Source organism: Oncorhynchus mykiss, chromosome 7 (assembly GCF_013265735.2).
Source record: "Oncorhynchus mykiss isolate Arlee chromosome 7, USDA_OmykA_1.1, whole genome shotgun sequence".
NCBI lineage: Eukaryota > Metazoa > Chordata > Actinopteri > Salmoniformes > Salmonidae > Oncorhynchus > Oncorhynchus mykiss.
The window spans coordinates 56810148-57097295 of record NC_048571.1 but is presented as its reverse complement, the minus strand read 5'-3'; the positions used below and the strand labels follow the sequence as shown (position 1 = coordinate 57097295).

General features: G+C 43.9%; 8 protein-coding genes across 16 annotated transcripts; 4 read left to right on the top strand and 4 right to left on the bottom strand.

Moving 5' to 3' along the window:
• Positions 1 to 37768: 37768 nt before the first annotated feature.
• LOC110528040 (small vasohibin binding protein) lies at positions 37769 to 40892 on the top strand. Of its 2 annotated transcripts, none has more exons than XM_036983600.1 (3): positions 37769 to 37829; positions 39119 to 39271; positions 39580 to 40892. In XM_036983600.1, the coding sequence occupies exons 2-3, from the start codon at positions 39158 to 39160 to the stop codon at positions 39664 to 39666; spliced, it is 201 nt and encodes a 66-aa protein (XP_036839495.1). In that variant the 5' UTR covers positions 37769 to 37829; positions 39119 to 39157; the 3' UTR covers positions 39667 to 40892. The 2 variants fall into 2 exon arrangements, with proteins under 2 accessions (XP_036839495.1, XP_021465497.1); XM_021609822.2 differs by lacking the exon at positions 37769 to 37829 and adding an exon at positions 38675 to 38824.
• A 3518-nt stretch (positions 40893 to 44410) lies between these two features.
• Positions 44411 to 50796, bottom strand: fbxo2 (F-box protein 2). Its single transcript, XM_021609821.2, has 6 exons — positions 50639 to 50796; positions 45984 to 46055; positions 45714 to 45840; positions 45428 to 45520; positions 45195 to 45333; positions 44411 to 45116 (listed from the first exon to the last, which is right to left on the bottom strand). Exons 2-6 carry the CDS (start codon positions 46018 to 46020, stop codon positions 44982 to 44984), a joined length of 531 nt encoding a protein of 176 aa, XP_021465496.1. The 5' UTR covers positions 46021 to 46055; positions 50639 to 50796; the 3' UTR covers positions 44411 to 44981.
• A 36-nt stretch (positions 50797 to 50832) lies between these two features.
• phf13 (PHD finger protein 13) lies at positions 50833 to 58872 on the top strand. 2 transcript variants are annotated; one of them, XM_021609820.2, is made up of 5 exons: positions 50833 to 51130; positions 55224 to 55328; positions 56733 to 56930; positions 57033 to 57480; positions 57630 to 58872. In XM_021609820.2, the coding sequence occupies exons 1-5, from the start codon at positions 51116 to 51118 to the stop codon at positions 57860 to 57862; spliced, it is 999 nt and encodes a 332-aa protein (XP_021465495.2). In that variant the 5' UTR covers positions 50833 to 51115; the 3' UTR covers positions 57863 to 58872. The 2 variants fall into 2 exon arrangements, with proteins under 2 accessions (XP_021465495.2, XP_021465494.2); XM_021609819.2 differs by lacking the exon at positions 50833 to 51130 and adding an exon at positions 53834 to 54377.
• A 9181-nt stretch (positions 58873 to 68053) lies between these two features.
• On the bottom strand, positions 68054 to 78751 carry LOC110528036 (dnaJ homolog subfamily C member 11). Of its 2 annotated transcripts, XM_036983597.1 has the most exons (16): positions 78507 to 78751; positions 76979 to 77108; positions 76803 to 76876; positions 75501 to 75602; positions 75240 to 75368; positions 74974 to 75096; positions 74779 to 74852; positions 74501 to 74690; positions 73520 to 73605; positions 73059 to 73175; positions 72656 to 72811; positions 71412 to 71481; positions 68873 to 68930; positions 68592 to 68734; positions 68373 to 68502; positions 68054 to 68209 (listed from the first exon to the last, which is right to left on the bottom strand). In XM_036983597.1, exons 1-16 carry the CDS (start codon positions 78579 to 78581, stop codon positions 68184 to 68186), a joined length of 1683 nt encoding a protein of 560 aa, XP_036839492.1. In that variant the 5' UTR covers positions 78582 to 78751; the 3' UTR covers positions 68054 to 68183. The 2 variants fall into 2 exon arrangements, with proteins under 2 accessions (XP_036839492.1, XP_036839493.1); XM_036983598.1 differs by lacking the exons at positions 76803 to 76876; positions 78507 to 78751 and having other exon boundaries at positions 76979 to 77110.
• A 1268-nt stretch (positions 78752 to 80019) lies between these two features.
• On the top strand, positions 80020 to 215965 carry LOC110528035 (calmodulin-binding transcription activator 1). 5 transcript variants are annotated; one of them, XM_036983593.1, is made up of 23 exons: positions 80020 to 80093; positions 89330 to 89425; positions 93723 to 93826; positions 165416 to 165483; positions 183609 to 183744; positions 186251 to 186322; positions 188046 to 188199; positions 194742 to 196651; positions 197056 to 197182; positions 197343 to 197477; positions 205074 to 205219; positions 205321 to 205505; positions 205647 to 205725; positions 205822 to 206089; positions 206175 to 206647; positions 206738 to 206898; positions 207007 to 207259; positions 207685 to 207756; positions 207995 to 208015; positions 208128 to 208273; positions 209566 to 209637; positions 209827 to 209857; positions 211126 to 215965. In XM_036983593.1, exons 1-23 carry the CDS (start codon positions 80069 to 80071, stop codon positions 211156 to 211158), a joined length of 4767 nt encoding a protein of 1588 aa, XP_036839488.1. In that variant the 5' UTR covers positions 80020 to 80068; the 3' UTR covers positions 211159 to 215965. The 5 variants fall into 5 exon arrangements, with proteins under 5 accessions (XP_036839488.1, XP_036839490.1, XP_036839487.1 ...); XM_036983595.1 differs by lacking the exon at positions 209566 to 209637; XM_036983592.1 differs by lacking the exon at positions 209827 to 209857.
• Positions 215966 to 227688: 11723 nt separating this feature from the next.
• On the top strand, positions 227689 to 243485 carry vamp3 (vesicle-associated membrane protein 3 (cellubrevin)). Its single transcript, XM_021609813.2, has 5 exons — positions 227689 to 228014; positions 237732 to 237804; positions 239235 to 239393; positions 239479 to 239530; positions 241947 to 243485. Coding segments are annotated over exons 1-5 (306 nt in total). The 5' UTR covers positions 227689 to 228012; the 3' UTR covers positions 241967 to 243485.
• Positions 243486 to 247846: 4361 nt separating this feature from the next.
• On the bottom strand, positions 247847 to 248790 carry LOC110528976 (prepro-urotensin II-beta-like). Its single transcript, XM_036984435.1, has 4 exons — positions 248667 to 248790; positions 248485 to 248565; positions 248245 to 248288; positions 247847 to 248081 (listed from the first exon to the last, which is right to left on the bottom strand). The coding sequence occupies exons 1-4, from the start codon at positions 248770 to 248772 to the stop codon at positions 247974 to 247976; spliced, it is 339 nt and encodes a 112-aa protein (XP_036840330.1). The 5' UTR covers positions 248773 to 248790; the 3' UTR covers positions 247847 to 247973.
• Positions 248791 to 255152: 6362 nt separating this feature from the next.
• LOC110528032 (matrix remodeling-associated protein 8) lies at positions 255153 to 280015 on the bottom strand. 2 transcript variants are annotated; one of them, XR_005052614.1, is made up of 13 exons: positions 279733 to 280015; positions 274437 to 274463; positions 273876 to 274178; positions 273624 to 273725; positions 273385 to 273515; positions 272709 to 272888; positions 272432 to 272573; positions 260430 to 260588; positions 260278 to 260308; positions 260100 to 260185; positions 259926 to 259997; positions 256582 to 256720; positions 255153 to 256513 (listed from the first exon to the last, which is right to left on the bottom strand). XR_005052614.1 is itself a non-coding variant. In XM_036983591.1 (12 exons), exons 1-12 carry the CDS (start codon positions 279773 to 279775, stop codon positions 256695 to 256697), a joined length of 1302 nt encoding a protein of 433 aa, XP_036839486.1. In that variant the 5' UTR covers positions 279776 to 280014; the 3' UTR covers positions 255153 to 256694. The 2 variants fall into 2 exon arrangements, 1 of the variants encoding a protein (XP_036839486.1); XM_036983591.1 differs by having other exon boundaries at positions 255153 to 256720; positions 279733 to 280014.
• Positions 280016 to 287148: the final 7133 nt, after the last annotated feature.

The following is a 287148-nucleotide window of genomic DNA, read 5'->3' as shown; positions in this document are numbered from 1 at the left end:
ACAACTCAAACTCTTAATGTGACTGAATGGGCATCGAACCCGGGTGGTCTGTTTGAAATTGTGTTAGCTAAAGCCTAGGCATCAGCTCTTTAAGCTAACATGTTTCTCTTGGTCTCAGGCACAGTGGCTCATCTGAATGTATTTTACCCAATCATCTCACAGTAAACACACCACGACTCCACTCCACCCCATCCCCTCCTCAATCCAATCAGTCCCATGCATCATTATCATTTTCTAATTTCCTATTGCCATGGCAGCAACCCTCAGCAGTAACCACAGTAACATGAGCCATGAAAAGCCTGTATTGAGTCCAAACATAGTCCGGCACACACACACACATTCTCTCTCACACAGCCTGTCTACGAGTTATACAAATGTTTGGCTGTGTGTATAGACTGTGGACAGTGTGTGTATAGACTGTGGACAGTGTGTGTATAGACTGTGGACAGTGTGTGTATAGACTGTGAACAGTGTGTGTATAGACTGTGGACAGTGTGTGTATAGCTCACAGTGTACATGGCTGCCTGCCTGCCTGCCTGCCTGCCTGCCTGCCTGTCTGTCTGTCTGTCTGTATGTCTGTCTGTCTGTCTGTCTGTCTGTCTGTCTTTCAGGAAAAAAGGACATAATGGCAAGTGGATACATGGTGGAAATCAATGGAAACTAAACCGAATTTGCACATGGACCTCAGGACAGGAGAGTTACAGATGGATGCAGGTACAGTAGGTTATTACCAGTTAATAGGAAAAACGGAGGGATGGTTTGTGCCGACGGAGGAGAAATGCTGACAAGCTGGATCAGCTTACTCATACCACCTCCACACACACACACACCTTTTTTTTATCACAAGTCAATGAGGAGAAACCACTTGTTAACTTCAAAGGTGTTCTAGATAACAAAACACTCACACCACAAATGCACACACGAACACACACCACCTTCATACCACAGCTCAGTGAGAAGGAACTGCTGATTCACTTCAAAGGTGCCTCACACACACACACACACACACACACACACACACACACACAAATACACACACGCCCCCCTCAATACTACGTGTCAGTGAAGAGGAAAAAGTTTCAGGTGTTTATGTCAGTATAATGGAAGCCCGTAGGTAGGTGAGAGAAGTGCAGGCCATTCCCCCTTTCCCTCTCCTCAACCACGGATTCAGACAGTAATAACTCTCAACTCTTCTACTTCAGATCCATATACTGTTAGGAATGATTGGGACTGGAGTGCATCACGTCTTAATGAGGCTGAGGTGGTATGGTATGAGAGCTGCATCAGTGCAGAACTCAGATGAGGAAGGTGAAATACCTGAACTGGAACTCACGCATCAGCCTGCATGAAGTGACTCCACTTTGGATTATGTGTGCATTGTTTTATATTGCTAGGTATTGGAGCTAGAAACTCAAGCATTTCACTGCACCTGCAGAAACATCTGGAAATCTGTGTACACGACCAATATACTTTGATTTGATTTGATCTGATTCTACACAGTGCCAATATACTGTAGTGTGCCTCTGCGCTCTCTCTCTCTCTCCCTCTATATCTCTCTCTCCCTCCCTCTCTCTATCTCTCCTCCTCTCTCTCCCTGTCGCTCTGTCCCTCTCTCTATTTCTCTCTCTCCCCCTCTCTCTCTATCTCTCCCTCTCTCTGGGATGTTTTTTGTCTCTTTTTGGTGAACTCAGTCTGTCCGTAAGGCCTTTCCTTCTGAAGGCACACTGACACAAACACGCACGCGCGCACACACACACACACACGCACAAACAAACACACACCCACACATACACACACAAGCCAACTGAGGGGGATCAAGGCTACTCCTCTGTCACGGTTTCCCATGGCTCAGTGTTTTCCCCTGTCTTTACAAGCGACTGGAAGCCATTAGGGAGAAGAGGGTGTTGAACAGGGCAGACCAGTCCTCACACAGTGATGACAGCCTTCTCCCATCTCAGCCAGGCTGAGTCCCCTTCCCTCCGCCAGCAAATTAAACACAAATGTCCAACACACATGCTTATGTATAGGCCTATACTGTACACTCAAACATACACGCTAATTGATTGTTTTGGGTATGTGGGTCACAACTGAGTTCAGTATGTATTGACGAACGCATGTAGTCACAGGTGTCTGTCAAAAACAACTGATCAGAACTCCTCTCCTCTCCTCCTCTCCGTTCTTGTCTGTCTGGTCTTAATATCAGTGTCCAGAGTTATGAGTCCCAGTGGAAGAAAGAGAGTTTCCAACCATCAATCCTGCCCCTGACGTGTGAAGATAAGAGTGTGCGTGCGGCTGTGTGTGTGGAATGTGTTGTGGAATGTGTGTGGTTCAGGATATCTCTATGATCTAATTGTGGGGGCTGGGTTTGTGTGTGATGGTGCGGCAGGGGGCCTTTTTCCTATTCCAATCTAGGCTTCATGTCTTGGAATTTTGCTCCATGAAAAGGCATCTGCCCTCCCAGAACACTTAGCACACGACTCCCCAGCCCATGAGACCCTCTTACCATAGTAGTAATCACCAGCAGCAGGCCGCATCTATCACTTTACACACACACGGATGCACAGACACACGCACATGCTATGGACGCACACACACATAACAGATGTTTTGCTCTCAAGCAGCGGACCCAGGGTTGATGTTTGTATGACTTGCGGTTATTGATGCTGGTCATTTATAGGAATCACTAGGAGATGAGGATGAGAACAGAAATGTGCTCAACATCTACAATGAGTGTACGAAACGTTAAAAACACCTGCTCTTTCCATGAAATAGACTGACCAGGTGTATCCAGACGAAAACTACAGTATGATCCCTTATTGATGTCAACTGTTAAATCCACTTCAATCAGTGTAGATGAAGGGGAGGAGACGGGTTAAAGAAGGATTTTTAAGCCTTGAGACAATTGAGACATGGACTGTGTATGTGTGCCATTCAAAGGGTGAATGGGCAAGACAAACATTCAAATACCTTTAAACGGGGTATGGTAGTAGGTGCCAGGTGTACCGGTTTGTGTCAAGAAATGCAATGCTGCTGGGTTTATAATGCTTGATAGTTTCTTGTGTGTATCAAGAATGGTCAACCACCCGAAGGACATCCAGCCAACTTGAAGCATTGGAGTCAACATGGGTCAGCATGTTTAATGCTTTCAACACCTTGTAGAGTCCATGCCCTGACGAACTGAGGCTGTTCTTTGGGCAAAGGGGGGGGGGGGGGGGGGTCTAACTCAATATTTTGAAGGTGTTCTTACCACAAACCCCTGAGGTGCCTTATCGCTATTATAAACTGGTTACCAATGCAGTTAGAGCAGTAAAAATGCATGTTTTGTCATACCCGTGATATACGGTCTGATATACAGCGGCTTTCAGACAATCAGCATTCAGTTCTCGTACCACCCAGTTTAATATAATTAATAGTGCTATCTATATCATTAGGGTGCTTTTAGAAAAGTTCACACTAAAAGTGGAATATTGGGTGATGCATGTCTACAGGGTCCTGTGAGACACAGCAGGTTCCTCTGTCTATACTGCAGTGTTTCCACCCTATGAGAACCAGATGCATAATGCACTGTAGTTTGAGGCCCTACTGGCACCTGACTGGGCTTCAGCCTGTCTGTCCCAAAGCATCTTAAAAGAGTCAGTGTGGACATGGAGTTGAGTTTCTGGGTCCTAAAGGAAGCAGGGTTCAGAGTACCACAGATGCTGTCTCAAATGACACCTTACTCCCTATAAAGTCCTAATAGTGTAATACAGAAATATTGACCCCATATAACCCACCTGCTACTGGTTGTCTGGATTAGAATAATACACACACACACACGTGTCCCAGAGACATCCATCTACTGAAAGGAGAGAGGGAGAGTAGGAGGAGGAGGGGAGAAGAGGGGGAGGAGAAAGGGAGGAGAGTGGGAGAAGAAGGGGAGAAGGCACGGAGAAAGGGGTGGAGAAAGGGAGGAGAGGGGGGAAGAAGGGGAGGAGAGTGGGAGGAGAAGGGGAGGAGAAGGGAAGGAGAAGGGGAGGAGAGTGGGAGGAGAAGGGGAGGAGAGTGGGAGGAATGGGGAGTAGAGGGGAAGGAAATGGACGGAGAGGGGGAGAAGAAGGGGAGAAGAGTGGGTGGAGAGTGGGAGGAGAAGGGGAGGAGAGTGGGAGTAGAGGGGGAGGAAATGGGGGTTGAGTGGGAGGAGAAGGGGAGAAAATGGGGGTAGAGTGGAGGATATGAGAGAAAAGAGTAGTGATGAGGAGAGGGGAGAGAGAAGGGGAAAGGACATGGGAGAGGGCCTCAGTATATTTTCAGAGAAGATGACACACACACACACACACTCTTTTCCCCAGCGTGTTAATAAATCCTGAGGTGTTCCAGACCTCTGTAATATCCTGCCCTAAAGAGGCTGTGGGCGTTATGCCATGAACCTCTCTTTATTACACACATACTTTTATTACTGTTGAGTAAAATAGACTGACTCCAGATAACACATTCCAGTACTGGGGAGTGGGAGAGGGGAGGGGGCCAGGGGGAGGAGGGGGAAGTGAAGAGAGGAAGACAGGGAAGTCAGAAGTGAGATGGGAAGACAGACGGAGAGGGGAAACGGGTGAGGGGAGGGGAGACGGGGGGGGGGGGGCTCTCCTTAAACCACCCAGGTAAGAAGGCCTGTAATCCAAGTAAAGTCCATGCCTTTACCTCTGCTACAAGAACATTAACAGCGCATTTTAGTTTGCAAAACATTTTTGGGGGTTAAAAAGATGGGAAAATACTGAATGCAAGCATAGAGATGATGGACAGCAAGTAAAAGCTAATGCTAACAATGCTAATTTGGCCTAAAAGGTGGGTAAACACTATTCCCAAAAATATAAAGGCGAGTAAACAAGGTTTAGGTTGGTGCGCCCTCTGCTATGTCCCTGGTCTCTCCTGTGGGGAAGATTTGGTGGAAAACTACAAGTGTTTACCATGTCTCTGACTCACCGAAAGAGAGAGAAGAAACAGTCTGGCGTGATGATTGAAAGTCTTTAAACATCATTAGTGAGCAGAATAAACACACCTCTACATCACACACTCTTATATTTATCTTCTGCCTCTTTTCAGATCACATACAATGGGATCTCAACTAGAGCCCAAACTGCTGAGCTAGGGGAGCTCTCTGTGTGTGTGTGACACAAAGACCCTATCATTGCCACAGTAAATAAACAGATGTAGAAGCGTGGAGTGACTGTTGTTTTGTATTTTCAGAGCTGGTCTGGGCCGATGTTCTGATGTTTTGTGTGTGTTCTGATATTTTGTGACTGTGTATCATTTGTCAGATCGGTTGGCAGGGTGTTTAGGTCAGAATTTATGCTGTTTTATATTACAGCTGGTGTGGTGGCTGAGGCAGACACACACAGGAGTACACACACTAGCAACGTCCCGCCCACCTGAGGAGCTGTCTTTTTCAGCCATCTGTTTCCTGTGTTTGAGGGGTGCAGAATCCACTTGTCACTTAAAGTAAAGATACAGCTATTTTGACTGTTATATATGTTTTTGTGCATCTTCGAGTGATGTTCTATCTATTCCCTGGGTCATTTCATGTTTTCATGTGTATCTGAGTTATAGGGGTTCAAGCAGGCAGAAATCCGTCCGGTGTGACATAGCACTGTGATAAAGTCTCTCTACACTGGAAGTTAATAGGGGGCGGCAGGGTAGCCTAGTGGTTAGAGTGTTGGACTAGTAACCGAAAGGTTGCAAGTTCGAATCCCAGAGCTGACAAGGTACAAATCTGTTGTTCTGCCCCTGAACAGGCTGTTAACCCACCATTCCTAGATCGTCATTGAGAGTAAGAATTTGTTCTTAACCACCACAATTGGTCCTGACTTGCCTAGTTAAAAAAATAGGAATAGGAACATTTAGATGGTGAAAACGTCTATCATACTGTACATGTCAGATTTCAATACTGGCCAATGTCATGACACGGGAGTTGTCTTCTCTCGAATTAGCAATTGATCATAGCTTTGTGATAGTCCTACCTCGAAATGTGTAATTGAACTGCCTTGCATTGCATGGTGCCGTTGCGAATGTCAGGCACATCGATCTGCAGGTTGAACATGGTGAGATTGTAGACTCCTAAATTGATAGTGCAGTTTGTTTGGTGATTGTTTGGTGATTTTACAGCTACTTCACATGCTGATAATGACTTTGGTATTATTGTGTATAGCTACGTTTGCTAGCTAGCTACCTAGGAGTACAATTTTGATGACCAGATTACTCATCAGAGGAGTGTGTAATACTGTACCCCAGAAGTAGGAAAGGAGAGAGAGAGAGAGAGAGAGAGAGAGGAGGAAAGGGAGGAGAGGACAAGAGGAGAGCGTACGTTTGCTAGCTAGCTACCTAGGAGTACAATTTTGATGACCAGATTACTCATCAGAGGAGTGTGTAATACTGTACCCCAGAAGTAGGAAAGGAGAGAGAGAGAGAGAGAGAGAGGAGGAAAGGGAGGAGAGGACAAGAGGAGAGCGTACGTTTGCTAGCTAGCTACCTAGGAGTACAATTTTGATGACCAGATTACTCATCAGAGGAGTGTGTAATACTGTACCCCAGAAGTAGGAAAGGAGAGAGAGAGAGAGAGTGAGAGACGAGAGAGGAGGAAAGGGAGGAGAGGACAAGAGGAGAGCGTACGTTTGCTAGCTAGCTACCTAGGAGTACAATTTTGATGACCAGATTACTCATCAGAGGAGTGTGTAATACTGTACCCCAGAAGTAGGAAAGGAGAGAGAGAGAGAGAGTGAGAGACGAGAGAGGAGGAAAGGGAGGAGAGGACAAGAGGAGAGCGTACGTTTGCTAGCTAGCTACCTAGGAGTACAATTTTGATGACCAGATTACTCATCAGAGGAGTGTGTAATACTGTACCCCAGAAGTAGAAAAGGAGAGAGAGAGAGAGAGAGAGAGGAGAGGAGGAAAGGGAGGAGAGGACAAGAGGAGAGCGTATAAGAGCCAGTCACAACTTGCATTTGGATACAAAATAAAGAGTAGAGGGAGAAAGAGAGAAATATTGAGAGTGTGTGTGATGGAGAGAGAGGTAGAGAAAGAGAGAGGTAGAGAGAGAGACAGAGAGGGTGGAGGGCAGTGTGTGTGTGCCATTGCCTGACCATGGTGAATTGATACAGAAGGAAAGTGGTAGTTCTGGTTCCTCTGAGACAGAATTCCTCCAAAAGGCGAGTCAGAAACAAGGTTAGTGTCAGAGAGACAAACAGGGAATGCAGGAAAGAACAACCACAGATGTACAGCCCATCAGGTTAACATCAGAGTCACAAAGGAACCAGAACCACAACACCTAGCCCTTAGCTCTGACCCAGCTAACAAGGGTCATGTTCAATACGGTACAACATAGTGAAACTTTCTTCTCCCATTTTGTACCTAGTGAAGATGAACACTGGCAGGGAGAGAAGGAACACTGTCAGTGTCCATTTGTTGTGTGTGTATGTGACTGCATATAAGCATTGTGCATGTGTACTGTATGTGTTTGTGTGTGTGTAAGAGCGTGTGTTGTGGATTTTAGTGCATTCCTGGGTCCCGTCTGTCACACATCTGTTCCGGTGTGAGTGCCAGTTCTGTTCCTTGCGCCTTTGTGTGTATGTATGTGCGTGTGTGTGCATGAGACATTCAGAGTCGATTAAGGTTGTCATCATGCATCAATACATCCATCTGTGTCCGTGAGACTCTCGTTCACCACAGAGAGACCACTTCCCCATGGAAACGCCCAGAGAGTGTAAACAATGCCCTCTGTGATTGGACCAGGACCATCTAACACACCTCATTAGCATAACACATTCTACTTCAGAACTCTGAGACAGAACTGTCGTGAGACGGATTGTAGCATTAGCCTTGTCCATGTGCTGTGCATAATGTTTGTGTGTGTGTGTGTGTGTGTGTGTGTGTGTGTGTGTGTGTGTGTGTTTAGGAGTATTACTGTCCTTGCGGGGACCAGAAGGAAATAAATTCCACAAATGTACTTTTAACAAGGCACACCTGTTAATTGAAATGCATTCCAGGTGACTACCTCATGAAGCTGGTTGAGAGAATGCCAAGAGTGTGCAAAGCTGTCATCAAGGCAAAGGGTGGCTACTTTGAAGAATATAAAATATATTTTGATGTATTAACACTTTTTTGGTTGGTGACTACATGATTCCATACGTGTTATTTCATATTTTTGATGTCTTCACTACTATTCTACAATGTAAAATGTTGAAAAATTTAGAAAAACGCTTAAATGAATAGATGTGTCCAAACTTTTGACGGGTATTGTATACATATATTTTTTTTATGTATTTTAAGCTAAATAAATTAAAACCCTTAACCTCTAAATAAAAGTGAAATAAATGAAAACCCTCAATCTCTCTCATATTTTTCTGATGTCCATCCAGTTACATTTCTGTTTGCCATATATTTTGAACAGTGCTGTTGCATAAAGCTTCTGAACCTATATACATTTTACAGACACAGTATATTTTACATTAGTTATCTTGTTGTTATTAGTAGTTATTACTCCCACCCTTCATCTCCATACAACCCTCCCATCTATCTCTTAACACCATCCACATTAGATTTCTATTTGCCACATATTTTTCAACTGTGCTGTGATGTTTCAAGGAAGTTCTGAAACGTTCTATTCTCATAGTTTCTACAGATTGTAAATTAAAGATAAATGTTTTTGCCATAAGCATTATTATATTATTGATCGATTGATTATGACCTTTCAAATCACCCAGTAGTGCTATCTGCAGTTAACTCCAGGTAAATGTTGCAAATCTTCAGCCATTCCTGGACCTGTGACCAAAACAAGCTACGTATGGACAGTACGAAGATAAATGATTGAATGACCATGTCTCTTCGCAGCAAAATCTGCAGAGCTGGGAAGGTTGTATCCCCCACATACAGTGGGGCAAAAAGGTATTTAGTCAGCCACCAATTGTGCAAGTTCTCCCACTTAAAAAGATGAGAGAGGCCTGTAATCATAGGTACACTTCAACTATGACAGACAAAATGAGAGAAAAAAAATCCAGAAAATCACATTGTCGGATTTTTAATGAATTAATTTGCAAATTATGGTGGAAAATAAGTATTTGGTCAATAACAGAAGTTTATCTCAATACTTTGTTATATACCCTTTGTTGGCAATGACAGAGGTCAAACATTTTCTGTAAGTCTTCACAAGGTTTTCACACACTGTTGCTGGTATTTTGGCCCATTCCTCCATGCAGATCTCCTCTAGAGCAGTGATGTTTTGGGGCTGTTGCTGGGCAACACGGACTTTCAACTCCCTCCAAAGATTTTCTATGGGGTTGAGATCTGGAGACTGGCCACTCCTTCGTTGCCCGGGCGGTGCGTTTGGGATCATTGTCATGCTGAAAAACCCAGCCACGTTTCATCTTCAATACCCTTGCTGATGGAAGGAGGTTTTCACTCAAAATCTCACGATACATGGCCCCATTCATTATTTCCTTTACACGGATCAGTCGTCCTGGTCCCTTTGCAGAAAAACAGCCCCAAAGCATGATGTTTCCACCCCAATGCTTCACAGTAGGTATGGTGTTCTTTGGATGCAACTCAGCATTCTTTGTCCTCCAAACACGACGAGTTGAGTTTTTACCAAAAAGTTATATTTTGGTTTCATCTGACCATATGACATTCTCCCAATCTTCTTCTGGATCATCCAAATGCTCTCTAGCAAACTTCAGACGGGCCTGAACACGTACTGGCTTAAGCAGGGGGACACGTCTGGCACTGCAGGATTTGAGTCCCTGGCGGCGTAGTGTGTTACTGATGGTAGGCTTTGTTACTTTGGTCCCAGCTCTCTGCAGGTCATTCACTCGGTCCCCCCGTGTGGTTCTGGGATTTTTCCTCACCGTTCTTGTGATCATTTTGACCCCACGGGGTGAGATCTTGCGTGGAGCCCCAGATCGAGGGAGATTATCAGTGGTCTTGTATGTCTTCCATTTCCTAATAATTGCTCCCACAGTTGATTTCTTCAAACCAAGCTGCTTACCTATTGCAGATTCAGTCTTCCCAGCCTGGTGCAGGTCTACAATTTTGTTTCTGGTGTCCTTTGACAGCTCTTTGGTCTTGGCCATAGTGGAGTTTGGAGTGTGACTGTTTGAGGTTGGGGACCGGTGTATTTTATACTGATAACAAGTTTAAACAGGTGCCATTAATACAGGTAACGAGTGGAGGACAGAGGAGCCTCTTAAAGAAGAAGTTACAGGTCTGTGAGAGCCAGAAATCTTGCTTGTTTGTAGGTGACCAAATACTTATTTTCCACCATAATTTGCAAATAAATTCATAACAAATCCTACAATGTGATTGTCTGGATTTTTTTTCTCATTTTGTCTGTCATTGTTGAAGTGTACCTATGATGAAAATTACAGGCCTCTCTCATCTTTTTAAGTGGGAGAACTTGAACAATTGGAGGCTGACTAAATACTTTTTTGCCCCACTGTATATATAAACTCAGCAAAAAGAGAAACGCCCCTTTTTCAGGACCCTGTCTTCAAAGATAATTCGTAAATATCCAAATATCTTCACAGATCTTCATTGTAAAGGGTTTAAACACTGTTTCCCATGCTTGTTCAATTAACCATAAACAATTAATGAACATACACCTGTGGACCAGTGGTTAAGACACTAACAGCTTACAGACAGTAGGCAATTAAGTTCACGGTTATGAAAACTTAAGACACTAAAGAGGCCTTTCTACCGACTCTGAAAAACACCAAAAGAAAGATGCCCAGGGTCCCTGCTTATCTGCGTGAACATTCTTTAGGCATGCTGTAAGGAGCCATGAGGACTGCAGATGTGACCAGGGCAATAAATTGCAATGTCCGTACTGTGAGACGCCTAAGACAGCGCTACAGGGAGACAGGACGGACAGCTGATCATCCTCACAGTGGCAGACCACGTGTAACAACACCTGCACAGGATCGGTACATCTGAACATCACACCTGCGGGACAGGTACAGGATGGCAACAACAACTGCCCGAGTTACACCAGGAAAGCACAATCCCTCCATGAGTGCTCAGACTGTCCGCAATAGGCTGAGAGAGGCTAGACTGAGGGCTTGTAGGCCTGTTGTAAGGCGGGTCCCTACCAGACATCACTGGCAACAACTTCGTCTATGGGCATAAGCCCACCGTCGCTGGACCAGACAGGACTGGAAAAAAGTGCTCTTCACTGACAAGTTGGGGTTTTGTCTCACCAGGGATGATGGTTGGATTTGCGTTTATCGTCGAAGGAATGAGCGTTACACCGAGGGCTGTACTTTGGAGCGGGATCGATTTGGAGGTGAAGGGTCCGTCATGGTCTGGGGCGATGTGTCACAGCATCACGGGACTGAGCTTGTTGTCATTGCAGGCAGTCTCAACGCTGTGCATTACAGGGAAGACATCCTCTTCCTCATGTGGTACCCTTCCTGCAGGCTAATCCTGACATGACCCTCCAGCATGACAATGCCATTAGCCATACTGCTCGTTCTGTGCGTGATTTCCTGCAAGACAGGAATGTCAGTGTTCTGCCATGGCCAGCGAAGAGCCCGGATCTCAATCCCATTGAGCACGTCTGGGACCTGTTGGATCGGAGGTTGATGGCTAGGGCCATTCCCCCCAGAAATGTCCAGGAACTTGCAGGTGCCTTGGTGGAAGTGTGGGTAACATCTTACAGCAAGAACTGACACATCTGGTGCAGTCCATGAGGAGGAGATGCACTTTTTTGATGTACATTTTTTGGTCCTTAAATGAAACTGGTGTACTTTTTTATTTATCATAATTTTATTTAACCAATTTTGGTCTTTAATGCAGAGCCGACAGACAAGTTCCTTTTAGTTGGTTGTAATTTTGGGTAGAGCAGACATTTCCATATATTTTTGTTTGCTGCATGTGTGACATAACTCCACCAGTCCTATTTATGACATAATTGACAAAGATTCTAAAATGTTTTTGTTGTTTTAGTATTCGAAAAATATATTTTTTTATCAATTAGTATATTTGAGTTTAACCACAATATTTGTTGCATGCTGCTTTTGCAACAGCTAATGAAAAAATCCAAATAAGCAAATAGGTAAACTGGGATAGGTTTAGGTTTAGGGGTTTGGTGTTAAGGTTAGGAAGGGTTTGGGAAAGGGTAAGTATTAGGTTTAGACGATAGGGAAAATAGGATTTTGAATGGAAATCAATTGTTTGGTCCACGCAAGGATAGATAAACAAATCTAAATCTACTGTGGTAAGAAAGCTATAACAAGACAAAGAACTCACAGACAACCACACACACCCACACACACACACACACACACACACACACACACACACACACACACACACACACACACACACACACACACATACACATACACATACACACACACACACACACACACACACACACACACACATACACACCCACATACACACCCACACCAAACCACACACATACACACCCACACACATATGCATCCACACACATAAGCACCCACACACTTAGAGAAATCACACTCTCTCACAGTAGGGAAAGGAAGCAATTTGGAAATCATCACAAACAAATTTCACCATCAATTTCCACATGAGGAAGGAAAGGCCAAACACCAACATTAGCTGTGTTCTATCCTGCTGTGTTGTATTCCAACACACACACACAAACTTGCTCTGAAAACCCCCAGAGATCCATTGGGTGGTGATTTATCACACTTCCCCTAGTGTTGATGACTCTAAGTGGCAGCCCCATCTCCCTTATCTTGGCACAGCTCTTTGTGTGTGTGTGTGTGTGTGTGTGTGTGTGTGTGTGTGTGTGTGTGTGTGTGTGTGTGTGTGTGTGTGTGTAGGCCTATCTCTCTGATCGTAGCTCAGCTGTGGGAGAGGGGATGATTAATAAACTAATCCTCTTATCAGGATCATCTGCTGCTCTCTACACACCGCTTCACCTGAGATTGGAAGGGATGGAGGGCGGAGGGCGGGGGGAGGTCCTTCCTTTCCTCGGCACAATAGGACCCGCTCTCACACACACACTTTCCAAATCATGTCCAATCAAGTGAATTTACCACTGGTGGACTCCAATCAACATCTCAAGGATAATCAATGGAAAGAGGATGTACCTGAGCTCAATTTCGAGTCTCATAGCAAAGGGTCTGAATACTTGTGTAAATAAGGTGTTACTGTTATGGCAACAGTTTGAAATACTGCAAAGGACAGGTCATACTTTAGTACCTCAGAGATCCATCAGGCCCTAAAAACAGGCATGCACACAGGCACACACACACACACACACACACACACACACACACACACACACACACACACATACCGAGTGCTGGAATAACCCCTATGCTATGCTCATCTGTGTGTGTGTTTATGCTAGGTGCAGTTAGTCAGTCAGTGAGTGAGGCCTGTAGTGAATCTCATCTGTAATAGGTGAAGAGACTTTGGAATGATTCATATTCTCTAGACAACCAATGATCCCTCTTCATCAGTCTATCTCTATTGGTCACGATCACCGTTGCTTACACTGAGGAACGAAAACACAGAGCAAACACTTTATCATGCTCTGTGCTCTCTAACACACCTTGTCTCAAACAGCAGCTAATGAATGGGCCATACTGGGGCCATCGTTTCATATCCATTATTAAACAAAGTAAATATTTGTGAGTACTGTGAAATCACACAGCGATGGGAAGACAGGGCTGACCAGGATGGGTTTACTCTTAGAAGCAGATGTGTGTCCTGATTCTCCAATGAGTCAAGCTATTCAGTTGTTCACACACACACACACACACACACACACACACACACACACACACACACACACACACACACACACAAGTGCGCACTACTAAGCATCGTACTGAATATCCGTACTGAAATAAATCAAACATCAATCAAAATATGTTTTTGTCGAGCACAAAAGCAAGCTTTGCAAGTGAACTCCTGGTAGCCAAGATGGTCTAATTGTTCAGTGTGATGAGTGACCTTGAGACCTGAGACCCCCCCAGTCTGCTGCTGTCCTGAAGAGCAATACAGAAACACACACACACAGGGAGATAGAGAGAGAGGCAGAGAGAGAGAGAGAGAGAGAGAGAGGAGAGAGAGGCAGAGAGAGAGAGCGAGAGAGGCAGGGAGGGAGGGAGGGAGATAGAGAGAGAGAGAGAGAGAGAGGGAGGGAGGGAGGGAGGGAGGGAGGGAGGGAGATATATATATATATATATAGAGAGAGAGAGGCAGAGAGAGAGAGAGAGAAAGAGAGAGAGCCTTAACTCTGTAAAGAGATGTGTTCTGTTTCTTGTTGTATTTTACTTTCAGCCATGAGCAGTTTTAAGATTTCTTCCTTAAACATAAATGGGGCAAGAGAGAAGAAAAAAAGAGCCGTAGTGTATGAGTTAATAAAGGGAAAGGGAAGTGACATAAGTTTTCTACAAGAAACGCATAGTAATATGGAAAATGAAGTTGTGTGGCAACAGGAGTGGGGGGGGGGGGGCAGTGGTGTGCCTGCCCTGACCTCGAGCCTGCCTGCCTCTCTGTACCTCCTGGATTCTGACCTGGTTTATGATATTTTGCCTGTCCACAACCTGTCTCTTAACTGCCCCTTGGATTATAATAAATATCAGAGACTCAAACCATCTGCCTCCCGTGTCTGCATCTGAGTCTCACCCTGTATCGTTATAGTCGCATTGAAGAGGTGTACCTTTCAGAGGATATTCCTCCTATTCGTCTCTCAGCATATGCTGATGTAGTTATTTTGGTGAAAAATCAAGCGGAGGTGGATAGTTTGAGTCTCATAGTTGCTCGGTTTAAGGGAATATCCTCTGCAAAGGGAAATTGGGGGGGGGGAAAGTAGTGCTTTACAGATTGGGAAATAGTCTGGAGGTTTCAAGTATCTTGGAGTGTACCTAGGGGATGAGGGGAAAAATGGAATGGGGTGGTTGAAATGGTGGAAGGGAGGATGAGGAGATGGCGTTGGTTGCTATCTCATATGTCATACAGGGAACGCACTATTATTGCTAACAATGTGGTTGCCTCTGCACTGTGGCATTGATTGTCATGTTTAGAGCCACCGTCCGGCCTTCTGGCCAAGATACAGGCAATTATTGTAGATTTGTGGGGGGATAAATATCATTGGGTTCCACAAAGTGTTTTGTATATTCAAAAGAGGAGGGGGGGGACAAGGTCTTGTACATCTTCCTAGTAGGGCTGCTGCTTTCCGGTTTCAGTTTATTCAAAGGTTGCTTTATGGACCAAAAAATGTGGTGTGGAGAGGGGTGGTAGGCCTGGTATTACAGAAGGTAGGGGGATTAGATTTAAAGAAGGCTTTATTTTTGGTTAACAGTAGTCAGATTTCTAGGAATGGAGTACCTCCGTTTTACAGAGGCCTTCATAGGGTTTGGAGTATAATGAAGGTGTACAGACGCACTAAGGTGGAGTCAGTGCATTGGCTGTTGGAGGAACCTCTGGTGTATGGGGCAAGACTGGATTGTACAACTGAAGCTGTTCCACATTTCTCCAAAATGCTGGTGAAGGGCAAAATCATCCCCCTAAGGAAGTCAATGGACATGGCTGGGCCCACATTAACGGACGGAGGACGGGTGGTTGAACATTTGTGGGTGAGGTCAGAAAGGATTGTCGGACAACTGCTGGAAAGTTGCAGGAAGGCTCTGTCAGCAGAAGAGGGAATTATCATCAAGAGTTCCTACAAAAAGGCACAAGATGAAGACGCCCCATTTCCAAGACTAAGGATTACACCAAATACCCAAGAGTCAGACAGAAAGGCTTTAGTACTGGATTTGAGTGGGTTGGAAGAGGTGTGTTTGGATGAGGTGAATGGGAAGGAGTTATATAGGGGGTGTGTCAAGGTTTTAAATAAAGAAAAATAGAAAAGACACTCATTGGAGGGTAAAACAGGGCCTTGATGACAAGGTAAAGCCAGCACGGAGAGCACTGTACAAGCCACCGTTACAAAAGGGTACTGGTGATATGCAATGGAGGGTGTTACATGACATCATTCGAAAGCCAAGATAATAAACAGATCACCGACCCTTTCGAATCCCACCGTACCTTCTCCGCTGTGCAATCTGTTTCCGAGCTGGTCACAGGTGCACCTCAGCCACGCTCAAGGTACTAAACGATATCATAACCGCCATCGATAAAAGACAGGTACTGTGCAGCTGTCTTCATCAACCTGGCCAAGGCGTTCGACTCTGTCAATCACCGTATTCTTATCGGCAGACTCAACAGCCTTGGTTTCTCAAATGACTGCCTTACCTGGTTCACCAACTACTTCTCAGACAGAGTTCAGTGTGTCAAATCAGAGGGCCTGTTGTCCGGACCGCTGGCAGACTATGAGGGTACCACAGGGTTCAATTCCCGGGCGACTCTTTTCTCTGTATATATCAACGATGTCGCTCTTGCTGCGGGTGGTTCTCTGATCCACCTCTACGCAGACGACACCATTCTGTATACATCTGGCCCTTCTTTGGACACTATGTTAACCTCTTTTGGGTAGGGTGCAGTATTTTGAATTTTGGATGAATGAGGTGCCCAATGTAAACTGCCTGTTACTCAGGCCCAGAAGCTAGGATATACATATGCATGGTAGTATTGAATAAAAAATCATGCCTGTGAGTATAACAGAACTGATATGGCAGGCGAAAACCTGAGGAAAATCCATCCGGGAAGTGGTATTCTTTTGAATTTAGTGTTTTTTTTCCATTGTAAGCCTATCCACCATATAGATGGATGGGACCTAGATTGCAGTTCCTATGGCTTCCGCCAGATGTCAACAGTCTTTAGACATTGTTTCAGGCTTTTATTATGAAAAATTAGTAAGAATGACAACATTTTCTGAGTGGTCGGTCGAATGAACCAGAGCTTTTTGCGCACACAATTGGGAGCTCCTCCGTTCTTTTTCCTTTGTATTGAATACGCTATTGTCTGGTTGAAATATTATCGATTATAAAGACAATCGACAACCTGACGATTAATAAAGAACAATGTTTGACATGTTTTGACGAACTTTACTGGTGTGTTGTGACCGCCTTTGAGCCAGTGGATTACTGAACAAAACACGCCAACAAAATATAGTTTTTTTGTATATAAAGAGGGACTTTATCGAACAAAACAAACATTTATTGTGTAACATGGAGTCTTGTAAGTGCAACCATATGAAGATCATCAAAGGTAAATGATTAATTTTATCGCTATTTCTGACTTTCCTGACTAATCTACTTGGCTGGAAAATGTTTGTATGCTTATGTAAGCGGGGCGCTGCCATAAAGTCTTTTTGAAATCTGACACAGCGGCTGGATTAACAAGAAGTTAATCTTTAAACTGATGTATAACACTTGTATGTTTTATGAATGTTTATTATGAGTTTTTCTGTATTTTGAATTTGCGGTCTGCAATTTCACCGGATGTTGTCGAGGTGGGTCGCTATGTCCCACCTGCCCATAAGAAGTTTTAACTAACCTCCAAACGAGATTCAATGCCATACAACACTCCTTCTTTGGCCTCCAACTGCTCGTAGACGCTAGTAAAACCAAAGGCATGTTTTTCAACCGTTCACTGTCCGCAACCAGCCCACCCAACTAGCATCACTACTCTGGACAGTTCTGACTTAGAGTATGTGGACAACTACAAATACCCAGGTGTCTGGCTAGACTGTAAACTCTCCTTCCAGACTCATATTAAACATCTCCAATCCAAAATTAAATCTAGAATTGGCTTCCTATTTTGCAACAAAGCCTCCTTCACTCACGCCGCCAAACATACCCTCGTAAAACTGAGTAACCTACCGATCCTCAACTCCGGCGATATTATTAACTTCTTTGATATAGGTGGCGCTCTTTTAATTTTTTGGATAAAAAAACTTTCCCGTTTTAAACAAGATATTTTGTCACGAAAAGATGCTTGACTATGCATATAATGGACAGCTTTGGAAAGAAAACACGTTTCAAATCTGCAAAGATATTATCTGTGAGTGCCACAGAACTGATGCTACAGGCGAAACCAAGATGAAATTTCAAACAGGAAATGCCCCAGATTTTGAAGGCGCTGTGTTCCAATGTCTCCTTATATGGCTGTGAATGCGCAAGGAATGAGCTTACGACTGACTTTCTGTCGGTTCCCCAAGGTGTCTGCAGCATTGTGACGTATTTGTAGGCATATCATTGGAAGATTGACCATAAGAGACTACATTTACCAGGTGCTCGCTTGGTGTCCTCCGTTGCAATTATTGCGTAATCTCCACCTGCGTGTATTTTTCTGTTTGCTTCAGAGGAGAAACCCAACTGCCACAAATGACTTATCATCGAATAGATATGTGAAAAACACCTTGAGGATTGATTCTAAACAACGTTTGCCATGTTTCTGTCGATATTATGGAGTTAATTTGGAAAAACGTTTGGCGTTGTAATGACTGAATTTTCAGGGTTTTTTCTTAGCCAAACGTGATGAACAAAACGGAGCGATTTCTCCTACACAAATAATATTTTTGGAAAAACTGAAAATGTGCTATCTAACTGAGAGTCTCCTCATTGAAAACATCCAAAGTTCTTCAAAGGTAAATGATTTTATTTGAATGCTTTTCTTGTTTTTGTGAAAATGTTGCCTGCTGAATGCTAGGCTTAATGCTATGCTAGCTATCAATACTCTTACACAAATGCTTGTGTAGCTATGGTTGAAAAGCATATTTTGAAAATCTGAGATGACAGTGTTGTTAACAAAAGGCTAAGCTTGTGAGCCAATATATTTATTTTATTTCATTTGCGATTTTCATGAATAGTTAACGTTGCGTTATGGTAATGAGCTTGAGGCTATGATTACGCTCCCGGATACGGGATTGCTCGTCGCTAGAGGTTAACAAAATAGCTTCGAGCACTCTACTCAGCAAACTGGATGCAGTCTATCACAGTGCCATCCGTTTTGTCACCAAAGCCCCTTACACCACCCACCACTGCGACCTGTATGGTCTAGTCGGCTGGCCCTCACTACATATTTGTCACCAGACCCACTGGCTCCAGGTCATCTATAAGTCTATGCTAGGTAATGCTCTGCCTTATCTCAACTCACTGGTCACGATAACAACACCCACCCGTAGCACGCACTGCAGCAGGTATATTTCACTGGTCATCCTCAAAGCCTACACCACCTTTGGCCGCCTTTCCTTCCAGTTCTTTGCTGCCAATGACTGGAACGAATTACAAATATCGCTGAACCTGGAGACTTATATTTCCCTCACTAACTTTAAACTATCTTAGCAGCTAACCGATCGCTGCAGCTGTACCTCATCCCCATATTGCTTTTATTTACTTTTCTGCTATTTTGCACACCAGTATTTCTACTTGCACATCATCATCTGCTCATCTATCACTCCAGTGTTAATTTGCTAAATTGTAATTACTTTGCTACTATGGCCTATTTATTGCCTACCTCACGCCATTTGCACACACTGTATATAGACTTTCTTTTTTTCCTATTGTGTTATTGACTCCACGCTTGTTAATTCCATGTGTAACTCTGTGTTGTTGTTTGTGTCGCACTGCTTTGCTTTATCTTGGCCAGGTCGCAGTTGTAAATGAGAACTTGTTCTCAACTAGCTTACCTGATTAAATAAAGGTGAAAAAAATAAAATAATAATAATGCTTTTGTATCTGTCATTAATTCAGATGTTGGAGATGGATGTCTTTTTTGTAATATAAGATGAACAATTTTGCACTGTTTTATGGAGTGTGAGAGGATAAAGCCTCTCTTTGAAATACTAGAGTCTTTGTTTACAGCTGTAGGGGAGATTTTCAATAACACTGAAAATAACACAGAAAAGAACATGTCAACTGTTACATTTTATTTTTGGTAAAGCTAAAATGTACATTTTTCAGAGTAGGAAAAATAAGATAGATAAGGGAAATAGTAAGGATGTAAGATATGTTTTTAAAGGATTAGTAAAAGACCTCCCATTATTTGAGGAGAAGTGGACTTATGATGGAGAGGTATGTTTTGTGGAGGAGGGGAAATAATGTTTTGTTGATTTAATAAGTTGAATGTAAATGAATTTTTATTTAATGTATTAGTTTTTTATATGTTTATATAAGGACACATTTGTTGTGTAATTTCTGAAAAGGCAGTGTGCCAATATTTGTGTTAATACTTTAGTTTAAAATAAAGATTTGTAAAAATTCAACTCTCTCTCTCTCTGTCAATTCAATTCAATTCAAGGGGCTTTATTGGCATGGGAAACATATATTAACATTGCCAAACAAGTCTCTCTCTATCTCTCTCCCTACTGTGTCACAGATTCTCCTGCTGTTGGGTCCCCTATGCCTTAGGCCAGATGGAATCTCCAGTTCATTTAGGGACTAAGAAGGGTCTCCCTGCGTATTGATGTGGCTCTGTGGTACTTGTGCAGTGAGCAGGAGGTTATTCTTTCTGGTGTGTGGATGGCTTTGCACTTGACTGTTGTTGCGTGTGTTTGTTGATGCTTGTCAGTGGCTACCTACAACCTCTGCCCACCCACCTTTTCCCTGTGGGCTAAACACACACACCTTGTAGCCCCAACCACCGGTGGTGTATGGAGATTAGAGGGGCCCTCAAGGCTTTTATCTTCGGGAGTTTGAGCGCAGCACTAGGGGCTGAGGGTATAGTCCCATGAAATTACGCATGCTTGTGCGAGTCTGAATGCGTGTGTATGTGTGTTTGTGTGCATGTATGGCACTTGGAGCTGAGGGCACTAGTCTCATGCCAAAGCTACTTCACTTCATCAGTCAATGGACCCTCTTCACCCCTCATCTGCTGTTTTTCTGTCTGGCGTCCTCCCAGTTTAGGTTATGCTCTCTCCCATGGCCCAGCTTGTTGCAGACTCACAGAAACACCTTTACCCTATAATGTTGAACCAAAGACCCTCAACAATCCATTTTACGCATTTGTGTTGAGTACAGAGTGGATACACGCAGCATAGCATGACCAAAGTCTTGATTTCCGGCCACAGCCAGTTCTCCTGACCATCCAATCACAGCTCAGCCCAGCAGGAAGTGTTGCCAAGAGTAATGCATGCTAACTTGGAGAGAAAGAGAGAGTGAGACTAATTGAAACCACCTAGTATCAGAATATATGACCAACTGACGGACAGATGGACAGACTGGAAGACGAAGACATTGACAGACTAAAACGCAGACATTTTATGAGCATCAGACTGTTGCGTTGATGATAAAGAGGGTACTAATGATGGAGATCACTGACTGGTTAGTTAGAGTTCACTTAGTGGAAACAATGTAACACCACGTTTACTGTATGTATAATGTTTATAATGTCTTTTCCGTCCTCCATCTACCTTTCTGCTATCAGAAAGAAGCTGCTTGGTTTTACTGACAGGCAGAACTCTGTAACAGGAGATGTGTGTGTGTCTGAGTACAGGTGTGTGTGTGTCCGTGTGTTTGAGTGTGCATGTATGTGTGTGTGTGAGGGGTTTTGATAAGGTGGATCACCTTCTGAAGGGGCTGCTCTTCTGTAACTGGAGTCTCTTGGTGACCCAAGACAGATTCTCTCGCTCCGGGGAGAGATCTTCCAGAACCTGTCATGCTCCCAGCAAACTCCTCTGGCATAATCACTGAGGAAAACAGCTGAAAGAGTCAAATCAAGCAATTACTTACAGTGCCCGCATTGAACGTAGCTCAGAGAGCAAAACGGCTTTAATCAGATCTGCAACACCTGCAGCACTTGCCTGTTTAACACCACTGACACTCAGCACCACTGACACTGTTTAATTCCACTGACAATCAGCGTCACGCTCACACACACACACACACACACACACACACACACACACACACACACACACACACACACACACACACACACACACACACACACACACACACACACACACACACACACACGCTCACACACACACACACATACACACACACACACACACACACACACACACACACACAGACAAACTAGGGTTGAATATTTTCCCGGGAATTTAACAAATGTTCCATCCCGAGAATAAATCACGTTTCTCCCAGGTAACCCGGTATTTAATGCCAAAACCGGAAGTGTCATTCAAGAGCATTATAAATCATATATGTCTGGATTTGATTAGAGCTTTGATCAGCATGAAAAAATTCAAACCTGATGCGCTGATGAGCCATATATGACATACATTTAATGGGCCCTACGTTAACGACATTTAATGAGCCTTGAGTTAATGACATTTAATGAGCCCTACGTTAATGACCCCTACATTAACAACATTTAATGAGCCCTACGTTAACAACATTTAATGAGCCCTACGTTAATGACCCCTACATTAATGACGTTTAATGAGCCCTACATTAATGACATTTAATGAGCCCTACGTTAACAACATTTAATGAGCCCTACGTTAACCTTTAATGATCCCTATGTTAACAACATTTAATGAGCCTTGAGTTAATGACATTTAATGAGCCCTATGTTAATGACCCCTATATTAATGACATTTAATGAGCCCTACGTTAACATTTAATGAGCCCTACAGTAATAACATTTAATGAGCCCTACGTTAACAACATTTAATGAGCCCTACATTAATGACATTTAATGAGCCCTACATTAATGACATTTAATGAGCCCTACATTAATGACATTTAATGAACCCTACGTTAACGGCATTTAATGAGTCCTACATTAACAACATTTAATGTGCCCTACGTTAACGACATTTAATGAGCCCTACGTTAATGATATTTAATGAGCCCTACGTTAACGACATTTAATGAGCCCTACGTTAATGACATTTCATGAGCCCTACGTTAATGACATTTAATGAGCCCTACGTTAATGACATTTAATGAGCCCTACGTTAACGACATTTAATGAGCCCTACGTTAATTACATTTAATGAGCCCTACGTTAACGGCATTTAATGAGCCCTACGTTAATGATATTTAATGAGCCCTACGTTAACGACATTTAATGAGCCCTACGTTAATGACATTTAATAAGCCCTACGTTAATGACATTTAATGAGCCCTACGTTAATGACATTTAATGAGCCCTACGTTAATGACATTTAATGAGCCCTACGTTAATGACATTTAATGAGCCCTACGTTAACGGCATTTAATGAGCCCTACGTTAATAACATTTAATGAGCCCTACGTTAATGACATTTAATGAGCCCTACGTTAACGGCATTTAATGAGCCCTACGTTAATGACATTTAATGAGCCCTACGTTAATGACATTTAATGAGCCCTACATTAATGACATTTAATGAGCCCTACGTTAATGACATTTAATGAGCCCTACGTTAATGATATTTAATGAGCCCTACGTTAATGACATTTAATGAGCCCTACGTTAATGATATTTAATGAGCCCTACGTTAATGAGCCCTACGTTAATGGCATTTAATGAGCCCTACGTTAATGACATTTAATGAGCCCTACGTTAATGACATTTAATGAGCCCTAAGTTAACGGCATTTAATGAGCCTTACGTTAATGACATTTAATGAGCCCTACGTTAAGGACATTTAATGAGCCCTACGTTAATGACATTTAATGAGCCCTACGTTAACGGCATTTAATGAGCCCTACGTTAATGACATTTAATGAGCCCTACGTTAATGACATTTAATGAGCCCTACGTTAATGACATTTAATGAGCCCTACGTTAATGACATTTAATGAGCCCTACATTAATGACATTTAATGAGCCCTACGTTAATGACATTTAATGAGCCCAACGTTAATGACATTTAATGAGCCCTACGTTAATGACATTTAATGAGCCCTACGTTAACGACATTTAATGAGCCCTACGTTAATGACATTTAATGAGCACTACGTTAATGACATTTAATGAGCCCTACGTTAATGACATTTAATGAGCCCTACGTTAATGATATTTAATGAGCCCTACGTTAATGACATTTAATACGTTAACGACATTTAATGAGCCCTACATTAATGACATTTAATGAGCCCTATGTTAATGATGTTTAATGAGCCCTACGTTAATGACATTTAATGAGCCCAAGCCCAAAAAAGCCCAAATGATTGTGTCATTATCCAATACATAGACTATATGATATAGGCTAAAGCATATTAAGCATGACAGAAAAACATAAAAGCCCATAGATGTAGTTAGCTATTTGCTCTCTTGAGTAAATAAGTGAAACTAGCTTCAGTAGGCTAATATTTTTGAGTGTGAACTGTAATGCTGTATTGTATTATACTGTATTATTTGGACTGGAATTACGCACCAAATCAAACCATGATGAAGCAGAAGAGAACATGCGATTCTGGGGCAGCACATGCAGCCTACAAATTTAGGCTATAGGCTAGCGAATTTGATTTTGAAATATAATAGGGCCTATATGTATAATTAGTAGGCTGATGCATATATACATTTCATAATATTTCCCCTGATGTTATTAGCCTACCTCCCTTTTATCTCTCTATTGTTGCTTTATTCCTTCCTCGCTTTCAACAGTTAAATTAAATACGTTTCATTCTCTTTATCTTCATCATTCAAATCACATCCTTGAATAATATAGGACTAGAATTAGATGCAAAAGGTTTTCACTTCCCTTCACGAAGATTGAATAGTTATGGTTCTGAATAAACAACTGCCATAGGTCACCGCCATCACGCGTCAGCGCTTCTTTCAAACTACCTTTGAGTTCTATTGGCTGCTGTATTTAACATTTATCAAAAAAGAGCTTGCGTCCCTCTTCGATTAGTCTATGTTGACCCCCGAAAGCCAGATGGGAGATGGGTAAATAAGGTGCGCATTCAGTCTTTATATTTCTGCAGCATAGACTATGCTGCAGCAAATGTAGGCCTACCTGTCACAAGAAAAAAGTTACCATGATGAGATGATAGGTCATCGTGCATTCATCATGCAGAGGCCGTAGAGAAGCCAAATTTAGACATTGCATTTAATTTAAGTTCCATGTCATGCCATGCTGTTCATAGAAATAATTTACTATAATTTACCGGTTTCTCGCAGTTATTTATCCCTGGAGGGGGAGTCGTTTTGGGCCGTAAATCCTGGTAAGTCTCGGTAACCGCCATTCAACCCTAGCACAGACATATGCACACATCAATGTCAGATTGGGACACATAGTTGGCTGCAGCGTCAAAGCAAGTAAAATAATCCACCCCAGAAACTGGGCTGCTACCAACCCAACTGCATTCAGGTTCGAGAGATTCAGAGACTGTTGCACAGTAGGTAGCAAAATGAGCAGACCCTTTTCAAATGGATAACGACATTGAATGTTGTTATTTCAGTAGCTCAGGTAAATTTTTGTTTAGACCCTATAGAGGTGCTGCCCCAACGGGACCCTGCCTGACTGTCTACCAGGGCTTGCACTGTTAAAATGCACACACACACACACACACACACACACACACACACACACACACACACACACACACACACACACACACACACACACACACACACACACACACACACACACACACACACACACACACACACACACACACACACACACACACACACACACACACACACACACAGAGGAAGGCCTGTAAGAATCTTCTTCAATTAGGAGTGTTTGGTCTTAACACCGCTCCGACGTTGACTAACCCACTGCTTCCTCAAGAGCCAGCCAGCATGACAGTTGAGGCTAATTGGCTGAGTGGCTGAGCAGCTTTATTGTGGGTGCTGTATGAGGTGATGGACAGGTGTGTGTGTGCGTGTGTGTGCGTGTGTAGGTAGGACACACTGAGGTTATTCATGCAGAGACACCTGGCTCCCCTGTGAGTGTATGTGCATGTGTTTTCACAGCTGGGTCTGACTGGAGAATGCTGGGTAAAACAGGGTCCTCAGTCGTCCCTTCGAACACTGACCCTCTGACCTCACACCTCGTTTTGACAAACTCATACACAAGGCTAATACACACGTATCTGCTAATGAACCACATCCAAATCACCATAATGCCCCCGAGGCCATGGTTTATGGGGAATACTATTGTGGATAGGATTTAGACACGTGCCAGCAACATCCTACCATGACAGCTTTCACAATCTACCCTTAATGGCACTTTTAGTTATCAAGCTTCTTTGTATCCATGTGACTAAAGCTGGTTCTCAAACTTTTAATACTGTGTCAGCCGTTAAAAGCATTTTACATTTTCCAGTGACCCATCGATAAACAAAACCAATGTTTCTGCCCACAATCCAAAAATCATTGGTGGGTCCTGACCCTCTATTTGGGAAACTGGAGAATTCCTCATGTAAAACTGAGTGTGTATTCATTTGGCCAGAGTCAGCCAAATGTGTGTGTGTGTGTGTGTGTGTGTGTGTGTGTGTGTGTGCCAGCTCCCAAGAATGTGTGTATTGTTTATCACATTCCTGGTGTGTGTAGAGAAACAGCCAGAGAAACCGAATCCCTAACACCAACCTTAACACAAGCCGCTGTCCACAGGCTGTCCCAGACAGAAAATTGGGAGGGTTAGTGTCCAAATAACACTCTGGGAGAGGAGAGAACAATGAGTTTGTTTCCTACACTGTGTGTTTCGTATGTGTGTAGTGTTGCGTGTGGTGTTGTGTGTGCGTGTGTGTGTGTGTGTGTATGTGTGTGTGTGTGTGTGTGTGTGTGTGTGTGTGTGTGTGTGTGTGTGTGTGTGTGTGTGTGTGTGTGTGTGTGTGTGTGTGTGTGTGTGAAGTGTAGTGTGTTTTTCTCCTGGCATGAGACACAGTAGGCAGGACTGACAGGCTCTTTTTAGTGTATTATCAATTCTATCTAAACCAAACGGGTGTCAGTGTTCAGCAAGCATAAAAACACAGTGGGGCATGCTGGCCTGTGTGTGTGGGTGAGTGTGTGTCTGTGCGTGTGTATGCGTGTGCATGTGTGTGTGTGAGTAGAGTTTGGAGAGAGCTAAGGGAGATAGAGAAAAAAGTGTGTGTTTTGTCCGGGCTCTGCAAACATAAACATGGTGGTGTGTTAGCCTGATTGCTAATGTGGCGCAGCTCCGCTAAGTGCCACCTGGCCACTGCCAAAATAAATAGTGTGCACGCGTGTACGTCACGTGTGTGTTTGTGTGTGTGCTTGAGTATGGGCATGCATATGTGTGCATGCATGTGTGTGCGTGGAGCTGCTAAGTGCCACCAGGCCGCTGCCAAAACAAACAGCTCTAATGAGAAGCAGCTCCTGGGGAAGAGAGGAGGCCAGGGCTGAAGCCTGGGGCTCGCCAGCCCAAACACACTGGCCCTGCTGTCTCCCACACAGGCTTAAAGAGAGGCCTGTTCACCCCCCACCTCCGCCTGTCCACCCCTCCAACCTATTCCACCCCACACCAGACAGCGCAGGAGTTAAAGTGTGAGAGGGATAGATGAGTGGGTGTAAGGAGCAAGGTTGATAAGGTTAGGGGTTGATATGGTATGGGTTAAGGGCATCACAATTTACAAACAGGTCTTGTATCAGGAAACCAGTGGAGTGTGTCCTATCCACAGGGTGTGTGTGTGTGTGTGTGTGTGTGTGTGTGTGTGTGTGTGTGTGTGTGTGGAGATAAAACATTATAAAAGCCTGCTGTGTGCTCTGTGATCACCAGATGTTTGTGGGTGTCTTTGTCTGTGAGTAACATACATTATCATAAATATACAGGCAGTATAGCATACACAAGATGCATTAACCAAACACCAGAGGGGAGACCATGTAACATACAATATCATTTAAAAAAAAAACTCACACAGCCATGGTTGGGGGTGGGTGAGTGTGTGTTTGTGTGTGTACATGGGAAGAGGAGACAGGAGATTAGGGTCTAAAGTCTCTCAGTCTCCAAGACAATCCAGCCTGCCTGCCTGGCTACCACTCCTATTTTAACAGAGACAGACAGAGAGAGAGGAAGAGAAAGAGAAAGAGAGAGAGAGAGAGAATAGGGGCGGAAGGAGGAGGAGAGATAGAAGAAAAAGAAACAGACAGACAGACACAGGGAATGAACAAAGGGGAGAGGTGTGAGAGATGGAGAAAGAGACAGAAAACAGAAGAACCTCCTCCTTAAGTCAGTCCAGATAAGAGTGACCCTTTAACTGAATGAGCCTCATACTGGCTGTGCTGAAAAGCTGCTCATGTAAATAGCTTCGACATTATGTGCCTGCTAAATATCCGGTCAGACATTGCCCTCCATTGCTCCCCACACAAACAGACTGACTGTTTGGTACAAGCATTGCCTGCTAAATGAACTACGCTTTCGCTAGTCCCATCAAACATTGTGCTTTATACAGTATATTGCGTGAACTCAACCACCTTAGTCTGGTTAACATATTATTAAAATTATTTTGAAATGTTAAAGAGTGACTGCCCCTAAAAACCAACTAATCCATTTGAAAATGGCATATGTGGTATCGATGTAAGTTCTGACATTTATTCTAGTTTAATAATTGTCAACAAAGTGTAAATAGGATAATTTTGGTCATAAAGTCAGTCTCCTCTAAAACAGAGCATGGAACTGCTGTCCATCACAAGGAGTAAATGAAGGTTGGGTTTGGATAACAATTATATCAACAAATCATGCCCTCTTTTGCCAAGCTCCACGTGCAAATCGGCCCTCTGCTCACGTTGCTTCCCTTCATTGAATGGGGCTTTCGCAGTCCCCAACCACCGGCGTTCAAAGGATCCCAGCCGTTTGAGACTGAAAAGCCCTACACAATGCATGCTTCCAGCAGGATGTACAGCCAGCAACTATGGTTTGTTTGCATGCGGAACAGGTGGTTTGAGTTCGTTGGTCCAGTGGTGCTGAGTATACCGGTAGCTAGACCATAGACCACTGGATGTGTGTCTGGTTATGTAAGAGATAATCAACGAGGGTCTATGTGTTCTCTGGAAAAAAAAATGAATGGCTTGTAAGGTGTGTTCCACAACTCTCAAGCGGAGTGGAATTAACCTTCCACGGAGTTGCATTATTTTCCAGAGAACACATAGAGCCCCGAGTTGATTATCCCTTTTATACCATGGCTATAATTTCACACATTTACCACTAGAAATGTATTCAACATCTACTGAAGGACCTAGCAAGTTTACAAGATAGTGACTGTAGTTGCCTTGGTAACTGAACAAACAGACTAGCTAGATTAGCTAACCAAACCAACAGTCCTGGCTTGCTATTATGAAAATTGATTTCAACAATGACAATAATGTTTTCAATTTGACTTTTGCTTTCAAAGCAGATCAAACATAGAACATGTAAGAATTAACTATAGCCATTGAATTCTACCATGCAAATATACAGATATATAAGGAAATAATGCACAGTTTAGAATGCCCTTCAAGCCAATCAGAAACAAGTATTCAACAATGCAATGGTATAAATATATTTTGGTAATCATTATCACTATCATCACTAGTATAGCTGACGTTAACTACCTATCTATCTACCTAACTAGCTAGCTAGCTAGCTGGCTAACATTAGCCTACCTCAATACAACTTGAATTTGGCTTGGAAAAACTATAACATTTCAAAAGAATGGCATGATGTCACCTTATTGACTTTAGATGCAGTTTAACTTTAGCAAGCTAACTAAGATTGAGGGGACCACCGTATTTTAGCTTTTTATGAAGTTTGTTAGTAACAGTAATGGCAACATTGCCATAACCTTAGAGTAAATTTGACGACATCATAATATGGCAAAAAAAAATCCTTCTAATTATTTGTCTACTTTAGCAATGTCATCATATTTCAATGCCACTCTAAGTTAGTGTAATTTAGACGAAACAGTCACATTAGCCTACGAGGTGCAACCCATGTCTAGGGCACAAATAAATATTGGATTCAGCTAAGGTGGTACTAAATAACTCATGTCTGACTAGCAGCAACAAACTCAAACCAACCTGAATCTAATCCAATCTGGAGCCAGTCAGTCTACATCTCTAAAGCATAGAATTAGCTTCCAAACGAGATTACGTTATTTCTCGAGCTATGTTTATAATTGAGGCATGATGACAATCATTGACCCTGTTTTTCTGTTAGACAAAGTGCACAGTTGGGTGCCAGACTGATCCCCTGGTCATGAACGGATGTCGGAACCTACCAGAATGAGCAAAGGTGGTTATCATAACATGTCCAGCAATGTGATTGCAATGGTTTAACAACCCCCCCCCCCCAAAAAAAAAATGTTTAAAAAAAATAACAAATAATTGAATTCACTGTTCACTATTTTCACAGCTTGTCAGGCAAGACCTCAGAATAAAAGTGTGTCATGTGACACAAGTAGCCTTGTGACACTTCTTCCGTTGTTGCCAGTCTCCCTCGACTCACCATAATGAGGCCTCTGATAGTGACTTGAGTTACTGCCCTGAGAACACAGACGGCTTCATCAACAACGACAGGTAATGTGTGTTATGTGAAATGTGAAAAGTTGTATTCAAAAATACCAGACTTCCCAGCCAAGCAGATACAACTAGTAGAGTCATTTTGGATGTGAAGTGCATTAGCAAAAAGCTTTGTCCTTTCTTCAGAGAAAAATGCAATTTACCATTTGGCTGTCTATTATATCACCCGGTCACAGCCCCCTCCCGGTCCACACCACCTCATGCTGATGAAGAGATATTCTGTTTGCAGCCGAACATACAGCATAGAGAAGTCCAGCAAGGGGGCCCTCATTAGCATCATGCAGACATGCCCTCGCTGTGAGCATTCATATGAATGGAAGAGTCAAATCAAATTGTATTCGTCACATGCTTCGTTAACAACAGGTGTGGACTAACAGTGAAATGTTTACTTACTGGCCCTTCCCAACAATATAGAGAGAAAGCAAATAGAGAAATAATAGAAAACAATAACACTTAATAATAAAAGTAATAATTTTACATTTTTGTCATTTAGCAGACTGTCTTATCCAGAGCAACTTAAAGGAGCAATTAAGGTTAAGTGCCTTGCTCAAGGGCACAGACCGATTTTTTTCACGTAGTCAGCTTGGGGGATTCTAACCAGCAACCTTTCGGTTACTGGCCCAGTGCTCTTAACCGCTAAGCTACCTGTAATAAAACACAATGACAAACGATACCTTGGCTATATACACGGGGTACCAGTACCAAGTTGATGTGCAGGGGTACGGTGTAATTGAGGAAGATATGTACATATAACTAGGAATAAAGTGAAAGATAATAAACAGCAGCAGCTTATGTAATGACTCAAAAACGTTAGTGCAAAAAGGGCTAATGCAGATAGTTATATAGTTAACCAAATAGCTATCTGGACTAACTATTTAGCAGTCTTATGGCTTGGGGGTTGTTCAGGGTCCTGTTGGTTCCAGACTTGGTGCATTGGTACTGCTTACTGCATTGGTAGATTAGGGTGGCTGGTGTCTTTTACAATTGTAGGAGCTTTCTCTGACACCGCCTGGTATAGAGTTCCTGGATGGCAGGGAGCTCAGCCCCGCTGTGGTACTGAGCCTCACACACTACCCTCCGTAGCGCCTTGCAGTCGGATGCCAAGCAGTTGCCATACTAAGTTGTGATGCAGCCAGTCAAGATGCTCTCAATGGTGCACTTTTTGAGGAATCTTTTCAGCGTCCTGAGGGGGAAGAGCAATTGTCGTGCCCTCTTCACGACTGTGTTGGTGTGTGTGGACCGTGATAGATACTTAGTGATGTGGACACCGAGGAACTTGAAGCTGTTGACCCACTCCATTACATTACTGTCAATGTGAATGGGGCCGTACTCAGCCCTCCGTTTCCTGTAGTCCACAATCTGCTCCTTTGCCTTGCTGACATTGGGGGAGAGATTATTGCCCTGGCACCCCACTGCCAGGTTACTGACCTCCCCCTATAGGCTGTCTCGTCGTTGGTGATCAGACCTAACACGTCATGTCGTCTGCATTCGGATGTGCTGTAGCCTACCGTCACTACCTGAGGGCGGCCCGTCAGGAAGTCCAGGATTCAGTTGTAGAGGGAGGTGTTCAGTCCCAGGGTCTTTAGCTTAGTAATGAGCTTAGAGGGCACTATGGTGTTGAATGATGAGCTGTATTCAATGAACAGCATTCTCACATAGGTGTTCCTCTTTTTAGGAAAGGACAGTGTGGAGTTCAATAGAGATGGCATCATCTGTGGATCTGTTGGGGCGATATGCGAACTGGAGTGGGTCCAGGGTGTCTAAGATGATGGTGTTGACGTGAGCCATGACCAGCCTTTCAAAGCATTTCATGGCGATAGGTGTGAGTGTTACGGGGCGAAAGTCATTTATACAGGTTACCCTTGTATTCTTGGGTACAGGGACTATGGTGGTCTGCTTGAAACATGTAGGTATTACAGACTGGATCAGGGAAAGGTTGAACATGTCAGTGAAGACACTTGCCAGCATGCGCTGAGTATGCATCCTGGTAATCCATCTGGCCCCAGGGCCTTTTGAATGTTAACTTGTTTAAAGGTCCTTACTCACATCGGCTACGGAGAGCGTGATCACACACTCGTCCGGAAGAGCTGGTGAGCTCATGCATTGTTCAGTGCTGTTTTCCTCGAAGCGAGCATAGAAGGCATTTAGCTCTTCTGGTAGGCTCACGTCACTGGGCAGCTCACACCCGGCGAGTGTCAGAGCCGGTTTATTAGTATTCGGTCTTAGGCCTGTACTGATGCTTTGCCTGTTTGATGGTACATCGGAGTGCATAGCAGGATTTCTTATAAGTGTTCGGATTAGTGTCCCTCTCCTTGAAAGCAGCCGCTCTAGCATTTAGCTTAGTGCAGATGTTGGCTGTAATCTATGGTTTCTGGTTGAGATATGTATGCATGGTCACTGTGGGGACAACACCGTCGATGCACTTATTAATGAAGCCGGTGACTGCTGTGGTAAACTCCTCAATGCCATTGGATGAATCCCGGAACATATCCCATTCTGTGCTATTGAAACAGTCCTGTAGCTTAGCATCCGCTTCATCTGATCACTTCCGTATTGAGCGTGTCACTGGTACTTCCTGTTTGAGTTTTTGCTTGAAAGTAGGAATCAGGGGGATAGAGTTATGGTCAGATTTGCCAAATGGAGGGCGAGGGAGAGCTTTGTATGTGTTTCTGTGTGTGGAGTAAAGGTGATTTAGAGTTTTATAGTTACACAGGTGACATGCTGGTAGAAATGATGTAAAACGGATTTCGGTTTCCCTGCGTTAATTAACCCCTAGAGTTGATGTCCGTGCCCCCACGGAAATCAAATTAGCATAATAAAGAAAGTCCTCGTCAAAATCCATATGTTAAAGCCAGAGATTTCTGTTATTTTGAATGAGTTGTTTCTCCACATCTGCCAACTGCAACCTTCCCCATCTGTGATGGAAGGTGGCCGAGATACAGCAGATAACGTCTGTAGTGTCCAAACGGTTTGGCTTACGAACTAACCCCTCTGTGTCAAAAATAGTTTAAGACTAATTTGTAATAATATTTCAATATGAAGGAAGTATGGCTTAAAATGCATCAGAAAGGTATTGGGAAGTTCAGGAAAACATTAGGCAATGAATGAATGATCTTCTGTGTAGAAAAGATCATCATTGATAATGTTCTTCTTAAACCAGTCTGATTTACTGCCTGGTCCTGTCCACTCTGTTCTAAGGGGTTCTGAGGGAAACAGAAGACACATATGGGGTCAAAATATTTTGTAGCTTAAACCATTAAAAAGTTAGTCACAATTCTAGGAAGAAAACAGAAACCGCTCTGTTTATTACTCAGCTCCATTGAATGCAAGGCCAGATCCGCTGTGGTGGTGACATCTCTGAAGCCTTTCCATCTCCAACAGTATCAAGCAAGGATGTATCTTGGGCCCGGTGCTCTTGAACATGTTTTTCACTGCCGTCCTCATCCACGCTTCTAAGGACCTCAAAAAAGGAATCTACATCAGATACAGGGATGATGGTTCAATCTACAACCTGTGCAGGCTTTGAGCAAAAACCAAAATACAAGAACATCTTTAACGTGAGAACCTCTTCACCAAATACTGTGCCCTCCTCATGCACACAGGGGTAGACCTCCAGTCTTCGGCAGACTGCTTTGATAAAGCTTGCAAGAGTTTTGGTTTTACCATCAGCTTGGAAAAAACTGTAGTCCTCAGTCAACTATCACCCCTGTCCAACCCAGTGGCCCCAGCATCCACCTCAGTAGATCTGAGCTCCAGAATGTAGACCACTTCACATACAGTATCTGGGGAGCACCATCTCCAAGGACGGCGCACTCAAACAATAAATAATAAGCAGAATCCAGAAAGCAAGCCAGTCATTGGGAAGGCTGAGGAACAGGATACTTAACCATACACCCTCACTCTTTCCACAGAGATGAAAATCTATAATACTGTAGTGATCACAACCCTGCTGTATGGCTGTGAAACTTAAAGCCAACTTCATGTCAAGCAGCTGAAGATATTCCACACACAATCTCTAAGATCTATTATGGGTATCTGGTGGCAAGACAAGGTATCCAACCTGGGAGGTACTGCAGATAGCTAACAACACCAGCATTGAGGCTAAGATCATTAAGGCACAGCTCCGATAGACCAACCACACCATCAGGATGCCCCAACACCGTCTCCCAAGAAGGATCTTCTTTGGCGAGCTACAGCATGGGCACCGGAAGCCAACCCAAAAAGCGCTTCAAAGACAACCTTAAACACAATCTTAAGTCCTGCAATATCCAGCCCAACCAACTCACAGCCATCACCTCCTCCCGATCAACCTGGCACTCCAAAACCATTACAGCAGTAGACAACTGCCAGAACAGAAACAACTGTCTAGCTGCAGCCAGAGCAAAGCACCATTCCCACACGATCGGACCAACAACACTGCTGTCCTGGCTAAATTCTCAACCTTGCCCCATTTCCATCATGGCCACCTAATCATCCCCATCATTCCTAATTGTCTTATATCACTCCTCACCTCTCTACCTGATAGCTGATGTGTGGTGAGTGTTCTGGTACAAATGGTTGCTGTGCATCACCCAAGTGGGTGCTACACATTGGTGGTGGATGTGGTGAATTTCCCCCCCCTTACATCGCTTAGAGCATCTGGAAAGGCGCAATATCAATGTGATCAATTATCGATTTTATTTCCATCATGTGTATATTTTTGTAAATACAACCTCTCGATCCAGAATCATCTCTTGCATTGTAAATAAATACCATTCACCTACCAAATATCGAACCTGGCTCATCTGCAACATGACTGTGCTAGCCTACCTTACTGAGCTTAAGCCTAGGCATAAGCTAGGGGAGCACACACAAGTTTTCAGACAACACGAGAGGTTGTTATCGCGCAAGCATCTCTGAACCACCTGTGGTAAGTTACATTAACATTAGTGTCTTTGAATGCTTGTACGTATGTTCACACTCCACCCTGGGTTTCCCATGAGCTGTATGTCCCTCTGTGGGCTTTAGCCAGGTGTTTACTGTCCTGGCTAGTGTTTATCAAATCTGATCATTACCCCTCATATCCACACTGACAGGGGTGTGTGTGTGTGTGTGTGTGTGTGTGTGTGTGTGTGTGTGTGTGTGTGTGTGTGTGTGTGTGTGTGTGTGTGTGTGTGTGTGTGTGTGTTTGTGTGTGAGAGAGAGAGAGAGAGAGAGAGAGAGAGAGAGAGAGAGTAAGAGAGTGAGAGAGTAATATACTGACAGTATATGGGAGAATGTGTGTGTGTGTGTGTGTGTGTGTGTGTGTGTGTGTATGTGTGTGTGTGTGTGTGTGTGTGTGTGTGTGTGTGTGTGTGTGTGTGTGTGTGTGTGTGTGTGTGTGTGGCAATGCAGTCTAATATCCACCCTGACAGAGCTGGCAGAAGCGAGCTGACCCCGGCTCGTGAGGTCGTTCCTAACCCATTTCCTGCCGGCTGGTGCTGGACTGTTTGTGATGGCGACACATCTCGCTCTGTTCGCGGGGCAGGTGTGGAGAGGGAGCAACTCCGTGTCTATGTGCATGCATGAGAGAGAGAGAGGCTCAGTTAGAAAGTTATTTTAGGCACAGTCAACCCTGTAAGTTATTTTTAGGATTGATGGACTGAGTGTGTGTTGTGCTGAATGACAGCGTGTGTATGTATACCTACAGATTGCAAAGCAGGAAATGCAAACTTGTAGTGTATTTGAAGTTTGAAAATGTATAAACCTCTACAAAAATCTCCATGATATATAATCCACATAATAATTCACATTTCCTGTTACTGCAGGATTATTTTCCTGCTGTAGCAAAGTCACTCAAATTAAGATCCTACATCTGTATGTGCTTGCTTGTGTATGTGTGTGTTGGCATCAGAGCAGACTGGCAGGCTTGGGAGGCTGTGGTAAGGCAGTTTATGTGGATGGTGGAAGGTGGCTGTGTAGGTTGTGTGAAAGAGCCGTCAGAGTGACGCTTACCCTGAATTTGATATAGATCAACAAAGCTCCTAACAGAGTCACACCCCTATACCCTAGTCCTCCATACGTTTAATTTATCTACCCCTCCTCTGCTCCTCACCCCATAATACCCCTTCTCTACCTCGCCTCTCCACCTCCGTCTTCTATACATCTCTCCTCTTTCCACCTCATCTCACACTACCTCTTCTGTTTACCTCCTCTCTTTACCTCTCCTCTTTACCCTTCCTCCCTCTTCCTCTCTTTTCCTCTTTACTTACTCACTCCTCCACATTTCTACCAAAAGAATCCCACTGCGTGTGTGTGCGCTTGTGTATGTGTTTGGGATCAGTTGTTCCTTTCAGGATATTGTATTATTCCAGGGTGAGCACTCTCTTGAGTTTGGGGATCCAGGTAAACCATCGGAATGCCATCAGAATTCCATTGGACTTCCATGGGAATGCGGCGTGATAAATCTCACCGACACAGCCTTGCAAGAGGACACACATACCAACTTCTATAGGTTCGCTACAAAACACACATTTATGAAGAGACATGTGTTCTCAGAATATTCTCCCACAAGACTCAGTGTCTTGGTGTTATTCTGTTCTATACAGTAATGGATGTTCGTGTTGCCATGGTGATGAACATATACTGGGCCACCCCCGTGTGTGTGTGTGTGTAAGACAGGTGGGTCTGGGTGGTCTGTGGGGGTTTATATGTGAGTATGCCCTTCTCCGTGGTGACAGTAGACTCATGAACACATTGAATCTCCAGGGATAACAAAGGCTCCCAGCCTGAGACATACTCTCAGTCAAGCCACTCTCCGATTAAACACATATTTATGTGTACACACACATACACACACTCATCTCCTCCTCCTTCACAAAGATAAACACCTACAAAACAGCCCCCAAATTAAGTTATTGAATGATGCCACCTAGGTAAAGCTAAGTTCAGTAAGGCATTAAACAGCAATAAACAGCTTCAGGAAGAAGCTACAGTATCTGCTTGTTCACAGAATCTCTCCTATCCACATTCCTCACTTCACTGATCACACACTCATAAAAAATGTATAGTTGATGCTTAACTTTCACATGCATTTGGAAAGAAGAATATAATCTAATAGAGAAAACAAATATCCACATAGAGGCCTGCAGCTTTCTCCTCCTAATACTCACAGGCATCCACACCACAGATGTACAGAGCTGTGGATGAGGTGATCTGTGAACTGAGTTTTGTGAGTATACAAAACATTAGGAACATATGCTCTTTCCATGACATAGACCAGGGCTGCCCAACCCTCTTCCTGGAGATCTACCCTCTTTTTGGTTTTCAGTTCAACCCTCTTCCTGGAGATCTACAGTCCTGTTGGTTTTCAGTCCAACCCTAATTTATCACACCTGATTCTACTAAATTAGCTGCTCAACAAGACCTGAACTAGCTGAATCAGATATGATAAATTGGGGTTGGACCGAAAACCAACAGGACAGTAGATCTCCAGGAAGAGGGTTGGGCAGCCCTGACATAGACTGACCAGGATAATCCAGGTAAAAGCTATGATCTCTTATTGATGTCACCTGTCCACTTCAATCCGTGTAGATGAAGGGGAGGAGACAGGTTAAATAATTATTTTTAAGCCTTAGAACAATTGAAACTGCAACGCTGCTGGGTTTTCCCCCACTCAAAAGTTTCACTTGTGTATCAAGAATGGTCTACCACCCACTCTTCCACCAGAAATTCCATCATTTGGTGTTTGGTTGATAGTGGTGGAAAATGACGTCTCAGTATTGGGTTGGGTTGAGATACGGGGATTGATACAGCCATGGTATATGCCTTACATTGTTTTCATGCTCGTCAAACCATTCAGTGACCACTTGTGCCCTGTGGCTGCGGGCATTCTCATCCTATAGGTGCGTAGCCAAAATGTTGGCCTGCCCAGCATTTTTATACATGATCCTAAGCATAATGGGACGTTAACTGCTTAATTAACTTGGGAACCACACGTGTGGAAGCACCTGCTTTCAATATATTTTGTATCTCTCATTTACTCAAGTCTTGCCATTATTTTGGCAGCTACTGTATGTATGTATGTATGTACATCATGTGACATCCACTTTCACCCAAATAAACTAAGGTAACCTACACAATTTGATATGTTCAATACTGTAAATTACTGTTTTATCAGTGGGGCAAGAGCGACATCTTTTGGTCGATTATTAGTCATCTGTATAGACTTTTGTCCTCTGGTATAAACTGCAACAGCAGATTAGATTTATGTGATTAAAAACTGGATACGTTAAGTTTATTCTAATGTGAATAAATAAAACTAAATACCGACGTTATTTTGCCGTTAGCTGTTATTTCCATTCAAGTTATCTCAGGTAGGAACCAACGTTGGTACGTGTTATGACTGAACCATTCCGGGGTTATTTTCTGGTTACACACAGTTTCCTTCCAAACAGCTGTTTTACACCTCAGTGTTTGAACAGGCGACTGTTGTTGTATGCACTTTCTGTGTTGACAATCTGAGCTCTTATTGAACGTGAGTGTTTTTAATATCAGATACCTTTCAAATATACGTAATTTGATTGTCTGTGTTTATGTTTTTGTGCTAAAGCTGTGGCTAGCTAGCTGGCGAGTTTAAGTGCTCTCTGACTAACGTTAGAAGTGGAATGCTAGCTACAGTAGCAAATTTAGCTAGGTTAGGTAGCAAATATGGCAGCTTACCGTGTTTGTTTGTGGACACAGTAGTATGAACTGTTGATCGCACTGTCCATTAGTTATTTGTGCAAATGTTCACGTGATTACTTTGATTATGCTTTCAATCTTACTTCAGGTCGAGTCGTTGTGCTGTGGTGGCTGTCAGTCAGTAACCATGGAGCCCACCTGTCGCAAAGACAAAGTGAAGTTGAACTCCACCCCTACTCGCGGCGACAGGGCCAAGCAGAAATCCGCCCAGCAGGAACTGAAACAACGACAACGGGCAGAGGTAAAGTCACAACAATGGCTTGCTTGGGTGGCAGTTTCTTTCAAACTAGCTAACTGACAAAAGTTGGTTAAATGGTCAGTCTTTTCCCACGTATGTCAAACATGTCATTCGACAGTACACAGGCTATAACTGGCTGCAATTCCATGGATGGTTGCATTAGTTCAAACTGCTCAAGATTTTGCAGAGAGGTCAAATGACATGTTTCAGTGATAAGGATAACCTACAGTAGTTACCCTACATTCAACTTTTGACCCTGCTTTATGATGCCACTGCTAGTTGGCTGATCTTCATTGTTGTGTGTATTTTAGATCTACGCCCTGAATAAGGTGATGACAGAGCTGGAGCAGCAGCAGTTTGAGGCCTTCTGTAAGCAGATGCAGTCCCAGGGAGAGTGACTGACAACCTCCCAATGGCAGCCCAGGACCATAAACCCTAACCTTCAGCAGCCCTGACCCACAGTTCAACTACAGTCTCAACCAGTAAAACAAGAGTATTTCTTACATATCGTACAGACACGTTGAACTGTGAAGATTGCTGAGCGATTAACTGAGGGGTAATTTATTTTACGTTTTTTTAAACAACAAATTGACCTACTTGGGTTCAATTATTTGAATTCCATTATTTTGTTTTATGTGCACATTGCACAGTTTCTCTAGAGATAAATCAGATCCTGTTTGAACTGTGCAATGTAGTAGGGAGTTGTAGTTTCCAACAGACCAATATTCTACTTAGTTTTGCGCTTAAAACATAATTAACTACAATGACCATAATCCATTGCGCATTTACTTGTACGGCCTTTCTTTTACGCCTGCTACAAAAGCGGCAGAAGAATGCACAATCATGAGGGGGATATAGAGAGCAGTTGTTACTTCGAGGTATCTCTACCTGAAAATAAATGATCTATTCTAAGTGATTGATAGTTGGTATTCAGCAGTCATAAAAGTCTGCCTTATTTACTTTGAAGAACTACAAAATATAGATTTTGTCAAAGCATATGCAGCAGCTCTATAGAGATGAGCTGTTGACTTGGAATGAAATAAGTCATAAAACAAATGTAATATACACAACTGATATGTGAATAAATGGTTAATAAGTGATAAGCAGCAATGAGCAGTTACTATCATCATGGGATTTTGATTCATTGTTTTATTCTGTATTACAGCATTCAACCCAAATAATCAAAACCTAAATCCAAAACCTTTAATTTTTTTAATAATCAAACCGAACCCAAAACAACCTCAAAGCACTAATCGTTTAGCACTAACTGTGAATCATTTGCTGAGGGATATTTCCATCCTGGTCCTGTTATGCAGTGGTCGCCATAGACATGATGATAATCATGTGGATCACTGGTGGTGTGCTCTCTTATTGCCTCTCCTGTCCTCACACGCTGAAACGGTTGTGTTTTCTGGTATGTGCAATGTTGTCACGGCGCCAGTCAAAACAGTTTTAGTGCATGGAGTGTAAGGACAATAACACGCAGACAGACTCAAACACTCTGGGGATACAGCCATTGGTTATCAACATGCTCCATAAGTTGTCATAAGTGGACATGCGTTGCATTGTGAATGTAACAAGACAAGATTATTGGCATATTCTAAACTCAGCAAAAAAAAAAAAATGTCCTCTGTCAACTGTGCTTATTTTCAGCAAACTTACCATGTTTAAATATTTGTATGAACATAACAAGATTCAACAACTGAGACACAAACTGAACAAGTTCCACAGACATGTGACTAACAGAAATGGAAAAATGTGTCCCCGAACAAAGGAGGGGGGGATCAAAATAATTTTAAAAAACTAACAGTCAATATCTGGTGTGGCCACCAGCTGCATTAAGTACTGCAGTGCATCTCATCCTCATGGACTGCACCAGATTTGCCAGTTCTTGCTGTGAGATGTTACCCCACGCTTCCACCAAGGCATGGACATTTCTGGGTGGAATGGACCTAGCCGTCACCCTCTGATCCAACAGGTCCCAGACATGCTCAATGGGATTGAGATCCGGGCTCTTTGCTGGCCATGGCAGAACACTGACATTCCTGGTTTGCAGGAAATCATGCACAGAACGAGCAGTATGGCTTGTGGCATTGTCATGCTGGAGGGTCATGTCAGGATGAGCCTGCAGGAAGGGTACCACATAAGGGAGGAGGATGTCTTCCCTAAAACGCACAGCGTTGCGATTGCCTGTAATGACAACAGACTCAGTCCCATGATGCTGTGACACACCACCCCAGACCACGACGGACCCTCCACCTCCAAATCGATCCCGCTCCAGAGTACAGGCCTCGGTGTAACGCTCATTCCTTCGACGATAAACGCGAACCCGACCACCACCCCTGGTGAGACAAAACCACAACTCGTCAGTGAAGAGCACTTTTTTCCAGTCCTGTCTGGTCCAGCGACGGTGGGTTTGTGACGTTGTTGCCGGTGATGTCTGGTGAGGACCTGCCTTACAACAGGCCTACAAGCCCTCAATCAAGACTCTCAACCTATTGCAGACAGTCTGAGCACTGATGGCGGGATTGTGCATTCCTGGTGTAACTCAGGCAGTTGTTGCCATCCTGTACCTGTCCCACAGGTGTGATGTTTGGATGTACCGATCCTGTGCAGGTGATGTTACACGTGGTCTGAAACTGCGAGGACGATCAGCTGTCCGTACTGTCTTGGGTGTCTCACAGTATGGACATTGCAATTTATTGCCCTGGCCACATCTGCAGTCCTCATGCCTCCTTGCAGCATGCCTGGGCATCTTTCTTTTGGTGTTTGTCAGAGTCCGTAGAAAGGCCTCTTTAGTGTCCTAAGTTTTCATAACTGTGACCTTAATTGCCTACCGTCTGTAAGCTGTTAGTGTCTTCACGACTGTTCCACAGGTGTATGTTCATTAATTGTTTATGGTTCATTGAACAAGCAAAGGGAAACCGTTTTTAAACCCTTTACAATGAAGATCTGTGAAGTTATTTCCAAATTATCTTTGAAGACAGGGTCCTGAAAAAGGGACGTTTCTTTTTTTTGCTGAGTTTATATACAGAGAAGGACTGTGTAATGAAGAGGTGTTCAGTCCCAGAGGGTCACATGGGATGGCCAGGCTTATTTGCGCCCCTACAGGACTAGAAATGCCCACCCGTTGGTGTAATCTATTCATAAATATGGATGTTATGGATCTGAGGTGCTACCACTTTTCCACTCCAAGCCAAAGTTTAACATCACCCTTCTCCCCATATTGCCTAAAAGACAAATCATGACCAAGATTCAAAGATTTAATGTTCATCTTTTGTGGAGTCCTAAAGTGAATGTCCACAGTGCAAATTATAATATTCTTCCATCTAACTCTCATAATCTACAGTATGTCAATATTAATGGTGCTTATGGTTACTGCTTGGTTTTAAACACACATTTTTAGACTAGCCTATTGTTTGTGTACTAGGGCTGTACAGCAATCTGTATAAAACAGGCTAATGTCAATGATACAGTTCTGTCAATTACTGTATTCTAGTTTAAGCTGTCCACTTCCACACTGTTATAGTGACAATCTTAACTGTAGGCCTACCACCTTTTATTGTTCTGTTGGTTCATGTTTGATACACTCGTTCTGTTTTTAAAGCATGGTTTTAATAAATCTTATGGTGATTTGAAAATGTGCTATGGGTGTTTGATTCCAACCAATTTAGATATATCTAGTTATATCTACACAACTAACACTCCTTAATGTGTTTAATAAGACTTAGACTTGTCTGAGACTGAAACGATACCTGCCCCAAGAAGTGAGCAAAACAGAACTGCTATTGACAGCCAGCAATGTGCATGATCATATCAAAAACACCCATCCCCTGTCTTTCCTACAGTTGAAGTTTTCATAGGTTAGAGTCAAACTCATTTTCCAACCACTCCACAAATTTCTTGTTAATAAACTATAGTTTTGGCAAGTCGGTTAGGACATCTACTTTGCATGACACAAGTCATTTTTACAACAATTGTTTACAGACAGTGCGTTAAGTGAAATAATCTGCATCACAATTCCAGTTGGTCAGAAATTTACATACACTGACTGTGCCTTTAAACAGTTTGGAAAATTCCAGAAAATGCCAGGGTTTAGAAGCTTCCGATAGGCTAATTGACATTTGAGTCAATTAGAGGTGTACCTGTGGATGTTGTTCAAGGCTCACCTTCAAACTCAGTTCCTCTTTGCTTGACATCATGGGAAAATCAAAATAAATAAGCCAAAACCTCATTGTAGACCTCCACAAGTCTGGTTCATCCTTGGGAGCAATTTCCAAATGCCTGAAGGTACCACATTCATCTGTACAAACAATAATATGCAAGTATACACACCGTGGGACCACGCAGCCGTCATACTGCTCAGGAAGGAGAAGCGTTACACCAGCTCTGTCAGGAGGAATGGGCCAGAATTCAACCAACTTATTGTGGGAAACTTGTGGAAGGCTACCTGAAACATTTGACCCAAGTTAAAGAATTTAAAGGCAATGCTACCAAATACAAATTGAGTGTATGTAAACTTCTGACCCACTGGGAATGTGATGAAAGAAATAAAAGCTGAAATAAAACTATTATTCTGACATTTCACATTCTTAATATAAAGTGTTGGTCCTAACTGACCTAAAACAGGGAATTTGTACTAGGATTAATGTCAGGAATTGTGAAACTGAGTTTAGATGTATCTCTCCTCTCTCCTGCTATAGATGCGCATGATCTCACTCCATACAGACAGCGGTCTCTGGGGTGGGTCAGACCTGGGTGTTATGAGAATAAGCTTTCTTTCTCTGTAGTGTCTGCCAGTGGCATCAGTTATCACCCCTTTCTCTATAACCCCTCATCACTCCTATGCCCCTTCATGATGACAGCTTTACATTGCTCTAGAAATGCCTCTTCTCCCATAATGACTCCATCATGTCACGCAAACACATACATGTAGAGACAGAGATGCACGCATACATACCAATGTGTTCCACAGACAGATTCTGTGCGAGCGTGTTGATCCTGAAAGGAGAGATCAGATTGCAAAACTCCTCTTACAATGGAAGTACATCTTATGGCAAATTAAGACATGCTATGACGGCTTTATGATTTACCTACATGGATATTAAGTTGAAAATGTAATACAGGAACAGACTAGGCAAATCCTTGATTGATTGACTTTATTTGACTCATTTGCATTGTGAATAACCTGAAAAGTGAACCTGGTTAGTGTGATTTTGATACAGTTCGGATCAAAAAATAATGCATATGTTACAATTCTAATCTGAGGTGTTACAGCCATTCTAATCATTGGTTACAACCTCTGTATGTATGATCAGTGATCACTCTGCAATGAGCCCTTACACACCACTTAACCTAGAAAAGAAACCACCAGAACAAACCATCTGTCTATAGGTAGCAGTTAGTAGACCCTCACTCAATCTCATTTAGTGTTAGTCATTTATAACTCATTCATAACTGTTTATAAAGCTACACTGGGAGAATATTTCATCTGTATACTATAATGGTTTCCACAGTGTTATTGAGCACTAAGGGTCCAAGCTTGCAGGTCTTGCTCATGCCATACGTTTCTGAAGCAGCTATTGAGTGGATACTACTGTATTTACTGCTATGTAAGGATGGTGCACAGGGCATCGCTGGTCCTCTAAAATCCTCCTTTTTGTCCTCAATTTCCCTCTCTCCTCCTTTCCATACCTGCCACCCTCTGCCCCTCTCAGGTCTCTACAATAACAGAGCTCCCAGTGACTCGAACGCCAAACCAGCCGTCCCAGTACTTGGTGTCCTGTCCTCCATGTTCAAACGAGATGAAGCGCAGGCCAGGACCGTAATCATTGAAAGTGTGGTTCACCTGGAAATAAGACAAAAATTTGAAATGGATGTGACGAGAAGTGATCATATTATGCTATTTTGAGCTTTCCCACGATACCTGTTTCCAGGAGCAGTCATCACAATCTGGGTCCAGGGTGACTGATTCTGGTTTAAATTCCTGAAGAATTTCCTCATTCTCATCCAACAGACACACTGTCAACTGGTAGGTGCACCCACAGTCTGTCCTCCCACTGTACCTACATATACACACACACATTTCTTGCTGGTGTTAGCTGAACTGAAACGGCTGTCCTAAACGATATGTGGATGTCTGTTTGCATTATGTCTCACCAGTCTGCCACACTCACAGCTGGCTTGGCAGCGAGGTCATCAGGAGCGTAGCCCTCTGCCACTAGGTCAACCACCTGCCTCTTCAGACACAGCCTAACACACAGAGAGACACACCCCACAATGGTTTTAAAAGCGCTGATTGGTGTAAGGGAGTTTCCACCATATTTCCTGCACTACTCCAATCCTTTTTTATCCATGAACGATTGCATACATCAGAGAGGAGGATATTGAATTGGACAGCAGTCTATACACAGGCCCCATTTTGTGACCATGTTCAGTTACTCACTCAAAGGAGGTGCTGAAGTATTTGGTCACTCCATCATCACCGAAGTTGTAGCCACAGTCTCCCGGCATCTCTTCCACCTGCCATTGGCTTCCGCCATTCTCTGTCAGCTCCCAGAATTCCATCTGCTCTGGGAGGAAAGTGTTGAGTCACTCTCTGCCGACACCATCTCAACAGTCAAATGAGAGTCACTCCTCTGAAAGCACTATGGAGAATGCCTATTGGAAATGTGCTTTCATCTATCCCTACAGACAGGCAGATGTGTTCTTATACCTTCCCCAGCTGGGTTCTTCAGTAGATTCCTGGCCATGCCTGGAGTTGGTGGGGTGGCTGTGGAGGCAGTGTCTGCATGACAGGGAAATACACACACACACACACACACACACACTTATTTGTTATTCTTATACATATATTTTTTAACTGCATTGGTTAGGGGCTCGTAAGTAAGCATTTCACTGTAAGGTCTACTACACCTGTTGTATTCGGCGCATGTGACTAATAAAATGTTATATGATACAGTTTTTTTGTGTTCTGTTCACCCCTAATGTCCATTTTGTTTTGTGGATTGGGCAAGGGGTTCGATGTAGAGGGAAATGAGGAGTGGGGATAGTAGGCAACCTTGTCTTGCTCTCCTTTCTATGTTTATTTGATAGTTGTCCATTTACTTCCACTTTAGCATGAGATTTGCAGTATAGAGTTAGGATGATTCTACTTGATTCGTTAAAGCCACATTTTTCCATTGTGGCATAAAGAAGTCCCAGTTTAGAGTCATGCTTTTTCCACATTGAGGCTTACTAGAGATATATTGTCTATGTCTATAGTAATTATGATATGGAAGGTTCTTATTATATTGAGTTTGTCTATTTTGTATGAAGCCAGTTTGATTTAGGTTGACAGGTAAAAGGTACTAGGTCTCAGCCGTATCATTTAGGGTCAATATTGAAGACAAAGGTTGGTCTAGACCAGGGATGTGAACCTGGCAGCCCCCCTTTTGTAGACTTAAGGACCAATTGTTTTGGAACTCAGTTTGGTTCTCAACTTACTGTTGAGAGTTAGAATAATAGAATATACAAGGTGCAATTTTGAAATGTGGTTGTACATCAGCAGTCACTCAATTAGCCCAGGTCAGCAGAACATTTTTAGATACTCTAGCGGCCAGCTAACCTATCAATCTAAACTTGATGTAAGCATGGTCGAATTACTGCAGTGGGTTGGGCCCATTGATCATCAGTTATCACATTAAAAATGGCAAACATTTGCCTCCAGCCTATGGGAAAATGTGTGGAATTGCAGCAAATATTTTGATACTATTCCTGGGGTCCACAAAAAAATAAAACAAACATGACAAGTAACAAAACACTGATAGTCACATTTAAAATACAAACAATACAAAATAATACAATCAACACAACTAAAACTATGTGTGTGTTTGTCTCCTCACAGTCTCCGCCGTTCCATGAGATGTTGTTTAATCCGTTTTTTAAAGGTAATTTTACTGTGCGTTGCCGTGACTTAGTTTTGGACTTGGGGACGGTGATGAGACCCTGATGGCATGTCTTGTGGGAAATGTATGTGTGTTTGAGCTGAATGTTATTTGATTATGCAGACAACAGTAATATTTCTCATAAAACTAGAAGAGATGCAGTTAATCTCATCAGCCCTCAACTTAGAAAGACTGGCATGCATGTTTTTGATGTTCGTTCTGTAGGGCTCCTTAAGTGGTGCAGCGGTCTAAGGCACTGCATCTCAGTGCAAGATGCGTCATTAAAGCCCCTGGTTTGATTCCTGGCTGAATCACATCTGGCCTTGATTGGGTGACCCATAGGGCGGCGCACAATTGGCCCAGCGTCGTCCAGGTCTAGCCGGGGCAGGCCGTCATTGTTAATAAGAATTTACAATGCTGCTCTGGTTTCTAGATCTCGCTTTGCTGCACTTGAACATATTACCGGACATAAATCAAGACGGGACAAGACCAGGACAACTAGTAGAGTTGATTTGTGTCAAAAACTCAGAACATCTTTTTATAAAGAGGGGTGAATTTTATGTGGATATATTGAAGCAACATCTCAAGACATCAGTCAGGAAGTTAAAGTTTGGTCACAAATGGGTCTTCCAAATGGACAATGACCCCAAGCATACTTGCTAGCAGGGTTGTGGCAAAATGGCTTAAGGACAACAACGTCAAGGTATTGGTGTGGCCATCACAAAGCCATGACCTCAATTCTATAGAACATTTTTGGGCAGAACTGAAAAAGCGTGTGCGAGCAAGGAGGCCTGCAAACCTGACTCAGTTACATCAGCTCTTGTCAGGAGGAATGGGCCAAAATTCACCCAACTTATTGTGGGAAGCTTGTGGAAGGCTACCTGAAACATTTGACCCAAGTTAAACAATTTAAAGGCAATGCAACCAAATACTAATTGAGTGTATGTAAACTTCTGACCCACTGGGAATGTGATGAAAGAAATAAAAGCTGAAATAAATAATTATCTTTACTATTATTCTGACAATTCACATTCTTAAAATAAAGTGGTGATACTAACTGACCTAAGACAGGGAATTTTTACGAGGATTATATGTCAGGAATTGTGAAAAACTGAGTTTAAATGTATTTAGCTATGGTGTACTGTATCTCTCCATATCTTCACAACAATTTTGTCATTATGCGAGTCGTCCAGCTATGTTGTTATCGCTCATGAGTGTGCAGATCAGCATTAGGGGTAAGGTAATAGTACTGTTTCCTCTCTCTCACATACAAACCTCTACAGTGAATGTATGCCACTTCTTTGCGGATACGCCCCTGGCACAGAGCACAGAGCGAGCGGTTGCCTGGGTACCCAGCACTGGGCAACTTTTATGTTGGGATCAGTTTGTGCATAGTCCTTTGAATAGATGGCTTTGAGTTAGACCCTGGGAGATCTCACTGGATAGAGATTCTCACAGGAAAACACTGTGCAGCCATTCTTCTACAAGTATGGTACACTGCACATTCTATGTAGTGAATAGATTGTGGGTGTATGGGGAAGGGAATGGGATGTAGGAGTTGGACATATGGTTGAGGAGTAAAGTGGGGACAGTAATGTATAATACCATGGCTTTACACAACTAGAGTACATCTCAAAGTGGTGTCCTTTCCTCATGTTCCATTGCAGATGAGATGAAACCACTTTAGACTACTGAGGCGCACCCTGAGTACCAGTGACACGGTACTGTATGTAAAGACTCAGATGCCCATTGAGATGCAGAGCAAAATACATAGTACCACGCCCCAAACTCATCCACCCTACCCACCTACTGAAAATGCCTATGCAGCACCCCTTCCCCTCTCCCAGAGAAATAATAATTATACTGTACACTGGCCTCCTATACTATCTTACATCCTTTGTTTTATCTCCCTGTCTAGATCATGAAAAATGTGGAGTATCTCAATACGATGTGCAAGTGATGTCATCCTACTTTCAGGTCCCCTAATCTTTCGAATGGGCTTGACAATTATATCATCAGATTCATGAACAGTCATTTAAAATATATGAATGTTTGTGAATTAATTTACTTCTCAGATGCCTTTTATTACGTGTTTGTGCTGAAGACCACTGTGATATGTTTTTGCCCATTGAATACCACTCAAAAAGCCTACAAAGGATACTTCCAAGAAAACTTGTCACTTTATTATCGTATAGTCTAAAGTGGCTTCCTCTCCTCCTTTCATTTGCACTGACTACCTGCACTGGTCTGAAAACACAGGCAAGCTGACATCAAGCATTTGTTTTCATGTGTACAGTTCTCACAATAATAGAGGTGAAAAACAGGAGAGCAGCACACCACTTAGACCAGGGATCATCATTTTTTCTTGAGCAGATGGTCGGGGGCCGGGAACATAATTACAAATAATTTGTAGACTGCTAAAAGCCCAAATGGATATAATGTTTTACTGAAACATAATCATTTCAAACCTTGCATACGATAAAGTGTCTCTATTATGCATGGGAATACTTGGGAACAGATTTCTTAAAATCACTTGGAGCTGATTTCCTGGTGTTTTTACAGTCTTTTATGCCCAACAGTGAAAATTCCACAAGTAAATTGATGCTGTGTGACACCCTCAGCCCTGCTTTGAGTGCTTAGAAAAAGTTATTTATAAATCCCAATCCAGCATTATCAGTGCTCCATTCCGTTTTTTCAAAATTTACCGGTCCATTGCATCCAGTCAGCCCCAGAAATGCTCACTTAATACTCTGTCTGCTGACAGGGTATTAAGCACTGTAACAGTAATCCAAATGCAATCTATACGTACAGTATATACACAGGATGAATTTACACAGGATATATCTACTGCTGTACATATCATTCTTAGTATATTCGAGTGAGCCATGTCAAGAATCTAGTATATAAATTAATATGCGGATTGTATACACAGTGTAATTAAAATGCAGTCAATGTACATTAGCAGAAATATTAGAATGAGCTATGTTGAGAATACAGTAATAAAGTGATAGCATAACCGCGATAAACACGGGACCCTGCATTGAAATGGAGGGTAATGGAGATGGGCACTGCATAGATTTTCAATTGGTCAGAATGACAACCAACCATGATACAGTACGTCAGGGCAGATCCGCAGCCAAAGATCACCTCAGGCCAAAATAAAAAAATTGTAATTTACCCAAACTGGCAAAAAAAAACAAAAAAAAACTGTCTATGAGCAAACTCAAATGGTATTTTCGATAAATAAGAATAACAGTCTGCAGGAATCTGATCTCTACGTAATGCTGTCTTGCTTTTACTTCGTCACAGCTACAAGCAGAAACTACTGACTCATCTACTATACTGAGAATGGACATCCAGTCTCAGATACAAACAGACAGCAATTATCAACATTCTCTATGATAGCACACTCTGCCTCGTTGAAAAACAACCGAAGAGACTGTACCTTTTAATCACAGGCAGAAAACGAAAGATCAGTCTTCCACCACTCCCTCTCCCTATTTTTTCTCTCTCTTTGTTTAGCTGCTGCTTCTAGATCTCTCGGACACTCGAGCTCCACTGCAGGGTAGCACCGCCCTGCCTGTGTGGGTTATATAGTGAACACACACACTGCTCCTAGTGACTGTTATTCAGAATACACACACAAACTGTGCGAGAGAGAGGTTCAAACCTGGGCCCCGTGTCAGAAAGCAGGTTTAACAAACTCTGAGTTTAAACCTGAACTATGGGTTGACGAACTCTGAGCTGTCAAACTCTTGAGATTTCGGTTTCAAGACAGGTGACAACAGTTAGTTCAATCAACTCTGGGTAAAGTTAACCCTGAGTAAAGCACTTGCATGAGGAGATAAAACGCCCTCATCAATGGAACGCAGATAACATGATTCATCATGGCAACAGGAGAAAAAAAGGCTTCAACCTGTGAATGCGTTTGCAGAATGTGAGTATATATTTAAGAAAAAAAACAATACAGTAGCAGCAGCAAAAGAACGTGAGCTGTTGTGGCAGAAAATTGCTGACCGAGTCAATGCGTGAGTATTAATTGAAAAAAAGGAAAAGTTTTATCTCGAGTGTTCCACTTATTCAACATTTATGTGTGTTTGTGTGTGTGTGTGTGTGTGTAAAACGTACATGGCAGCAACTGAAGATGAAATATAAAAATATACTTCAAACAAGTAAGGTATAATTTCTTGTAATGAAATTGTGATGTTGTTTAGCCTACCCTACCTAATTAAACAGCATGCAGTGGCTACATTCAACATGTGATATATTTAAGTAGTTAGTGGAATTTTCTAAGCAAAAACAAAATACATTTTTCAGCCATCCCAACACTGCCAGTATTTAATATTGTAGAGCAATGCTGGAAATTACAATGAGGAAGAGGGTCCATTCACCTCCACAGCACAATTTACGTCAGTAAGATTGTAAGAACTGTTGTTCAGCATTGGCCCATGACCTACAATGAAACTACGTAGACCTGGTACTGTGAAATTCATTTTTTTTGTGTTCCTATAGCTCCCTGTGAAACAGCTGTACAATGTGTACTTAGAGAAACAAATTGACAAATGTAATTTCGAAGCAAAATATAACTGCTGGAACATCAGTCAAAAGGTGGTGAGGTGCCCACAGGTGGATGATTTTACTTGTTTGAACAACATAAAATAAAAAAAAACTACTGTACTGCATTTGTACTTGCAGGACATAAACAAGACTTCGTAAAAAGAAAGGCATATTGTCTTTATTTGACACTGGGGAGGTGATGGGTCAATCAGAAATGATGGAAGCATATTGTGTCTTTGACTGCTCTCCCATCTCGTGGGTCAGCGGGGTGGTCAGGATTGTTCACTGGTTGAGTAGGACATTGTTCTCCTCTAATTGTGGCAATGTTGTGGAGAATCACACATGCCACAATAATGTCACATGCCCTTTCTGGGGTGACCCTGACCCTATGAAAGCACTGGAACCGGGCCTTGAGTATCCCAATGGTCATCTCTACCCTGGCTCGTATCCTGCAGTGAGCCAAGTTATAACGTTGCTGCTGGCAGGGCTCAGAATCAGGGTAAGGGGTCAGCAAATAGGGCTGGCAGGGGTAACTAACCGAGCAGGACGCTCCTATGATAATATGAGGATACAGTTTACATTTTCAGTTGCAATAGGAGGAAACAAAATATTGTTTATAATAGGATATAGCTATAAATATATATAAACTTACCACGGGCAAAGCTAGCGCTCAGTGTACACACACAAAAAATTCACGAGTCATGCACAGACCCAGGCCACTTTGCTTCCACGTTGCTGATGATGTGGGCTGCATCATATATGATCTTCCCCATGCAGATATAACCGATGTGAAATGGTTAGAGGTTAGAGGCGCTAATAGCGTTTCAATAGGTGACGTCACTCGCGCTGAGACCTTGAAGTAGGTGTTCCCCTTGCTTTTGTGGAGCGATGGGTAACGATGCTTCGTGGGAGGCAGTTGTTGATGTGTGCAGAAGGTCTCAGGTTCGAGCCCGCTTTGGGGCTTATACAGAACAGTAATTACTTCACATCACATCTAGTGCAGTTCTTTCATTTGGAATGCTACTGTTTAGGCCTACCTGCACATTAATGCTGTAGGAATATGAGTGCCATCTATGCAGCCAATCACACCTGGAAACTCTAAAATATATCAAATTCCACATAATTGCAGGTCTAAGCAATCTCATGCTTCATACTAAATAAATCAATTATTGCTTAGACCTGCAATTATGTGGAATTTTTCTTTGCTGGGTCTGTGACAAGGAGACACCACAAAAGTGTTTCAGTGTAAGAGTCACATTTCTGACAGCCCGACAGACAGTTGCCTTGGAAATATGCCCAGCGTCAATGATGTTATATAGAAAACTCATTTTGGCAAAAAAACGAAGTGCAACACAAAGAATTTGTTCCGAACTGAGAGCATGTCCACGATGTGTCATATGAACGATATGAGAACATTGTTCAGATGAATGATCGATTGTGCAGAAAAACAGAAACGCTCAAACATCATCAGGGAATTATAAAACATCCAAGCCGGGTCTGATCACCTCCCGACGGAGATTTTTGCTGAGTTTTTGTGCAATATCAACTGGCTCTTCAAGAAAAGGACACGCCATGTCTGACATCTCCTGCAGGCTTCAGCTAAAGAGGAGGAGAAACTCAGCCAGGGTTAGTTGAAGAAAAACCTGCCAGCGAGCAGGTTTTCTTCACGGAGTATGTTGTCATGGTTACTGAACTGGCTTTGTGAAACCGAAAACTCAGTTTCCTTCAACTCTGAGTTAACTAACTCTTGAGTTTTCACTAAACCTGCTTTCTGAAACGGCCCTGTTGATGTGCCCTTGATCTAGGCGCTTAACCTTTAGTGCTCCTCTATGACGCTCTCGATAAAATAATCTGCTAAATGACAAAAATGTAAATGATGATTAAAATTTGTTGTTAGTGATGATGATGAAGGCGATGTTTTTTAAATATTTTTTTTCAGCACATTGTTGATATGTTGTTGACGAGATGATCTAAGAATGCACAGAGCACTTAACTTATTAGGCAAATTGTCTTGCTATACTTTTGTGCTAATGTTGATGTAGACCTACCGTACATATTTGTATTGATGGTTCCCTGTACCATCTCTCTCCAATCCAAACTACATTTTGCGGACCATATCAACAGTGGATTTATTAACAAATTAGAATAGCTATTCAAATGTGTTTTTTGAGTAAAATATCCCTTTAAACCTCACTTCAGCGCTCTCTTTTTTTTCGAGGTGGTTCTCTCGACCAGTCCTTTCCTGTTTGATAAGTCTGAGTCTGAGTGAGAGGCAAGCAGTTAATGGCAACGGGGACACTGACAGTGTAGCTGGCGAACCCGTTTTGTTCAAGAGATACGGCAACATTTGACTTATTTGAACTATAATGCATTACTAAGTATCTCCCGGGGTATAGGCGAAACATTATATGCAGACAGTGTTTGTTGCTAGAATATTGTAAGCTAACAGTTAGCTAGCTAACAGTGCAATGTTTTGAACGTCGATGACACCAGAATTAGTTGTGCACTTCGTTTATTGCTAGCTAATTATATTATTAGGTAACTTAGCTACATTATACCAAAAGTATCACTTTTTAGAGATGGACAACGTTACTTCATCGTCACACCATCATGCATATGAATCAGAGGTAACCTAGCTAACGTTAAGTATTTTATTAGCTAGCCAGTTATCACAATGCTAGCGCTCACTGTAACTTGTATACTGTAACTTCCTACTGTAGCTAGCAAATATTAGCTCGCTAGGTAACCATTGATAACTAGCTAGTTAACTAACTGTTTATAGCTAACTAACTAATGGTATATACGACTGACTGCTGAAAACAGGCAGTGCTTATGATCATACCGTTAGGCAGTCAGCTAGCTACCTTTCCTTGGCTTGATTAAACAACAACTCACGATTGCAGTATAACGTTAACTAGCTAGCTATTGTTTTACGGTTCATCTTGTTTTTATGTTTGAATATAATCACATTCGCAACCTGTTAACGTTAGTAATATAACTTGACATGTGCATGCATTTTTCACTCGTCTTTAACGTAATGACAGATCTGTTGTTATGCTGAAAACACGAGGTTGCATATCTAGCTAACGTTACTTAAAAACAGTGTTAGTTAGCTAGGCAAGGTTTGCCAATGTTAGCAGGCTAGCTACTCTGTCCACGCCAACGCTTAGTTAACTAGCTCCGCAACAATCGCCATCTTGGCACCGCAGTTATAAGGTATTTTACTAGGTAGGTAACAAATGAGATAATTAGTAACTGTCCTTCTCGTGTTCAACTAAATCAAATCTTCAACGCCAACGTTAATTGTAAATGTAATTTTTATATTTCCTTTTTAGTACGTTCATATGCAAGATTTTATCAATGTATTTTACAAGTGAACCCCTGCTAAGAGGGCAATCATCACAACATGTTTCTTTAATTCAGAATGTCTTAGCTAGCTTTGACCTCATGCTGATGTTATTCATGTGTTACAGGGCCAGGGGCACAGTCCACCATACAGGAGGCGGACGGTGGAGGACTTCAACAAGTTCTGCACATTTGTGTTGGCATATGCAGGCTATATCCCATATCCCCAGGAGGTGAGTAAAGGAAACCCAATCATAGTTGGTGTATGCCTTTTTTATCAACAGTCCCTTGTAGTTGACAATCTAGGTTCTTTGCTCTGAATAGTTAGGCAGAACTGTGACTGGTTATATTTCGAGGTGTGTGTGTAACACATTGTGTTGAGGTTAATGGCCAGACACCAGGGGTAGGACTTGGATGTGTGTGTAGTTTGTGGATCGTGGAGTGGCCACTGCAAGCTTTTGCTTTTTTTCTCCACAACTGTTGTGCGTGTGTGTGTTGGTGTTCCACTGCCCTCCATTCCCCCTGTGTGTATTAACCCGCCGCCCCTAACTAGTGTTGTGAATATAGATACAGTCAACAGCACATTCACTTAGTCACAATGAAAGTGCCATTTTGTTTTCCTTCAGTAAGCTACAACGTTGTGGAACTCTCAAATAGAAATAGGTTATGCTGTGTCTGTCATGTAGGAGTTATGGCAGCTCTATAAAGCATTACATTTCTATCTGAAACGTTCAGAGCGTTGCATCCTCCTGAATGCAACCCTGGACATGTTGACTGTATCGAAGTTATCCCCTCCCTCCCCGGTGTGGTGTGTTGACCCTCTATTTGATCCACAGAACTGGAGGAGGCGTGGCTTCTGGCAGCTTCCTTGCTGGGCCCCGCCCCTTGTCCCTCGCTAGCCAATCTGCTGCTGTGTCTCCTGAAGGGACACGCACCTAACACAGCCCTGCCCCCTCTCCCAGGGTAAGAGGGCCAACAAGTCTCTCCATACTCATCCCTGGCCCTGTGCTTCTTTGGCCCCTAGACCATTTACACTTGCCTCTGTAGTGTTCATAGTTTTGGAAGGACTGGATAGAATTAACAAATCTAGTGATGGCACTACCTAGTTTTCCAACAAGCTGAATTGAGCTTCTATTGCTGTCTAGCTAGCCCTGAGATTAGGATCCCTGATGGGGAAGGGGCTGGAATGGAACCAGGGCCCCCTGACCCCCTCAGCTCAGGCAAGAGGAGCAGCTTGACCCAACGGCAGCACCCTAAACAAGTTCAACCAGGACCGTACTGTACCTCATCCATAGACCTGTGCTAATACTCTGTGCTTTGTCTGTCTGACCGAGCCCCTCAGAGTAAGACAGGGTGATTTTTCATCCTTATGACCATATGCCGTGGTGTCACTGAGGCCATGTATAAAATATGCAGTTCCATATTATTGTGGAAGTGTTGTGAAGTTACTGTTGATGCCTGTTTTGGTTCAAAATGGCCTCAGATTTGTATTGGATCAGTGTGTGAGTGTGGTTTGTGGCCAATGTCAATGGATTGTATCAACAGCTTCACGCCCACCTCCATTCTCCTCTCTAAGAGTTGACTTTTGTGTAAACACATACAGGCTTTTATCACCATGTCTCTTTTTCCCTCTCCAGGACTCTCCTCTGCGTAGTAGCTCCAGCCCCCCCAACAGTACAGGCAGTACAGCAGACAGTGATGGCTGGACCCCTGTCCCTCAACCCCCCTCTTGCCCCCCACGGCCCCCCATACCCCTGCAGGACAAGAACAGGAAACGACCCCATCCCACGGGAATCCACCCTGGGGCCTCACTATCCAGCCATGTTATGAAAAATGTAAATGGAGTGCTTTTGATCCACTCACACAATTTCAACCACTAATTCTAACCTTAACCCTTTCTCATACTCCCTAACCCTAAATTAATTCCTGTTTTCCAGCATGGCCATTTAGCGTCCTCCCTGCACCCAGATGACCAGAGGAAAGCCAACCAACTGAAGAAGAGGAGGAAGGACCGGGAGAGCCAGGCCGGCGAGCCGAGCTCTGCACATCAGGCCGACGCAATGAGCCCAGAGCCACAGTTCTCCCTGCCCCTGGGAGGACGACCAATCAAAGACGAGCCTGAGGATGACTTCTTCATCCCCCTCCACCCTTCGTCCCCTCACCCCCTGCCCAGCCCCTCTCACTTCAATAACTCCTCCCCCTGTAAGCAGGAGCACAATGAGGAGTGGGAGTGCTGGGCGGGACAGGGGCTGGTGGAGGGCATGGTGAAGGTGGAGAGTGTGGAGAGTTTTACTGGGAACAGGACGGTGATCCGACAGGGGAAACAGGTGGTGTTCCGAGATGAGGATGGCTCCGGAGAGGATGAGGACATCATGGTGGACTCCGGTGAGAGAACGTTATGTAAATGCTGCAAAAAAGTTACGGAACTTATTGTTGTGATGACATTGCCTTTTTAAAGTAGCAGTCTGACAGTTAATCCCACGTAAATGTTTTAGTGATGGAACTCTGTTTCTTCCCCCCTCTCTTTCTCTCAGATGATGACTCGTGGGACCTGGTGACGTGTTTCTGTATGAAGCCGTTTGCAGGCCGGGCCATGATTGAGTGTAACCAGTGTAACACGTGGATCCACCTGTCCTGTGCTAAGATCAGGAAGTCCCACGTTCCTGAGACTTATATGTGTCAGAGCTGCAGAGGCACACTGGGCCTGGCAGACACCCGCCGCTCATACCGCTCACGCATTGGCCCCCGCAGACACCTTCTTGACTGACCCCATTGCAAACCCCTTCACCCCTCTCACCTACATTTAGACCATGCCCCATACGGTTCTAACCCCAACCCGGTCCTGTAACGCATGCCCCAGGCCAGCCCTTTCGTTTTGTCCCTGACCCCAGTCCTACCCCATGCCCCAGGCCCTTTTCCTCACCCCTATTGTGTCGACTAAGCCTACTAGCCATCCCTCGCGTTCTTCAACACCCCCAAACTAAACCGATCCGAGTGCTATTTAAGATTTATTATACATTTGACGGTTTCTCTCTGCTTCCTTCCGGACTCTGTGTGCGTAAGTCAATCACTGAATGTCTGTCTGTAGTAGTACAATAGTTGACCAGTAGGGTTGGACTCCGTAGTCTAGTCTGGCTGACCGGTTAGCTCCGACTGGATAGAGACTAGCGACGCATCTCGCATGAACAGTGGAAAGCTGTCTTCATTCTTAAACTGTCGGAGAGAATGGCCTATAGAGCTGCCACCCAACAGTGTGCATTTTGGGACGTTGGCCTTTTGCACTTATTTCATGCGTTAAAGGGGTGTGTTGACTTGCCAACCCCTTCTCCCCCAACCACCCTCTCAACTAGGTGGTTGGGGGAAGCCTTTGTCTAAAGCCTCAAGCAGAGGGTCTGTAGATAATGATGTCCAGTTCTATACTGAACAAAAATATAAATGCAACATACTGAGTAAGGAAATTTGTCAATTGAAATAAATGGATTCTATGGATTTCACATGACTTGGTCACACACACACTTAACAAAAAAAAAGGTAGGGTCGTGGATCAGAAAACCAGTTAGTATTTGGTGTGACCACCATTTGCCTCATGCAGCGCAACACATCTCCTTTGCATATAGTTGATCAGGCTGTGGAATGTTCTCCCACTCCTATTCAATGGCTGTTCGAAGTTGCTGGATATTGGCAGGAACTGGAACGCTCTGTCGATCCAGAGCATCCCAAATGGGTGACATGTCTGGTGAGTTGTATTTTTTTAACCTATTTAAATAGGCAAGTCAGTTAAGAACAAATTCTTATTTTCAATCGCCTGTTCAGATTTGCACCTTGTCAGCTCGGGGATTTGAACTTGCAACCTTACGGTTACTAGTCCAACGCTCTAACCACTAGGCTACCCTGCCGTCCCATTCTGCCATGTGCAGGCCATGGAAGCTTCCAGGAATTGTGTACAGATCATGGGGCCGTGCATTATCATGCTGAAACATGAGGTGATGAATGGCACGAAATGGGCCTTGTCACAGTATCTCTGTGCATTCAAATTACCATCGATAAAATGCAATTGTTTGTTGTCCGTATCTTGTGCCTGCCCATATCATAACCCCACCGCCACCATGGGGCACTCTTTACAACCTTGACATCAGCAAACCGCTCGCCCACACGACCCCATACATGTGGTCTCCATTTGTAAGGCCTGTTGGCTGTACTGCTAAATTCTCTGAAATTACGTTGGAGGCGGCTTATGGCAGAGAAATTAACATTCAAATATCTGTAAATTGCTCTGGTGGACATTCCTGCAGTCAGCTTGCACGCTCCCTCAAAACTGTGTTGTGACAAAACGGCACATTTTAGTGGCCTTTTATTGTCCCTAGCACAAGGTTCACCTGTGTAATGATTATACTGTTTAATCAGCTTCTTGATATGCCACATTTGTCAGGTGGATGTATTATCTTGGAAAAGGAGAAATGCTCACTAACTGGGATGTAAATACATTTGTGGACCAAATTTGAGAGAAACACACTTTTTGTGCGTATGGAACATTTTTGGGATCTTTTATTTCAGCTCATGAAACATAGGACCACCACTTCACATGTTGCATTTATATTTTTCTTCAGTACAGATAAATGGAACGCGTTCAACTCTTTCTTTCAATAGACAGAGCTTGAAATGGTGCTCTAGACAACCAAGGAATTATCCCATATGACAAACATGTAAAACAGGCATCACTTGATGCGTTTCATATCAACACTTCTCCATCAAGTGAGTGCTGGCCATAGACAGTGAAAATTAATATTTGTGTCATTCTCAAAACGTTTGGCCACGGCTGTACAAACACACATACACTGAGTGTACAAAACCACTCTTTCCATGACAGACTGAAGAGGGAAAATCCAGTTGAAAGCTATGATCCCTTATAGACGTCGCCTGTTAAAACCACTTCAAACTGTTGATGAAGAGGAGACAGGTTAAAGATGAATATTAAGCCTTGAGACCTGGATTGTGTGCTGTTCAGAGGGTGAATGGGCAAGACAAAATATTTAAGTGCCTTTGAACTGGGTATGGTAGTAAGTGCCTGTTGCACCAGTTTGAGTGTGTCAAGAACTGCAACTTGACACAACTGTGGGAACCATTGGCATCAACATGGGCCAGCATCCCTGTGGAACGCTTTCGACACCTTGAGTCCATGGCCCGGACAATTTTTATGTATGTATTTTATTTAACTAGGCAAGTCGGTTAAGAACACATTCTTATTTACAATTACTGCCTACCCCGGCCAAACCCTAACAACACTAGTCCAATTGTGGGCCGACCTTTGGGACTCCCAATCATGGCCAGTTGTGATACAGCCTGGAATTGAACCAGGGTCTGTAGTGACACCTCTAGCATTGAAATGCAGTGCCTTGGACCGCTGCGCCACTCGGGAGCCGCAGAATTGAGGCTGTTCGTAGGGCAAAAGGGGGGAGGGTGCAACTCAATATTAGGAATATGTGCCTAATGTTTTGTACACCATGTATATATGATGCAGTTTCTGGTCCCTTTTTCTGTTCATAGGTTGCACCTCAGTCACTCGGTTGTCATGCCATTGTTATGAACGTTCTAAAGCCGCCCTCTGCTGGCGGCGCCATAGTGGTGATAAACCCAATCATTCTGCAATAGGCAAACTATTTTGCCTAAATTACTCTATCGCCTGGGAAAAAAAGTTTATTTCTAAAGTAGTCAGATATTTAGTAGGAAATATTGTCATGTCATTAGCTAGCAAAGTTAGTCAAAAATAGCTAGCAATTCTAACGTTAGCTCGGTGGCCTCCCCTCAATTTTAGCCTGCTAGCTAACGTTGTACTGCATCTAAAGTCAATCTGGCGACATCCGACTGGTGGCAAGGGGGGTTTCTACTAATTATTTGCCTCCATTTGAATGTAATTGTATTTCCAAGCCACTGTATTGCACTTTTAATGAAATAATCAGCACTCATTGACGATGCGTCTAGTAGAATGTGCTCAGTCGGGCATCAGTCTGAAACGAATGTTCAAAACAACATTGTGACGAAACATCGAATAGATTATTAGATCAGTTAGTTCTTTCTCCTGGACCAGGGTACCTGCCGCCGTCCTCCTCAATCAAAGCTTTTATCTCTTCAGTTAGAACATTGAAGAACAACTATTTGTGGAAATGAGTTCCTTCCTGGCTGTGTTTCCAGAAGCCATTTCAGTTTTACATTTTATGAAGAGTTCAGATTATTTTTCCACAATTAGAGCCAGGTAACTGTTGGAAACAATCACTCATTGAATTAAGCTCCACTCACAAACACCACCATGTCGGGAACAGTTGAATGGTCCTGAACAGACCCCAGTCGGTTAATGGGTACACATTGATGTGGCTTTGAAGAGAGCCCTGGGTGGAGACTGGTTTTGGTGGGTGAAGAAAATGCATTAACATGTGTGGTGAGTGAAAGCGCACACGTAGCCATGTAAAGTGATGTCATTGGTCCGGTCCAGAAACAAGCCCCTATCCCCAGGCATTTCATGTAAAGTGCCCTTGGGAGCAGGGGTCAGAGGTTGTTTCTGGACAGCCATTGTCTCTGCCCCTTGGTTCTCAGTCCCCTCAGGTTAGTCCTATAGGTTAGAGAGCAATGGGGCCAATGTAGGATTTATTCAGCCATCAATCAATGCATTATCAAAACCATTGCGCAAGTGTTTTAGGGCTCTATATATGGGGTGTTTTGGCTTTCTGAGCTTTTCCTGACCATGTGACCCGACCACAAAACAAGTTTTATAGGCTATAACGAGGACCCAGAATTGTTCATGGTCAGGACAACTCCTGACCCTACACGTCTCCTTCTGGTGTACTCATTTGCACAAATCAGTATTTAATCTCTCACCTGATCACTACCAGGCTCGCTGGGGTTTGATAATGATCACTACCAAGCTCGCTGGGATTTGATAATGATCCCTACCAGGCTCGCTGGGGTTTGATAATGATCACTACCAGGCTCGCTGGGGTTTGATAATGATCACTACCAGGCTCGCTGGGGTTTGATAATGATTACTACCAGGCTCGCTGGGGTTTGATAATGATCACTACCAGGCTCGCTGGGGTTTGATAATGATCACTACCAAGCTCGCTGGGATTTGATAATGATCCCTACCAGGCTCGCTGGGGTTTGATAATGATCACTACCAAGCTCGCTGGGATTTGATAATGATCACTACCAGGCTCGCTGGGGTTTGATAATGATCACTACCAGGCTCGCTGGGGTTTGATAATGATCACTACCAGGCTCGCTGGGGTTTGATAATGATCACTACCAGGCTCGCTGGGGTTTGATAATGATCACTACCAGGCTCGCTGGGGTTTGATAATGATCACTACCAGGCTCGATGGGGTTTGATAATGTATTTTGGAGTTTCTGGAGAAGTGTCTTTCTTCAAGCTGTTTGCATTTTGACTGTGTTTGGAATTTAAGCTTTTTCAAATATTCATGTTTTCACCAGTTGTCAAGTCTAAGCTTGCTGATGTGTACATATTGTTGTTTCTTGTCGACCTCATATAAAGTACCTTCAGAATGTATTCATACCCCTTGACGTATTCCATGTTTTTGTTGTTACAGCCTGAATTGAACATCTATTTTTTTTTTCTTACCCTTCTCCAACAATACCCCATAATGACAAAGTGAAAACATGTTTTTAGACATCTTTGCTAAGTTACTGAAAATGAAATATTTCATTTACATAAGTATTCATACTCCTGAGTCAATACTTTGTAGAAGCATATTTGGCAGTGATTCCAGCTGAGAGTATTTCTGGGTAAGTCTCTAAGAGCTTTCTCCACCTGGATTGTGCAACATTTGCCCATATTATTTTCAAAATTCTTCAAGATCTGTCAAATTGGTAGTTGAGCACTGCTAGACAACCATGTTCAGGTCTTGCCATAGGTGTTCAAGTAGATTTAAGTTCAAATTGTATCTCGGCCACTCAACATTCACTATTGGTAAGGAACTTTAGTGTAGCTTGGGCCTTGTGTTTTTAGGCTATTGTCCTGCTGAAAAGTGAATTAATTTACCAGTGTCTGGTGGAAAGCAGACAACCAGGTTTTCCTCTAGGAGTTTGCCTATGCTTTTCTCTATTTTGTTTTAATTTTCTATGCTGAAAAACTTCCCAGTCCTTAATGATTACAAGCATACCCATTACATGATGCAGCCACCACTATGCTTTAACATATGCAGAGTGATACTCTGTAATGTATTGGATTTGCCCCAAACATAACACTTTGTATTCAGGACAAAAATGTAAATGTAATTGCTTTGCCACATTTTCATTTTCTTTTCACTATGTCAATTAGGTTAGTATTGTGGAGTAACGATCAACAATGTTGTTGATCCATCCTCAGTTTTCTCTTATCACAGCTATTCAATTCCGTAACTGTTTTAGAGTTACCATTGGACTCACGGTCAAATTCCTGAGCGGTTTCCTTCCTCAACTAAGTTCGGAAGGACACCTCTGTTTCTCGTGACTGGGTGTATTGATATGCCATCCAAAGTGTCATTAATAACTTCCCCATGATCAAAGGGATATTCAATGTCTGTCTTTTCTTTTTTTGCCATCTACTGATAGGTGCCCTTTTGCAAAGGCATTTTAAAATATCTCTGGTCTTTTTTGGTTAAATGTGTTTTGAAATTCACTCTGAGGGACCTTACAATTATATGTATGTGTGGGGCACAGAGATGAGGTTGTCATTCAAAAATTGTTAAACACTATTATTGAGTGAGTCCATGCAACTTGTTGTGACTTGTTAAACAAATGTTTACTCTAACTTTTTTAGGCTTGCCATAACAAAGGGTTGTCTACTTAATGACTCAAGACATTTCAGCTTTTCATTTTTAATGAATTGGTAACATTTTTTAAACTATTCCACTTTAACATTATGGGGGTGTACCAGTGACAACATATCTAAATGTAATCTATTTTAGATCCAAAGTGTAACACAACAAAATGTGGAAAAGGTCAAGGGGTGTGAATACTTTCTGAAGGCACTGTAAGCCATAGATCAATGTCACTGTCTGACTGACTGTTAGACATACACCTATTGAATGCTTGTCTGGGCTGGGCTTTCTAGCAAGCAAGAGCAATGGGTTGGTTAGTTATTACTAACTACAGTTAATAAGATGAATATGGGTTACTGATAAGTCAGTCATACTAGAACAATTTCTTTCTTTAAAAAAAAAATGTAAATGTTTCAAAATATTTAGGAAAGTTAGCATTCTAACTCATTGATCCCGCTTTGTGAAACCCCCTTACTGAGAATGTGGTGTCTGGTGCAAACTGTTTCTGTGAAACTGTATTGTAAATAAAGATTTAATGAAGATTTTAACCCCACCTTTCTAGGTCTCCTCATTGTTCCTGTACTTGACCACTATCCTGGGTGCGAGTCAGTTTCTGCTGTGTTTGGCTTGACCATAATGGAGTAGACAAAAGCATGAACAGTTCTGGGACCAAGCTCTGACATCACTAATGTAGTTTTTGTCTTTAAACAAATACGCGAGTCAGTGGCTCATCTTTTTCTTTATTGTAATATCTTTACATTACTACAACGTCCATTAGCTCCACACACACACATTTTAGACAGTTTGGGTCATGGCTAGGGCAGGAATGTAACAGTGGCGAGTAGTCTCTCTGTTGACCTCAGGGTGGAGCCAGAGTGGCTGAAAGAACAGTGATGAGTGGGTGACTAGTGGCAGGGCCGACTAATATGGAGGCTAACGGCACGAGACGGGGACATGATGAGCAAACATCCTTAATGGAGGCAGCAGTGTTTAGCGTCTCAAATGGGGTGAATGTTTGCTTGTTCTTGCCTCATTCTGTAAAGGGTGTTTGAGTCAGTCAACCTCATTCACAAAATCTTAACTGGTAAGAAGAGACATGAGTACAGTTACTAACAATCCAATAACCTGACTCCGCTCTAGGGCAAAACACCTGAGAGGGTAGGTCACTTTCTGCTCGAATAGATCCCGTGTGCTGACTACACAGACCTGTACATGGGGTTTCAGCACTGTAGGATTGGGGACAGCATACAGTGGAAATGGAACAACTGTGTTGACAGAACTCCAGTTTCTACCACTGAAAAAAACCTTTTTTAACCTTTGCCTATACATTGACAAAAATGCATACAGTACATTTACTGATTTGAGTTCAACTATGTCACTCATCAATAGCCTATACAGTATATTGCCTTCACAGAAAGGACCAACACTGTCAGTCAATAATTAGTCAATGTTAAGTAGAACAGTGTCTGTTTGGTCTATCTATAGTATTAAAAACAACATATAAACAAGACAACAGGGACAAACAATATTACCATGGGAACTAAAGGTATGGCACATAACAAAGGACTGACAAATAATTACAATACTCTTCATCACCATAATTTTGATGATATATGACCAGGTCTTAACAAATAAATGTATACATAAAAGTACAATAGTCCCACTGCATCCCACTTGCATGTTTCCATTGACAATGACAGATGTACATACAGATGCTTTAGTAGCAAACTAACTCTCACAGAGGCTTTCTCATAAATGTTATATAAATCATGTATATACACCATAATGTATACAGTGCATTTGGAAAGTATTCAGGCCGCTTGACTTTTTCCACATTTTGTTAGGTTACAGCCTTATTCTAAAACTGATTAAATAATGTTTCCCCCCCATCAATCTACACACAATAACCCATAATGACAAAGCAAAAACAGGTTTTTAGAAATTTTAGCACATTTCTAAGAATTTACATAAGTATTTAGACCCTTTACTAAACTTTGGTAGCGATTACAGTCTAGAGTCCTCTTGGGTATGACGGTACAAGCTTGGCACATCTGTATTTGGAGAGTTTCTCCCATTCTTCTCTGCAGATCTCAAGAGCTGTCAGGTTGGATGGGGAGCGTTGCTGCACAGCTATTTTCAGGTCTCTCCAGAGATGTTCGATCGGAGCCACTCCTCCGAAGCCATTCCTGCGTTGTCTTGGCTGTGTGCTTAGGGTCGTTGTCCTGTTGGAAGGTGAACCTTCGCCCCAGTCTGAGGTCCTGAGCGATCTGGAGCAGGTTTTCATCAGATATCTCTGTACTTTGCTCCGTTTGTCTTTGCCTCAATCCTTACTAGTCTCCCAGTCCCTGCCACTGAAAAACATCCCCATGCTGTCACCACCAAGCTTCACTGTAGGGATGGTGCCAGGTTTCCTCAAAACGTGATGCTTGGCATTCAGGCCAAATAGTTCAATCTTGGTTTCATCAGGCCAGACAATCTTGTTTCTTATGATCTGAGAGTCTTTAAGTGCCTTTTAGCAAACTCCAAGTGGGCTGTCGTGTGCCTTTTACTGAGGAGTGGCTTCCGTCTAGCCACTCTAGCATTAAGACCTGATTGTTGGTCACCTCCCTGACCTAGGCTCTTCACCCCCGATTGTTCAGTTTGGCCGTGCGGCCAGCTCCAGGAAGAGTTTTGGTGGTTCCAAACTTCTTACATTTAAGAATGATGAAGGCCACTGTGTTCTTGGGGACCTTCATTGCTGCAGAAATGTTTTGGTACCCTTCCCCAGATCTGTGCCTCAACACAATCCTGTTGTGAGCTCTACGGACAATTCCTTCAACCTCATGGCTTGATTTTTGCTCTGACATGCACTGTCAACTGTGGGACCTTATATAGACAGGTGTGTGCCTTTCAAAATCATGTCCAATCAATTGAATTTACCACAGGTGGACTCCAATCAAGTTGTAGAAACATCTCAAGGATGATCAATGGAAACAGGATTCACCTGAGCTCAGTTGAGTCTCATAGACAAGGGTCTGAATACTTATGTAAATAAGGTACTTCTATTTTTTTTTTTTATTAATACATTTGCAAACATTTCTAAAAACCTGTTTTTACTTAGTCATTATGGGGTATTGTGTGTAGATTGCTGAGGATCTTTATTTATTTAATACATTTTAGAATAAGGCTGTAAAGTAACAACATTTGGAAAATACCGAATACTTTCCGAATTAATGACATCATTGGACATTCTCTCTACTCTTCACTGTTGCTCAGGCAGTGCTTCCCCAGCATCCATCTCAGTCATATCAACTCAACCCAGCCTACCAGGGCTCCAATCACACATTGGCTACTGGGGGTGCCTTAAAAATAGACCAGTGTTAATATTCTCAGAATTCTTTTCAACCCTTATGGGTGTGCCCTTATGTGTTATTAGAATGACTGTCACCCAGATAATTAGACCCTGCCCCACACAACAACAGCAGCAGACACATCGCTTCCAAGGAATAATAATAATAATAATAATAATAATAATAATACGTCAATTATTAACAAAACTATTTTTTTTGCCTTCAAGTGTAGTGCTGGGTGTCAGTATAGTGGTACTGATGAACACGTTTTCATGCATAGTTCTGTTCTAACCGTAACGCATGAGTTTGTAGTGTAAAACATGAGTACAACTAGTATAGTACAGTGGTATATTAGTTATACAATATTAACTGTAGCAGACTTCACTGATATGTACACCGTGAGTCATATTGCACCTTTCTGGGGAGATGAGGAGAGAGGGAGATTTCAGTACATTTTACACGCACACATATAGACACACACACACACACACACACACACAGTGGAAACTATAATGGCTAAAAGAGAGGAATCTAGTGGGTTTTGAGAGCGGAGAGAGAAGAGGAACTCATGTCTGAATCCATAAATGTGACGGGGAAAGAGAGAGAATTTATATTCCCTTTGTTTGACTCTCGACCTCTGCTTGTCTGTCTGTCTGTCTGTCTGTCTGTCTGTCAATGTCTGTCTGTCAATGTCTGTCTGTCTGTCTGTCAATGTCTGTCTAACTGTCTGTCTAACTGTCTGTCTGTCTGTCAATGTCTGTCTGTCAATGTCTGTCTGTCTGTCTGTCAATGTCTGTCTAACTGTCTGTCTAACTGTCTGTCTGTCTGTCAATGTCTGTCTGTCTGTCTGTCTGTCTGTCTGTCTGTCTGTCTGTCTGTCTGTCTGTCTGTCTGTCTGTCTGTCTGTCTGTCTCCACTTGCCCCTTGTTGCTCCCATAACAGAGGGTTCCTACGCCTCAGCATCGATTCTGTGAGCTGAGAAATACAGGGAATATTTAGCTTAGTGTAGTACTTTTGTAATTAATCTGCAATTTCAATGTAATGGAGTTGAGCATTTTTGGTTGTAAACAGGTTAATGATATGGTTGTGGTTAGAGTAGAATAGTTATAAAGTGGTTGTGTTGTGTTTGTATACTTACACTGCTTGGGTATCCGTAGAGCCTCAGTGTCTGCTGAGAGGACTTGGTGCATCACCCCCCTGAACTGATACAGCAGCTTCAGACTCTTATCCTCTCCTACACATGGGTCATAGAAACCTGGCAACCCCGCCTTTATATATATAAGGAGAGAGGGGGGTGGGGGGCTGGTTACACACACACAGGTCATATAAAAATTCCACCCTCCACCCACACACACACCTTTGATGCCTCGGTGAGTATGAGTTTGGAGTCCTTGACCAGACACTGCAGAGGGACAGTAACGTCTATAACCTGAGCTCTCTCTTGGCGCGCGCTGTTGTCTGTCACAAACTTTCCATACCACGCATTCAGGATGATCAGACCTGGAACAGGAGGAGGGACACACACACACAGCTGAGTCAGAATTATTGAAAAGACAACGCACAGAATAAACAGGGTTGAGTCAAGACATAGGTCAAGAGCGTTTGTGGGCGTGCATACGTGTGAGTGTGCTTACTCACCCATCTTAGACTCCTCTCCCTCGATGATTCTCCTCACAGACTCCTGCATCAGCAGAACCTGTCAGGGAGAAAGAAAGAAAGAAAGAAAGAAAGAAAGAAAGAAAGAAAGAAAGAAAGAAAGAAAGAAAGAAAGAAAGAAAGAAAGAAAGAGAAAAGGGTTGAACATACAATGATCTCAATGATCATCAATGAGCATAAAGTAAATATGCTGTGTGTCTGTTGTTTACGTACCACCACAGTCAGAGGCTGGCACTAAGACAGCATTGAAGGAGCTGTATTCCGCCATTAGCAAACAAGAAAACGCTCACCCAGAGGCGGTGCTCCTAGTAGCCAGGACTTTAATGCAGGGAAACTTAAATTTGTTTTACCAAATTTCTATCAGCATGTTAAATATGTAACTACATGATTAAAAAAAACTCTGAACAACCTTTACTCCACACACAGAGACGCATACAAATCTCTCCCTCGACCTCCATTTGGCAAATCTGACCATAATTCTATCCTCCTGATTCCTGCTTACAAGCAAAAATGAAAGCAGGAAGCACCAGTGACTCGTTCTATAAAAAAGTGGTCAGAGGAAGCAGATGCTAAACTACAGGACTGTATTACCAGCACAGACTGGAACATGTTCCGGGATTCCTCCAATGGCATTGAGGAATACACCACATCAGTCACTGGCTTTATCAATAAGGGCATCGATTACGTCATCCCCACAGTGACCGTACGAACATACCCCAACCAGAATCCATGGATTACAGGCAACATCCGCACTGAGCTAAAGGCTCGAGCTGCCGCTTCAAGGAGCTGGACTCTAACCCGGAAGCTTATAAGAAATCCCACTATGCTCTCCGACGAACCATTAAAAAGGCAAAGCGTCAATACAGGACTAAGATCGAATCGTACTACACCGGCTCTGACTGTGGCAGGGCTTGCAAATCATTACAGACTTCAAAGGGAAGCACAGCCGAGAGCTGCCCAGTGACACGAGCCTACCAGATGAACTAAACTATTTCTATGCTCGCTTCGAGGCAAATAACACTGAAACATGCATGAGAGCACAAGCTGTTCTTGAAGACTGTGATTACGTTCTCCGTAACCGATGTGAGTAAGTTCTTAGAACAGGTCAAAATTCACAAGGCCGCAGGGCCAGACGAATTACCAGGATGTGTACTGCGAGCATGCACTGATCAACTGGCAAGTGGATCCTGGACTTCCTGACGGGACGCCCCCAGGTGGTAAGGGTAGGTACCAACACATCCGCCACGCTGATCCTCAACACAGTGGCCCCACAGGGGTGCGTGCTCAGTCCCCTCCTGTACTCCCTGTTCACTCATAACTGCACGGCCAGACATGACTCCAACACCATCATTAAGTTTGCTGAAAACACAACAGTGGTAGGCCTGATCACAGACAACGACAAGACAGCCTAGGAGGTGGTCAGAGACCTGGCCGTGTGGTGCCAGGACAACAACCTCTCCCTCAACGTGATCAAGATAAAGGAGATGATTGTGGACTCCAGGAAAAAGAGGACACAGCACGCCCCCATTCTCATCGACAGGGCTGCAGTGGAGCAGGTTGAGAGCCAAGTACCTTGGTGTCCACATCACCAACAAACTAACATTGTCCAAGCATAACAAGACAGTCGTGAATAGGGCACGACAAAACCTATTCCCCCTCAGGAGAATGAATAGATTTGGCATGGGTCCTCAGTTTCTACAGTTGCACCATCGAGAACATGGTTGCATCACTGCCTGGTATGGCAACTGCTCGGCCTCTGACCGCAAGGCACTACAGAAGGTAGTGCGTATGCCCAGTACATCACTGGGGCCAAGCTTCCTGCCATCCAGGACCTCTATACCAGGCGGTGTCAGAGGAAGGCCCTAACAGTCAAAGACTCCAGCCACCCTAGTCATAGACTGTTCCCTCCACTACCCCACGGCAAGCGGTACCGGAGCGCCAAGTCTAGGTCAAAAAGGCTTCTTAGCAGCTTCTATCCCCTAGCCATAAGACTCTTGAACAGTTAATCAAATGGCTACCCTGACTAATTGGGGCGGCAGGTAGCCTAGTGGTTAGAGCGTTGGACTAGTAACCGAAAGGTTGCAAGATCAAATCCCAGAGGTAAAAATCTGTCGTTCTTCCCCATAATAAGGCAGTTAACCCACTGTTCCTAGGCTGTCATTGAAAATAAGAATTTGTTCTTAACTGACTTGCCTAGATAAATAAAGGTAACAAATGTTTTTGTATTGCCCCCTCTTTTTACACCACTGTTACTTACTCTCTGTTGTTATCATAGTCACTTTAATAACTCTACCTACCTCAACTAACAGTACCGGTACCCCTGTACTCTCGCTATTATGATTTTACTGCTGCTCTTTAATTACTTGTTACTTTTTATTTCTTATTCTTATCCGTATTTTTTTTTAAACTGCATTGCTGGTTAGGGGCTCGTCAGTTAGCATTTCATTGTCAGGCCTATTGTATTAGTCAGATGCGCCAAATACAATTTGATTTGTGTGTAGTATGTATGGATGTTCCTCACGGCTGACTCCGCCTCTTGTTTCTTCTTGACCATGTCTACTTCTGAGCTCTTCCTCTGTAGCTCCAGATCTCTGTTGGACAGACAAGGACAGAAAGGGTCAAACAGGGACAGACAGGGACAGGCCGAGACATACCGGGACATACCGGGACAGGCAGGGACAGACAGGGACAGGCCGAGACATACCGGGACATACCGGGACAGGCAGGGACAGACAGGGACATACCGGGACAGGCAGGGACAGAGAGACAGAAAGAGACAGACAGACAGAGAAAGACAGGAACAGACAGGGTGAGAGAGACAGGTAGGGACAGACAGGGACAGGTAGAGAAAGGCAGGGACAGACAGGGTGAGACAGAGACAGGTAGGGACAGTCATGCAGACAGACAGTGAAAGACAGAGACACAGACACACGGACAGACAGAGAAAGACATGAATAGACAGAGACAGGCAAGGACAGACAGAGACTGACAGGGACAGACAGGGATGGACATAGACAGGCAGGGACAGGCAGACAGACAGGGACAGAGACAGGCAGGGACAGACAGACAAGGACAGACAGAGGCAGAGACAGGCAGGCAGGGACTGGCAGGGACAGACAAGGACAGACAGACAAGGACAGACAGACAGGGACAGACAGAGACATGCAGGGACAAACAGAGACAGACAGACAAGGACAGGCAGGGACAGACAGGGACAGACATAGACAGACAAGGACAGACAGGGACAGACAGACAGACAGACAGACAGACAGACAGAGAGAGACAGGCAGTGACAGACAGGGACAGACAGAGACAGACAGAGACAGGCAGGGACAGACAAGGACAGACAGGGACAGATAGAGACAGACAGACAGACAGAGACAGACAGACAAGGACAGACAGAGACAGACAAACAGAGACAGACAGACAAGGACAGACAGGGACAGACAGAGACAGACAAACAGAGACAAACAGACAAGGACAGACAGGGACAGAGAGAGACAGGCAGGGACAGACAAGGACAGACAGACAGACAGACAGACAGACTTTTTGCAGAGAGCGTGTGTGTGTGTGTGTGTGTGTGTGTGTGTGTGTGTGTGTGTGTGTGTGTGTGTGTGTGTGTGTGTGTGTGTGTGTGTGTGTGTGTGAGTGTGAGTGAGTGAGTGAGTGAGTGAGTGAGTGAGTGAGTGAGTGAGTGAGTGAGTGAGTGAGTGAGTGAGTGAGTGAGTGAGTGAGTGAGTGAGTGAGAGAGAGAGAGAAGCTCACTGTTGTTTCTGGGAGCATGTGTATGGTATAATGACCAGTCTGTGTATGGCCATGTAGACTAGTAGAGGCCCCACAGTGGCGTAGAACACTGCACTGGGCAGCAGCTGGTCTGTCAGGTGGACTGGGAATAGATAGGTCTGATTGGCACGAGCCAACCTAGGGAGAGAAGGAAACAAGTTACAGTACATACTGTACTATGAAAAGTTATAATACTATCACCTGATTTTGGGGTAAACCTGAACCCCCTGAGCTAAATATTTAGTAGCCAAAACACAGATAGACATGCCACTCATGCACACACAGCACATACACTGTACTAAACTGTATTACACGTTAGCATTTCATTGTCAGGCCTATTGCACATACACACTGGATTACACAGACTGTATTTGTGTTGTAGTACCTGATTTTGAGGGTGACTCCCTGTGGCACTCCGACACTGACAGTAGCAGCCAGGACACTGTGCCGACTGATCTTCCTCTCTGCTCCATACTCCACCACTGTACCAAACCAACCAGTCCTGACACACACAAACAAACACACCACAACACCAATAAGGGCCAGACTCCCACCTCACCTATTCACATGTAGTTTCACGTTTTATTAGTACGGGATACGCATGGTATACATCATCCAACCAAATGGTTATTCCAGGTTCCTTCTCCACAATGCAACAACAATAAGAAATAATAAAAGATAAGAATATGAACAGAAAGTAAATGGCTCAGTAGAATAGAATAAACATTTTAGCATAAGTATAATAAAGGAAGGCACAATTTATAGTCCAATATCTACATATTCTGTGGAAGGGGGGGATTGGGTGGCAGTGTATAAACTGAGTAGTATAATAGGGTGTGTACGTACTTGATCGATCCCTTGACCTTGGTCTGGTCCTCATCCTGGAACTTGTACTGGTAACTCATCATCAGATAGGAGTGAGGGACACCCAGCTAGAGGGGGAGAGTAAACAAGGTGAGGTGTGAGGGACACCCAGCTAGAGGGGGAGAGCAAACAAGGTGAGGTATGAGGGACACCCAGCTAGAGGGGGAGAGTAAACAAGGTGAGGTGTGAGGGACACCCAGCTAGAGGGGGAGAGCAAACAAGGTGAGGTGTGAGGGACACCCAGCTAGATGGGGAGAGTAAACAAGGTGAGGTGTGAGGGACACTCAGCTAGAGGGGGAGGAAACAAGGTGAGGTGTGAGGGACACCCAGCTAGAGGGGGAGAGGAAACAAGGTGAGGAGTGAGGGACACTCAGCTAGAGGGGGAGAGTAAACACGGTGAGGTATGAGGGACACTCAGCTAGAGGGGGAGAGTAAACAAGGTGAGGTGTGAGGGACACTCAGCTAGAGGGGGAGGAAACAAGGTGAGGTGTGAGGGACACCCAGCTAGAGGGGGAGAGGAAACAAGGTGAGGAGTGAGGGACACTAAGCTAGAGGGGGAGAGTAAACAAGGTGAGGTGTGAGGGACACTCAGCTAGAGGGGGAGAGTAAACAAGGTGAGGAGTGAGGGACACTCAGTTAGAGGGGGAGGAAACAAGGTGACGAGTGAGGGCACAGAAGAACATAGTTGGTCATCCTACCAGCCCTAAAACCCACCTCAACATATTCCCAATTGCGCAGGTGTGTGTGTGTGTGTGTGTGTGTCTGTGTGGGTGCATTTGTGTGTGTGTGTGTGTGTGTCTGCATGCTCATGTGTGTGTGCTACTGTGTGTGTGTGTGTGTGTGCTACTGTGTGTGTGTGTGTGTGTGTGTGTGTGTGTGTGTGTGTGTGTGTGTGTGTGTGTGTGTGTGTGTGTGTGTGTGTGTGTGTGTGTGTGTGTGTGTGTGTGTGTGTGTGTGGTGTACCTGCAGTGCCAGGGTGAAGTGGCTGGTCTTGGTGTCTCGGACCACACTAGTGGTCATAGAGCTGTGGGGTCCCCATCGCCACTGCAGGTAACCCATCGTGTTCTGGTCTAGGTGACGAGCTGTCATTAAAGAACAGCTGGGACGCACGCCACGGGGAGAGAACTGCATACCACACTGAGCCGTCAGGAAACTAACAAACAGAGAGAGGGAGATGACTAGCATTACAATTGTTGTAGTGTAAAGAGGGCCATATCCTCTCCACTCGATTGGCCACTCACCATCGTGGAGTCAGGTTACGGAACACCTTCATCCCAAACAGAGGTCCCAGTATGTCCCCTGCACCAAACTCCAACTACACACATACAGAGAGAAAATCACAAGCAGACAGAGAGTGAAACACAGACACGTCAGTCAATATCCTTCCTGTGTTCTCTCAGAAACAAGGGAGATAAAATGTGTGTGTGTCTGTGGACCTCTCCCCAGCCTTTGGCAGAGGTGACACGGCGGACAGTCATGTTGATGTTGCCTCCTCCGTTGCCGTTGTGTGTGGAGAGAGAGCCAGACAGCATTGCAGTGTCAGAGTTAGTCAACGGAGCCTACACCCACACACACAGGTAAACACATGGGAAACACATAAGCATAACACACGTTAATGTATCACAATGGACCTTTTTAGCTAGTGTGTGTGTGTCTGTGTGTGACCAACAAGGAATCGGACCACGTGTACGGATGTGTGTACCTCAATAGACTGGGAGATGTGCATCCTGTTGATCTCGATGTGAGGGAATCCTCCTCCCGGCATCTCCTCAAAGTCCTCATCATAGCGATCAAACAGGTCTGTGGCATCTACTCCCACGCTAATGGTACCCTGAACACACAGAGACATGAGAACACAAAACAGAGTGTTCTTATAGTAAACTTCACACGGAGAAAGTCTGTAGATATCACCCTGCCGTGGATATTTCTGTAAGAGGCTCAGGGAAGAAGCGTGTGTATGTACCTTGGGGTTGGTCCTCTGCTGTAGCCTCCTCTCCTCTCTCTCTCGCTGCAGCCGCTCATACTCCTCACGGATCTCTACTGGGGTCCTCTTCCTCTCCACAATCTCCACACACATGAACACATGCACGCACACACGCTCCTCAGTTATCATCTCAGTTACTATTGTGTCATTACTACTTAAGTAGTAATGTGTGTGTACTTGTGGCACCGGACATTTGACGGACAGCATTTTAGTTTAGCGGACATTTTGACCCATATGCATTGGGTGTGTAACCTGGTTATGGCTTCCATCCCCGGTGCTCAGAATGACAGAGATCACATTTAGATTATGGTAATTCCTCTTAACAGAACATGCAACTCAGAGGATGCAATGGTGTGTGTCCTTCTTACTGAATTCTGATGCACACTTTGAAGATGTTAGAATACCTGTCCACATTTACTTTTCCTCAGCCAACAAGATGAAAGGAAAAAGGAACAGCAAAATCACTTGCCTATGTCAATCTACTATCCCCCTTAGTAGAAAAGTTGACCTATTCTATTGGTCAGCTTGTTGTTCTGTGCGAGAAATAAATAGCCTATTCCCAACAGACTCTGGGACAGTTGTGGAATGACAAATCCCAAATTCATACAACCAGTACATCAAAATAACTTGAAAAAGCATTGAGGCTGATACAACGTTTATCTTAAAACGTTGATCAAGTATTATTTCTTTACATTATAGTTTTGCGGCAATGTGTACACAGCAGTAGGCTACTTCCGAATGTTCGTTCCGGCAAAAGCCGTCTTCTTTTTATAAGAAACATAAATGTATTGAAAATCCTAAATTGTTTGCATAGTCAACTTACACTCTGACACACACACTTACCACACCAAACATGCCACCAGGGGTCTTTTCACAGTCCCCAAATGCAGAACAAATTCAAGAAAGCGTATGGTATTATATAGAGCCATTATTGCATGGAACTCCATTCTATCTCATATTGCTCAAATGAACAGCAAACCTAGTTCCAAAAAACATATAAAGCAACACCTCAAGGCACAACGCCTCTCCCCTATTTGACTTAGATTGTTTGTATATATGTATTGATATGTAGACTATGTGTGCCTTCTTTAAAATGTATGTAGTTCTGTCCTTGATCTGTTCTTGTCTATTAATGTTCTGTATTATGTTTCATGTTTTGTGTGGACCCCAGGAGGAGTAGCTGCTGCTTTCGCAACAGCTAATGGGAATCCTAATAAAATACTAAAATACAAAATATTACCAGCTAACAGAAACCCTGACACACACATGTGCTGAACATACCTCCCAGCCCTCCACCTCCAGGCCTTTCTTCCCAAATATGTCATAGATGGCCCTGGACTGAGGATCACTCAACACTGGACAGAGACAAGGGAGTGAAAAAATGAGAGGTTTATACTCTCATTTAACAGTCCAATTAAACGACAAGAAGAATCAGTGACAGGGAACGCACTGCTTACCCTCATAGGCCTGGTGCACCTGGTTAAATAGCTGCTCTGCCTGGCTCTTCAGCTCTGGGTCTCTGTGTTTGTCTGGGTGGTAGAGCATACACAACCTCCTATAGGAAGCCTTCAGCTCATCCTGAGTGGCCTGGGAGAAGGGGGGGGGGGGGGGGGGGGGGGGTGGAGAGGGGACAGAGAGAGAAAGATTACAATATAGATTTCTGCAGACATAGCCTAGTGCATGCATACTCCAACCACCCAAGCCATAGACTATTTACTATTTACATGACAAGAGGTACCGGTGCATCAAGTAAGACACCAATAGGCTCTTGAACAGCTTTTATTGCCAAGCAATATGACTGATAAATAGCTAACAAAATAGCAACATGGACTATCGGAGTTTACCTGTATATTTACTGACCTTTCATTTCAATCTCTGCACTGTCTCAATGCACACACTGTCATTCCAAAACACTCACTCCATAATTTGTTCACTCACACATAATATGCACATACATTTATACTGACTCTACACACCCCCACACCCACACAAGCTGCTGCTACTCTGTTTATCTTATATTATGTTTCCTGGTCTCCTTACGTCTATACATAACTACCTCCATCACTCCAGTATCCCTGTCACCTTACCCCTATATATATCCACCTCCATCACTCCAGTATCCCTGTCACCTTACCCCTATATATATCCACCTCCATCACTCCAGTATCCCTGTCACCTTACCCCTATATATATCCACCTCCATCACTCCAGTATCCCTGTCACCTTACCCCTATATATATCCACCTCCATCACTCCAGTATCCCTGTCACCTTACCCCTATATATATCCACCTCCATCACTCCAGTATCCCTGCACATGTAAATATGATATTGGATCAGATTTTTAAAATATTTCCTGTATATAGTATGCTTACTTACTTAAATGTCTATTTCATATTTCTTATTCTTATTTCTCATGTGTTTTTATAGTAATACATTGTTATTGATTATTGCAACGTTGGGTTTTGAGTTTGCAAGAAAGGCATTTCACTGCATGGGACATTAAAACTATATAAAGAAAAGAAACGACACGTTATTTATCCGTGCACCAGGGGACATACACACCTCCGAAGAACCATGTATCACCAGCAGTGACAAATGAGTAAACGAGAGCCAATGCCCGTTGGCCCTGTTTACACTGTCTAGCTAAATGCCGTAACGTTAATCGCAATGGAAATCTAGGCTCCTAACAGCGAGTGTCACATCTTATCAATTCAGCTTACAAAACAGTTACCTAATAATATTATTCCAGTACTGCCTTTGTTGTCGTCTCAAGAAACAATATGGACAGGTAGCTACGTCTGACAGCTATGTCTGTCTTGCAGCATCCCTCGAGTCGATGTGATGGGAGTGATGGACCGACCGGGCGAATGTCATCAACTGTCTCGTCTAACGCGATGCCCAATCGAATCCGTGTTGAACATTACCGATACAGTGGGATAAAAGGTTTAAACGAGCACATTATGTAAATACACAAACACCTTACCTCTTTCCTGACGTTGAGAAGAGAATAATAGTCTTGGTTATCCAACTCTAATTCATCGTCTAAGGACGCCGCCATCTTTGCGCTGGTTCGGCCCCTCCTCCTTACCCTCCCATACCAGTGTTCTGTGTACTCATTGGTCTGTTCGTGTCTGCACTAGCGCCGCTGTGTGGCCAGGCGGGCTGCAGACATCCTGTCATTGAAAACAGTATATCAAGGTGAAAGTGTGTGCTGTCCATGGTCCTGAAACTTCTAACGTAGCCTATGTAGTGATAGAAAGGGACTGACAGGGCAGGCTTGAGTTTACTATGTGACATAAAAGCACTACATCAAATGCCATAAACCCTTTGACAGAGGCATTTACATAGAAAGAGTGCACAACAGCTCTACCTAGATAGGGTTACTTAAGCTATTCGTTTGAGCCAGGCTTCTTCCTGTTCCTTCCGTGATTTGCATTTAGTGGTTGCCTTGTTTTATATTTCTCCTTTCCTTTATGATTCTATGACACACCTTTACGCAACGTTTAAAGGTCGCGTTGCCGCACTGTGTTTGATGGCAGTGAGTGCTGCAGGGCATGGGTGATCATTACCAGTAACGGCTGCCGTTAATGATAACAGTTTAGGCCTTGCAATTCAGCTTTGGCCCCTGGCGTGGAAATATTTAAACCAATTACCCTTGTAGGCTTACATGAACCAAAACAATGATGTATGTTCATTAATCTGTTTTTTAATTGAACAGGTTATTTATTCATGAATTGGCTCCTGATTGCTTGATAGGTCATAGGCTAATACAACCATCTCACAGAAAGACCTGAGAGAGATGCAAGGTTAAAGACCGATTAGGCCCTTGCTATCGATCTGAGCTTGGAATTAGAATGAAGCAATCATGTGTCTCTGTAAATAATGAAAATTAATTAATTAATTGAATTTCACTTTATTTCCTGAATAGAATCAGTTTTAGTGAAATAGGCCTAGACTAGCCTGGTTGCCTTCTCTGTTCATCTATTTCCCAAATGACAGGAGAGGCAATGAGTGGAATGTTATCTAAAAATACTGGTATCCAGACTAGGCCTAGACCACTAAAAAGGAAGAAACTGCGTGTTGTTTACATAAATACTTATGTTTGAGTTGGCCTTGTAAGTCATTGTGAACCCATTTACAACAACGACCTGCAATCATAGTCAGTTGGCTATCAGAGAGCTTTGGCAGATGTGTACTGATGGCGGAATTTGGTTGTGTCTCCTCGCATCGCCTCTGTGTCTGAGAGAGAGAGAGAGAGAGAGAGAGCGAGAGAGAGAGAGCGATTGGGGGCGGAGACAAAGTTAGCTAGATACAAAACTGGTATGATGGACTCAGAGCAATATGGATTCTGCGAGTTCACGAGGCATCACCGAGGAGCCCCGCTGTCAATCATCACGCTTCTAACCAATAGAGTAGCTGTGTTGAGCGGGCTCGCCCATTGCGCCCCGCCCCCCTCCTTGAGTTGTCCTCGGCGTGCACGCGCGTGGTCCCCCCCAGGTCGCGAGGAGGAGGAGGAGGAGGAGGGATGAGGCGCGCGGAGGGGAAATGGCTGCCGAAAACAAGCCGGAAGGTAAGAGAGAAATAAGGTGATGATTCTGTAGTTGTTGTTGACCTCGAAAAAAGGGAGAGCGACATAAGACGTTGGGTTCAGGTAAGGGGATGGAGGAATAGAGAGATGGAGGAGCTTTCCTCTTTTTCATCTCTCGCTCTCTCCCAGTCCTGTCCTGTCCTGAAAACACGGACACTGAAGCGATGCTGAGATATGCTACAGGCAGCCACAGACTTCAGCTCGATGACAAACGGTTACCGAGAGCAGGTTTGAAAATATGGGGATATAATGCAAACGAGTGTGTTTGTTTAGATACAGTACGTGAGAATGTTGTTTTCTTCGTTGCTTTGCGTGTCAGCGTCTCCCCTGGGTAGCAGGTTTACGCGGCTGAGCGTAACAGGATCTGAGTGGTTGTGAGAGCTTCACGCTGGAGGAATTCAGATGCTTTCTCAGCTCAGGCATCCCACACACACACACACACACACACACGCTGGTAAAGCACGAAATCGTCCGTGTATCTTCTGTAGTGCGATTCCTCCTCACGCACGCAACCCCGCAGTCTGTGCGGTCAGCCACAATGTGATGTTGTTTTTTTACACGCTGTAGACGACGGAGAGTTGATTGATGATGATTCTACGCGGAACATACTGCAAGGCGGTCTGAAGAGCGTCTGCTATATGCCATGCCAGTATTATAAGAAAACAATACATTGATTCCAAATAATTTAAAAACACACTCACCTAAATCCAATGACATGGTGCCATTTTTTTCTTCACGTTGAATTCGGGACAGTTGATAACTCAACCAAATGTAAATCAAAACTAGACTTAGAACTGACTGACATCTGTGACCAGTGGGCCAAGTCTTTATCTTCTGTTGAGGAATTCCCCGAGGGTAGACTTCTCTCCCTGGTGTGAATGAGATACACAACAACAGAGGGTACTTTGTTGTCAACATCTTTCTTGCTACTATTCATAGTTAGTGTGTCACGAAAGAAAGATAAGCATTGTGTGTTTGTGTTTGTGCATGCAGCATACTTGCATACTTGTGTGTGGGTGGGAGCAATGTGTGCCAATAAAGCAATTTTTGATCTAGCTTCAGCATCATTGTATATCCTGGGGATATACACTGAGTGTACAAAACATAAGGAACACCTGCTCTTTCCATGAAATAGACTGACCAGGTAAATCCAGGTAAAAGCTCTGATCCCTTGTTGATGTCGCTTGTTAAATCCACATTAATCACTGTAGATGAGGGGGAGAAGACAGGTTAAATACGGATATTTAACCCTTTAGACAATCGAGACATGGATTGTGTATATTTGCCATTCAGAGGCTGAATGGGCAAGACATAAAATGGAAGTGCCTATGAACGGGGTATGGTAGTAGGTGCCAGGTGCACTTGTTTGTGTCAAGAACTGCAATGCTGTTGGGGATTTTCACACTCAACAGTTTCCTGTGTGTATCAAGAATGGGGGCAAAAAGGGGGGGGGGGGTGCAACTCAATATTAGGAAGGTGTTCCTAATGTTTGGTGTACTCAGTGTCTTTTGTTGGTCATAGTATCTGTCTCTCACCCTACACTGTAAGCTGTGATCTTCAGTACCACTCAACTCTGCCTCATTACTGATGCCTGTAGAAATAGATCCAAGTCCATTTGAATTAGAGAACAAAATCATTTGCATGTTTGAACATGTCATATCCTTTACATTGATGTTATTTAAGAAATTATAGTGAATTTAAAGACAGACTCAATAATATGACATCATCATACATTATAACAGGATTCTATAACAAATAACAAAATTCTAAATTCCCAATTTTAGCCTACCATTGAGGAATGTCCACATTGCATTAGCAAGAGACCATTTTTGGCTGATTTAAATTTAGCTGATGTTGATAAGACGCCTTGCTTTATATGATGATGTGATATTGCTTACTGGCATCTCCATGTAAAATGACCCATCAGCACCAACATGTGAAGTTTATTGGAGCATGTCAAATTGGGTGTCAAATCAAAGCTAAGAGTCTATGTTTTTTGAGAAATTAAGGCATATACATTTTTCAACCATTTTCCATTCTAATGATTAGGACTAAGCAAAGGCTTTGATTTCTGGTCAAACAGATGGAAAAGGGGTCTTGGACTCTTAAGGAGCTGACCCTTTTTTTTTTTCTCCATTTTTGCCTAAAATTGCATACCCAAATCTAACTGCCTGTAGCTCAGGACCTGAAGCAAGGATATGCATATTCTTGATACCATTTGAAAGGAAACACTTTGAAGTTTGTATAAATGTTAAATTCATGTAGAAGAATATAACACATTAGATCTGGTAAAATATAATACAAAGAATAAAACTTAAAACAACATGTACCAGAAAAGGTCTTAAAAGGTTCACTACATGACCAAAAGTATTTGGACATCTGCTCATCGAACATCTCATTCCAAAATCATGGGCATTAAATTGGAGTTGGTGCCCCCTTTGCTGCAATAACAGCCTCCACTCTTCTGGGAAGGCTTTCCACTAGATGTTGGAACATTGCTGCAGAGACTTGATTCCATTCAGCCACAAGAGCATTAGTGAGGTCAGGCACTGATGCAATTAGGCCTGGCTCCAATTCATTGCAAAGATGTTTGATGGGGTTGAGGTCAGGGCTCTGTGCAGGCCAGTCAAGTTCTTCCACACCACTCTTGACAAATCATTTGTGAATGGACCTTGCTTTTTGCATGGAGGCATTGTCATGCTGAAAGAGGAACGGGCCTTCCCAAACTGTTGCCACAAAATTGGAAGCACAGAATTGTTTAGAATGTCATTGTATGCTGTGGCGTTAAGATTTCCCTTCACTAGAACTAAGGGGCCTAGTGAAAAACAGCCCCAGTGTAACATTCATCGTCTTCCTCTGATGAGGAGTAAGAGAGATCGGACCAATTTGCAGCGTGGTATGTGTCCAATTTAATAAGACAAACTGAACACTACACAAATACAAAATAACAAAGTGACACAAACAAAACGGTCCCGTGTGGTAACAAACACTAACACGGAAAATAATCATCCACAACTCAAAAGTGAAACCAGGCTACCTAAATATGGTTCTCAATCAGGGACAACGATAAACAGCTGCCTCTGATTGAGGACCATACCAGGCCAAACACAGAAATCCCAAAACAAAGAAAAACTAACACAGACAACCCACCCAACCCCCCCCCCCCCAAAGGTGCAGACTCCGGCCGCAAAACCTAAACCTATAGGGGAGGGTCTGGGTGGGTGTCTGTCCGTGGTGGTGGCTCTGGCGCGGGACGCGGACCAGACTCCACCATAGTCCTTCTCCGCCTCTTTACCCGCCTCTGTGGCCTCTTTAACGCGGTGACCCTCGCCGCCGACCTCGGACCCAATCCAAGGGTCCCGAATGGACGGGAGATTCCGGCAGCACCGGACGGACGGGAGATTCCGGCAGCACCGGACAGGCGGGAGACTCCGGCAGCTCAGGAGTGAAGGGTGATTCCCGCAGTTCCTGGCTGACGGACGGCTCTGGCAGCTCCTGACTGACTTACGGCTCTGGCAGCTCCTGGCTGACTGACGGCTCTGGCAGCTCAGGACAGACGGGAGACTCTGGCAGCTCAGGACAGACAGGTGATTCTGGCAGCTCAGGACAGACGGGAGACTCTGGCAGCTCAGGACAGACGGGAGACTCTGGCAGTGCTGAGCAGGCGGGAGCACCTGTAGGAAGGAGACGGAGAGACAGCCTGGTGCGGGGGGCTGCCACCGGAGGGCTGGTGCGTGGAGGTGGCACCGGATAGACCGGACAGTGAGGGCGCACTGGAGCTCTCGAGCACCGACCATGCTCCCCGTAGCCCGACCAGTGCAGCGAGGTGGAATAGCCCGCACTGGGCTGTGCTGGCGAACCGGGGACACCATGCGTAAGGCTGGTGCCATGTACCCCGGCCCGAGGAGACGCATTGGAGACCAGATGCGCTGAGCCGGCTTCATGGCACCTGGCTCAATGCCCACTCTAGCCCGGACGATACGAGGCGCAGCTATGTATCGCACCGGGCTATGCCTGCGCACCCGGGACACCGTGCGCCTCAGAGCATAACACGGTGCCTGCCCGGTCCCCCTCTCTCCACAGTAAGCACGGGGAGTTGGCGCAGGTCTCCTACCTGACTTCGCCACACTCCCCGTGTGCCTCCTCCCCAATACATTTTTGGGGCTGCCTCTCAGGCTTCCAGCCGCGCTGCAGTGCTGCCTCCTCATACCACCGCCTCTCGGCTTTTGCTGCCTCCAGCTCAGCCTTCGGGTGGCGATATTTTCCAGCCTGTGCCCAGGGTCCTTTTCCGTCCAGAATCTCCTCCCATGTCCAGGAGTCCTGAGATCGCTGCTGCTGCTGCTGCTGCCCGTTACCACGCTGCTTGGTCCTTTGGTGGTGGGTGATTCTGTAACGTTCGTCGTCTTCCTCTGATGAGGAGTAAGAGAGATCGGACCAATTTGCAGCGTGGTATGTGTCCAATTTAATAAGACAAACTGAACACTACAAAAATACAAAATAACAAAGTGACACAAACAAAACGGTCCCGTGTGGTAACAAACACTAACACGGAAAATAATCATCCACAACTCAAAAGTGAAACCAGGCTACCTAAATATGGTTCTCAATCAGGGACAACGATAAACAGCTGCCTCTGATTGAGGACCATACCAGGCCAAACACAGAAATACCAAAAACGTAGAAAAAACGAACATAGACAACCCACCCAACTCACGCCCTGAGCATACTAAAACAAAGACATAATAAAAGAACTAAGGTCAGAACGTGACACTCAGACCATTATTCCTCCACCGCCAAACTTTACAGTTGGCACTATGCATTCGGGCAGGTAGCGTTCTCCTGTCATCCGCCAAACCCAGATTAGTTTGTCGGACTGCAAGATGGGGAATCGTGATTCATTACTCTAGAGAACTCATTTCCACTGCTTTAGAGTCCAATGGCGGCAAGCTTTACACCACTCCAGCCGATGCTTGGCATTGCGAATGGTAAACTTTGGTTTGTGTGCGGCTGCTTGGCCATGGAAACCCATTTCATGAAGCTGCCAACGAATAGTTCTTGGGCTGATGTTGCTTCCAGAGGCAGTTTAGAACTAGGTAGTGAGTGTTGCAACCGAGGACAGACAATGTTTATGCGTTATGGTCTTCAGCACTTGGTGGTCCCATTCTGTGAGCTTCTGTGGCCTACCACTTTGCGGCTGAGATGTTGTTGCTCCTGAACGTTTCCACTTCACAATAACAGCACTTACAGTTGACCGGGGCAGCTCTAGCAGGGCAGAAATTTGACGAACTGACTTGTTGGAAAGGTGGCATCCTATGGCGGTGCCACATTGAAATTCACTGAGTAAGGCCATTCTACTGCCAATGTTTGTCTATGGAGATTGCATGGCTATGTGCTTGATTTTATACGCCTGTCAGCAACAGCTGTGACTGAAATAGAAGAATCCACTAATTTGAACTTAATAATGGTGCCAGGGGATGGTTGCCGTTTTACGGGCTCCTAACCAACTGTGCTATTTTGTGTGTTTTTCGCATTGTTTGTGACTTATTTTGAACATAATGTTGCTGCTACCGTCTCTTATGACCGAAAAGACCTTCTGTATATCAGAACAGCGATTACTCACCTCGAACTGGACAAAGATTTTTCCTTTAATGAGTCCGACGCAAAGGATATACTGCTTCTCCGAGACCAGGCCCAAATCCCCTTCATTCGCATGAAAAAAATATGCAAATACAGGGGGCGGAGATCAGGGTGCCTTGTGAGAATTCGTCGGCAAGTGGGTAACCCGCCTCTACCATCCGTTCTAATGGCCAACGTGCCATCACTGGAGAATAAACTGGATTATCTCCGTTCGAGACTATCCTACCAACGGGACATTAAAAACTGTAGCATCCTATGTTTCACACGGATAATATACACTTAGCTCGGTTTTCTGTGCATTGACAGGACAGAACAACTACATCTGGTAAGACGAGGGGTGGTGGTGTGTGTCTATTTGTCAATAACAGCTGGTGCGCGATGTCTTAATATTAACGAAGTCTCAACTTAATGCTTGCATGAGGCAGAGTACCTCATGATAAGCTGTATACCACGCTATCTACCAAGAGAGTTTTCATCTATATTTTTTGTAGCCGTCTATTTATCACCACAAACCGATGCTGGCACTAAAACAGCACTCAACAGGCTGTATAAGGCCATAAAGCAAACAAGAAAATGCTCATCCAGAAGCGACGCTCCTAGTAATCGGAGACTTTAATGCAGGCAAACTTAAATCTGTTTTACCTCATTTTTACCAGCATGTCACGTGCAACCAAAGGAAAAATATCTCTAGACCACCTTTACTCCACACACAGAGACACATACAAAGCTCTCCCTCCACCTCCATTTGGCAAATCTGACCATAATTATACTGTATTCTCCTGATTTCTGCTGACAAGCAAAAACTAAAGCAGGACGTACCAGTGACTCGCTCAATACGGAAGTGTTCAGATGATGTGGATGCTACGCTACAGGAGTGTTTTGCTAGCACAGACTGGAATATGTTCCGGGATTCATCCAGGCCCAAATCCCCATCATTCGAGTGAAAAAAATACGCAAATACAGTGGAGGAGATCTGGGTGCTTTGCGAGAATTTGTCGGCAAGTGGATAACCCTCCTCTACCATCCGTTCTAATGGCCGAAGTGCAATCACTGGAGATTAAACTGGATGATCTCCGTTCGAGACTATCCTACCAACGGGCCATTAAAAACTGTAGCATCCTATGTTTCACCAAGTCGTGGCTGAACGACGACACGGATAATATACACTTAGCTCGGTTTTCCGTGCATCGGCAGGACAGAACAACTACATTTGGTAAGACGAGGGGTGGTGGTGTGTGTCTATTTGCCAATAACAGCTGGTACGCGATGTCTAATATTAAAGAAGTCTCAACTTATTGCTCGCATGAGGCAGAGTACCTCATGATAAGCTGTATACCACCTCAGTCACCGGCTTCGTCAATAAGTACATCAACGAAGTTGTCCTCACAGTGACCCAACCAGAATCCATGGATTACAGGCAACATCTACACCGAGCTAAAGGCTAGAGCTGCCGCTTTCAAGGAGCAGGAGACTAATCCGGACGCTTATAAAAAAATGATTCATTCAAAAGGCCCGGCAGACGGATTACCAGGACAAGTACTCAGAGCATGCGGACCAACTGGAAAGTGTTTTCACTGACATTGATTGATCTCGACTGCCCTGTACCCCCGCACATATTTACCTGGTAGCTGTACCCCCTGTATATAGCCTTGTTATTGTTAGTTTATTTTGCTACTTTTTAGTTTATTTTTACTTTAGTTTATTAAGTCAATTTTTTCTTAACTCTATTTCTTGAACTGCATTGTTGGTTAAAGCCTTGTAGGTAAGCATTTCACGGTAAGGTTCTATTTGGCGCATATGGCAAACACAATTTGATTCTTTGATTTGAAGGGATATCTACATACTTTTGTATATATATCTAATGTATTAGAAATACATAAAAACACAATGTTGAAGTAAAGACCCCTGACAACTAATATCAACACTTATATTTCGTTTTGGAGAAATAATTTGCCTGCTGTAAGTTTAAGATATGTTGTCTTGTGATTCTGGTACCAAAAACCCACATATCTTTCAGATATTTTCTAATTCCTCTCACTTATGAGGAGGAAAAATTTCTAAAAGTTCACAGAAGTAACAAATAGTGGTAGACCTACCAATTAGTTAGTTTGTTTCTGAATTCTTAAGTGGTTAACTGAACATATCTACTTTAGTGTACTCTACTGCACTTTGCTCTACTGTGCTGTACTGTGATGTCCAAACTCTATGATTGTTTCAGATTTGGCCTGGTCTGGACCAACCAAATGTGGTCTTATTTAGGGACAGAGCTCACTACAATAATAACCAGTCTGTAGAATAACACCCAATAATAGACAAAAGAAGGATATTACATATTTCTACCTTTTGTGTACTTATTCAGGATACATCAATTAGAAGCCTAATTGTAGGACAGGCAGACAGACAAACACACAGACACAACACACACACATAGAAGGGGACAAACGTAAATGCAGACAGACACACTCACAAACATACGTAGCATACATAGCTTCAGGCTTTATGGAGGCCGTGGGTTGAGAGTCCCGTTGCGTAGAGAAACTCCAGCAGATCAGAGAGGAGGAGCCCACAGGCACATAAACATGGAGTACCACCACCTCGCTACACACACACACACACACACACACACACACACACACACACACACACACACACAGGCTTATCCTTGGATGCCTGACAGCCACTAGCGATGTCTTGTAGCTCTACTATCTGACTTATGTAAAGCGAGGATGCTACTGCAGTATACACTGGGTGTACACAACATTGGGAAAACGTTCCTAATATTGAGTTGCACCTCCCCTTTAACCCTCAGAATAGCCTCAATTTGTCAGGCATGGAGTACAAGGTGTTGAAAGTGTTCCACAGAGATGCTGGCCCAAGTTGACTCCAATGCTTCCTACAGTTGTGTCAAGTTGGCTGGATGTCCTTTGGGTGGTGGACCATTCTTGATACACACGGGAAACTGTTGAGTGTGAAAAACCCAGCAGCATTGCAGTTCTTTACACACTCAAACTGTTGCGCCTGGCACCTACTACCATACCCAGTTCAAAGGCACCTTCAATCTTTTGTCTTGCCCATTCACACTCTGAATGGCACACATACACAATCCATGTCTCAATTCTCCCCTTCATCTACACTGATTGAAATGGATTTAACAGGTGACATCAATAATGGATTATAGCTTTCACCTGGATTCACCTGGTCAGTCTATGTCATGGAAAGAGCAGGTTCCTAATGTTTTGTACACTCAGTGTAGATCAAGCTATAGATTAGAATATGGCTGCTCTTACTGTTTGAATGGAAGATTGGATGTCACTGACTCGACCATAATATGACCACTTCTTACTGTAGTAAGTCTGTATCATAGCAACAGTGACCAGGGAAACAGGGAAATTAAGAGATGAAAACAAAGCAGAAGTAGAAGTTGTTGAAGCCAATGGTCACGCCTCTAGTATGGATGGAGTTTGTAATAATAGGAATATTCTGCCCAATTTCTTATTCTTTCTTCTCTTCTCTACTCTCGATCCCATCTCTCTCTCTCTCCCTCCCTCTCTCTTTTTCTCTCTCTCCCTCTCTCTCTGTAGGGTTGAAAAGGATAAGGAATCCAGAGCGGATGATTAGAATTGCCGTGGGATACACAGGACATGCCCCTCCCAAGAGTGATGACACAGACACCAACGGTAAGGCAAACACACTCAAACATCGCATCACAGGACCCAACAGACGTGTGCTGCTTTTTGTAGGACGAGGTGACTGTGTGTTGAAAAGCCTTCTGGCTAAACAAGGTGGCAGCCGAGGCCTTATTCTCATCAGCTCTGTTACGAACCTCTTGTGGACAGATATACTGTACATAAACGTAACTGGTACTGTAGAATCTGTCACTATCCTATGGGATGCATGAGCTAACAAGCAGCATTAGTTCTGGGTCTTGGGTTTTCGTCACTCCCAGATCCTAATCATGCATCTGACCAAATTATCAGAGATTTTAGTTCTGGGTTAACTGAGATTACTCTGTTACAGATAATACACACATGCACACACTCACACACACGCACATTAACAAGCACACACACACACACACACACACACACACACACACACACACACACACACACACACACACACACACACACACACACACACACACACACACACACACACACACACACACACACACACACACACACACACACACACTCTAAAGTGAGTCTCATTCTCATTCAGCTCTGTTACAGATCATGTTTATTCATGCGTGCCGACGCAGAGCAGTGTGTGTGTGCGCACTCACACACACACAGAGCTTATTTTAGGAGCAGAAGCTCATTGTCATGCCTAATCAATGCACAGAGCACTATCTATCCATACGGCATGGATCAGTGTTACTGGTGCTGGGAGAAACAGACCGTGGCTGGTTAAGAAAGAGCTGGCTTTAACTGAGATGTATGAGAGAGAGACAGGGCGATCAAAGTTTTTTTTTTGTGTGTTTCTAGTTCTTGTTCTAGTTTGGTGTGTGAGTGTATGTCTATTTGTGTGTCTGCATGTTTGTGAGAGAGAGAGAGAGAGAGAGAGAGAGAGAGAGAGAGAGAGAGAGAGAGAGAGAGAGAGAGAGAGAGAGAGAGAGAGAGAGAGAGAGAGAGAGAGAGAGAGAGAGAGAGAGAGAGAGAGAGAGAGAGAGAGAGTGTGGCTGAGTGTGTGTACGGGGTGAGGGCCGGGAATATCTGTAGTGTTAAGGGGAGCTATAAAGGTGATGAGTGCTTTGATTGGTTATTGATCCTCGAACAGGACAACCATCCTAGTGTGTGTTTGAGAGGAGGCCCAGAAACCTTTTTTTCTGTGGGGAGGTTATTGATTTGTACTGTGTGTTTGTACTCTCCTTGTCTGCTCTCCTGATCTGTCCTGAGATACAACAGGGACAGGAGAGGACAGAGACAGGAGAGGACAGAGACAGGAGAGGACAGAGACAGGAGAGGACAGAGACAGGAGAGGACAGAGTGACAGAGACAGGAGAGGACAGAGTGACAGAGACAGGAGAGGAGAGGACAGAGTGACAGATGCAGGAGAGGACAGAGTGACAGATGCAGGAGAGGACAGAGCGACAGATGCAGGAGAGGACAGAGCGACAGAGACAGGAGAGGACAGAGCGACAGAGACAGGAGAGGACAGAGCGACAGAGACAGGAGAGGACAGAGCGACAGAGACAGGAGAGGACAGAGCGACAGAAACAGGAGAGGACATAGCGACAGAGACAGGAGAGGACAGAGTGACAGAGACAGGAGAGGACAGAGCGACAGAGACAGGAGAGGACAGAGCGCCAGAGACAGGAAAGGACAGAGCGCCAGAGACAGGAGAGGACAGAGCGACAGAGACAGGAGAGGACAGGGTGACAGGGTGACAATAACAGGAGGACAGAGCGACAGAGACAGGAGAGGACAGAGCGACAGAGACAGGAGAGGACAGAGCGACAGAGACAGGAGAGGACAGAGCGCCAGAGACAGGAAAGGACAGAGCGCCAGAGACAGGAGAGGACAGAGCGACAGAGACAGGAGAGGACAGGGTGACAGGGTAACAATAACAGGAGGACAGAGCGACAGAGACAGGAGAGGACAGAGTGACAGAGACAGGAGAGGACAGAGAGACAGGAGAGGACAGAGTGACAATAACAGGAGAGGACAGGGTGACAATAACAGGAGAGGACAGAGACAGGAGAGGACAGAGCAACAGAGACAGGAGAGGACAGAGCGACAGAGACAGGAGAGGACAGAGAGACAATGATAGGAGAGGATAGAGAAACAATGACAGGAGAGGACAGAGAGACAGAGACAGGAGAAGACAGAGCGACAGAGACAGGAGAGGACAGAGAGACAGGAGAGGACAGAGAGACAATGACAGGAGAGGACAGAGAGAGAGAGACAGGAGAGGACAGAGAGACAGGAGAGGTCAGAGAGACAATGACAGGAGAGGACAGAGAGACAGAGACATAGACACCCCAGAGCCTAGGGAAGGGGAGAGGACAGCGAGACAGAGACAGGAGAGGACAAAGAGACCAGAGAGACAGAGACAGGAGAGGACAGAGAGACAGAGACACACCAGAACCCAGGGACATGAGAGTACAGAGACAGGAGAGGACAAAGACACCTGATAGGACAGAGACAGGAGAGGACAGAGAGACAGACAGGGACAGGAGAGACAGAGAGACAGACACTGACAGAGAGACAGACAGGGACAGGAGAGACAGAGAGAGAGAGGTCAGGGACAGATGGAGCGGGGGAGGGACTGGGGGGGAAAGAGGAATGGTGAGGGACAGGGGGAGCAGAAAGGGAGGCTAAGGTTGTTGGTTTGAGAATCAGAGGGGAAGGCTTGGGCATGGAGGATGAGTGATTCATTTTCTTGAATTGTTTTGTTGACTGATCGATCATACCAACAATTCCTCACATCCCAGCATTCTCTCTGTTGTGGCATCCCAGCTGAGGATGACTTGAGGAAAGGTTTATCAGCAGAATCATGAATTAGCATGCACACCCATCCCTCTATCCCTCCTCATCCCCCCTTCTTCTTAATCTCCTCTCTCCCTGTCTTTTCCTTCCTTCCCCATTTCTCTGCCTCTTTTTGCACGCACATCTACCCCAAACTCTTCTCCTCCTCTCCCTCCTTCCCTCTCTCCCCTATATCTCCCCCTTTCTCTTCTTCCTTCCCCTCTATCTCCCTCTATCTAGTTTCCGTGCAATGAGCCTTTCTTTCACATTCATTTTATTTAGAAAAGGGGGAAATATGACATTTCTCCTCAGTACTGGGAGAAATATTTCTATTTATTTACTCTTACAATAAGTGCCATGGGAGTGCCATGGGATCTTTAGTGACCACAGAGAGTCAGGACACCGTGGAACGTCCCATCCAAAAGACAGCACCCTACACAGGGCAATGTCCCCAATCACTGCCCTGGGATACTTTTTTGACCAGAGAAAAGAGTGCCTCCTACTGGTCCTCTAACACCACTTCCAGCGGCATCTGGTCTCCCATCCAGGGACTGACCAGGACCAACCCTGCTTAGAGACAAGCCAGCAGTGGGAGGGATGAGGGTGGTATGCTGCTGTAAGAGTTGCATTTGAGAGTTCTTTACTCTGGAAAGTTTTATAATTAACTGACAGCCTCACAGGGGTATTGGGTTTTTTCAGTAATACATGTGGAAATGACAGTTTTGGAAGGTAAAATATGAATCAACTAATGGATGGGGAATGTGCAGTGTGCTGGACGTTCATTTGTAGCATATTTGATTCTTATATAGGTACCTGTAAAGATGCTGTTCAGATGGAAGTGTGTTGCCATGGGAATTTGTTGGTGGTAGGATCGTTCTGGAAAGTCCCAAGGGAGATATAAACTTAGGTGGTCCACACGCACACAACCACGCACATGAGATGTATGAGTGTGTGTGCTTGCATGCATATGGTGGGTGTGTTTGATCGCCGGTTTCATGTGGGTTTTCTAGTGCATTTCAAAGGCAGGGCCCTGATGAGAACTCCTCTGATCAGTGGTCGGAACATCGGGGACACTGGGCGGGATATGTGTGTGTGTGTGGAGGAGAGGATTTAAACACTGATTGGCATTCATAGCAGTGAGTCCGGAGTGCTGCTAAATAAGAAATTAGGCTTTACCTAAGCCAGCGCCATTCAGCTGTTTGAAATTCTGTCTTCTCAGGGCTTCTATTAATAAATGCATAATTGATTAGGGTGAGCATACGTGCCTGAACACACTCTCACTGTCTCTATCACTATCTATCTATACCCCCCCCCCCCCCCCTCTCTCTCTCTCACACACATACACACGTTGTGTCAGCGTGTGTGCATGAGCATGTTCAGGAGTCTCACGTCTCCTGGGGTAAACAAAGGTCCTTCACTCAAACTCAGTCAATAACCCGTCTGTCTGTCTGTCTCTCTGTCTGTCTCTCTGTCTGTCTCTCTGTCTGTCTCTCTGTCTCTCTAGGTGAGCCTGGCCAGTTGAAGATCTACCTACCTAAGAAGCTGTTGGAGTGTTTGCCCAAATGTTCCTCTCTGCCCAAGGAGCGCCACCGCTGGAACACCAATGAGGTGAGAGAGCACTTAGGAGGACCCAATCATAGGTTGCGCCTTGTCCACGGACATGGATGGATTAGGGCCTCTGTGTAGCAGTGTTTTAGTGTGGTGACCTCTAGCCTCTTCCATAGGTCAGCATCTTCCTTTACTATTCCAGTGGATGGGTTTCCACATGTGTAGTTCTGAAGAAAACTATTGTGCTGGGCCAACTTGGTTTGGTTTGCTATTATTTCTGTTTTGATTGTGGATAGAGACTGAGGCGTGTGTGTTATTGATTTAGGAAAGTGGTTCCCAAACTTTTTATAGTCCGGTACCCCTTCAAACATTTAACCTCCAGCTGCGTACCCCCTCTAGCACCAGGGTCAGCACACTCTCAAACGTTGATTTTTACCATCATTATAAGCCTGCCACACACACTACACAATACATTTATTAAACGTTAGAATGAGTGTGAGTTTTTGTCACAACCCGGCTCGTGGGGAAGTGACAAAGAGCTCATATAGGACCAGGGCACAAATAATAATATTATAATAATCAATCATTTTGCTCTTTATTTAGCCATCTTACGTATAAAACCTTATTTGTTCATGGAAAATTGTGAATATCTCACCGCAGGTTAATGAGAAGGGTGTGCTGGAAAGGATGCACATAAGTCTGCAATGTTTGGCCTTGAGTGGTACAGTGGTCTAAGACACTGCATCTCAGTACGAGACGCATCATTGCAGTACCTGGTTTGAATCCAGGCTGCATCACATCTGGCCTTGATTGGGAGTCCCATAGGGCGGCGCACAATTGGCCCAGTGTCGTCCAGGTTAGGCTGTCATTGTAAATAAGAATGTGTTCTTATCTGACTTGCCTAGTTACATTTTAAAAAGTTGGGTTGTATCAGAGAGAGTCTTAACATTGTGATTTGCCAAAGCAGGATACTCTGAGCGTAGCCCAATCCAAAAATATGGCACTGGCTTCTGAGTAAATTCAATTTTCACAGAACCGCTTGTTGCAATTTCAATGAGGCTCTCTTGTTCAGATATTGGTAAGTGGACTGAAGGCAGGGCATGAAAGGGATAACGAATCCAGTTGTTTGTGTTATGTGTTTCGGGAAAGTACCTGCGTAATTGAGCACCTAACTCACTCAGGTGTTTCGCAATATCACATTTGACATTGTCCGTAAGCTTGAGTTCATTTGCACACAAAGAATCATACAATGATGGAAAGATATGTGTGTTGTCCTTGTTAATGCAGACAGAGAAGAGCTACAACTTCTTAATCATAGCCTCAATTTTGTTCCGAAACTTTGACTATAGTTGTGGAGAGTCCCTGTAATCCTAGATTCAGATCATTCAGGTGAGAAAAAACATCACCCAGATAGGCCAGTCCTGTGAGAAACTCGTCATCATGCAAGCGGTCAGACAAGTGAAAATGGTCAGTAAAGAAAACTTTAAGCTCGTCTCTCAATAAAAAAAACATGTCAATACTTTGCCAATGATAACCAGCGCACTTCTTTCTGTATGTTGTAAAAGTGTTACATGGTCGCTGGCCATATCATTGCATAATGCAGAAAATACACAAGAGTTCAGGGGCCTTGCTTTAACAAAGTTAACCATTTTCACTGTAGTGTCCAAAATGTCTTTCAAGCTGTCAGGCATTCCCTTGGCAGCAAGAGCCTCTTGCTGGATGCTGCAGTGTACCCAAGTGGCTTCGGGAGCAACTGCTTGCACACACGTTGCCACTCTACTATGTCTCCCTGTCATGGCTTTTGCGCCATCAGTACAGATATCAACACATCTTGACCACCAAAGTCCATTTGATGTCACAAAGCTGTCCAGTACTTTAAAAATATCCTATCCTGTTGTCCTGGTTTCCAGTGGTTTGCAGAAGAGGATGTCTTCTTTAATTGACCCCCCATAAACGTAATACCAGGAGCTGTGCATGTTGACTCATCCAATTGTAACACATCCAGTTCACTAGCTTGTATGCGAAGCAGTAATTGCTTCAAAACATCTCCTGCCATGTCACTGATGCGTCGTGAAACAGTGTTGTTTGATGAGGGCATTGTCTGTATAGTTTTTTTGTGTCCTTTTCCTCCAACATATTCCCAGCCATATCCGCGGCAGCAGGAAGAATTAAGTCCTCCACAATAGTCCTTGCCCTAGCCACTCGGTAGCTCACCATATAAGACGCTTCTAGCCCATTCTTATTGATGGTATCTGTTGCTTTTATATGTCTTACTACTCAAACATTTTCTTAATTCTCGATCAAAAAACTCCTGTGGCTTATTTTTAAATTTGCCATGTTTTGTTTCTAAATGTCTGCACAAGAGTGAAGGTTTCATCGAGTTGTGAGATAGTACTTTTGCACATACAGTTGAAGTCGGAAGTTTACATACACTTAGGTTGGAGTCATTAAAACTTGTTTTTCAACCACTCCACAAAGTTCTTGTTAACAAACTATAGTTTTGGCAAGTCGGTTAGGGCATTTACTTTGAAGTAATTTCTCCAACAATTGTTTACAGACAGATTATTTCACTTGTAATTCACTGTATAACAATTCCAGTGGGTCAGAAGTTTACATACACTAAGTTGACTGTGTCTTTAAACCGCTTGGAAAATTCCAGACAATTATGAGTCTGGTTCATCCTTGGGAACAATTTCCGAATGCCTGAAGGTACCACGTTCATCTGTACAAACAATAGTAAGCAAGTATAAACACCATTGGACTATGCAGCCGTCATACCGCTCAGGGAGGAGACGCGTTCTGTCTCCTAGAGCTGAACGTACTTTGGTGCAAAAAGTGCAAATCAATCCCAGAACAACAGCAAAGGACCTTGTGAAGATGCTGGAGGAAATAGGTACAAAAGGATCTATATCCACAGTAAAACGAGTCCTATATCGACATAACCTGATGACATAACCGCTCAGCAAGGAAGAAGCCACTGATCCAAAACCGCCAAAGAAAAGCCAGACTATGGTTTGCAACTGCACATGGGGACAAAGATCGTACTTTTTGGAGAAATGTCCTCTGGTCTGATAATGACCATCGTTGTGTTTGGAGGAAAAAGGGGAAGGCTTGCAAGCCGAAGAACACCATCCCAACCATGAAGCACAGGGGTGGTAGCATCATATTGTGGGGATGCTTTGCTGCAGGAGGGACTGGTGCACTTCACAAAATAGATGGCATCATAAGGAGGGGAAATTATGTGGATATATTGAAGCAACATCTCAAGACATCAGTCAGGAAGTTAAAGCTTGGTCGCAAATGGGTCTTCCAAATGGACAATAACCCCAAGCATACTTCCAAAGTTGTGGCAAAATGGCTTAAGGACAACAAAGTCAAGGTATTGGAGTGGCCATCACAAAGCCCTGACCTCAATCCCATAGAAAATTGGTGGGCAGAACTGAAAAAGCGTGTGTGAGCAAGGAGGCCTACAAACCTGACTCAGTTACACCAGCATTGTCAGGAGGAATGGGCCAAAATTCACCCAACTTATTGTGGGAAGCTTGTGGTAGGCTACCTGAAAGGTTTGACCCAAGTTAAACTATTTAAAGGCAATGCTACCAAATACTAATTGAGTGTATGTAAACTTCTGACCCACTGGAAATGTGATGAAAGAAATAAAAGCTGAAATAAATCATTCTCTCTACTATTATTCTGACATTTCACATTCTTATAATAAAGTGGTGGTCCTAACTGACCTAAAACAGGACATTTTTACTAGGTTTAAATGTCAGGAATTGTGAAAAACTGAGTTTAAATGTATTTGGCTAAGGTGTATGTAAACTTCCGACTTCAACTGTATAGCACACTTTGGCTGAGGAAAGGCACTCCTCCCAATATAAGTGAACCCCAAATCAATGTAGTTCTCATCATATTTACGCCTCTTCGATGGTCCAACGTCCCGGTCTGTTGTTCATTGCTTTCCCAGGTAAAGGGGCAGTAGCTCTTCGGCTGCATCAGATTCACAACTGTCAGTGTCTGTGCTAGCTCTGCTAACAACAAATGTAGAATTACTGATGCTAGCATTGGGTGTGCTCGTGGAAGCAGAACAACTTGTGTCGACAGTTGAAGGTGTAGTATTGCTGGTAGTAGCAGTACTACCAGTAGAGTTGGTATGTGTCTCTATGGACACAGGCCTTACTAAATGGACTGTTTGAAAATGTGAAGAAAATTGTCAAAAGAAGATCTATATATTTTTTGATGTGGATCACATTTTTATGTGGCGTACCCCCGACGGCATTGCGTGTACCCCAGTACCCCAGTTTGGGAATACCTGATCTAGGAGATGTACATTCATTACTATGTGATGTAAAGCTTATTTGGTTTGTGGTTTCTCCTCTGAGGCAATTCATTACATTTTTCATGCGATCTGTCTCAGTGAAGGACAAACAGCATATCTGCAGCCTACAGAACAGAGCACTCACTGGGATCAAGTGTGTGTGTCTGTCTGTGTGCCTGCATGTGTGTATGTGGTTCCCGAATTGAGAGCAGTTTGTGATCTTTCAGTGCTGAGATCGTTGTGTAAGAAACGCAGAGTCGAGAGTATGCGTGAAGACAGACCCTCTCCTCTCTCATTGTCTCTTTCTCCTTCTGTGTGTGTTTGATGATGGAGTGAAGGCTCAGTTCAGGGGAAGGTTGGGTGTCCCTGGGAGGATTCCTTCAAAGCTCATCTGTTTCATCAGAGGCCTAAAGTTTCCTGAATACGTTCTGTCACCCCTTTGTCCTTTATAGGCATACTCCTGTTTCTGTGTTTGGGGGAGAGAGAGACATGGAGAGAGAATGTGTGTTTATGTATGTGTTTGTGATTGTGTATGTCATTTAAGTGATAATGCCTGAGAAGCCGGTGTTTGGAGGATATATTGGCACAGGTATTGTTCGTCTCAGGCCGGCAAACCGTGCCAATATATCTTCCTGTAATAACAGAACTGTGAGTCGGGAAGCAGGTGCAGGTAAAATGTTTCATAAAACAACAAAACCAGTAACGAGACAATTCCATAAGGCTACACCCGGTAAACAAGAACAATACCAACTGGTGAGAAAACATAAGGGAGTGACATAAAAGGGGAGGAAATAATGAAGGTAATGAAGTCCAGGTGTGAATCATAATGATGAACATGTTTGCGTGATGATGAGTGCCAGGTGTGTGCAATGATGAATCCCAGGACATGTGGTCAGTACGCCGGAGAGGAGGAGCAGGAGAAGATGTGACACTTCCAAACACCGGCTTCGAGGGCATTATCACTTTTCTACAATGGGCTACCAACATATTCAGACATATTTTCATTAAAAACGCTGCCTGCCTTTCTCTCTCGCCCCGACTCCCGACCCCTACACGTTCATTACTATGGAACAGTTCAAGATTAAGTTGAATATTGAAGCAATGTTGCAAATGTCGAAGAAGAGACAGACAGCAAGGTTCATACCACGGATACACAATATATTGGTGAACATATTAGAATCACCCGATATTAGCTAAAAATGCCGGTGTCTAGTTTAACACCAATGTGCAAAACCGATGTCAACGCTGAAGTGTATACCTATATAACATAGGTACATGTCATAATGACGCCACGTAATATTTTGCACTACACGTGCAACACAGCATTCATATCCTAGCCCACAATGTCTGGTGTGTGGATCGAGCAGTCAACAAGTCGAGCAGTCATTTGGAAGAGTAAGAACATTTCAGCAAGACAACTCAAAGGGGAAATCCATTAACGCCAAGATAATGGAATTCATTGCCCTTGACAATCAACCGTTCTCTGTCGTGGGTGATGTTGGCCTTCACCGACTGGTTGAGCACCGGTACACACTACCAGGGGTGCTATTTTTCAGATGTTGCCCTACCGGAGTTACACATTAATAGTGTCACTGCTATTAGCTTCACAACATACATACTATGGAACGCCGTTTGGGTCTTTACGTGTAAAAAAAGATACAGTAGCACTGTCAAAGCTGTACAAAACATTCTGCAAACAAGAAAACACCGGCCACGAACAATGTGTTTACAATACTGTGTTGGTAATAAAGCATAATTTGTTCGACCGCAACTTCTGAGGTAGCTAGCTTTAGCTTGGTACCTAGCTAGCACCAATATAACCTGCCTGAAAACAATGACCAGTAGAAACTGCAGTCATTTTCATTATTCTTACGTAAATGCCAACAAAATAACTGTGTGTGTGTGTGTGTGTGTGTGTGTGTGTGTGTGTGTATGTGTGTGTGTGTGTGTGTGTGTGTGTGTGTGTGTGTGTGTGCAACCTTTATTTAACTAGGCAAGTCAGTTCAGATCAAATTCTTATTTACAATGACGGCCTACCCCGGCCAAACCCGGACGACGCTGGGCCAATTGTGCACCGCCCAATGGGACCCCCAATCACAGCCAGATGTGATACAGCCTGGATTCAAACCAGGACTGTAGTGACGACTCTTGCACTGAGATGCCGTGTGTTAGACTGCTGCTTCCATGTGTGTGTGTTAACTATTTAACTGTACTAGAATTCTTAAAAGGCCGCTAAAATGTTAAATATTGCTTATCGGTATCGTGTTTTTTTGTCAAGGTAAATATCAGATATCGGTATCGGCCAAAAATGTCATATCGGTGCATCACTAGTTTATACAAATCTCCACTGTTGAAAACTAAATGTTAGTCTAAAAGAAATGTGAGATAATGTCTAGATGCTTTTTATAGTGGAGGTCAAGTTTATAACATGCCTGGCTGGGCTGATGAAACAGTGGATTGCGCTGTCAGATGGAACAGAGTAAATAGGCATTTTAACACCATAGATTTAACTGGTGGTAACTTGTGGATAAGACACCACTGGAATGCACTTTTAACCTATCAGCTTTCAGGATTAGACCCACCCATTGTATAAATCAGGCATAGCTGATGCACCAAAGCATTATATACCTCTCCTCCAAATGGTTCTGTCTGAATGTGATTTGGAGGGAATCTCACAGATAGGTTCTGCTGATAATTTAGCTGGCTTCTAAATCCTACTAGTACTGTGTGTGTGTGTGTGTGTGTGTGTGTGTGCGTGCGTGTACACGTCATGGTGCTAAATGTCCCAGCTAGCACATACTGTAACGTTCAGAGAAGCATGTTTCTTAGAGATTGGTGAGAGCGTGTTTGTCATATGGTTATTTTGCATTCAACCTTCCCCCAATGTTCTGGAATGGTGTAAGATACTGAGCTAGCACATAACGTTCTGAAAACCCTATGTTTCTGAAGTGGGAATTTCAGGACTTCAGTGTAATGTTTCCTACAGGTTTCCCCATGGTTCTATTTAAAGGAACGTTCTCAAATTGTTACAAGAATATTAAGAAACAACGTTCTTCTATGGGAATTTCAGTACTTCAAAGTTTTCTACTGTTTTCGTCATGGTTTTATTTAAAGTCCTGTTTTCAGAATGTTCAGAGAATGTTAAGAATCAATGTTCTTCTATAGGAATTTCAGTACTTCAGCATAACGTTTCTTCAGGTTTCCTCATGCTTCTATTTAAAATGTTCCATTAAAACCATAAGAAAACATTACTAACATTCATAGAATGTTCTAAGAATGTTATTTATAAACATATGCATTCCGTTTTCAGCATCAACAAAACTTTATCCTCTATCTTGTTATGTGTGTTCAGGTGTGTTGGCCGCGCCCACTAATTGGCCCTACCTGATCTAAATGAGTGCTTGTTTCCTTTGAAATGGGGTCTGTTTGAATAGACTCAAATGAACAGCTTTGTATGAGTTCCCAGAACATGCTAAATGTTTACCTTCCATTCTCAAAACAAAAAAAAAAAAGTTCAGTTTTATTGTTCAGGAAACGTATGGCTTCATTCCCAGAACCAATGGGAAACCAAAAATGTACATTTCCATAACATCCAAGGAACCACATGTGCTAGCTGGGGCTGCTAATACAGCATGGTGATGACTTATTGATAAAAGGCCAGTCAGACACACCCAGTGATTACTATCTCTTTCTAATGTGTGTGTGTTTCATTTCAACCTGCAGCGGGATCCACGTTTTAGAGGGAATCTTAGTGATCCTCTCTCTCTCTCTCTCTCGCTCTCCCTTTAGCTTTTTTGTATTTTCTTTTGCACTTGGTCTCTATCCGTCTCTACCTCCTCACTCTCTATGACCTTTTTTCACATTGACGATAGCAAAGGGACATTTTAGAGAGGTTTTGGAGAGACAATACTGTTGTGTAAACTTGCCAAATGATCACATCTCAAGCACTAACTCCAGAGGTCGTGTATGACACGCGCCCTACAGTTACCCCTATCCGAGCAGAGCAGTGTGAAAACAATTCTCCTCATATTTAAGACTTGTTTTATTGAGTTAAATTGCAGTAACAGCCTGTTACATTCAGAAATTGTAGCAGTAACTGAGCCACATAGAACTATGGAAGCCCATTCCCCTAACATTGTTTTTAGGTCGATAGGCTTACCATCTCAACTTTGAGATATGTAAGTAAACATTTTGAGATAGTACAAAGAGAATATGTTCAATTGTAACATTGTGTGGTGATGTCAGAGGTGGCACCACAAGGGAAATTGTTTTCCTGGGACCCAGAGTAAAAAAAATAGATAAAGGTTTTATATGGGCCATGATGGACTAGATTTTTTCTAGACGGGTCATACAGTGTGATTTAAAATAAAAAAATCCTGGATAAATTCCTGGTCCTAGAGATGACTACATAACAATCCTGTCATACTTGTCCTTAACACTCAAGATTTGGGACTTCAAGAAGTATGGAGAACAACACATTCTAATGAAAGGGGCTGTTATTTTTTTATTATGTACACAAATCCTATTCAAGAATATACTTTTTTGTTCCTTAATTATTTTTTCTCCAAGATTTCAAGTTGTTTATTTTCCTAGACTTCTATCTGACCCCTCTGCCCTGTTTTTTCCCCCATTGAATTTGAGGGACCTCCTATGGCACCACCATCTTGGAGATTCAACATATAGCTCCTAGCAAATCATCAATTATTGATTATGTTAATAATCACTTCCAATTTTTATTTGAAATGCACCGGAACACAGCAGTATGCCCTTTAATGGTCTGGGATACCCTGAAGTGCCTTGCAAAAGTATTCATCCCCCTTGGCGTTTTTCCTATTTTGTTGCGTTATAACCTGTAATTTAAATTGATTTTCATTTGGATTTCATTTAATAGACATACATTAAATAGTCCAAATTGGTGAAGTGAAATGAAAAAAAATAATACTTGTTTACATTTTTTAAATGTATTTTATAAAAACAGAAAAGTGGTGCGTGGATATGTATTCATCCCCTTTGCTATGAAGCCCCTAAATAAGATCTGAAGGTAATTGGTTGCACCAGAAGTCACATAATTTGTTGAAGTCCACCTGTGTGCAATCTAAGTGTCACAGGATCTCAGTATATTAAAACTAGTTTTTCAACCACTCCACAAATTTCTTGTTAACAAACTATAGTTTTGGCAAGTTGTTTAGGACATCTACTTTGTGCATGACACAAGTAATTTTTCCAACAATTGTTTACAGACAGATTATTTCACTTCTAATTCATTGTATCACAATTCCACAAGTTTACATACACTAAGTTGACTGTGCCTTTAAACTGCTTTGAAAATTCCAGAAAATTATGTCATGGCTTTAGAAGATTCTGATAGGCTAATTGACATCATTTGAGTCAATTGGAGGTGTACCCGTGGATGTATTTTAAGGCCTACCTTCAAACTCAGTGCCTCTTTGCTTGACATCATAGGAAAATCAAAAGAAATCAGCCTAGACCTCAGAAAAAACATTGTAGACCTCCACAAGTCTGATTCATCCTTGGGAGCAATTTGCAAACGCTTGAAGTTACCACGTTCATCTGTACAAACAATAGTACGCAAGTATAAACACCATGGGACCACGCAGCTGTCATACCGCTCAGGAAGGAGACGCGTTCTGTCTCCTAGTGATGAACTTACTTTGCTGCCCAAAAGTGCAAATCAATCCCAGAACAACAGCAAAGGACCTTGTGAAGATGTTGGAGGAAACAGGTACAAAAGTATCTATATCCACAGTAAAACTAGTCCTATATCGACATAACCGGAAAGGCCGCTCAGCAAGGAAGGAGCCACTGATCCAAAACCGCCATAAAAAAGCCAGACTACGATTAGCAACTGCACATGGGGACAAAGATCGTACTTTTTGGAGAAATGTCATCTGGTTTGATGAAACAAAAATAGAACTGTTTGGCAATAATGACCATCGTTATGTTTGGAGGAAAAAGGGGGAGGCTTGCAAGCCGAAGAACACCATCCCAACCGTGAAGCACGGGGGTGGCAGCATCATGTTGTGGGTGTGCTTTGCTGCAGGAGGGACTGGTGCACTTCACAAAATAGATGGCATCATGAGGAAGAGACAATTATGTGGATATTAAAGCAACATCTCAAGACATCAGTCAGGAAGTTTGGTCGCAAATGGGTCTTCAAATTGGACAATGACCCCAAGCATACTTCCAAAGTTGTGGCACAATGGCTTAAGGACAACAAAGTCAAGGTGTTGGAGTGGCCATCATAAAGCCCCAACCTCAATCCTATAGTAAATGTGTGGGCAGAACTGAAAAGGCGTGTGCGGGCAAGGAGGCCTACAAACCTGACTCAGTTACACCAGCTCTGTCAGGAGGAATGGGCCAAAATGCACCCAACTTATTGTGGGAAGCTTGTGGAAGGCTACCTGAAACATTTGACCCAAGTTAAAGAATTGAAATGCTACCAAATACCAATTGAGTGTATGTGAACTTCTGACCCACTGGGAATATGATGAAATAAATAAAAGCTGAAATAAATCATTGTATCTACTATTATTCAGACATTTCACATTCTTATAATAAAGTCATGATCCTACCTGACCTAAGACAGGGAATTTTTACTAGGTTTAAATGTCAGGAATTGTGAAAAACTGAGTTTACATGTATTTGGCTAAGGTGTATGTAAACTAGCGTCTTCAACTCTATACACCTGTTCCGAAAGGCCCCAGAGTCTGCAACACCACTAAGCAAAGGGCACCACCAAGCAAGCGGCACCATGAAGACCAAGGAGCTCTCCAAACAGGTCACGGACAAAGTTGTGGAGAAGTACAGATCAGGGTTGGGTTATAAAAAAATATATAATATAACTTTGAACATCCCATGGAGCACCATTTATATTTGTTATAAAAAATGTAAAGAATATGGCACCACAACAAACCTGCCAAGAGAGGGCTGCCCACCAAAACTCATGGACCAGGCAAGGAGGGCATTATTCAGAGAGACAACAAAGAGACTAAAGATAACCCTGAAGGAGCTGCAAAGCTCCACAACGGAGATTGGAGCATCTGTTCATAGGACCACTTTAAGTCGCACACTCCACAGAGCTGGGCTTTACGGAAGAGTGGCCAGAAAAAAGCCGTTGCTTAAAGAAAAAAAGGCCTAGGAACAGTGGGTTAACTGCTTTGTTCAGGGGCAGAGCGACTTATTCTTTTACCTTGTCAACTCTGGGATTCGTTCCAGCAACCTTTCGGTGACTGGCCCAATGCTCTAACCACTAGGTTACCTGCCGCCCCCATAGACCAGTGTCACTGTTAAATGTTGATTATATGTTGATTTCTTAAATATTAACTCTGTGCTGGAACTGGAGTCTGGAAACTGGAATCTGTGCTTCTCATCCACACAGACCAAACTGGTTTTGTACAGGGTCGTCTCTCCCCTGATAATTTACGTAGATATTTTGACATTCTTTTTTATACTAATGTTCTTAAGACCCCAAATGTTGTAGTCTCCCTTGATGCTGAAACAGCATTGGACAGAGTGGAATGGACGTACATGTACATTATGTCTGTATTATCAAGGTTTCGTCTTTTGTATTCAAATTATTTATAATTCACCGGTGACAGTAGTTAAAGATGCGTTACACAAAAATCGCTCCTCCATTTCCTGGTTGCTAAAATTCGAATAGTTTGCCTAATTTCAGTTTATGTGACAAAACAAGCAAGTAAAGTGTAGAGAATCATTGTACCATCTAAACCGCTGTGAAATATCTTTCCATAACTAAAAACATTGTATTGTGTAAAAAAAACAAAAGTAAAAGGCACCAAAACAAAACTTAAGAACGGGAAGCATAGAAATAGCGCATATTGAACTGATCTACCACTTCCTAGACTTGCTTTCAATGAGAATGACAGATCTGTAACTCACATTTCTATGTGAATTTGATCAGGTCAAAAAGTTTCATACTGCAGCTTTAAAACCCACACCCAATACTCACTCCTCTCCCTGTTGTCTTGAGGGACAAGGCAAGGCTGTCCGACCAGTGCAGAACTTTTTTGCTTTGGTCATAGAACCCCTATGCCACCATGATTAGATCACATGACCAAATTAAAGGAATTATTTCCAAAGTATACACCTCACATGGTTATGGGCTTAACCAAAGAAGACACCTGTACCATGTCAGATATAGAGTTTAAATAAATTACATTTTGAGTGTACATCCCAATATTACACTTTATATACATTACAGAACACTGAAATATAATAAAACCGTTTGACATATAAACACCCGATTTTTGCCGTGATTTATTTTAAAAAAGTGTACTAATTCTGAAATTCTGAAAAATATGAATAACATTCCACCAATTAGGCCACTAGGTATTTTGATTGCAGGAAAGGGCTACTTACTTCAGAATTTTCATACCCAGTAATGTACATTGAGAATGGAAAATATTAAGAACACCTGCTCTTTCCATGGCATAGACTGACCAGGTGAATCCAGGTGGAAGCTATGGTCTCTTATTGATGTCACTTGTTAAATCCACTTCAATCATTGTAGATGAAGGGGAGTAGACAGATGGGTTAAAGAAGGATTTTTAAGCCTTGAGACAATTGAGACATGGATTGTGTAGATGTGCCATTCAGAGGGTGAATGGGCGAAACCAAAAGTGTATGTGCTTTTGAACGGGGTATGATAGTAGGTGCCAGGTGCACCGGTTTTTGTCAAGAACAGCAACTCAGATGGGTTTTTCACACTCAACAGTTTCCCTTGTGAATAAAGAATGGTCCACCACCCAAAGGACATCCAAACAACTTGTGTTTGGTATACTCCGTGTACATGATTTGTATAACTTGAACCACATTCCAGTTATTGAAATGGTTACCAATGACTTGAAAAGCATGTACTTACTTCCTACTTCTCTTGTGGGCAGAGTTAACATTTCTTTATTTGTTTCAGAATCTTCCAATTTCACCCTTTCTGCATAAAAAAAAAGAAAATAAATCACCCAGAATTCATCTGCAGGTCCTGTATCTTCCATATAATGCAGGTGGTCTGAATTTAGTCAACCTAAAACTTCACTATCAGGGAGCCCAACTCTCCCAAGTTAAGCATTGGTTTTCTCCCTCATTAAGTTATTGGACAAGGCAAGAAACCTTTGCCACTTTACCATATGAGTTGAAATACCTGCCCAATTTTGGCCTGGAAGAGATAAAGAAGATTATAAATAACCCAGGCAAGTATGGAAAGCAACTCGTAAATTACTGGGTTTACAATGCATCTCTCTCCCCTTTTGCTCCCATATGAAGGAATCCCTGCTTTTCATCCTCTTTTAATGAATCTGCATTTAAATCCTGGCACAACTTGGGTTTAAGGGAAATCTACCACTTCTTCTAGGATTGTACTTTTTGTTATTTTCAACAATAACGAGATCAATTCTGTATTCCATCTGACCAGTTGTTTAGTTTTTTCAAGTCAGAAATAATGGTTAAATTGAAACAGGGTTCTCTTGTGAAACCCAAAGCATCTAAACTTGATGTTTTACTAAATAAAAAGTGTATTTCTAGGCTTTATAAATTGTTGTTAGATTATATGCCAGTAGACACCAATGTTACTAGTTTGAAATGGGAACCCGATTTACAGGTTTAAATAAGCATAGAATAATGATGTCTTTCCTTTGTTGGTGCTGTAAGAGGCAACATTAACTTTTTATCATGTTTTGGACATGTAATCTTATTTCAATGTTTTGGGTGTCAGTAATCAACACAATTTCAGAATGTTTACAGATTTATATCCCTCTCACGCCTAGCTTGTGTTTGTTTGGGACTAGTGAACTAGATCCATGGAACAAAAATCTGAAAAAAAATATTAATCTGTCTGTGCTTGTGGCAAAGAAATGAATAACACTATTCTTGAAATCAGACAGTCCCCTACTTTAACACACTGGCTAAATGAAATATCTAGCTACATCCTTTTGGACAATATTTTATATAACATCAAAGGAAGACCACATGTTTCCAAAATATCTGGCATTCCCATATTCAATTCATGTAGATAAGAGCAAATAAATAATGAGTGACATATTCATGTATTTGTCTTGATGGTTTTGTTTATTCGTTTGTCTGATTGTATGCATTGCTGTACCTTGTTTGGTAGTGTACATGTGTATGCAACACATGGGGAGGGAAAAACCTGTTGTTTCATTAATTGAATCATGCATTATGATGAAATTGTACTTACACGTGGTACTTACAGATGGTTAGTTGTAATGTTGTAAGGTATGCCTACGGTACTTTTCTATTTGTATTAGAGGGGTAATCATACATTTTTGATTGGCAAACATTACTTGATGAAGATGTGCTGTTAGCTTTAGTTATGTAAATTGAAAAGTGTATGCACATATTATGTAAAATGAAATGTCCTTCCCAATAACTCTATTCAGTGAGAATGCCCTATCTATCGTTACCTCTCTCTGAGCGTTCGGGGGGGTTGGGTTAAATGTGGAAGACACATTTTGGTTGAATGCATTAAGTTATGCAACTGACTAGATATCCCCTTTCCCTTTCGCCTTCCTCTCTCCGGGGGTCACCTAATAGTGTGCTAGTGTGTAAGAGGGTAAAAGGTGTGTGTATAGTGGGGTCGTGCTGTTTGGGTGTTGCTGCATGCTGGGTCACTGTGGTTCCTGGTGGGAGTGTGTGTATGGGATTAGTCTGTGTGTGTTTGGGGGTGTGTGGGATTAATGCGGCGTGTCAGGATAAGGACAATTCTGATTAGCACAGATGTAATCCTTCTGACTCTCAGTAGGAAGACTGATATCCTTACCTCACCCCACTCTGTGTGTGTGAATATGATCTTGTCACGCATGGCTCCCCTCAACCTTTTCACCTCTCCAGATCACTGAGGTGTGGCCCCTGCATTTTCTCTCTCTTATTCTTCCTACCTTTCTCTCTCCTCCTCTCCTATATCTCATTCTCTCCCTCCTCTCTTTCACACTCCCTCCACTCCTTCTCCTCTTATCTCATTCTCTCTTTCCCTCTCCCCCTGACTCATTCCCTCTCTCTGTGTTCTGCACCCAGTGATGTGTGAAAAGATTGGGGGATGAAGGGATGGATTTCTCCCTGTAGGGCTGAGGGGATGGCTGAGGCTTCTGTTCAGTAACAGACTGGGGGTGGATGTGTTCCCATAGTAATACACTATAGCGTAAAGGAAAACTCCACACAAAAAAATAATATTTTGGTATTTGTTTCATTCGTCCATTGTTGACATAGTCTCAAAATGCTTTGCTTGTCAGCAATCAAGTTTTCAAGATATTTAAAATACAGAAATCATTTTGCATCATATGATGCAAAAGGCATCAGACTGGGATGATTTCTGCATTTTGAAGTTAACATATCTTGAAAACTTGAGTCCATGTCCTGACGAATTGAGGCTGTTCTAAGTGCAAAAGGAGGTACAACTCAATATTAGGAAGGTGTTCCTAATGATTTGTATACTCAGTGTGTACGTATAATACAGTGTATACATATAATAATATATACCATTTGGCAGACTTTTATCCAAAGAGACTTACAGTCATGCGTGCATACATTTTACGTATGACACAAAAAATGATGTCAGTGACAAACACAATAGAAGGTGTACTGGTCTACTATATCAAAGCATCCATCTTTGTTTAATAATGAACTATTGATTCATTATTTGGAGTATATGGTAATAGTAGATAGATAGGAAGGTAGATAGATAGTAGATAGATAGCAAGGTAGATAGATAGCAGATAGTAGATAGATAGGAAGGTAGATAGATAGTAGATAGATAGCAAGGTAGATAGATAGCAGATAGTAGATAGATAGCAGATAGTAGATAGATAGCAAGGTAGATAGATAGCAGATAGTAGATAGATAGCAAGGTAGATAGATAGCAGATAGTAGATAGATGGCAGATAGTAGATAGATGGCAGATAGCAGATAGTAGATTGATAGCAAGGTAGATATAGCAGATAGCAAGGTAGATATAGCAGATAGTAGATAGATAGCAAGGTAGATAGATAGCAGATAGTAGATAGCAAGGTAGATAGATAGCAGATAGATAGCAAGGTAGATAGATAGCAGATAGTAGATAGATGGCAGATAGTAGATAGATGGCAGATAGCAGATAGTAGATCGATAGCAAGGTATATATAGCAGATAGCAAGGTAGATATAGCAGATAGTAGATAGATAGCAAGGTAGATAGATAGCAGATAGTAGATAGATGGCAGATAGTAGATAGTAGATTGATAGCAAGGTAGATATAGCAGATAGCAAGGTAGATATAGCAGATAGTAGATAGATAGCAGATAGTACATAGCAAGGTAGATAGATAGCAAGGTAAATAGATAGTAGATAGATAGCAAGGTAGATCGATGGTAGATAGATAGCAAGGTAGATATAGCAGATAGCAGATAGTAGATAGATAGCAAGGTAGATAGATAGCAAGGTAGATAGATAGATAGCAAGGTAGTAGATAGATAGCAAGGTAGTAGATAGATAGCAAGGTAGATAGATAGCAGATAGTAGATAGATAGCAAGGTAGATAGCAGATAGTAGATAGATAGCAGATAGTAGATCGATAGCAAGGTAGATAGATAGCAAGGTAGATAGATAGCTAGCAAGGTAGTAGATAGATAGCAAGGTAGTAGATAGATAGCAGATAGTAGATAGATAGCAAGGTAGATAGATAGCAGATAGTAGATAGATAGCAGATAGTAGATAGATAGCAAGGTAGATAGATAGCAGATAGTAGATAGATAGCACATAGTAGATCGATAGCAAGGTAGATCGATAGCAAGGTAGATATAGCAGATAGTAGATAGATAGCAAGGTAGATATAGCAGATAGTAGATAGATAGCAAGGTAGATAGAGAGCAGATAGTAGATAGATAGCAAGGTAGATAGATAGCAGATAGTAGATAGATAGCAAGGTAGATAGATAGCAGATAGTAGATAGATAGCAAAGTAGATAGATAGCAGATAGTAGGTAGATAGCAAAGTAGATAGATAGCAAGGTAGATAGATAGCAGATAGTAGATAGATAGCAAGGTAGATAGATAGCAGATAGATAGCAGATAGATAGCAAGGTAGATAGATAGCAGATAGTAGATAGATGGCAGATAGTAGATAGATGGCAGATAGCAGATAGTAGATCGATAGCAAGGTAGATATAGCAGATAGTAGATAGATAGCAAGGTAGATATAGCAGATAGTAGATAGATAGCAAGGTAGATAGATAGCACATAGATAACAAGGTAGATAGATAGCAGATAGTTGATAGATGGCAGATAGTAGATAGATGGCAGATAGCAGATAGTAGATCGATAGCAAGGTAGATATAGCAGATAGTAGCTAGATAGCAAGGTAGATATAGCAGATAGTAGATAGATAGCAAGGTAGATAGATAGCAGATAGTAGATAGATAGCAAGGTAGATATAGCAGATAGTAGATAGTAGCAAGGTAGATATAGCAGTTAGTAGATAGTAGCAAGGTAGATATAGCAGATAGTAGATAGTAGCAAGGTAGATATAGCAGATAGTAGATAGATAGCAAGGTAGATATAGCAGATAGTAGATAGATAGCAAGGTAGATATAGCAGATAGTAGATAGATAGCAAGGTAGATATAGCAGATAGTAAATAGATAGCAAGGTAGATAGATAGCAGATAGATAGCAAGGTAAATAGATAGCAGATAGCAAGGTAGATCGATGGTAGATAGATAGCAAGGTAGATATAGCAGATAGCAGATAGTAGATAGATAGCAAGGTAGATAGATAGCAAGGTAGTAGATAGATAGCAAGGTAGTAGATAGATAGCAAGGTAGTAGATAGATAGCAAGGTAGATAGATAGCAGATAGTAGATAGATAGCAAGGTAGATAGCAGATAGTAGATTGATAGCAAGGTAGATAGATAGCAAGGTAGATAGATAGCAAGGTAGATAGATAGTAGATAGATAGCAAGGTAGATATATAGCAGATAGATAGCAAGGTAGATAGATAGCAGATAGTAGATAGATAGCAGATAGTAGATAGATAGTAGATAGATAGCAAGGTAGATAGATAGCAGATAGATAGCAAGGTAGATAGATAGCAGATAGTATATACAGTGCCTTGCGAAAGTATTCGGCCCCCTTGAACTTTGCGACCTTTTGCCACATTTCAGGCTTCAAACATAAATATATAAAACTGTATTTTTTTGTGAAGAATCAACAACAAGTGGGACACAATCATGAAGTGGAACAACATTTATTGGATATTTCAAACTTTTTTAACAAATCAAAAACTGAAAAATTGGGCGTGCAAAATTATTCAGCCCCTTTACTTTCAGTGCAGCAAACTCTCTCCAGAAGTTCAGTGAGGATCTCTGAATGATCCAATGTTGACCTAAATGACTAATGATGATAAATACAATCCACCTGTGTGTAATCAAGTCTCCGTATAAATGCACCTGCACTGTGATAGTCTCAGAGGTCCGTTAAAAGCGCAGAGAACATCATGAAGAACAAGGAACACACCAGGCAGGTCCGAGATACTGTTGTGAAGAAGATTAAAGCCGGATTTGGATACAAAAAGATTTCCCAAGCTTTAAACAAGGTAGATATAGCAGATAGTAAATAGATAGCAAGGTAGATAGATAGCAGATAGATAGCAAGGTAAATAGATAGCAGATAGCAAGGTAGATCGATGGTAGATAGATAGCAAGGTAGATATAGCAGATAGCAGATAGCAGATAGATAGCAAGGTAAATAGATAGCAGATAGCAAGGTAGATCGATGGTAGATAGATAGCAAGGTAGATATAGCAGATAGCAGATAGTAGATAGATAGCAAGGTAGATAGATAGCAAGGTAGTAGATAGATAGCAAGGTAGATAGATAGTAGATAGATAGCAAGGTAGATAGCAGATAGTAGATTGATAGCAAGGTAGATAGATAGCAAGGTAGATAGATAGCTAGCAAGGTAGTAGATAGATAGCAAGGTAGTAGATAGCAGATAGTGGATAGATAGCACATAGTAGATCGATAGCAAGGTAGATATAGCACATAGTAGATAGATAGCAAGGTAGATATAGCAGATAGTAAATAGATAGCAAGGTAGATATAGCAGATAGTAGATAGATAGCAGGGTAGATATATAGTAGATAGATAGCAAGATAGATAGCAAGGTAGATAGATAGCAAGGTAGATATAGCAGATAGTAGATAGATAGCAGGGTAGATATATAGTAGATAGATAGCAAGATAGATAGCAAGGTAGATAGATAGCAAGGTAGATAGATAGCAGATAGTAGATAGATAGCAAGGTAGTAGATACAGTGCCTTGCGAAAGTATTCGGCCCCCTTGAACTTTGCGACCTTTTGCCACATTTCAGGCTTCAAACATAAAGATATAAAACTGTAGTTTTTTGTGAAGAATCAACAACAAGTGGGACACAATCATGAAGTGGAACGACATTTATTGGATATTTCAAACTTTTTAAACAAATCAAAAACTGAAAAATTGGGCGTGCAAAATTATCCAGCCCCTTTACTTTCAGTGCAGCAAACTCTCTCCAGAAGTTCAGTGAGGATCTCTGAATGATCCAATGTTGACCTAAATGACTAATGATGATAAATACAATCCAGCTGTGTGTAATCAAGTCTCCGTATAAATGCACCTGCACTGTGATAGTCTCAGAGGTCCGTTAAAAGCGCAGAGAGCATCATGAAGAACAAGGAACACACCAGGCAGGTCCGAGATAATGTTGTGAAGAAGTTTAAAGCCGGATTTGGATATAAAAATATTTCCCAAGCTTTAAACATCCCAAGGAGCACTGTGCAAGCGATAATATTGAAATGGAAGGAGTATCAGACCACTGCAAATCTACCAAGACCTGGCCGTCCCTCTAAACTTTCAGCTCATACAAGGAGAAGACTGATCAGAGATGCAGCCAAGAGGCCCATGATCACTCTGGATGAACTGCAGAGATCTACAGCTGAGGTGGGAGACTCTGTCCATAGGACAACAATCAGTCGTATATTGCACAAATCTGGCCTTTATGGAAGAGTGGCAAGAAGAAAGCCATTTCTTAAAGATATCCATAAAAAGTGTTTTTTAAAGTTTGCCACAAGCCACCTGGGAGACACACCAAACATGTGGAAGAAGGTGCTCTGGTCAGATGAAACCAAAATTGAACTTTTTGGCAACAATGCAAAACGTTATGTTTGGTGTAAAAGCAACACAGCTCATCACCCTGAACACACCATCCCCACTGTCAAACATGGTGGTGGCAGCATCATGGTTTGGGCCTGCTTTTCTTCAGCATGGACAGGGAAGATGGTTAAAATTGATGGGAAGATGGATGGAGCCAAATACAGGACCATTCTGGAAGAAAACCTGATGGAGTCTGCAAAAGACCTGAGACTGGGACGGAGATTTGTCTTCCAACAAGACAATGATCCAAAACATAAAGCAAAATCTACAATGGAATGGTTCAAAAATACACATATCCAGGTATTAGAATGGCCAAGTCAAAGTCCAGACCTGAATCCAATCGAGAATCTGTGGAAAGAACTGAAAACTGCTGTTCACAAATGCTCTCCATCCAACCTCACTGAGCTTGAGCTGTTTTGCAAGGAGGAATGGGAAAAAATTTCAGTCTCTCGATGTGCAAAACTGATAGAGACATACCCCAAGCGACTTACAGCTGTAATCGCAGCAAAAGGTGGCGCTACAAAGTATTAACTTAAGGGGGCTGAATAATTTTGCACGCCCAATTTTTCAGTTTTTGATTTGTTAAAAAAGTTTGAAATATCCAATAAATGTCGTTCCACTTCATGATTGTGTCCCACTTGTTGTTGATTCTTCACAAAAAAATACAGTTTTATATCTTTATGTTTGAAGCCTGAAATGTGGCAAAAGGTCGCAAAGTTCAAGGGGGCCGAATACTTTCGCAAGGCACTGTAGATAGCAGATAGTATATAGATAGCAGATAGTAGATAGATAGCAAGGTAGATAGATAGCAGATAGTAGATAGAAGATAGATAGCAAGGAAGGTAGATAGCAAGGTAGATAGATAGCAGATAGTAGATAGCAAGGTAGATAGTAGATAGCAAGGTAGATAGATAGTAGATAGATAGCAAGGTAGATAGCAGATAGTAGATAGATAGCAAGGTAGATAGATAGCAAGGTAGATACATAGCAGGTAGATAGATAGCAGATAGTAGATAGCAAGGTAGATAGATAGCAGATAGTAGATAGATAGCAAGGTAGATAGATAGCAGATAGTAGATAGAAGATTGATAGCAAGGAAGATAGATAGTAGATAGATAGCAAGGTAGATAACAAATAGTAGATAGCAAGGTAGATAGATAGCAAGGTAGATAGATAGCAGATAGTAGATCGATAGCAAGGTAGATAGATAGCAGATAGTAGATCGATAGCAAGGTAGATAGATAGCAGAAAGTAGATAGATAGCAAGGTAGATATAGCAGATAGTAGATAGATAGCAAGGTAGATAGATAGTAGATAGATAGCAAGGTAGATAGCAGATAGTAGATAGCAGATAGTAGATCGATAGCAAGGTAGATAGATAGGAAGGTAGTAGATAGATAGCAAGGTAGTAGATAGATAGCAAGGTAGATAGATAGCAGATAGTAGATAGATAGCAAGGTAGATAGCAGATAGTAGATAGATAGCAGATAGTAGATCGATAGCAAGGTAGATAGATAGCAAGGTAGATAGATAGCAAGGTAGATAGATAGCAAGGTAGATAGTAGATAGATAGCAGGGTAGATAGATAGCAAGGTAGATAGATAGATAGCATATAGTAGATAGATAGCAAGGTAGATAGATAGATAGCAGATAGTAGATAGATAGCAAGGTAGATAGATAGCAAGGTAGATAGATAGCAGATAGTAGATCGATAGCAAGGTAGATAGATAGCAGATAGTAGATCGATAGCAAGGTAGATAGATAGCAGATAGTAGATAGATAGCAGATAGTAGATAGATTGCAAGGTAGATAGATAGCAGATAGTAGATAGATAGCAAGGTAGATAGATAGCAGATAGTAGATAGATAGCAGATAGTAGATAGATTGCAAGGTAGATAGATAGCAAGGTAGATAGATAGCAGATAGTAGATAGATAGCAAGGTAGATAGATAGCAAGGAAACTGCAGTCTGTCATTGTTGCCTGTTTTTTCTGTTTGATATTTTACACGTGTATCTAGTGATGTTGCTTCATGATGCTTACATGATTGTGTGAACAAGCGGTTGAACAGATGACGTACCAGCACACACACAAACACACATGCACCGCCTGCTATGCCTGAATAGTGCATTCCTCCACGGTGTGTGTGTGTGTGTGTGTGTGTCTGTGTGCGTGTGTGTGTGTGTGTGTGTGTCTGTCTGTGTGGGTGTATATGTTCCCATAGTTACAGAGGCAGTGTTAATCTGAGACATGCTCACCCAGACCTTTCTGCTCCCACATCAAAGAGCCTATCCTAAAGGCCTAACGAAGGACACACACACACACACACACAATGATTTTTCTCTAGTGTGTATCTAGTGGAGAGTGAGCCTCGGTTTCTCTTCCTAATGAGCTCTTGCTGGGGCGACTGTTAATTAGCACACACACACACACACACAGAAGACTGTCAATTAGCTCTAATTGACTTTGCTGATTGAGTCAGAGCAGTATGTGTCTCATTATGTTCCTTCTCCTACACCCACACGCACACACGCACACATTAACAGACACAGAGGTGCTAATGTTAACTAGCTGATAGAGGTGTGAGGGGAGCATTTAGAGCAGGGCTCCCCAGCTAGCACATAATGTTCTGAGAACCATATGTTTCTTAGAGCTTGGTAAGAGCTTGGTTGTCCTATGGTTATTTTGCATACAACCTTCCCACAACTTTCTGGGAATGTTGCAGGATAGTTGCTTGGCTTTGGAACAGTCTCACCACATTTAAGAAAACTTTAGTAACATTCAGAGAACATTTGAGAATGTTATTTGAAAACATATACATTCCATTCTCAACATCAACAAACATTTCTCTATCCTCTATCTTGGTAAGTGTGTTCAGGTGTGTTGGCCCACTAATTAGCCACACCTGATCTTAATGAGTGCTTGTTTCCTTTTAAATGGGGTGTGTTTGAATAGACTACAATTAACAGCTTTGTATGGCATGCGAGCTCCATCCTGGCAGCACAGGAGACTAATTCCATGGATAGAGAACGTCTCATTATATGGATAGAGAACAGAAGATTATATTATCGAATACCACTGATGCAATAAAATCACAAAAAAAATAAATGTGTTTGCATGATTGCCTACTAGGGAAATTAAAGTTAAAAAAAAAAACGTTTGCCCAGGCCTCATGAGTTGCATTGCAGTGTACGCAGGGGTACGATTGTGACCGGGAGTCCCATAGGACTGTGCACAATTGGCCCAGGGTCGTCCAGGTTAGGGAAAGGTTTGGCCAGGGGGGCTTTACTTGGCTCATCTTGCTCTAGCGACTCCTTGTGGCGGGCTGGGCACCTGCAAGTTGACTTCTGCCGTCAGTTGAATGTGTTTGCGCCGACACATTGGTGCAGCTGGCTTCTGGGTTAAGCGAGCGGGTGTTAAGAAGCGCGGTTTGGCGGGTCATGTTTCGGGAAGACGCATGACTTAACCTTCACCTCTCCCGAGCCCGTTGGGGAGTTGCAGCAATGAGACAAGATCGTAATCATGAAATTGGGGAGAAAAGGGGGGTAAAAATTACAATAAATAAATACACGTTTTTCCCAAAATAAGCTAGCAATGTTATTAAAAGTCTTATTGAAACTTTCAGTAAAACTTTTAAGGAAGTTATTCAAAAACCTCCAAATATCCTACAAATAAACATTCCCAGAACATTCGCAATGTGAAACCAAAAACATACAACAACCAAAGTGAAACCAAAAACATACAACAACCAATGTGAAACCAAAAACTTACAACAACCAATGTGAAACCAAAAACTTACAACAACCAAAGTGAAACCAAAAACATACATTCCACAACTTCCAAGGAACCAAATATGCTTGCTGGGTCAGGTCCTCCAGGGCTCCAGACAGTGGAGGTCAGAACATCAGCAGGACCTAGAGGTGTTTCTGCTGGTAGTACTCTAGGTTCTAACTGCAACAGGAAGGTCAGCACACATACTGAAGCTAGGTTTTAGTTCTCTATCATTATTGGAATTGAAGGTCGCCCTTGATTTTGATTGAAGGTCGCTGTAATGTTTGAACACTATTTTACACCAAACTGCTCTACTACAGAAGTACTGGCATCGGTACTGGCATAGTGGGGCATTAAATAAATTGGCTGCTATTTGAACAAAGACAAAATCATTTGCCTTGAAACTCACTGGAAAAACTGTGTGCATGCCTGTGTGTGTGTGTGTGTGTGTGTGTGTGTGTGTGTGTGTGTGTGTGTGTGTGTGTGTGTGTGTGTGTGTGTGTGTGTGTGTGTGTGTGTGTGTGTGTGAGAGAGAGAGAGAGAGCCTGTGCGTGTGTGTGTGTTGTCTCCAGTATCACAGCCTTAGGCTGTGACCTCTCCAGTTGACAGTGAGCCCTGTGCCGCTGTCGTTTACCAGAGTCAAGTATGGATTAATGAGGGGCAGCGACGCCAACACACACACACACCACCGGAGGGTTAGTTTTTATACACCTTTTTGTGTGTGATTCATATTATTTTATTTTTAATCATCCCTCTGCTTTTAGAGTGTGAGAAATATTTCATGTGTTTGGAGAAAACCTAGTTATAATCACTAATTAGTCCTTCAGGCTTTTAAAAGAGCAGATCTTCCTCTCTCTTTCTATCTTTCTCTCTCACTTTGTATCTCTCTCTTTTTATATCTTTATTTATCTGTCTCTATTTTTCTCTCTGTCTGGTTCAATCTCTTTCTTTATCTCTCATCCTACCCTCTGTGTGTGTGTGTGTGTGTGTGTGTGTGTGTGTGTGTGTGTGGTCAAACCATAATCAGGTGAGATCATGCCTGTCTGTCTGTCCCTAGTATAATGAGCAGATAATGAACTCCTTTGACTCAGACTGTGTTTGAAGGTGTGTGACCGTTTTAACTGGGTTTGATAATTTCGAGGTGTCTCTGTGTTTCTCCCTGGGTTTGATCTAGTCAAGGTCTCTGTTTCTGTGTTATAACTCAGCCTGCAATTTTGTTCTGTATAAAATATTCCTTGTCACAACCTTTAGAGACTGTACCCGCCTCGCCCTCAGCCAGTGGTGTAGTGGAAGGTGTACGCAGGTACAGTGCCTTTAGTAAATATTCATAGTCATTGACTTTTTCCACATGTTGTTATGTTACAGCCTTATACTAAAATTGATTAAATAAGAATAATCCCTCAGCAATCTACACAGAACACCGCATAATGAAAACACGAAAAGTTTTTTTTTGTGTGCAAAGTATTCAAAATAAAAACAGAAATATCTTATTTACATAAATATTCAGACTCTTTGCTATGAGACTCTAAATTGAGCTCAGGTGCCTGCTGTTTCCATTGATCATCCTTGAGATGTTTCTGCAACTTGATTGGAGTCCACCTGTGGAAATTCAATTGATTGGACATGATTTGAAAAGGCACACATCTGTCTATATAAGGTCCCACAGTTGACAGGGCATGTCAAGAGCAAAACCCAAGTCATGAGGTGGAAGGAATTGCCGTAGAATTCCGATACAGGATTGTGTCGAGGCACAGATCTGGGGAAGAGTACCACATTACATACAGTATGACAACCCACTTGGAGGTTGCCAAAAGGATCCTAAAGACACCATGAGAAACAAGATTCTCTTGTCTGATTGAACTCTTTATCTAAATGCCAAGCGTCACGCCTGGAGGAAACCTGGCACCATCCCTATGGTGAAGCATGGTGGTGGCAGCACCATGCTGTGGGGATGTTTTTTAGCGTCAGGAACTGGGAGACTAGTCAGGATCGAGGCGAAGATGAACGGAGCAAAGGCTTCTGGACAAGTCTCTGAATGTCCTTGAGTGCCCAGCCAGAGCCCAGACTTGAACCCGATCAAACATCTTTGGAGAGACCTGAAAATAGATGTGCAGCAACGCTCCCCATCAAACCTGTCAGAGCTTGAGAGGATCTGCAGAGAGGAGTGGGAGAAACACCCTAAATACAGGTGTGCCAAGCTTGTAGCGTCATACCCAAGAAGACTTGAGGCTGTAATATTTGCCAACGGTGCTTCAGCAAAGTACTGAGGAAAGGGTCTGACTACTTACTGTATGTAAATGTGATATTTACTGGGTTTATTAAAAGACATTTGCAAAATATCTAAAAACCTTTTTTGCTTTGTCATTTATGGGGTATTGTGTGTCATGGGGTAAGGGGTCTGAAAGCACTGTATACGCCATATTCCCACTTATTTTTCAGTGGGCATTGCTTATACTCACTTCTTAATCCCTTCTGATACATATCATAGTAGTGTAATGGAGGTATACACCGTATCAATTAATAGGGCCAATGGAACAGATCGGAATGTTTACCTGAAAATGTTGATAAACTATTCTTTCTTCACATTTTAGGCGCAGCAATGTACACACGGCAGTAGGCCTACGTGTAATTGTTCCAAAATGCAATTTGCAGGACAAAATAAGTTTTAAAATGTGCATTGCACATGCAAGCGGTTTCACGGACTGAGATGGAAATATATGTTAGAAAGAGGTGGATTGAAAGATCCAAAAACTATCATTGTTGCTAATATGATTAGGATAATGCCTTTGGCTGCTAGACAATGAAAGAAAGTTGAAAGAAAACCAATAGAACAGGAGAATGCATAATGAGTTTTATAAAAAATAATTGCCTTCATGTTTCTATGGTGGGATTTTGGCTATAGGCTACTTTGATTCAAGGTCAGACATACCTCATAATATGAAGTAAAACGTCCAGGTTTCAAACAATTTAAGGAACAGGAAAAAATGTGCAATTCTAATTATAGGCATAACCATCTTCTGGTAGATGGAAATGCATTCCAGAAAACCTTCTCTATTAAATGTTAACTAGCTACAAAGTAGCCTATGCCTACCTGTCAGAATGATATCATGATTACTTGCATCAGTCCAGTGTCCATTTCTTTTGCAAACTCCTCCCATGTGCTACAGAAACACCACTAATCAAACAATAGTGATCGGTGCTTGCACACTGAATTAAAATGTACTGTATCTACTCTCAAAAAAATATATATTGGATTTTCCCAGACCTCAAAAGTGGTCTCCTGATGCAGTTAACCCTTTGTTATTAATATGAACCTTTATTTAAACAGGGGAAACAAGCTGAGACAGAGTCTCTTTTACAGATGTGCCCTGTGATACAACGATAAAAACAACACAGCAATTAATACGATTTTAAAACCAAAGAAAATTAAAACATAAAAAGTACAAGATGGAGATGAAAAATATTAAAATAAATCAACTTCTAAAAGAAAAACACACATTACAAAACGCAAACACAGTTTATAATAAAACAGTTAATGTAATGTGCATTTAAACTGTCTCAAAGACACCGAAACATCTAACTGGAGTTCTCTCTGCAATTCATTCCATGAGTGCGGAGCATGATATTCAAATGCCGTTTTGCCTAACTCAGAGTGAACCCGGGGTATCTCTAGCACTAGCATGTCCTGTGACCGAGTCTGATAAATACTGTTTTACCTAACTCAGAGTGAATCCGGGGTATCTCTAGCACTAGCATGTCCTGTGACCGAGTCTGATAAATACTGTTTTACCTAACTCAGAGTGAATCCGGGGTATCTCTAGCACTAGCATGTCCTGTGACCGAGTCTGATAAATACTGTTTTACCTAACTCAGAGTGAACCTGGGGTATCTCTAGCACTAGCATGTCCTGTGACCGAGTCTGATAAATACTGTTTTACCTAACTCAGAGTGAATCCGGGGTATCTCTAGCACTAGCATGTCCTGTGACCGAGTCTGATAAATACTGTTTTACCTAACTCAGAGTGAACCCGGGGTATCTCTAGCACTAGCATGTCCTGTGACCGAGTCTGATAAATACTGTTTTACCTAACTCAGAGTGAACCTGGGGTATCTCTAGCACTAGCATGTCCTGTGACCGAGTCTACTGTTTTACCTAACTCAGAGTGAATCCGGGGTATCTCTAGCACTAGCATGTCCTGTGACCGAGTCTGATAAATACTGTTTTACCTAACTCAGAGTGAACCTGGGGTATCTCTAGCACTAGCATGTCCTGTGACCGAGTCTGATAAATACTGTTTTACCTAACTCAGAGTGAACCTGGGGTATCTCTAGCACTAGCATGTCCTGTGACCGAGTCTGATAAATACTGTTTTGCCTAACTCAGAGTGAACCCGGGGTATCTCTAGCACTAGCATGTCCTGTGATCGAGTCTGATAAATACTGTTTTACCTAACTCAGAGTGAACCCGGGGTATCTCTAGCACTAGCATGTCCTGTGACCGAGTCTGATAAATACTGTTTTACCTAACTCAGAGTGAATCCGGGGTATCTCTAGCACTAGCATGTCCTGTGACCGAGTCTGATAAATACTGTTTTACCTAACTCAGAGTGAATCCGGGGTATCTCTAGCACTAGCATGTCCTGTGACCGAGTCTGATAAATACTGTTTTACCTAACTCAGAGTGAACCTGGGGTATCTCTAGCACTAGCATGTCCTGTGACCGAGTCTGATAAATACTGTTTTACCTAACTCAGAGTGAATCCGGGGTATCTCTAGCACTAGCATGTCCTGTGACCGAGTCTGATAAATACTGTTTTACCTAACTCAGAGTGAACCCGGGGTATCTCTAGCACTAGCATGTCCTGTGACCGAGTCTGATAAATACTGTTTTACCTAACTCAGAGTGAACCTGGGGTATCTCTAGCACTAGCATGTCCTGTGACCGAGTCTGATAAATACTGTTTTACCTAACTCAGAGTGAACCCGGGGTATCTCTAGCACTAGCATGTCCTGTGACCGAGTCGGATAAATACTGTTTGACCACCTGGATTGTTGAGTTAAGATAATTAGGAAGTTTCTGTAAGACAGCGTTATAAACAAATATCAACCAGTGTCTGGTCCTTCTAAAAGTCAGGAAGGCCCAGCCAACCCAAGTGTACAAAACCAATGATGTGTGCAAAAGTTTGCACCAGTAACAAAGTGCATCGCTGCACGATACACAGCATCCAATTTCTTCAGTACTGCTGCTGATCAAGGCATATAAAACATAACCATAATCAAGCACTGACATAAAAGTGGCCTGTACAATTTCCTTTCTGTGCTGTGATGACAGACAAGATTTATTTCTATAACAAAAGAAAATTCTCAATTTCAGCTTCTTTACCAGGTCAGTTATGTGGGTTTTAAAGAGATTATCATCTAAGCAAATTGTTACGGTGCGTGAATGAGGACCCAAAAGCGAATTAACGTAAACAGAGCTTCTTTAACCTTTCTGATCTCCCCATCCCGGATCCGGGTTCGTGAATACAGACTCAAGCTCATTACCATAACGCAACGTTAACTATTCATGAAAATCGCAAATGAAATGAAATAAATATGCTAGCTCTCAAGCTTAGCCTTTTGTTAACAACACTGTCATCTCAGATTTTCAAAATATGCTTCTCAACCATTGCAAAACAATCATTTGTGTAACAGTATTGATGGCTAACGTAGCATTTAGCATTAGCATTCAGCTGGCAACATTTACACAAAAAAACAGAAAAGCATTCAAAAAAATCATTTACCTTTGAAGAACTTCAGATGTTTTCATTGAGGAGACTCTCAGATAGCAAATGTTCAGTTTTTCCTGAAAGATTATTTGTTTAGGACAAATCGCTCCGTTTTCTGCGTCACGTTTAGCTATGAAAAAACCCCTGTATCCAGGATTGTGTAAATCTATCAGCAAGCTCATTAGCATAACACAACGTTAACTATTTATGAAAATCGCAAATGAAATAAATATGCCATCTCTCAAGCTTAGCCTTTTGTAAACAACACTGTCATCTCAGATTTTCAAAATATGCTTCTCAACCATAGGAAAACAATCATTTGTGTAAAAGTAGCTAGCTAGAGTTAGCATTTCGCGTTAGCATTTAGCGTTAGCATTAGCGTTAGCATCCAGCACGCAACATTAACAAAAACATAAAAGCCTTCAAATAAAATCATTTACCTTTGAAGAACTTCTGATGTTTTCAATGAGGATACTCTCAGTTAGATAGCAGATGCTCAGTTTTTCCAAAAAGATTCCTTGTGTATTAGAAATAGCTCCGTTTTATACATCACATTTGGCTACCAAAAAAAATCCATAAATTCAGTCCTCAAAACGCAAACTTTTTTCCAAATTAACTCCATAATATCGACTGAAAACATGGCAAACGTTGTTTAGAATCAATCCTCAAGGTGTTTTTCACATATCTCTTCATTGATACATCGTTCTTGGAAACATGCTTTCTCTCCTGAATCCCAGGAGAAAATGCCTGCACCTGAAGATTACGCACAAATTTAGACAAAGGACACCGGGCGGACCTCTGGAAAATGTAGTCTCTTATGGCCAATCTTCCAATGATATGCCTACAAATACGTCACAATGCTGCTAAGACCTTGGGCGAACGACAGAAAGTGTAGGCTCATTCCTTGCGCAATCACAGCCATATAAGGAGAGAAAGGAAAACAGAGCTTCAGAAATTCTGCTAATTCCTGGGTGATGCATCATCTTGGTTTCGCCTGTAGAATGAGTTCTGGGGCACTTACAGACAAAATCTTTGCAGATTCTGAAACTTCAGAGTGTTTTCTTTCCAAAACTGTCAAGAATATGCATAGTCGAGCATCTTTTCGTGACAAAATATCGCGCTTAAAACGGGAATGTTTTTTATCCAAAAATGAAATAGCGCCCCTAGAGCTCTAAGAGGTTAATAACAAAACAAAACGTAGGCTCAGATGGACCGGCAGGTTCCGACAGGACAGGACAAGGTTGCAGCAAACATGACGATAGTCTGGTTCAAGCATGAACAACACAAACAAGAATCCGACAAAGACAGGAGCAGAAACAGAGAGAGATATAGAGGACTAATCAGAGGGAAAAAGGGAACCGGTGGGAAAAGGGGTGACGAGGTAGTTAGGAGGAGACAAGGCACAGCTGGGGGAAAGAGGGGGAGAAAAGGTAACCTAACAACGACCAGCAGAGGGAGACAGGGTGAAGGGAAAGGACAGAAACAAGACACAACATGACAGTACATGACAGTACCCCCCCACTCACCGAGCGCCTCCTGGCGCACTCGAGGAGGAAACCTGGCGGCAACGGAGGAAATCATCGATCAGCGCACGGTCCAGCACGTCCCGAGAGGGAACCCAACTCCTCTCCTCAGGACCGTACCCCTCCCAATCTAGTAGGTACTGATGACCACGGCCCCGAGGACGCATGTCCAAAATCCTACGGACCCTGTAGATGGGTGCGCCCTCGACAAGGATGGGGGGGGGGGGGGGAGACGAGCGGGGGCGCGAAGAACGGGCTTGACACAGGAGACATGGAAGACCGGGTGGACGCGACGAAGATATCGCGGAAGAAGAAGTCGAACTGCGACAGGATTAATGATCCGAGAAATACGGAACGGACCAATGAACCGCGGGGTCAACTTGCGAGAAGTGGTCTTAAGGGGAAGGTTCTGAGTGGAGAGCCAAACTCTCTGACCGCGACAATATCTAGGACTCTTAGTTCTACGCTTATTAGCAGCCCTCACAGTCTGCGCCCTATAACGGCAAAGTGCAGACCTGACCCTCTTCCAGGTGCGCTCGCAACGTTGGACAAAAGCCTGAGCGGAGGGGACGCTGGACTCGGCGAACTGAGATGAGAACAGCGGAGGCTGGTACCCGAGGCTACTCTGAAAAGGAGATAGCTCGGTCGCAGACGAAGGAAGCGAGTTGTGGGCGTATTCTGCCCAGGGGAGCTGTTCTGACCAAGACGCAGGGTTGCGAAAAGAAAGACTGCGTAAGATGCGACCAATAGTCTGATTGGCCCGTTCTGCTTGACCGTTAGACTGGGGGTGAAAGCCGGAAGAGAGACTGACGGAAGCCCCAATCAAACGGCAAAACTCCCTCCAAAATTGAGACGTGAATTGCGGACCTCTGTCCGAAACGACGTCTGACGGAAGGCCATGAATTCTGAAAACATTCTCGATGATGATTTGTGCCGTCTCTTTAGCAGAAGGAAGCTTAGCAAGGGGAATAAAATGAGCCGCCTTAGAGAACCTGTCGACAACCGTAAGAATAACAGTCTTCCCCGCTGACGAAGGCAGTCCGGTGACAAAATCTAAGGCGATGTGAGACCACGGTCGAGAGGGAATGGGAAGCGGCCTGAGACGGCCGGCAGGAGGAGAGTTACCGGACTTAGTCTGCGCGCAGACCGAACAAGCAGCCACGAAGCGACGCGTGTCATGCTCCCGGGTGGGCCACCAAAAGCGCTGGCGAATGGAAGCAAGCGTACCCCGAACGCCAGGGTGGCCGGCTAACTTGGCAGAGTGAGCCCACTGAAGAACGGCCAGACGAGTAGGAACGGGAACGAAAAGAAGGTTCCTGGGACAAGCGCGCGGCGACGGAGTTTGAGTGAGTGCTTGCTTTACCTGCCTCTCAATTCCCCAGACAGTCAACCCGACAACACGCCCCTCAGGGAGAATCCCCTCGGGGTCAGTGGAGGCTACTGAAGAACTGAAGAGACGAGATAAAGCATCAGGCTTGGTGTTCTTAGAGCCCGGACGATAAGAAATCACGAACTCGAAACGAGCGAAAAACAGCGCCCAGCGCGCCTGACGCGCATTAAGTCGTTTGGCAGAACGGATGTACTCAAGGTTCCTATGGTCAGTCCAAACGACAAAAGGAACGGTCGCCCCCTCCAACCACTGTCGCCATTCGCCTAGGGCTAAGCGTATGGCGAGCAGTTCGCGGTTTCCCACATCATAGTTACGTTCCGACGGCGACAGGCGATGAGAAAAATACGCGCAAGGGTGGACCTTGTCGTCAGAGAAGGAGCGCTGAGAAAGAATGGCTCCCACGCCCACCTCTGACGCGTCAACCTCGACAATGAACTGTCTAGAGACGTCAGGTGTAACAAGGATAGGTGCGGATGTAAAACGATTCTTGAGGAGATCAAAAGCTCCCTGGGCGGAAACGGACCACTTAAAGCACGTCTTGACAGAAGTAAGGGCTGTGAGAGGGGCTGCCACCTGACCGAAATTACGGATGAAACGACGATAGAAGTTCGCGAAGCCGAGAAAGCGCTGCAACTCGACGCGTGACTTAGGGACGGGCCAATCAATGACATCTTGGACCTTAGCGGGATCCATCTTAATGCCTTCAGCGGAAATAACAGAACCGAGAAATGTGACGGAGGAGGCATGAAAAGAGCACTTCTCAGCCTTCACAAAAAGACAATTCTCTAAAAGGCGCTGGAGGACACGTCGAACGTGCTGAACATGAATCTGGAGTGACGGTGAAAAAATCAGGATATCGTCAAGGTAAACGAAAACAAAGATGTTCAGCATGTCTCTCAGGACATCATTGACTAATGCCTGAAAGACAGCTGGAGCGTTAGCGAGGCCGAAAGGAAGAACCCGGTATTCAAAGTGCCCTAACGGAGTGTTAAACGCCGTCTTCCACTCGTCCCCCTCCATGATGCGCACGAGATGGTAAGCGTTACGAAGGTCCAACTTAGTGAAAAACCTGGCTCCCTGCAGGATCTCGAAGGCTGAAGACATAAGAGGAAGCGGATAACGATTCTTCACTGTTATGTCATTCAGCCCTCGATAATCTATGCAGGGGCGCAGGGACCCGTCCTTCTTCTTAACAAAAAAAAACCCCGCTCCGGCGGGAGAGGAGGAGGGGACTATGGTACCGGCGGCAAGAGCTACAGACAAATAATCTTCGAGAGCCTTACGTTCGGGAGCCGACAGAGAGTATAGTCTACCCCGGGGGGGAGTGGTTCCCGGAAGGAGATCAATACTACAATCATACGACCGGTGTGGAGGAAGAGAGGTGGCCCTGGACCGACTGAACACCGTGCGCAGATCGTGATATTCCTCCGGCACCCCTGTCAAATCACCAGGCTCCTCCTGTGAAGAAGAGACAGAGGAAACAGGAGGGATAGCAGACATTAAACATTTCACATGACAAGAGACGTTCCAGGAGAGGATAGAATTACTAGACCAATTAATGGAAGGATTATGACAAACTAGCCAGGGATGGCCCAAAACAACAGGTGTAAAAGGTGAACGAAAAATTAAAAAAGAAATGGTTTCGCTATGATTACCAGAAACAGTGAGGGTTAAAGGTAGCGTCTCACGCTGTATCCTGGGGAGAGGACTACCATCCAGGGCGAACAAGGCCGTGGACTCCCTTAACTGTCTGAGAGGAATGTCATGTTCCCGAGCCCAGGTCTCGTCCATAAAACAGCCCTCCGCCCCAGAGTCTATTAAGGCACTGCAGGAAGCTGACGAACCGGTCCAGCGTAGATGGACCGACAAGGTAGTGCAGGATCTTGAAGGAGAGACAGGAGTAGTAGCGCTCACCAGTAGCCCTCCGCTTACTGATGAGCTCTGGCTTTTACTGGACATGAAGTGACAAAATGACCAGCAGAACCGCAATAGAGACAGAGGCGGTTGGTGATTATCCGTTCCCTCTCCTTAGTCGAGATGCGGATACCTCCCAGCTGCCTAGGTTCAGCACCCGAGCCGGCAGAGGAAGATGGTAGTGATGCGGAGAGGGGGGCAACGGAGAACGCGAGCTCTTTTCCACGAGCTCGGTGACGAAGATCAACCCGTCGCTCAATGCGAATAGCGAGTTCAATCAAGGAATCCACGCTGGAAGGAACCTCCCGGGAGAGAATCTCATCCTTTACCTCTGCGCGGAGACCCTCCAGAAAACGAGCGAGCAAAGCCGGCTCGTTCCAGCCACTGGAGGCAGCAAGAGTGCGAAACTCAATAGAGTAGTCTGTTATGGATCGATTACCCTGACATAGGGAAGACAGGGCCCTGGAAGCCTCCTCCCCAAAAACAGATCGATCAAAAACCCGTATCATCTCCTCCTTAAAGTCCTGATACTGGTTAGTACACTCAGCCCTTGCCTCCCAGATTGCCGTGCCCCACTCACGAGCCCGTCCAGTAAGGAGAGATATGACGTAGGCGACACGAGCAGTGCTCCTGGAGTAAGTGTTGGGCTGGAGAGAAAACACAATATCACACTGGGTGAGGAACGAGCGGCATTCAGTGGGCTCCCCAGAGTAACACGGCGGGTTATTGATTCTGGGCTCCGGAGATTCGAAAGCCCTGGAAGTGGCTGGTGGATCGAGGCGGAGATGGTGAACCTGTTCTGTGAGGTTGGAGACTTGGGTGGCCAGGGTCTCAACGGCATGTCGAGCAGCAGACAATTCCTGCTTGTGTCTGCCTAGCATCGCTCCCTGGATCTCGACGGCTGAGTGGAGAGGATCCGAAGTCGCTGGGTCCATTCTTGGTCGGATTCTTCTGTTACGGTGCGTGAATGAGGACCCAAAAGCGAATTAACGTAAACAGAGCTTCTTTAATAACAAAACAAAACGTAGGCTCAGATGGACCGGCAGGTTCCGACAGGACAGGACAAGGTTGCAGCAAACATGACGATAGTCTGGTTCAAGCATGAACAACACAAACAAGAATCCGACAAAGACAGGAGCAGAAACAGAGAGAGATATAGAGGACTAATCAGAGGGAAAAAGGGAACAGGTGGGAAAAGGGGTGACGAGGTAGTTAGGAGGAGACAAGGCACAGCTGGGGGAAAGAGGGGGAGAAAAGGTAACCTAACAACGACCAGCAGAGGGAGACAGGGTGAAGGGAAAGGACAGAAACAAGACACAACATGACAGTACATGACACAAATTCCAAGGTTTTTATTGCTGGGAACACGTTCCAAAAGAGAGCCATCATGGGTAGCAATGTTCACATTTTTCAATTGTATACATTTGGATCTTGAAAATACCATATACTTAGTTTTACTTGACTTAAGCACCAGCCTAAGATCTACAAGTGCATTTTGAAGCTAATGCTTGAGCGAGTGATGGGGCTGTGGCATATAGTACTATGTCATCAGCATAGAAATGAAAGTTAATTTTTTTCACTGAGTTACAGATATAATTTATGTCTATAGTGAGGACTTAAAATCGAACCTTGTGGGACTCCTTTGTGAACAGTGACAAAATCAGATTTTACCCCATCTGCAATAATAGCTTGAGATCTATCACTGAGACAATTCTGAAACCACAAACATGTATCTGAGGTCAACCCCAGTGAGGTCAGTCTCTTCAGCAGATGAGAATGATCAACTGTATCGAAAGCCTTCGACAGGTCAACAAACAGAGCAACCGAGTTCAACTTCTTATCTGGTCTAAAACCGGATAATTTGTTCAGTATGCAGTTGTCAGACTAGAAAGAGCGCAGCTGTACATTTACCAATGACTCTAACATTTTTGCAAGACAAGACAGTTTAGAGATTGGGCGATAATTATCAAGGGTCAGTAGTATCCCCACCTTTGTGCAGAGGCAGCACATAGGCATTTTTTTCCAAATCTTAGGTATGACCCCAGAGATCAACGTGAGGTTATTTGTTATGGATTTGGAACATACCATTTAGTTGTTTTTCTGGAAATAAAATTATTATTTTGAGAATGATAACCTGAGAAAATTGGGGTTAATCTGAAACCTGTGAATGTCTGACTCAGTTGATCTGTTTCAATAGAAGGCCTACTATTAGCCTACTGCACAGTACAGCTTGGGTTGTCCTGACTGTGAAAGACCAATATGGGACTGATCATTTTAGGTCATTCAGAGTGTATGTCACTGTTTCTCACACAATTTTTCACACAGGGTGCCTTTTCTTTGCCGAGGGGTCTTTTTTGAAAAATTAGAGCATACCCACTTCTCCAGGCACCACAACACTACTACACTACTACACCACTACACCACTACACTACTACACCACTACACTACTGCACTACTGTACTACTACACCACTACACTACTACACTACTACACTACTGTACTACTGCACTACTACACCACTACACTACTACACCACTACACTACTGTACTACTGCACTACTACACCACTACACTACTACACCACAACACTACTGCACTACTGTACTACTACACCACTACACTACTGTACTACTGCACTACTACACCACTACACTACTACACCACTACACTACTGCACTACTGTACTACTACACCACAACACTACTGCACTACTACACCACTACACCACTACACCACTACACTACTGCACTACTGTACTACTACACCACTACACTACTACACTACTACACTACTGTACTACTGCACTACTACACCACAACACTACTGCACTACTACACCACTACACCACTACACTACTACACCACTACACTACTACACTACTACACCACTACACTACTACACTACTACACTACTGTACTACTGCACTACTACACCACAACACTACTGCACTACTGTACTACTACACCACTACACTACTACACTACTACACTACTACACTACTGCACTACTACACCACTACACCACTACACTACTGCACTACTGTACTACTGCACTACTACACCACTACACTACTACACTACTGCACTACTACACCACTACACTACTACACTACTACACTACTACACTACTACACTACTGCACTACTACACTACTACACTACTACACTACTACACCACTACACCACTACACTACTGCACTACTGTACTACTACACTACTACACTACTACACTACTACATCACTACACCACTACACTACTACACCACTACACCACTACACTACTACATTACTACACCACTACACTACTACACTACTACACTACTACACTACTGCACTACTGCACTACTACACTACTACACTACTACACCACTACACTACTGTACTACTGCACTACTACACCACTACACTACTACACCACTACACTACTGTACTACTGCACTACTACACCACTACACCACTACACCACTACACTACTGTACTACTGTACTACTACACCACTACACCACTACACTACTGTACTACTGTACTACTACACCACTACACCACTACACTACTACACTACTACACTACTGCACTACTACACCACTACACTACTACACTACTACACTACTGTACTACTGCACTACTACACCACTACACTACTACACCACTACACTACTGTACTACTGCACTACTACACCACTACACCACTACACTACTACACTACTGCACTACTGTACTACTACACCACTACACCACTACACTACTACACTACTACACCACTACACTACTACACCACTACACTACTGTACTACTGCACTACTACACCACTACACTACTACACTACTACACTACTACACCACTACACTACTACACCACTACACTACTGCACTACTGCACTACTACACCACTACACTACTACACTACTACACCACTACACTACTACACCACTACACTACTGTACTACTGCACTACTACACCACTACACTACTACACCACTACACCACTACACTACTGCACTACTGTACTACTGTACTACTGCACTACTACACCACTACACTACTGTACTACTGCACTACTACACCACTACACTACTACACCACTACACCACTACACTACTACACTACTGCACTACTGCACTACTGTACTACTGCACTACTACACCACTACACTACTGTACTACTGCACTACTACACCACTACACTACTACACTACTACACTACTGTACTACTACACCACTACACTACTGTACTACTGCACTACTACACCACTACACTACTACACGACTGTACTACTGCACTACTACACTACTACACCACTACACTACTGTACTACTGCACTACTACACCACTACACTGCGGCATTACTACACCACTACACCACTGCACCACTACACCACTGCACCACTACACCACTACACTACTACACTACTGCACTACTGCACTACAACACCACTACACTACTACACTACTGCACTACTGCACTACAACACCACTACACTACTGTACTACTACACTACTACACTACTGTACTACTACACCACTACACTACTGAAATACTGCACTACTACACCACTACACTACTACACGACTGTACTACTGCACTACTACACTACTACACCACTACACTACTGTACTACTGCACTACTACACCACTACACTACGGCATTACTACACCACTACACCACTGCACCACTACACCACTGCACCACTACACCACTACACCACTACACTACTGCACTACTGCACTACAACACCACTACACTACTACACTACTGCACTACTGCACTACAACACCACTACACTACTGTACTACTACACTACTACACCACTACACCACTGCACCACTACACCACTACACTACTGCACTACTGTACTACTACACTACTACACCACTACACCACTGCACCACTACACTACTGCACTACTACACCACTGCACTACTACACCACTACACCACCGCACCACTACACTACTGTACTACTACACCACTGCACCACTACACCACTACACTACTGTACTACTACACTACTGTACTACTGCACTACTACACTACTACACCACTACACCACTACACTACTACACCACTACACTACTACACCACTACACCACTAAACCACTACACCACCGCACCACTACACTACTACACTACTGCACTACTACACTACTACACTACACCACTACACTACTACACTACTACACCACTACACCACTGCACCACTACACCACTACACCACTGCACCACTACACTACTACACTACTGCACTACTACACTACTACACTACACCACTACACTACTACACTACTACACTACTACACCACTACACCACTGCACCACTACACCACCGCACCACTACACCACTACACCACCGCACCACTACACTACTACACTACTGCACTACTACACTACTACACTACACCACTGCACCACTACACCACTACAGTACTACATCACTACTCCACCACTGCACCACTGCATCACTACTTCACCACTGCACCACTGCACTACTACACCACTACTACACCACTACACTACTCCACCACTGCACCACTACACTACCTCACTACTACGCTACTACACCACTACACTAATACACTACTACACCACTGCACTCAGCCACCTTTACCTTACACAACTAGAGAAACGCTCCATAGGTGTTGCCAACTGGGTATCAAACCCAAGTTTTCCACATGACAAACTAGACATTATCTCTGCTTTCTATCACGGGTTCTATGGTTTTACTTAGGCAAGGTTAGGCTACTCATACAGGTAATAGTACGAGGGATGTTCACCAAAACACCTCTGCTATATAAGGGCATCAGATACTTAATTACTTTTTAGTGTGAGTTAATGTTCTTCTGCTCCTGTGTAGTGATATATGCAGAGCCCATCCAAGCTGTCAGACGCTACGTCACAGGGAGATTGGTGGCTTTGGTCCTTGAGGAGTGTGAAGGGTGTGAAATAGGCACTGTGCTCAGGTGGAAACCTTTCCAGACACACTAACGTTCTGTAAGATAGAGCACATTTTGAATCGTTGGCCTGGTTTCAAATTGTTCAGTTTCCACTATGCTCCTTCCCAAACCCTCTACCTCCATCATAGCATCTTCTCCCCCACCTCTCTCTCCTCTATCCCCCCCATCTGCCTCCATCCTCCTAACCTCCCCTCTCTCTCGTCTCCCCTGTCAGACTAGGAACCCCACATTTGTTAGTTCTATTTTTTCCTCCCTCTCAGAGGCAGACTATTTATCTTGCAGTGTGTAATTTGACACAGAACAATGTTAAACCTTACGAATCAAAGACATGGAATATTAAAGTGAGGATTGTGTGTGCATGCCTGTGCTTATATTAGTGTGTGTGTATATAAATCTGTAGTGCTCTCTGGACAAACTCCACTGATTAGAGTATCTCTTTCCATCACTTTCTCCTTTTCTCTGTCTCTGTCTCTGTCTCTCATATCTCGTCCTATCCCTCTCTCTCTCTTTCTCTCTCTCTCTGTCTCTTTCTCTTCCTCCCCCTCGCTCTTTCTCCTACTCTCTCTCTCTGTGAGATGAATGGACATGTCTGGTCTCATGTGGAGCGTGTGTTTGTAAAAGTCATCGTAATCAAATCTCACAGCTTCTCTGGAGATTAAAAGAGGGGGCGGCTGGGGAGGTGGTGCGTGTGCGTGTGTGTGTGTGTGTGTGTGTGTCGGAGTGTCACTGTCATTAGTCTAAAATTCTTTGGTTGTAATGACTCACTCACTCCTCCACTCCTCTTCCTGTCCTACAACTTAGTGTGTGTGTGTATGTGTGTGTGTGTGTGTGTGTGAGAGTGTGCGCGTGCACACGTGCTTATGTGTGTGTTGTTCTGCTGAGTGATACTTTTGGGAGACAAGCAGGTAGCGTTAGATAATGGGACGCAGGGTTGCAAAGGGAGGGTATATTACTGGAAACATTCAACGTTTAATAACAATAGTAATGTATTACATTTGTAAAGCGATTTTCATTATCCAAGTATAATATCAAAGTGCATAAAATAAACTGGTATCTTTCATGGGTTTTATGTAATCTGTCACAAGACATCTAACGGCCCATTTGGGTACTTCAGATTTTTACAGGTGTCTGGAATGTTCTCTAGCCCTCTGTGTGTCTTTATCACATGTAAAATATATGAAAGAATTAAATAAGATGATTTTAAAATAAAAAATAAATAGAATGGCAAAGCTGTAAAACACTATCCTAAATATAAACCATCAACTTAGTGAATACCATTGGTGTTTAATTTTTTTACACACTTATTTATTGCAACTATGTCAGTAAATATTTGTTGTACATGTTTTGGTGTCAAACTGGTGGCAGTTGTGAAAAATGTCAATAGTTGAAAGAGTTGCAGAGTTAATTGAAAATAATGCCATTGTTGATTAGATGCTTTATTAATTAATTAGGCAATTTTCTCTTGAACCATACGGTCTATCTACTTGAAACTGATGGACAATATGGACCACCGATATAAAAAATTCAGTTACTCAAGTATAAATTACCTAAATTACCATAGATTGCCCTATATTTTCTGTTAATTACCAAAATTACTGACGATTCCAGCAACTTTCAGAATCTACCGGTAGCTTTACAAACCTAATGAAATGTGACTGTCTGACCTGTGTGTTTCAGCTTTCTCCATCTCAGCTTGTTGAATAAGTCTCTGCAGAGCACAGAGAAAAATCTCTGTCACAGTATCTCACACTATGGATTAACCATCTCTAAAGCTGATGGGAGATGGGGTGAAACTGAGTTTGCAGACAATTCACAATTTGAAATGTTTGAAAATAAAATGGTATTGCCATTCCTCTGAGGCTTGATGGAAGTTAAAATATGTATACTGTTAACATGCGTTTCTCTAAGTCTATTTCCAAAACAACCAACAAATATCATAAAATCTTTATTGCCAGAGACAAACAGAATTCAGAAAACTGTAGATGTCAGGGAATAATTTGAATAGTTTAACATGCCTATCAACTGTAGAGACACTGTTTGCTTTGGTGTAAACTAGAGATACAAAACAGCCTGTTAATATAATTAATAGATGTTGATGAAATGTGTAAAACATACTCACACACAACACTTGGGAACGCGCGCACACACACACACACACACACACACACACACACACACACACACACACAAACACACAATACATACAGATACACACACACACACACACACACACACAAACACACACACACACACACACACACACACACACACACACACACACACACACACACACACACACACACACACAAGCTAAACACCTTCTTTGCCCGCTTTGAGGATAACACAGTGCCACAGACATGGCCCGCTCCCAAGGACTGTGGGCTCTTGTTCTCTGTGACTGACGTGAATAAGACATGTTAATAAGGCATGTTAACCCTCGCAAGGCTCCCGGCCTAGGCGGCTTCCCTAGCCGCATCCTCAGAGTATGCACAGACCAGCTGGCTGGAGTGTTTACGGACATATTCAACCTTTCCCTATCTCAGTCTGCTGTTCACACTTGCTTCAATATGTCCACCATTGGTCCTGTACCCAAGAAAGCAAAGGTAACTGAACTAAATGACTATCATCCCATAGCACTCACATCTGTCATCATGAAGTGCTTTGAGAGGCTAGTTAAGGATCAAATCACCTCCACCTTACCTGACACCCTAGACCAGGGGTGGGCAATTCCAGTCCTCAAGGGCCTGATTGGTGTCACAGTTTTGCCCCATCCCCAGCTAACACACCTGACTCCAATAATCATCTAATCATGATCTAATCATTTTAGAATGCAATTTGATTAATCAGCTGTGTTTGCTAGGGATGGAGAAAAATGTGACACCAATCAAGCCCTCGAGGACTAGAGTTGCCCACCCCTGCCCTAGATCCACTTAAATTTGCAAACCGCCCCAATAGATCCACAGACAATGCAATTGCCATCACACTGCACACTACCCTATCCCACCTATGTAAGAATGCTATTCATTGACTATAGCTCTGCCTTCAACAACATAGTACCCTCAAAGCTCATCATTAAGCTCGGAGCCCTGGGTCTGAACCCCGCCCTGTGCAACTGGGTCCTGGACTTCTTGACAGGGCGCCCCCAGGTGGTGAAGGTAGGAAACAACTCCACTACACTGATCCTCATCACAGGGGCCCCACAAGGGTGCGTGCTCAGCCCCTTCTTGTACACCCTGTTCACCCATGACTGCGTGGCCACGCGCGCCTCCAACTCAATCATCAAGTTTGCAGACGACACAACACTAGTAGGCCTGATTACCAACAATGACGAGACAGCCTACAGGGAGGAGGTGAGGGTCCTGGCGAAGTGGTGCCAGGAAAATAACCTCTCCCTCAACGTCAACAAAATGAAAGAGCTGAGACAGCAGAGGGAGCACACCCTTATCCACATCGACGGGACCGCAGTGGATAAGGTGAAAAGATTCAGGTTCCTTGGCGTACACATCACTGTCAATCTGAAATGGTCCACCCACACAAACAGTGTTGTGAAGAAGATGGAACAATCTTGGTTTCATCAGACCAGAGAATCTTGTTTCTCATGATCTGAGAGCCGTTTAGGTGCCTTTTGGCAAGCTGAAGAAATTCGGCTTGGCCTCTTTGAGCCTCACAAACTTTTACAGAGGCACAATTGAGTTCATCCTGTCGGGCTGTATCACTGCCTGGTACAGCAACTGCACCGCCTGTCTACACAACTTATCAATGAGAGCATACTGCCTGCCCTCCAGGACACCGACAGCACCTGATGTCACAGGAAGGTCAAAAAGATCATCAAGGACATCAACCACCCGAGCCACAGCCTGTTTACCACGCTGTCATCCAGAAGGAGAGGTCAGTACAGGTGCATCAAAGCTGGGACCGAGAGACTGAAAAACAGCTTTTATCTCAAGGCCGTCAGACTGTTAAATAGCCATCACTAGCCGGCTACCACCCGTTTACTCAACTCTGCACCTTAGAGGCTGCTTCCCTATCTACATAGACATGGAATCACTGGTCACTTTAATAATGGAACACTAGTCCCTTTAATAATGTTTAAATACTGCTTTACTAATTTCATATGTATATACTGTATTCTACTGTATTTTAGTCAATGCCACTCCGACATTGCTCGGCCTAATATTTATATAATTCTTAATTCCAATCTTTTACTTGTAGATTGGTGTGTATTGTTGTGAATCGTTAGATACTACTGCACTGTTGGAGCTAGGAACACAAGCATTTCGCTACACCTGCAATCACATCTGATAAATAGGTCTATGTGACCAATACAATTTGATTTGATTGGAAAGACAAACCTGACAATCACCTCTGAGACCCTATTTTCAAATGTATTCATTAAACTCCCCAAACCCCCCCCCTTAACAAGCATAATTAGAATATGGTAATGAGAGAGGGCTGAACGAGGGAGTTCTGTAATACGCTTAGTAGTACAGAGAGAGCGATACAGTGAGAGAGAGAAAAAGTCAGTCAGAGGAGAGAGAAAGAGAGAGACAAAATGTGTGTGTTTTATTCATTTCACAACAAGTTCGTATGCCAGTGAGCCAGAGTCACACACACACACCACAACATCTTCCACAAAGCCTGACAAGAATCTCAGGCCGATACTCATCAAAGCAAATTGCACTTTTTCTGCAGTGTCATTTCTGCCATGTTGTGTTGGAGGTATGAACCAGTGACACATCTTTCAAGCTGCATTCTATCCACTTACAGATTGACATTTTTATTGGATATTGACGGAAAGCCACTGCTGTCTATACAAATCCATCTGCAGCAGGGACAGGTATGCATTGTCTGTACTTTGAAATCAAACAGGTTTTTTTTTCGCTGGCTCATGCAGCTGGCTAATTCTGTTTCCATGCCAACTGTTGCAAAGCCTCTCATCAGAATTCTTCGCAAGCTCTCCTTGTGTTTACCCTATACACAGATACCCTAACAATCACACGCACGCACACACGCATAAACACACACACACATACACTCTGATCAAACAAAATCTTTATTTGTCACATGCTTCGTAGACAACAGGTGTAGACTAACAGTGAAATGCTTACTTACGGGTTCTTTGCCAATACAACAAATTTAATAAAAATAGAAATAGTGAGATGAGGAATAAATACACAGTGAATTACAAATAAAAATAGCATGACTATGTACAGGGAGTGTCAGTACAGAGTTGGTGTGCAGGGGTATGAGGTAATTGAGGTAGATATGTACATATAGGTAGGGGTAAAGTGACTAGGCAACAGGACATATAATAAACAGTAGCAGCAGCGTATGTGGTGAGTGTGGAAGTGTATTTGTGTGTACGTGGCGTCAGTATGCGGCAGGTAGCCTAGTGGTTAGAGCGTTGGACTAGCAACTGAAAGGTTGCAAGATCGAATCCCTGAGCTGACAAGGTCAACAGCTGTCATTCTGGCAGTTAACCCACTCATTGAAAATAAGAATTTGTTATTAACTGACTTGCCTAGTTAAATAAAGAAAAATGCGTGTGTACAGTGAATTCGGAAAGAATTCAGACCCCTTCACATTTTGTTACGTTACAGACTTATTCTAAAAATGACTAAATAGGTTATTTTCTTAATCTCCTCACAATATCCCATAATGACAAAGCAAAAACAGGTTTTTAGACATTTTTGCAAAACTGTAATATCACATTTACATAAGTATTCTTTGCTCAGTACTTTGTTGAAGCACCTTTGGCAGCGATTCCATCCCCGAGGCTTTGGGGAGTTTCTCCCATTTTCTCTGTAGATCCTCTCAAGCTCTGTCAGGTTGGATGGGGAGCGTCACTGCACAGCTATTTTCAGGTCTCTCCAGAGATGTTCGATCGGGTTCAAGTCCGGCCTCTGCCTCGGCCAATCTAGGACATTCAGAGACTTGTCCCGAAGCCGCTCCTGCCTTTGTCTTGGCTGTGTGCTTAGGGTCGTTGTCCTGTTGGAAGGTGATCCTTCGCCCCAGTCTGATGTCCTGAGCTCTCTGGAGCAGGTTTTAATCAAGGATCTCTCTGTACTTCGCTCTGTTCCTATTTCCCTTGATCCTGAATAGTCTCCCAGTCGCGGCTGATGAAAAACATCCCCACAGCATGATGCTGCCATCACCATGCTCCACCGTAGGGATGGTGCCTGGTTTCCTCCAGATGTGACGCTTGGCATTCAGGCCAAAGAGTTCAATCTTCATCAGACCAGAGAATCTTGTTTCTCATGGTCTGAGAGCCCTTTAGATGACCCACTCCACTACAGCCCCATCAATGTGAATGAGGGCGAGCTCGGCCCTCCATTTCCTGTAGTCCACAATCAGTTATTTTGTTTTACTGAGGTTGAGGGAGAGGTTGTTGATCTGTGCCTGATGAATGTTTTCTGGGGGTCTCTGATACACACTCTCTTACTCTGCCACCATCCTTACACACAGACTTCCTCACATCAAATCAAATCAAATTTTATTTGTCACATCCCCCTGAATACAACAGGTGTCACCTTACAGTGAAATGCTTACTTACAAGCCCCTAACCAACACTGCAGCTTAAAAAATATGAATAAGAATAAAAAAAATAACAAGTAGTTAAAGAGCAGCAGTAAAATAACCATTTTGAGACTATATACAGGGGGTACCGGTACAGAGTCAATGTGCGGGGGCATCGGCTAGTTGAGGTACAGTTATTAAAGTGACAATGCATAGATATTAACAGAGACTAGCAGCTGCATAAGAAGTGTGTGTGTGTGTGTGTGTGTGTGTGGGGGGGGGGCAATGTTCAGGAGTCTTATGGCTTGGGGGTAGAAGCTGTTTAGAATCCTCTTGGACCTAGACTTGGCGGTCTGGTACCGCTTGCCGTGCTGTAGTAGAGAGAACAGTCTATGACTAGGGTGGCTGGAGTCTTTGACAATTTTTAGGGCCTTCCTCTGACACCACCTGGTATAGAGGTCCTGGATGGCAGGAAGCTTGGCGCCGGTGATGTACTGGGCCGTACGCACTACCCTCTGTAGTGCTTTGCGGTCAGGGCCGAACAGTTGCCATAACAGGCAGTGATGCAACGCGTCAGCATGCTCTCGATAGTGCAGCTGTAGAACCTTTTGAGGAATTGAGGATGCATACCAAATCTTTTCAGTCTCCTGAGGGGGAATAGGTTTTGTTGTGCCCTTTTGTCACGTTCTGACCATAGTTCTGTTATTTTATTCTTTGTTTTAGTATGGTCGGGGCGTGAGTTTGGGTGGGCAGTCTATGTTTGTTTTTCTATGTTGGTTTTTGTGTTTGGCCTAGTATGGTTCTCAATCAGAGGCAGGTGTCGTTAGTTGTCTCTGATTGAGAATCATACTTAGGTAGCCTGGGTTTCACTTTTGGTTTGTGGGTGTTTGTTTCCGTGTGAGTGTTTGGGCCACACGGTACTGTTTCGGTTTTGTATATTTCACGTTTATTATTTTGTTCCAGTGTTCAGTTGTGTTTTTGAATAAATCAAATGTACACGTGGTAACGGGCAGAAGCAGCGGCCAAAAACACAAGACTCCTGGACTTGGGAGGAGATTTTGAACGGCAGGGGACCCTGGGCACAAGCAGGGGAATATCACCGCCCTAAAGCAGTGCTGGAGGCAGCGAAAGCGGAGAGGCGCTGGTATGAGGAGGCAGCGCGGCTGGAAGCCCGAGAGGCAGCCCCAAAAATGTATTGGGGGGGCACACGGGGAGTGTGACTAAGTCAGGTAGGAGACCTGAGCCAACTCCCCGTGCTTACCGGAGAGCGAGAGGGACCGGGCAGGCACCGTGTTATGCGGTGGAGCGCACGGTGTCCCCGGTGCGTGTGCATAGCCTGGTGCGGTACATTCCAGCTCCTCGTATCGGCAGGGCTAGAGTGGGCATCGAGCCAGCTGCCATGAATCCGGCTCTACGCATCTGGGCTCCAGTGCGTTTCCTCGGGCCGGCGTACATGGTACCAGCCTTACGCATGGTGTCCCCGGTTTGCCAGCACAGCCCAGTGCGGGCTATTCCACCACTACGGGGAGCATTCAACCAGGTATGGTTGGGCAGGCTCGGTGCTCAAGAGCTCCAGTGCGCCTGCACGGTCCGGTCACATCCGGTGCCACCTCCATGCACCAGCCCTCCGGTGGCAGCCCCCCGCACCAGGCTGTCTCTCCGTCTTCTCCCTACAGGTGCTGACGCCTGTCCAGAGCTGCCAGAGCCTTCCTACTGCCCAGCACTGTCAGAGTCTCCCGTCTGTCCTGAGCTGCCAGAGTCTCCCGTCTGTCCTGAGCCGCCAGAGTCTCCCGTCTGTCCTGATCCTACCAGAGTCTCCCGTCTGTCCTGAGCTGCCAGAGTCTCCCGTCTGTCCTGAGCCGCCAGAGTCTCCCGTCTGACCTGAGCCGCCAGAGTCTCCCGTCTGTCCTGATCCTACCAGAGTCTCCCGTCTGTCCTGAGCTGCCAGAGTCTCCCGTCTGTCCTGAGCCGCCAGAGTCTCCCGTCTGTCCTGAGCCGCCAGAGTCTCCCGTCGGTCCTGAGCCGCCAGAGTCTCCCGTCTGTCCTGATCCTACCAGAGTCTCCCGTCTGTCCTGAGCTGCCAGAGTCTCCCGTCTGTCCTGAGCCGCCAGAGTCTCCCGTCTGACCTGAGCCGCCAGAGTCTCCCATCTGTCCTGAGCCGCCAGAGTCTCCCGTCTATCCTGAGCTCCCAGAGTCTCCCGTCTATCCTAAGCCGCCAGAGTCTCCTGAGCCACTAGAGTCTCCCGTCTGTCCTGAGCCGCCAGAGTCTCCCATCTGTCCTGAGCCGCCAGAGTCTCCCGTCTGTCCTGAGCCGCCAGAGTCTCCCGTCTGTCCTGAGCCGCCAGAGCCGTCAGCCGCCAGAGCCGCCAGTCAGCCAGGAGCCGCCAGAGCCGCCAGTCAGCCAGGAGCCGCCAGAGCTGTCAGTCAGCCAGGAGCCGCCAGAGCCGTCAGTCAGCCAGGAGCCGCCAGAGCCTTACCGATCCTTACTCCTCCTCAGACGACGAGGAGGAAATCTGTTTCACCTTTTCACAACTATCTTGGTGTGCTTGGACCATGTTAGTTTGTTGATGATGTCAACGCAAAGGAACTTGAAGATCTCAACCTGCTCCACTACAGCCTACATTGATGAGAATGGGGGCGTGCTCAGTGCTTGTTTTCCTGTAGTCCAAAATCATCTCCTTTGTCTTGATCACGTTGAGGGAGAGGTTATTGTCCTGGAACTACATAACCAGGTCTCTGACCTCCTCCCTATGGGCTGTCTCATCGTTGTCAGTGATCAGGCCTACCACTGTTGTGTCATCTGCAAACTTAATGATGGTGTTGGAGTCGTGCCTGAGCGTGCAGTCATGAGTGAACAGGGAGTACAGGAGTGGACTGAGCACGCACCCCTGAGGGGCCCCTGTGTTGAGGATTAGTGTGGCAGATGTGTTGTTACCTAACCTTACCACCTGGGGGTGGCCTGTCAGGAAGTCCAGGATCCAGTTGCAGAGGGAGGTGTTTGGTCCCAGGGTCCTTAGCTTAGTGATGAGCTTTGCGGGCACTATGGTGTTGAACTCTGAGCTGTAGTCAAGGAAAAGCATTCTCACAAAGGTGTTCCTTTTGTCCAGGTGTGAAAGGGCAGTGTGGAGTGCAATAGAGATTGCATCATCTATGGATCTGTTGGGGCGGTATGCAAATTGAAGTGGGTCTAGGGTTTCTGAGATAATGGTGTTGATGAGTGCCATGGCCAGCCTTTCAAAGCACTTCATGGCTACAGACGTGAGTGCTACGAGTCGGTAGTCATTTAGGCAGGTTACCTTAGTGTTCTTGGGCACAGGGACTATGGTGGTCTGCTTAAAACATGTTGGTATTACAGACTTGGACAGGGAGAGGTTGAAAATGTCACTTGCCAGTTGGTCAGTGCATGTTCGCAGTACACATCCTGGTAATCCATCTGGACCTGCGGCCTTGTGAATGTTGACCTGTTTAAAGGTCTTGCTCACATCAGCTGCAGAGAGTGTGATCACACAGTCATCTGGAAACAGCTGTTGCTCTCATGCATGTTTCAGTGTTATTTTCCCCGAAGCGAGCATAGAAATAGTTTAGCTTGTCTGGTAGGCTCGTGTCACAGGGCAGCTCTTGGCTGTGCTTCACTTTGTAGTCTGTAGTGATTTGCAAGCCCTGCCACATCCGATGAGCGTCGGAGTCGGTGTAGTACGATTCGATCTTAGTCCTAAAATTGACGCTTTGCTTGTTTGATGGTTCGTCGGATGGCATAGCGGGATTTCTTATAAGCTTCCGGGTTAGAGTCACGCTCCTTGAAAGCGGCAGCTCTAGCCTTTGACTAAGTGCGGATGTTGCCTGTAATCCATGACTTCTGGTTGGAGTATGTACGTACGGTCCCTGTGGGGACGACGTCATCGATGCACTTATTGATGAAGCCAATGACTGGTGTACTCCTCAATGCCATAGGAAGAATCCCGGAACATATTCCAGTCTGTGCTCTCAAAACAGTCCTGTAGCTTAGAATCTACTTCATCTGACCACTTTTTTATTGACTGAGTCACTGGTGCTCCCTGCTTTAATAATTTTCGCTTGTAAGCAGGAATCAGGAGGATAGATTTATGGTCAGATTTGCCAAATGGAGGGCAAGGGAGAGCTTTGTACGCATCTCTGTGTGTGGAGTAAAGGTGGTCTAGAGTTGTTTTCCCCCATTGGTTGCACATTTAACATGTTGATAGACATTTGGTAAAACAGATTTAAGTTTCCCTGCATTAAAGTCCCTGGCCACTAGGAGCGCCGCCTCTGGATGAGCTTTTTCCTGTTTGCTTATGGCGGAATACAGCTCATTGAGTGCTGTCTTACTGCCAGCATCGGTCTGTTGTGGTATGTAGACAGCAACGAAAAATACTGATGAAAACTTTCTAGGTAGATAGTGTGGTCTACAGCTGATCATGAGATACTCTACGTCAGGCGAGCAAAACCTCAAGACTTCCTTAGATATCGTGCACCAGCCACCCCTTGTCTTACCAGATGCCGCTGTTCTATCCTGCCGATACAGCATATAACCAGCCAGCTGTATGTTGATAATATCGTCGTTCAGCCACGGCTTCATGAAGCATAAGATATTTCAGTTGTTAATGACCCCTTGGTAGTTTAATCTTCCTCGTAGGTCGGAGATTTTATTTTCCAATGATTGCAGGTTAGCTAGTAGAATCCTCTTTTTCTCTGTTGTCTCTTCACGCAAATTATGGGGATTTGGGCCGGTTCCTGGGAAAGCTTAATGTCATTCAAGTCGGGCTCGTCGGACTCGTTAAAGGAAAAAAAAAGCTTCTGCCAGTCCGTGGTGAGTAATTGCTGTTCTGATGTCCAGAAGTTATTTTCGGTCATAAGAGACAGTAGCAGCAACATTTTTAACAAAAATAAGTTATAAACAACACAAAAAAACGAACATAAAAACACAATTTGTTAGGAGCACGTAAATGTAAGTGCACTTTCAAAAACGACTGTCCTACACACACAAAAAAAGGAACACACACGCGCAGGCGTCCTGGAGAAGGCGTCCTGCACCACATGACCTTCAGCTTGGCAGCGGGGACCCGCCCCTGTCTGAGAGATGCGCCCTGGTTGGCCAAGAGATGAGCCCGTCACATCCATCTCTGTCATCCTGTGCTATAGAAAACATTCATCACACACACACACATTTGCCCACGCACATACGCAAGTATTCACACACACTCACTCACTCACTGACACACATGCACAAACACACACACACACACACTATGCTGAGCAGACTGGGTCTCTGAGGAGGCTGGCTGGCTGCTGCTGCTCCTGTGAGTGACGGCTTTATAATCAACACAGTCCCTCTCCTCTCTCCTTCTCTCCTTCCCTTCTCTTTTCTCCTCTCTATCCCACACCCCCTGTCCCTCTCTTACCCATTCTTCCTTCGACTCTTTCTCTTTCCCTCTCTCTGTGTCTTATTCTTTTTGCCCTAATTTCATCCTTGAGAAACCAACATGGCGTAGCAGTAGGACGTGTGTGTTTGTCTTTGTCTTATCCCGTGTCTAATTCAATGTAAAAGCCAGTCTTTTTCATATCTTAATCTTACTTTCTATCTACGAACTAAATATACTTTCCTGCAACCCGCCGCACCCAATGTGGTAGGGATCTGCTACTTTTATTCCTTATAACTGGAACTTCCATCAGGACCTAGCCAGCTAACTAGCTACTAGTCTTTGTTAGCCACAGCTAGTGGTCTTCACCTTTTTCTCGGTCACCAGCCAGTCTGCACAGCGCGAAGCAAGCACCAGCTAGCCTTGAGCTAGGCCCATATACTTGCTAATTCTATGGCTACAATACCTCCTTTGCCAATTGGCCTGGACCCTTTATTTTCGGCACGGAGCCCCACCGATCCGTCACGACTGGACTGCCGACGTGATCGCCTGATGTGGTCTCAACAGACTATTCTGTTACGATCTCGCCGAAGAATCATCGACTAGCCCCGGCCTGCTCCCTTTTCTGAACGCTGTGTCCCCTGCTCACCTAGCGTAGTAGTGACTCCCGAACGGCACCCTGATTCACCTATTGCTGCTCTTTTGACCCTATGATCACTCGGCTACACAGCTGATGCCCCCTGGGCTGTTTCAATAACACGGTACCTAATTTTGATTACCTGTCGGCCCCAGCCTCGAACTCAGGTCCTACGTGTGACCGCTCTGCCCATTCATCGCTATTTACCCATTGTTGTCTTAGTTCTCCTGATCAACACCTGTGATTGCTTTATGTCTCTCTCTGTCAATATGCCTTGTCTACTGCTGTCTTTGCTAGTTCTTATTTTTTTATTTCACTGTAGAGCCCTCAGTCCCGCTCAAAATGCCATAGATAGCTCTTTTGTCCCACCACACACACATGCGAAGACCTCACCTGGCTTAACTGGTGCCTCCAGAGATGAAATCTCTCTCATCATCACTCAACGCCTAGGTTTACCTCCACTGTACTCACATCCTACCATAACATTGTCTGTACATTATGCCCTGAATCTATTCTACCACGCCCAGAAATCTGCTCCTTTTATTCTCTGTCCACAATGCACTAGACAACCAGTTCTTATTGCCTTTGTCTGTACTGTTATCCTACTCCTCCTCTGTTCCTCTGGTGATGTAGAGGTTAACCCAGGCCCTGTATTCCCCAGTTCCACACCTATTCACTAGGCGCTATCATTTGTTGACTTCTGTAACCGTAAAAGCCTTGGTTTCATGCATGTTAACATCAGAAGCCTCCTCCCTACGTTTGTTTTATTCACTGCTTTAGCACACTCTGCCAACCCTGATGTCCTAGCAGTGTCTGAATCTTGGCGTAGGAATGCCACCAAAAATTCTGAAATTTCCATTCCCAACTACAACATTCTCCGCCAAAATAGAACTGCCAAAGGGGGTGGAGTTGCAATCTACTGCAGAGATAGCCTGCAGAGTTCTGTCATGCTATCCAGGTCTGTGCCCAATCAGTTCGAGCTTCTACCTTTAAAAATCCACCTTTCCAGAAATAAGTCTCTCACTGTTGCTGCTTGTTATAGACGCCCCTCAGCCCCCAGGTGTGCCCTGGACACCATATGTGAATGAATTGCCCCCCATTTATCTTCAGAGTTTGTACTGTTAGGTGACCTAAACTGGGACATGCTTAACACCCCGGCTGTCCTACAATCTAAACTAGATGCCCTCAATCTCACACAAATTAATCAAGGACCCTACCAGGCACAACCCTAAATCTGTAAACACGGGCACCCACATAGATATCATCCTGACCATCCTGCCCTCTAAATACAGCTCTGCTGTCTTCAACCAGGATCTCAGCGATCACTGCCTCATTGCTTACATCTGTAATAGGTCCGCGGTCAAACGACCACCTCTCATCACTGTCAAACGCTCCCTAAAACACTTCAGTGAGCAGGCCTTTCTAATCGACCTGACCCGGATATCCTGGAAGGATATTGACTTCATTCCATCAGTAGAGGATGCCTGGTTAGTCTTTAAAAGTGCTTTCCTCACCATCTTAAATAAGCATGCCCCATTCAAGATATGTAGAACTAACAACAGATATAGCCCTTGGTTCACTCCAGACTTGATTGCCCTTGACCAGCACAAAAACATCCTGTGGCGTACTGCATTAGCATCGAATAGCCCCCGCAATATTAAACTTTTCAGGGAAGTTAAGAACCAATATACACAGGCAGTTAGGAAAGCAAAGGCTAGCTTTTTAAAACAAAATTTTGCATCCTGTAGCACAAACTCCAAAAATGTCTGGGATAATGTAGTCCATGGAGAATAAGTGCACCTCCTCCCAGCTGCCCACTGCACTGAGGCTAGGAAACACTGTCACCACCGATAAATCTACGATAATCGAGAATTTCAATAAGAAGTTTTCTACGGCTGGCCATGCTTTCCACCTGGCTACCCCTACCCTGGTCAACAGCTCTGCCCCCCCCACAGCAACTTGCCCAAGCCCCATTTCTCCTTCACCCAAATTCAGATAGCAGATGTTCTGAAAGAGCTGCAAAATCTGGATCCCTACAAATCAGCTGGGCTAGACCATCTGGACCCTCTCTTTCCAAAATTATCCGCCACAATTGTTGCAAGCCCTATTAATAGCCTGTTCAACCTCTCTTTCGAATCGTCTGAGATCCCTAAAGATTGGAAAGCTGCCGCAGTCATCCCACTCTTCAAAGGGTTAACAACCAATCACCGACCATTTCGAATCCCACCGTACCTTCTCTGCTATGCAATCTGTTTCCGAGCTGGTCATGGGTGCACCTCAGCCACACTCAAGGTCCTAAACAATATCATAACCGCCATCGATAAAAGACAATACTGTGCAGCCGTCTTCATCGACCTGGCCAAGGCTTTTGACTCTGCCAATCACCACATTCTTATCGGCAGTCTCAACAGCCTTGGTTTCTCAAATGACTGCCTCGCCTGGTTCACCAACTACTTATCAGATAGAGTTCAGTGTGTCAATTGCTCTTAAATGCAAGTAAAACTAAATGCATGCTCTTCAACTGATCGCTGCCCGCACCCGCCCACCCGTCTAGCATTATTACTCTGGACGGTTCTGACTAGGTGTCTGGTTATACTGTAAACTCTCCTTCCAGACTCACATTAAGCATCTCCAATCCAAAATTAAATCTACAATCGGCTTCCTGTTTCGCAACAAAGCCTCCATCACTCATGCTGCCAAACATACCCTCGTAAAACTGACTATCCTACCGATCTTTGACTTCGGCGATGTAATTTACAAAATAGCCTCCAACACTCTACTCAGCGAATTGGATGTAGTCTATCACAGTGCCATCCATTTTTTTCACCTCCTACCACTGCGACCTGTATGCTCTCATTGGCTGGCCTCGCTTCATATTTTTCATACCAAACCCACTGGCTCCAGGTCATCTATAAGTCTTTGCTAGGTAAATCCCCGCCTTATCTCAACACACTGGTCACCATAGCACCATCCACCCGTTGCATTCGCCCCAGCAGGTATATTTCACGGATCATCCCCAAAGCCAACTCCTCCTTTTGCCGCCTTTGCTTACAGTTCTCTGCTGCCAATGACTGGAACGAATTGCAAAAATCACTGAGACTGGAGTCTTATATCTCCCTCATTAACTAAACATCAGCTGTCAGAGCAGCTTACCAATCATTGCACCTGTACACAGCCCATCTGTAAATAGCCCCCCTAACCACCTCATCCCCATATTGTTATATATATTTTTCTCCTTTGCACCCCAGTATCTCAGTAACTCTGTGTTGTTTGTGTCACACTGGTTTGCTTTATCTTGGCCAGGTTGCAGTTGTAAATGAGAACTTGTTCTCAACTGGCCTACCTGGTTAAATAAAGGTGAAATAAAATAAAAATATATATGTTAATTTCTCCTTTTCACTTTCTCCCACTCTCTATCCTTCTTTTTATCCTCTCTTTCACTTTCTCGCTCTACTTTACCCATTCTGTAAGTATCTCTGTCTTTGTCCTTTCTAATCCATTACAAAGGACAGTTCTGAGAGTAGATCTATGTCCGGGAATCACCAGCATACATGCATGCACCCACTAATAGGTCTTATAAACAGCAATAGTAATGGCGTCATTTTGTAGGCGCTAACAGAGGATAACTACACCATGGCTCATTTGCCAAAGCCTTTGGGGGAATGAATGGAAATGAAATTAAGGGGTTTTGGATAAATGCTGAAAATTAGGGCTGAGGCTTAGGAGATCTTATTTGTTTTGTTTTATGACATAGCTAATCACGATTAACATCAATTTTTGTGATTTCTTAAGCATTTATGTAATCAAAACAAGCACATAAGGCCCATTTCAGTCCAAAACAAGGTTTTTCTGTGTTTTGTATATATTTACACACTATGTGGTTGGAATAATTCTGTAAAATTGTAAACATGATGATAATGCCGTTTTAGTGTAAGAGCTGTTTGAAAAGACCACCTGAAATTTCAGTATTGTTTTAGTGGGATTGAGTCTTGGCCTTCCATGGTGGCATCATCACATTGTAAATTAGTTAATGGACCAATAAGAAAGAGAGTTTCAAACCTCTCTGCCAATGACTGCTAATTTTCAGACCCCCACTCAGACCCCACTCCCAGACAGTCCAAGCTAAATTCTTGCTTTGCTAAGAAGCCATTTATGTTTCTTTTTTACCATTATAATTGAAACAATCACAGTAAGGAACTTAATTGTTAGCCAGAAAGGATTTGATATTGAGATAATAATGGCTGCATTGGACCTTTACCTGACTAATATTATCTTATAGAATAAAACATATAAAATATCCTAAGCTTGTGTTAACCTCAAACCTTATTTTTTGCGTTTTTCCTCCATAGGAATGGCAAACGAACCAGAGGTAGAAAATGCTTGCAAATTTGTTTTTTAGAACTACAAGCTGGCGAGCTCTACAAATGATTTTAAATGAAGTATACTCATACACACACACAAACACACACACACACACACACACACACACACACACACACACACAGACCTTGTAAAGCCCTCTCTCTGTGTGACATTAACTTCTAGAACTGAGAGCATTACTGTGTAGGATGAGTCACACAACACACAGAGGCTGGGTGATATGGCCTAAAAATTATGGGCGATTCGGGATATATATCTCAATTTCTTTAACGTTTTCTCTTAATAAGCTTTGTTGCACAATTAAAGGTCATTGCAATTAAAGGTACATTGCATGTAAAATATGCTTTTTTTGCTAAATTTACTGATCTGGCTTTCAAGTCTGTCTATGAAAATGCTATTTTTGTTACACATTTAAGCAGAACCATGCACATCCACTGATAATGACCAACTTGTTGTAGCAGGCAGTATAGCACATTAACACAGGCCAATGTTTTAGTGAGTAGCCAGCTAATCTTTATATTTAAAGTCTAGCCAACTTGGATTTATTTTAACAGTCTCCAACCTTTTAAACAACATTGCCTGTTCAATTTGTTAAGATATTGAAATCAAGTGGCCTACCTGGTTAAAGAGATGCTTATTTCTCAGAATGAGAACAAGTTGCCAATTCCTGATATAAATTGGTATTTTTATGCTCAATGCACATTTATAAAGCACAGACTGTAAAGCATAAAGCACATTTATAAAGCATATGACAGTCTGTGGCTAAACTGCTGCTAGTGGTACCTCAATGCCACCGCAATGGAAACTGAGCATTCATTTCCACAATCATGTTCGTTGATGCTCTCGTTTTAGTAGGGTCTGCTCTATTCTACATTTTGGGAGTTGAGACATAAAAGGGTGTCATTAGAAAGGTTCAATTGTCCTCTATTACAGTAAAACAATGTCTCTAAGCGTTTCGGTGTCCATATGACCAAACCTCAAATACAAATAGTGAGTTTAAACTGCTTGTTATCAGAGAGGAAGAAGTTATCTGTTGTTGTTGTTGTGAGTGGCATGGGCTTGGTGTCTGTGTGTGAATAGGAAGGTGCACACAGCACAGTAGTGAATACCAAAAAGACAGAACGCTCATAAAAACAAACCAAAAATGGAAACCTAGAATCATTGCGATACAGGCATTTGGAACATTGTGCTAAAACATAAATATATCGCCAGGTCTGTCTGTCTGTCTGTCTGTCTGTCTGTCTGTCTGTCTGTCTGTCTTTGTCTCTGCGTCTCTCTCTTTCTCTGGGTGTCTCTCTCACTGTGTCTCCCTCTGTCTCTCTCTCGCTCTCTCTCTGTCTCTCAAAATTAATTAACATTGCCAAAGCAAGTGAAAGGTTGTATTTACAATGGTGTTTGTTCTTCACTGTTGTGGCAACAGGTCACAAATCTTGCTGCTGTGATGGCACACTGGTATTTTTACCCAATAGATATGGAAGTTCATCAAAATTGGGTTTGTTTTCTAATTCTTTGTGGATCTGAGAGAAATATGTGTCTCTAATATGGTCATACATTTGACAGGAGGTTAGGAAGTGCAGCTCCACCTCATTTTGTGGGCAGTGTGCACATAGCCTGCCTTCTCTTGAGAGACAGGGATGCCTACCTTTATTCAGTTAAGAATGAATTCTTATTTACAATGATGGCCTACCACAGCCAAACCCGGATAACGCTAGGCCAAATGTGCGCCGATCCCAATCATGGCTGGATTCGAACCAGGAACTGCAGTGACACCTCTTGCACTGAGATGCAGTGTCTTAGACCACTGCACCACTCGGGAGCCCCAATAGCATGGCTATGCTCACTGAGTCTGAACATAGTCAAAGCTTGCCTTAAGTTTGGGTCAGTCACAGGTATTTTGCCACTGTGTACTCCCTGTTTAGGGCCAAATAGCATTCTAGTTTGCTCTGTTTTTTTGTTAATTCTTTCCAATGTGTCAAGTAATTATCTTTTTGTTTTCTTATGATTTGGTTTCAACCTCTCCCTGTCTGAGTCTGTAATACCAACATGTTTCAAGCAGACCGCCATAGTCCCTGTGCCCAAGAACACTAAGGTAACCTGCCTAAATGACTACCGACGCGTACCACTCATGTCTGTAGCCATGAAGTGCTTTAAAAGGCTGGTTATGCCACACATCAACACCATTATCCCAGAAACCCTAGACCCACTCCAATTTGCATACCGCCCCAACAGATCCACAGATGATGTAATCTCTATTGCACTCCACACTGCCCTTTCCCACCTGGACAAAAGGAACACCTTTGTGAGAATGCTATTCATTGACTACAGCTCAGCGTTCAACACCATAGTGCCCTCAAAGCTCATCACTAAGCTAAGGACCCTGGGACCAAACACCTCCCTCTGCAACTGGATCCTGGACTTCCTGACAGGCCACCCCCAGGTGGTAAGGTTAGGTAACAACACATCTGCCACGCTGATCCTCAACATGGGGGCCCATCAGGTGTGCGTGCTCAGTCCCGTCCTGTACTCCCTGTTCACTCATGACTGCACAGCCAGGCACGACTCCAACACCATCATTAAGTTTGCAGATGACACAACAGTGGTAGGCCTGATTGCCGACAACGACGAGACAGCCTATAGGGAGGAGGTCAGAGACCTGACCGTGTGGTGCAAGGACAACAATCTCTCCTTAAACGTGATCAAGACAAATGAAATGATTCTCATCGACGGGGCTGTAGTGGAGCAGGTAGAGAGCTTCAAGTTCCTTGGCGTCGACATCACCAACAAACTAACATGTTCCAAGCACACCAAGACAGTCGTTAAGAGGGCACGACAAAACCTATTCCCCCTCAGGAGACTGAAAAGATTTGTCATGGGTCCTCAGATCCTCAAAAGGTTCTACAGCTGCACCATCGAGAGCATCCTTACGGGTTGCATCACTGCCTGTTATGGCAACTGCTCGGCCTTCGACCGCAAGTCACTATAGAGGGTAGTGCATATGGCCCAGTGCATCACCGGGGCCAAGCTTCCTGCCATCCAGGACCTCTATACCAGGTGATGTCAGAGGAAGGTCCTAAAAATGGTCAAAGACTCCAGCCACCCTAGTCATAGATTGTTCTCTCTGCTACAGCACGGCAAGTGGTACCTGAGCGCCAAGTCTAGGTCCAAGAGGCTTCTAAACAGCTTCTGCTCCCAAGCTATAAGACTCCTCAACATCTAATCAAATGGCTACCCAGACTGTTTGCATTACCCCCCATTTTATGCTGCTGCTAATCTCTGTTATTATCTATGCATAGTCACTTTAATAACTCTACCTCCATGTACATATTACTTCGACTAACCGTTGCCCCCATACATTGACTCTGTACCGGTACCCCCTGTATATAGACTCTCCATTGTTATTTTACTGCTGCTCTTTAATTACTTGTTACATTTATTTCTTACATTTTTAAGGTATTTTTCTAAAAAACTGCATTGTTGGTTAAGCATTTCACTGTAAGGGGAATTCGGCGCATGTGACAAATATATATTTGTATATTTTTTTTGAGGGGGGGGTCTAATTGTGTTGCTGCCCTGGGGCTCTTTTGGGTCTGTTTGTGTTTGTGAGCAGAGCCCCAGGACCAGCTTGCTTAGGGGACTCTTCTCCAGGTTCATCTCTCTGTAGGTGATGGCTTTGTTACGGAAGGTTTGGGAATCGTTTCCTTTTTTAGGTGGTTATAGAATTTAACGGCTCTTTTCTGGATTTTGATAATTAGCGGGTATCGACCTAATTCTGCTCTGCATGCATTATTTGGTGTTTTACGTTGTACGTGGAGGATATTTTTGCAGAATTCTGCATTCAGAGTCTCAATTTGGTGTTTGTCCTATTTTGTGAATTCTTGGTTGGTGAGCGGACCCCAGACCTCACAACCATAAAGGACAATAGGTTCTATAACTGATTCAAGCTTTTTTTGCCAGATCCTAATTGGTATGTTGAATTTTATGTTCTCTCTCTCTCTCTCTCTCTCTCTCTCTCTCGCTCTCTTACACACACACACACACACTCTGTCTCTCTTCTCTCTCTCCACATCTCTCTATCCCTCCTCACCCCCCCCCCCTCTCTCTCTCTCTCACGCACACACACTCTGTCTGTCTCTTCTCTCTCTCCACATCTCTCTATCCCTCCTCACCTCTTTCTCCCCCCTCTCTCTCTCTATTTGCATTATGTGCGACACTCTGTAGGGGGAAGATAAGTGGCAAACATCAAAGCCTGCAACAAGTGAGTTGCGTCTCAGACAATGTGCGGACCCCTGCTGAGGGTGTCTTTGATAATGCCTGTCAGAAAGTCTTCAGAAAGCGCCCTTAGAATTCTCAAAAAGAAAAATTCACCTGCGTCATCTCTCACACAGATACACAGACACCTGTGCACAAACACACACACAAAAACACACAGTCAATAATACATCTATCCATCTCTCTACATTCTCCTTCTCTCTTTCTTCCATCATTCTTTATATTCTTTACATCATTGTTTATATTGGGCTGGTTTATTCTGTATATGGCCTGTATGTATGGGTGTTTGAGTGTCTTAATTGCCTATTTCGATAAGAGAGAAAGAGAGAGTAGAGGACTTTGATAACTAACACAGTGTTGTTAAGCCCAGATGTCTCTGATTGCTGTGGGAATCATTCAACTCTCCTTTGTTTCTGGCACTGCTATTGTTTCGGTTGTTGGCTGTTCTTTTACTGTCCTAATGAGTTTCTATCTTCTGATATGCTCTCAGTTTGTGTGTGTGTGTGTGTGTGTGTGTGTGTGTGTGTGTGTGTGTGTGTGTGTGTGTGTGTGTGTGTGTGTGTGTGTGTGTGTGTGTGTGTGTGTGTGTGTGTGTGTGTGTGTGTGTGTGCGTGTGTGTGTGTGTGTGTGTGTGTGTGGGACCAGAAGTCCTCACAAGGATAGTAAAACAAGAATAATTCAGGGATATTTCGCTGGTCCCCACAAGGAAAAGGGGTATTATAGGCTTAGGGGTTAGATTTAAGGTTAGGGTTACAATTAGGGTTAGAGGTTCGGTTTAGGAGTCAGGGTTAGGGGTTTGGAGTTAAGCTTATGATTAGGTTTAAAGTTAGGGAACATAGGATTTTGAATGGGAATCAATTGTGTGTGTGTGTGTGTGTGTGTGTGTGTGTGTGTGTGTGTGTGTGTGTGTGTGTGTGTGTGTGTGTGTGTGTGTGTGTGTGTGTGTGTGTGTGTGTGTGTGTGTGTGTGATTAATGCATAATTAACTTGTATGTGGTGTTTTGGGTGTTTACTGGCATGAGACATTGCCGTTGTTACAGCTGAGTGATTTCCACTAATGAGATTGCTTTGTAAGTGTCGTATCCCACTGGGCACACACTGGTTGGTATTTTGGTATTTGGTATTCATCAGAATCAACGTTGAATAGACGTTGAATTGACGTCTATTCCCAGTGGGTTGTGTGTGTGTTACTTTATGTGTGTGTGTGCGATGCTGGTCCTACTTCACTGACCCATGTGTATACAGTTTGTGTGTGTAATGCACATGTGTTTTGTGTTATTTGTCCCTGTTTTGTTTTAGAGATTGTATTTGTGATGTGTGTGGGGGAGTTAGATTCCCCTTTGGCTCTTGCTCTCCTTCAAATTCATCTTCCCACTCACACACTATGTTCCGTACTGTCTGTCTCTAGCACCATTTCACACACAGTTAGCAACAAAACACACACTTTGTTAACCTGAGAGTCAGAGCAACCAACAACAGACCATGGCCTATTTAGAACAACATGAAAGAGAAGAAAAATACCTGTAACCGTTTTGAATACTGCCTTACTTTTAGTTTTAGGTCTCTACTGAGCAAGACCCTTAGTGGTTGATGCAATGCTGATACATCTAAACTGCAGAACCATTCAAACTTTTACTATGGCATTTGTACGTATATGTAAACATGTGTGTGTGTCTGTGTGCGCGCGTGCGTGTGTGGAAAGGGAGGGGTCAGGTATTCCTATCAGGACTGGGTTTCTGGACTAGGTCCCTGGTGTGTCCCTGGTCGTCTGGTCCCTGTACACACACACACACACACAGTATTTCTGATAGGTGGATGTGTCGCACTGTGTGCTCAGAGCATTCCATCACTGGTTTCCGTAGGGACTGACTGGCAGTAACTTCCTAAGAATCGACCTTCACAGCCACGCTCTCAGTGTGTGTGTGTGTGTAATGAGTGTGTAATGTGTGTCAGCCTGCTCTTTCAGCTGACGTCTCCCTTTTGCGTTTTAACGGCTCTTTGGGGGTAAGTCTTTAATTGCTCTCTCTCTCTCTCTCTCTCTCTCTCTCTCTCTCTGAAAGTACACAGGGGACATACAGCCATTGGTCATTTGAGTAAATGAATAGATTAATAAATGAATGAGGTGTGTGTTTTCAGAGGTTTTCGGGGCTGGGTATGTTTCCCCCGGCCCAGTCTCCAGCTCTAGAGATGTGGGTTAACCAACAAGCTCTCACAGTCTCACTGCAGAATCGGGACATTTGCCCTTAAACGTCAAATTTCGAAGGTTAAGTTGAAAGTAATAGCCCTCACCGTTGCCCCTAGTGGTCGGTTTTGAAGTGATGTCCCAAAATCCTGCTTACTTGGACGTATGTCGAATTTCGCAGTGAATGATTTATATACAGGTGAAGTTGGAAGTTTACATACACCTTAGCCAAATACATTTAAACTCAGTTTTTCACAATTCCTGACATTTAATCCTAGTAAAAATTCCCTGTCTTCGGTCAGTTTGGATCACCACTTTATTTTAAGAATGTGAAATGTCCAAATAATAGCAGAGAGAATGATTTATTTCAAGTTTTATTTCTTTTATCACATTCCCAGTGGGTCAGAAGTTTACATACACTCAATTAGTATTTGGTAGCATTGCCTTTAAATTGTTTAACTTGGGTTAAACCTTTCGGGTAGCCTTCCACAAGCTTCCCACAATAAGTTGGGTGAATTTTGGCCCATTCCTCCTGACAGAGCTGGTGTAACTGAGTCAGGTTTGTAGGCCTCCTTGCTCAGGATTGAGATCAGGGCTTTGTGATGGCCACTCCAATACCTTGATTTTGGAATTATGCTTGGGGTCATTGTCCATTTGGAAGACCCATTTGCAACCAAGCTTTAACTTCCTGACTGATGTCTTGAGATGTTGCTTCAATATATCCACGAAATTTCCCCTCCTCATGATGCCATCTATTTTGTGAAGTGCACCAGTCCCTCCTGCAGCACTGCCTCTGATCTGGCAGACTCACTAAACACAAATGCTTCGTTTGTAAATTAATATCTGAGTGTTGGAGTGTGCCCTTGGCTATCAGTACATTTTTAAAACACAAGAAAATGTGCTGTCTGGTTTGCATAATAAACTCAGCAAAAAAACAAACGCCCCTTTTTCACGACCCTATCTTTCAAAGATAATTTGTAAAAATCCAAATAAGGCCTACCGGGTGGCGCAGTGGTCCAAGGCACTGCATCGCAGTGCTAGCTGTGCCACAAGAGATTCTGGGTTCGAGTCCAGGCTCTGTCGCAGCTGGCTGCGACTGGGAGGCCCATGGGGCGGCACACAATTGGCCCAGTGTCGTCCGGGTTAGGGAGGGTTTGGCCGGCAGGGATATCCTTGTCTCATTGCGGACTAGCGACTCCTGTGGCGGGCCGGGCACAGTGCACGCTGACCAGGTCGCCAGGTGTACAGTGTTTCCTCTGACACAATGGTGTGGCTGGCTTCCGGGTCGGATGGGAATTGTGTCAAGAAACAGTGCGGCTTGGTTGGGTTGTGTTTCAGAGGACGCATGGCTCTCAACCTTCACCTCTCCCGAGTCCGTATGGTAGTTGCAGCGATGAGACCAGACTGTAACTACTACCAATTGGATACCACGAAGTTGGGGAGAAACAGGGATAAAAAATAAATATTAAAAAAATATCCAAATAACTTCATAGATCTTCATTGTAAATGGTTTAAACACTGTTTCCCATTCTTGTTCAATGAACCATAAACAATTAATGAACATGCACCTGTGGAACTGTCATTAAAACACTAACAGTTTACAGATGGTAGGCAATTGAGGTCACAGGTCACTAAAGAGGCCTTTCTACTGGCTCTGAAAAACACCAAAAGAAAGATGCCCAAGGTCCTTGCTCATCTGCGTGAACGTGCCTTAGGCATGCTGAAAGGAGGCATGAGGACTGCAGATGTGGCCAGGGCAATAAATTGAAATGTCCGTACTGTGAGACGCCTAAAACAGCGCTACAGGGAGCCAGGACGGACAGCTGATCGTCCTTGCAGTGGCAGACCACGTGTAACAACACCTGCACAGGATCGGTACGTCCAAACATCACACCTTTGGGACAGGTACAGGATGGCAACAACAACCGCCCGAGTTACACCAGGAACGCACAATCCCTCCATCAGTGTTCAGACTGTCCGCAATAGGCTGAGAGAGGCTGGACTAAGGGCTTGTAGGCCTGTTATAAGGCAGGTCCTCACCAGACATCACCGGCAACAATGTCACCTGTGGGCACAAACCCACCGCTGGACCAGACAGGACAGGACTGGCAAAAAGTGCTCTACACTGACGAGTCGCGGTTTTGTCTCACCAGGGGTGATGGTTGGATTCGCATTTATCGTCGAAGGAATGAGCGTTACACCGAGGGCTGTACTCTGGAGCGGGATCGATTTGGAGTTGGAGGGTCCGTCATGGTCCTGAGCGGTGTGTCACAGCATCATTGGACTGAGCTTGTTGTCATTGCAGGCAATCTCAACGCTGTGCGTTACAGAGAAGACATCCTCCTCCCTCATGTGGTAACCTTTCTGCAGGCTCATCCTGACATGACCCTCCAGCATGACAATGCCACCAGGCATACTGCTCGTACTGTGCGTGATTTCCTGCAAGACAGGAATGTCAGTGTTCTGCCATGGCCAGCGAAGAGCCTGGATCTCAATCCCACTGAGCACGTCTGGGACCTGTTGGATCGGAGGGTGAGGGCTAGGGCCATTCCCCCAGAAATGTCCGGGAACTTGCAGGTGCCTTGGTGGAAGACTGGGGTAACATCTCACAGCAAGAACTGGCAAATCCTGTGCAGTCCATGAGGATGAGATGCACTGCAGTACTTAATGCAGCTGGTGGCCACACCAGATACTGACTGTTACTTTTGATTTTGAACCCCCCTTTTGTTCAGATACACATTTTTCCATTTCTGTTTCCTCTGACACAGTGGTGTGGCTGGCTTCCATGTCGGATGGGAATTGTGTGAAGAAACAGTGTGGCTTGGTTGGGTTGTGTTTCAGAGGACGCATGGCTCTCAACCTTCGCCTCTCCTGAGTCCGTATGGTAGTTGCAGCGATGAGACCAGACTGTAACTACTACCAGTTGGATACCACGAAATTGGGGAGAAACAGGGCAAAAATAATAATATTTTAAAAAAATCTAAATAACTTCACAGATCTTCATTGTAAAGGGTTTAAACACTGTTTCCCATTCTTGTTCAATGAACCATAAACAATTAATGAACATGCACCTGTGGAACTGTCATTAAAACACTAACAGCTTACAGATGGTAGGCAATTGAGGTCACAGGTCACTAAAGAGGCCTTTCTACTGGCTCTGAAAAACACCAAAAGAAAGATGCCCAGGGTCCTTGCTCATCTGCGTGAACGTGCCTTAGGCATGCTGAAAGGAGGCATGAGGACTGCAGATGTGGCCAGGGCAATAAATTGAAATGTCCGTACTGTGAGACGCCTAAAACAGCGCTACAGGGAGCCAGGATGGACAGCTGATCGTCCTTGCAGTGGCAGACCACGTGTAACAACACCTGCACAGGATTTGTACATCCAAACATCACACCTGCGGGACAGGTACAGGATGGCAACAACAACCGCCCTAGTTACACCAGGAACGCACAATCCCTCCATCAGTGCTCAGACTGTCTGCAATAGGCTGAGAGAGGCTGGACTGAGAGCTTGTAGGCCTGTTATAAGGCAGGTCCTCACCAGACATCACCGGCAACAATGTCACCTATGGGCACAAACCCACCGCTGGACCAGACAGGACTGGTAAAAACTGCTCTTCACTGACGAGTCGCGGTTTTGGGATGGTGTTCTTCGGCTTGCAAGCATCCCCCTTTTTCCTCCAAACATAACGATGGTCATTATGGCCAAACAGTTCTATTTTTGTTTCATCGGACCAGATGACATTTCTCCAAAAAGTACGATCTTTGTCCCCATGTGCAGTTGCAAACCGTAGTCTGGATTTCTTTATGGCGGTTTTGCAGCAGTGGTTTCTTCCTTGCTGAGCGGCCTTTCAGGTTATGTCGATACAGGACTCCTTTTACTGTGGGTATAGATACATTTGTATCTGTTTCCTCCAGCATCTTCACAAGGTCCTTTGCTGTTGTTCTGGGATTGATTTGCACTTTTCGCACCAAAGTACGTTCATCTCTAGGAGACAGAACGCGTCTCCTTCCTGAGCGGTATGATGGCTGCATGGTCCCATGGTGTTTATACTTATGTGCTTTTGTTTCTACAGATTAATGTGGTACCTTCAGGCATTTGGAAATTGCTCCCAAGGATGAACCAGACTTGTGGAGGTTTTTTCTGAGGTTTTGGCTTATTTCTTTTGATATTCCCATGATGTCAAGCAAAGAAGCACTGAGTTTGAAGTTAAGCTTTGAAGTACGTCCACATGTACACCTCCAATTGACTCAAATGATGTCAATTAGCCTATCAGAAGCTTATAAAGCCATGACATAATTTTCTGGAATTTTCCAAGCTGTTTAAAGGCACAGTCAACTTAGTGTATGTACACTTCTTGTAACGTTCGTCGTTCTCGTCTGAGGAGTATGAAGGATCGGAGGACCAATGCGCAGCGTGGTACGTGTTCATGATGATATTTATTAAACTCAGAACACTAAAACAAAAATGACAAAGAGAATGACACGAAACGAAACAGTCCTGTCTGGTGAAGACACAAAACAGAAAACAATCACCCACAAAACACAGGTGGGAAAAGGCTACCCAAGTATGATTCTCAATCAGAGACAACAAACGACACCTGATTGAGAACCATACCAGGCCAAACACATAAACACAACCTAGAAAAATGAACATAGACTGCCCACCCCAACTCACGCCCTGACCATACTAACACAAAGACAAAATAAAGGAACTAGGGTCAGAACGTGACACTTCTGACTCACTGAAATATTGATACAGGGAATTATAAGTGAAATAAAATGTCTGTAAACAAATGTTGGAAAAATGACTTGTCATGCACAAAGTAGATGTCCTAACCAACTTGCCAAACCTATAGTTTGTTAACAAGAAATTTGTGGAGTGGTTGAAAAACGGGTTTTAATGACTCCAACCTAAGTGCATGTAAACTTCCGATTTCAACTGTATATAGACAGTTGTGTGCCTTTCCAATTAAGTTGTAGAAACATCTCAAAGATGATCAATGGAAACAGGATGCAGCTGAGCTCAATTTCAAGTCTCACAGCAAAGGGTCTGAACACCTATGTAAATAAGGTATTTCTGTTTTTTTTTTTTTTTTTTTGCAAACAATTTTAAAACCTGTTTTCGCTTTGTCTTTATGGGGTATTTGTTGAGGATTTGTGTTTATTGAATCAATTTTAGAATAAGGCTGTAATGTAACAACATTTTTAAAAAGTCAAGGGGTCTGAATACTTTCCGAATGCACTGAAAACGTCAATGCACGAAAACCATCTACGCACTTCAATGGGGCAGAAGGCTTTTTGTAGCTAGCAATGATGACAAGAAGCCTTGTTTTGAGGTGTTTTGACTGATTTCATGTCTTTAAAAAAAATGTACCTTTATTTAACTAGGCAAGTAAGTTAAGAACAAATTCATATTTTCAATGAAGGCCTAGGAACACTGCCTGTTGAGGGGCAGAATGACAGATTTGTCAGCTCGGGGGTTTGAACTTTCAACCTTCCGGTTGCTAGGCCAACGCTCTAACCACTAGGCTACCCTGCCGCCCCCATGTCTATGCTAATAATATGGGGGAAAAATACTATCTAGCTAATCAACACCTGTAAAGATGTTTTTGCGAGACAACAACTGCTCATTGTGCAAATATATTCAAGTTTTCAATACACATTGGAGAGGAAACATTGTTGACAATATATAAACTATCTAAGCCAACACCTTCTGTTTTGCCCCATAGTTGCGCATGCGTTGGTTTTGTTGCTAAACAACCAACCAGTCTATACATCATTGGCTGGATTTAACAAAACTGCCCACGATTCATGCTCAACAGGGTCAGAAGCACAGACGCTTACACACACACATACACGCACGCACGCACGCACGCACACACACACACACACACACACACACACAGAAGGAAAAGCAATCATACTAAGTGCCTTCTCTGCAGCTATGGTACCTTCTTCTCCTGTATCTCTGTGTGTGTGTGTGTTCGTGCACTTCTTCATAGTACATTTCAAACAGCTGATTGACAATTTGCATTTCACAAAGAAAGGAGAAAGTAAGAGTTGAAGATTGCACAGAAGAAAGGGAATGGTTACAGGTTTCAAAGGAGTTAAAGTGATTTTGTGTGAGTGTGTCATGCCCTGACCATAGAGAGCCTTCTTATTCTCTATTTTGTTAGATCGGTGTGTGACTAGGGTGGGTAATCTAGGTTATCTATTTCTATGTTGGCCTGGTATGGTTCCCAATCAGAGACAGCTGTTGATCGTTGTCTCTGATTGGGGATCATATTTAGGCAGCCATTTCCTCAATGTGTTTGGTGGGATCTTGTTTATGTGTAGTTGCCTGTGAGCACTCCATTGTCTTCACGTTTCGTTCATTCTTTATTGTTTTTGTGCGTTTCAGTTAATAAACATGTGGAAACCAGATCACGCTGCACCTTGGTCCGATAATTCTTACGACGAACGTGACAGTGTGTGCGTGTACCATCATCTTCTCATTGTCACACAGCAGATTTAGGTGTTTCAGGTCACTCTCACTGTCATAGTTTAAACTTTGAGTGGAAGAGGAGGAAACAGAAATAGGGGAAGGGTTGATGAGAAACAGAGAGAGAGCGAGATGGTTAGAAAGGTACTGCAGGGTACAGATCGCGGTGAGTGATTTTGAAATTGGACGTCTATCCATGTCCTGAGGATGTCGGGAAATACCTTAACTGGCCACTAGGGGCAACGGTGAGCGCTATTACCATCAAGTAGGCTTGGGTTTGGCTAGGGTGTTGTGGATGAGGGTGTGTTCGATACCAGTGGTGGACACTTGTTTTAATTTTGGGGTTTTAACCCTATCCCGAACATGAACCCTTACCTTAAACCATTTGGAATAAGTGCCTAAGCTTAATGTTTGAACCCTATCCAAAACATTAACTCTTAACCTTCTAAATGTGATGTTTGGAGTAACTTCAAAATTTTAAGTTTGGAGAAACGTGAATAAACGTCTAATTCTGCAGTGAGACTGTGAGAGCTTCTTGAGCTCAGGATAGCTGATGAGTGGAGCTTGGGCTCTATATGTTATCTACACAGAAACTTTCAGAGTGAACTTTTCTGCTCTCAGTGCACACACACACGCACACAGCTCTTATCTCTCTACACCTTCTTACCTGCAGAGTGAGTGAGTGAGTGAGTGTGTGTGTGTGTATGTGTGCGTATGTGTGCTCTGAGCTTTTTTGTCCGCAGTGGAGGGTGACCTGGGTCAATCAAGAGTGTCTGATTGGTTGTTTCTCCAGATGGTGTTTCTAATCTCTCTCCTGACTGGCTGCTCAGTGGCAAGGGCTCCTGAGTGTCGCTATGGCGATAAGAGAGTGACAGTCTGGCAGTGGTCATCAGCAGGTCATCTAGAAACATCCTCACACACGCACAAACACTGTAAGGTCTCTAATTTCTCTCCCTCTCTCCAGGAGATTGCAGCGTATCTGATCACATTTGAGAAACATGAAGAATGGCTGACAACATCACCCAAGACCAGGTGAGACACACACACACGTGCACACGCAGACACGCACACACAATAATTTATGGTAACACATGTAGAACTTACACAGTACCTTTACTATCTAAAAATGTCAATGTAAAATGATGAAAACCTAGTCAGCTATAAATGTTGCATTAATGAATGTAAATGTATGATGATAAGTGATGTATAATTCAGGTTTTATGGGGGACGTGTGTGTTTAAGAGAGAGGTTAGCAGGATTTCACATCTGAAATTGAATATGTATAAGCATAACTGCAAATTAGTTATAGGGAGAGAGAGCGGGAGGGAGAGACAGAGGGAGAGAAAGATTTTGAATTTTAAAATTCCCTTTATCGGGTCAAGACCCTGCAGTACATGAACATTCCAGCCTGTAAGAAAAACAGAAGTTTAAGAGAGAGAGAGATCTAAAGAGAGAGCGATAAAGCCATATCCTATTCCCCATAGACCTGAACCCCAAGACAATTGTGTAGATCTGAAGGCATTGGTTCGGTGTAAATTCAATTGATCAACTTCCATCAGAGGTTGAGGTGGAGCTATTACCATATAGTGTTTATCAATTCAATCATATACCTAGGCCTAGTGGGCATTAGCTAAGGGTCGATCTGGGATTGGGTGACTGTCACACTAGGCTACATTTGAATCTAGTTAACATCTGACTGGAGTTTAGCCTCCAGCCAGCTGCTAGAAGTATGGTAATTGGTTATGACACTCGCAGGCCTAGCAGTCTGATGGATGGCAGCTGTAGACAGTCAGTCACATTAAATCCACTCAATTCAGAACCACAAAGAAATGGAGCCAGATTATGGTAGATTACAGCTAATCCCACTGGTGTGGGCTGGGGCTTTGGTGAACTATAGCATACTCGTATAGCCAATTTATAACCATTTTATAGCAGGTTCATATCAGCTTTATAACAGTCTTATATCAGGCCCATATCAGCTTTATAACAGTCTTATATCAGGCCCATATCAGCTTTATAACAGTCTTATATCAGGCCCATATCAGATTTATAACAGTCTTATAGCAGCTTTATAACAGTCATATATAACGCCCATATCAGCGTTATAACAGTCTTATATCAGGCCCATATCAGCTTTGTAACAGTCATATATAACGCCCATATCAGCGTTATAACAGTCTTATATCAGGCCCATATCAGCTTTATAACAGTCTTATATCAGCTTTATAACAATCTTATATCAGGCCCATATCAGCTTTATAACAATCTTATATCAGGCCCATATCAGCTTTATAACAGTCATATATCAGCCCCATATCAGCTTTATAACAGTCTTATATCAGGCCCATTTCAGCTTTATAACAGTCTTATATCAGGCCCATATCAGCTTTATAATAGTCTTATATCAGCTTTATAACATTCTTATATCAGGCCCATTTCAGCTTTATAACAGTCTTATATCAGGCCCATATCAGCTTTATAACAGTCTTATATCAGGCCCATATCAGATTTATAACAGTCTTATATCAGGCCCATATCAGCTTTATAACAGTCTTATATCAGGCCCATATCAGCTTTATAACAGTCTTATATCAGGCCCATATCAGCTTTATAACAGTCTTATATCAGCTTTATAACAGTCTTATATCAGGCCTATATCAGCTTTATAACAGTCTTATATCAGGCCCATATCAGCTTTATAACAGTCTTATATCAGGCCCATATCAGCTTTATAACAGTCTTATATCAGGCCCATATCAGCTTTATAACAATCTTATATCAGACCTATATCAGCTTTATAACAGTCTTATATCAGGCCCATATCAGCTTTATAACAGTCTTATATCAGGCCCATATCAGCTTTATAACTTTCTTATAGCAGGCTGATATCAGGGTTATAGCAGGTGTGTTATAGCTGTTCTCAATGCTCTGTCTTGATAAGTGGAAACAACTGGCTCTCCACCAGCAGTCAGTCACCTTCACACTCCTCCCATTCCAACATACCTCATCAACTCCAGCTAATGACTGTTTTAAACCTTAACACTCCTCCACGCCTTTCTCTCTCTATATCTCTCTCTACATCCTTCCCTTTCTTTATCACTCTTTCCCTTTATCATACACTCAATCTCCCCCCTCACTCACTCCCTCCCTCACTTGTTCATTCACCCCATGGGATACAACCGCTCAAGAGTTTTGTCAAGGGTGAGCAGAGCACCTAGTTCAAGGACACACAGAGGACACACAGAGGACACACATCCGGGAAAGTTCTTGACTGCACATTCTCTTTTGCAATAACGACGATACACACAGAACCAGGGGATCCTCGACAATACAATACACACAGAACCAGGGGATCTTCAGCAAGCGGAGGTTGCAAAGCCTTCTCTTCCTCTAGCACTCACAAACTCAGGAAATGCTTTTTATATCCCAAACAGCTTGGCACTTGAATCAATAGTATATGTAAAGTCTGGTTGAATCCGAGGGTGTGTGTGTGTGTGTGTGTGTGTGTGTGTGTGCGCGCTTGTGCGTGTGTGTGTGTGTGCGCGTGTGTGTGTGTGTGTGTGTGCGCGTGTGCGGGCGTGCGTGCGTGCGTGCGTGTGTGTGTGTGTGTGTGTGGTTGAATCAGATCCCTCATCTTTATATCATCTCTGTAACATAATTAGAGTTAACCGCGGCGGGATGAGTCACAGCAGCCGCGAGACACAGAGACTAAACTAAGCTTTGATCAGAGGGCTACTGTACTCTACTGAGAAACACACTGAAACACAACACATTTAAGGTGGCAAAGAAAATAAGCTCAAAGTACATTCAATTTCACTGAGTGTGCATAAATTTAATTACCATAATCTCTGGTCATGTACTTTTAGTGAAAAATGAACAAAAAGAGAGGAGAGGAATAAACGAGAGGAGAGAAGAGGAGTAAAGAGGAAAAGAAAGAATGTGAGGAGAGGAGATAGGAGAGAATGAAAGACAAGGGGAGGGGAGGAGATAGGAGAGAATGAAAGACAAGGGGAGGGGAGGGGAGGAGAAAAGGGGTTTGTGTGTGTGGGGTTTATTGATTGTTGAAATGCTTGTTCTGTCTCTGTTGTTAGGAGATAAGGCAGCAAATCCTCCACCTTACACACTCTCTCTCTCTCGCTCGGTCTCACACACACACACACACACACACACACACACACACACACACACACACACACACACACACACCCACTGGTCCCACTGTTTCTGTAATGTGGTGATTGATTGAGGAGCTCCAGGGATGACATTGAGCTCATAGTACACTCAGGAGGAGATCTGCCCTCTGTGTGTACAGCGTGTGTGTGTGTTTGTGTGTACAACAGCAGTGTGTGTGTGTCTTCACAGGTTGGAGGAATAGTAGCTGAGTAAACAGTTTTCCCGCGGTGCAGCTAAAGCACCCTGCTAAAATATTAACGTGTGTGTTTGTGAGCTAATATGTTAGCGTGTGTGTGTGTGTGCGTGTGTGTGTGTGCATCATACACAGAGGGCTGAAATGACTGAAAGATTGATAGAACCACATTTGTAGAACCACACAATCAGCGGTGAGCAGTGTGCATTTCTGTTAATTCAAGAATATCTTTTGTCCAAAAATAACCTGTCACTGTTGTCATGTCTTTGGCTGTGCCGAATTAAGTGATATGACATGCTATTCTATAAAATAATTTCTCCGTAATTAATATTACCTGATTGAGCTAATCATGTAAATGTAATTAACTAGAGAGTCGGGCACCACAAAATAATATTTATAGAGCTATTATCTTCAGAATAAACTCTTAAAGACCTAGTCATATTTTACATCAATAGCAGTCAATATTAATCGTCATCTTAATTCAGTCTCATCTGAAAGTTGTAAATTCTTGGTTATCGGCACGAACCCTGGCTAACAAGTTGAACCAGAAATACAAAATTGGGTTTCATTATTTATTTACTAAATACCTAACAAATCACACAGAATTACACATACACATAATTAAATCATAACTTGATTACAAATTACGTCATAAAGGAAAACGTCCCTAGTGGGCGGAACAGATATGACAGCTTGTTACACAAAAGAAAAGGGGCTGGGTTTGAGTGAAAGAGCGGGAAGACTGAGGAACAAAGGGCGAAGCTGTGCTATCGTAAATACAGTATCTTATCCATTCTAAATTACCGCCCATTTGGAAAACTAAAATGCAATAATTATTTACTCTGAGCGACGCTTCGGTAGGTTGGTGGTAGATGGAAGGCTGTGTTGCCCAACCGATTCCTTTGTCCTTTCAAGAATGTCTCTGCTGGTAAATTGAATACGTTCTAGTAACGTCGTTGTGTGGTAGACGGGATACTCTGTCTGTTCCTTCCTAACCCTCGTTTGCAGCGGCTGTTGCTAACTCAACGGCTAGGAGGTATCACATCTGTAGTGAATAAGAGTTCAAAGTTCATACCATTCGCAACCAAAGCTCACGCTGATGTTGGCTTCGTTCTGTAGTTATTATCTGAACCATTCTGACATCGGACCGTCAGCCTCACGTCCTCGGAACAGAAGGTTATATTGTCGTCAAGGCTTTATATAGGAAGGGAGAGGAGGGCGTGTTTGAAAAGTTTTATAGCCCATGTCCCTTCACAGGGGCGGGCCACTGATTGAGCAGGGCCCTACCTTTTGAAAACCCAAATCTCATATTTTAGAAGCTAAAATCACATTTCATCCCATCACAAATAATTTTATATTCAAACATTTAAATTGAACAACAATTCCATGTGAATCCGATAACTCTGATGTGTATACTTTCCACTGTAGAGTTTATGTTATGGTGAGTGAATGAGGACCCAAAAGCGAACTAACTTAAACAGAGCTTCTTTAATAACCAAACATAGGTAGGCTCAGATAGACCGGCAGATTCCGACAGGACAGGACAAGGTTACAGCAAACATGACGATAGTCTGGCTCAGGCATGAAACACAACAAACAAGAATCCGACAAGGACAGGAACAGAAACAGAGAGAGATATAGGGACCTAATCAGAGGGAAAAAGGGAACAGGTGGGAAACGGGGTGAATGGGTAGTTAGAGGAGACAAGGAACAGCTGGGGGAAAGCGGGGGAGAAAAGGTAACCTAACAACGACCAGCAGAGGGAGACAGGGTGAAGGGAAAGGACAGAGACAAGACACAACATGACAGTACATGACAGTACCCCCCCACTCACCGAGCGCCTCCTGGCGCACTCGAGGAGGAAACCTGGCGGCAACGGAGGAAATCCTCGATCAGCGCACGGTCCAGCACGTCCCGAGAGGGAACCCAACTCCTCTCCTCAGGACCGTACCCCTCCCAATCTACGAGGTACTGGTGACCACGGCCCCGAGGACGCATGTCCAAAATTCTACGGATCCTGTAGATGGGTGCGCCCTCGACAAGGATGGGGGGGGGGTGGGGAAGACGAGCGGGGGCGCGAAGGACGGGCTTGATGCAGGAGACATGGAAGACCGGGTGGACGCGACGAAGGTATCGCGGAAGAAGAAGTCGAACTGCGACAGGATTAATGACCCGAGAAATACGGAACGGACCAATGAACCGCGGGGTCAACTTGCGAGAAGCCGTCTTAAGGGGAAGGTTCTGAGTGGAGAGCCAAACTCTCTGACCGCGACAATATCTAGGACTCTTAGTTCTACGCTTATTAGCAGCCCTCACAGTCTGCGTCCTATAACGGCAAAGTTCAGACCTGACCCTCTTCCAGGTGCGCTCGCAACGTTGGACAAAAGCCTGAGCGGAGGGGACGCTGGACTCGGCGAACTGAGATGAGAACAGCGGAGGCTGGTACCCGAGGCTACTCTGAAAAGGAGATAGCCCGGTCGCAGACGAAGGAAGCGAGTTGTGGGCGTATTCTGCCCAGGGGAGCTGTTCTGACCAAGACGCAGGGTTAAGAAAAGAAAGACTGCGTAAGATGCGACCAATAGTCTGATTGGCCCGTTCTGCTTGACCGTTAGACTGGGGGTGAAAGCCGGAAGAGAGACTGACGGAAGCCCCAATCAAACGGCAAAACTCCCTCCAAAATTGAGACGTGAATTGCGGACCTCTGTCCGAAACGACGTCTGACGGAAGGCCATGAATTCTGAAAACATTCTCGATGATGATTTGTGCCGTCTCTTTAGCAGAAGGAAGCTTAGCAAGGGGAATGAAATGAGCCGCCTTAGAGAACCTATCGACAACCGTAAGAATAACAGTCTTCCCCGCTGACGAAGGCAGTCCGGTGACAAAATCTAAGGCGATGTGAGACCACGGTCGAGAGGGAATAGGAAGCGGCCTGAGACGGCCGGCAGGAGGAGAGTTACCGGACTTAGTCTGCGCGCAGACCGAACAAGCAGCCACGAAACGACGCGTGTCATGCTCCCGGGTGGGCCACCAAAAACGCTGGCGAATGGAAGCAAGCGTACCCCGAACGCCAGGGTGGCCGGCTAACTTGGCAGAGTGAGCCCACTGAAGAACGGCCAGACGAGTAGGAACGGGAACGAAAAGAAGGTTCCTAGGACAAGCGCGCGGCGACGGAGTGTGAGTGAGCGCTTGTTTTACCTGCCTCTCAATTCCCCAGACAGTCAACCCGACAACACGCCCCTCAGGGAGAATCCCCTCGGGGTCAGTGGAGGCTACTGAAGAACTGAAGAGACGAGACAAAGCATCAGGCTTGGTGTTCTTAGAGCCCGGACGATAAGAAATCACGAACTCGAAACGAGCGAAAAACAGCGCCCAACGCGCCTGACGCGCATTAAGTCGTTTGGCAGAACGGATGTACTCAAGGTTCCTATGGTCAGTCCAAACGACAAAAGGAACGGTCGCCCCCTCCAACCACTGTCGCCATTCGCCTAGGGCTAACCGGATGGTGAGCAGTTCGCGGTTACCCACATCATAGTTACGTTCCGACGGCGACAGGCGATGAGAAAAGTACGCGCATGGGTGGACCTTGTCGTCAGAGAGGGAGCGCTGAGAAAGGATGGCTCCCACGCCCACCTCTGACGCGTCAACCTCGACAACGAACTGTCTAGAGACGTCAGGTGTAACAAGGATAGGAGCGGATGTAAAACGATTCTTGAGGAGATCAAAAGCTCCCTGGGCGGAAACGGACCACTTAAAGCACGTCTTGACAGAAGTAAGGGCTGTGAGAGGAGCTGCCACCTGACCGAAATTACGGATGAAACGACGATAGAAGTTCGCGAAGCCGAGAAAGCGCTGCAGCTCGACGCGTGACTTAGGGACGGGCCAATCAATGACAGCTTGGACCTTAGCGGGATCCATCTTAATGCCTTCAGCGGAAATAACAGAACCGAGAAATGTGACGGAGGAGGCATGAAAAGTGCACTTCTCAGCCTTCACAAAAAGACAATTCTCTAAAAGGCGCTGGAGGACACGTCGAACGTGCTGAACATGAATCTGGAGTGACGGTGAAAAAATCAGTATATCGTCAAGGTAAACGAAAACAAAGATGTTCAGCATGTCTCTCAGGACATCATTGACTAATGCCTGAAAGACAGCTGGAGCGTTAGCGAGGCCGAAAGGAAGAACCCGGTATTCAAAGTGCCCTAACGGAGTGTTAAACGCCGTCTTCCACTCGTCCCCCTCCCTGATGCGCACGAGATGGTAAGCGTTACGAAGGTCCAACTTAGTGAAAAACCTGGCTCCCTGCAGGATCTCGAAGGCTGAAGACATAAGAGGAAGCGGATAACGATTCTTCACTGTTATGTCATTCAGCCCTCGATAATCTATGCAGGGGCGCAGAGACCCGTCCTTCTTCTTGACAAAAAAAAACCCCGCTCCGGCGGGAGAGGAGGAGGGGACTATGGTACCGGCGTCAAGAGCTACAGACAAATAATCTTCGAGAGCCTTACGTTCGGGAGCCGACAGAGAGTATAGTCTACCCCGGGGGGGGGTGGTTCCCGGAAGGAGATCAATACTACAATCATACGACCGGTGTGGAGGAAGAGAGGTGGCCCTGGACCGACTGAACACCGTGCGCAGATCGTGATATTCCTCCGGCACCCCTGTCAAATCACCAGGCTCCTCCTGTGAAGAAGAGACAGAGGAAACAGGAGGGATAGCAGACATTAAACATTTCACATGACAAGAGACGTTCCAGGAGAGGATAGAATTACTAGACCAATTAATGGAAGGATTATGACAAACTAGCCAGGGATGGCCCAAAACAACAGGTGTAAAAGGTGAACGAAAAATTAAAAAAGAAATGGTTTCACTATGATTACCAGAAACAGTGAGGGTTAAAGGTAGCGTCTCACGCTGAATCCTGGGGAGAGGACTACCATCCAGGGCGAACAAGGCCGTGGGCTCCTTTAACTGTCTGAGAGGAATGTCATGTTCCCGAGCCCAGGTCTCGTCCATAAAACAGCCCTCCGCCCCAGAGTCTATTAAGGCACTGCAGGAAGCTGACGAACCGGTCCAGCGTAGATGGACCGACAAGGTAGTGCAGGATCTTGAAGGAGAGACAGGAGTAGTAGCGCTCACCAGTAGCCCTCCGCTTACCGACGAGCTCTGGCCTTTTACTGGACATGAAGTGACAAAATGACCAGCGGAACCGCAATAGAGACAGAGGCGGTTGGTGATTCTCCGTTCCCTCTCCTTAGTCGAGATGCGGATACCTCCCAGCTGCATGGGCTCAGCACCCGAGCCGGCAGAGGAAGATGGTAGTGATGCGGAGAGGGAGGCGACGGAGAGCGCGAGCTCCTTTCCACGAGCTCGGTGACGAAGATCAACCCGTCGCTCAATGCGAATAGCGAGTTCAATCAAGGAATCCACGCTGGAAGGAACCTCCCGGGAGAGAATCTCATCCTTTACCTCTGCGCGGAAACCCTCCAGAAGACGAGCGAGCAAGGCCGGCTCGTTCCAGCCACTGGAGACAGCAAGAGTGCGAAACTCAATAGAGTAGTCTGTTATGGATCGATTGCCTTGACATAGGGAAGACAGGGCCCTGGAAGCCTCCTCCCCAAAAACAGATCGATCAAAAACCCGTATCATCTCCTCCTTAAAGTCTTGATACTGGTTAGTACACTCAGCCCTTGCCTCCCAGATTGCCGTGCCCCACTCACGAGCCCGTCCAATAAGGAGAGATATGACGTAGGCGACACGAGCAGTGCTCCTGGAGTAAGTGTTGGGCTGGAGAGAAAACACAATATCACACTGGGTGAGGAACGAGCAGCATTCAGTGGGCTCCCCAGAGTAACACGGCGGGTTATTGATTCTGGGCTCCGGAGATTCGAAAGCCCTGGAAGTGGCCGGTGGATCGAGGCGGAGATGGTGAACCTGTTCTGTGAGGTTGGAGACTTGGGTGGCCAGGGTCTCAACGGCATGTCGAGCAGCAGACACTTCCTGCTCGTGTCTGCCTAGCATCGCTCCCTGGATCCCGACGGCTGAGTGGAGAGGATCCGAAGTCGCTGGGTCCATTCTTGGTCGGATTCTTCTGTTATGGTGAGTGAATGAGGACCCAAAAGCGAACTAACTTAAACAGAGCTTCTTTAATAACCAAACATAGGTAGGCTCAGATAGACCGGCAGATTCCGACAGGACAGGACAAGGTTACAGCAAACATGACGATAGTCTGGCTCAGGCATGAAACACAACAAACAAGAATCCGACAAGGACAGGAACAGAAACAGAGAGAGATATAGGGACCTAATCAGAGGGAAAAAGGGAACAGGTGGGAAACGGGGTGAATGGGTAGTTAGAGGAGACAAGGAACAGCTGGGGGAAAGCGGGGGAGAAAAGGTAACCTAACAACGACCAGCAGAGGGAGACAGGGTGAAGGGAAAGGACAGAGACAAGACACAACATGACAGTACATGACAGTTTAGGTCATCTTATCATTGATGAGAATGTCTCAGATGACAACCGAACTGACATCATATTCATTGAGTACCACCGCATATGTTCAATTGGTCGGATTACCAGAATATAGTTAATTTCTCCCCACCTTCTTATGTTCCCAGAATCTCTATGTTAACCAAGGGTTTTGCAAATGTAACATCAGTAGGGTAGAGAGAGGAAAAAGGGGGGAAGAGGTTTTTATGACTGTCATAAACCTACCCCCAGGCCAACGTCATGACAGTCATGTTGGGTTCAATCTTGCGATTAACCTGCATGTTGCAAACCAACATAAAAATGACAATGGGTTGTCCTGGTTGTGGACCATCGTTGCAGTCCCCCCTCTGGTGTGGTCGACCCGGGTAGGAGGTCTGCAAATGAAGAAGTCCGCTCCATGGCTGGGCAGAGGATGTCCGGATTGGGATCGCCGTTCCGGACCCGTAGTCTGGTCGTCCAGACTGGAAGATCTGGACAGTAACTTAGGCAGATGTTAACAACGCACACACACTCATGAAATATATCATTAAATTTCGTCCCAACTAACTGATGGTTGTATGGGGAAGTTGCTTATGGCTCTATCACTTTCTACGAGCCGAAGAAAATGAAACAAAATGAATGAAAGCATAAACAAAACTAAATATAGTTATGCCCCCTTAATCATCTAATTGGACTGTATTCTATCTACATCCATGGTCTTGGCAAAATGACCCTATCTTGGCATTGTCTAATGTCATATCTAGAGCTTTCCTAATTTGCGGGGTGTTGCTTAGGGTACTATCCTAAGCTGATAACTATATGATAAGTCTACAGCTGTAAGGCACTAGTTTTCGGCAGTCTACAGGGGTGACCTATGGACTTCTGGGAAGAAAACTGGTGAGTGCTATAGCTGTAGAGTTAAAGGCCTCAAAATAAATGTTCAACTTTACTAAGGCTGGTATTTTGCTCGGACCCTTAAGTGATCCTAGCATAAATCCTAATTGGATGTGTAACGACGTTCGTCTGTAGAAGGAGAAGCGGACCAAAAAGCAGCGTGGTGGTTACTCATGTTCTTTAATGGAAAACTGAACGATACATGAAATAACTTAAATCTACAAAACAACAAACGGAACGTGAAAACCTATACAGCCTATCCTGTGACAACAAACACAGAGACAGGAACAATCACCCACAACACACAGTGAAACCCAGGCTACCTAAGTATGATTCTCAATCAGAGACAACTAATGACACCTGCCTCTGATTGAGAACCATACTAGGCCGAAAACATAGAAATGCCCCAAAACATAGAAAAACAAACATAGACTGCCCACCCAACTCACGCCCTGACCATACTAAATAAATACAAAACAACGGAAAATCAAGGTCAGAACGTGACAGGATGTTCCGTTGTGCATGTGCGTTTATGCTTATGCAAGCACACATGTCAAGGGAAGGAAACCAAGTATCCTGGCAGATTACAACTTGTTCAGAATGAGTCTGACGTAGTCAGGTAATTTTCAGGTCAATGCCTGGAGGTCAGTCAGAATTGGTGTCGAGAGAGTCTGTAGTGGTTTTACTACCAGTCACTGTTTTCCACTATTGTAGTGGCGGTAGGTATGAAGAAGTATGCTTCATAGCTATGTTATCCACGGAGGAGCTAACCTCATGACGGAAGTACTCTAAGTATTAGACCAGTCGTACGTGGTGTGATCGTGATTCATGAGTTCTAATAACATTTCTCCTGAACAGAGGGTTCTATTTATTAGTAGCGTGTGTAACCATTGGAAGAGTGCAATGGAGATTCCCTTCCCCGTGTTGCACTCTGAGTGACTCCTATGTTGCTATTATCAATAGCAATTTAACTTGTGAGGTTACTAATCCTCTTACTGAGTGTTGCTGGACTGACTGTGGTATTGGTACTGGTACTCAAGGGTTCCAGTTGTCCTACCGAATTTATTCTGAAATGTTATCCTACAGTAATACATGATTAGAGCATTTTACTAGTTGTCTTGGAGTGACTACTACACATGGCAAGAATGATTATTGTTGCCATTTGTTTTGGAGGTGGACAAGTCTACTGGACTTCCTTTACGACCAGTGTGGTACACCTCAGTACTATCTTAGATGTGTTCTAAGATAATCCCCATCCAGGGGCCTGTCTGCTCCTCACTGTTCTCAAAGGGGAGTTTACAACTAGATTTGATTTATGCTCTGGCGGCCTCGTACGGTGTTGTCCGTAATCCCGACCCTCCCACCGGCCTCGATAAGGCTCATCATGGGTCTGGGCTACTATTCCCCCCCTTGTCTCGGGATCCCCCCACCAGCGGGTGGTGTTGGTATCCGAGGCGCAAACTAGAAGTTCGGACCCTATGTACGAGTTGTCAGTGGCCACGTTATTATGAGAGTGGCTGTAACCTTTCAACCAAATCTCCTGGTGTTTGTGCTTCAACACCCTCAGTGGCTGTCGAGGTCTGTCAGTCACCACCGCGTCCGCGTGTGGCAACCTCTTCAGTACCTGCGAACTGAGACAAGGATATCGGTCTGTGATATCGCAAAGTGTTTCACCAGTGGGAGTCATCGGGTCAGTTGCTGGACTGACGCCATTAGTGTCATTGTAAGGGTTGACAGTCCCCCACAAAGCGTAAGCTGTGTCATCGGAAGCAGCGTTTACTCTGCGTATCAATGTTTTTCTTGCTGAGACGGCTGCAGTGTTTGCGGAAGTGTCCGAAGGGCAAGAGAAGTTCATCTCAACTACCGTATTGCACGACTGCAAGGAGGAGGGAAGTTGCTCATTCACATAGACAGCTGGCTCGAAATCATGACAAGAATGGTCAATCAGATTGGCTGATGGAATGTGTCGAGATATCGTAATATCTCCTTGGATCAGATTCTGCCCCAAGAGGTTTCGAAACATCTTTTTCCCAAGGGGTGCTTTTGACAGATACCCATCGTGAATGACTGCGTTGCTGCTAGCATTAGGGGAAGACAGTGTGGTTGGTGGAGAAGGCACTGTAGCCTGTGACCATACCTGGTTGGTTTTCCAATCCATCAATGGGAGTAACCGATCCATCAAGTCTGCTCCAAGTAGCAGGGGTACAGTTTCGAGGCTGGTAACATACACAGGGTGGATGAGCGATATGTCCTTGAAGTGTAGTTTCAGCATGACTCTCAATGTGAGAGGCGAGGTAGTCTGAGTGACCCCTCGAAGTGTAGTGTCGCATCGTTCCACTTTTAACCAATGTTTAGTTGGCTTCAAAGCCCTTTCTAGATCATCAAACAATGTTTGAGAGATGAGTGATATTGTTGCACCCGAATCAATTAGCGCATGACAAGTTAAGCAGTCCTCCAGGACTGTTCCCCGGTATGGGCGTTTCGATTCATGTTTAGTGGACATATTCCCCACAAAGTGGAGTGGTCGTTCGCAGCGACGTGATGTGTCAATTCTGTTCAAGGTGGAAGCAGATCGACTTTTTCATCCTTCAACCCTTTGTTACCCTTGTGCTCTGACACTTTGTGTGGGTTGGGTGCAGGAACGTATTGAACAGGTCGATTGTAGCAGGAGTCGTTTTGATGGTGACTTACTTTACAGTTATTTTGACCGCGGAGGTTATTGGAATCATGGTTTCGTGGTAGAAACTGTTGTTGTGCGTCATCTCTTAACACTCCAATACCTGATAATGCACCCTCTAACTGGAGTGAGTGCTCCTGGTCAAACTTTAAAGCCGAGTGGTCAGGGCTCTTAGCATTGCGAGCTTTTGATGCCTCAAAAGCTGTGCTTGCAAGCTCTCTGGGTTGTAAGATAGGCAAGCCAACGTGGGCTGCAGGGCCCAAGTAGATAATGGTAGGAGACATGTTCGACAGGAACATTTGTTTAAATGGTAACAGGTCTTCCATACCTGTTTCAGTGAGTAGGCCAAAGTAAGCTGAACGAAGCCTATGATAGTAAGCTTGTAGGTGTTCGTTCCGAGGTTGTTTGACCATGTTAGCCAGTGAGCTATCGTGTTTGCGAGTTGCAGAACCACTGAATTCTAATTTCAAAGCTGTGGCAAGTTTAGTGTAGTCATTTAGCACGTGTTGCTGTTGTAGGCGAATTAACCTTGTCACGTGTCTATTCGACGTTCGCTTCTACAGGTAAACCCTGTCAGAACCCGTAGCCATCCAATGCGTCCTCTATGTCAGCTAGGAACGTCTCAGTATCGTTTGGCTGACCTGGAACGGGGTCAAAATTCTTGACGAGTTTGTCAAGGTATTCCGCGTCAAGCGGGTGGAGAGGGTTGGCTTCATCCTGTGGGGAAAGTGGGCCCGAAAGGCCAAGACGAGAAGCCAAGCTTTGGCTTTGTTGGCCAAGAGGCGCCATATTACTCAGTGCCGAATGGCCAAGAGGAGAAGACTGAGGGACACATGATGAAGGCAATGTCTGAAACCTATCGTCTTCACTCCTTTGAGTACCGGGCTCCGGTTGCTTGGATGGATAGTCACGCTGTAGAGCGTGACCATTCTGGACTTCCTCCAGATGGTACCTAAGGATGGTATTCTGCTGCATTGCAGAGTCCACTTGAGCGCTTAGAGTATTGATTTTGGACACGTGAGTGTCGCACTTGCTCCTTTCGATCTCAAACTTATCTGTCATGGTTTGCAGATAGAGGTATTGAGTACAGAGCGAGAGATTCAGTGATGAGATTTCTTCCTCTTGCTTAGAAATCAAGATTTCCATCTTCATCACCTGAATTCTCTCATCATTCATTTGGTCAGCGACTTCAATGAGTTTTTCTGATTTGTCATCCAACTTTGTCATTGTGTTCATTAACTGCAGCGTTTTGAGTAGAACCGTGTTACTCTGAGTAACATTCAACAATGTTATCAAATTGCGCGCTCCTGTTTGTAGATAACTCAACAGATTTATCTAGTTTGAAGTGGACTACATCGTATTTAGTTTTGTCTAAATCGAGTTGTTCCTGGAGACAACGATTTTGTTGAAGAGTTTGTGCTCGTTCATCGTCATAAGTATTTGCAATTATTATTATTATTATTTTTTTACCTCTTTTTCTCCCCAATTTCGTGGTATCCAATTGTTGTAGTAGCTACTATCTTGTCTCATTGCTACAACCCCCGTACGGGCTCGGGAGAGACGAAGGCTGAATGTCATGCGTCCTCCGATACACAACCCAACCAGCCGTACTGCTTCTTAACACAGCGCGTATCCAACCCGGAAGCCAGCCGCACCAATGTGTCGGAGGCTACACCGTGCACCTTGGCTAGCGCGCACTGCGCCCGGCCCGCCACAGGAGTCGCTGGTGCGCGATGAGACAAGGAGATCCCTACCGACCAATCCCTCCCTAACCCGGACGACGCTAGGCCAATTGTGCGTCGCCCCACGGACCTCCCGGTCGCAGCCGGTTACGAGAGCCTGGGCGCGAACCCTGGGACTCTGATGGCACAGCTGGCGCTGCAGTAGGAGGCCTGCAATTACTTTTAATTGTTCAGATTTCAAACGCAGTTCCTCGACTAGCAGATTGTTTTCATTTCCTGCTTTTGTCAATAGTTGCTCAGTTCTCTCCACCTGTCCCCTCATGTTAGCCATGTCTGGCACGTGCTTCAGCTGTGCACTGTGGTATTGGACTGATGCCACATTTTTATGGCGATACATCAGTGCAAAGTGGGGAGAACCGTCACAAAGCCTGTGTTTGATGGTTGGTTTTGGAGAGCGTTCGCAATTTTGGCTGTTTTTTCGCTAATTAGGGTTGGTATCGCTGCTGAGGTCAGAGATCAATCCTTTTATGGGTGGAGGTTCACTAATTAGCGGAGGAGTGGTGACCACCTCCTTTGATAGCTTGCACATTATTAGAAAATTTAGAGGAGCATTTTTCCTATTTTCTTTCAAAGTTTGGGTTTGGAATTCATTGGAATTGAATGAGACGATAATCCATACAATCTCCATTGATTGGATATCATAAGTGTAAACAGTAGATCAATTGTTGGGAACATTCAAAACTGTGGTACACTTCTCCGTAAGACCGAAGCCACATGGGATTCCCGCTGGGGCGGGGCTTCTGTCAGTACTGGGTTACTGAATGGTTTTGCAAAAAACCAATTTTACTGATTGATCAATTTAATGATAAATCAGACCTGTATAGGCTATTTGGGAATTAAACTTTAATTAACCTGAGAAGTTGCTTCATCTAGGTTAGTTTGGAAAAAGTTTACAATGTCTTGTTTAGAAAACTCATCCATTTGGATATTATTTAAAATATCTATTTCAGAATGTAAATTGCCAGATTTACACTTATTAGTTCAATTGGATAAGACAGTGATATCTGTCTGGATATCATAAGTAATGACTTGAGTGTGACCTGAATAATTCTTCATGAACGAATATCCTGGGCACACGTCAGCGGTCAATGATTTCACACGCTGAAATCAAAACGGAACTACCCAGGTCGGGACTTCCGTTCCGCAAGGCGGAGGGATTTCAACGTAGCACAAGAAAACAAAATGGCTATTTTCCCTTGTTAGCTTTAGCATGCAAGCTAAACCATCCTTTGCGCCTTGGTCAACTCGCAAGAGAGACAGAGATACATATCGCTGGTCTCCTGAATTTCAATCGGCCGGCTCTTTGTCCTCGCTCGACAAATTAATAATGACCGAGCCTACCCACGTCTGAAATGCGCCAGGCAGAAATAGCCCTGCGTTTGGCCAAATGCTCTATTTCTCAGATTTCTATAATTAGCTTTCTCGGCCCTCATACAGAAATCTATTCACTTACGTTACCCACTGACTACGTCAGCGAACAACACGGAGACGGGGAATCTTCAGCACACACACACACTCAATAATGCTTGTCTTTAACACTCAAAAAATGTGTACAATAACTTGGTATATTATGTCATCTGTTTTTCAATTTTATACAGGCTGAATCAAAATGAAAGCCTCATTCTATTTTAGATTCCTCATAGGGGGCACCAATTATGTAGTGTCTTTGGCTATGCCGGATTAAGTGATATGACATGCTATTCTATAAAATAATTTCTCTGTAATTAATATTACCTGATTGAGCTAATCGTGTAAATGTAATTAACTAGAGTGTCGGTCACCAAATAATATTTATGGAGCTGTTATCTTCCGAATAAACTCTTAAAGACCTAGTCATATTTTACATCAATAGCAGTCAATATTAATCGTCATCTTAATTCAGTATCATCTGAAAGTTGTAAATTATTGGTTATCTGCACAAACCCTGGCTAAGTTGAACCAGCAATACAAAATTGGGTTTAATTATGTATTTACTAAATACCTACAGTGGGGCAAAAAAGTATTTAGTCAGCTACCAATTGTGCAAGTTCTTCCACTTAAAGAGATGAGAGAGGCCTGTAATTTTCATCATAGGTTCACTTCAACTATGACAGACAAAATGATTTTAAAAAATCCAGAAAATCACATTGTAGGATTTTTAATGATTTTATTTGCAAATTAGACGGCCGTACTTCTTCATTGCACAAATTAATAACCTCAAATTCTAAAGACTGGTGACATCCAGTGGAAGCGGTAGGAACGGAAAACAAGTTCCTAAGAAATATTGTTTCCCAATGAGAATTCAGTGAACAGACAGAGACCTAAAAAAAAAAAAGTTAGTCCTTGGGGTTTTGCCTGCTACATAAGTTCTGTTATACTCACAGACATGATTTTAGAAACAGTTTTAGAAACTTCAGAGTGTTTTCTATACAAATCTACTCATAATATGCATATCTTATATTCTTGGCATGAGTAGCAGGAAGTTGAAATTGGGCACGCTATTTATCCAAAAGTGAAAATGCTGCCTCCTATACCTTAAGAAGTTATGTACCACCGCATATTTGGTCGGATTACCAGAATATAGTTCATTTTCCCCCACCTTCTGATGTTCCCAGAATCTCTATGTTAACCAAAGGGGTTTGCAAAATGTAACATCAGTAGGGTAGAGAGAGGAAAAAGGGGGAAAGAGGTATGTATGACTGTCATAAACCTACCCCCAGGCCAACGTCATGACACTGTTATTGGTCAGTTAATTGCTTTGCTTGTTTTGAGATGGTTATGATGGTTGAGAGAGATACTGTAAATGCAGGTGTGATGCACTCTGGGTAGCAACAGACTGTCTCTTACTTCTACTTATATCATCCAATCATCCAATCATCCAATCACCATAGAAACACTAACAGTAATATGAGAGTGATCTACAGAGTAATGAATGTGTTATTGATATCTCTCCTTCTCTCCCTTTCCTCTCCCCCTCTTTCTCCCTCTCCCTTCCTCCCTCTCTCCCTCTCTCCCCTCTCTCTTCCTCTCCAAGACCTCAGAATGGCTCGATGATCCTGTACAACAGGAAGAAGGTAAAGTACAGGAAGGATGGCTACTGCTGGAAGAAGAGGAAAGATGGGAAGACCACCAGAGAAGACCACATGAAGCTCAAAGTACAGGGAGTGGAGGTGAGCACACACATGCACTCATACATATGCAGTGCCCTCAGAGAGTATCCATACCCCTTGACCTTTTCTCTCCCATCTACACACAGTACCCCATAATGACAGTAAATATGCTTTTAAAAATGTTTGCTAATTTATTGAAAATGTAATACAGAAATATATAATTTACATAAGTATTGACACCCCTGAGTCAATACATGTTAGAATCACCTTTGGTAGTGATTACAATTGCGAGTCTCTAAAGCCTTGCGTGCGTGTTCGTGCACATAGAAAAATATGTTGATCACCCTACTTGTAGAGAAGGGCCAATGACCTCCTCCTCTCTTTCATGTTGACAAAATGGTCTATCACTCTGTCATGAAGTACATACTTGTTTTGTTGTCCTAGGCTACCTGGCTAAAATGATTGCTCGCTAGCCTAACTTCCATTAATGGGCAACGTTAGCAAGTTAACATTAGCCTTCTACTAGCTACATATTGAACTTCCATCCTCTCAGGCCAGGGGCACAACAATATATGAATTAATGGTTGGATCAGAATCGTCATTATAATCATTGGCCAGTAGGGAGAATTAAGTAAAACCACAAGTTGAAATCTCCTTCCATGGCTAATTTAGGATAGGGCTAGCTAGCTGGCTAGTCACCGGACAACAACACAACGAGATGCAACAATTCAAGTTTTTCTGTCAATGACGTATGCTCTCAATGGGATTTGATAGGAGTGACACCAAATCCAAACTGGCTTCTCTTGACACTTGTTTTTGGTGCACCAGGACCATTCACAGTTGAGCTCGCTCAGTTTAACTCAACGCTGATTAGCTATTTTTTAAACATTTTTTGTCAAGGGAGGTAGGATGCTCGTTGGCTTCCCTTGCATTCAATGCTACGGGCAGCAACAATGTCATACTCGTTTGGACCAGACAGCATCATTCAGCCTCTTGAAAATTGAAGGAAAATTAAGAAACACAGAGAGACAAAAGATAAATTATTTTATGTTTTAAAATGTTTCCATTGATCAATTTTTTGGGGGAAGCCTGGCTTCCCTTGGCATCCATGAATTCACACCACAGGTCACATGGCCAGGAATCAGATTTATATCTGACTTCAAACCACCTACGAAGATGGTTTGAAATGTTGCTTGAAATATCTGATTCCATGTGCTTTTTGGCTGTTCAAACTGCAGGAAAAACAACAGATTTGAATCAGATATGCAAATCTACTTTAAATGCAGGCTGTAACACAACAAAATGTGGAAAAAGTCAAGAGGTGTGAATACTTTCTGAAGGCACTATAGATGGAAGACCACTAAGGAAGGCCATACAAAACTCAAAGTAGAGGAATTGGAGGGCAAGGGAAAGAGAGGGAGGAGAGATGAAAAGATGTGAGGTGAAAATAAGAAAAAAGGTTAATGAGATGGAAAAAGGGAAGAGCGTGGGATGGATTGACTGGATTGAGCTCTCGCTCCTGCTCTCCCTCTCTCTCCGTTTGTGAATCAGTCTCTAACATCCTCCCCTAGCTGTTTCTTATGTTACCAATACACACACACACACACACACACACACACACACACCCTCTCTGTAGGATAAGTGTGTGTTTGGCTTCAGGCCAAAGATGATGTCAATGCCTCCTTCGACAGGAACAGAGAGGAGTATCGATCGAGTCTCAAGGCAATGGTGTGTGTGTGTGTGCGTGTGTGTGTAAGCGCCCATGTATATGTGTGAGTCACATGCTACAGCTCTATAATTGATTATTCAGCAGAAATAGTAGGCAAGCGGCGAGTGAGGAGTGTGACAGACATAAAAAGAGAGGGAATGACCAAGAGAGAGGGAGGAAGGGATAAAGGGACAGAGAGGGATTGAGAAAAAAGAGAGAAGAAAGAGGGATGATGAAGAAGAGAAACAAGCCTGTGGGGTAGATAGACCCTCATACAGAATGGAAATTTATGGAAATGCACTCTGCCTTTGGCTACAGAGAGAAGAGAGAGGAAGAGAGAAAAGGGGGGTAACCATCAAGGTCGTCACCACTATCATGCCTCATCCCTCTCGTTCTCCTTTCTCTCTCTGATTGTGTGACATCATCCTCTGCTAGGAAGATTGTACATTGCAGGCTTTGTTAAAATCTTCATCCTCCACACCTTTTGAACATGATGCACTGTCATGGCAGATAGGTACAGCCGAACATGACTGTGTGTGTGTGTGTGTGTGTGTGTGTGTGTGTGTGTGTGTGTGTGTGTGTGTGTGTGTGTGTGTGTGTGTGTGTGTGTGTGTGTGTGTGTGTACAAGTTTTACTATACTTGTGAGAACCGGAAGTATTCAAGAATAGTAAACCAACAAAAAATAGGTTCAAGGTTAGGGAACATAGGATTTTGAATGGGAATCAATTGTTGGTCCCCAAAAAGTCCTCACAAGTATGACATTGTGTGTGTGTGTGTGTGTGTGTGTGTGTGTGTGTGTGTGCGTGCGTGCGTGTTTGTGTTTAACTCTAACCATGTCCTCTCTCTCTCTCTCTCAGTGTCTGTATGGCTGTTATGTCCACTCCTCCATCATCCCTACCTTTCATCGCAGATGCTATTGGCTGCTCCAGGTAAGCCCCTCCCACCATACAACCACAATACATTTGACTCATTATAACCTCTATTACTGTTGTGAACGCATGCACTGAACTGGAGCTTGCTGACACTAGGGGCAAGTGAAAGTAATGTCTGACACTGAACCAATGTGCACTTATCAGGAGTCGACTGTACACATCATGAATGGATGGGTGAGTGGAAAAGGAATCCCCAGAGGCAGCAACATGGTACCCAGATCTTATGCTTGTATTGAATTAGTAACTGCAATGTCAACAAAGTTGAACTCCCAGAATGTGCCTGGTTGGTGTTGTCATCTCTATCTATTTGTATATCTGACTCTGACCTAGCCAGACTCCACTGGGCTGGAAAAGTAGACACACTTCTCTGTATGTGGTGTACTCCCTGCCTTGCTTTTCAAGGAAACACACACACACACACACACACACACACACACACATACACGGACCCTGCTCTCCCCTGTGTATAGAGGTGTGTTATTAAAGTTTGCTTCACTCTGCTGCTCATATGAGGGACAGAAATACGGCCTCAGTCACAATGACATTGGAACACACTCACTCATCTCACTCCTCTCACTCCTCTCACTCCTCCCCTCATCTCCCTCCTCTCCCTCATCTCACTCCTCTCCCTCCTCTCACTCTTCACCCTCTTCCTCTCACCTCACTCCTCTCCCTCATCTCACTCCTCTCCCTCCTCTCATGTCACTCCTCTCCCTCATCTCACTCCCTCATCTCACTCATCTCACTCCCCCATCTCACTCCCTCATCTCACTCCCTCATTTCACTCCTCTCCCTCATCTCACTCCTCTCACTCCACTCACTCATCTCACTCCTCTGCTCAAGTTAAAGATGGTCAGAAGGCCATAGTCAAACTGAGGACAGGCAACATGATGGGTCTTTAACCATGCTTGTACACGCACACACATACATACTCATCCACACACACGCACACTCCCTGTCACCCAGCAGGGTAGGAACCATACCTGTGTGTGCTGAATCTTTCATACACTCCTGGAGCCAGAGATGAGGGACCTGTAGCGAATGAGGGTTGAAAACACACACAACCACACACATACACACACAGCAGGGTTGAGGGGGCTTTAGCTGTTCAAACTTTGAAATGGCAGGTGAGAATCTCTCCTCTGACACTCAATGCCTGACCTCTTTATCCTCTACTTTCCTTTTCCCTCGCTCCCTCTCTCCCACCTTCTCCTAGGACCATCTCATCTACATTGTAGAATAATAGTGAAAACATAAAAACTATGAAATAACCCAGTTAAAAGTTTGGTTTTTGCAACTGCACTTGCAAAATCTTGAAATTTTCCAGATTGACTGAACTTCATGTGCTGTTCTTGCCATAATATGGTATTTTACCAAATAGGGCTATCTTCTGTATACCACCCCTACCTTGTCACAACACAGCTGATTAGCTCAAGCACATTAAGAAGGAAAGAAATTCCACAACTTAACTTTTAACAAGACAGACCTGTTAATTGAAAGCATTCCAGGTGACTACCTAATGAAGCTGGTTGAGAAAATGCCAAGAGTGTGAAAAGCTGTAATCAAGGCAAAGGGTGGCTACTTTGAAGAATCTCAAATATAAAATATATATGATTTGTTTAACACTCTCATTCCCACCCTCTCTAGTTCTTTCTCCCTCCATCCCCCCTCTCTCCCCCAATGAAGGTTTATTTTATAAATCTCTTCCCTCTCTGTGTAGAACCCAGACATAGTGTTGGTACACTACCTGAACGTTCCAGCGGTGGACGACAGTGGGAAGCCGTGTGGGCCTGTCCTCTGCTCCATCAACACAGACAGGAAGGAGTGGGCCAAGTGGAGCAAGGAGGAGCTCATTGGACAGCTCAAACCCATGTGTGAGTCACATTTAACCCCTGACCTCTAGCCCCTTTAAAACTTAATCTCCTCACCTTGCACTCATAAGGAAGCCAAGTCTATTCTACAAATCACATATCTTTCTATATCCAATTGAATAAACCCTGATAACTTGTTTTATATTTTATGTCATTAAATTATTTAGCACATGAGTTGTCATGGTTATATGAGAGCTGTGAGTCTAGTTCCAAATCGCCATCCAAGTCTACTGTTCCTCTCTCTTCTGAGTCAGTTTGACTTTAACAGAACCACACTGCCCCTCAGTGGCCATCAAAGAGACTGCAGGCAGAGGCATTGCGTGTGTGTGTGTGTGTGTGTGTGTGTGTGTGTGTGTGTGTGTGTGTGTGTTTTTGTGTGTGTGTGTGTGTGTGTGTGTGTGTTTTTGTGTGTGTGTGTGTGTTTTTGTGTGTGTGTGTGTGTGTGTGTGTTTATACCAGAAGTCCCCACAAGAATAGTAAACTAACAAAAATTTGAACAACTGGGGACATTTTGTTAGTCCCCACAAGGTCAAATGATATTTCTGTGGGATTTAAGGTTAGGGTGAGAATTAGGTTTATGTATAGTTTTAAGGTGAGGAGCTAGAGTTAGGTTTTCGGTTTAGTGTAAGGGTATGGGGTTAGGTTTAGGGGTTAGGGAAAATTGGATTTTGAATGGGACTGAATTGTATGTCGCCACAAGGTTAGCTGTACAAAACTCTGCGTGTGTGTGTGTGTGTGTGTGTGTGTGTGTGTGTGTGTGTGTGTGTGTGTACCGTCTGTCCTCAGACACAGGGGGGAGACACAAGGGGGCGATGAGCATCTGTTCAAAATACCCAGCATGCATTATTCATGAGTGAGTGAGAGTTAGAGAGAGTTCTAGTTTGTTACAAACCCAGAGGATTGCGCTCTCTGGGACCAGCACTGTCTGTGTTGAGATGTGTGAGTTGCATTTATGCACCCAACAGCCTTGGATTTCAGTGTCAGTCCGTTTCTAATGTGTCTGTGTTGTGTGGTAATATTTATCCTATATGCATATCATATATACCTCACATGCGAATCGTAATAAGACTAAGCTATTAGCCTATTAAAATGTTTATCTGACTCCATAAGATGAATAGCAATATGCATTAGACTACAGTTGAGTTACAGTAATATGCAATCCTATTTGCAGGAGGCCTTTTGGTAGGCCGTCATTGTAAATAAGAATTTGTTCTTAACTGACTTGCATAGTTAAATAAAGGTTAAATCAAATTTTAAAAATAACCAAATTCACAAATATCTGAGAATGGAATTCTAAATACAAGTGTATTTAATTACTTTGAAAAATGAATTATTACATTTACAAGGCATAAACTTAAACTAGAAAGCATTTCAAGGCATTATTCTAAGCATGATCACAGAGGGAGAGAGAGAGAGAGAGAGAGAGAGAGAGAGAAGGAATTATTCTAAGCATGATCACAGAGGGAGAGAGAGAGAGACAAGGAAACCATGGCTTGTGCCTTGGCCCATAGCTCATGGGAGAGGGAGAAGAAAGAAATACAGTTTATATCTCACCACAGAAAGTCAGGGGAAAAAAAGAAAGACAATAAATCTTAGACCCTTTTACATCATCTGAGTTGTTTGGATTCAAAATCTGAACTGTTGACCAATAGTATTACTGTAAAGTTAACCTCCAATCAGATAGGACTACAGACCTGTAAAGACAACAACACCTCAGCTTCTCAGAGTTGTGACAATGGGAGTTGGCAAGATCAAAACAGAGAATGCTTGCATACAGTTGATAAGTCAACATCTGCTTAATAAATCATTTCTGTTCAGGCAATGCTGGCCTTTGAGTCCTGAAATGAAATGATAATGGACGTAAATGTAAACATGTCCATTGTATTTTTGTGTCTTTTGACGGCAAGGCAATATACCCAATTTGCATTGCAGCCCTCCAGACCTCAAGAAAGAGAGAAAATGTGTCCCCCTAGACCCAGGACAAAATGAGTCTGTCACCCCCTGGTGTACATCAATTCAGTGTGTAGTTCACACTTTCAACACATGGTGGCACCTGCACACTGTATCTCATTTAGCTCTTCGTTTAGCAAGGGTCACCAAACTTTTCCGCTCAGGCCCCTTTTCCAGCATTGGGGAACATCAAATCAAATTTTATTGGTCACATACACATGTTTATCAGATATTATTGATTGTATTACTGTCGATGATATCTGGAATGTGCATGTACACCCTAGCCCATCTACTGTTGCTAGCCCCAATTCTGACTTGTGCTCTGATATCTGCTTCACTGATTTCTGCTCTCTACCTCTCTCAAAGAGTGCAGTGTATGAAGTCAGAACATCTGCTGTCTCGGCCACTGCCTGTCACCAAGGGAGTACCCCAAGGCTCAATCCTTGCTCTTCGCAATTTACATCAAAAACATAGCTCAGGCAGTAGAAAGCTCTCTCTTCCATTTACATGCAGATGATTCAGTCTTACACTCAGCTGGCCCCACCCCGGATTTTGAAATGATCAAAGCTTTCTTAGTGTCCAACAAGTTTTCTCTACCCTTAACCTTGTTCTGAACACCTCCAAAACAAAGGTCATGTGGTTTGGTAAGAATAATGCCCCTCTCCCCACAGGTGTGATTACTACCTCTGAGGGTTTAGAGCTTGAGGTAGTCACCTCATACAGTTACTTGGAAGTATGGTTAGATGGTACACTGTCCTTCTCTCAGCACATATCAAAGTTGCAAGCTAAAGTTAAATCTAGACTTGGTTTCCTCTATCGTAATCGCTCCTCTTTCATCCCAGCTGCCAAACTAACCCTGATTCAGATGTCCATCCTACCCATGCTAGATTACGGAGACATAATTTATAGATTGGCAGGTAAGAGTGCTCTCGAGCGGCTAGATATTCTGTAACATTCGGCCATCAGATTTACCACCAATGCTCCTTATAGGACACATCACTGCACTCTATACTCCCCTGTACACTGGTCATCTTCGTATACCCATCGCAAGACCCACTGGTTGATGCTTATTGATAAAACCCTCTTAGGCCTCACTCCCCTCTATCTGAGATATCTACTGCAGCCCTCATCCTCCACATACAACATCGTTCTGCCAGTCACATTCTGATAAAGGTCCCCAAAGCACACACATCCTCTTTTCAGTTCGATGCAGCTAGCGACTGGAACGAGTTGCAACAAACACTCAAACGGGACAGTTTATCTCAATCTCTTCATTCAAAGACTCAATCATAGACATTCTTACTGACAGTTGTGGCTGTTTTGCGTTATGTATTGATGTCTCAACCTTCTTGCCCTTTGTGCTGTTGTCTGTGCCCAATAATGTTTGTACCATGTTTTGTGCTGCTACCATGTTGTGTTGCTACCATGTTGTTGTCGTGTTGTGTTTCTACCATGCTGTGTTGTCATGTGTTGCTACCATGCTGTGTTGTCATGTGTTGCTGCAATACTATGTTGTTGTCTTAGGTCTCTCTTTATGTAGTGTTGTGTTGTCTCTTGTCGTGATGTGTGTTTTGTCATATATACTATATATATAATTTATTATTATAATTTATTTTTTTATCCCAGCCCTCGTTCCCGGCCTTTTGCCTTTTGGTAGGCTGCCATTGTATATAGGAATTTGTTAATAACTGACTTGCCTAGTTAAATAAAGGTTAAATAAATAAAAGATTATTGCGGTTGTAGCGAAATGTTTGTGTTTCTAGCTCCAACAGTGCAGTAATATCTAACAAGTAATATGTAACAATTTCACAACAATACACACACATTTTCAGTAAAGGAATGGAATTAAGAATATATAGATATTTGGACGAGCAATGTCGGAGTGGCATAGACTAATATACATTAGAATAGAATAGCATACAGTACATACGAGATGAGTAATGCAAAATATGTAAACAATATTGTGTAAGTGACTCATGTTCTATTATTAAAGTGGCCAGTGATTTCAAGTCTATGTACAGTATATAGGGCAGAAGCCTCTAAGGTGCTACTGATGGCTGTTTAATAGTCTGATGGCCTTGAGATAGAAGCTGTTTTTCAGTCTCTGTCCCCGCTTTGATGCAACTGTACTGACCTCGCCTTCTGGATGATAGCGGGGTGAACAGGCAGTGGCTCAAGTGGTTGTTGTCCTTGGTGACCTTTTTGGCCTTCCTGTGACATCGGGTGCTGTAGGTTGTTCAATAATAAGCTATAATAGGCTATAGATGTTGAGTGAGATCTGACAGGACATTTCTGACAGATTGTAAATAAATAGCTAAAAGAAGGTAGCTTACATGGGCTAGTTGATCAGGACATTTCTGACAGATTGTAAATAAATAGCTAAAAGAAGGTAGCTTACATGGGCTAGTTGATCTGGACATTTCTGACAGATTGTAAATAAATAGCTAAAAGAAGGTAGCTTACATGGGCTAGTTGATCTGGACATTTCTGACAGGTTGTAAATAAATAGCTAAAAGAAGGTAGCTTACATGGGCTAGTTGATCTGGACATTTCTGACAGGTTGTAAATAAATAGCTAAAAGAAGGTAGCTTACATGGGCTAGTTGATCTGGACATTTCTGACAGATTGTAAATAAATAGCTAAAAGAAGGTAGCTTACATGGGCTAGTTGATCTGGACATTTCTGACAGGTTGTAAATAAATAGCTAAAAGAAGGTAGCTTACATGGGCTAGTTGATCTGGACATTTCTGACAGGTTGTAAATAAATAGCTAAAAGAAGGTAGCTTACATGGGCTAGTTGATCTGGACATTTCTGACAGATTGTAAATAAATAGCTAAAAGAAGGTAGCTTACATGGGCTAGTTGATCTGGACATTTCTGACAGATTGTAAATAAATAGCTAAAAGAAGGTAGCTTACATGGGCTAGTTGATCTGGACATTTCTGACAGATTGTAAATAAATAGCTAAAAGAAGGTAGCTTACATGGGCTAGTTGATCTGGACATTTCTGACAGATTGTAAATAAATAGCTAAAAGAAGGTAGCTTACATGGGCTAGTTGATCTGGACATTTCTGACAGATTGTAAATAAATAGCTAAAAGAAGGTAGCTTACATGGGCTAGTTGATCCGGACATTTCTGACAGATTGTAAATAAATAGCTAAAAGAAGGTAGCTTACATGGGCTAGTTGATCTGGACATTTCTGACAGGTTGTAAATAAATAGCTCTCTAAGGTCTGCAATGACATGACAAGAGGAAAACTGATGATGCACCACACAATTTTGAAATTGAACCTTGTGCATTCTATTATTACAACTTTCAAGAGTATGTTGAAAGCTGGAGTGAGTTTTGGGAACCCGCCCCACAGCTTGCGAATCACTGCTCTAAGGCAGGTAGGATCTACTAGATTTACAATTTTTTCTTGAGCGGATGGTCAGGGGGCAGGAACATAATTACAAATCATTTGTAGACTGCATATTGACATCAAGAAGCCCAAACAGATCCAATATTTGACTAAAACATAATCATTTCAAACCTTGCGTACATTTGTATACAATCACAGACAGTACCTTCAGAAAGTATTCACACCCCTTGACTTTTTCCACATTTTGTTGTGTAACAGCCTGGATTTAAAACGTATTAAATGTTGATGTTTTTTTGTCACTGGTATACACACAATACCCCATAATGTCAAAGTGGAATTATGTTTTTAGAAATGTTAACAAAGCTGAAATGTCTTGGGTCAATAAGTATTCAACCTCTTTGCTATGGCAAGCCTAAATAAGTTCAGGAATACTGTATGTAAATTAAATATTTCTGTATTTCATTTTCAATACGTTTGTCATTATGGGTTATTGTGGGTAGATGGGCGAGAGAGAAAAAATGTATCCATTTTGAATTCAGGCTGCAAAAAAAGTGCAGAAAAAGTCAAGGTGTATACATACTTTATATTATGCTAGAGAATACTTTGGAATTGTGGGGGGAACCCTGCTCTAAGGCCTTGGTGTCAAACTACATTCCTGGAGGGCCGTTTGTCTGCTGGCTTTTGTTGTTTCCTTTAGATCTATGTCCAATTAAGACCTAGAAAGCCAGGTGATGAGGGGTTCCAAACTAATCAATTACCTACATTTATCAATCAAGTACAAGAGAGGAGTGAAAACCTGCAGACACTCTGCCCTCAAGGACCGGAGTTTGACACAGGTGCTCTATGTTCTCAGGGCCATGAGAGAAACATAAAGGATCGAACAGGTAAACTAGAATATATTCAACTTAATTGTTAAAACAGATTTAATTCCCCTCTGAAATTGACAGGTGGTAATGTTCAAACTATGTGATCAATACTTGATAACATGAAGTGACGAGATGTTGTCTCTGTATTTGTGTTTTGTGGCTTGTAAATGGTTTGTGACATTATAAATTATGTAGTGTATAACAGTGATATACTGTATATCAATCCCTGTCTCTGTCCTTTCCTCCCGTCCTTCTCCCCCTCTCCATCTCTCTGTCCTTTCCACCCCTCCTTCTCCCCCTCTCCATCTCTCTGTCTTTTTCACCCCTCCTTCTTTCCCTCTCCATCTCTCTGTCCTCTCTCCCAGGTGCCGGGAGTAGCCTGCACCAGAAATGCTCCACAGCCAAACACCGCATTATCTCCCCCAAATTAGAAGCAAAGACAGGGACAGGGGATGGGACTGGGACAGGGACAGGGACAGGGTCTGGGACAGGGACAGGGTCTGGGACAGAGGTGCAGAACAGTGATGTGTCTGAGGGGCAGACAGAGCCCAGTCCTGGAGTGGGGGCCAGGAGCAGAGGAGGGGGGGAGAGGAAGAATGGAAGGCTGCCCAAACCCTCCCTGCTTCCCCAGAGCAGCATGGAAGTCTCCTCCACATCCACCAATCAGGTGGAGGTTCCCGACACCACACAGAGCTCCCCACTGTCAATCACCAGCGACATTACTGCAGACAGTCCTGCCCTCGGCCTGGCCAGCAGCCTATCACAGAGCTCTGCTGCTGTGTTCATGTCCGAGGTTGCCACGGTAACAGGGGATTCCGTGTACACCACAGAACACGCCCACCTGATTGGCTCCACCCATGACGCCACCACCACTGGGATTCTACTGGCTGTTGCCCCAGACACCCAGCGCTTTGAGTTCCCTGGGGGGGTGGGGTTAGCAGAGGAAGGGGGGGAGTTGGTCCTCTCCAGCAGTCTGGATGCCGGAGGTTCTGGAGTCAACCTTCTTGAGACCAGCATGAACTTTGACCCAGACTGCTTCCTCAACAACCCCAAGCAGGGCCAAACCTACGGGGGAGGAGGGGGTAAGGCCGAGGAAGGTAGCTGTAATAGTGAGGGGGGGCTCCGCTGCTCTCCACAGTCACTAACGGCTAACGGCTATGTATTCAACGCCACGCTCGTAAACATCAAGACCGAAGATACTCCCCTGGAGCAGCCGCTGGATAATCAGAGCGGGTACGCTGGCGAGGGGACGGGCCTGAGCCCTAGCACCACACTGGAGCAAATGGACTTCAGTGCTGTGATGTCATCAGCCTGCGCCCAGAGCTTGGCACAGCAGATACACCAACACTCCCCCAGTCTCTTCTTGCAGGCCTCCCCTAAGACCCCCCTCGCCCAGGCCACCCAGCCCCAGATCTGTGCCTCTGAGACGGGCCAGAACTCAGGCGAGACTCAGGCTTATCTGGGCCTATCTACTATACCACAGACTGACTCTACAGGCACCAATGGAGACCCTCACACATACCTCCACCAACCCTCACCACACCAACATGGCCACAGTGAGGAAAGCAGCCAGGGGGGTCTAGTGGGGCTGGGTAGCTTTCCTGTAAGGGGGCAGGAGATGAGAAAAGACCAGCTGAGCACCAGAGGACCTGGGAAGGTGACGTCCCCAGAGAAAGAGACACAGAAGAGGGCAGAGTTACTCCTCAATCCTGGGGAACAGCATGAGGCCTACAGAAACAACACTGGTGTTGGGAGAGGTGGAGATCACTACCTACAGCCAACAACCAAGAGTGGGGGAGTAGAGGGAGGACAAGAAATAGGAGAGAAATATATTTTCAGTAACGGGGTCAGGGATGCAGGAGTTAACAGTGCAGTGGTGGACAGTCCTCAGTCTCTAGCTGGAGCAGCCATGGAGGGGGGGTTGTACAGCTCTACTCTTCCCCAGCCGGGTGTAGGTGAAGCTGGGGGAGCTGAGGGGGCAGGCGGGGGCATCAGCCTGGAAGGCTTTGAGGCATCGTTTGGGAACCAGTTCTCTGACCTCATCAATGACTTCATCTCTGTTGAGGGGGGTGGAGGGGGGGCGGTGGCCGGGACAGGAGGCAGTGCACTCTACACCCCTGCTCTGATGCCCCAGGAGGAGGTTGGAGAAGGCCAGGAGGCAGGAGCAGCCCCCATTCAGGGTTCAGAGGTGGAGCAGGGACCTCTAAGATTGCTGCCAGAGACGGGGAGGCTTTTTGGGGTGACAGACTACTCCCCCGAGTGGTCTTACCCAGAGGTGAGTCACTAGTACCTAACCCTTAACGTCTGACCTCTTACATCTTGAAGCCCAACTTCCTATTCCCTAGCTTCTGAATGGATATATCACCCAAAGTAGCTACAAAGACATAGGAAGTAGTGTATAGATTACACTAGTATACATGAACTATCAGCAACCGTATAACTCATAAGGCCAACGTCTGTCTGTACGCAGTAAGAGTCTGACGTAGATCCTCTGAGACATTAATGACCTGAGACACACACACGGTCTGTGGCTCAGCATTGATGTCAGTGCCCAGTGGAAAGAGGGTCAGACTGAGACTGGGGAGACACTAAGAAAGAGAACATACAGAGTGGCGTCATCCCCTTGGACGCTTTGACACACACACAACATCACTGCATGTGACTGTGTCTTTGTTTCAGGGTGGGGTGAAGGTGTTGATAACAGGTCCCTGGCTGGAGGCCAGCAGGGAGTACAGCTGTCTGTTTGACCACATCAGTGTCCCAGCTGCTCTCATACAGCCAGGAGTACTGCGCTGCTACTGCCCTGGTAACACACTCACACACACACACACACACACACACACACACACACACACACAGAGAGACATGCATACACTCAGCAAACTACTTTCTCATGCACACACTCTATTACTAATCCCAACCCGTGTGTGGGTGTGTGTGTGTGTGTGTGTGTGTGTGTGTCTTAGCCCATGAAACAGGTTTGGTGATGCTGCAGGTGGCTATGGGTGGGGATGTGATCTCTTCCTCTGTGGTGTTTGAGTATAAAGCTCGAGACTTGCCCGCCCTGCCCTCCTCACAACACGACTGGTTGTCCCTGGACGGTAAGTCAATGTTTGTGTGTGTATGTGCGTACATGAGTGTATACCATCCTGCATCCCACTGCTGGCTTGTCTCTGAAGCTAAGCAGGGTTGGTCCTGGTCAGTCCCTGGATGGGAAACCAGATTCTGCTGGAGGTGATATTGGAGGCACTCTTCCTCTGGTCCCCCAAAAAATATCCCAATTTGCCAAGGCAGTGATTGGGGACAGTGCCCTGTGTAGGGTGCTGTCTTTCAGATGGGACGTTAAAAGGGGTGTCCCGAGTCTCTGTGGTCACTAAAGATCCCATGGCACTTATAAGAGTAGGGATGTTAACCCTGGTATCCTGGCTAGGGTGTCCACCCCCAGTGCTCAGAATGACTGAAATCACATGTAGATTATGGTCATTCATCTTAACAGAACATGCAACTCCTGTAATGAAGCAGCCAATACAATGTAATTTGCCAAAATGCAATCTGCAGGAAAACACCATTCTAAACAGTGCACCTGATGCAAGCGGTTCCATGTGGGACAGAGTTTTAAATCTCTTTTAGATTCCCCCTCTTTCTACGTTTCTAAAGATGTGACAACTAGGCTGGGTTGATAATATGACCAGGATTGTGCCTTTGGCTTCTGGACAACAAAAGAAAGTTGATATGAAAACCAATGGAACAGGAGAGAAATGCTAGTTTCAATGGCATAAAATAATTTCCTCCATGTTTCTATAAGGTAAGACATTCCTCATAATTTGAAGTAAAACATTCAGGTTTCAAACAATGAAGTATATGTTTTCAAAATGCATACTGCCTCCGGCTCACATTGCAAAGTGGTAGAGGACGTGCTGATAGCCTGCCTACTTTTGTGTATTCATTTGAATGGTGAATAGGAAGCGTGCTTCAATTATCAGTTGAGAAATAAAAATAGTAGCTCTTTTTAATCGTGGCCATCAAAACTATTTTGAACACACGATTGCATATAGAATTGTTGCGCAATGACCGGGCTTATAAAAGCCCATTTCACTCCAACAGCATCGAGCTGAGGAGCTACAGCAGCTCTAGCACTGTCTGACCAGCTAACGGAAACCCTGGTGCGCACTTTACGTGCATACGTGCCACTCTATGACAGATGTTATGATGTCTTATGTAGCTGTGATGAGGAATCCTCTTCTCAGATAATAGTACCAAGGGTGAATTAGAGTGTTTAGACAATGTAAGGGATCTCGTCCTCCTCTTCTGAGGAGGAGTAGCGAGAAGGATCGGAGGACCAATGCGCAGCGTGGTAGGTGTCCATAATGTTTTTTAATAAAGACAATAGAATACTCGAACAAAACAACAAACGATGACGTGAATATACAAAACCAAAAACACGGAAAACAAACACCCACAACCCAAAAGTGAAACCCAGGCTACCTAAGTATGATTCTCAATCAGGGACAATAGACAGCTGCCTCTGATTGAGAACCATACTAGGCCGAACTCAAAAACCAACATAGAAAAACAAACATAGACTGCCCACCCAACTCACACCCTGACCATACTAAAACAAAGATATAATAACAGAACTAAGGTCAGAACGTGACAGACAATTTACTGTTTTAAATCAAATCAAATTGCATTGGTCACATAGACACATTTAGCAGATGTTATTGTGGGTGTAGCAAAATGCTTGTTTTCCTAGCTCCAACAGTGCTGTAGTATCTAACAATACACACAAATCTACAAGTAAAAGAATGGAATGGAGAAACATATAAATATTAGGACGAGCAATGTCGGAGTGGCATTGACTAAAATACAGTAGAATAGAATACAGTATATACCTATGTGATGAGTAAGGCAGTGTCATAATTATTAAAGTGACCAGTGATTCCATGTCTACAGTATGTATATAGGGCAACAGCCTATAAGGTGCAGAGTTGAGTAACCGGGTGGTAGCCGGCTAGGGATGTAATATATTTCTACAGATTTGGGTTCCTGCATGTAGTATAGCATTTTTGGTGTGTTGCTGATCATGCCATAGGTTTGATGGGAGATTCCACCATGTTGTATGGGGGCCTGGATTTACACGTCACATAGGGGACAGGAATAGGGACAAGGGGTGTTTTGGGACCAGATACACTCTCTTACAATCTCTCTCTGAGTGAGTGTTGAGTCTGAAAGTGTGGATTCCACATAATGACAGAAAATGTAGAGGCCTGTTTCAGCCCCATGGACAGCACCACTAGACTAGAGCCACTGGCTGGAAAAAAATGCATTATTCTCCATAGGCGAGACATTCTACCACTATGCCTGATGGGTCTTGTTTATTTGAGCCTGTAATACAGTACCAGACGAAAGTTTGGACACACCTATTCAAGGGTTTTTCTTTATTTTTACTATTTTCTACATTGTAGAATAATAGTGAATACATAAAAACTATGAAATAACACATATGGAATAATGTGTTAAAAGTGTTCAATCAAAATATATTTTAGATTTTAGATTCTTCAAAGTAGCCACCCTTTGCCTTGATGACAACTTTCCACACTCTTGGCATTCTGTCAACCAGCTTCACCTGGAATGATTTTCCAACAGTCTTGAAGGTGTTCCTACATGTGCTGAGCACTTGTTGGCTGCTTTACCTTCACTCTGCGGTCCAACTCATGCCAAACTATCTCAATTGGGTTGAGGTCGGGTGATTGTGGAGGCCAGGTCATCTGATGCAGCACTCCATCACTCTCCTTCTTGGTCAAATAGTCCTTACACAGCCTGGAGATGTGTTGGGTCATTGTCCTGTTGAAAAACAAATGATAGTCCCACTAAGCACAAACCAGATGGCTGTGGTAGCCATGCTGGTTAAGTGTGCCTTGAATTCTAAATAAATCACTGACAGTGTCCCCAGCAAAGCACCGCCACACCATAACACCTCCTCCTCCATGCATCATGGTGGGAACTACACATGCAGAGATCATCATAGCCTGGTTCCTTTCTAGGTTTCTTCCTAGGTTTTGGCCTTTCTAGGGAGTTTTTCCTAGCCACCGTGCTTCTACACCTGCATTGCTTGCTGTTTGGGGTTTTAGGCTGGGTTTCTGTACAGCACTTTGAGATATCAGCTGATGTAAGAAGGGCTATATAAAAAAAAATATTTGATCCGTTCACTTACTCTGCATCTCACAAAGACACAGCAGTTGGAACCAAAAATCTCACATTTGGAGTCATCAGACCAAAGGACAGATTTCCACTGGTCTAATGTCCATTGCTTGTGTTTCTTGGCCCAAGCAAGTCTCTTTTTCTTATTTGTGTCCTTTAGTAGTGTTTTCTTTGCAGCTATTCGACCATGAAGGCCTGATTCACACAGTCTCTTCTGAACAGTTGATGTTGAGATGCGTCTGTTACTTGAACTCTGTGAAGCATTTATTTGGGCTGTAATTTCTGAGGCTGGTAACTCCAATGAACTTATCCTCTGCAGCAGAGGTAACTCTGGCTCTTCCTTTCCTGTGGCGGTCCTCATGAGAGCCAGTTTCATCATAGCGCTTGATGGTTTTTGTGACTGCACTTGAAGAAACTTTCAACGTTTTTTGGCATTTTCTGGATTGACTGACCTTCAATGTCTTATATTAATGATGGATATTAGTTTCTCTTTTCTTATTTGAGCTGTTCTTGACGTAATATAGACTTGGTATTTTACCAAATAGGGCTATCTTCTGTATACCACCCCTACCTTGTCACAACTCAGCTGATTGGCTCAAACACATTAAGAAGGAAAGACATTCCATAAATTAACTTAACAAGGCACACCTGTTAATTTAAATGCTTTCCAGGTGACTACCTCATGAAGCTGGTTGAGAGAATACCAAGAGTGTGCAAAGCTGTCAAGGCAAAGGGTGGCTACTTTGAAGAATCTCAAATATATTTTGATTTGTTTAACACTTTTGGTTACTACATGATTCATATGTGTTATTGTATAGTTTTGATGTCTTCTCTATTAATCTACAATGTAGAAAGTAGTAAAAATAAAGAAAACATCTGGAATGAGTAGGTGTGTCCAAACTTTTGACTGGCACTGTATGTTTTATACTGCAGCCTCCAGGGAGCCTTTGTGTGGTGGACAGACATATAAGCCGGTGTATAATTGCTGTCATGTGAACTGAAATGAAGTTTTTAAACACCTGTTGGTCATAGGCTTAAGACCCTTGTTTTATGTGATTGCTGTGTGTTTTGTTGTTTTTCACCATGTACAACATCCTGACAATGATTGAATGACAATAAGGTTTCCTGACTGTACGAACCTCTAAGTAGTTACATTTTGTTTGCTACTCAATTTTCCCTCTCACACAAACATTCACTCTTGCAAACACTAGTCTGTGCAACAAGGTGCTGTAATTATTCAATGCCTGTATAGTTCAGGGGCGTGTGTGTTTCATCTCGTTCGCTCCAGTCTATGTGATAGATACGCTATTGTGGCCTGTGCTATCGCCCGCAATGCAGAGAGAGAGAGAGAGAGAGAGAGAGATGGGGGAGGGGCAGTGCGGCAATGCGTCTACAGAAAGACGCACTGCTGCGGTCCACATAAAGAGAACACTCGCATAATGTTTTGTTAGGTTGACGGTCTGTTTTATTGCAGCTAAATGTAAACCGTAATGGGTATTCACCAGGTTCCGCTCACATAAGATGCACAAAGCGGAATAGCAATAGATTTTAGAGCGTTTTAGAGCGCTGGGGGTGGGATTAATAGAGCAGCCATCTGTGCATAGTCGCTCCCAGCATAATCTCGACAGATTGACCAAATGAGAGAGAGGCGTAGCCTTGGCAGCCTAGTTTAAACCTGTTTCGATGGTCGGTCGCCCCATATTGAGGCTCGTTGTCATAAACTAGCCTACCAAAATTGTACAATGCACCAAAGAGATCAAATATCAGAATGATAGAGTACGGCTACCCAGGCATATTTGCATTAGCCTACTCACGCCTGCTTGAATTCACTCTCGTCTCTCCACTGTGCCTTTGTTTGAAAAGCGGGCAGTCAAGTTATTCTACTGTCTCTGACTCTTGTGATTCGTTTATTTTTCTCCCACGGATGATGACCGAGACACCGGTAGCTCGTGGAACTCCCCATGGTTAGATTTAACTCCGGCGTCTGTTTCCCTGCGGCGCAATTAGAATGAACGTCTGCCCTGTTTACGCACCTCTCACGGTTTTAGGGGAGAGAAACGGCGCGAAATGGGAGGGGAGGGTAGAGACTCTCTCTCTCGCCTCTTCCACTTTGTTCTATTGATGTTGCATGGTAGCAAGCGTCGCACACCTCAAACTAAAAGGGAACTGTAAAACAGAAGAAGAAGGACAAAGAGAGCGTCAGAGAAACTATTTGAGCTTTCCGGTTAGTAGCCTTATCTATTATGTGAAAACGAAATAGAAAATAGACTTTTAGCTGTTGTCGGTGTTTTGTGCATTTACCTCGTAATTGGTGTTGAAAATGCAAGAGCCACAGAATGTCTCGGAGGTCGCTGTTGAGTCTGGACTGGAGCCATTTAGAGGATTTTAGTTTATCCTATTATTCACTTTGGCTACCTGACTGTGGTGTTGATAGTAGGCTATGTCTGCCTATGCATGCTCGCATCATCTCGAAAGTCGTTAGTTGTGTGTGTTTACATTGCTTTCATTGGTCATTACAGATGATATACCTTGTAAAGGCTCACAGCCAACACAGTCCAGGTCAAATTCCCTCATCTTGCGGCACAGGTATTAAAACGTGTGTAAATGGCTAACCCCTGTATATTATGTTGTGTAACTTGGCTGGCCTGGTAGCACAATGACTAAGTAACTAAGTAACACGTGTGCTGTGGAAGAGCTGCTCTCTCTCTCTCTCTCTCTCTCTCTCTCTCTTGCGCTTTGTCTCGCTCTCTCTCTATTTCTCTCTGAATAAATCAACCTCAAACAAAGGACTACAATAAGCCACTGTCCGTGTAGCTCAATATGCCGTTTGGGGACTTCTATAGCCTAGTCTATTAACTTTTCGCAAAGGCATAGGCCTACATTTAGGGCAATGAACTATTATTATAACTTGTAAACTATAAGTGAGTGAATTGAACAGTAGGCTACGAGCTGGTCTGAACCAAGTCGAAGTTGCATGAAGCGCGGTGCCACATTCTGATTTCAGCACCAAGAGAAGTGGACAGTGCCACGAGTTGTAGACTAGCTGTGAGTTGTGTTGAAAGCCTGTGGGCTGGTGAAAATAATTTCCTAATGTGACGTTTCACAGTTTTTATTCTGGTTACTTTAACAAATATAACAATTTAACAAATCCCAAGACTGATGGGCAGGAACAGGGGCAGAAAGTGGGTCAAAACTTGGAACAGAATTGAACAGTTCTGGAAAACAAGCTTTTCTCTAATTAAACAGACCTCCCGCCATCCATAAATACCCGACTGAAAAAAACTAAAACATAGAAACAAGCATGTTGTCAGCAGTGGTCATGTCTCCACCGCCAAGTACTGTGTTGTCCTTGACATGCTGTTGTCACTGACATGCTGTGTGTGTGACTGGAAGTGCCCCAGAGGACCTCATAGAAGGGTAGGAAAGGGGTATAGCCTATGGAGTAGACAGATAGGCTCCCTGTAGGAGGAAAGAGACTGACACACATACAAACATATCTTGTGAGCAACACAAACATGGTTGGAGACTGAGACACACAAGTCTGTAGATACACACATGCAGAGACACACACAGTTGGAGAGTCAAAGAGGGTCAGTATAATTCATGATTCCTCTGTGTCTGGTGAGAGATCAAGGTCCCACATGCAGCAGACTGATGCAACACCCACACAGATCGGAGTAATCCAGACAGACCCGCCTAGACATAGAACAGAGAAACTTCTAAATTCCCCCTAAAATTTTGTCCACGCAATGTGGTGGTATAACCAGCTGGTATTGAACCCAATATGTCTGGGTGACGACAGACCATGTTAGCACACTGACCTTAAGGCATTTGTTTGGGAAGCTAACACAACATGTTGAGTTTGTTTTTCTGTTCATTCAGATGAGCTCTCTGTCGTGCGTAGCTGGCAGGCTATGCTCCATTCTGATTGGCTGTAGTAGTTGTGTTAAAGGGGAGGAGCTCTTATGTCACAGTTGTCGTCCCACCCTCTTCTCCTCCTCTGTGTGTGCCGCATCCTGAGAGAGAGAGAAAGAGAGAGAGAGAGAGAGAGAGAGAGAGAGAGAGAGAGAGAGATAGAGAGTGAGAGAGAGAGAGAGATAGAGAGACGGAGATGGAGATGGAGAGGGAGAAAGAGAGACCATCAGGTGGGGATGACATAATCTGCACTGCAGCAACACTGCAGTAGCATTTGAACAAAGACGCGCGCAAGCACACACACACACACACACACAGTGCAAGTACACACTCCTGTTCTCTCTCACATAGATACAAACATTGACTATTGTTGAATTGCCACCAGGTCTAGTTTGTTTTTAAGGTTTATCTCTGTAGAGAGAGAGCTTGATGTTTCACCCTGTAAACTCTGTTTTCTCTTATTGTATGGGAATCTGCTATAGAGATAATGAACACATTATGAATACAGCTCGCCTCAACCAGTCATCTCTGCCTGTCCCACTTTTATCCAATCCCAGTGTGTCCCTCCTGTGTTTCCATAGATACCCAGTTCAGGATGTCCATTCTGGAGCGTCTGGAGCAGATGGAACAGAGGATGGCTGAGATAACCAATCACCATCAGAGCTCCGAAACCACGGCAGCCACGGGGGGAGGTGGAGGAGCAGGTGGCACTGACCACCAGTCCCAGGTAACTCATTGCATTGGTTAATTGATTGTTTGGTTGAGTGGCTAGTTAATTGTTTGATTGTTTTATTGATTGATTGCTTTTACCCCTCCCTCTCTCTCCAGCTCTCCCCAGCCGAGGGTTCATTTGAGGGCCGTGTGGTGGTGGTGTGTGAGAAGATGATGACCCGTCCCTGTTGGGTTACCTCCAATCAGCTGATCCACAGCCGGAGTTCCCGGGGCATGACCCTGCTGCACTTGGCCGCAGCTCAGGGATACGCAGGGTTAATACAGACTCTCATCCGCTGGCGGTGAGAATCCACACACACACACACACACACACACACACACACACACACACACACACACACACACACACACACACACACACACACACACACACACACAGGTACATTAAGATGTGGTTCTAAATGTGCTCCTCTGTTCCTCAGCACTAAGCATGCAGACAGCATAGATCTGGAATTAGAGGTGGACCCGCTCAATGTCGACCACTTCTCCTGCACCCCACTGGTAAGAGATTGTGTTTGTGATGTAATGTGAATGTATGTTCTGTCTATATTTATTTAATGCTGTGTGTATATGACGTGTTTTGTCTCCACCCGATAGATGTGGGCCTGTGCTCTGGGTCATACAGAAGCAGCGCTGGTTCTGTACCAGTGGGACCCCAGAGCTTTGGCCATCCCTGATTCGCTGGGCCGCCTGCCACTCAGTATTGCACGCTCACGGGGACACACTCGCTTGGCCGAGCTACTGGAGCAGCTGCAACAGACTCCTCCTACTCAGAGTCCACCCAATGACACCTGGATGGACAGGTGGAGCAGCGAATCAGAGCCCAGTGGACATAGGGAAAGCCCCGCCCCCAGCTCTAACCCAGGTGAGAGAGGTTACCTTGGTTACATTGGGGTATTTAACCCTGAGGGCCGCAGTTACATGTGTGATATCATGATCTGTCTCACCAGACCTAAGGAGAACCAGGACAGAACCACAGCAGAGCACCCAGAACCACAGCCAGAGTCAGAGCTGGGCTCACCAGGGCCAACCCCAGTTGCAGGGCCAACACCGGGGGCCACCAGACAACCAGGGAGACCTACCACCAGCCAAGAGACTCAAACTCAACCCTGATGCCCAGCAACAGCCAGTCAACCCCCCACGCTCTCAACTACCCAACCTCAGCCCCCTAAACACTCACCCCCCCAGACCCAGCTCTAACACCCCAAATCCCCACTTCCCCAGCCCACCTCTGCAGACCAGGTTAGGGGGGTCAGGGGGTGGCAGTAGGTATAGCTTGCGGCAGGCTCTTGGGAGGCGGAGTTTGGCCAGGAGGATTCTGGGAAAGGAGAGACTGGCCAATCATCTGCGTCAGAGGGGCGTATCCACCAGGGGGGAGGAGCCAGAACTGCTGACCTATCAGGAGAACAGTGAAGACCTGCAGGTAGGAGGAGCTTAGGCTAGTTTGACCAATAACTCCACTCAAGCCTCCACTTTTACTTTGTGCAAGCACTTATTTGTGTGTGTGTTGCAGATGAACATGATGATGCTGGCAGAACACATCATGGAGGCCACTCCTGACAGGATCAAACAGGAGGGCTTTGTTGCCACGGAGACTGAGACGTCGCCACCGGAGACCGTTGGGGTCAGCGGTGATGTCAGCTGGTTGGCTAGTTACATTGGTGACGTGGAGCGGTGAGTCCATAAAGCTCCTATCTCTAATGATACTGTGGTGTTGTATCGATGTAGTGTATATTACTGCCTGCACTCTCCCTCATACTGCTTCTGGTGCTTTTCCTTCAGGTTTCTATACTCCAGGCCCCAGATGCCCACCCCAAGCCCCATACCAAGCCCCCTGTCTGGGCCTGAGGATGAGGAAAGTCCCCTGGCTCCGCAAGGCCTGCCCTCCCCAGCCGACTGGAGCTCCTTCCTGCATGCATCACTCAGTGGAGAGGGCCCAGACACCAACCCTGCCCACCTCACACTGACAGAGGCGGAGCAAAGAGAACTGTACGAGGCTGCAAGACACGCCCACCACACCCTCAGAAAGTACAAGGTATTGATAATAACTCTGTTTGTAAAGCCGTCGTACACAAAAATCACTCAAAGCACTACAAAATACAACAGACGGGTCAAGTAGAAGAATACTTTATTCTGGGTTAAAAGTTCTCCCTGCCAGGTCCCTGGCTCCACAGGTTGAAGGGTGAATGAGTGGATGTCTGGAGTAGTATTGTCTGGGTGTGTGTGATTGACCCTGCATGGGGAGTTTAAGCAGAGCATGGCCTGGATAGAAAAAACAACTGCACTGCATTCTCTCTCTCTCTCTCCCTCTCCCTCATAAGGATACACTGCAACAACTGTACGATCTAGAATCCAGTGTTGTGACGTTTGGGGTCAACCATCTGTGGCTCGCATGCCCACTCCTGGTCTCTCCCCTGTGGTTGCCATGCCAACTCACCCTTCCCTTCCTCCTTCCTCTAGGGCCGGCCAATCCAGGAGCAACGTAAAGAAACAGTAGCAGTGGTCCAGCGCTGCTATAAGAAATACAAACAGGTACAGTATGACTCTCAATCCCAGATCAACCAGATCATATCAGCCCTGCTACTAAAGCCAATGACCAATCAGCATCAGTCAGCTCAGCCATTAGTCAGGACAACTAGAACACAGCAGCTGACATACCTTCTACTCTATGTCTAGTCTGGTTCACTATGACTGGATGTGTCCACAATATGTCCTTCATACTCTCTCTCTTTCTTTCTCCCTCTCTCCATCTCTCTCCATCTCTCTCAAGCTGTCATGGATAGCCTTGAAGGTAGTGTGGCACTCTCTCTCAATCTCCCTGTCTTTATTCTATAACACATTGTTTGAATGTACATTAAGTTTGTACTAATTCCCTGACCAGTCTAATGTAATATCTCTATCAGTATGCACTTTATAAGAGGATGACGCTGGCAGCCATTTTGATCCAGAGCCGCTTCCGCAGTTTCCACGAACAGAGGAAGTTCCAGCAGAGCCGGCGAGCAGCAGTACTGATCCAGCAATACTACCGCAGCTACAGACACTCTCTCAGGTACACACATGGCACGCACATAGGTCATTATCAATACCACATCACAATAAGGTGCACATAGGTCATTATCAATACCACATCACAATAAGGTGCACATAGGTCATTATCAATACCACATCACAATACGGTGCAGAACCTTTGATTTGCCTGCTGGAGGGCGAGGAGACCCCCATCACCGCCGCTTGTCTTTTTTAAGGGATTGTTAAACAAGTACATGTTATAACTATTTGGTTTTAATATCATTACCTCTTGAAGAGCATAGTCAGGACTACACATTTTCAGATTATTCCACATTTATCTCTGTCATCAGACTTATACAGCAAGTAACTGCATGCTTTATGATCAGTGAACATCCATTGATCATGTCATTTCAGATACATGAGAGTATTCCCAGGATATCTCTTTATATTGGCCACCATTAATTGGATATTTGAGTGATATAACATAAAAGTGAACTACACCTGACAAATATGAGTGGTTTAAATTAATTTCCCATCCTTTGTGGGGTCTGCCTGTCAAGCAGCAGAAGGGTGCATTTGTCAAAGTATTGTTCGATAATGTTTACTTTGCAAGATACCAGTAGAAATGTTGTACAGTTGGCTAAACATAGTGGTAAGTAAACCTAATGTACTTTTTTATCCAACCAACGTGGACCTACCTAGCAAAGCTAGCTAACACTATCCCCTTTTCAACATTGTTTTTCAGAGTGTTCAATCACGATTGCTGCTGACAGACATGATAGGTTACAGTGATTGATGGACAACGTCAAAGTGGCTAGCTAGCTAACAACAGATCGCTTCAATATGGCTAGCTAACAAGCTAACTTTCAGGGCTTAAACTAGATGGCTATATCCAAATATAGTTTGATTTGCTTGTCATCTATTGTGGTGATGACAGAAGTCTGACTGACAACTTTGCCGGGACAATGACTTGTCAATCTCTTTCCAAAAGCCTAATCTCTGATGAAGCTAAATGACACATGTTATACATGCCAAATGGATAGGCTACCCTCACGTATCTGACATTGTACTGATCATGAAAGCAGACAGTTACTTGCTGTATAAGTCTGACAATATTAAAACCAAATAGTTATAACATGTATTTAACAATCCCTTAAAAACGGCATATAAAAAACCGGCCCAATGGTTTTAGCGGCGCTGGGGTCTCCTCGCCCCCCAGCGGGCAAATCGAAAGCTCTGCACCTTATTGTGACGTTTTATTGATACCGACATATACACACAAACAGACAAGCACACACACCCTAACTGTGCTGTGTGGTTGTCGCCATGCAGCAGTCTCCTCACTAAGAGACAGAACCAGGCTGCCCGTAAGATCCTGAGGTTCCTGCTCAGATGCCGCCACAGGTACTGATTCACACAATCTCCTTTCTGCTCCAGACCAGCTGTCACTACATCACCATGATAGAGAGGATGCAGGTGTTGACCATGTCTGTCCTCTCTAGCATGGCCGTGTGGTGACAACCCCACCCCTCCTCCCCATACCCAGTGTGTGTGTGTGCTAATAGTTGGTGTTGTTTTGCTGTTTCTGTGAAGCCTCTTGATGGACCATAGACCAGTCAAGCGGGTAAGTGAGCACCAGTAACTCAGTTTGGGCTTTTCTTACCCCCTCTTCTAACTCTCATTTCTTACTTTCTCCTCATACTCTCTCTTTTTCTCTCCTTCGCCCCTTCTCTCTCTCACTTTTCTCTCGCTCCCTCTCTCCATGTGGCTGATGCCTGTTTGCATGTCAGCTCTCTTGAGAGGGAGAGAGGGAACACTGGGTCAGTCCAAACATCAAACATAAACACCTCTATCTGTCCCTCTAGTCCCTTTGCTTTTTCTCTCTTTCTCTCTCTCCCTCTGTTCCTCTTCCTCTCTCTTTCTCTATCTCCCTCTCTGTTCCTCTTCCTCTCTCTTTCTCTCTCTTTCTCTCTCTCCCTCTCTGTTCCTCTTCCTCTCTCTTTCTCTCTTTCTCTCTCTTTCTCTCTCTCCCTCTCTGTTCCTCTTCCTCTCTCTTTCTCTCTTTCTCTCTCTCCCTCTCTGTTCCTCTTCCTCTATTTTTCTCTCTCTCCCTCTCTGTTCCTCTCTCTTTCTCTCTCTTCCCCTCTCTTTCTCTCTGTTCCTCTTTCTTTCTCTCCCTCTTTCTCTCTCTCCCTCTCTCTTCCTCTCTCTTTCTCTCTCTCCCTCTCTGTTCCCCTCTTTCTCTCTCTCTCTCTTTCTCTCTCTCCCTCTTTCTCTCTCTCCCTCTCTCTTCCTCTCTCTTTCTCTCTTTCTCTCCCTCTCTGTTCCCCTTTCTTTCTCTCTCTCCCTCTTTCTCTCTCTCTCTCCCTCTTTCTCTCTCTCACTCTCTCTTTCTCTCTCTTTCTCTCTCTTCCTCTCTCTTTCTCTCTCTTTCTCTCTCTTTCTCTCTCTCCCTCTCTGTTCCTCTCTCTTTCTCTCTCTGGATATTGCTGAATGATGCTGGTATTTCTGCATGACTGACAGAGAGAGGGGGCAGGTCCTTCTGCTTTACTTCCAGGGACTGGGGCATGCTTTGAATGACATCACTTCCTCTGTGGGAGGGGCTTCTCTCTTGTTTGGCCTGCCAGTATCCTGCTATTATTTTTGGCTTGGTAGTTGTGGAGGGAGAGGGGGGAGAGAAGTGCGTGTGTGTGCGCGCGCTTTCCCGCGTGAGTGGGTGGGTGTGCGCTTGTGTGTGTGTGTGTGTGTGTATGAGGCCGCTCATCTTACAGTCATCTGAGAACTGTAACACAGAAAGTGGCTGGTGAACCAAAATAACTGTTTGTTGTCCCCAGTGCCAACCATCAGTGTGGTGTGAGTGTGTGTCTGACCTGGGGCTCTTCTCTCCTCTAGGGCAAGAGAGCAGAGAAAGGCCAGGGGTCCTGAGAGCCCACGACCCAGTCCAACACAGAGCCCCCTCATCCTGTGAGCTCCTCTCCACTCTTCTCTTCCCTCTCCTCCTGTCCCTTCCTCCCTCGGTCTCACACAGGGGCAATTCTCTTTTCCTCCCTCTCCTCATACCAATCTCACAATGGGACTACTTCACAGTCCACACTCCTCTTCTACAAACAGACTGCTAACACTCAAACAGGAGAATGAGGAGGGATACATGGCAACTATATCACTGAGACAACACAGAGACAACTCTCCTCTCTCTCCTCCCTCTGTTTCTCTGAGACAAACGCTTCCCAAACAGACAGGTACACTGCTCTGGGAGACTGCTCTGATGAACATATGGCCCTGGCTCTGGCCACAGCCTCGCTTTACTTTCCTCTTCCTCCAGATCACAGAGAAGAAACTACATTACCCTTCCTGGCATCTTTGCACTCTTCACAGATAGATCAATGTTTTCTTCAAGAGCAGAAAAGAACAAGAGAAAAAGATCAGGATGCAGCTGAAGATGCACATTTTTTATCGAACGCGTTCGATACGGAGAATGGGATGATTGGTTTTCTCATATGGGCAACATTTGCATTGACATGCATAATCTATATTGGACCTGTTGTACTTGCTGTATATATGATACATTTTAGGAAAGGAAAACATAAACCAAATATCACTCCCATATCCTGTATGCATGCACTGTTTTTCACTAGCTCTTCTCCCATGGCTTTTATGGCAGTTGGCAAAGTCAATGTGATCACCACACTCTGATTGGCTGGCTAGACAGGTCAACCAGTCACCCAGTCCCCCAAAGAGAAGTACTACACTTGAATGTAAGAAGAACATTAACAGATAGCGGTTTAGGTGTAAATAACAGTGTCTTAATTTGTTATATTGACTTGTCTATGAAGTCATTCTCTGAGGAAGCATTTTGCTAGCCTGATGTGTGAGTCTGTGTTTGTTGAATCTAATGCATGTGTTTGAGCTGTGAGCTCCTGCATGCGAACCAAACTTGTTTGTTTTGTATTTATGTGTAGTGGTGTCTCACTTCTGTCCTCATTGACTAACTCTACCCTGTGTTTATCATGTGCTCTATGTAAGGAAAATAACCTGGGTTTTCTGCTTTTATTTATCTATTTGTTTCATTTTTCTTATTTACCTTGTTATTTTCTTTCATTTAATTTACAGTAAGAAAATGGCTTTTTAGCCCGAGTTAGTTTTATCCCCCTATTGTGTGGTAATGTGTGGTAATGTGTGGTAATGTGTGACATATTCGGTTCAGATGGTTATCTGTCTCTGTCAATTTGTTCTTAACATGAACTTCAAAAAGCCACATATGGTTTTGAGGAGAGTGTCACATTGCATTGCCTTGACTTCTTATAGTCTGTGAGAAGTCCCTATACTTACTATACGCTAGCCCCTGTCTAGGACATGGGTCCCTATATTAGCCCTTATAGAGTTTAGCCCAGCCCATATTTTTGACTATATAGCGTCTCTGTACATAAAATGACGAGGTATGGGTATATATGGAGACCCCGGATCTTTTTCATGAGAAAAGACTGTATTTAAGAATATATATAATTTTACTTCTATAACAACAGTATGAGCAGATAGAGACCCGGGTATACAGGACAATTGTATTGTTTGTAAATAATGTAAATACTAACCATGGATCTATGTGCATGAGAAAATAAGACAAAGAAACGAGGCAAGAAAATCAACATACATTTTTTTGTGGCTATGGACTGTAAGAGGATTTGAACTACTTCACTTTACAAGTGTTTGATAAAAGTGTTATTGAAGAACATTTTGCTAAAGCATGACGTTGATGACATCTTATGTTAAAACCAGTGATATAAAGAATAAGGGCAGAAAGCTAAATGTATACACAACATGCTTTTGATTTCAGGCTAGCAAAAATGAAATCATTTTGCTAGTGGTGCCAATTATTATGAATTCTACTTTTCCCTAGGACCCTAGGATTAGCGCAGGAGTTTTTCCTGACCATGTGGTCACTTGTTCAGGAAAAACTCCTGGTCCAGGAGGTAAAACATACAAGTATTAAATATACTGTACACAGTCATCTCAAGCAACTGACGAGTGGGAAAGCAAGGAGAACTTCATAATCTATTATTTTAAAGTGTACACAGAATGAGTTCGTGTCAGGTGTCAAAACCAAACAAACTGGTGATGGGTGATGTTTCTGTTAGTGTGGTCCTCTGTGGCTCAGTTAGTAAGAGCGTTGTGCGGGCAATGGCAAGGTTGTTGGTTAATTTCTTGCAGGGATCACACACATACTCAAAATGTATGCCCTCACTGTACTGAGTAAGTTACATTGGATAAAAGTGTCTGCTAAGTGGTATATACTTTTATGTTAATGCAATTGCAGATTTGAAACTTTCATCTCTTAACTTCAGACAGATATTTTCCCCTTCAAATTCCCCAGTATGTAATTGCCAATAGTATGGCCTGTGTTACAATGAGGCGTTTCCTTCCCTAGAGTGTCTTACAGATTTGTTTTGACTGAGAATTATGACCAGTTTGGTTTAGAAAGTGCCTACTCATATACAGAACGTGCAAGCTAATATCAGGAACCCACTATATGTCTCCAAACGAGTTAACTCATTCCCTCTATAGTTTCCCAAACTGTGTGTGATGATTATTCTACACAAACGATTGGCACCCAGTCTTATTTTGAACTCTAATTGGTTAGTGATTTTGGTTGTTCTTCCTATACCTAAGTGTTTATGCATTCAAAATATTCCATTGTTAAAAGACAAGTTGGCTATAGCAGAAACAGACTGATACTAGTCCTGCTCTTGGTCCTCTAAGCAGATAATGTATTTTCCTCCTCCTACCAGGTAGAGACTGAGTAGTGGATCCCAGCATACATTACCATGGTTCATTTGGGTTGCTACATTTTTTTTTTTTTTATCCGTAGCTCTGATTTGCCCCCTACATATATTTATTTGTGAGAAGGAAACATTGACAACGTTTCAATCCTCATTGGGATCTCAGTTAGGTTGCCAGATTATGCCATATCTCTGACTGGGCTGGTTGATATATTATAGGCTAAATTTTGCATGGCGCATTCACACCCATTTTACAGTAATGGCAGTACATGTAGGCCTAGACACTCTCATATAGATACCCTGGGTTAAGTCTTTAGTGAGATGTAGAGCACAAGAAACCCTCTTTCTGGAATTCAACTGCTGTATGGTCATTCTCAAGATGCAAATATCTGTTTTGAACATTGATAAAGTGTATTCTTCTGCATGGAAATTGCATGACATTTCACTTTATTTATCATCTGTTCAGTCCTGGCAGTAATGTTCTTCCAACGTTCTTACATAAAAACATATCTTAGCTGGAGCAAACTTCACACTCACAGACAGAGACATGCACACGACTCACTCGGTCGTCTCACAATCTCCAATCTTGCACACACATCACACTCTCTCTCTTTTCTTTTTTCTTAGGGAGCAGTAACTCCCTCAGATTTAAACTCAGGGTTCTAGAATGGCTTGGGGGTGTGGAGTAGGCCCTGTGTGTGCATGTGTGCGCGCGTGTGTGTGTGTGTCAATCAGCCAATTGTGATTAGGCTATACCTCTTTCATAAGATGACAGTGGCGATGACCCCACAGAGATGTGGCAGCCTGAGGTCTTGTTCACAGGGAGTTGGCCTGAGATGGGTGCCACACACATCATCCCATCTATAAAGGACTTCCACTTCCAAACACCTGAGACACAACATATAACATATATAATACAAACATTCAAATATATGTAGAGCCTCACAAAGAAGACAATAATATCCTCTCTAGGGCCCGGAGTGGTTTTCCTGACCAGGAAAAACTCTGGGCATAGTCATTATGGCCCAGGAATTATTCATGTTGGAAAGGCTCTCCAGCCTATCGCTGTTTCACTCTGTAGTCAACTCTTGAATGCGCTTAATCATTTTATACCCTGGCCTGGAACTGTGCCCTCCAACCACATCACAGCTACACTAACAGAAACACAGAGAGGCGCTGCTGTTTAAAGGGGGTGAATTCACACTGGATAAGGCTTTCCACTGAAACACACAGAGCAATAAACAAACATATACATTTTCTAAATAATGATCTGTAAATTTAAGTAAGCGTAGAGATCAGTTTATAGAGAAAAACATAAGCTATGTCACAGGCAACTTTGACTTCCTCTTCTGGAAAGTGGGCCACAGTCAGTAGCCGAACGTTGCAGATAGAAATGCTATGAATATAGCTGACGTGATTCCTTATTCTACATGTCAGAGAGGCATGTTTGTTCTACATGCCATATTTCTATCTGAACATAACAAAACGCTGCGCCCTGCTGAACTCGCTCCTGGGCAAGCTGCACAGAGGTGACCTTTGACACACAGGTTAAAGGTCAAATAAGAGATAGATTTTGAAATACAGGCCATAGTTATAACGGGCTATGGGCTAACATCACACTGCATGTTTAAATAGTGCTAGCTAGACTTCTCCCTCTCTTTCTCTTTTCCTCTCTCATCCCTAGCTTTGTTCCCTCCTATTTTGTGTTCTTCATGCCCCTTCTCTCTCTTTCTCTCTCTCTCTTTCTACCTCTTTCCCTCTTTTGTAAGTGATTTTTTTAATAATGTGCATGTATACGCATCAATAAATAGTTGAATATGTTTTTAAAAAGAACCTTCTGCTGCTGAGGCCATGCACAGTGTTTTGAATTGCCCTTATATGTGGAACATGTACTTTGAATGCTTTACATAATTTCTGCTGTAAAATGAAATCTGAGTAAAAAGAAAATTTGCACTTTACTGTAATGGTCTGATGTTTATTTTATTGTCAGTGTGATTGTACATTTAAAAGAAACTGGGCTACAAATTGTTTATCATATCTATGTTACGTTTTTGTATTTGTAGTATTTCCAGAAATACTTTTGAAAATTAAGTCTGGTAATTCTGTCCATGGGCCTATAATGAAGTAAGTTGAGGCATTGAAGAGGCTTTATTTCCTTGTTGAATAATGATTTAATTTAAACTATCTAGTGAAAATCTCACTTTTAAAAGCTCTAAGGGCTCTATTCAATCTGTATTGCGGAGGTTCAGCGTTACAACGTGATGTAAAGGCAATGTTCCCGCATTAGCAGAGACTGCATTCACGATAAACACTGCATATGTTGGCTTTAAATTTCTATGGTGCAATCTGTAATGCTTCAGCGAAACAGATTGAATCGAGCCCTTCATCTGTTAACTCATACCCAAATAATGTTGTTGACTCATCCTGTACATGAAGTTGAGGCCAAAGCATACATTTTAGAAGGAAAAAAAAACACTTTATAAACCCTGAGGTACAACATCACAAAGCTTGTGGAGCAGTCCACCACAAATGGACCAAGCAGCGTCGGTGCTGAGGGGTGAGTCCGAGACCGAGGAGGAGTTCTTGGACCATTTGAGCGAGGAGTGGTTGGCAGTGGAGAGGGACGAAAGAGTTTGGAGGGGTTGGAGTCTGGAGCAAGACAGTCACTTTGAGGAGCGTGTGACCCTTCAGGCACCATGCGTTGCGGGTACATGTACTGTGTCTCCAGTACGCATCCACAGCCCGGTGCGCTCTGTACCAGCTCCCCGCATTTGCCGTGCTAGAGTGGGCATTCAGCCAGGACGGATTGTGCCAGCTCTATGCTCCAGACCTCCAGTGCGCCTTCTCGGCCCAGGATATCCTGCGCCGGCTCTGCGCAATTTGTCTCCGTTGCGCCATCACAGCCCAGTACGTCCTGTGCCAGCATCCCGCAGTTGCAGGGGCTAGGGTGAACATCCAGCCAGGATGGGTTGTGCCAGCTCTGCGCTCCAGACCAGAATTGGGCTACCTGTGTAAACACAGCGTTGTATGCCTATTCAAGACAAAGGAGATGATTGTGGACGACAGGAAAAAGAGGACCGAGCACGCCCCCATTCTCATCGATGGGGTTGCAGTGGATCAGGTTGAGAGCTTCAAGTTCCTTGGTGTCCACATCACCAACAAACTAACATGGTCCAAGCACACCAAGGCAGTCGTGAAAAGGGCACAACAAAATCTATTCCCCTCAGGAGACTGAAAAGATTTGGCATGGATCCTCAAAAAGTTATTCAGCTGCACCATCGAGAGCATCCTGACTGGTTGCATCAGCCTCCGACCGCAAGACACTACAGAGGGTAGAGCGAACGACCCAGTACATCACTGGGGCCAAGCTTCCTGCCATCCAGGACCTCTATACCAGGTGGTGTCAGAGGAAGGTCCTAAAAATTGTCAAAGACTCCAGCCACCCTAGTCGTAGACTGTTCTCTCTACTGCATGGCAAGCGGTACCGGAGCGCCAATTCTAGGTCTAAGAGGCTTCTAAACAGCCTCCAACCCAAAGCCATAAAACTCCTGAACATCTAATGAAATGGCTACCCAGACTATTTGCATTTCCCCCTCTTTTACACCACTGCTACTCTCTGTTATCATCTATGCATATACTTTAATAACTCTGCCTACATGTACATATTACCTCAACTAACCTGTGCCCCCCACATTGACTCTGTACCAGTACCCCCCTGTATATAGTCTCGGTATTGTTATTTTACTGCTGCTCTTTAATTACTTGTTACATTTATTTCTTATTCTTATCCATATTTTTTTTAACTGCGTTGTTGGTTAGGGGCTCGTAAGTAAGCATTTCACTGTAAGGTTACACCTGTTGGACCTACACCTGTTGTATTCGTCGCATGTGACTAATACTGTGCTCTCTGCTACTGCAGTTTTATTTTTTACAGTTTACAATTTTATTTGATTTATTCTGATGGATTTAGGTAGACAGGCAGCCTAATTGTATTTTTTTCAAATTATTTGGACTTTTGACCAATCAAATCAGTTATTTTAGTTCAACCAATTAGTTCGATTTTTTTGCATTTTTTGCAGAATTAGGCTGCCTGAGTTCTTCACTTGCCTTGGGTCAGGAGTAGAATCGGATTGCTGAATCAATGCTATTCCTGTTCAGAAAAGTGAGAAAGACAGACACTTTTTGTGAATGATAATGTGGAAAGAACACCAAGAAGGATTTATTTTCTTTATACACCTGTGTGGAAATTTGGTAGGTTGATGTAAAGAAGTGCAGGAGGGAACCTGTGTGAAGCTATCCACAATAAGGATTCGCCACAATCTTGGAATTTGCGGTTCGCGATCAAAATAAAAGTTCCCCTTTTGCGGGGTTTCCATGTAATTGGCAGATTTTCATGTTAATATTCTAAAATTATGCAAAATTTCCCACCAGAGTGTTTCCATCAAAATTACTTTTTTATTGAAAATTACAAAACAATAACAAACATAGATAGGACTTCGCTACAAGTATATTTTGGCTAGAGCGCAAGTATAGCCTACATGATAAGATTGTTATTATTATGGACAAAAGAGCAAGATCATTTTTATTTGTCAAATGGCAGCCAAGCATTGATTATTATGTCACCAGAATAAGACTTTCTCTCTATCTCCTCCTCGGACGAGGAGGTGTAGCAAGGATCGGACCAAAATGCAGCGTGGTTTGTTCAATACATCTTTAATGAAGACAAAAACACGAACTATACAAAAACAATAAACATAACGTGAAAACCGAAACAGCCTATCTTGTGCAAACGAACACAGTGACATGAACAATCACCCACGAAACACTCAAAGAATATGGCTGACTAAATATGGCTCCCAATCAGAGACAACGATAATCATCTGCCTCTGATTGAGAACCAATTCAGACAGCCATAGACTTTGCTAGAGAACCCCACACCTAACAAAACCCCAGGAAAAAACACACCACATACAAAAACCCATGCCACACCCTGGCCTGACCAAATAAATTAAGATAAACACAAAATACCTCGACCAGGGCGTGACAGAACCCCCCCCCCCCCTAAGGTGCGGACTACCGGACGCACATCAAAACAATAGGGAGGGGCTGTCCATGGTGGCGGCTCCGGCGCGGGACGTGGACCCCACTCTATCAATGTCTTAGTCCCTCCTCCTCGCGTCCCTGGATAGTCCACCCTCGCCGCCGACCATGGCCTAGTAGTCCTCACCCAGAACCCCACTGGACTGAGGGGCAACTCGGGACTGAGGGGCAGCTCGGGACTGAGGGGCAGCTCGGGACTGAGGGGAAGCTCGGGACTGAGGGGAAGCTCGGGACTGAGGGGAAGCTCGGGACTGAGGGGAAGCTCGGGACTGAGGGGAAGCTCAGGCAGGTAGTTGGATCCGGCAGATCCCGGCTGGCTGGCGGCTCTGGCAGATCCCGGCTGACTGGCGGATCTGGAAGAGTCTGGTTGACTGGCAGATCTGGAAGAGTCTGGTTGACTGGCAGATCTGGAAGAGTCTGGTTGACTGGCAGATCTGGAAGAGTCTGGTTGACTGGCAGATCTGGAAGAGTCTGGCTGACTGGCAGATCTGGGAGAGTCTGGCTGACTGGCAGTTCTGGAAGAGTCTGGCTGACTGGCAGTTCTGGCTGCTCCATGCTGACTGGCTGCTCTGGCTGCTCCATGCTGACTGGCTGCTCCATGCTGACTGGCAGCTCTGGCTGCTCCATGCTGACTGGCTGCTCCATGCTGACTGGCGGCTCTGGCTGCTCCATGCTGACTGGCGGCCCTGGCTGCTCCATGCTGCCTGGCGGCTCTGGCTGCTCCATGCAGACTGGCGGCTCTGGCTGCTCCATGCAGACTGGCGGCTCTGGCTGCTCCATGCAGACTGGCGACTCTGGCGGCTCCATGCAGACTGGCGGCTCTGGCGGCTCCATGCAGACTGGCGGCTCTGGCGGCTCCATGCAGACTGGCGGCTCTGGCGGCTCCATGCAGACTGGCGGCTCTGGCGGCTCCATGCAGACTGGCGGCTCTGGCGGCTCCATGCAGACTGGCGGCTCTGGCGGCTCCATGCAGACTGGCAGCATCCTGCAGACTGGCAGCTCTGGCGGCTCCTTGCAGACTGGCAGCTCCTTGCGGACTGGCAGCTCCTTGCGGACTGGCAGCTCCTTGCGGACTGGCAGCCCCTTGCGGACTGGCAGCCCCTTGCGGACTGGCAGCCCCTTGCGGACTGGCAGCTCCTTGCAGACTGGCAGCTCCTTGCAGACTGGCAGCTCCTTGCAGACTGACAGCTCCTTGCAGACTGACAGCTCCTTGCAGACTGACAGCTCCTTGCAGACTGGCAGCTCCATGCAGACTGGCAGCTCCATGCAGACTGGCAGCTCCATGCAGACTGGCAGCTCCATGCAGACTGGTAGCTCCTTGCAGACTGGCAGCTCCTTGCAGACTGGCAGCTCCTTGCAGACTGGCAGTTCTGAACAGGCGGGAGACTCCGACAGCGCTGGAGAGGAGGAAGGCTCCGGCAGCGCTGGACAGGCGAGGCGCACTGTAGGCCTGATGCGTGGTGCTGGCACTGGTGGTACCGGGCCGAGGACACGCACAGGAAGCCTGGTGCGGGGAGCTGCTACCGGAGGGCTGGGGTGTGGAGGTGGTACTGGAAAGACCGGACCGTGCAGGCGCACTGGAGACCAGATGCGTAGAGCCGGCTTCATGGCACTTGGCTCGATGCTCACTCTAGCCCGGCCGATATGCGGAGCTGGAATGTACCGCACCGGGCTATGCACCTGCACTGGAGACACCCTGCAGCACCACAGCATAACACGGTGCCTGCCCGGTCTCTCTAGCCCCCCGGTAAGCACAGGGAGTCTGCCCAGGGCGTAGCCATACTCCCTGTTAGCCCCCCCCAATAAATTTTTGGGGCTGACTCCCGGGCTTTTTCTCCTGCTGCACCTTTGGGCGGCTACACTCCCCTGGTTTAGCCCAGGGTCCTCTCCCGTCGAGGATTTCCTCCCATGTCCAGAAATCCTTATTACGCAACTCCTGCTGCTGTTGTTGCCTGTTACCACGCCGCTTGGTCCAGTTGTGGTGGGTGATTCTGTAACGGCTTTCTTCTATCTCCTCCTCGTACGAGGAGGTGTAGCAAGGATCGGACCAAAATGCAGCGTGGTTTGTTCAATACATCTTTAATGAAGACAAAAACACGAACTATACAAAAACAATAAACATAACGTGAAAACCGAAACAGCCTATCTTGTGCAAACAAACACAGTGACATGAACAATCACCCACGAAACACTCAAAGAATATGGCTGACTAAATATGGCTCCCAATCAGAGACAACGATAATCACCTGCCTCTGATTGAGAACCAATTCAGACAGCCATAGACTTTGCTAGAGAACCCCACTAAACCACAAACCCAATACCTAACAAAACCCCAGAAAAAAACACACCACATACAAAAACCCATGCCACACCCTGGCCTGACCAAATAAATGAAGATAAACACAAAATACCTCGACCAGGGCGTGACAAAGACCCTCGATATTTGTTGAAAAGGAGCATCAAGCTCATTGCCTTGCACTTTCACAACCCTGTGAAGATTGTCATTATTTTAAATCTTATTTATCATATGTAGCAAATACAACCTTGCAGTGAAATGTTTATTTACAAGCCTTTAACCAACAATTCAGTTTTAAGAAGAAAAAATAGAAGAAATACTGTATAACAAATAATTAAGGAGCAACAATAAAATAACAGTAGTGAGACTACATACAGGGGATTCCGGTACAGAGTCAATGTGCTGGAGCACCCGTTAGTCGAGGTAATTGATGTAATATGTACATGTAGGTAGAGGTAAAGGGACTATGCATGGATAATAAACAGAGTAGCAGCAGTGTAAAAATGTGGGGTTGTGTGGGGACAATGCAAATAGTCCAGTTAGCCATTTGATTAACTGTCAAAGTGTCTTATGGCTAAGGGGTAGAAGCTGTTAAGTCTTTTTGATTTAGACTTGGCGTTCCGGTACCGCTTGCCATGCCGTAGCAGAGAGTACAGTCTATGACTAGGGTGGCTGGAGTCCTTGTCAATTGTTTGGGCCTTCCTCTGACACCGCCTGGTATAGAGGTCCTGGATGGCAGGTAGCTTGAGCCATACGCACTGCCCCCTGTAATGCCTTGTGGTCGGAGGTCAAGCAGTTGCCACACCAGGCAGTGATGCTCTCGATGGTGCAGCTGTATAACTTTTTGAGGATCTGAGTACCTATGCCAAATCTTTTCAGTCTCCTGAGGCGGAATAGGTTTTGTTGTGCCTTCTTCATGACTATCTTGGTGTGTTTGGACCATGTTAGTTTGTTGGTGATGTGGACACCAAGGAACTTGAAGTTCTCAACCTGCTCCACTACAGCCCCGTCGATGAGGATGGGGGTGTGCTCAGTCCTCCTGTTTCTGTAGTCCACAATATTCTCCTTTGTCTTGATCACGTTGAGGGAGAGGTTGTTATTCTGGCACCACACTGCCAGGTCTCGACCTCCTCCCGAAAGGCTTTCTCGATCAGACCACTGTTGTGTCATCGGCAAATGTAACGATGGTGCCGTGCTTGGCCTTGCAGTCATGAGTGAACAGGGAGTACAGGAGGAGACTGAGCATGCACCCCTGAGGGTCCTCGTGTTGAGGATCAGCGTGGCATATGTGTTGTTTCCTACCCTTACTACCTGGGGGGTGGCCCGTCAGGAAGTCCAGGATCCAGTTGCAGAGGGAGGTGTTCTGTTCCAGGGTCCTTAGCTTAGTAATTTTATTTTGTCTATTTAACCTTTATTTAACAAGGAAAACCCCACTGAGACCCAGAGTTTCTTTTTCAAGGGAGACCTGGCCAAGAAGGCAGCAACAATCAATACATTACAGAATTAAAACATACAACAATACAATACAACAACATGAATTCAGCCTAAAAAAAGCATTTACACTCCTCCGTAACAGAGTCCACCATCAATATGTTTTATTAATTCAGTGGCACTAACATATCTAGATGAAGCATGGATTGTAGATTATGCCACGCGTCTGGTGCATAAGAAGAGAAGGCAGTCTTGCCAAATACTGTGAATGTCCTGGGGACTTTAAGGTGGAACCACCTAGCAGACCCGGTATGGTAACTGCTGGTGGTGAAGGAGACTAGACTACAGAGGTAAAGAGGGAGTTTACCCAAAAGGGCTTTGTAGATGAACACATACACATTTATCTTTCTGCACATATAAAGTGAGGTCCAACCTACCATTTGGTACAATGTGCAATGGTGGGTGAGTGAATTGACATTTGGAATAAAGCACAACGATGCATGATAAACCGAGTCCAGTCTCTGTAAGACGGAGGAGATTGCAATCATATACAACAAGTCCCCATAATCAACTACAGAGAGAAAAGTGGCCTGAACAAGCTTCTTTCTAGCCATAAGCGGGAAGCAAGCCTTATTACGAAAATAAAAACCCAATTTAAATTTTAGCCTTGTCACAAGATTATCCACATCAACTTTAAAGGACAACTTGTCATCCAACCAAATACCTACAGTTGAAGTCGGAAGTTTACATACACCTTAGCCAAGTACATTTAAACTCAGTTTTTCACATTTCCTTACATTTAGGATCACCACAGTTAGGATCACCACTTTATTTTAAGATTGTGAAATAGAATAATAGTAGAGAGAATTATTTATTTCAGCTTTAATTTCTTTCATCACATTCCCAGTGGGTCAGAAGTTTACATACACACAATTAGTATTTGGTAGCATTGCCTTTAAATTGTTTAACTTGGGTCAAATGTTTCAGGTAGCCTTCCACAAGCTTACCACAATAAGTTGGGTGAATTTTGGCCCATTCCTCCTGACAGAGCTGGTGTAACTGAGTCAGGTTTGTAGGCCTCCTTGCTCGCACACGCTTTTTCAGTTCTGCCCACCAATTTTATATGGGGTTGAGGTCAGGGCTTTGTGATGGCCACTCCAATATCTTGACTTTGTTGTCCTTAAGCCATTTTTCCACAACTTTGGAATGGCTTGGGGTCATTGTCCATTTGGAAGATCCATTTGCGACCAAGCTTTAACTTCCTGACTGATGTTTAGAGATGTTGCTTCAATATATCCACATTATTTTCCATTCTCATGATGCCATCTATTTTGTGAAGTGCACCAGTCCCCCCTGCAGCAAATCATCATCTTTCAGGTTATGTCGATATAGGACTTGTTTTACTGTGGATATAGATACTTTTGTACCTGTTTCCTCCAGCATCTTCTAATGGTCCTTTGCTGTTGTTCTGTTATTGATTTGCACTTTTCGCACCAAAGTACGTTCATCTCTAGGAGACAGAACGCATCTCCTTCCTGAGCGTTACGACGGCTGCGTGGTCCCACGGTGTTTATACTTGCATACTATTGTTTGTACAGATGAAGGTAGCAGCAGGTCTTGGCTGATTTCTTTTGATTTTACCATTATGTCAGGCAAAGAGGCACTTTTGCGTTTGAAGGTAGGCCCCGGAATACATCCACAGACACACCTCTAATTGATGCAATTGATGTCATGACATAATTTTCTGGAATTTCCTAAGCTGTTTAAAGGCACGGTCAACTTAGTGTATGTAAACTTCTGACCTACTGGAATTGTGATACAGTGAAATAATCTGTCTGTAAACAATTGTTGGAAAAATTACTTGTGTCATGCACAAAGCAGATGTCCTACCTGACTTGCCAAAACTATAGTTTGTTAACAAGAAATTTGTGCAGTCGTTGAAAAACAAGTTTTAATGACTCCAACCTAAGTGTATGTAAACTTCCGACTTCAACTGTAGTTATTTATTGGATGACACTTCTTCAATGGATAAGCCACCAGATGTGTCAATGCTAACAATGTCTGGCAGTGCTCTAGCTCTAGTGAAGGTTATGAATTTAGTTGTTTGTATTTTCAAGACCAGTTTGAGACCATAAAGGGAGGCCTGCAGTGACTGAAAAGCAGTCTGGAGCTCTTCAACAGCCTGAACCAGAGAAGGAGCACATGAATATATAACTGTATAATTTGCATATAGATGTAACTTTGCTGGTTGCATCCCATATCCCAAATCATTAATGCAAATGAATCAAATGAAACCCTGGGGCACACCTGTATTAAAAAGCTAGTAGTCATTTAGGCATGTTACCTTGGTGTTCTTGGGCACAGGGACTATGGTGGTCTGCTTGAAACATGTAGGTATTACAGACTCGGTCAGGGACAGGTTGAAAATGTGATTGAAGACACTTGCCAGTTGGTCAGCGCATGCTCGGAGTAGACGTCCTGGTAATCCATCTGGCCCTGTGGCCTTGTGAATGTTGGCCTTTTTAAAGGTCTAACTCACATCAGCTACGGAGAGAGTGATCACACAGTCTTCCAGAACAGCTGACGCTCTCATGCATGCTTCAGTGTTGCTTGCCACTTTCACAACCCTGTGAAGATTATCATTATTTATTTAATCTGTAGCCTAATTAACTGCATGCTTCCACAACAAGTCATAGTGAGAGGACCACACAACATGTCATTGCACGACCAAGTTAACTTCAATCAATCAAATGTATTTATAAATCACTTTTTACATCAGCAGATGTCACAAAGTTCTATACAGAAACCCAGCCTAAAACCCCATTCAGCAAGCAATGCAGATGTAGAAGCATGGTGGCTAGGAAAAACTCACTAGAAAGGCAGGAACCTAGAAACAAACCTAGAGAGGAACCAGGCTCTGAGGGGTGGCCAGTCTTGCTGTGCCGGGTGGAGATAGTACATGGCCATTATGTCCAGATTGTTCTTCAAGATGCTTAAACATTCATAGATGACCAACAGGGTCATTCAAAGGTTGAGACAGCAGGTGTGAGCGAGAGAGAGAGAGAGAGAGAGAGAGAGAGAGAGAGAGAGAGTAAAAAAAAGCAGATCCGGGGTAAGGTAGCACTTCTGGTGAACAGGTCAGGGTTCCATAGCCGCAGGCAGAACAGTTGAAACTGGATTAGCGGCACGACCAGGTGGACTGGGGACAGCCACGGTTGGATAAGGTTGGACGGAATCCTGGTTGGTGAAAGTGATTCAAACTGTGGAATCATGCCATATTTGGACTAGATCATTTTAACCAAGGTCAGAATGTTGTTATATACATTCAACAAATATCAGTTGAAATCACACTGTGGATGTATTATACTTTCAATTGTATTGGAGGCATACTTACAGTATGTATATATTTTTTGTCATTTAGCAAAGGCTCTTATCCAGAGCAAATATCCTACCAACGGTCCATCAAAAACGGACGACATGGATATTCAGCTAGCGGGATATACTCTGCACCGGCAGGATAGAACAGCACACTCCAGTAAGATGAGGGGGGGTGGTCTGTGCATATTTGTAAACAACAGCTGGTACACAAAATCTAAGGAAGTCTCTAGATTTTGCACGCTTGAAGTAGAGTATATTGTTATAAATTGCAGGCCACACTACTTGCCTAGAGAGTTCTCAGCTATACTTTTCGTGGCTGTTTATTTACCACCACAAACAGATGCTGACACTAAGACTCAGTCAGCTGTATAAGGAAATAAGCAAACAGGAAACCACTCACCCAGAGGCGGTGCTCCTAGTGGCCGGAGACTTTAATGCAGGGAAACTTAAATCAGTTCTACCAAATCTCTAGCAACATGTTAAATGTGCAACCAGAGGGAAAACAATTCTAGATCACCTTTACTCCACACAGAGAAGCGTACAAAGCTCTCCCTCACCTTCCATTTGGCAAATCTGACCATAACTCTATCCTCCTGATTCCTGCTTACAAGCAAAAGTTTAAGCAGGAAGCACCAGTGACTCGGTCTATAACGACAACGATGAGACAGCCTATAGGGAGGAGGTCAGATACCTGGACGGGTGGTGCCAGAATAACAACCTATCCCTCAACGTCAGCAAGACTAAGGAGATGATTGTGGACTACAGGAAAAGGAGCACCGAGCATGTCCCCATTCTCATCGATGGGCCTGTAGTGGAGCAGGTTGAGAGATTCAAGTTCCTTGGTGTCCACATCAACAACCAACTAGAATTGTCCAAACACACCAAGACAATCGTGAAGAGGGCATGACAAAGAATATTACCCCTCAGGAAACTAAAAAGATTTGGCATGGGTCCTGAGATTCTCAAAAGGTTCTACAGCTGCACCATCGAGAGCATCCTGACTGGTTACATCCCTGCCTGGTACGGCAATTGCTCGGCCTCTGACCACAAGGTACTTCAGAGGGTAGTGCGTATGGCCCAGTACATCACTGGGGCAAAGCTGCCTGTCATCCAGGACCTCTACACCAGGCGGTGTCAGAGGAAGGCCCTAAAAATTGTCAAAGACCCCAGCCACCCCAGTCATAAACTGTTCTCTCTACTACCGCATGGCAAGTGGTACCGGAGTGCCAAGTCTAGGACAAAAAGGCTTCTCAACAGTTTTTACCCCCAAGCCATAAGACTCCTGAACAGGTAACCAAATGGTTACCTGGACTATTTGCATTGTGTGTCCACAGTGCAATATTAACTAATTATTGCATTTTGTTGTATTTATATAACAACGTTCCGAGCTTGTTTAGCATTAACTAATCCAAATAGCATGATTCCATTATTATTGGGGATTTCATTTTGAAGGCGAAAAGCTAAATCCACTGTGGCTCATCCTTATTGTGGCTAGCTTCACACAAATTCCCGAGGGAGGGGTAGCCTTTTCTTGAAACACTCTGGAAATGTGTATTTCAAATTCAGATGAATTTTTTCAGATGCTTGTTTTGTTAGTTTAAAATTGTCCAATTGCTATTCATTGATATTTTGGGGAATGACGCAATGAATTTGAGGTGCGCCATTTATTATACATACTGTCACTTTAAATGACACAGAAGAAGTAAACTGGTACAGATTGACACCGCCTCATACTAGCTACACGTTCAAGATTTCCGGTGCTTTCGATCTCTGGCTGCTAGCTAGCTATCCAATAAAAACATGTAAGTATTTTCTCTTCTCAGGTTTATAATAACTTTAGGTCACTTGATCAACTACACGAACTTTCAATAACTTGGTCGGTGTTTCGAATACGTGTATTTATTGTAAAAAAAATAGAGTCAACAACGCCCAACTTCTCTGGGGTTGGGTGTGTGAAGGTCTCGCTTGTTAGCAGCTAACTTTCATGCAACAAGTGCTTGCTCAAACTAGCCGTATATAGCTAGCTGTTATTAGCGTGCTAATGCTGGCCCAGTAACTTCGTTAGCTAGCTGCGTCAATTTGTTTTTGTAAACTAGCTAACTTATTATTTAGCTCGCTAAGTTAACCGTACCCAGGGTCTGACGCTAACGTTACCTAGCTATGGTTATATATGTTTTTAAGTGTTTGCTAAAAGTTCGCTAGGGCGATCACTCACTGACACTGCTCTAGAATGTAGTGAAATATGGGTAAACCCAAGATGGGGCTACTAAATGAATGTCTCAACCTAGTTTCCTTTAGCCTATGTCATTATGAATCACATACTCATTAGCTTGTTCTCTACAATATTACAACCGTAAGATTTTGTTGTTGTACTACAACAGTACAATATGCTTTGTACTTAACAGTGTTGGTTAAATGAGAACGTTCGTTTGTTGTGGCCGCTCCTAGTTTAGACCGCGCAGCTCTAGGTTGGAAAGTATCTGTTGCCTATTTCGGAGGTGGGCCATATGGTTGTTTTTGTCTGTCTACTTGGCGTTGTTAAGGAGGCTACTTTGGACATATAATTATTCCACTGCTATCGTTCTCATGATCCAAGCCCATGCTTGCTTACTATTATGATATATTCTCGACCAGGCATGTTTACCTAGAGACAGAAAATTACAGAATAAAATGACAAATGTAGTGAGTGTCTGGATAAAAGTTTTGCTCTTCTCGAAAGTGAAACAATATTTTTTTTAAATATTAACAAATATCAACACACAAAAGAGGAATAGTCACATGCAAAAAAAGCATACAAACAAACTATTTACAATGCCAGGAATAATAAACAAACACATAATATTCATTTAATAATACAAGTTTTAATTGCCTTTTTGTTTTTCATTTTAATTAAAGTGGTGCCATATTGTTTAAACTCATAAAGTGAAAAAAGTTAGGTTTTGAATTAGACCTTTTGCATTTGTGAATATTAAATGTACCTAGTATTATTAGCAGTTGAATTAAATATACTACATATTTATCTATGTCAGAATTTCTGAAATAAATCATTATATCAAAACCATTAAATAGTACAACCGGTCCTATTTTTTTTGTAACAAAATTCTGCATGTCAATCCAAAACATTCTACCATAAATACAGGCAAAAAACAAATGCAAAATGGTCTCCTTCTCCATTCCACAGAATCACAGTTATATTCAGCTTGAATCTTTCCAAAACATGTTTCACAGGATACATTTTATTTAACAATTTAAATGAAACTTCCTTTACTTTTTTACTGATACAATATTTGTTAGGAATTTTCCATGCTTTCCCCCATTTGTATATCACCATAGATATTTGACCAAAATAATCTTGCTGAGGGAATTGTAGTATCACAACCAATATTTCTGTTTATTACTACATTTATCTTTGATGTTAATATTACCAATTAATATATTTTAATGTAAATCTATGTTACTTACATCAACCACAGGGGAATTTAAAAGAGATACAACCCCCCTTGGAATTGCATCAAAAACAATTGCATATTCTTTCGGTGTTATTGAAATTCTAAACTTATCAAGGAAATCCCCATATGAGAGTAGATATCCATCCTTATTCAGTAACAGTAAAACAATATACTCAGCTTGGTTTCATAGACTTAAGGTAAAGTAACTCTGGGATCATTTCTCAAATGAGTATGTTACTTATGGATAACGCGAACGTCTCGCAACCTTTGCATCTCATCACGGACAACTTTAACATTTGAGTTAATTAGCAACTTTTCAACTACTTACTACTTTTTAGACACTTTGCAAATTCGTAACATGTAATTCAAATTGTAATTTGAAAATCTATATGAAATGGGTGATGGACATCCACAAATGAATACATACCATGCGAAGTGCAACACATCATACTAAAAGGAGTGTCTCGGATTTACATACATAATACATAAGAATAATACGAAATGCGTGGAGGTCAATCTGTCTGGAGTAAATGCAGGCAGTCGTAGCCAGCCATGCATTAGGATGTTTATTAGCCTATTTTGTTTATCATTGAATAGGAATAAGTAAGTAAATCATGTGCATTTTCATCTGTCAGGGTTGTTTACCTTTGAACAATCTGTGTGAAGGAACCTACCAATATGCTCTGAGTGATAGCGCAGTAATGTGCATTTGAGATATAGGTTCTACCTGCATTTTAAAGTGCACTTCTGGGTTTTCCGATCCCGAGTAAATCTCATTACGAGTATCAAGTGTGATAAAACGGACACGAATACGAGTGAGACGAGTTACAGATAGTAAACAGTAGCAGCAGTGTATGTGATGAGTCAGTGTGCAAAAAGGTCAATGCAGATAGTCTGGGTAGCTATTTGGTTAAATATTGAACTATTTAGTAGTCTTATGGCTTGGGGGTAGAAGCTGTTCTGGGTCTTGTTGGTTCCAGACTTGGTACCGCTTGCCCAGACTTGTGTGGCTGGAGCCTTTGACAATTTTTATGGCATTTCTCTGACACTGCCTGGTAAGAGGTCCTGGATGGGAGGGAGCTCGGCCCTAGTGATGTACTGGGTTGTACGCACTTCTGCCTCGCTGAAGTGTAAAGGGGCGTGCTTGGCCTACCGTTTCCTGTAGTCCACGTTCAGCTCCTTTGTCTTGATGATGTTGAGGGAGAGGTTGTTGTCCTGGCACCACACTGCCAGGTCTCTGACCCCCATATTTGCTGTCTCATCGTCGGTGGTCAGGTCAACCACTGTCACGTTGTCTGCAAACTTAATGATGGTGTTGGTGGAGTTGAGCATGGCCACGCAGTCGTGGGTGAACAGGGAGTACAGGAGGGGACTAAGTACTCCTGAGTGGCGCGGCTGTCTAAGACACTGCATCTCAGTGCAAGAGACGTCACTGGTTCTAATCCAGGCAGCATCACATCCGGATGGGATTGGGAGTCCCATAGGGCGGCGCACAATTGGCTCAGCGTCGTCCGGGGTAGGCCTTCATTGTAAATAAGAATTTGTTAGGGCTAGGCGTCCCTCGGTGAAACTGGAGGGTGCGCAATTCAATTAAATAATCAAAACAATTATGGATATTAAACATTTAGGTACGTACAAGTGTCTTATATCGGTTGAAAGCTTAAATTCCTGTTAATCTAACTGCACTGTCTGATTTAGAGTAGCTATTACAGCGAAAGCATGCCATGCGATTGAGGTCGGCTCCCCACATCAAAATATTTCTCAACCGGCACAGGTTTAATAAATTCACAAATAGCAATTTAAATATCCACTTACTTTTTGAAAATCTTCCTCTGATTTATCATCCAAAGGGTCCCAGCTATAACACATAGTGTTGTTTTTTTCAATAAAAGCCTTTTTTATATCCCAAAAAGTTGCATGCAACATGCAGGGAAAGGAATCTGAAAATCTACTCCTCAACTTTGTTTCAACAAATCAAAATACGTTTCTATCTACTCCTCATATACCCTAAAATGTAATCAAACTAATAATATTTCTTACGGAAAGAAGTATGTTCAATAGGAAACCGATTTTAGCAGGTGCGTCTTATCTTTATGGCGCGCGCAAACACAAATTTTCAAGACTGTCCCTGTACTAAAACTGATTTCTTATTCTTTTTGGAAGTTACAAGCCTGAAACCTTGAACATAGACTGCTGACACCCTGTGGAAGCCATAGGAGTTGCATCCTGGGAGCTAGAATTGAGTATGCACTTATACTTGCCATTGTAAGAGCATGGTCACTCAAAAACAAATCCGGTTGGTTTTTCATTGGATTTTCTCCTACCATATCTATTGTGTTATATTCTCCTACATTATTTTAACACTTTGACGTTTGTAGAAATGGTAACTTTCCAATGGCAATTCTATGCATATCCTGGCTTCAGGGCCTGAGCTACAGGCAGTTTACTTTGAGCACTTCATTCAGGCGGAAATTGAGAAAAAAAGGGGCATAGCCCTAATAAGTTAACTGACTTGCCTAGTTAAATAAAAAAGCGTACGCACCCCTGAAGGGCCCTTGTGTTGAGGGTCAGAGTGGCAGATGTGTTGTTGCCTACCCTCACCACCTGGGGGCGTCCCATCAGTAAGTCCAGGATCCAGTTGCAGAGGAAGCTGTTCAGTCCCAGGGTACTTAGCTTATTGATGAGCTTGGAGGGCACTATGGTGTTGAACTCTGATCTGTCGTCAATGAACAGCATTCTCACGTAGGTGTTCCTTTTGTCCACGTGGGAAAGGGCAGTATGGAGTGCAATAGACACTGCATCATCTGTGGATCTGTTGAGGGGGTTTGTTGTGGGTTCAGGGTGTCTGGGATCATGGTGTTGTGAGCCATGACCTGCATTTCATGGGTACAGATGTGAGTGCTACAGGGTGATAGTCATTTAGACAGGTTACATTGGCGTTCTTGCGCACCGTTACTATGGTGCTCTCCTTAAAATATGTATGTAGCCAGTTAGCGACGCTGATGATAACCTTCTTGTGGGTAGACAAACTTTCCCCAAAAAGCTCAATTAAATGTTAACTGCATAGTAGGCTTACCTGACAATAATCATGATTGAGTTTCAACTGCTAGGAAAGAGAAGACAACGCTTCTACTAGTCAGACTCAATCTCACAGGCACAAATGTGACTGGAGTTGTTATCACGGTAACTTCCCGCCCTTAAAGGGGCAGGTGAAAATTTTGCATCTGTGATATTTTGGTTAAAACTAATTTCATAAAAAAATGTATTTAACACTAGTATTAGTTCTTACTAGTAATACATTTGTTTTAGTAACACTACAAAGCAAGCTCATCTGTTTGTTTTGTTGGTGTAATTTTAGCAGAGGACAATATTTTTGCTGGTAAAAAAAATCTGAGTGTCTGGTAGATTTAAAAAAATAATAATAATAATTAATCTACCTGCCACAAGTTAATTTTATGTCCTGATCTTGAGAGAATGTGAATGCTCAGTTAACACCTCTACGGACTGTATCTATCTTTATCAGCATCATAAAAACTGATCGTATTTCAAACATATAAAATGTGCATCCAAGCCGAACTGAAATCTTATCAGAAACAGGTTTGGTTGTTTTCAGTTTTCTATTTCCTTACAACCGGTCAACCTGATGTCAGTTGGACATTTTGCACAGAAAATCTTTTAGTTTTTATTCCATTTTCTCCCCAGGTCCCTAAATGTTTTTGCTCCACAAAAGATGACAGAACTTTACCAATGTCAACTAGATTGAAGCATTCATTCTATCTATTTATGACATCTGGTGAGCAAGGGTTTATTTAGTCTTCTAGGGGAACACATAATTATAGATGCTAACAAATAGGAAATAGGGACCCCACGCCTGGCTGGCTACTTGATGTACTTGTGGAAACACTGCGCAGTTTAAGTTCCTTAAGTTTGAGGTGCTCATTTATTTATTTTTTTAATAATATGAGTACTATTGTTGCACGTGTATGTCTCGATAGTACATTTTAGGTTTTCAATATCACAAACTTTTAGCATATTGGTTATAGATTTGGACACTTTAAAACTGTGTTTTGACATTGGGCTATTTATCAATGTCTTGTCAACAGCAAGCAGTGACCGCATGTTTTAGGAATATCAATTGAACTTTCAACATTATTTTCCAATGGTATTGTACTTAATCAGGTAAACTGCTGAATGAGTCCCAAAACTTGCTGTGATTTGATTAATTTTGATGTACCAGAAATCACCAAGGGTTTGCCTTGCCTAATGGCGATTCTCCTTTAAGCCCAGAAAGCAGCCATTCAGCTTGCCATGCACCAGCTTGTCAAGTGTAATAATGTCAAGATATGTTCAGTACTTACCAAACAATGGAGTTGTGCTTAGCAACTATCGTCACTACTGCTGTTATGGCCGGTATATAACGTTACTTTCCAAAAAAAGGTCTAAATGAAAAGTTACGTGAAACCGGGAAAAAAATGCTTTGTCTGGAAAGAATCTTAAGTATTGTTTTGGACCAAGTGCACATGCACCAAATGCACCTCGTAATAAAATCCCTCATTAAAATGCAATATTAGTGGGCCTCCCGAGTTGCGCAGCGGTCCAAGGCGCTGCATCGTAGTGCTAGAGGTGTTACTACAGACCCGGGTTCATTAACGGGCTGTGCCACAACCGGCCGTGGCCGGGAGTCCCATAGCACGGCGCACAATTGGCCCAGTGTTGTCTGGGTTAGGGGAGGGTTTGGCCGCTGGGGCTTTCCTGGCTCATTGTGCTCTAGCGACTTCTTGTGGCGGGCCGGGTGCCTGCAGGAAGACCCCGGTCGCCAGTTACACTGAACAAAAATGTAAAGTTGTGGTTTCATGAGCTGAAATAATACCCCAAAAATGTTCCATACCCACAGAAAGCTTATTTCTCTCAAATTTTGTGCACAAATTTGTTTACCTCCCTGTTGGTGAGCATTTCTCCTTTGCCAGATAATACATACACCTGACAGGTGTGGCATATCAAGAAGCTGAGTAAACAGCATGATCATCACACAGGTGCACCTTGTGATAGGGACCATAAAGGGCCACTCTAAAATGTGCAGTTTTGTCACACAACACAATACCACAGATGTCTCAAGTTTTGAGGGAGCGCACAATTGGCATGCTGACTGCAGGAATGTCCACCAGAGCTGTTGCCAGAGTATTGGATGTTCATTTCTCAACATTGTTTTAGGGCAGTACGTCCAACCGGCCTCAACCCCAGACCATGTGTATGGAATTGTGTGGGCAGGCGGTTTGCTGATGTCTCCCTTGTGAATAGAATGCCCCGTGGTGGTGGGGGTATGGGCAGGCATAAGCTACGGACAATGAACATAGTTGCATTTTATCAATGGCAATTTGAATATGCACAGGTACCGTGACAAGCACCTGAGGCCCATTGTCGTGCCATGCATCTGCCGCGATCATCTCATATTTCGGCATTATAATGTACCATAATACTTAAGATCATGTTGCAATGATCTGTACACAATTACTGGAAGCTGAAAATGTCCCAGTGCTTCCATGGCCTGCATACTCACCAGACATGTCACTCATTGAGCATGTTTGGGATGCTCTGGATCGACTTGTACGACAGCTTGCCTCAGTTCCCGCCAATATCCAGCAACTTTGCACAGCCATTGAAGAGGAGTGGGACAACAGGCCACAATCAACAGCCAGATCAACTCTGTGAAGGAGATCTCGTGCTGCATGAGGCAAATGGTGATCACAACACGTACTGTCTGGTTTCCTGATCCACGCCCCCACTTTTGTTTTTTAAAGGTGTCTGTGACCAACCGATGCATATCTGTATTCCCAGTCATGTGAAATCTATAGATTAGGACCTAATTTATTTATTTCAATTGATTGATGTCTTTATTTGAACTGTAACTCGGTAAGTTATTTGTTGCGTTTATTTTTGTTCAGTATAGATTCTTTCCAGACAAGGTGTTATTTCGGTTGCATGTAGCTTCTTTTCTGGAAGTACATACTGGACGCGAAGGCGATAGTTGCTCAGGGACACTCCATTCTTTGGTAAGTACCGAGCGTATTTTGACATTTTATTAAGCTTGAAAAGCTGATGAATGGCAAGTTGACATCAAGCCTCACATTCCCCTCAACTTAAGTGATATTTTGAATCAATGGCCGGGCTTTCTTTCTTGCTAGACAAGCCATGAATATACATAGCTAGGTACATAGCCTATATTTTAATCCTAGGATGAATGTGGATAGCCAGATGCATACGTAATGTCATCACTTTGTCCAGTCATTTAAAAAAAAAAAATTATTCTTCTGTAGCAAGTTAGCCAATGTTAGCAAACACTTTTGAGGTTGTATGAAGCTAATGTGGCCAACCAAAGTGTTTTAATGCTCCAGGCAGTGAAGATGCCAAGATTCCATTTGTAACTCACATTAGCTTGGGTGTTATGGTTTATGCATATTCAAGGTTCATAGAACAGGGTCTAATACTATAATGCAGATGCCTAAATTGGCATGTACTGTGCCATTTCAAAGTTTGATTCCTGGAATGACCTATTTTAGTCCCTTCAGTTGGATGTCTCTGCGCTCATTGTAAACTTCAGTAAGCTCTATTGGATCATGAGCGAGCGGAACTATGTCGGAGAATAATAGGAAGCCTGCTTTGTGACCTTCGCTATCTGCATCCTCATCGGAGAATGTTCCGCTGATGCAGCGCACGGACGGAAATGCCCGGTGCCTCGACTGCGGTGTCTAGCTCGGTGGCCATGTAATGTGATTTTCCCATATTAAAAAGTCCTCTAATACTGAATAGATGATCCCAACTTCTCTCCTACTTTCCCTACATTCAGTTATTACTGATCTGAAAGGGCTAGATTGGTGAGAGCAGTTGGGTGAAAACTTTCTCATGAATTAAATGTGATTAATACCTTGAAGGATGTCAATACACGCAGAGGGAGAGGTGCAGCTTGTTACCTGTAGTCAAAACAGGCTGTATTGTGGGAGAAGTATGGCAATATGGAACAGACTGTTTGTTAGTGAAGTGTAGGAGACCGAATGGTTCTGCTGTATTGGGTGCAGTGGAGCAGGCTGCAGTGGGGGAGTGTTGAAAGAGAAACTGAGAGCAGAAAGTTGAGACCACACCTCCCTGTATCATGCTACCACTACCAGCCACCCAAGCTCCGCTATCATTACATACTCACTCACACCCCGTAAAGTTACGCCATGTCCCCCACCATTAGTATATATATTCCACACTATCATGTATTCCCCCACACACATACGGTAGTCAATAAATCTGGACCTATTGCGGTAGGAATTATTGTGGTCGCTGACTATCTGTCCACCAGGATGGTACAGTGTCTGGATGACTGAGATACAGGAATTAACCGGACTAGCGCCATAAGTGGCTGAGTGGGGCAGCTTCAGCGCCTGCTCTCCTGGGAGGTTTTAGGAAGAGGGTGTGGAATTCTTGCCGTGCGTTTGTGTTTGGGGAGAGAGGGAGCGGGGCCATTTATCTGTCTGGGCTACCACCACTGTACTCTAGCCTACTGTCTGTGTGCTGAATCAGTAACACACACACACTACCCTTTCTGTCCCCCTGAGGGAAGCTAGGACCTCTCTGAGCTGTATTAATGGAAAAACTCCAGTGAGGTAGTAGGCTTACTGCCATTTCTCCAGCAAGTGTCAGCAGAGCGCTGCTTTAGAAAAGGTCTCTTGTGTTTTCATATGGACATGTCATAACACCGTCATATTAATCATGTGCTTGGGTTAAGTAACGGTACAGTTGGGCTAGAGAAATGGTCATCAGGCTATATGGAAGCCTTTTCACATGGGTCATCTAGGTGTGCCCTTCAGATATCACTTTGATGTGAAGGAATGAATGTGAATGCGTGGAAAGTGATGCCCTTGTCCCATTGCAGAGATGTATTTACTACCCCTGCATTTGGATAGAGACTGATCACCTGTTGCGTTTGAGTGCAATGAGGTCATGGAAGGGTGCAAAATGAAATGGGTAATCCTGCATATCTGGAGACTAGAGTGGGTGTATCTAAACCCTCTGTTGCCCTTTCCCCAGGTCGGCTCCTGCTACAGAAGGCTCCGCACCAGGCAACCGCCGCCTACAACAGACACAGGCCCAAGTGGATGAGGTACGACCCCACTCGCACACATACACCCTTCACTCTAAACATACTCAGCATACACAACTCCCAACACCTACAGCAAGAACTGCTTTCATGATTATCAGCTGTTGTCAAACACCTGTAGGTCTGAAAATATGATCTTCAGTGTGCAGAGAATTCATACTAGAAGATTAAATGAGTATGACATCCTGTACTCAATTTATTTTTTTTGTATTTAATTTTTTCAGAACATTCACATTATGAAAACTTTTTAATTCACGCCTATCAAAACGGCAATATGAGAATTCAGACACAGCCACAGACCCATCATAATTTCCTAGTTGTAGCCTTCTACTTACCTGGTTCTGTACAGTTTCCCCAGAATGTTTCTGTTTAACAGCAGACAGCCTGTGTATCTGTTTAGATGTCAGGGCCACACTGCACTCAGGATGAAAGTCTCTCTCACACACACACGCAGTCCCAAACTCATCCCTCCCTAGTCCCTATGCAGTTGTGTAGATGTGAGAGTATTGGATAGGTTAGAAATATTGCAATATTTCCATTAAACATTCTAAATGATCATTTCTAGTAGGCCTGGTGGAATTTGTGTTTCATTTGGTTGACTGTAGAAGTTACTAACTCCGCTGTACTCGGGAAGAGCATCCATCAACCCTCTACCCCACACGTGTCCCTCATACCCCTTTACTCCACCCTAACCCTCAGCTCTGTGTCTCACACCTTTCGCTGAAGCTCTTGGCTTCCCTGGGCATGTCAGTTGCTCCTAGCCAAGGATTATATAATAACTGGTAGTGTGTTCCACTACTGCCCCCCCCCCCCCCCTCCCCCCTCACCCCAAACCTTATCCCCTGTGTGTCCGAAGCCTCCTGATAGGCTGCTTGTCTCTTATGTAATACATTTTGTCTCCGTGGTTATGTAACCACTGCATGGGCTGGCACAAGCTGCCGCCTCTCCCCTCTCATGGTCTATCTGGCAGGAGGGGCAGGGTTTGTGGAACATATGGGTTAGGCTATGTGCGCTTTGGGCAGAGTGTGTGCGCGTGGCACGTTTTGTTTTTCCGGCGACGTGTTGTGCTCCTTCTACGTGGGCTTTATTATGCAACACTGAGCGTCTCATTGAGACTGCAGTACTACTGTCCTCACGCGGTGGAGGTTATAGACAGTATTGCTGTTGTCTCTGACAGGACCTGCATGGTTGTGCAGGAAGACATGCATTTCTTATGCAGTCTAGGACACACTCTGGGCTTGTATTTATTATTATTTTTAACTCAGAAATGGGGTGCTTATCCAGGATCCGGTCCCCCTGCCCTGTCCATGTTGTTTGTTATAATCTGAAAGGCCAAATTGGCGCACATGTTCTCATTTCAGCTCAACCCGAGTTTACTGCAGAAGCAAACAAACTCCTATAAATGACTTTTTCCCATAAAAATGTGTGTGTAGGTGGTGGATATCATGCGTGTGAATGTGGACAAGGTGTTGGAGCGTGACTCGAAGCTGTCGGAGCTGGACGACAGGGCGGACGCATTGCAGGCCGGAGCCTCCCAGTTTGAGACCAGCGCTGCCAAACTCAAAAGGAAGTTCTGGTGGAAGAACTGCAAGGTGCAGTACTCTCTCTCTCACTCACACACACACGCACACACACAACCGCATGTTGAGATGTTGAGGTGTGTTCTGTGCTCTCCAGATGTGGGCCATCCTGATAGCTGTTATAGTCATCATCCTGGTCATCATCATCAGTAAGTATAGCTCTGGGTGGAACCGTATGGTTGGGTAGTAGAGATGTGCGGGTTGACTCAGAACCTACAGTCCCCACAGGTTTAGGGTCATGAAATATTGTGTGGAAGAAGGGCGGGTGGGTGGCGGGCAGGTTGAATGAAGAGAAAACAATACCTTAAGCAAATCCATGAATGTAGGCTAGCATTCTTGCGCAATTGTATATCTCTAGGCTACATAGATGAAAGAAAAACCTCAATCTGGCATTAGTGTGTGAGCCTAAAATGTAGGGTTACGAGCCAAATAGCCTGCACACCAATCGCCAAATGCTTTTGGGAACAGGCAGAAAAGGTAAGGACAATGTCGGTGTTTAATTCAATAAGAGAGAAGCTGTAAAATGGAGGGTTGAAAGTAGAGAGTGGGGAAGGCCAGAAGACTAAATCTTTCCTAAACATTTAAGTTAAGTGGTAAAAGATGACAGCAGTGAATGTTGCGTGAGATGATTGTGAGGCGCTATACAAATTCGGCAGTCACAAGATGGGGACTTCAAATGGCCGATGGCAAGTCAAGCGAACCCTAGCCTACTGTTCCAACATGATCTCAGAGTATTTCCTATTATTCTGTACGTAAGCCCGATACACTCCATTTTTAGTATGATATGTTAGGTTTCTTAAGGTATGTATTAATTTGTTGTTGCTAATTTTAGCCATCGTGCTAACATTAGCTAGCTTTAGGGGTTAGGGTTAATGTTAGAATTTATAAACCTTTTGTTTTAACAGGGTGTCATTGAGACCAAGTCTTTTTCAAATGAGCCCTACACAATACAAACACACCAATAGAAAATACTAAATTGCAAAACATGATCATAAAAAACAAAACCATCTTCACTTCGAGCATTCCCCACTTTTTTAACGTCCATAAAGAGCAACAGACATTCAAGCCTGAGCATCCCCTGCAAAACATTGTGCATCTGTGGAGCATAAAAACCAAAAGCCGCTCTCCCTAAATCTGAAGCCACCCTTAAACTCTAGCACTATCCAATCTTGTGCTCTTGTACTGTATTCTATTGTTTTGACCTTGACGCATACGCATCAGATACGTAGGAGGTTCAAAGTAGTGAGTAGTTGCTAAAATGCTAAAGTTGTCTGTGATGAACATGCAACCTTTGGGTTGCTAGACGTTTGCGTTATACGCCCTCCCATCCACCCCGACCAATAGCACTACTTTCGTTTTTGCCTTAACCCGTCTTATGTTTCCATACCAAATGTAACATACTGTATCATACTAATTTAAGTGTCCCGGATTTACGTTTACTATGCTATGTATAGTATATGAGACCAATCTGACTGTTCAGATGGGTTAAATGAAACTGAAATCTGGACACTGACTAGGTCTATAACCTCTCACATAGCCTTTAATATTAACTCTTGCAGAATTAAGCATTTTTTTCATTTTTTTGCTTCGGGAACAGGAGTGTTTACTGGTTTTGGTTTTTTTCCATTTATGTTTTGAGGTTGGACTTGAGCGTGTAGGGTGCACTGATTTTAGTGTCACTTCGTTAGTCAGTATGTGTTACACCTGTGCTGGCTGCCATCTCGTTAGTCGGAAGGTGTTTCACCTGTGCTGGCACAGGTGCTATTTAAGAGTGGTTGGCTAGGTGCTCCAGTTTTCTTGATGTGGAGGGTTAACACCTTTAGTTGTCTTTGTTAGTTCCTCCTTCTGTTTGAGCGACCATTATTTGCTGGGGAACGTATCAGTGGAGAAATATGATTTCATTCTTTCAGCATTTTGAGAACATGTGAATTCGCATTTAGGGAATGTCTGTAGAGGTGCTATATTTATCAGCATATCAAAAGCTGATATTTCACACACAATATGCATCCAAGCCAAACTGAAATTGTATCAGAAACATTGGGTTGTTATCACGGCTTTCTGTTTCCTTACAACCGGTCAAACTGACTTGGACTTTTTGCACAAATATTTGAGTTACTGTGTTTTCTCCCTGGTCCCTAAATGTATTTTCTCCATGAAAGAAGCAGAGATGATGACAACTTCACTGAAGTCAACTAGATTGAAGCATTAATTTAATTCTATCGATTTTAGAGTCTTCTATATATATATATATTAGGCCCCAAAAAATCCTGTGCCCCCCTGGCAAAAAAAAAAAAAACACTATCTGACTAGGCTACAGTGCATACATTTGCGGGTTGGGTGTGGGGCCTGGGATTTTCACTTTATCACATAGTCGGCCGGTTGCGGATGGGTAATTAGAATCTGCGGGTGGGTGAACAAAAGGCTAACCCGCGCACCATTAATGGTTAGGGACAATACTGGAAACAAAGGTTATGACTAGCTTGGCTGGGGGTTGAGTGAGGTCTATGGTTCTTTCCTTCATGTGATTGTCTGTGTGCCTAACTCCTCCTCTGCCTTCTATGTCAGTCTGGAGCCAGTCATCGTAAAGAAGCAGTTGTTGGAGGCGGAAGAGGAATGGGCGAATGGTGGAGAGGAGCGAGTAAAGAGCTGAACGTCTCAAACACGAGGTCTCGTGGTTTAGCCTACCCATTCTCCACAGCAGTGTTCTTTCTTCCTGGTCCTGGAGGGCCTATCCAGTCAGATTTAGAATACATTGCATATAGAAATGTATTGCATAGAACTGATACCATTCTTCATTCCATGATAGAAAGTCAACCCTCTGAATGTACCTGCTGATGGTTGAACTACATATAAAGGTCAAAACAGGCTGCGGCCCTCCAGCACCAGGAGTGAAGCACACTGCATTCAATTTCTCAAGTTATATTTGTGTTTGTTAATAATAATAGATTTGATTGTGTGTGACAGAGACAAGGCCCTGCGTGATTTGCTCTGTGCTTTCCTGTTAGTCTCTACTGTAATATTGACCTGATGTGCCATGGAGTCACCCTCCACCCCCTTAAACACACACACACAGTCATCAGATCAGAACACCAAATGACTAATTGACATCAACTTTTGGATTATTATATCCACAGAAACAACTGGGCATGGCTGAGATTTAATCTCAACCTTGTTCTGTCTCTAACAGGACTGTGTGTGTGTGACTCTAAATATGTGGGCTTGAGTTCAGAGAAACTGCCAAGATTGGCACACAAGCCTTGTTTCTTTTCTGTTAGTCTGCTTGCCCAAAGTGACTGACAATGATACTGCCAATGCCATCAGTGCCACACTGGTCATATAAAAGTAGTGCCTTAAGTAGTGATTCATGTCAAAGCACCAAACAATAGATATCAGGCAAAGAATGGGGATAACATTTAACTTAAGAAAAACAGCCAAAAGACAGCCAAGCCTTATCAAACCAACATACGGAACCAGCAGTGCTTTCCAATGGTCTGCATATTCATGCCCACACACACATATAGGCACTAATGGTCTTCTCTGCAGGCTCCTGCTATCCTTTATATTATCCTAATAACTACAACCTTTCAATTGTTTTATTAATTTAATGCCAATAAATGTTTTTGTTCCTTAAATATATTTGCTGTGTAGTGTTACTAATCTTAAGAGAAACGGTGTAGATTATTTTTCTTTGCATACTGAAATGCCTTTAGTTGCCATGGTTACTTTGTTGCTGCAGTGAAGAGCATCATGGGATGTTTGGGAAGGAGGAACTGTGTGGAGCATGTTCAGTATGTGTCACCACCTTTTTATAGGGTGCCAAAACCAAGGGCCTATTTTCTGGGGTGCAACTATACGGATCCTTCAGACCGATGTGTATTGCATAGAATCAACGTCACGGTCTTGAGTGAATTTTGTTCAATTCATTACATTTCTGAAGTGCTCTAAAGATGTTACATCTTACTAAATAAACTCCAGCCCTGCCAAATAAGCCTTCCCCAAGTCTACCCCTCCCTGTATAAATATTAGAAACAAGTGCAATTCTACTCTGTGGCTTTACAATGTTGTCTTGCTTGAATAAAAACAGATGTAACTTTTATCACACAAGTATACGTCCACTGTATTCTGTGTCAGTATGAATGGGAGACTGTGAATAGCGCCACATGTTGGCCTCTGCAGGGTGGCACTGCGTGTTAGTCTTGCAGCCAATAGCTGGCTTGATCACACAGGAGAAAGTCCCTTTTGAGTTTGTCAATCCCATCTCTGGGGGCCTGCCCAACAACCTCAGAGAGCAGCAAAACTGGTGGGTTCACTTTCATTTGATCAACATTCTCTACTACAGTACATGTATGAAATGTGAAATGTCTATTTAATGTAAATATCTTATTTTGTGATTCCAATTTGCCATTTGTGAGCCTGACTCTTCCTAATTCATCAAATCATTCTCCACTACAGGACACCTTTGTATTGTCAAGTGTCAAAGAAATTGTGTTTTAAACATTTCATTGACTGATCATAGCTATTATAGTATTATTGCTCATGATAATGGGATGTTTTCCATCCCATTTTGTTTATTTTCCACATTTCCATATTTTCCTATTTTATTAGTAGTTTTTATGTTCTAGGAGAACTCATTGCATTTCCCCTTTTTATATCGTTTTAGATCACCATTATCAATATTGTTGTGGGAACTTTCATTGAAAGGAGACTTTAGTGTGTGGTAATTCAAGTAGGCCTGGCTCACCACTGCTGCCTCGCTGACCCAGACGCACTATGGTGTCCAAGTTAGGTGTCTGTTCAGCCGCACCCACCGCCTGACTATATGTGATAAAAGTTAGACTGCTCCCAGACCCTTACAGCCAACTTATGCTTGATCTGCAACGCAATTGCGGTGCTACCGGAGGCCTGCAAATCTAGCGACTCCCAAATGTTATAATGCGGAGGGCTTCATATGGCACCACATTGACATGATTCGTTTGGTTGACGGTAGGTAGGTGCGGGCGGGACTTCCTGTTTAAGCACAAACTCATTTCCTTGACAACTTCCTTCACAACAGCTTTGCACTGCCTTGAAGCGCAAGAAGTATGAATGCTCTTACTTCTGCAGAGGCCGTTGCACCGTAAACGCTGCAGGCCAATGCAGACGCCGATTGACCATGCAGCGGCCTTACCCCCATATATTGAAAATGCGGTTGTAGGCTACAGTCAGATAGCATAACGATTTTTTGACCGTGGATGCAGGATTTTTACCTCATTTAGATATGTTTCTGCTTATAATTTCTAACACTTTAGTAGGCTATTATTCAACTTGTCAATAATTAGATACATGCAGCTTCTCTTCTGTCATATCTTGCCCTAGAAGACTAAATAATCCCTTATTATTCAACTTGCCAATAATTAGCTACATGCAGCTTCTCTTCTGTCATATCTTGCCCTAGATTACTAAATAAACCCGTATTATTCATACTTGTCAATAATTAGATAAATCACATTGTAGGTTTTTTATGAATTTATTTGCAAATATGGTGGAAAATAAGTATTTGGTCATAACAAAAGTTTATCTCAATACTTTGTTATATACCCTTTGTTGGCAATGACAGAGGTCAAACTTTTTCTGTGAGTCTTCACAAGGTTTTCATACACTGTTGCTGATAGTTTGGCCCATTCCTCCATGCAGATCTCCTCTAGAGCAGTGATGTTTTGGGGCTGTTGCTGGGCAACACGGACTTTCAACTTCCCCCAAAAAACTTCTATGGGGTTGAGATCTGGAGACTGGCTAGGCCACTCCAGGACCTTGAAATGCTTCTTACGAAGCCACTCCTTCATTGCCCGGGCGGTGTGTTTGGGATCATTGTCATGCTGAAAGACCCAGCCACGTTTCATCTTCAATGCCCTTGCTGATGGAAGGAGGTTTTCACTCAAAATCTCACGATACATGGCCCCATTCATTCTTTCCTTTACACGGATCAGTCGTCCTGGTCCCTTTGCAGAAAAACAGCCCCAAAGCATGATGTTTCCACCCCCATGCTTCACAGTAGGTATAGTGTTCTTTGGATACAACTCAGCATTCTTTGTCCTCCAAACACAACGAGTTGAGTTTTTACCAAAAAGTTATATTTTGGTTTCATCTGACCATATAACATTCTCCCAATCTTCTTCTGGATCATCCAAATGCTCTCTAGCAAACTTCAGACGGGCCTGGACATGTACTGGCTTAAGCAGGGGGACACGTCTGGCACTGCAGGATTTGAGTCCCTGGCAGCGTAGTGTGTTACTGATGGTAGGCTTTGTTACTTTGGTCCCAGCTCTCTGCAGGTCATTCACTAGGTCCCCACCGTGTGGTTCTGGGATTTGTGCTCACCTATTTTGTGATCATTTTGACCCCCCGTGGTGAGTTCTTGCGTGGAGCCCCAGATCGAGGGAGATTATCAGTGGACTTGTATGTCTTCCATTTCCTAATAATTGCTCCCACAGTTGATTTCTTCAAACCAAGCTGCTTACCTATTGCAGATTCAGTCTTCCCAGCCTGGTGCAGGTCTACAATTTTGTTTCTGGTGTCCTTTGACAGCTCTTTGGTCTTGGCCATAGTGGAGTTAGGAGTGTGACTGTTTGAGGTTGGGGACCGGTGTCTTTTATACTGATAACAAGTTCAAACAGGTGCCATTAATACAGGTAATGAGTGGAGGACAGAGGAGCCTCTTAAAGAAGAAGTTACAGGTCTGTGAGATCCAGAAATCTTGCTTGTTTGTAGGTGACCAAATACTTTTTTTCCACCATAATTTGCAAATAAATTCATTACAAATCCTACAATGTGATTTTCTGGATTTTTTTCTCATTTTGTCTGTCATAGCTGAAGTGTAGCTATGATGACAATTACAGGCCTCTCATCTTTTTATGTGGGAGAACTTGCACAATTGGTGGCTGACTATATACTTTTTTGCCCCACTGTATGTCGCAAGATAATTTGCCCTTATTAAACTCTCCTGATCATTTTCCATCAATGGATGTTGACTTAACCTTTTTTGACTGCTATGATTAAACCAGAAAGCCTTAGGAGGTGTGGTATATGGCCGATATACCATGGCTAAGGACTGTTGTTAGGACACATCCCTTAGCCTCTGTATATTGGCCATATACCACAAACCCCTGAGGTACCTTATTGCTATTATATACCCCTTAACGTACTTAATTAGAACAGTAAAAAGTAATTGTCATACCTGTGGTACGCTGTCTGATATACCACGATTTTCAACCAATCAGCTTTCAGGGCTCAAACCACTCAGTTTATAATTGTAAATAAACACATTTTGCGATTGTGCATAAGTATAGATAAATCCGACAGGAGAGTGAGTGATGAAAGTTGGACAGAGGATCTTGAAATCTCTGTGCAAGAAACACTTGGATGAACTTCAAAAAACTAATATTTTTGAAAAACAAATGTTGGGGTCCCCAGGACTGAGTTTGGGAAAGGCTGCCCTAGAATCTTCAGACACAGATTAACACACATACACAGATCTGAACAGCTGCATAAGAGGCTGTATTGGGCCGGAGGGCACAGAGGAATGGAGCATTCTGATCGGCACTTTCTGTCAGGTGAGAGACGGGTATTCTTATTGGCTGGTCTCTGGACCCCAATTGGATCACTTCTGACAGATTTTGTTAGATTCCCATGGATCATTTGTACTTTCTCTCTCTGTCCCTCCCTCTCTCTCACTATAGACCCTGTGTATATTAATTTGGGAGTCTGTTCTTCAGGCTGTTTAGAACCTGGATGGCCTGATACCACATGTTATGGACACATACTCTGGGTGATACTGGCAGGGTGATTGTATGGACAGTTACAGCCCTAAGCCGACTCCCACTCCAAATTAACTCTGGATTTTTGTCTAGCGAGCAAATGGATCTGACAAGCAGAAGGGCCATATGTTGTCTAGGAGTGACATGTGTATGGACACACACTCTGAGATACGGGGTGATGTTACGGACAAAGAAACCCTCAGTATGATACAGACAGTGACGGGGAGTTGAACTGCAGTACAACGTCTGGGCTGTTCCCTGGATCCATGGACCAGAACAGGGACTCCAGAAGGCACAGTTGTGAACCTGGACCGAGAATGAACAGTTGCCATGACGTTCCACCGCTTCTGCTCCTTTCGATTTCTAATTTTGTGATTGTTGTTTATTGTGTCTCTACGATGCCAAAGGTTCCCCTAGTACTCCTTGTCCTAACCTTAACAAGCTGCAACCACTTCACTTTCTGGGATTTTTTTTGGAAACCTTTCCTAGCTAATCTTCCTTCAAAGGTAGCTTTTAGTCCAACAGTCTCTAGGTCTCAATCTGGTCGTCTATCAACACACAATCACATACACAGTCCTGACACTGAGTTCTCAAGAGATTTGTCACTGAGGCACAATCAACACAAGCTGATCTCCAAACATACTGTTTTATTCATTATTGTACATACAACACTACACAGTCATGTGTATTACTCATATTCACTATTTCACTATGTACACCTGAGCTGTGCCTGAACACAACAGAATAAATACATACTATGTATCGTGTGTGTGTGTGTGTGTGTGTGTGTGTGTCACTCCTAGACACAATACTTCCAGAAGCACTCGGTGGTGGTTCTCTTTCTGTACTCTCTTCTGCTGCCCAGGAAATGAGGTTGAGGGCTCAAAGCTGGTGTTTCCAACAGCACCTGAGAGAGAGCGAGATAAATAAATTAAGTAGTAGAGAGAGTAAGTGAAAGGAACAAGAGTTGAGGAGGGGAGAGCTTTGATACTTTGCTGAATGCTTAGTATGTGAAAGGTGCCTGTGTTCAATGAGATTGCTAGGTTGTTTTGGATGGACTGATCTCTCACCTCTCTCACGGCCTGGTCTGGGCTGAACACTGCTGATCTTAGATCTGTACATAGACCAGTGGAAACAGACCTGGTTAGGTATATGTTTACATTCTCTGTCTCTCTCATATACGGACTCACACATTTAGAGAAGACCATCAGACCCGCCCTCACATCGTGCTGCTCACACAAGGCTAACACCATAGACCCGCTCTCTATTTTGATGTACAAACTGACACACAAACACTCAATGTCACTCACTGCCAAGGCCAGGTGCACTGTGGAATCTGTAGGTGTGGTCAGAAAGGGACAGCTCCTCTGGACTCACCACCTGGTCCTCCTCTACAGATGCGAAAACATGACATAACGTGACTTAACATGACATGTATATATACAACATGATATAACGTGTGTGTGTGTGCTTGTATGTTTGTGTCACTCACCTGTTCCGGTGTAGGACATCTCGTTAGAGTGTGAGACAGGGTGTGTGAGGAGGGGTCCGGCGGCGGTAAGCAGCAGAACACACGAAAGGAAACGCTTACACTGCATGTCTGTACTGGACCGTCTGTACTGCCTCCAAACTGTCTGTAGTACTGTCTACTGTCTGTACTGTCCTACAGGTGCTGCACTCCTGTATGTCTGCCGGTAGCTGTTTCCCAGCCGTCTGTACTGCAACACAGAGTCTGCAGCTATATTTGTCTGTTGTTGTGTTTGAAGCTGGTGGCAACACTGTGTCAGAACCAACTGTAGAGGATGCCGTTTCTGTGTTACGTTTTCTTCTTTCTCTCTTTCTCTGTGGATCCCTGCAGGTCTCAATCAGGTGCTTTGCTCTGGATCCATACCCTGCCTTATATACCTCCCTCTCTCCTATCTTCTCTCAATCCATCTGCCCTGAGTTGTAAATATTGCCCAGTACTGTCGGTGAGGCTGACAGGGAGGCCCAATAAACCAACCTCTCTCCCTCTCATTTCCATCTTTCTTTTTCACTATCTACCTCTCTCCTTCCCTCTTTTGGCATAGCGTGCGTCAGGGGTGACACATTTAACCAGCTTGTCCTGATGCCACCCTAATAAATCTGCACAGCGCAGGTGTGAGTGTATGTGTTAGTGTACACTGAGTGTATATGTGTTGGTGTGAGTGTATGTGTTAGTGTACACCGAGTGTATATGTGTTGGTGTGAGTGTATGTGTTAGTGTACACCGAGTGTATATGTGTTGGTGTGAGTGTATGTGTTAGTGTACACCGAGTGTATATGTGTTGGTGTGAGTGTATGTGTTAGTGTACACCGAGTGTGTATGTGTTGGTGTGAGTGTATGTGTTAGTGTACACCGAGTGTATATGTGTTGGTGTGAGTGTATGTGTTACTGTACACAGTGTATACAGTGGGGAGAACAAGTATTTGATACACTGCCGATTTTGCAGGTTTTCCTACTTACAAAGCATGTAGAGGTCTGTAATTTTTATCATAGGTACACTTCAACTGTGAGAGACGGAATCTAAAACAAAAATCCAGAAAATCACATTGTATGCTTTTTAAGTAATTAATTTGCATTTTATTACATAACATAAGTATTTGATACATCAGAAAAGCAGAACTTAATATTTGGTACAGAAACCTTTGTTTGCAATTACAGAGATCATACGTTTCCTGTAGTTCTTGACCAGGTTTGCACACACTGCAGCAGGGATTTTGGCCCACTCTTCCATACAGACCTTCTCCAGATCCTTCAGGTTTCGGGGCTGTCGCTGGGCAATATGGACTTTCAGCTCCCTCCAAAGATTTTCTATTGGGTTCAGGTCTGGAGACTGGCTAGGCCACTTCAGGACCTTGAGATGCTTCTTACGGAGCCACTCCTTAGTTGCCCTGGCTGTGTGTTTCGGGTCGTTGTCATGCTGGAAGACCCAGCCACGACCCATCTTCAATGCTCTTACTGAAGGAAGGAGGTTGTTGGCCAAGATCTCGCGATACATGGCCCCATCCATCCTACCCTCAATACGGTGCAGTCGTCCTGTCCCCTTTGCAGAAAAGCATCCCCAAAGAATGCTGTTTCCACCTCCATGCTTCACGGTTGGGATGGTGTTCTTGGGGTTGTACTCATCCTTCTTCTTCCTCCAAACACGGCGAGTGGAGTTTAGACCAAAAAGCTCTATTTCTGTCTCATCAGACCACATGACTTTCTCCCATTCCTCCTCTGGATCATCCAGATGGTCATTGGCAAACTTCAGACGGGCCTGGACATGCGCTGGCTTGAGCAGGGGGACATTGCGTGCGCTGCAGGATTTTAATCCATGACGGAGTAGTGTGTTACTAATGGTTTTCTTTGAGACTGTGGACCCAGCTCTCTTCAGGTCATTGACCAGGTCCTGCCGTGTAGTTCTGGGCTGATCCCTCACCTTCCTCATGATCATTGATACCCCACGAGGTGAGATCTTGCATGAAGCCCCAGACCGAGGGTGATTGACCGTCATCTTGAACTTCTTCCATTTTCAAATAATTGCGCTAACAGTTTTTGCCTTCTCACCAGGCTGCTTGTCTATTGTCCTGTAGCCCATCCCAGCCTTGTGCAGGTCTACAATTTTAGCCCTGATGTCCTTACACATCTCTCTGGTCTTGGCCATTGTGGAGAGGTTGTAGTCTGTTTGATTGAGTGTGTGGACAGGTGTCTTTTATACAGGTAACGAGTTCAAACAGTTGCAGTTAATAAAGGTAATGAGTGGAGAACAGGAGGGCTTCTTAAAGAAAAAAAAACATGTCTGTGAGAGCCGGAATTCTTACTGGTTGGTAGGTGATCAAATACTTATGTCATGCAATAAAATGCTAATTAATTACTTAAAAATCATACAATGTGATTTTCTGGATTTTTGATTTTTTTAGATTCCGTCTCTCACAGTTGAAGTGTACCTATGATACAAATTACAGACCTCGACATGCTTTGTAAGCAGGAAAACATGCAAAATCGGCAGTGTATCAAATACTTGTTCTCCCCACTGTATGTGTTGGTGTGAGTGTCCATCGGTGACTGCCAATGCTGATTCACACCCCAAAATGGCCCCTGAATTCACTTCCCCATTCACACACTCGTTTGTTTTACAATCCTTCTATGGACCAAACAATTCATTATCATTCAAAATCCTATTTTCCATAAACCTAATCCTAACCTTAACCCCAAACCATAATTCTAACCCTAATCCCAATTGTAACCATAAACCTAACCCTCAAGCCTAAAATAGCCTTTTTCCTTGTGGGGACAGGCAAAATGTCCCCACTTGTCCGAATTTTCCTTGTTTTACTATCCTTGATCCCCACAAGGATAGCTAAACCAAAACACACACAGATAGCCTGTTCCATGCCTCTCTCCCTCTCAACCTAAGTCCCCAGAACTAGGATTAGGATTTCCTGATCTATACCCTAGTCATGTGCCTGTGCATTAGTCTGTTATTTTGTCACCTCTCACTCTTCCTCTACCTCTCATTCCATTTCCCTCTTTCTATTTGCCCCCCCCCCCCCCCCCCCCCACTCACCCCCACCCTCTCTCAGTGTCACCTCAGAGGCTTCAGTAAATGATGTGTGTGATTCACAGCTCAGACCATCTTCACTCTGCAGAGCACTTCCGTGCCACGTCTCCTGTAAACTCTAATTGATGTGTGTTTGTGTGCATGTGTGTATGTACATTTATGCATCACATACCACCGGCAGGGCTGCACCTCTAGTAAATGGGTTGGGATTTAAAGGCAGAATATCTCACCTTGTTAGGCAGAAACACTATCACTTCATTGGCCATGGAACCCAGAGTGCGTCACTGACTGCTACAGCAGCTATAAAGGGGAGTCATTCATACAACTGTCTGCCATGGTAAATTTACACTCAGTTTCTCCCAAAGCAAAACACTCAGTTAAACACTGAAGGGAATTCTGAATAAAGAACATCTATTTTTCCCCTGTATCTTGTTAATATTGTGATAGATGTGCTACGTGCACCAATCAAATCTGTATGAATCTTAAAATTGGTTTGATGATTTATTTGTATTTATATTTATTATGGATCCCCATTAGTTCCTGCCAAGGCAGCACCTACTCTTCCTGAGGTTAATTATTTCCTGCCAAGGCAGCACCTACTCTTACTGAGGTTAATTAGTTCCTGCCAAGGCAGCACCTACTCTTCCTGGGGTCCATTATTTCTTGCCAAGGCAGCACCTACTCTTCCTGTGGTCCATTAGTTCCTGCCAAGGCAGCCCCTACTCTTCCTGGGGTCCATTATTTCTTGCCAAGGCAGCACCTACTCTTCCTGTGGTCCATTAGTTCCTGCCAAGGCAGCACCTACTCTTCCTGGGGTCCATTATTTATTGCCAAGGCAGCACCTACTCTTCCTGGGGTCCATTAGTTCCTGTCAAGGCAGCACCTACTCTTCCTGAGGTTAATTATTTCCTGCCAAGGCAGCACCTACTCTTACTGAGGTTAATTAGTTCCTGCCAAGGCAGCACCTACTCTTCCTGGGGTCCATTATTTCTTGCCAAGGCAGCACCTACTCTTCCTGTGGTCCATTAGTTCCTGCCAAGGCAGCACCTACTCTTCCTGTGGTCCATTAGTTCCTGCCAAGGCAGCACCTACTCTTCCTGTGGTCCATTAGTTCCTGCCAAGGCAGCCCCTACTCTTCCTGGGGTCCATTATTTCTTGCCAAGGCAGCACCTACTCTTCCTGTGGTCCATTAGTTCCTGCCAAGGCAGCACCTACTCTTCCTGTGGTCCATTAGTTCCTGCCAAGGCAGCACCTACTCTTCCTGGGGTCCATTATTTCTTGCCAAGGCAGCACCTACTCTTCCTGTGGTCCATTAGTTCCTGCCAAGGCAGCACCTACTCTTCCTATGGTCCATTAGTTCCTGCCAAGGCAGCACCTACTCTTCCTGTGGTCCATTAGTTCCTGCCAAGGCAGCACCTACTCTTCCTGTGGTCCATTAGTTCCTGCCAAGGCAGCACCTACTCTTCCTGTGGTCCATTAGTTCCTGCCAAGGCAGCCCCTACTCTTCCTGGGGTCCATTATTTCTTGCCAAGGCAGCACCTACTCTTCCTGTGGTCCATTAGTTCCTGCCAAGGCAGCACCTACTCTTCCTGTGGTCCATTAGTTCCTGCCAAGGCAGCACCTACTCTTCCTGGGGTCCATTATTTCTTGCCAAGGCAGCACCTACTCTTCCTGTGGTCCATTAGTTCCTGCCAAGGCAGCACCTACTCTTCCTATGGTCCATTAGTTCCTGCCAAGGCAGCACCTACTCTTCCTGTGGTCCATTAGTTCCTGCCAAGGCAGCACCTACTCTTCCTGTGGTCCATTAGTTCCTGCCAAGGCAGCACCTACTCTTCCTGAGGTTAATTAGTTCCTGCCAAGGCAGCACCTCCTCTTCCTGAGGTTAATTAGTTCCTGCCAAGGCAGCACCTACTCTTAATGAGTTAAATTAGTTCCTGCTAAGACAGCACCTACTCTTCCTGGGTCCATTATTTCTTGCCAAGGCGGCACCTACTCTTCCTGTGTTCCATTAGTTCCTGCCAAGGCAGCACCTACTCTTCCTGTGTCCATTAGTTCCTGTCAAGGCAGCACCTACTCTTCCTGGGGTCCATTAGTTCCTGCCAAGGCAGCACCTACTCTTCCTGTGTCCATTAGTTCCTGTCAAGGCAGCACCTACTCTTACTGAGGTTAATTAGTTCCTGCCAAGGCAGCACCTACTCTTCCTGGGGTCCATTATTTATTGCCAAGGCAGCACCTACTCTTCCTAGGGTCCATTAGTTCCTGTCAAGGCAGCACCTACTCTTACTGAGGTTAATTAGTTCCTGCCAAGGCAGCACCTACTCTTCCTGGGGTCCATTATTTATTGCCAAGGCAGCACCTACTCTTCCTGGGGTCCATTAGTTCCTGTCAAGGCAGCACCTACTCTTCCTGGGGTCCATTATTTATTGCCAAGGCAGCACCTACTCTTCCTGTGGTCCATTAGTTCCTGCCAAGGCAGCACCTACTCTTCCTGAGGTTAATTAGTTCCTGCCAAGGCAGCACCTACTCTTCCTGGGGTTAATTAGTTCCTGCCAAGGCACCACCTACTCTTTATGAGGTCAATTAGTTCCTGCTAAGACAGCACCTACTCTTCCTGGGTCCATTATTTATTGCCAAGGCAGCACCTACTCTTCCTGTGTCCATTAGTTCCTGTCAAGGCAGCACCTACTCTTCCTGGGGTCCATTAGTTCCTGTCAAGGCAGCACCTACTCTTCCTGGGGTCCAGCAAAATTAAGGCAGTTTATACCATTTTAAAAACATTACAATACATTCACAGACTGTGACCTCAGGCCCCTACTCCACCACTACCACATATATACAGTACAAAATCCATGTGTACATGTGTGTATAGTGCGTATGCTATTGTGTGGGTGTGTATGCATGTGTCTGTGCCTATGTTTGTGTTGCTTCATAGTCCCCGCTGTTCCATAAGGTGTTTTTTTATGTTTTTTTAAATACAATTTTACTGCTTGCATAACTTACTTGATGTGGAATAGAGTTCCATGTAGTCATGGCTCTATTTAATACTGTTCGCCTTCTATAGTCTGTTCTGACTATGGAAGACCTCTTGTGGCATGTCTTGTGGAGTATGCATGGGTGTCCAAGCTGAGCGCCAGTAGTTCAAACAGAAAGCTTGGTGCATTCAACATGTCAATACCTCTCATAAATATGAATGAATGTGCCTCTCCACAGCTGTAATGCATGTGGTTTCATTTGCACTACAGAGCCAGTTGAGTGTTTTTTTTCAGGCATGCTTTGTTTGTAGAATTCATGAACAAGTGAATTTACACCAAACAAACAAGGAGAGCAAAGAATAATGTGAGTATTTTAACATAAAATGTCTCTGTTGCAATAAGATGGAAGGACTGTTGACAGAGGAAAGTCTAGACAGAAAGTAGAGTTGGGTAGAGTAGATCTTTATTGTCCCAATAAGCTATTTGTTATGTAGACAAGGAGACATGATACAGGAAAGTGTCAACTTAACGGATATAAGGGATTCAGTCCATTAACGATACAATACAATAGTAACATAAAGCATCAGAGTACACAAATACAAACAGTTCATAATGTGCAATGCAATGGCTTATTTATTAGAAAATTACACTTGTATCACTTTATTTTATTCTGTTTAGCCAGGTAAGTCATTGAAAACTAGTTATATTTTACAATGACGACCTAGTCAGTCAAAAGGTGACTGTACAATACACCAATATAGTCATGTGATGGCAGTATGATCACTCACAATAGGTTTTTATTAACAATTACTGTATATACTGTAGTTGCGAATGTGAAGCGGAGTAGGATCAAGTTGCCCGTACACAACAGATCTATGGCCAGTTATGCATTGTTCCCTCTTAATGGTTAATGTTGGGATTGTACGTTGATCCTAGGTCTGTGTCTAAGGATAACTTATATCTGTAGCGTGTAATGCTGTCTGAAGAAGTCATGGTCTTCACTCCCCTCTAGAGGGTTCAGTGGTGCTGAGAGAACACAGGTGCCTGCCTCATAGGGACTGGAGTTACCCTAACCATCTAACCTAACTTGGGAAAAACTCTGGGCTTCGGTAACCCTGTCATTTAAACCCTGTGCATCTTTGTAAATAAATACCTTCCCACAACAGCAGTTTTTGCAACCAATGACATAATTGTAACAATAAGAAGGTAATAGTATTGCTGTTTAACTGTTTAAAGGCGCCCACGTACTAGGTTCGCTTTGCTCCTAGCAGAACTCGGCTAAGTTAAGCAAACGTCTGTACCTCACATACTCCCTTAAAAGACCTTCGCTTGAAAAACAAGAAAAAAACACGAGACGCCGAAGCAACAACATAGCCAGTATACACTTCCTCAAAATAGTCAGAATTAATCGAAGATAAATCCAGAAATCTGTAATAAATTGGCGTTTTGGACGAGGAGATCTTAGTCGCGTGAAAAAATGACAACAAACACTTCTTTCAAGAATCCCTTCAATAGTTCCCATTCCTACTAGGAGTAGTTAAGTTGACCAATCACCGACAAAAAGGGTGTAGACTTCGACTACCGAACTTTGACTTGCCTCAAGAAAATGTTTTGTGTGCATGAACCTGCCGAACATCAAAACGAACAAAAACGTCACAACATGTTGTCATAATATATGCTCAAACTGTTTCACCTGTGAAGCATACAGTAAGATTTACAATCCCATTGTGGTTATCAAATGTGAGTGAAGGGTCTAACTTGAGGTGGAATGTAGAGGTGGGACTAGTGGAGGAGAGTGGACAACCCTACAGTACACTGAAACAACAGTAGCAGAGGGCCTAGGGGTTGGTCTAGTGGAGTAGAGTGGACATCCCTACAGTACACTGAAACACCAGTAGCTGAGGGCCTAGGGGTTGGTTTGGAATGCAACCTGTGTCTGTAGCGTCTGCCTCTGGACCAGCCAGCGGCAAGCTGACTCCCCTCTCATTTCCAATACACCTTCTCCATCTCTGAAAGAGAGAGAGAGAGAGAGAGAGACTATTGTGATAAATAAATAAACACACATATACAGTGCCTTGCGAAAGTATTCGGCCCCCTTGAACTTTGCGACCTTTTGCCACATTTCAGGCTTCAAACATAAAGATATAAAACTGTATTTTTTTGTGAAGAATCAACAACAAGTGGGACACAATCATGAAGTGGAACGACGTTTATTGGATATTTCAAACTTTTTTAACAAATCAAAAACTGAAAAATTGGGCGTGCAAAATTATTCAGCCCCCTTAAGTTAATACTTTGTAGCGCCACCTTTTGCTGCGATTACAGCTGTAAGTCACTTGGGGTATGTCTCTATCAGTTTTGCACATCGAGAGACTGACATTTTTTCCCATTCCTCCTTGCAAAACAGCTCGAGCTCAGTGAGGTTGGATGGAGAGCATTTGTGAACAGCAGTTTTCAGTTCTTTCCACAGATTCTCGATTGGATTCAGGTCTGGACTTTGACTTGGCCATTCTAACACCTGGATATGTTTATTTTTGAACCATTCCATTGTAGATTTTGCTTTATGTTTTGGATCATTGTCTTGTTGGAAGACAAATCTCCGTCCCAGTCTCAGGTCTTTTGCAGACTCCATCAGGTTTTCTTCCAGAATGGTCCTGTATTTGGCTCCATCCATCTTCCCATCAATTTTAACCATCTTCCCTGTCCCTGCTGAAGAAAAGCAGGCCCAAACCATGATGCTGCCACCACCATGTTTGACAGTGGGGATGGTGTGTTCAAGGTGATGAGCTGTGTTGCTTTTACGCCAAACATAACGTTTTGCATTGTTGCCAAAAAGTTCAATTTTGGTTTCATCTGACCAGAGTACCTTCTTCCACATGTTTGGTGTGTCTCCCAGGTGGCTTGTGGCAAACTTTAAACAACACTTTTTATGGATATCTTTAAGAAATGGCTTTCTTCTTGCCACTCTTCCATAAAGGCCAGATTTGTGCAATATACGACTGATTGTTGTCCTATGGACAGAGTCTCCCACCTCAGCTGTAGATCTCTGCAGTTCATCCAGAGTGATCATGGGCCTCTTGGCTGCATCTCTGATCAGTCTTCTCCTTGTATGAGCTGAAAGTTTAGAGGGACGGCCAGGTCTTGGTAGATTTGCAGCGGTCTGATACTCCTTCCATTTCAATATTATCGCTTGCACAGTGCTCCTTGGGATGTTTAAAGCTTGGGAAATCTTTTTGTATCCAAATCCGGCTTTAAACTTCTTCACAACAGTATCTCGGACCTGCCTGGTGTGTTCCTTGTTCTTCATGATGCTCTCTGCGCTTTTAACGGACCTCTGAGACTATCACATTGCAGGTGCATTTATACGGAGACTTGATTACACACAGGTGGATTGTATTTATCATCATTAGTCATTTAGGTCAACATTGGATCATTCAGAGATCCTCACTCAACTTCTGGAGAGAGTTTGCTGCACTGAAAGTAAAGGGGCTGAATAATATTGCACGCCCAATTTTTCAGTTTTTGATTTGTTAAAAAAGTTTGAAATATCCAATAAATGTTGTTCCACTTCATGATTGTGTCCCACTTGTTGTTTATTCTTCACAAAAAAATACAGTTTTATATCTTTATGTTTGAAGCCTGAAATGTGGCAAAAGGTCGCAAAGTTCAAGGGGGCCAAATACTTTCGCAAGGCACTGTATATATATATATATATATATATATATATATATATATATATATATATATATAGTAAATTGAATGTAATATTTTGTGCTGAGTGTACAAAACATTAAGAACACCTACTCTTTCCATGACATAGACTGACCAAGTGAATCCAGGTGAAAGCTGTGATCCCTTATTTATGTCACTTGTTCTATTCACATCAAAATAGTATAGATTTAAGGGCCTCCCGGGTGGCGCAGTGCCAGCTGTGCCACCAGAGACTCTGGGTTCGCGCCCAGGCTCAGTCGTAACCGGCCGCGACCGGGAGGTCCGTGGGGCGACACACAATTGGCCTAGCGTTGTCCGGGTTAGGGAGGGTTTGGCCGGTAGGGAAATCCTTGTCTCATCGTGCACCAGCGACTCCTATGGCGGGCCGGGCGAAGTGCGCGCTAACCAAGGTTGCCAGGTGTTTCCTCCGACACATTGGTGCGGCTGGCTTCCGGGTTGGATGGCGCTGTGTTAAGAAGCAGTGCGGCTTGGTTGGGTTGTGTATCGGAGGACGCATGACTTTCAACCTCCGTCTCTCCCGAGCGATGAGACAAGATAGTAGCTACTAAACAATTGGGGAGAAAATTGGGGGGTAAAATTTAAAAATATTAAAAAATATTAAAAAATGGTATAGATTTAGGGGAGGAGACGAGTTAAAGAAATATTTTTGTTGGAAGGTGTTCTTAATGTTTTGTACACTCAGTGTATTTAAAAAACCTCAAAATGTACTGTTGTGTAAGTTAGAAAATGTGTTGTGCATCATCAGTTTTCCCCTTGTTTTGTCAGTAACTAAGAGTCACTATATTAGCCCATTTGCTAACAATTTTTACAGTGGTAAATTAGTCTCGCCAGTTATCTAAACTTGTGGTAATCATGGCCGAATACCGAGCGCATGCAGGGCACGTGCTCAGGGGCCCTGACCTCCAGGGGGCCCCCATTGATTTTGTTAGTCACACACAATCAGATATCATGAACATGGCATAAGTCATGGAAAAATGTGTAGAATTGCAGGAAATTTGCTTTCAAACTGCTAAAATAATTATCTGCCCCATGGCAAAATGAGTAGAATTGCAGGAAATTTGCTTTCAAACTGCTAAAATAATTATCTGCCCCATGGCAAAATGTGTAGAATTGCAGGAAATTTGCTTTCAAACTGCTAAAATAATTATCTGCCCCATGGCAAAATGTGTAGAATTGCAGGAAATTTGCTTTCAAACTGCTAAAATAATTATCTGCCCCATGGCAAAATGTGTAGAATTGCAGGAAATTTGCTTTCAAACTGCTAAAATAATTATCTGCCCCATGGCAAAATGTGTAGAATTGCAGGAAATTTGCTTTCAAACTGCTAAAATAATTATCTGCCCCATGGCAAAATGTGTAGAATTGCATAAAGTGTGTTATGAAAAAAGAAAAGAAAAAGAAAGAAAGGCTAGAGCCGGCCCTGCATACTTCATATGGATGAGAGACATGGAGGGTTTAAGTGTGTGTGTGTGTGTTTGTTACCTTTGTCCAGGTCGATGACTTTGGGCAGGGTGGACATTTGAACCTTCTCCCTCAGCAGGTTGTTTTTGTAGTCTGAGAAACAGAAGAGAGTGGAGTGAATACACACACACACACACACACACACACACACACACACACACACACACACACACACACACACACACACACACACACCTAGTTTATTCTCCTCCTGGTTGCACGTCTTGACTTCAGGAACGTCCATCTCAAACTCATTGGTGGCCATGTCACCCCTGTTGGATCTATCACAGAGAGAGGAGTGAGTGTGCCAGTGAGTGAGTCAGTGAGTGAGTGAGCAAGCGAGCGTGTGCATGTGTGTGTCCAAGTTTCTCACCTCATAGATGTCTGTGGGTAAAACTCCACCGCTGAAACACAAAAACACAGTAAAGATGAAGACAGGCTGACTCAGACTCACTGACAGAGAGAGAAAGCTGACAGACACAGATCCAAAGTTAGTTAGTCAGGTCTAAGTACAGGAGCTCAGACCTTTGGTCTTGCGTCGCTGGGTAACGATGATGATGATGAGCACAATGAAGGCCAGGAGGAGGAGTGTCGTCAGGATGTAGCCAAGGGGCAGCAGGAAATGATGTCGCTGATCGGGCAGGATGACGTTGATGACACGTGGCGCCTCAGCCTTGCTATCCTCTGAGGAACAGGGAGAGGATTGTTAACCAATGGCTCCCCCTGTCTGTAATACACCCAGACTAAGATAAAAGTATATTCTGGCCACCAGGTGGGGCACTCTGGTCACTGTTGGAAGCTTCACTGATGCTGCTCTGGTAACGTGAATGAACAACAACAGCTAAATACCTTGGATCAACTCCTGTACAATAGAGCTCATAGACATAATAAATCATTAACCGACCTGTTTGCTATGTTCAGGCTTAGGGAAATGTCCCCAAAAATTTTATTTAGTTTCTGTACGACTGTACTTGCTTTTAGGTATTTGTACAGATTTGATTTCAGACCGTTCTTGGGGAGGGAGGGGTGTTTATAGTGGCAACATAGATGGTAGATCAGACTGTGAAATCATTGGCTAGGGCATTTAAATTCCTTTCCCTGAAAAGCCAGTATAAGTCAATCTCACAGTTATTGAGTGTGTGTGTGTGTGTTCAGTATGTGTGTGTGTGTATGTTTACGTGCATCTTTGTCTCTTTTGTCATGTCAATTGGGAACTCCAACGCCATGATGTCATCCCTACCAGTGCCAAGCCGTGTTGTAACATTGTAAAAAAAATTATAAATATCCATGATAGTGGACAACAATTGGACAATCAACAATAGCTGTGTGCTGAACTACTGAGTGTTGAGAAGTAGAGCCACTACAACTGCTGGTTTCCTTTATGCTCGTAAAAAATGTGCAAGGCAAGAGGCAGCCGGGGAGCAGCTGCCCAGCGTGTCTGAGCCAAAACGAGTTCCAGACCTGAAGTCATACTGTGATTTACTTTTCCTGGCAGTAAAAGACAGAGAGAGGGAAGGAGGGAAGGAGAGAGAGTGATGGAAGGATGGACAGAGGGAAAGAGTTGGGGATTCAGTGGTTTCTGTACTGTAACTCTTCAAGCAAGTCATGGTAGACTTAACACAGAGACGACCGTAAACAAAGGGATCTGATTCAAAACCATCTGTTTGTTTGGCCTTGGTCCATCTCCTGGGATCCTCCTCTCTCTCTCTCTCTCTCTCTGTGTGTGTGTGTGTGTGTGTGTGTGTGTGTGTGTGTGTGTGTGGTCTCAGACAGACCCTTCCACACTCTGCCTGAACAACACTGAGAAGTGGGCCAAATAGGAGGGGGGAGAAGGGGGGCAGCTGCAGCCTAATATGGTGATTGGAGTATGTTCGAGTGGGTGTGTCGAAAGGAAATGAGTGGAAAGGAGTAGAAAAGAGTAGGCGTGTCGAAAGGAAAGGACTGGGTGTGTCGAAAGGAAAGGAGTAGGTGTGTCGAAAGGAAAGGAGTGGATGTGCTGAAAGGAAAGGAGTAGGTGTGTCGAAAGGAAAGGAGTGGGTGTGTCGAATGGAAAGGAGTGGATGTGTCGAAAGGAAAGGAGTGGGTGTGTCGAAAGGAAAGGAGTTGATGTGTCGAAAGGAAAGGAGTGGGTGTGTCGAAAGGAAAGGAGTTGATGTGTCGAATGGAAAGGAGTGGATGTGTCGAAAGGAAAGGAGTGGGTGTGTCGAAAGGAAAGGAGTGGATGTGTCGAAAGGAAAGGAGTGGATGTGTCGAAAGGAAATGAGTGGGTGTGTCGAAAGGAAAGGAGTGGGTGTGTCAAAGGGAAAGGAGTTGATGTGTCGAATGGAAAGGAGTGGGTGTGTCGAAAGGAAAGGAGTGGGTGTGTCGAAAGGAAAGGAGTAGATGTGTCGAAAGGAAAGGTGTAGATGTGTCGAAAGGAAAGGAGTGGATGTGTCGAAAGGAAAGGAGTGGGTGTGTCGAAAGGAAAGGAGTTGATGTGTCGAAAGGAAAGGAGTGGGTGTGTCGAAAGGAAAGGAGTTGATGTGTCGAATGGAAAGGAGTGGATGTGTCGAAAGGAAAGGAGTGGGTGTGTCGAAAGGAAAGGAGTGGATGTGTCGAAAGGAAAGGAGTGGATGTGTCGAAAGGAAAGAAGTAGATGTGTCGAAAGGAAAGGAGTGGATGTGTCGAAAGGAAAGGAGTGGGTGTGTCGAAAGGAAAGGAGTGGGTGTGTCGAAGGGAAAGGAGTTGATGTGTCGAATGGAAAGGAGTGGATTTGTCGAAAGGAAAGGAGTGGGTGTGTCGAAAGGAAAGGAGTAGATGTGTCGAAAGGAAAGGAGTGGGTGTGTCGAAAGGAAATGAGTAGATGTGTCGAAGGGAAAGGAGTGGATGTGTCGAAAGGAAAGGAGTGGGTGTGTCGAAAGCATTCTGCTATATGTTAGACGGTCTTGATTGTTTTTGTTTTTGTTTTTTCACCAAGCAATTACCGTACCGTGAGAGTTTGGAGTTGTATTTTATTTTTCCACAAATAACTGTAAATGTTCAGTTATAAAACTGACGATTGTTTAAATTTTTTTTTTTTTTTAAGTATGATGATGTGTTTAGTGAAGGTCAATACATGATGCTAATTGGTGGTTCTAATTTTTGAAATAGTGCCCTTGGTTTTTTCCTCCGCTGCCTCCGGTCAGTAGATTTTAGACAAAGTCTTTTTAAAGATGAACAGTATTATTCAACACTGTTGAACTGATGATGTGTGTAGTGTATTTTATTTGTATGATTATGGAGCTGTTCTTTGTTTGCTTTTGAGGAAACTAATAGGCTCTTTTTTGGTGCATCGTTGAGTAGTATGAGTTTGTACATTTGCCAGTATGCGTTGTATATGTGACTGTCACCCTTGACATTCACTTCCAGGTTAGATGGTTTGGATCACATGTGTCAAACTCATTCCACGGAGGACCAAGTGTCAGCGGGTTTTCGCTCCTCCCTAGTATGTCACGTCCTGACCTTAGTTCCTTTGTTATGTCTTTGTTTTAGTATGATCAGGGCGTGAGTTGGGTGGGTTGTCTATGTTCCGTTTTCTATGTTGTGTTTTTGCGTTTGGCCTGGTATGGTTCTCAATCAGAGGCAGGTGTCGTTAGTTGTCTCTGATTGAGAATCATACTTAGGTAGCCTTTTCCCACTTGTGTTTCTTGGGTGTTTATTTTCTGTCTTTGTGTATGTCACCAGACAGGACTGTTTCGTTTCGTATCATTCTCGTTGTTATTTTTGTTTTAGTGTTCTGAGTTGAATAAATATCGTCATGAACACGTACCACGCTGCCCTTTGGTCCGATCCTTGCGACTCCTCGTCAGAAGAAGAGGACGAGCGTTATATTATACTTGATTGATGAATTAAGGTCACAAATTACTAAGGAACTCCCCTCAAATGGTTGTCTAGGTCTCAATTGAAAGGAAAACACAAAAACCAACAGCAGACACTAGGCCCTCCAAGGAATGAGTTTGATGCCCCTGGTTTAGATCTTCCCATCTTCCCATTCTGAATTCAGGCTGCGGGTGATTAAAAGTTCTAATTGCTGGATATCCTCATTCTGGCTGGATTCCAATAGGAAGTACACATCACTTTGCAAGTGTGCATAATGTGATTTGCAGGCCTGATGTGGCCTGTAAACCAGGAGTTTCCTAACACCATTGTTAGGGTATAATTAGGCCCTCAAAGAAAGGCCTTTTGATATACAGTATGTAGTCATAAAGACTTCAATTTAAAAGGCTAATAAGGCTGGTGGAACCGTTCATAGAGGGTTCTAAGAATAACCGTTAAAAGATAAAAAGGGTTCTTGGTAGAACCGTTCATAGAGAGTTCTAGGAAAAACCTTTAGGTGATAAAAGGGTTCTTGGTAGAACCATTTATAGAGGGTTCTATGACGAACCCTACAAAGGGTTCTACCTAGCACCAAAACAGTTTTCCTATTCTTCTCTGTATACATCAATGATGTTGCTCTTGCTGCTGGTGATTCTCTGATCCACCTCTACGCAGACGACACCATTCTGTATACTTCTGGCCCTTCCTTGGACACTGTGTTAACTAACCTCCAGACGAGCCTCAATGCCATACAACTCTCCTTCCGTGGCCTCCAACTGCTCTTAAACGCAAGTAAAACTAAATTTTCAATCGATCGCTGCCCGCACCTGCTCGCCCGTCCAGCATCACTACTCTGGACGGCTCTGACTTAGAATACGTGGACAACTACAAATACCTGGGTGTCTGGTTAGACTGTGAACTCTCCTTCCAGACTCACATTAAGCATCTCCAATCCAAAATTAAATCTAGAATCGGCTTCCTATATCGCAACAAAGCATCCTTCACTCATGCTGCCAAACATACCTTTGTAAAAGTGACCATCCTACCGATCCTCGACTTCGGTGAGCCTCCAACACTCTACTCAACAAACTGGAGGCAGTCTATCACAGTGCCATCCGTTTTGTCACCAAAGCCCCATACACTACCCACCATTGCGACCTGTACGCTCTCGTTGGTTGGCCCTCGCTTCATACTCATCGCCGAACCCACTGACTACAGGTTATCTACAAGACCCTGCTAGGTAAAGCCCTGCCTTATCTCAGCTCACTGGTCACCATAGCAGCACCCACTCGTAGCACGCGCTCCAGCAGGTATATCTCACTGGTCACCCCCAAAGCCAATTCCTCCTTTGGTTGTCTTTCCTTCCAGTTCTCTGCTGCCCATGACTGGAACGAATTGCAAAAATTTCTGAAGCTGGAGACTCACATCTCCCTCACTAGCTTTAAGCACCAGCTGTCAGAGCATTTTACAGATCACTGCACCTGTACTTAGCCTATCTGTAAACAGCCCATCTATCTACCTACCTCATCCCCATACTGGTATTTATGTATTTATTTTGCTCCTTTGCACCCCAGTATCTCTACCTGCACATTCATCTTCTGCCAATCTACCATTCCAGTGTTTAATTGCTATATTGTAATTACTTCGCCACCATGGCATATTTATTTCCATAACTTACCTCATTTGCACTCACTGTATATAGACTTTGTTTTCTTTTGTTCTACTGTATTATTGACTGTATGTTTTGTTTATTCCATGTGTAACTCTGTGTTGTTGTATGTGTCGAATTGCTACGCTTTATCTTGGCCAGATCGGTGAAATAAAGGTAATATAAATCAAATTAAAATAAATAAAAATGGAGATAAACCGAAGAACCCTTTATTTTTTGTAAGTGTGCACTCCTTTCGACACCCACACGCCATATTGGGCTTCAGCTACCCATACTTGTAGAATCTCTCTCTCAATTGAATTCAATTCAAGGGGCTTTATTGGCATGGGAAACACATGTTAACATTACCAAAGCAAGTGAGGTAGATCAAACAAAAGTGAAATAAACAATACAAATTAACAGTAAACATTACACACACAGAAGTTCCAAAAGAATAAAGACATTTCAAATGTCATATTATATCTACATGCAGAGTTGTAGCAATGTGCAAATAGTTCAAATACAAAAGGGAAAATAAATAAACATAAATATGGGTTGTATTTACATTGGTGTTTGTTCTTCACTGGTTGACCTTTTCTTGTGGCAACAAGTCACAAATATTGCTGCTGTGATGGTACACTGTGGTATTTCACCCAGTAGATATGGGAGTTTATCAAAATCGGGTTTGTTTTTTAATTCTTTGTGGATCTGTGTAATTTGACAGAAATATGTGTCTAATATGGTCATACATTTGGCAAGAGGTTAGGAGGTGCAGCTCAGTTTCCACCTCATTTTGTGGGCAGCGTGCACATAATCTGTCTTCTCTTGAGAGCCAGGTCTGCCTACGACGCCCTTTCTCAATAGCAAGACTATGCTCACTGAGTCTGTACATAGTCAAAGCTTTCCTTAAGTTTGGGTCAGTCACAGAGGTCAGGTATTCTGCCACTGTGAACTCTCTGTTTAGGGTCAGTCACAGTGGTCAGGTATTCTGCCACTGTGTACTCTCTGTTAAGGGCCATATAGCATTCTAGTTTGCTCTGTTTCTTTGTTAATTACTTGACACATTGGAAATAATTATCTTTTTGTTTTCTCATGATTTGGTTGGGTCTAATTGTGTTGCTGTTCTGGGGCTCTGTTGGGTCTGTTTGTGTTTGTGAACAGAGCCACAGGACCAGCTTGCTTAGGGGACTCTTCTACAGCTTAAATCGCTTCCTTTTAGGTGGTTGAAGAATTTTAACAGCTCTTTTCTAGGTGATGCTGTAGGCCCTCCTTGGTTGGTGACAGAAGCACCATATCATCAACAAACAGTAGACATTTGATATCAGATTCTAGTAGGGTGAGGCCGGGTGCTGCGAACTGTTCTAATGCACTCGCAAATTCGTTGATATATATGTTGAAGAGGGTGTGGCTTAAGCTGCATCCCTGTCTCACCCCATGGCCCTGTGGAAAGAAATGTGGGGTTTTTTTGCATACAGACCCTCATGCCAAATTGAGTCAAAGGCTTTTTTGAAATCAATAAAGCATGAGAAGACTTTGCCTTTGTTTTGGTTTGTTTGTTTGCCAATTATGGTGTGCAGGGTGAATACGTGCATTACAGTCAGTACATTGTCAGTACATCAGTACATTGTTTTCACTGAGGAAATGTACAAGTCTGCTGTTAATGATAATGCAGATGATTTTCCCAAGGTTGCTGTTGACGCATATCCCACGGTAGTTATTGGGGACAATTTTGTCTCCACCTATTGCGGTGATCAGTCCTTGGTTCCAAATATTGGGGAAGATGCCAGCACTAAGGATGATGTTAAATAGTTTAATTATAGCCAATTAGAAATTGTTGTCTGTATATTTTATCATTTCATTGAGGATACCATCAACACCACAGTCCTTTTTGGGTTGGAGGGTTTGTATTTTGTCCTGTAGTTCATTCAATGTAATTGGAGAATCCAGTGGGTTCTGGTAGTCTTTAAGTTGATTCTAAGATTTGTATTTTATCATGCTTATGTTTTTGCTGTTTGTTCTTTTTTATAGGGCCAAAAAGATTGGAGGAGTGGTTTACCCATACATCTCCATTTTGGATAGATCATTCTTTGTGTTGTTTGTTTAGTGTTTTCAAATTTTCCAAGAAGGGGTTGGATTCTATGGATTCTTCAATTATATTGAGCTGATTTCTGATGCGCAGTTCCTTCTTTTTCCGTAGTGTATTTCTGTATTGTTTTAGTGATTCACCATAGTGAAGGCGTAGACTCAGGTTTTCTGAGTCTCTATGTTTTTGGTTGGATAGGTTTCTCAATTTCTTTCTTAGGATTTAACATTCTTCATTGAACCATTTGTCATTGTTGTTAACTTTCTTCAGTTATTTGTTTGACATTTTTAGATTTTATAGGGAAGCCGAGAGGTCACATATACTGTTTAGATTTTCTACTGCCAAGTTTACACCTTCACTATTACAGAGGAACGTTTTGTCCAGGAAGTTGTCTAAAAGGGATTGAATTTGTTGTTGCCTAATTGTTTTGTTTCTCTCTATCATCAAGTGAAGTTCCTGTTCTTTTTTATGACCAAGTTTGATTTGTTTTGTCATTTTTTGAGGGGGGGGGGGGGGGGGGGGGGGGGGGGGGGGTGGAATACAGATACATTATCCATGTAAATGTTTAAGTTTAGAAAACATGTACCCATAGGCTGCCACTCAACAACAAAAAACGTGAAGTAATATATACAGAGTTTAAGTATTAATAACAGAAAAAGGTAACAAAAAAGAAGTGGGACTCCGCCCCCAACCCCACCCAGCCAACATCTCTCCATCCAACCCCCCTAGCAACTAGGGTTGCTCGTCAGTCAGAGACCCAGATGCAGAAACGGGAGGCAGATGGTTTGAGTCTTTGATATTTATTAGTCCAAAAGAAGTAGGCAAGAGAATGGTCATGGACAGCAAAATGTCAAAACCAGTTCAGAGTCCAGGAGGAACAGCATGGGAAGCAGGCTCGAGGTCAGGGCAGGCAGAATGGTCAGGCAGGCGGGTACAGTCCAGAAAACAGGCAAGGGTCAAAACCGAGAGGACTAGTAAAAGAGAATAGAAACGGCAGGAGCATGGTAGGACGCCACCTGGTTGACCGGGGTGTCGGCGGTGGAAGTTGGTGATGAGGGCTGAATCCAGGATGTCTCTAGCTGGAACCCAGCACCTCTCCTCCGGGCCATAACCCCCCCAGTCAACCAGGCACTGGAAACCCCTGCCCCATGGTCAAACACCCAGGAGACGTCTCACCGTGTTAGAGTCCAGAAAACAGGCAAGGGTCAAAACCGGGAGGACTAGTAAAAGAGAATAGAACAGGCAGGAGCATGGGAAAAACACACTGGTTGACTTGGAACATACAAGACAAACTGGCACAGAGAGACAGGAAACACAGGGAAATACACCAGGGAAAACAAGCGACACCTGGAGGGGGCGGAGACAATAACAAGGACAGGTGAAACTGATCAGGGTGTGACATATGTTCACTTCAGGGCCTGAAACACCCCATAATTCAATATGCGATGATTGTACATTCAAAACTTAAAACCTCAAGGTCAATATGGAGAAGTCAACGTAAGTAAAAATGAATGTAAATAAGTTCGAAATTGTGCTACTCATCCACAAACACGTCTCGCAAAGGTAATGGTGTTTTTGTTTGGTTATCTTTTGGAAATTGTAGAAATAGAACATTTCCCTTCTTCAGAAGTTCCAGCTAGGCAGGCTAATGTTAGTAAGCTAACTAATTTGCTATCTATCATACAGTAGGCGTATATTAATAATTATATAGTTAATATAAGTAGGCATGCAATCATAATTGACTGTAGCGCATATAAAGCACCCCCAATTACCGAGTGACGAATTTCAGGGCAGGGGCGGTCCACTTAAAATGAATTCCTTCCTCCCTCGCCCCTTGCCCTGCAAGTGTAAACTCGTCAGACATCATGAAACATCATCAGAAATGTCCACTTAATTTGAGGGCTGAGGGGAGAGGGTGTGTCTGTTAAGTGTTTGGAATGCAGCCTTTATCAATTTTTTGCAGAAATGTTTAACCTACTAGGAATGCCTTGGAGATCAACCAGCGATCGCGATCGACCTGTTGGTGACCACTAGTCTAGATATAGTAAAATATAATCTGCATATAATGAGATGAAGTGATCAATTGATTTGAGGGGAATGTGTGTTATTTCCTTTGATTGACGAATTGCCTGGGCCAGGTGTTCCATATATAATAAAAATAGCAAGGGTGAAATTGGATCGCCTTGTCTGCAGACTCTTGTGATTCTGGATGGAGCAGATATTTCCTGTTATTACTATAGCTGAGGGATTGGCATATAGCATTTTAATCATTTTAATCAAATTGGAGCCAATTCCCATATGTTCCAAGACAGACCAGAGATATAACTATTCTAATCTATCAAAAGCTGTTTCTGCATGGAGAGATAATACAGTTGTTTCTGATGAAGCATCTAAGATATGTAATAGTCGACCGAGGTCCGTGCGGATCAATTTTGGTCCGTGTTGAGAGGGGGTGACAACATTTTTAGAAAACAGTTTAATATCTGTGTTTATCAAAGATAGGTGGCGATAGTGAGAACACTGGGTGGCATCCTTACCTTTTTTTTAACTCTACGGGATTGGTGTCCCTAAACGGTTGTTGCTAACGTGCACTAATGTGATTAGAATGATGTTGTAAGTAACAGCAAACTTTCCCGGATATAGACATGTCTTATATGGGCAGAAAGCTTACATTCTTGTTAATCTAACTGCATTGTCCAATTTACAGTAGTTATTACAGTGAAAAATACCATGCTATTGTTTGAGGAGAGTGCACAACAACAAAACACTTTTATCACAGCAACTGGTTTGATACATTCACCTCTGAAGGTAAATAATGTACTTACATTCAGTAATCTAGCAATGATTTGTCATCCTGAGTGTCCCAGAGATAAAATGTAGCATAGTTTAGATTGATCAAATCCATTTTTATATTTAAATGTAGGAACTGGGTTCTACAGTTTGAACCTCTGCTGTCTCTGATTTTTTTTTAAAATCTAATAGACCTCAATAGGAATAATGTCCCATCCAGATGATTTGCCTTTGTTCATGCTATCCAATGCCCTTTTGAGGCGATCTTCCTGATTCTGTCAATAAACAATGAAAAAGAGAGAGAGAAAGTAGGAGAATGAAAAAGAAAGAGAAAGGCAGAGGGGAGGAAGAGAGCATGAGGGAGAGAGAAAAGTGAACACATTTTGATGAGATGGAGGTAAACAAACTCAAGACGTAGGCAAAGTCAAGTTCAAATAAGTGCCTGTGGTTACCTCAGGATAGGGAGAGGAGAAAAACAGGAATGAGACAGCGATAAAGAGAGAGATAGAGGGAGAGAGAAAAATGCTCTAACTCGTTTAGAATGTCCGGTCTGGGCCAAAGTCAACAGCAAGCCAGACACGCTGGGTAGAATCAGAGGGTACTACAGGCACAGAATCTACTAGTGTGTGTGTGTGTGTGTGTGTGTGTGTGTGTGTGTGTGTGTGTGTGTGTGTGTGTGTGTGTGTGTGTGTGTGTCGGTGTGTGTGTCGGTGTGTGTGTCGGTGTGTGTGTCTGTCTGTCTGTCTGTCTGTCTGTGTCTGTCTGTCAGTTCTGTCATGGATGGGAGGTGGGGTGTAGTAGGGGGTTTGGGAATTGCTAAGAGTTAAGTTTTAAACATGTTATTCCACTGAGATTAGAGGAACTTTGAATTGAGAGAAAACACACACACCCAAACACACATACTGTACACACACAGCCATGGCTCCAAAGAACACAGATATTTCTCAACCACACTCAATGACTTTCCCACATTCTCCCATTTGTGGCTTCAGAATAGCACCCCCTCCCCTCCCCTCCCCGAACACACACACACACACACACATACACACACACACACACACACACACACACACACACACACACACACACCCTCTCTCTCTACATTTGCAGTGGTGGGTTGGCTGATTTCCAGACATAAACACATAGTTATCTGCTGATCATGGAGCAAAGAAACAAAGGAGAAAGAAAAGGAGGTAATAATGGGAATTAGAGAGAAAGGGAGAGAAAGGGAGAGAAAGGACGAGAAAGGACGAGAAAGGGAGAGAGCATAGCTAACTGGGAGGGGGAGAGAGTCTGGTGGCAGAGTGAGCGGAATGGGACAGGGACTGTCTGAAGACAAAACCAGATCCTCAAAACTAACCTCAGACTACACCCCCCTCCCCGTCACCCACACTCCATCTACCCTCCACATTTTCCCTCTTGAGAGTGGGGAGGGGGGAGTTGAATGCTGAGAGGTGGTGGAGTGGGTTTAGGAAGTTAGGGAGACTGGCGTGGGTGGGTTTGCTAGGTTAGGCATGGGAGATTTGGAAGGCTATCTTGGATGGGAGGAGGGGTAAGGAGTGGGAGAAGGGGTAAGGAAGGAGATGTTTGGAAGGCTGTTTGGGTTTGGAGGAGGGGTAAGGAGTGGGCAGGTTAGGGAGACTGGCCAGGGTGGGTTGGGGTAAGGAGGATTTGGAAGGCTGGGTTGGGTTGGGAGAGATGGGTGAAGAGGGGGAGGTGTCGTAAGGAGGGGTATTGGGGGTGAGGAAGAGGGAGGAGGGTGGTTTAGGGGTCTGGCGCCGCACTAGCTGACAAGGCAGGAAGAGCTGCTCATAAAACAAATCCCCTAACTACGACTGGTTACTCCCCCTCTCCTCTCCTTTTATTTTCTCTCTCCCTGCTCCTCCTATACTCCCCCTCTCCTCTCCTTCTCTTTTCTCTTTCCCTGCTCCTCCTCCCCTCCTCCCTCTTAAAATGTGCTGTTTGGGAAAAAAGGAAAAGCCAATGATGAGGACGATAGGGAAGAAGGGATAGGGAGGGAGGAGAGCAAATGAAAGAGCAACTGGGATTTCTCTCTAAGTTGTACATAAGCACGTGTACGATTTCTACAGTGGTCAACTGGAGTGCAGTATAGTGTGTATCTGTGTGTACTGTATATTATGTATGTCTGTGTGTGTACATGTAGTATCTCACCCTTGTCTTGGTTGGGCAGTGCTCTGGGGGCAACAGTAGCCTGAGGCTCAGCTGGGCCTACGGTGAGCTGAAACTGTCTTCTCTCATGAAGACCACAGTAGTGATGATGTAGGTGACAGGTGTACAGACCCTGATCTCCTGGCTGTGGGGCAGACAGCCAGATGCATACAGTCAGAGATCCCTGTTTTACCACTGTACCACTGTAGTTGCTATGATGTTACACAGTTGTTACATGTTGTGCACAGACAGACAGACACGGGATGGTGTTATAGAGGACCTGCAGGGCAGAGATAGCCAGAGAGAAGTCTCCCTGTGTGAAGGACTCAGCGCTAATGTTCATCTTCCTCTGTAGGAACAGGGGTCCGTAGCTGCGCTGCTCCCCAGAGGCATACAGGTCTATCAGACGGTCTGCACGGTCGTGACGAACACCCGGAGGCTGCCGGTCCCAATGCACCACCTAAGACCAGATAGAGAAGGATTGGACAATACATTATAGTAAAAGAGACCATACATCTTTCTTTCCAACTACCTTTGAAGTAATCACTGGACTGACTTTACATGATTACTGAAATCAATCCTGGGAAAGCATGCACTACCTAAGATGGGATAGAGGGTTAAGATAGATATTAGGTGATAAAAGTGCACAGGAAATATACATGACAAGACTGAGACTGAGAAGTATTTGAGATCATGTCATTAAGGAAGCCATCTGTTCCAATCCTTCCGTTCAGTTCCATTCACTTGGAGTTTCATTTGTCTTCCTGCCCATTTACATTCCTCCTAAATGACATCACTGTCCAATTCTTCCTCATCTCATTCTAGTGCTGTAAAAAAGCATTCATAACACACACACACACACACACACACACACACACACACACACACACACACACACACACACACACACACACACACACACACACACACACACACACACACACACACACACACACCTGCTGTTCCTCCTCACTGCCATCTTCTGTCCACACAGAGCGGCGATTCACACACGGCAACACCACCGTGCTGCCTACCAACACCACAAACACAGCTTTCTGACCGTCCCAGAACCGCTGCTCCTTACGACCTGAAACCCACACAGATCACAATACAACCACACGTTGAGAGAGGTTAGGACCACAATATTACCATATTGTAACTATTTTCCCCTACTTGAGGATAAGGCAGAACTTACGTGACTTGGTGACGTTGACTTGTATTCTGATCGTTTCATACAGGTGACAGTAGTGATGGTGCAGGTTACAGGAGTACAGGCCTCGGTCACTTATCGCAATGTCTAGAGAGAGTGGGAGAGAGAGAGAGAGAGAGAGAGAGAGAGCGAGAGAGAGAGAGAGAGAGAGAGAGAGAGAGAGAGAGAAAGATAAGGAGAAAGAGATGGCCTCAAATCACATTAAGAGAAACAGACAAAAAGACAGACAGCTATCACCTCTGATGACGAGAGAGAAGTTTCCGTCGTTGAAAGCTGATTGGCTGAGGCTGACCCTCCCCTGGTTGTGTCCGTTATAGATGCGCTGGTCTCCAGCAGAGAACATGTCTGCAACCCTCTCCATGGCATAGTCTGGCCCTGGGCGGTACAGGTCCCAGTGGACCACCCTCTGTCTGTCCTTCAGACTGTCCCTGGTCCACACCATGCGCCCGCTCACACACTGCAGTACCACCCTAGAGCCAGTGGGGGCGCTCACGTTGTAGCCCGCAACAACCACACTGCTGCTGTCGGACTGAGCCAACACTAAAAGAAAGAGAGAGAGAGAGAGAGAGAGAAAGCGAGAGAGAGAGAGAGAAGCATGCACTTAGAGTATTTGCATGACATAAACACACTCACAAACACGGTCATAACTAATACACACACACTCAGACCTAACACATTAAAGTTGCACACATACTAGGTATATACAAACACACACACTCAGACCTAACACATTAAAGTTGCACACATACTAAGTATATACAAACACACACACTAGTCCGGTAAAACATTGAGACTCACCAGCAGTGAAGAGGAAGGCCGCAGGGACTGTAACAGAAACATGAGAATCATCGTACTGTAATTACAAACACAGACGCTAGTCACACACACACACACGCCTACGTAGCTGTGTTGTCCAGGAGCTCAGAGTGGGTGTTTAGTAAGAGGAATCAGCCCCACCAGACTAGAGTATGCAACTTACACTACAACTTTACCACACTGGAAAAACAGACCCTATAAAACACACTGTCATTTACTCTTTGTTACTCCAGACCACAGAAACACCCAATGACAGAAACACACACATTGTATATTAGATACATAGTCAAACATAATGTACTCAAACATATACCTGCATAGAGGCATGCACAGACACAGACTTGTGTCTGTATAGAGGCATGCACAGACACAGACTTGTGTCTGTATAGAGGCATGCACAGACACAGACGTGTGTCTGTATAGAGGCATGCACAGACACAGACTTGTGTCTGTATAGAGGCATGCACACACACACACACACACACACACACACACACACACACACACACACACACACACACACACACAACATGGGACTCTGGTTGAACACACGTGTATGTAAAAACACAGTTAGAAACACACACCACAGGAGACTCAGGAAACACCCACAGAAGCTACAGTAACATTACAGCAGTAGCATGCCAGCTAAAGAGACCCCATCGAATCCCAAGGTGTCACAGCCAGTCCAAAGCCAAAGGTCACTCAACATGAAGCTGTTTCCCTGCCACTGGATAACTTCAACCATTCCACACACTGGGGGAAAACGCTGGATCAAGTGTTCAGTTGAGGAACACATTCTGGTGGAACATGGACGATGAGCAAGAGGCCGCAACACGCTGATTCAAGGTCAGTTTTGCAATTCCATCCCTAATGGGTTTATGGTTGGGATTTGGGGAGGATTAAAGTGATGCCAGATATGTGCCTATAAGGACAAAGCTATGAGAGAGGATGCTGCTCCAACTGACTTATAACATCCCTTTCTGATTTCTGTCCAAGCCATCTGACCTGAGATGACTTTACGTCTGATTGGCTCATCCTGTCCAGAGTTCCACAAACACACACCTTGGCCCACCAATCACACTCAGAGAGAAGAAGTATAGGTAAAAACTATGCACAGCTGTACCATTAAGAAAGAAAGAAAGCGAGAAAGAAAGCGAGAGAGAGAGAGATTAGGATCTGGCTAAAAATACTTCAATTAGTTATAGAAACCATTGCCCTTTATGGTTGTGAGGTCTGGGGTCCACACACCAACCAAGAATTCACAAAATGGGACAAACACCAAATTGAGACTCTGCATGCAGAATTCTGCAAAAATATCCTCCCTGTACAAAGTAAAACACCAAATAATGCATGCAGAGCAGAATTCGACTGATTCCCGCTAATTATCAAAATCCAGAAAAGAACCGTTAAATTCTACATCAACCTAAAAGGAAGCGATTCCCAAACCTTCCATAACAAAGCCATCACCTACAGAGATATGAATCTGGAGAAGAGTCCCCTGAGCAAGATGGTCCTGGGGCTCTGTTCACAAATACAAACACACCCCACAGAGCCCCAGGACAGCCACACAATTAGACTCATGAGAAAATAAAAAGTGAATTACTTGACACGTTGGAAAGGATTAAACAAAAAACAAAGCAAACTAGAATGCTATTTAGCCTTTAACAGAGAGTACACAGTGGCAGAATACCTGACCACTGTGACTGACCAAAACTTAAAGAAATCTTTGACTATGTACAGACTCAGTGAGCATAGCCTTGCTATTGAGAAAGGCCGCCGTAGGCAGACCTGGCTCTCAAGAGAAGACAGATTATGTGCACGCTGCCCAAAAAATGAGGTGGAAACTGAGCTGCACTTCCTAACCTCCTGCCAAATGCATGACCATATTAGAGAGACATATTTCCCTCAGATTACACAGATCCACAAAGAATTAAAAAACAAACCCGATTTTGATAAACTCCCATATCTACTGGGTGAAATACCACAGTGTGCCATCACAGCAGCAAGACTTGTGACCTGTTGCCACAAGAAAAGGTCAACCAGTGAAGAACAAACACCAATGTAAATACAACCCATATTTATGCTTATTTATTTTCCCTTTTGTACTTTAACCATTTGTACATTGCTACAACTCTGTATATAGACATAATATGACATTTGAAATGTCTTTATTCTTTTGGAACTTCTGTGAGTGTAATGTTCACTGTTCATTTGATTGTTTATTTCACTTTTGCATATTATCTACTTGACTTGCTTTGGCAATATTACCATATATGTTTCCCATGTCAATAAAGTCCCTTAAATTGAATTTAATTGAATTTAATTGAGAGAGAGAGAGAGAGAGAGAGAGAGAGAGAGGGAGAAATAGATAAATGGGCAGAGATAGAGGGAAAAATAGATAAATGGGCAGAGAGAGAGAGGGAGAAATAGATAAATGGGCAGAGAGAGAGAGGGAGAAATAGATAAATGGGCAGAGAGAGAGGGAGAAATAGATAAATGGGCAGAGAGAGAGAGGGAGAAATAGATAAATGAGCAGAGACAGAGGGAGAGATAGATAAATGGGCAGAGAGAGAGGGAGAAATAGATAAATGGGCAGAGAGAGAGGGAGAAATAGATAAATGGGCAGAGAGAGAGGGAGAAATAGACAAATGGGCAGAGAGAAAGGGAGAAATAGATAAATGGGCAGAGAGAGAGGTAGAAATAGATAAATGGGCAGAGAGTGAGGGAGAAATAGATAAATGTGCAGAGAGGGAGACAGATAAATGGGCAGAGAGAGAGAGGGAGAAATAGATAAATGGGCAGAGAGAGAGAGAGGGAGAAATAGATAAATGTGCAGAGAGAGAGAGGGAGAAATAGATAAATGGGCAGAGAGAGAGGGAGAAATAGATAAATGGGCAGAGAGAGAGACGGAGAAATAGATAAATGGGAAGAGAGCGAGGGAGAAATAGATAAATGTGCAGACAGAGAGGGAGAAATAGATAAATGGGCAGAGAGAGAGGGAGAAATAGATAAATGGGCAGAGAGAGAGAGGGAGAAATAGATAAATGGGCAGAGAGAGAGGGAGAAATAGATAAATGGGCAGAGAGAAAGGGAGAAATAGATACATGGGCAGAGAGAGAGGGATAAATAGATAAATGGGCAGAGAGAGAGGGAGAAATAGATAAATGGGCAGAGAGAGAGGGAGAAATAGATATATGGGCAGAGAGAGAGGGAGAAATAGATAAATGGGCAGAGAGAGAGACGGAGAAATAGATAAATGGGAAGAGAGTGAGGGAGAAATAGATAAATGTGCAGACAGAGAGGGAGAAATAGATAAATGGGCAGAGAGAGAGGGAGAAATAGATAAATGGGCAGAGAGAGGGAGAAATAGATAAATGTGCAGAGAGAGAGGGAGAAATAGATAAATGTGCAGAGAGAGAGGGAGAAATAGATAAATGGGCACAGAGAGAGGGAGAAATAGATAAATGGGCAGAGAGAAAGGGAGAAATAGATACATGGGCAGAGAGAGAGGGATAAATAGATAAATGGGCAGAGAGAGAGGGAGAAATAGATAAATGGGCAGAGAGAGATGGAGAAATAGATAAATGGGCAGAGAGGCAAAAATAGATAAATGGGCAGAGAGGGAGAAATAGATAAATGGGCAGAGAGAGAGAGGGTAGGAAAGTGTTGGGAAAGCAGGTTGAACCAGAGAGAAAGGAAGGAGGACGTAAGGTGGCAGCTTTTTGCTCTGATGGAAGAGAGGTGAGGCGATGGGGGTGAGTATGAGGATGAGGTGTGTGAGAGAGTGGTGGAGGGTAAGCCTATGTAGCTGTGTTGTCCAGGAGCTCAGAGTGGGTGTTTAGTAAGAGGAATCAGCCCCACCAGACTAGAGCATGCAACTTACACCACAACTTTACCACACTGGAAAAACAGACCCTACAAAACACACTGTCATTTACTCTTTGTTACTCCAGACCACAGAAACACCCAATGACAGAAACACACACATTGTATATTAGATACATAGTCAAACACATAATGTACTCAAACATATACCTGCATAGAGGCATGCACAGACACAGACTTGTGTCTGTATAGAGGCATGCACACACACACACACACACACACACACACACACACACACACACACACACAGAGAGAGAGAGAGACTGATGCATGCTCTAGTCTGAACAGCTGTGCCTTCCATTCCAGTGAATCAGTAAGTGAAAACTGTACCGGTCATCAACCAGTATCCAAACACACATCCCATAATAGTCAACTGCTTTACAGTCCTCTGTTAAGAGAATCGATAGGAGCAAAAAAAAATAAGCAAAGACAGACAGACCGACAGACAGACAGACAGACAGGCAGACAGACAGACCGACAGACAGACAGACAGACAGACAGACAGGCAGACAGGCAGGCAGACAGACAGACAGACAGACAGGCAGGCAGGCAGGCAGACAGACAGACAGACAGACAGACAGACAGACAGACAGACAGACAGGCAGGCAGGCAGGCAGGCAGACAGACAGACAGACAGACAGACAGACAGACAGACAGACAGACAGACAGACAGACAGACAGACAGACAGACAGACAGACAGGCAGACAGGCAGGCAGACAGACAGACAGACAGACAGACAGGCAGGCAGGCAGGCAGACAGACAGACAGACAGACAGACAGACAGACAGACAGACAGACAGACAGGCAGGCAGGCAGGCAGACAGACAGACAGACAGACAGACAGACAGACAGACAGACAGACAGACAGACAGACAGACAGACAGACAGGCAGGCAGGCAGGCAGGCAGACAGACAGACAGACAGACAGACAGACAGACAGACAGACAGACAGACAAAACACACAGTTCATAGTTCTGTCTGGAAGCAGAGTTCTAGCAGCTGTTTTTTCTTTAGATGAGAATTTCTGTCCAAACAACAACAGGGTAGGACTACCTCTCATCTGACATTATGTGGGCATGAGAAAATGTGCCATCCACTTCAGCCTTTGAAATGTTGAGCTTTCCTTGCTGGTTTGGCAACAGGACCCATACCCCCATACCCATGTGTGCATGTATATGCACGCACTCACACTCACACACACATTCACAAATCTAGTGCTAAAACAGTGCATAACTGCTCAGACTCACTGTGGTGTGTGTTAGGTTAAACTAGGCGAGAACAAATGCATCATGACCCAAAATGAACACATTGTGTATAGGCTTGACAAAATTATAGTAGTCGAAAAGCTAATAAAATAACAGTGTAGTATTTCAAGTTGGGTTGGCTACTTACTTTGGACCAAGAGGAGGGCTTGAATCACGTCCGGTATCTTCATCTCAAATCTCTGTTGTTTACAAAGGAGCAGGCACTTTTGTTGCCTACACCTATTGCCAGTCACACCTGAGGAAAAAAACAACAATGTCCGCTCATCCGTCAGCTCAGTTGTTCCTCGGCCCACGAAAACAGCGACTGTCTGATGAGCTGTGTAAACTTTTCACTGCATTCAGCGACTGAACCAAACAGCCTCAGTTAGTGAAACGAACAGACCCGAACTAACCCTCCTTGGTTTGCCTGCTGAACAAACTCTGACTCCTCCTGTTGCAGCCCCCCCCCCCCCCCCTGAAACCCAACTCCACTGGGCCTCATCCACCTCCAGGCTGCACCCTCATATTCATCCTCTTTATTCCTCTCATCCTTTCTACTCAACTCTCACCATATTAGCAGTGGTAGAAAAAGTACCCAATTCTCATACTTGAGTAAAAGTAAAGATACAGTATCTTCATAGAAAATGGTAAAAGTGAAAGTCACCCAGTAAAATACTACTAAAGTAAAAGTATGATCATTTCAAATTGCTTATATTTAGCAAACCAGGGGCACGCTCCAACATTCAGACATCATTTACAAACATTTGTGTTTGTTGAGCCTGCCAGATCAGAGGCAGTAGGGATGACCAGGGATGTCATCTTGCTAACTGTGTGAATTAGACAATTTTCCTGTCCTGCTAAGCATTCAAAATGTAACGAGTACTTTTGGCTGTCAGGGAAGATGTATGGAGTAAAAGGTACATTATTTTCTTTAGGAAGGTAGTGCAGTAAATATAAATAATAAAGTAAAGTACAGATACCCCAAAAAACTACTTAAGTAGGACTTTACAGTATTATTTTTTTTTAAGTAGTTTATACCAATTAGTTCACTGAACTCAAACTGAACAGGAGTGGATACACAACATCATGTCTGAGGTAGGCCTATTGGCTGTAGTGTGTTTGGCTTTCATGCACTTGTGCTATGATTTTTCTATCCATATTATGACTGTTGTCTTGCACAATACACACCTGTACTCTAAAAATCAGGGGTTCAACAAGGGTTCTTGTAGGATCCTCAAAGTTCTTCAAAGAACCTTAGGGTTCTTGGCACTGAAAATTGCCCCTAAAAGGTTATTCCAAGAACCCCATAGGAGATGGGTTTCAGCGAGAAACCTCCTTAGTTAGTAGGGGTTTGTGCAGGAACCTAATTTCCCAAATGAAACATTTGGATTTGAATATGAAAGGACAGGAGGTGCAGGCACTTAACTGAAAAACTGTAAAGATCTCCTCAATTTAAGGCAAGGTTTGTCCCTTGTATGATCTACATTTATATTGTTTTATGATGATACCAGCTATCTTCTTATATTTGCGCAAATCTTTCTAAAACAGAAAGTGGACACAATTCAATGGATATCAATCAACAAAGAGGTAATATGTATGAATATATATACTATACAAATATGTTGAAGGCTAGCTGTATTGGGTGTAGATGACTGAACTGCTCAGTTTTGTGTCTGTAGGTATACAGAGGAGGAGGCATACAGGTATGTCAGTTGGTATTGGACTGGTATTGGACTGCCCCGCCCCCCTTTCGGAAAAGCTGACCACGACTCCATTTTGTTGATCCCTGCCTACAGACAGAAACTAAAACAAGAGGCTCCCACGCTGAGGTCTGTCCAACGCTGGTCCGACCAAGCTGACTCCACACTCCAAGACTGCTTCCATCACGTGGACTGGGAGATGTTTCGTATTGCGTCAGATAACAACATTGACGAATACGCTGATTCGGTGTGCGAGTTCATTAGAACGTGCGTGCGTTGAAGATGTCGTTCCCATAGCAACGATTAAAACATTCCCTAACCAGAAACCGTGGATTGATGGCAGCATTCGTGTGAAACTGAAAGCGCGAACCACTGCTTTTAATCAGGGCAAGGTGTCTGGTAACATGACCGAATACAAACAGTGCAGCTATTCCCTCCGCAAGGCTATCAAACAAGCTAAGCGCCAGTACAGAGACAAAGTAGAATCTCAATTCAACGGCTCAGACACAAGAGGCATGTGGCAGGGTCTACAGTCAATCACGGACTACAGGAAGAAATCCAGCCCAGTCACGGACCAGGATGTCTTGCTCCCAGGCAGACTAAATAACTTTTTTGCCCGCTTTGAGGACAATACAGTGCCACTGGCACGGCCTGCAACGAAAACATGCGGTCTCTCCTTCACTGCAGCCGAGGTGAGTAAGACATTTAAACGTGTTAACCCTCGCAAGGCTGCAGGCCCAGACGGCATCCCCAGCCGCGCCCTCAGAGCATGCGCAGACCAGCTGGCCGGTGTGTTTACGGACATATTCAATCAATCCCTATACCAGTCTGCTGTTCCCACATGCTTCAAGAGGGCCACCATTGTTCCTGTTCCCAAGAAAGCTAAGGTAACTGAGCTAAATGACTACCGCCCCGTAGCACTCACATCCGTCATCATGAAGTGCTTTGAGAGACTAGTCAAGGACCATATCACCTCCACCCTACCTGACACCCTAGACCCACTCCAATTTGCTTACCGCCCAAATAGGTCCACAGACGATGCAATCTCAACCACACTGCACACTGCCCTAACCCATCTGGACAAGAGGAATACCTATGTGAGAATGCTGTTCATCGACTACAGCTCGGCATTCAACACCATAGTACCCTCCAAGCTCGTCATCAAGCTCGAGACCCTGGGTCTCGACCCCGCCCTGTGCAACTGGGTACTGGACTTCCTGACGGGCCGCCCCCAGGTGGTGAGGGTAGGCAACAACATCTCCTCCCCGCTGATCCTCAACACTGGGGCCCCACAAGGGTGCGTTCTGAGCCCTCTCCTGTACTCCCTGTTCACCCACGACTGCGTGGCTACGCACGCCTCCAACTCAATCATCAAGTTTGCGGACGACACAACAGTGGTAGGCTTGATTACCAACAACGATGAGACGGCCTACAGGGAGGAGGTGAGGGCCCTCGGAGTGTGGTGTCAGGAAAATAACCTCACACTCAACGTCAACAAAACTAAGGAGATGATTGTGGACTTCAGGAAACAGCAGAGGGAACACCCCCCTATCCACATCGATGGAACAGTAGTGGAGAGGGTAGCAAGTTTTAAGTTCCTCGGCATACACATCACAGACAAACTGAATTGGTCCACTCACACAGACAGCATCGTGAAGAAGGCGCAGCAGCGCCTCTTCAACCTCAGGAGGCTGAAGAAATTCGGCTTGTCACCAAAAGCACTCACAAACTTCTACAGATGCACAATCGAGAGCATCCTGGCGGGCTGTATCACCGCCTGGTATGGCAACTGCACCGCCCTCAACCGTAAGGCTCTCCAGAGGGTAGTGAGGTCTGCACAACGCATCACCGGGGGCAAACTACCTGCCCTCCAGGACACCTACACCACCCGATGTCACAGGAAGGCCATAAAGATCATCAAGGACATCAACCACCCGAGCCACTGCCTGTTCACCCCGCTATCATCCAGAAGGCGAGGTCAGTACAGGTGCATCAAAGCTGGGACCGAGAGACTGAAAAACAGCTTCTATCTCAAGGCCATCAGACTGTTAAACAGCCACCACTAACACTGAGTGGCTGCTGCCAACACACTGACACTGACTCAACTCCAGCCACTTTAATAATGGGAATTGATGGGAAATTATGTAAATATATCACTAGCCACTTTAAACAATGCTACCTTATATAAATGTTACTTACCCTACATTATTCATCTCATATGCATACGTATATACTGTACTCTATATCATCGACGGTATCCTTATGTAATACATGTATCACTAGCCACTTTATACTATACTATGCCACTTTGTTTACATACTCATCTCATTTGTACATACTGTACCCGATACCATCTACTGTATCTTGCCTATGCTGCTCTGTACCATCACTCATTCATATATCCTCATGTACATATTCTTTATCCCCTTACACTGTGTACAAGACAGTAGTTTTGGAATTGTTAGTTAGATTACTTGTTATTACTGCATTGTCGGAACTAGAAGCACAAGCATTTCGCTACACTCGCATTAACATCTGCTAACCATGTGTATGTGACAAATAAAATTTGATTTGATTTGATTTGATGTACCATCCTCCTCCCTTGCCTCTTCATTGAAAATCTCATAGGCCTCTACATCATGGACAAGGTATGTGTAGGAAAACCATTATCAAAACAGTTTTCATTCACATTTACCACAAAAACCAATGTATGAATACTGTCGTGTACATGTTTTGTTACATTTTTATAATTACAATTGTTTGGATTCACAGACTTCACCCTCCCGACAGCTCTGATGAATATAACAGGAAATCTGTCTGATCACCATGCACTGCAAAATCATTCTGGCTATGGATACGGAGAACATCAACACATTAACATCAACACGCCTGAGGATATATCCATTGGACTTGGGGCTCTGCTGGGAGTTTACCTCATATTTAGATGTTTTTATTCTGCTTTGCCACTAAAATCATAATAAACACTGACAACTCAAATATTGTGATATTGTTATGCAAATTATTGTTAATAATAATAATAATAATAATAATAATAATAATAGTAGGGGAGTGGGGTAGATAAAAAATGAACCCCAAAAGGTTCTTCAAAGGGTTCCTCGAGGATCCATTAAAAGGAGTTCTTTGGAGAATTTATAAGGGTTCCCCCACAGTTTCAAATTGAAGAACCCCTAAAGGATACTCCAGGAACCTTTTCTTTTTAGAGTGTGCTCTCAGCTGGACTCTCTCTTTTTCTTTTCTTTGTTTTAGCTCTTGTGGAGTCCCAGGAAATTCTAGACTAGAATAGCTTGTTGGACATTTCTGTTGTTGTTGCATCTTCTTATACTAATAGACTATTCGAAGAGGGATGCAAGCTTGCTCTTGTTTGCTGAATGTTAAATGCAGCAGCATAAACAACTTGCAGGGAGCTTGAAAGAGGAAAGAGAACACTGTGCGGTTGCGATAGACTATAATAGTTGTGTATTTAAACCCATAACCATTCAATATGCATGAAGAGATGCTAAAAGCCCTCTGCATCTTATTCTAGTCCTATATTATTCAAGCATGTCATTACAATGATAAAGATGAGGACAACAAAACATATTTAAATGTTGAGAGTGATTTATCTCGAGAAGGAACACTTGTAAAATACCTGAAAAATATTCCACCTTAGTCAAAGCCTATAGGGTAAAGTACAGTTCTGCACTGTCTGTGGGTCAGCTACACTGTAAAAAGAAAAGGTTCCTGGAATATTCTTCAGGAGTTCTTCAAATTTAAACTGTGGGGGAACCCCTATAAGTTCTTTGAAGAACCTTTGAAAAGCATGTCATCGAACAGGTTTCCTGTTATTTTCAGAGGTGTAGGGAGGGTGAAGTCCGTGAAAACAAAAAATAGTGCTTATACAGATAATTAACAAAACATGCATATGTCAGTATTCATACCTTGGTCTTTGTGGTAAATGTGATTGAACAAAACTGTTTTGATAATGGTTTTCATACACATACCTTGTCCATAAAGTAGAGGCCTATGGGATGTTCATTGAAGAGGTGGTGGTAAATGTGATCTGCATAACATATCAATACACAAACTATCAGGTTTCAGGTATGACCCAGATGCAGACAGTGTTGAAGGAAGAAATGTGTATTTCTAGTACAGGGGCAGGTAAACGACAGGTCAAAGGCAGGCAGAGGTCAATAATTCAGAAAGGGTGCAAAAGGTCCAGAACGATTTTGTATCTATCAACAACAACAAAGATTAACAGTTCTATAGCTGCAACTATTTAAAACACTGATTATACTTTTAGTACCTCTTGGATGCATCTGAAAACAAACATAATGTTAAAAGTAATCTACACGGAGTGTACAAAACACTAAGAACACTTTCCTAATATTGAGTTGCACCCCCTTTTCCCCTCAGAACATCCTCAATTTGTCCGGGCATGGACTCTATAGGGTGTCGAAAGCGTTCCACAGGGAAGCTGGCCCATGTTGACTCCAATGCTTCCCACAGTTGTGTTAAGACGGCTGGATGTCCTTTGGGTGGTGGACCATTCTTGATACACAAGGGAAACTGTTGAGCGTTAAAAACCCAGCAACATTGCAGTTCTTGAAACACTCAGACTGGTGCGCCTACATACCCCGCTCAAAGGCACTTAAATCTTTTGTCTTGCCCATTCACCCTCTGAATGGTACACATACACAATCCATTTCTCAATTGTCTCAAGGTTTAAACATCTTTCTTTGACCTGTCTCCTCCCCTTCATCTTTAACCTGTCTCCTCCCCTTCATCTACACATCAATAAGGGACATCAATAAGGGATCATAGCTTTCACCTGGATTCACCTAGTCAGCCTATGTCATGGAAAGAGTAGGTGTTCCTAATGTTTTGTACACTCAGTTGTATGTATTGACAGTACAATGCTAATCATCTATATACATTCCTGCTAATCTATCTAATGAAGTCTAATTTCTAAAGCACAGTCTAGGTTCAATGATATCAAAACTACGTTTCGTTGATCTATGCCGACATTACAGTTTTGTTTTTCTTCCCTTAGTTGAGCCCCATGTCAGAGTGAGCTCAATGACTCCACCCAGTGGCAGACACCCTGCCATGCTGATGTGCAGCACCTACGACTTCTACCCCAAACCAGTCAGATTGACATGGCGGCGGGACGGACAGGGGGTGAAATCTGATGTGACCTCCACGAGGAGCTGGGTGATGGGGACTGGTACTACCAGGTCCACTCCCACCTGGAGTACACACCAACGTCTGAAGAGAAGATATCCTGTATGTTGAAGCACAGAAGCCCTCACTAGATGCATCACTGGGGTAAGGGCGTATATGCCGGGTTGGGGTTTGTGAGGATTGGGGTGTGTGAGATGAGTTAGGGTGTGTGAGGGTAGGGGTGTGTGAGCTGAGTTAGGTTGTGTGAGGGTTGGGGTGTGTGAGATGAGTTAGGGTGTGTGAGGGTAGGGGTGTGTGAGCTTGGATGGGGTGTGTGAGCTTGGATGGGGTGTGTGAGCTGGGTTGGGGTGTGTGAGCTTGGATGGGGTGTGTGAGGGTGGGGTGTGTGAGCTGGGTTGGGGTGTGTGAGCTTGGATGGGGTGTGTGAGCTTGGATGGGGTGTGTGAGCTTGGATGGGGTGTGTGAGCTGGGTTGGGGTGTGTGAGCTTGGATGGGGTGTGTGAGCTTGGATGGGGTGTGTGAGCTTGGATGGGGTGTGTGAGCTGGGATGGGGTGTGTGAGCTGGGATGGGGTGTGTGAGCTGGGATGGGGTGTGTGAGCTGGGATGGGGTGTGTGAGCTTGGATGGGGTGTGTGAGCTGGGATGGGGTGTGCGACCTGGGATGGGGTGTGTGAGCTGGGATG

Bases quoted from the DNA above. Each gene is read 5' to 3' on its own strand.
- fbxo2 (XM_021609821.2), bottom strand. From the start codon at position 46,020: ATGGCCAGGAATCTACTGAAGAACCCAGCTGGGGAAG. The intron at 45,521-45,713 runs GTGAGTAACTGA...TCTGTGTGTTAG, and splicing joins TACTTCAGCACCTCCTTTGA to GCTGTGTCTGAAGAGGCAGG. The intron at 45,117-45,194 runs GTATCGTGGGAA...TCTTATTTCCAG, and splicing joins ATGACTGCTCCTGGAAACAG to GTGAACCACACTTTCAATGA.
- LOC110528976 (XM_036984435.1), bottom strand. From the start codon at position 248,772: ATGCAGTGTAAGCGTTTCCTTTCGTGTGTTCTGCTGCTTACCGCCGCC. The intron at 248,566-248,666 runs GTGAGTGACACA...TCGCATCTGTAG, and splicing joins GATGTCCTACACCGGAACAG to AGGAGGACCAGGTGGTGAGT. The intron at 248,082-248,244 runs GTGAGAGATCAG...GCTCTCTCTCAG, and splicing joins CAGACCAGGCCGTGAGAGAG to GTGCTGTTGGAAACACCAGC.
- vamp3 (XM_021609813.2), top strand. The intron at 239,394-239,478 runs GTGCAGTACTCT...TGTGCTCTCCAG, and splicing joins TCTGGTGGAAGAACTGCAAG to ATGTGGGCCATCCTGATAGC. The intron at 239,531-241,946 runs GTAAGTATAGCT...CTTCTATGTCAG, and splicing joins CATCCTGGTCATCATCATCA to TCTGGAGCCAGTCATCGTAA.
- LOC110528032 (XM_036983591.1), bottom strand. From the start codon at position 279,775: ATGAAGATACCGGACGTGATTCAAGCCCTCCTCTTGGTCCAAA. The intron at 260,309-260,429 runs GTCTGAGCTCCT...TTTGTGTTTCAG, and splicing joins CCAGCGACGCAAGACCAAAG to CGGTGGAGTTTTACCCACAG. The intron at 260,186-260,277 runs GTGAGAAACTTG...TCTCTGTGATAG, and splicing joins TACCCACAGACATCTATGAG to ATCCAACAGGGGTGACATGG.
- LOC110528036 (XM_036983597.1), bottom strand. From the start codon at position 78,581: ATGGCGGCGTCCTTAGACGATGAATTAGAGTTGGATAACCAAGACTAT. The intron at 76,877-76,978 runs GTAAGCAGTGCG...GTCTCTGTCCAG, and splicing joins GGTGCACCAGGCCTATGAGG to TGTTGAGTGATCCTCAGTCC. The intron at 73,606-74,500 runs GTACACCACACA...CTCCCCCTCTAG, and splicing joins ACTTCACCCTGGCACTGCAG to CTGGGTGTCCCTCACTCCTA.
- LOC110528040 (XM_036983600.1), top strand. From the start codon at position 39,158: ATGGAGCCCACCTGTCGCAAAGACAAAGTGAAGTTGAACTCCACCCCT. The intron at 39,272-39,579 runs GTAAAGTCACAA...TGTGTATTTTAG, and splicing joins AACAACGACAACGGGCAGAG to ATCTACGCCCTGAATAAGGT.
- LOC110528035 (XM_036983592.1), top strand. From the start codon at position 80,069: ATGGCTGCCGAAAACAAGCCGGAAG. The intron at 165,484-183,608 runs GTGAGACACACA...TTCCTCTCCAAG, and splicing joins ACAACATCACCCAAGACCAG to ACCTCAGAATGGCTCGATGA. The intron at 186,323-188,045 runs GTAAGCCCCTCC...CTCTCTGTGTAG, and splicing joins GATGCTATTGGCTGCTCCAG to AACCCAGACATAGTGTTGGT.
- phf13 (XM_021609819.2), top strand. From the start codon at position 54,330: ATGGACAACGTTACTTCATCGTCACACCATCATGCATATGAATCAGAG. The intron at 56,931-57,032 runs GTAAATGGAGTG...CCTGTTTTCCAG, and splicing joins CCAGCCATGTTATGAAAAAT to CATGGCCATTTAGCGTCCTC. The intron at 57,481-57,629 runs GTGAGAGAACGT...TCTTTCTCTCAG, and splicing joins GGACATCATGGTGGACTCCG to ATGATGACTCGTGGGACCTG.